This window comes from Sylvia atricapilla, chromosome 5 (assembly GCF_009819655.1).
Source record: "Sylvia atricapilla isolate bSylAtr1 chromosome 5, bSylAtr1.pri, whole genome shotgun sequence".
Lineage (NCBI taxonomy): Eukaryota > Metazoa > Chordata > Aves > Passeriformes > Sylviidae > Sylvia > Sylvia atricapilla.
The window spans coordinates 40,808,295-41,067,571 of record NC_089144.1 but is presented as its reverse complement, the minus strand read 5'-3'; the positions used below and the strand labels follow the sequence as shown (position 1 = coordinate 41,067,571).

Sequence of the window (259,277 nt, the reverse complement as noted above, 5' to 3'; positions counted from 1 at the left end):
GAGAAATCCCAAACAACCCTATGTTATCCAGTAATGCTGTAAATAGGAATCTGACACCATCAGTGTTACATTTCTCAGCTATCTGATAACCCAAAACAAGAGACACATCGACACGCTGGGTAGTCCTGTCAGTCACTGCCTAACAGTACACAAATACATGGCTCGGCAGGATATCCACATATTCAGATACATGGTTTATCTGCATATGGGAAGGAAGCATTTTTTAATTAATCATTTAAATAAGTATTTTTAAAAGAAACTTAATAATTTCGGTCCATTAAGCTAGGCCTCAATTTAAGTCTGAATAGATGACTGCCTTTTTTTCTAACCAAATTTTATTGTTTATACAGACATCCACACAATTTTTGTTTTAGTTTAACTTTCCAGAAGTGACTTTCCAGGAAAAATAAGTCCAGAAGGAGAAAGCAACCCTTTCTACCTATGCTCTTGGAGGAGAAAAAAAAAAAAAAAAAAAAAAAAATGAAAGAAAAGGTGAGTTGTTTAGTGGTGTGAATGGATCTTTAATACTGTTACCAAATGGAAACATAGGGGAAAGGTATTATAGGTACAATCACAGCATGTCCACAGGGTCAGGAAAACAATTAAATTTATTAAATTCTTTTAAAGTGAGCCTTGAACTTTCATGGTTCCCTTTTTGCTCTGTATTGTAACCTGCCTTGGTTTTCCCATATTCTTATATCTATTGTCCTTCATCCACTAAACATTTTTTGTTTTGTTTTGTTTTTTGCTGTTCAATCTTGATAATTGTATGAATTATTTAGGGTTTGGCCCTCAGTGTTTCTGGATAGTAACAAAGATCTTTTAAAAGCATTTCTGGGTGTGGACTATTTTTTATCAAGGAAAGCTTGGAACTCCTAGTAAGCAACTATTGCTTTATCTAAATTAAAACCCAAAATTATCTGTAACAATACCTGAATGACATCCAGAAATAAAAATGTTTTAGACTTTATCATTAACTAAATTTTAGGGAAGAAAATGAGTAGATTAATTTCAACACGATACCTTTAATTTACATTTATCATATTTAGTCACCAAATTGAAAATAAGGCACTTTCCACTGAGATTAACATTTTGTTCTTTCTCTTCACTTGGGGTTTTTTTGTTTTCTTTTTTTTTAATATATCTTGACACAACCTTTGGTCCACAAAAATTTCCCATTGATATATTTCAGGTCATAGAAAGAAGAACACAGACTGGCTTATGATGGATTTTTTCAGCTTTTTTACAGACATATGTATATGTTACTATCTAACCTTCAGAAAGCAGGTCCACATGACACAAAGCACCAGTAGAAGCTTGACATTTCACATTTACTATTTTTAGCATCTATGACTCTGTACTTCAACAATCTGGGGGTTCTAAATATAACTAAAAGAAGGAAAGCAATGACCTGAAGTAAAAATCTTAATAAATAGAGCAGAAGGACATGAACATTTCTGTGAGATTTGTTATTTAATTCATAAATTTTACTCAAAACAGAAATTGTATAAAATTTTAATGGAAATTTAAACTAGCTTTTCCATGAACTCTGAAGATAAAAAATTTGCATAAATTAAGAAATTTGCTAGAGCAACTTTCTTTATCCTGTAATATCTGAGTGTAATAAAGCTAATGAGTGTTTTTGAGAAACAAGTGGTCATTCATTATGTATGCTTTATTAAATTTTCTTTTCATTGAAACAAAAAATGTTAAAACATTATTCTGTTTTCTACATCATCCCAGTGAAATTTTTTAAATAATATTGTAATTTAAGCAATTTGTATGTCCTGAATGTTAAAATATACAATACTTATTTATTCCTTTACACTAACAGAATGCAAAATTTAGTACTTTATGATTACCTAGAGCTTACTCAATTTTCTTTGTAATGCAGAATATTTGGTTTACTAAGGATAATGAAATCTTCTTTAAATTGTATTTCTGCAGTTTATTTTCCCAGGTAAAAACTAAATTATTTTCTTTTATTTTTTTTAAATGAAGCAATATTGCAACTTTTTCTTGAGAAATTGTTAGATAAATAGAAGTAATTAAAATCTCTGTCTTTTCCTGAACAGCCTTTACTTTCTCGTTAGATAAAAAAACAATCAATAATTAGAATTCTATATCTGAATTAGATTACAGTGCTTCAGATCCTGTCATCCATTGCTTCATTCTCCTCCATAATGCTGTTAAGCAGTAATAATTATACTAAAAGTCTGCTTCCAAATTCCAGAGGGCATTATCCATCGCATATGGTTTTGAGTTTGGGTAGACTGTTCCCTCATTTCAAATTGAAGTGCTATATGGTATGCATTTAGAGCAAATATTACCGCCTCGAGTACAAAACATATCTATCCTTTATAGCTAGAAATTGCATAAAAACCCTTTCCATATACTTTTTTATTATTCTGTAAGAGTGGAGCAGTAATTTCACAGTCTAATAAAACAGCAATGATATTCCTCACATATGTATGACCCAATGATGCTGAATATGTTCTTTTCCTGCATCAGCTGAAACTAATTTGAATCTCTCATTAGCAAGAACACCACCACAAACCAAATCCATAATGTTAAAATTGTTTTTCTAGTTAAAAAATAGGATTTCTTGCCCAGTCATGATTAATATTCCTGTTTGGTTTGGGGTTTTTTTTAATCTGAATGAATTTAATAACTAACCATTGCTCTGGAACTTATTGATTATGTAGGTTTTTCATAACCAAACCATAAAAACGTAACAAATATGTGTTTTAATCAAAGCCACGCTTTATCTACTTTTCTATTCTTCAACTTTCAGTAACACATACATTGGAAAGGAATGTGGATGTTTATGAAACAAGAAGTTCTGTGCTTTAGTGTTCTCACTTTGAGTCATATTGATTGTTTTTGTATTACAAGCTAAAATAGGTCATGGGACAATGTTGGTTGCCCGTGTGAAGATGAGAACAAAAAGAGGTAATCACTGATTCTGCACTCTGATCTGACTGTGGGTGATCACTGAAGTCACACTCAGTACTGGCCCATGAATCTGTAGAGCACAGCATCAATATTGTTTTCAGTTGGATCAGTTAAATGTCATACAAGCTGATATGTGAGAATGTGTGAAGGTCAGTAGTGTTTTGGAAGTCAATGAATAGATAATAGCTGGGGAGAAAAAAAAAAGTCCTAGATAAAATTTTACTAGGAAAGGCCTGGAGACTTGTAGCACAACCAAAGATGGTAAATCCTTCAATCAATTTGGGTCACAGTAATGCCTATATATTGTTCAGAAACCGTATGCAAACAGTTGTGTATCTTTAACACTCTGCTACCTCACACCTTATCTTCCTAACCCAGTTCTTTTAAAACTAATTAGTCAACTGTTGGGTAGATGTATTCTAATTTGCTTGAGGGAGTGAGGAAGGAAAGATCAGAAAAGTGTATTGTGAAGTCTTGCATCAGAGATGAAGGGGAAAAGTGTTGACATTTTAACAAAAATATCTTTTGTCCAGAGTCCTTAGAAGTTGGAAAGCAGTCAGCAGGAACAAATAGACTTACTTGCTTTATCACCCTGTGAAGATTGAGATGACCTCATTGAAATTAATTCATTGGAATGGTAGAAAAACCATGGAGAATAAACCTTGAAAAAAGCATTTTTTTCCTTGAAATTTTTCAATGTGACACTATAATTTGTGCAGAGATGTTTATAACAATAACATGAAAAGAGCTACTACCATATTATCTGATGTCTCCTCAAAAGCTATATTAAGCCATTTCTCTAGGAACTTGATTAATCTGATTGAGTTGTATTCCATTATGCAAATCAGTGAAGACAGGCAGGAACAGCTTGGCCGAATTTGTTTTATCACAAAATAGAGGTGTAGTCTCAAAAAAGTCAGGCAAACCCTGCCTTAAAAAATCTGGTTTTAATCTGTTAATTAGTGTGGTTCTTAAAATTATTAACTCAAATATGGAAGTCAGCTAAGTGTCCACAACCACCAACACACTCTCTTTTAGGAGGCCACAATATTTTTGGATGATTCGTATGTATATAAAGGAAATCGTTCTTGCTCCTTTTTCTTTAGCCTAGAGTCTGTGCCCAAGAAAGGAGTAAGACACTAAGGATGATACCTTCTCTCAAAGCTAATAATGGAATGAACAATCCATTCCTGTTTTTCTCATTAAGTTTTCTAGGTAAATCATGTTCCCGTATCTATTGTCAACATTCCAAGCCTCTACCACTTTGCTGTAGTTTTGCCAATAGTGCTCTTCAAATGCTCATAGGAGAACATTTCCATTACTCTTGGAAAGTGGCTTTAAGCTGAAATAGGTAGTCTCCTGCCATGCTTCTCCATAAATTTAATGGAATTTTGAATGCATTGGCAATGCAGCAATGAATATTTTGTCTGCTGTTTATTACCCACATTTTTATAACTACCACATGACTTATTTGACAGATCATCTGCCTCATTGAGGGCTTAAAAAATGTGTTATTAAATAAATTTGTTGCATTCATTTCTGATGTGTAGAATTTGTGTATTACAAAGAGAAAGAAAAATATGAACTGAGAATTGAGAAGTCTCATTTTTAAAGTCACATATTGTTTAATTCTGGAGCCTACACATGCCAGTATGAGTATGAGTAAATATACTTACTGGTACACAAATATTTTAAAATCCTTAAGTAATGGGGTTTAAGACAATAGGATTGAAATATTGTATGAACTTTAATTCAAAGTGTTTGGTATTTATAAGCTAGATTTCCCTTAGACCTACAAAAAATTCTTAATTCGATTAACTTGATTAACCAAATTCAAGATATGATGTTCTTTTGGACAGATGTGCTTCTTAATTACATTCTGATTTACTATATTTATTTTCTGTCCATACTGTAACAAAGGTCTCAAGTTATTTTTTAATTAAACAAAAAATATGCAGACATAAAATTTGCTGTATAGATCAGATCTGTTTAATTTAACTTCATGGCTTTGTCACATCATTTTCCTTCTTTGAAGCATGCTGAGTATGTGTAGCTTTCCTTCTATAACAGGGGTGATTCATAATAATAGAGTGAGGGAGATGGCTTTTGGACTGCTTCTTCCCTCAGCTCTGTCTGTCTTCACATCATCACATTTCCAGGAAGAAGAATTGGCTGAAAAATGACTCTGAGTAAGCCCTGCTTAGTGCTTTTTCAGTGTAAAACTTAAAAGTGACATTATGGTATCAGGCAGCTGCTTTTTTTTTTTTTTTTTTTTTTTTTTTTTTTTTTTCCTTTTTTTTCGTCCCTGCCAGATGCAAGGGCAATGATATGAAACTGAAAGAAACCACAGCTCAATCGTCTGCCTTCCACTTAATTTTTCATACAAATTTAAGGTCAGGTTGTGGCCTGGTAACCAGTGAGGTGTATGTAACATTAGAACAGTAATACTCTGAAACTGATTATGAAGAGAAACCAGAAGAATGGACAGGAGCCTGCTCTTGGTTAAACTAAAACTGAATCAATTCTGTTACTGTATGAAGTAATGGACCTCTTCAGATTTATACCATTGATAAGAAAATGCAGAATTCATCGGTGGATAATAGTGACACAGTTATGTTACACATTAAAGAAAATTATCTTTTATGTTCATGTATATGTGTTTCATATACTCTACATATAATATATAACTTGTTTGTATAAGAGACATGTATCAGAGCATCCCAATGTGACATTGGCTCCAGTATATTTCTGACTAGATAATAAAATCATTGCTTATAGTAGAAAACTTGTTATTTACACATACAAATTATCAGTAGAGCAACACTTTATAAGCTGCTACTGGTACTTTTATTTGGTAATTAGAACACCTCCTTGTGCTTGTTCCTTGCGAAAACATTTACATCTCTTCTATTTAAGAAAATACATATATTTCAGGGCAAAATATTCTTGTGAGTGTTTTTTTCAGACTTTTCTGTATTGTTATTGTCATTGTTTCTAACAATATGGAAAATCATGTAACAGATTTTACTGAATCTACATTCTATCTAGTTTTATGCCAGTGCAATCTGAGCTAAAGTTGTAGGGAGGTTTACAGGCTGATGGGGACCCCTCAGCAGTGATATTAACATTCATGGTGCACATTCCAGTGTGAAATGAAATGCAGTATAATTTAATTTTTTAAGTTTTTTTTTTTTTTTTTTTTTTTTAATGTCTTTTATCCTTTTATCAGGCAGGCCAAAATTTCTGCAAATGTAAGAACCATATTCGAAATTTCCCAAAGTCTAGCTGGTAAAAGTACCCTTTCAAATAGTAGTCAATTCTTTCTTATTCTTATAATAGAAAAAAAAAAGGAAAAAAAAAAAGAAAAAAAAAAAGTCCTATTTTTCTGCATAGTTTTGATTCATTTTCAAGACTTAGCACTGAAAAAATTCTTGTGCTTCAGTGTTAGTATGAACTGTAAAATAATGATTTCTATCTTTCTATCTGATTCTTGAGCAACCTGTGGGGGAGGATATGATTTTAAAATTGCTAAATGGGTAAAAAGTGGAAGAGTAGATCATATTACAGGAGACATTTTAGATTTCTGCTAAATCAGTTCAAAAAAGTCTTCTGATCAAAGCAGAGAACTTCCAAATAGAAGAATCTTCAAAGCAATATTCACTGATTTTTCCACCCCTTCATTCACCATATCTTGAATAAAATTTATTTTACATTGCTGCCTGTTTACAATATCATTTAAGGCAAATGAAACCCTAAAAGGGCAGAGCAGACCTCAAAAAATGGACCTTGATAATATACAAGATAAATTTAAACTGCCAGTGTTAGACAACATTCATTCCTCTGTCAATGGTCAAAGCAATAGTGGTTTTATTGCAACCATATTCCCAGCTTGACTTAACAAAACCTCAGCGTTGCTGAAATGGTTTTGAATTTTGCCATTAATTTCTGTGAGGGTTTTCAGTTCCCCCTTAGGCTTTTAGTACAGTGGGAATGTTGTTGACATTCATGAAAGGTGAAGATATCAGTAAAAAAAAACCCTTACATTGCAGAAATTCAATAAAATAATGCATTACAGATGAACAGAATAGCTTAAAAAGAGTGAATAATTTCCTGTTTAGATATTAAAGGAAGATCTATAATTTCCACCATTTTAAGCAACACTGCATATAAAGTTTTTAAAGGTATGGCATATTCAACTTGTGAAAGTATTTTATGTGAGAATAAAAAAGTGCTGATGTGTAATTGTTCACTAATATTTTCAAATTAATTCTTGCTGTTGCACACTTTGTTTCAGTTCTGCATGATAACTTTCTTGTTCATCAATGAATGTCCAGGAATGCAACCAAAATATTGCATCTGTTACTTGTAATTTTCTCAATCAAACTCTGAACTCTTTCCTTAACATTTTCAACAATTCTAGCATGTGGTACTTGAGATAATCCTGAACCCAGTATGTTTTCCTGATGGCTAGATTTGCCTGTCACTAGTGTTTGCTTACCAGCAGTATTGTATGAATGAGGTGAATTTTCATTGGAAGAAGCATATTGAAAACGTGTGTGTATTCTACTTTGTTACATCTGTGTAAAGTTCCCCCCTTCCCAATGCAATAGTTTTTACTTTCTTTTAATCTTGCAAAGAAATGTAAAAGTGGAATAGCTGACCCCATGTTCAAAGTCGTTGTCAGAGACAATGAAGTCATAGGCTTCTGTTTTTAATAATGTCTTGCAAAACACAAAGCATCATTAATCATATTCAGAGGATAAAAGACACACAGATTTCCTAGTCTCAAACTTTTCTGAATCATTGAAGATTCTAGGCGTGTAGATTCACATAGATAACATCCCTCTGCACAGAAAAGGAAATCAGCAAAGGAAATGTGAAGTAAAACCAGTTTTGTTCCAGTATATAAAAACTGAGCCTGTCTTTTATGCAAAACAAAATAGACTAGAATGACTATTCTGTAATAGCAATTCTACAACAGATGACATCTGTAAACAGATTCTCTTATTCCCCCTTTTGGGATGGATTCAGTTAAACTACACCTAGGAGCATAAATAGGAGTGTCTATACAAGAAATCAGACAGATAACAATCATGTTGTTGCAATATTAACTTTCTTACATCCTTCCCGAATACATTCACTGCCAGTCTTGTATTTTACTAAGTTTAGATGAATGGCAGAAGCAAAACTGGATTACAGATTCCTCTAAATATTACGGTTCTCCTATCCAAGATCCAGACTTTGATATCAAGCCAAATTCTGCGAAAACAAATTACCTTAAAATTTGAATCACTTTTGTCCAGAAATACAGTCTTAGCTGTATTAAGCTCAAGAAAATAATTTTTCTCTAAAAGGAGGAAAATGTAATAGCACAGTTGAAATTTGGCCCTCTCCAACACAGTGTGTGCCAAGCTGGAAAGAAAAAAATACCCATGATGATGTGTTTAGAGATGTTCACTCAGCAAAGTGCTTGAGAATAGGCTTCACTTTGGCTTAAACTTAAACATGTGCTTAAAATGCAATGATGGCTTAGGACTTTGTTGTAAATGTGCATGCAAACTGACAATATGAAATGTATAATGCATGCATAATACAAGCTATGCTTGCATTTGTCTGATAAGTGAGAAAAAGAAGACTCTAACTTGCCTACAGTTACAGATTATGTTGTCCCCGACAAAGGGAGGAAAAAACTGTGTAGCCTGCAGGGGGAAATTCGGCCTCTGAAGGCCGTGTGGGACTAAACACTGGTTTCAGAACAACCAAGATTTCACTTTCAGAGTGACACCACTTTGCCCTTGGATAGATTTATTTAATGAAAGATTTCTCCCCACATGAGACAGCTAGAAAATGCAGTTTAATGCTTTGCGGAGTAACTGGGTGGAATGGAGAGGACAGTCGCTGGAAGTCATCAACAAAGGGGTGAAAAAATCTGTATCAGTTTCTGTAGGAAAAAGCCTCAAGAGACCTTTCCACAAATTAAATTTTCCCACCCCATCAGCCAGAAACTGAGATCCCAACACTCTCAACTCAGCACCCAGAAGGTCCCATAGACACCAGTGCTCCACACATCTGCTCATTGTTAGAGCTGTCTATTTAATCCACCTTTTGGGATTGACTTTATAGACTGAAATAGTCAATGACCTACCTATATGATCTATTACTAGGTCATTTTGTACAATAACATCTTCTCAAGGTACTATACATCATTTGATGTAATAGATAAATTGCCAAATTTGTAAGATATCCTAGGCTGTATTTGGAAGAAACAACCAATAATATGTTATCAATAAGATAGTTATACCACATCTAACAAGACAGATGAAATGCAAAAGAACTCAAATCATTGTTCTATCTTGCCTATGTAACAATTTAATTTTTTTAAACCAAAATATATAGAGTTTTCGGCTCAAAGTCTCCCTTTTCTCTGAACAAATGAAGATAAAAATCACTTTTCAGGGCTACAGCAACAAATTGATCATAATGAGATCTTCAGATATGATCCAGATTCTACAGCCGACTTTGGATTTTCAATTAAAAAAAATTCTCAGTGAAAGACTAGTTTCTGGGGAGCTTGGAATGTTCATGGATTTACCAAGGAACTGACTAATCAGGGTAACTAAATCAGGTAAATACTTTAATATTTAATAAATAAATATTAATAAATATTTATATTATTTAATATTTAATAAATACTTTAAACTGTAAACTGTCACTTTGTCTCAAGTGGTTTTTTCTGGAATTTCAAAAAGTTTTTAGGGGATACAGCATTTTTCTAAGTTAAAATATAAGTTTTCATTTGAAAATTGGAAAGTTTTGAAGAGAAATGGGGGATTGGAGTAGTTTTGCTTGCATTTGATTTTTGCCAATTTTGTCAGAAAAAAGCCCTGGAAAAATCTCTTTCCATTTTATCTGAAGTAACATTTTACTCTTTTATTTTTAACTAATTCACCACATAGAAGGCCATTTCTTTGTATCTTCTATTTTTCCCCATGTCTGCCTTGGTGATTTTATATGCCTTGGTACCAAAATGCTCAACATCATTTTAATGTCAAATACCAACTCATATGAAACCGTGTAAGTTGACATATCAATACTGAAAATCATCAGTCACTATTTATCTGTCATCACAATTACATCCCTGTGGACTGAGTAACACACTTCAATGTGTAAGTAAATACAATAGTGTTTTGCATTTGTGTGGACACTTGTACATGAGATGTTGCACAAACAAGGTCAAAGACTGATGTACATTCTAATAGAAAAAAAGTTAATATTAACCAGTTTTCTATATTGGTATCCAACTGTGTTGTAAGAAAAAAATGTTGATTATTCATGGATTGTCCTTAATCAGTGTTTTATTCCTTCCAGATTCTGTTGGATATCTTTGAGTCTTTTAGATGACAAAGATGACAAAAAGGTCGGATTAAGGCTGAAAAAACTATGAGTATTTATTGAGTACAATAAAAACATAAATGAAGAGGTCATGGCAGGACTTTTTTTCTGAGTTATCTTTAAATTGCAGCTTTTTTCATGAGGCCATATTACAGCAGGTCCAAAAAATAAGGATTATATTCTGATGCATTTGTGAACTCTTTTTCATTCAAATAAGTTTAAACAATAGCATCTGTAAAATGAGAAAAACAAAACAATTACCCTCCCCCTCCCCTCCCCCCCCCCCAAAAAAAAATTTAAAAAATAGCCAACCCCCCTCCCTAGCTCACCTGGAAGGATGTTATAATCCCTCTCTAGCCAAAGCATGGGAAACATGGAGATGACTTTGTGAATGTGGAGCAATAGGTTTCTCATTCACAATATTGTCATATTTCAAGGAGGGATTGTGGAAGGGAGTGAGATCACAGAATCTCATTACTTCCCTAAACTGAAGTCCTGTTTTCATTTTATTGTCTACCTCCCAAACACTGAAAGTAACTGAGATTCAGTACATGAATAGTATATTCCAATTTGTCATAATCTTGTCTAGAATTGACACAGACAGTAGTCTGATCATTAGGGACCATACCTGACTTTACTGACAGAAAAAGCAAGGAGAGTCAATATCTTTGAAATTTCAGAGAACTTTATCTTCTTTTGAGGTTACCTGCACTCTCCTTTTTCACGTAATAAAAAATCATATTTCTAAGCAACTTTTGTGTGGGTTTACTGGATATAAATGTGGCAGAGTTGTTTTCTTAACACATGGCACAAAGGTCAGACTTAGTCCATTGCCCTTTTCTTTTTTATGGATGCTTGATTACCGCTTGCTGATTTGTTTAACCCTGAACCACATAAATCAGTAAATCTTTCTGAGAACTGAGCCATTTAGTAATGCTGTGTTGAACATCTGTCTCTACAAAAACTGTAAATTTCTTTTATAAAGAGGTAATTCAGCATAGCTAATAAATATGATTTCATGCCTTTTACTTTTCAGCTGCTTCTAGGTTCTAGAGTGTAATGAATTAGTAAATCTTTAAAAGCATTTTAAGAGAATAAGCTACTAAATTCAAGAGATATTTCTGAATAATAGACTTCTACCTTAGAGAAATAATAAAATATATTTTTCTCATGGGGACCAACAAATTTTTGGGGCTCTGAATCGTGCTGTATATCATCTTGACACTTCTAGCTGGTATAAATATAAATGCCCATAGTAACTACAGTGAACTGTGTTTCCACAGCTGATATTTATCTCTACAGCTGTGTTTTGAATATCAGTTCTCTCTATACCCTCATACCATTAATTATATACCAGATTTCCTAAAGAAACATGATAATAGATGAGAAATAAATAGCAAGTGAAAGACCACAACTGAAAGACTCGTCCAGACTTTTATAATCAGTAGAGAGAAGCAACCACATCCAAACTGTGAAACATTTCATTTCCGGGGCAGTACTTGAAACAAGCTGATAAATCCTGCTGTGAAATTCTTCTTCATTCTTGAGATGGTAAGAGACAAGAATGGATAGTCCAGATCTACCCCAGGGTTTGAAATGCAGCCAGCTACAGTTAGATAATGTGGATTTCTCAGTCTGTGTTGAGAATACACCACCCTCAACTCAGTGCTGAAAAAGTGTAACTCTTCAGCAAAAGCAGGGAGAGGAATAACAAGAAGCATTTTTCTTTTTCCTCAGTCCTCTGGCCTTACCATTCAGTTTTTTACACAGGCTTATTGTACAGAATGCATTTGTTTTACTTTTACGAGTAAATATACTTTAAACATGAGAAGAGTAATTCCAAACATCATTCTTAATTTCTTTCTGACGCCATTTGGAGGCTACTTTTGAAGTATGATGGTATTTTTAAGGAACCTTGTAATTTCTCCTTATATTATTGTAGGTGTCAGTGTTTTGGTCTTGGCTGGGTTAATGCACTTAGCCATGCCTCCCAGTATTCAGGAGCATTAACCCGAATTTGCTGTCTTTGTTTTTCTAGAGCTGAGACATCAATTAGAGGCATTCTAGTCAGAATAAGAGGGCGATTTAAAGCATTAGCACCTCCTTTCCAAAGTGGGAGCACCTGCTGAGTGCTCAGTGGTAAACGTGAAATGGAGAAAAACCTCAAAATATTTGCTGGGTAGATACTTTTGGTATCTACCTATCCTGGCCTGTCCATTAGGCTTAACTGCAATTAGTGTGGGTAGCTATCACTTCCCTTAATTCGCTAAGAAAACATGAATTCTAATTAGCTTCAGGCAAAATTAGATGTCTCCCCAGAGGGATTCTAGGTCCACGTGGAAGTTCCCAGTGGGATACAGCCTGAACATCCTCCAGCCTCGTAGCAGGAGATGTTAAAGCCTCGTAGCAGGCTGGAGACAGACCTTTATTAGAAACATCTCCTTTAACCCACTGCTGTGTCTTCAGTACCACAAATAACAGCACATGGAGTCCATTTTTTTCATAAATTCTGGATTTGGCTTGTAAAAAATCCAAAAGATATTTTATGCTAATAGCAACATTATGGACTCTGTCTTCTCAAGATTTACTAAAGCCTGGCATGGCAAAATTCCCATGGCCTTGGATAGGTGATTTGCCTTTGAAAACTGGGCAAATTAATTACTCAGATGACTAATTTAAATTTTCAGATTATTCATAAAAGCATTCTCACTGCATTATTCTAAACTCTTTTAAGGGGTGGTTATGAACTACTGATGTTTTGGGGGTTTTTTGTTTAGATATTCACCATTTATTTCTTGAACTGTACAAAAGCACTACTTGACATTTTGTGATATAATTGTTATGCTAATTTGATAAAAGCGTCTCTGTTCATTGTTGAGTGCCTACTCTGCTTTCCTGTGCAAAATGTGTTAGCAAACAGTTCTGAGTCTGAGTCTAGGTTTATTTTACCAAAGAAAGCTGAAATCTGTCATTGTTTGGGATTTTAGCTGTAGTGATTAATGATTTAATGGTTCTCTAAATTTGATGATTCAGCTAATCTAGTATTTTATCCTAGTTTTGGAATTAAACTCTTTCCCTTTCTTTGATGAGGTCGAGAACTCTTCGAATCTTTAATCTTGAAGTATCAGAACAGACACTTCAGTGCTGGGGGGCCCATGGAGGGCTCCATGTGTGCATTCAGCTTCTTGGGACCACAGAGAGAGCATGAGACCCACTCCCCATCCAAGTCACTTTTGCTTTGGAAGGACAGGAAGAAAGCATGTCAAAAAAGTCACTGTGTGAGCAGGACACTAGAGGCAAGCTAAAGAGTAAGGGAGAAGGTGGGAAAGGCAGTGAATTGGCAGGGAACATGGCTTATGTAAAGATTACACTTTGTGCTATGACTACTTGATTTTTATTCTGTCATCTTCAAAAGAAGTTTTATACAAAGTCTTCACTCTTCTTAGATGTCAGATGTTGCAAGTTTAGCAAGTAATTTAAATCTCCATCTACTCTTTCTAACTATCCTATTAAACTATTTATGTTCCTGTTTTTTCCATAAGCTGCTGTTTTATGTATTCCTCCTAGTTTCATAGTCATGGGAGGATGTGATGTGAAATCACCTGCTGTATTTCCACATTCCTCCCATTCTAGTTAAGTTCTTTGTTTTGGCTCTCTCCAAAACTCAGACAGGATGATTCTGTTAATTCCATACATCTCTTAACCTAAGGCAATCACCCACATAATGATCAAGATCTTTTCCTTTTAATGTCGGATTTCAGATTAAGTCCTTCCTCATCTCCAGAGGTTCTGGATCACTGAAACTTTGGTCTGATGATAGAAGTTGGGAGATATTTATGAATCCTGAGCCACTTCTATATCATTATTCAGATATGAGGAAAGGGAACAAGGAAATACAAGGGAGGGTGAGGTGAGGTAAGACAGGGCAAAGGGTGGGAGATATTTTCCCAACATAATAAATACCTGATAACAAACTGAACTTAGTGTTAAAGAGCAAAATAGAAAGAAAGCTAAGAATCAACAATCTGTTGTTTTCCAGAACCAATGTTGGTCTGCAGCTTTTTGTCCTAGTCCATGTAACATTTTTAGAAATATTTAGTCTATGAAGACTGACAGTAGTATAAAAAATTAATAACAACAACAGTAGAAAACTATGAAAGGGAAAGGCTTTAGAAAACTACAAAGGGGGATGAATTAGGTAACCTATCAAGCCCCTGCCAGATCTAGTTTATTCCGTCTGATTTTTTTCATCTGGTAAACAGAAAAATGAGTTTAAGAAACAAAAATTCAAGGAACTGCTCAATATCTTTTTAGGTCAAGTGCTCTATGAATTGTAAATCTAGACAGTAAGATAATTGTATGCTGCCTCACATTTCAAAACTGACCAGCAACAGTTGTCAGTATTTTGTAGGAAAAGATTAATGTTGCACCAGCTGAGGTAAAGGGGAAAATTAGTTGTTTTCTTACTACTCCTTCTCCTCTTTTTGTTTTGGACAGAGACTTTGATGTAACTTAGTGTTTGGAATGCTTAAGGTAGTCTAGGCAGAGATGGATGAATGAGACAACCAAAGGTGGATGATAAATGCATTTTATTTCCTGACCCCATATGTGGTACATACTTCTTTAGGATCAGTCTGGCAGTGCCCCAGTTATTTACTATTCATCAGTATATTGCACTGTTGGATGACTGTACTCTTGTTTTCATTCTCCTGTTGATAAAATTAGAGACTGGTCAAATCTGTAAGCAATATTCCAGACTTTTGTACAGTTTAGCAATTGCGCTATGGCAATGTAAAGCTTTTGCAGAATTCTTATAAATACTCACTCAAATAAAGCTTTTGACTTGGTGAACAATATTACTTGTTTCAAAACAAAGAAAAACTCAGGTATGTTCTGCTTTTAGGTAGATGGAGTGGATGCAATTGTCTTGATCACAACCCAGAAAAAAAAAGTGCATCATTAACTCTGGCCCTCTCTTTCAAGCCATTCTCATTCCTTATTTAAGATGCAAAACTGCATTGCCTGCCCTTTCTGCAGGGTGCCCTTACTGTTAGGAATGAAACTGGCTACAGAAGTTCCACATTGGTTCTTTGAAGACCTGCAGAACTCAAGGTGAAATGTACAATCAGCTGTAATGTGACCAGCATCCCTTAAATGTTATGGGAAAACAACAGGATTATATGCATGAACAGCACCAGAAATTAGTTTTCATGGGTGGAAGATTCTTCCCCAGAGGCAAGAAAAACTAAATAATATAGAACAAAATGCAGTAATTCTGGAATAAGAATGCATAAACCAAATAATATCCTTACATGTATTTTTCTGTTTGAACCTAATTTGTGTTTTGAAGGACTGCCAAAATAGCCTAACCTCTCTCCAGAAAGTTCTGTGTGATTCTTTTTGGAATGGGTGTGGAAAAGGGAGTCAAATGAGGCATACTATCAGGTAACAAATACAGTTTACAGTGTTTTGAAATTGTGATGCTATTATCAGGCTAATGGAATTTTGCCAAGTATTGACATTAAAAGTACGAGGATTTTAAATGACATTGTCTCCTAGCCTCCCAGAGGATGGTTCTTTATGACCTCACCCCAAACCTTCAGCCCCAGTGTTTTCCTTGAAAAATATTTTGGCTTCTTTCCATCTAAAACTTTTGCTGATCCACTGTACTTGGCACGTTAATTTTTTCTGATTATTTTGGCAGCCTTTAGACTTTGCCTAAGCCTGCCATAAGGAAAAACAAAGAAAACATGGGTATGCTTGACATGGGATAATTTGTTCCGTTACTTTTGTATTACTGATAGTAAGTACCACTTCATTTACCATACACAACATATAAGATAAATTTATAGAAAAGAGATTTTTAATGTTTTTTATAAAATCTGATTATCTACTTGCCGTTAGATGCTAAGAGCAGTTGTTCCAAGCTATAGTATTCACATCACTAATAGTCTACACAAACTGTAGAAAGTTTCCCTGGCATTGAAAGAAGAACTCGAGCCTGAAAGAGCACTCAAGAAAAATATATTTGGCTCTTAGTTTTCAGGTTTGTCACACAGGAAGAGACCTCTCGTGGTAGGCACAGGAACCACCATCCAGCAAGAACTTTACAACTAGAAAAAATGGATTTTAACCAAGCCAAGTACAAAAGTTCCAAGTAAGGAACACAGTCTAAAAAATTTCACAGTATTTTAGTAATATATTTGTTTTAACGATAGAATGCTATGAAATAAAAATAAACTATAATTAGGTGAAAATCTCAGGTGAGGGGAGTGGGGAAGAAGAGCAAATTTGGTGAAAACTATCTAAAGTTTCCATTGAACTAACTACAAGACGCCATAGCAAGATTTAACAAATTTGTGTTTCCTAGTCATTGCCAGTGGTTTTGGGATACAGTGCTGTAGTCAACAACTTCTAAAGCAGGCTTTTGGCCAGAGCTGGGCTGGTTATCCCTCCACAACAGCCATTCTGAATGCATATAGAATAAGGCATCTCTTTATGCATCCTGCTGATGATATGGAACACATAAAACAAGACAAGACCAAGCAAGTAAAATCAGTTTAAACAAAACTAACTGTTACTTGTGGCCTGATTTCAAACTGCCTTATACAAATAAAGAAATTGCAGTTTAAACACCATCACTGGGGAAAACAATCAAATATATTCTGAAACATGGTGAAAAATAAAATACATTACAGCATGCCAAATTATCTCTAAACCCATCATTTTCAGCTAGAAGAAGATAGACTGTTGTTTATGTGCATGTCTAAAATTGGTGTTGATGATACCAGTTTTATCTTATTCACTGAGAAAGTAACTACCTTGGTCAAATTCTATTAAAACAAATTCCTCTATCTTTAAAGCAATACTCTTGCCAACAGAAGTTCTAAGTAGGAATTCTATGGTTTAGCCAACTAAGAGCTTTTCTTAGAGAAACCACGGCTTATAATGCATTTCTCAGCAATGTCACTTGTGAATTTAGATGGAAGCCAAAAAGTATGAATGAGATCTTAGAACAGTCAGTAGTCCATGAGGTTAGAGAAATTTTCCTGAAGAGCCAAGTTTATGCAATTTTTGAAACTTAATATTCTAGAGAAAAACACAGACTGAGTGATGACTTTGATGTGAAACCTTTCCCTCTTCTCTAGCATATTACTTCACCCTGGCTTAGTGAGTTGCTCAGTCTTTAAAGTACTTCCATTGAAACTATTTTGCCCTCATTAAATATTCATTAACTGGTTTTTTGGAGAACTCTATGCCACACAGCAGATATATTCATTTCTCTGAACCACGTAGTGTTAGACCAAGAACATTAATGAATGTGCTACATCTCAGATGGGTGTTTACTGGCTTTCTCTCCCCTTCCTTACTTTGGAAATTTTGACATGTCCTCAGGTAAAACAAGAGGGGAAAAAAAAAAAAAGACCTATGGTCAACACCTCAGAATATTGCTGTGATTCTTTTCCAATCAGTTGTAACAAATGCCATCCAAGTTAATTCCCTATTCTAGAGAAGGGCAAAAAATTAGAAAGCGTATTATTCCATCCTTTTGGTGATTATTCAGCAGATTCTATCAAATTATTTTCAGATAAAGACAATAAGATAATGGCTAGTTTATGCATAATAGTCAATTCCCTGACTTTTCCATCTTTTCACTATTGTAGGAAGCTGCAGGAAGATGTTGCTTTCTGAGTTTTGGTTCTAGCCTATCCAGATTTGATAGGAGTGCTCTAATTTCATAAGAACCGTCTTCTAGAGCAGGCTCACCAGGACATATACGTGACAGAAATTCTGTATCATGACTCCTGGTGTACCTCTGTGAGCATGATCACCTCTGTGTTAAATATGCTGGGGAAGTTCTGCAAACAACTTGCAGCAGAAACACAGACAACCAAAGTCAGCCAGGGCAACAAAACTGAGATAGACTTCAAGTACCTGAAATTTAGACTTATGGAACTAAACTGTGTAATTGTTGCCTTTGCTATTTTATGGCTCTAGCTGCTGCATTACTTACTCACTTTAGAAAATATTGAATCCCTGAATCTCCAATCAGGGTCTCCAGATATCACTGGAATATAAATAAACCCCAATTATTTTGGTGCATATTGATTCTCAAAGAGGGTAGCCAAAATGCAGTCAGTTTTACTAGTGCTCTGCCAGTATTGTGGGATTTTTTGAGTGGTTTAGGATAGTTTAGGATAGTTTTCTCTCTCTCTCTTGTGGCTAATGAGTTTCTTAAAGGCAATAAGAAGAAAAGTTATGTGACTGTGATAAGCACTTCTATACTCTGACCCCGGACTAGGCAGTGTGTCTCACTAAAAAAAAAAAAAAAAGCGAAGAACTAACCCTTTAAAAATGAGATTATAAGTGATGTTTTGCTCTAGGAAAATAAACACTAAGCAAAACTTTTGGGGATATTTTCCATGAAGCTATTGTGAATAATTATCAGAACCCTTAAGAGAGCAAAAATATAAAATCTTGGAAAGGTGCATATATTTCATGTTACCAAATGTACTTTGATGTCTCAATAGGAAATGCAATTAACATAACTCAACTTATGAATCATCTTTCAAGTTGTTTATACTTATTTCTTCCTACTCTTTTTTTTCTCCTTTAATTATTTATTCAATATTCCCACAGAGAAGTAGATGTGGGGGAAAGAATTATTTATGTAATGGAAACCACATACTGCATAATGAAACATTTCATAAATAGCATACACACTCTTGTCCTTTATAAGTGTTCACAAAGAATGGTTTTATCCTCCATGAGGCAGGTTTATCCAAAGTAAACAATGTCCTTCTTGAGGAGTGTTATGTTGACATGTTTGTGAAAAATGCACGCAGTATGCAAGAAAAGACATTGCCCTGGATTACAACTGAAAGCCAATAAGGATGGATATTTTTACAGGAGATGGGTAAAATGGTTGCAGTGAGGATATAATTCACAGTAAGCTTATTAAATGGAAATCTTTATCTTGAAGAAAAAAATGTAACATGTTCCTATTAATCTTTATTTAAAAGGGGGGTACTATAATAGCTTTATGATAAGTGAACTGTTTGACTTCATTGTAGAACCAGTTGGGAATTTTTCAAATAAACATTTTTTCATATCCCTGCTTCTCATTGAGAACTAAATCACATAATTCTACACGGTGCTTCACTCTGTCATGCAAGTGAATCTGTAAAATCTCTTCATCTCATTTCTCTGATATATCCTTTCATCCCACAGTGGCTCACTTGCCCAGCAGTCATGTTCAGTGTGTTTGGAAGTAAATTTTTATTTAGGAGGCAGTTTTTTCTCAGGATAATTATTACTGTTTAACTGTTAAGTGTAAAATCTTTGAGGAAAATAGTAATTCTAGTGGAAAAGCCATAAGTTATAAATTGGTTACATCTTTTTACTTTTGAAAACTGCATCTTTGGAATGAAAATGCTTCAGAGAATTTTGTTAATTTTGTATAAATTATCAAAATCACATATCAAAATCATGCAAAAGATAAAAATGATTTTGTCAAAATATGGCCCTTTTATTCAGTACCTTTTTTGTTCCTGTTTATCTCCACGATGAAACTTTCTACCTTGGGATGGAACATGCAAGATAAATTCAAATAAAACATTTTGACTGAACAAAAGCAAAACTTACCCAATCCTAGTCATTTCATTCTATGTAGAATTGCTAAGTTTGTTCTTTTAACAGTCATCATTTGCCAAATGGCATTTTTATTCTTCTGCAAGCTTTCAGTAAGGCGTATATGCATATGTATTTCCATATGCATTTCTGTTATAATATAAATATATACTCATAACCATTTAATTGTGGGTTTAGGATTTTTTCAAAAATGTAAATTTTTTGTAAATTATATAAAGAAATTAGATGAGGCTAATTTCTAGATGAGAAATTTGATTTTTCTCTCATGGTTTGAATTAATGTTCATTAGAAGTTGTGTTTTCATATTCAGTTCATAAATAAAACGAGAACACATTAAGAAGTTACTGAGTTTCTGTCAGCCCATTAAAAAATAATTCTCTCGTTTCAAATTTTTGCTTTCGATGCTCTTTTCTAAAAGGATTACCTTTTCACCCCTTCCAAGATTATCTTGTTTTGGATTGACAAAACATATCAGGTACTCTTACCAGTAACCTAGGCAGAAACTAGGCATTTAAACACCTCTGAATGGTGGTGACTTCACAAAAGAGACTTCACAAATCTGTACTTTGTATCCCTTTTGCTGCAGTGGCCCATAGGCAGTGAACATGTTTTTACAGTTCCTGGTTCTGGTGCAGTCCTCAGCTAACAGCAATATTCCATGCTGGGACAAATTCAGTTGTGAAGTCATTGCCCTCACTTGCGTCCTAGAATTCCCCTGTTAATGCTCTTTCTGAACTTGCTCTCTAGCAAAGAGCTACAGGGTATTCAAAATTATGAGTGATCTGGAAAATCAGGCATCCTGGGATGTGATTTGTAACATTTGAGTCTATGTATCATTTGATTAAATTACTTGTATGATACAATTGTAAATTTATTTCTAGGCTAAAGTTCTGGTCAGATAGTTCCTTAAAATTAGCATGCAAAAATTTTATCAGTTTATTATGCCACCAATTCTCTCTTCCTTATAATTGGTGTTTTGTCTATTACTTAAGAACTTTGCCCATCTTCAGGGAAATCTAGACATTTGGAGATGCCAAGCCTTCTATTAGATACTATTTTGTTCAAACATATATTTTCTTTCTACTATTTTTTTCCCCTGGAACTATAAATATTCAGAAAGTTTATGGTGGGAGATCTCTTGAGACATGTAAGCAATACACTCCATGAGATGAATTGGAGTTCAAATGAAGAGAAACAAATGTCCTGAGGAGAAACTTTTGGAATGGGATAAGAATCCAACCACGGGTTGTTTGTAACAAACTCTTAATTATAATGGGATTTATGATTTACCATGGTATAAATTACTATAATTCACTGTCAGAGTACAAACCTGAGAAAAAAAATAGAAAATGTACATAACAATGAAATTAAAAATCATAATGAACCTCCAAAGAGATGGAATAAAGAGTTTGGGTTTTAGGGTTTTTTAACCTAGTCTCTTCACTGAATACAGCATCAGACTTTTTGCCTCATGCAGGTCACAATAGAAAAAGATTGCACAAAAAAAGGCCCTCACAATGTTTTTTTCTTCTTTGTTTCATGTACAAAAAAGCTAAGATTTCTCAAAAGAATTAAAAGCATGAGAAGCCCATCTGTTAGACAGAAATCCTTATGATGCTGTCCACATGGGGATGAATTCTACTTGATACAAATAACCATAAAGCTGTTGTAATTAACAAAATCCTTAGTCAAATTAAAGTAAAAATATTCACTGACTAGATTATATTTTTACAAGATGTAATTTAGAATAATTTCATGTGACATAGCCTAAGACTTTGACTTCAATGATACTTTTGATTCTTTTCATTGAAAACTAACATCACTAGGTTTATTAAAAAATAAAGATTTATATCACTCTATTAAAAGTTAATTCATTGAATTCTTTTGTGGTTTAATGCCTTCTTCAACCATGCTTTAGAAAGATAGGATAGGATATAACATTAATATTCAATGGGTGAATCTTTAAGAAATGATGACTGGATGTACCATGCTGGATGTACTACCACATGGACATCACTTTTCATATTCTGATATCTCAAAATGAAAGGGCTTTTAGAAAAAGCGAGACTTTCCCAAGTCAAGTGTGTTTCCATTATAATTTTGTGTAGTTGCTTGGGAGAGAAACTCAAAAATTAGCTTCAGTTCTTTTCTTTTTCAAATTGAAAGTCTACCCAACTTAAAAAAAAAATCAAAGTACTGTTATGAAGTGTTGTCATAATGGTTTGCATTTACAGCCAAATGTCCTTTCAAGCTCTGTTTATTACTTTTAAAATCTCCCAAATTGATTATTTGCTTGTGTGCATACGTAGGAATTTCTGTATATAGCTTGGAGGTGTTTTCTGCAGGGGAAAGTTAAATGTTTCCAACATTTTCATGAACTACCTCAGATGTCTTCCAGATCACAGATTGAGGAATACCGTGTTAAAGGAGACATTTCCTTTTCCCATTGACTGTGGAGGGATTTTGAGGGGATTTGGCACCCCAGGCTAAGGTTAACCTTTGTGAACACCATCTGTAGTTTAATTTTAGTCACGTATTTTGGGGGATGGTGTTATGTGATCACAAATTATTAACATTCATGTGTAGGCAGTCCTTAAGCAAACAAGGCTCATTCTATGAAAGAAATACAGCACAGGGGGCCAGTAAAAGCTGTTATAAAATACTTGCACCATTATTACGACCTTATTGAGGTCTTCATGAGACCACAGGTAAAAGTGGCAAAGATTACATTTTCACTGTGGGTATAAGAAGCACTCTTTGGTCTGTGTTCTTGAACCTCTTACATTTTGCTTCTGAGGACTCCCTGGGATGTAGACCTTTGAGAGGGGCTGTACCAGGGACCTTAGCTGTGAATAGAACTACATATTAGCAAATGAATTGCCATGTTTCTGAAAAAAAAGTAGCATTGTAATGACTATATTACAGTACCTCTGCCGGGTATTTCCTACAGATAGGGATATTGTAAGTCTGTAATTATGGCTTTTAGGAGCTTACAATAATTTTCCAGAAAGCTTCCATCTACTGGGCTAGTGCTAGCTTTCCAACCAGAAGGATGAGGAACTAAACAAAATACACCTGAAGAAATAGAAGCCACTAGTACAAATCTTCCTGCTCTTTTCACAGGATGCTATAGGAAAGCTTCAAAAGCACAATAGCAGAGCTGGAATTGCATTCAGCTCAGTAAAAGTGTCACAGGCCACTAATATAGTATTAAAATTTAATATCATTTGAAGAAGGAAGTCAAATTTTTAAATTAAGTCTAAGAGGAGGCAAAATTAACTATTCACAGGGGATTTTTTCTCCATAGAATGGAAGGTTATACTCCTTTTACACATGGAGTGGGTTTAATGTGTAACCAAAAGAGAGAACTACTTAAAAACCCAGCATGATATGAATAAATGGTCAACAGTTGGCATGTATAACATATTTAAATTTTCCTTCACCATTTCCCCCTTCCCCTCATCCTGGAATTTTATGCTAAGTTCTGAAGTACTCAATTACTCTGCTGTTTCAAATTCTCACTTCATCTAGTCAGTAGCCAAAAAACATGATATGAACTACCAATATGAAAATTTCAAATAAAACAGTGGGTTTGGACTGTGTTTCCATCTCTGTTAGAGCACTAGAGGCATAATGCATTTTGTAAGTATTTGTGACGGATTTTCCTTACAAAAAATATAAGCTTGCACTTTCTTAGGTAGTGTAGTATGCCATGTGCAAAGATGTCCATATCATCTGTACCACAAAACATTTTAAAAACTAATATTTCCTGTGTATGAATGCACAAATTATATTAATCCTTAACTGACTATATCTATACATTCACATGTGAGCATGTAGCTGACCTACAGCATAATATAATAAATTACATAGTATATAGGTACAAATCAGACTATTTTTATACTAATGGGCTTGACATATTCAAAATTGTTTAAAAGGAAAAGGAAGGAAAAAAATCTTTCATTAGTTGCAGAAGAACTGACCCTGAAGATATATGAGGAGGATAGGTACGAAGTGCTGAAGGATAACTCTGCCAGGGTTTATCAGGGTTCAAGTCCTGAGCTAGAAAAACAAAAGGAAGAGACAAGCCCAACTGGGCTGGAAGATTCTTAACCAACACCACTGCACTGCTGAAGTTTAGAAAGATTGAGTCATCCTCTATTACTCAGTAAGCAAATACCATGTTTGCAGTGATTATGGGCATTAAAGAAGGTAAAAGAACAAAAAAAAAAAAAAAAAAAAAAAAAAAAAAAAAAAAAAAAACAAATAGGATCTTCTGAACTTTTCAGCAAAATACCTGATTGCTTCTGGGCTGCTGTTTCTTCTCATAATGACTTCTGTTTTTAGAGGCAGCCTCAACTTTACCCTGTCCAGCTAACATGTCAGGGGCAAGATAGATGCAGCAGGTTATCAGTGGCCAATACATTCAACATAACATACTCTTTGTATATATCATCTGACACTATATTTTTGGATTTCTCTGAAATCTAGAGATGTGCTATACCATATTTTCAAGACACATCATATGGAAAAAGTCAATAAATAACTAAACCAAATCACTATAATTTAAACTATCTCGGACTATCTAAAATTTCTAAAATACAAAACAAAACAATCCAGAGTAAATTGCAAAATATTACCTAATGTATATGGCCATAATATAAGGACACATGACATATCTGAAGAGCTTCTGAGCAATTAAAAAATGAAAAGTTTTATTGTGAGATGATGACAAGAAGGGAAGTGCTATCATTCGGATTCAGCTCGTAGGGAGTCTGAAGCCCCAAAACCAAAAGGAAAAGGCAAGTCAGCCAGTAATATTACTTCCATAATTGCTTTTATATGTACCAAAGCCACATGCTGTTCCACTGACATTATATCATAGTCAAAGGTGTTTCATTAGAGTATAAGAGCTTCCATCTATGAGACACTATTTTCCTGGCTTTAAACACGTGTGCAGCGTTTACATGCATGAGCAGACTTACTGGGCTGCTTGGTGCAATTCAGACAGGCCAGGATGGGGTCCTGAGCAATGATGTTTTCTCCTCTGGGTACTTTTTAAGCATATTTTATGCATGCTGTAACAATTCCCATTTTCACACCGTTTTCTTCATGTATTTAGAGCAAAGGAGCAAAAATGTGATTGGTTTGGGGCTTTTTTCCAGGTAGGAGAGAAGATTTTATTTGAATGATGGAAAAAAACCCCAGATTTCTGCCCAACTTTTCCTCAGCTAATGTCATTTCGGTTCATATGTGCACATCTGAACTATCAATAAACAGACGAAGAAAAGCAATGATTAACTATTTGTGAAACATAAAGCAGACATTTGAAGGAGAGTCATTAAAGACAAAGACAATTAGTCAGACTGAAATAACAAAACACTGAGATATGTATGTCTAGCCTAGATACACACAGTAGCTGCACTCTGGAAGTATTTATCCTTGGATTACTTTTTATCTATAAATAACATTTGAAAAATTCTTCTTATCCCAAGCTATTTTCATGAGGCAAATGTGAAAATGTAAAAACTTGCAGTCTCAAATGCAAATAGGAATTATGGATTGTACTTGAAGAACCCTACATATATTGCAGTCTCTGGAATAAGGCAGTTCCTAAGATAAAATATTCCTTAAAATGAAGAAAAAAATACTCTTGTCCATTCTAAACAATAGATAAAATGTGGATTTGTTTTATTTTATTTGCTGAGATTAGCTTTGTGTAGAGATGAAGGGCATTTCAAAAAAACAGTTATATGCACAGAGTAACCTAGAATGATGTGCCATAAAAGGGCATCCATAGTTCGATCCAAAGCCCATTAAACAATCAGTGTCCTCTCACTCATCTGATTGCATTTTGAATCAGAGCCCTAGTCAAAAAAGTGCAAAATCATGCAGAGCTGACTGCTAGTAGATTATTTTCTTTTAACTGAATCATATGAAACTGCATGATCAGATCGACAGTGAGAGTATAATAATGAGTGGTGAGGGAGAAAACCCCAGAAGAGTATAAAATGTGGTAAGTCATGTTCTTTAAAAGATCAAAACCAAAGGAAAGTGCATAAATCAATAGACAGCCTCAGTTTCAGCTCTGGCTGTTAATGCAGCTTTTATTGCAACTCTTTGTGACTTTCAATAAAAAAAAAAACAACAAAAAAAAAAAAACCTGCTGAATTATCAGCAGTATTTGATGCATATATTGGCCTCAATACAGAGCACCTTCTGAAAGAAATGTGATCACCCCTGAGAAATTTCAACTATTGAATCTTTTACAGCATTTTAAAAGAAAAATGTGTTCTATGTAATTCAATCATTTCTCCAGTTCTTTCTTTTCCCTTTTTTTTTTTTTCGTTTTTTTTCGTCTCCTTTAGTGTCAGAGTTTAAAATGTTATTGGTTCCTAAATCAAAAGCATACATTTTTTTTATACGATAGGACACATAAGAGGAAGCCTGCAGAACAGTAGCAGTATGAAATATATAGCTTTTGCATTAATACTGAGATTTTATCTACTTAACTATTATTTCTATAAACCCATTCTCCATACAGTAATGAAAATGAGGTAGAGATAGAGGTGCCTTTCAACTTCTTTGAGGGAGGGAAAGTATTCTGTTAACCTAAGTATGTTTCCAATCTATTTTTCTGGCAAATTGTCCTCTGCTTTCACATCTGTAGCCTCCATAGAAAGATACTTTCCTTTGTGAGCAACTTGAACAGAACAGAATATCATCCCTATGGGAAATCTTTGGCGCCTCTTGAGGAACAGACAAGGGAAACACTCATCATAAACAGAGTTGGCCTGCGAGCACCATGGGACAAACAGAAAAGCACTGTCAGCCCTCAATCATCCCTTCAGCTTTTTGTAAGTGGTCAGCTGTCTGCTTCTTAACAGTGGTACAGTTAAGGAGCAGGACCAGCAGCAGTGTGAATTCGATGGCAAGCCCACTGAAATGAAGGGTAAAAAATTCTATTATCTCTATTTAGAGATGTAACATTACTAAATCCTGAAGACGTAAGTAGTTGTGTGGAATATTTGAGCAAACTGATGTAGCGGAAGGTGCCCCTGCCTCTGTGTCAGGTGGGTTGGAATTGGCTGATCTTTTAGATACCTTCCAACCCAAACCTTTCTATGATTCTATGACTCACAAATGGACCTATTAAACATACACAGGTAAATCTCTCCAAATATACACCTGTAGCTGTAATAAATAACCATCAATAAAATCCTTTGAGAAAATGTCCTCTTCTCTGAGTTTTTGTTTGTTTGTTTGTTTGTGGTTTTTTGTAGAATAGTGTGTACAACTAAATGCAAGGCTAGGATAGGTAAGAGAGTTAAGAGAGGGCTGAGAGCCAACAAAGCTGTTTTACTGATTTGTCGGGGGAATCATAGCAGCTAACAACAGCCAGCAGGAAAATAGATGAACAAAACAATTCAGTAGTGAAAGCTACCTCAGATGTAGCTGTTTTTCTTCAATGAGCAGGACTAGTTTAATACAACTTTTACAAACCAGAAGGCTAGAGTTTACAGCTGTAGTAAATGACACTTTGAAATAATATGTACTGGTGAGACAAACATGAGTTTGTCCAGTAACTCTGCTCTTGCTGTCACAGCCTAAATTAAACCATGTTATTGTTACAGGATGATTTAGCCTCCCTGATCTGGAGAGCTGTTACTGGTTTTCATTTAAAGAAGTTGCTAGGATAATGACACAAGTGGAAGATTGCTTAAGAGAAGTGAACAATGTGAACTAAGTGTTTTTAGCAGAAAATAGTGTGCACACAGTTTATGAGCTAGGGTTTGAACTTGGATAGAAAATCATAGCTGTATACTCTGAAATAAAATGTTACACAGCTTAAACACCTGGATTTGGGCTTGAAAATGGACCATAACAGTAAATATTTTCCAACAGGGGTCCTAGCTGAAAGAGATGTAGATAGGGAAAATATACCTGATTAGAAAGCACCCATTCTGTTTAGGAAAGAGATTTTTTTAGGAGGTGAGGTCTTGCTTGGTGGACTTTGTTAACAAACAGAAAAAATATCAAAGAAAATTCACTGTGTAATTTCTCTGTCTTCAGATGGAATGGAAAAATCTGTTTGTGCAGTCTTTTAAACTTAGGAGAAGGTAAAATAACATATGAATTATTCATAATAGTAACCAACCTAATCCATTGCAAATGAATCTTCAAGACTTTCCACTCAGTGATAATAAAAATACTTACTAACACGTCTCTGAAACAGTGTGAAATCCCATTTTATTCAGAATGGGACACATTAAATAAGACATAGATTAAGATATGTAGAGTTGTTATAACTGTGACAATCCCAAGACAAAGAAAGAATTGTGAGTCTGAACTGTTCAACTTGTTCCAGATTTAGCTGTTAATCAAATAAATTCCCTTTCCCACATTTATTTTTCATCATTACATTAAAAGTAACTACCCATATAAAAAGTGTCAGGATTTTTCTGATATCAAACTATTATGAGAAATCCGCTTTTAATCATGATATAAAACCAGAGACCATATCATCACCTCTACTCCTGTGTTATTGTTTCCTCTAATGATTAAAATCACACATCTTGTCTGTATTCCAGAAAATGTCTGAAACTGTCAGAAAATCCAACACATAGTCCTAAAATGCTTGTCAGGCAGAAGTTTGATGAAGCAAGCTTTAGTGACAATTCACATTTTGAAATCAGTGCAAAAGTGCTTTTGGCTTTGGTGACATCAAGATTTCATATTCTGTATATCCATTCAATTAATATACAAAATATTTTTGCTTTGTAAAAAAGTAGTTGGCATAAAACTATAACTGTCATTTCTTTCTTTTAACTTGTTTGGATGCCAAGGTGTAAGTTGTTTTACTGAAATGAATGAAGCTTTTTAACTGAATAATTTCAGTTCATATTTTACAAGTAAGTTAGCTTACATAATTACCTTGCAAAGCTCCTTTAGAATGCAAGGGTGAAAAACAGCTAGAATTGCTGATTTCAACTTAAAGTAAAAAAGCATTCAAAATACAAACATTAAAATGCAAATAACTGCATTCAATTTCTAAAGCAAAGGGAATTTTTTGTTAACTACAGTAATCCCATAGAAAAGCTCATGTAGAAAATCCAGTAGCTTACATTTGCTTAGGGATTCAGGTGAACTTAAGTTCCAGTTTCATTGCTTAATCAAAACCTGCTTTTTATGAGGTGATTATTTTTTCAGCACAGGATAAAACCATTACCTAACATATCTACCATACATAAAGTACTAAGAAAAACAGCATTTCATTTAACTGATATGTTCATTTTAGTCCAAATACTTGAGTAATGAATAGTTATGAATTTATGACCAGTCTCCTACCACAACAAAAAAGGTTGTGTACATGATTAAACTATTAATTAATTTCCTTCTAGCTTAGTTGCATACTCCTGCACCACACATGGATGCACAACAAATGAGACAGTGTTTCCAGTGGTTATAAATGGGGAACCTTCAGCTTTTCGTTGTTGTTGTTGTTGTGTCTAAAATAAAACAATCCTCTTTAACACAATTAAAAATATATAGTTCTGTTACTTCTCATGACATTTGAATTACTGGAGACATTCTGCTTTCCTCTTCTAATGAGGTGCATTAGTCAAGAGCTAAAGGACCTTTGACCCTAGGATCAAGTGCTTACCCTGCAGGGACTGAGCTCAGTATATGGGATTATGGGTTGACAGGAGGCAGCTGGAAGAAATACCTGAGAATTCACACTTAAAAGTAATCCCTGAAAATTGAATGTAGGTATGTGGAAATAACAATTATGTTCTCTAGTGAAGTTCTCTAGTGAAAAGCCTTATAAAAACTTAACTAGGGTTCTGGGACCCCATCAATGGCCGTACTAGTGAATGAAACAATCAAGCATGTTTAACACTACACTCAACAGGGACTTAAGTTTTGTGAATTAGCTTAATGTCCAGTTGATTTTATTGCTGACTCTTTTCCTGTGCTAATGATGTCCTGTGTTGCATACTAGTAAAATGCCACAGGATTTACCTATTATCTAACAGGGAAAAATCAAATGGTTTATTTTTAAAGGTTTTTCAGAAGAAAGTGGTGACAAATACTTATAACTGCTTGAGATACATGGATTGATGGATATGTACATGTGGCTGAATAAGAACAGGGCTCAAAATTTCTGTGCACAAGATAGGTGAATTATTAAAAACAAAATCCTGGTATTCTGTATATTTAGTAATTGCAATTAAAAATATAAAAAAATCTAGCTACCTTTTTCTGCCTTTTTACACTCATTCCCATTTTATGACTAGATATATACCATTTTCAAACACTTAACATCATGTCTAACTAGATTCCAGTAAGATTCTAGTTTCTTATAGACTGACAAAGTAAAAATATCACAATAGAATATTTTTGGCCCAAATTAAAAAAATTAAAGAAAAGAAAAATCTTTGAAGAGTGTTAAATTCCCCAAGAGTGATCTCTATTAAATTTTCAAGTAAAAAAATTCCTCTGGGGAAAGAAACTCTTGAGATCTCTAGTCTTTACATAAGTTGAAATAAGGTGCATTTGTCTTCATCTTGAAACCAATACAATCTTCCATATCCAATTTTTTTTTCCATTTTTCGGTTTGGACATATCACAGCCATGACATCTTTGTGTGTTTCCAATGAACTAATCAGAGGCCTTATTCTGTACTTGGAAATTCTTGCACTATTTCAGAACACATTAATTGCCAAATGTATTAGGAAGTCAAAAGTGTAACCAAGCCTGACACAAGAACGGAACATTTTTTTTGTTGTCACGCATTCACACCACGAGGACAGAGACAAACAGGCTACAGCTGACTTTCTGCTCTGACAGGCTGTTCTGCACTGAGAGGGGTTTTCAGTACTACTGTGCAATCTGCTGATGCTGTAGGATGAAGCAAGAAATCCTGCCTGAGCAGCTACTACCTAAAGATCTGACAACAAAATGAACATAGTATATCAGTTAATTTGGTAGATTGTGTGCTTACTTACATTAACGGCCCATTTACATTCACTTTAACTCAAATTCGAATCAGACTCTTTAAAAAATAAAATTACATTATTGATATCCAAAAGCCACCAAGAGTCCTGGGGAGGTCCTTCAGGCACTACACAGCCTTAATCTTCCCTCCAGTACAAAACCAATCTCTCTAAGTCAAGGAAGCCAGGAGTTACAGGAGAAAATTTGCTTTCTTGCCAGCACACTTTGGTCTTTTGTGTTCAACAGCTGTATGGCTGATGTGAGCATGAGGTTATCTTGACAGCCTCACTGAATGTTCAGACATGAACACCATGAATTAGTGCTGTTTCTCATGGAAGAGTATATCATTTTTCAGATATTGTATATACTTTGGAGTTGCCATTTTAAAAATGCAAGTGTTTTAAAAACACAATCAGGATTTTGCCACAAATGATAAATTACTGTCTAAAGTTAAGTGAACATGTTCTGTGATAATTCTTTAAGATCAACATCTGCCTGGCTGTCTGGCTTACATTGGCTAAAGAAAACTAAATACAAATATATATTGTTCATTATTATAATTGCAGGCAAAGGAAGTAAATCTGTCCTTCTTTCTGGAAAACAAAATTATTTGTAGCAAGAAGCAGAATTATTTACAATTACAGCAATCACAAGGATACTAATAAAATAAATCCTGTAAACAGTGCAATTATTCTGTTTATTGTAAATTTGACAATGCATTTGGAATGAACTCCTGAGAGAGTTCCCCTCCTATCCACAGCTTGTGAGATGGATGTTTCTGCACACAAAATGAAAACCTCTGTCTTTGTGTAGTGCATGTACGTTTGAGTGTGGGTGGGTGTACCTCAGTTACCGGTACAGAAAGTGGGTTAAATAGCAATGACTTTAAACTAAGTAAACAAAATGTTCCATAGAAGAAACTCATCCAATAGCTATATTTAATCTGCAAAATAAGATAATTTCAGGTAAAATTTTACTAAAAATAAACATCACAAATGAGGGATATTTAGAGCATTGACTGTATGAGTATTGAGGCAACTCATTTTTCTTTAGTTGCACCTATAAATACTAGAATGTGTAAAAATAACCCAAGAAAGAGTGCTAGAAAGAAGAAAAGCATGATAATAATTACAAATTATCTTCATTGCCATCTCAATGTGTGAGGCACAGATGGACCAACTGTACTCAAGAAACATTCAGAGTTCATAAATACAAACACACTGAAAAGAAAGTCAAATGGGCGTTTCATCCATCCTTCAGCATTCTCCTCTGAGATATTATATGTTTCTCCTTGGATTCCCTGGGATTCTGATGATAATCAGTGGGAAGGGACTATAGCTTCAGGACTGTTTAATGGAAAAAATAATTCCAAATTATTACAGATTTCTTTAACCTAAAGCAGGCAACAGTGACTCAGAGGAAATCAGCATAAGTCAATCACATTGTCAGAAACCCGTTTTGACCGAGAAGCAAAAGTGCATGAGTTTTTCTATAGCAATCCAGTCTCCATCAGGGATCAAAATATTAATACAGGAATATTGTGGGGAATTTTCAGGTTATTATTTTGGGGTTTGATGGTCCAAGTATCTTGGGCAATTAGAAATTTGTATTAAAAATTTATTTTCGTCCTGGCACCAACTCAGTGACAAGAGCCATTAGACAAATCTAAAATATATCAAATTATTTTTGTTAATTTTGTCTGACAGCTTTCAAAATGATGCTTCCAAATATATAGAAATACATACAAATAGATTAATGAATTAAACACTGGAATTGTCACTTCTCCCTTTATTTCTTCTTTTGGTAAACAGATGTGTATATCCTAAACTCAGGTATAACCTCTGTTGATTAGGATGATCACAAAAAGTCAGGTAATAGAAACTCATCTACTGACTAGTCTAAAACCTGTAATCTCTATCTGAGTTATAGCAGGTTTTAGGAGTGCATTCGAGAATTCATCACATCTGTAAGAAAATCTTTCAATTGATATTTGTCTTGTTAAAAAACCTTTTTATTTCTAGCAAGTGAAATAGAATGTGTGAAATAGTGATGGCTGCAACTTCCAATTATGCTTTAGACAATGAAATTTTATGGGTGTCAATTAAAAAACATGATATTTGAGATTGTGTTACTATCCTCAGCAGCTATTTCTCTTTGTGCATTACCAGTTGTGAGATTGAGCTCTTTGTGTGTAAAAGTTTTAGATGTGGGACCAAGAAGAAAAGAACCCTGATCCCAGCTTCACTGCTCCATGGAAATCTAAATAAAAATACATTCAAAACAGGAATGACGAAGAATGAGAAAGAGACATTGAAATACTTCGTCAATATTGCAAAAATAAAGAAGGACACCAACTGCTTTGTAAGTTTCCTTAGCATTTTATATGTGCTTGAAAATTAAGTGTTTCCTCTGTAAATATAAATGAATCAATTTTTCTTCAGTTTTTCATGATTTTTCCCCCCTTGGTTTGCCTTTTAGTACTGATGTAAGTGCAGCTGTGGTTTTTTAAGAGGTGTTTATGCCATTCCTTGCACACAGCTCATCCATCACCCTCTGCTCAGATACAACAAGAATTCAAAATGCAGCCTGACTGGCACAGCCTTTTGCCTTTCATGAAGTGGCTTGGCTGGACTGGGAGCATCAGTGTGTCACCAGCAGTGCATTCCTGAGATGAATGTTGTGGCTTCTCCCATCTTCCAGAACATGTCAAATATCAGAAATACTGACGCTTACTTATGCTGTAGTGAAACCAGGGATTCATGCTGGAATAACACCACTTCATATACACCACAGGTTGTGCAGGGGCTCTCTTTCAGGTGTCATCTTTGGTACAAAATATTTTTCTTTGCTCGAATTTATTGTTCCTAATTCTTCCAAAGGTAACAAGGTAACAGTTTCTGCTTAAATACAAACTGTTTTTCTTTAATATATGAGACCATCTCTCTGATTAAATCCTAGATTCAGATATTTTATAAAAAAATATATATATCATAAGTTGTTTCCATCTGCTGCTCAACAAGCCAACCAAGTTTCACCTTGGTAGTGAGAAAGAAAAAAATAAGCAGTAACTAAAAATTCTGATCCATTAAAAATATAGAATTGAAAAGTATAATTTTCAACATTAATTTGACATAATTGCAATGATAGTATATTTTTTAAAAATAAGAAAAAAGAATCAGTCTTAAGTTTCTTTACTATCTAATAACTAGTGGAAGCTTAATTGGTGTGCCAGACACAAGTCAAGGGAAGTGTAAGCTCCAGATTGTTTTTTTAGGGATGGAATTTCAACTTTAGTTCAGTACTGGATGAGCTTTGTTTCACCTCTGCTCACAAAGGTGACAATTTCATAAGCACTCAATTTAGAAGTTAGATTGTCAATGCATCTTGATGTTTTAAACTTACATACTGAGTCTCAAGTGCTCTCTCCAAAATAGGTAAATCATAGATGGAAATCTTAAATCAAAAAATAAAAGATTTTTTTTAAATCAGAACTCAGAGAAAGTGTAAATTAGAGATGAACAAGTTTTATAGATTTTCTGGTCTCTAGCAAAAGACTTGAGTTTGTTGAAGCTCAGACCAAGAAGTCTGGACTCAGAATCTAACCCTAAATGCTCCAGCATAATTCCAGGATACTAATAAATATGCCTGCTGACACATGGGAAGTGTCTGAACAAAATCTTCTATCTAGATAAGACTAATTAGAAACAATGGAAATATTTATGACAAAGTCATGAAAATAAGTTAGAAAAATAAATCTAGAATGTGGCTTAATTATGTGTCATTTACATTATTGTGATCTTATCATAGAATAAGTATGGGATAGTGTTTCCTGCATTCACACAGGCAAAGCTGGTATGCTTCACACTGCTGGTGTGAGCAGACATTGCAAAGTAACCTTAAGATGTACCTGGAAAGAAAAGAAAAAAAAAAAAAAAAGCAGAGAAAATCCTCAAATTTTTTGTGTGATCAATCAAGTTTAAAGTAATCAAATAACTTTACATCAAAGAAATATTTTGCATTGTGTTACCCTGGTGCTTTTTATCCAAGAGCTCAGGAAGCTGAATTTATTATATCATTGAAATGTAGAGCTGGTGGAGAGAACTGTCTGAGAAACAGGCCTAGCACACCTCTTCCCCAGCTGTTATCTCCAAACGAAAGGACTTCAAATAATGATAGTTGTTTCACTTCTGTGCACTAAATGTGTAGTAATACCTTGAAAATGGTTTCAATAGAGTTTCTTGCCTAGTAGTTTGTGCATTGTCTAAGTTAAGCAGTGAAATGCAACCCATGTTCTCTTGGTCTCGAAGTTAGTTAGCTTTAAAAAATGTTCTAACAAAAGAAGGAGAAAGAGGTAACAGATATTTTATTATGTTTATCAGCCCCATAAAAGAAGAGGCTACTACAAAGCTGATTGAGCTATAAATCTGCAAGTAACAACATGCTAGTTAATTTCAGGGCTTGACAACAAATCATTCTAAGTAGAGGAGAAATGCAAAACCTTTTGCATTTGCCATGTGGAAAACAATACATAGAATAGCAGAGATGACACAGAAGAAGAATAAATACATTAGAATTTGGGGGAAGTATTCCTTTGATTTCAGGATTTAATCTTCTCTGTTCTGTATACATTTTATAAACATATCTACATTAAGGAGCATTGAAAACCTCAGGGATATTCTATTTCATATTCTTGTATTTAAGACTTTTAAAATTTGTTTCTAGGGTGCAATAGAATAAATCTGCCTACTTAATATCTACTAATCTATTTAAGTACTTAGACAATTTCTTCTTAAAAAAAAGATAATCAAAAACTAGAATATGCCTACATTTTCATGAAGTTTACTTACAAATATTGGGCTTTTATCATTTCTGTCTCCAATTGCTTTATGTCACTTTCTAAATAAAGTTTCAGAATATTTAAATTTTGGAGAAGTGCTGAACTCTATCCTTATCTTGGCTATTTTAGGATTTAAAAATTAACAAAAACATGTGTGTTTGTCCTATAGTGTGGAAATGGTCCAGCATCATGATTTCAATATACATGCCACTTGAATTTGTTACCCAGCAAAAACCTTCCTGTAATCCTACCCAGGACTGCCAACATTCAGCCAATTCACCAGCAGGGGGGCTTTTGGTTTTCTTGGTTTGTTACACTGTCAAATAAATATTTCTTTAATATACATATATATGTGTGTGTGTACATATATGTATATATATATGTATGTATGTCTGCATATAAATCCATGACTTCTGACAGCAGTTCTGCAGCAAGTACTACTGTTTTTTCTGCTACCTATATCTGGGAAACATAGATATGATATTGCACAAAGATCATCACTAGAGAATGAAGCACTAGATATCTTTCCTGACACCGATAGCTGGGCATGTCACTTGCCATGGTTATGGGGCAGAAAGGCAGAAACAGAATTGTCCGAGACTTATCTGGATGCATCGATGTGAACTCTGAAACTACAGATTTCTCCAGCATTTGCCTTAATTCCAGCCAACTAGTCTTGGAGTGAACCAGGTTGAACAATCTGATTTACTGTCTGCCAAAGATATGTTTCTTTATATGGACTTGATCCTATGGACTTTTTTTTTCCTTTTAGTGCTTCTTTCACATTTTGGGGGTTGTTCCATGAGAAGGTATTTTATGAAGATGGATAGAATAAAAAGACTCTTGTTCCCTTCTCTCTTGTTCCCCTCTTTCCTTTATCCTTAACCTTCTTAACTGATCTTTTCTCTTAGGGGTTTTATTACATATTAACTAGATTTCTGTTTCTAAGTAAATACTTATTAAAGAAAAAAAAAGTAGGAAAAGAAATCTTTGGGTAATCACTTACTGTCTAAGCCTGTACCATCTCCCTTACCTCTCTTCACACAGATAGCTGATTTCACTCAATCAAATTTAAAAAATTGCATTTGATTCCCTCTGTTCCAGTTACCTTGTATTTAACACATAGACTTCAGAAAAAAATGTTGTTTCGAAGTTATTACTGCTGCTTCTGATCATCTGAGCACAGCTTGAGACCTGCCTATGACATAAATTAAAATAGTCTGAAGATCTGTGTGGAGCTGACAGTAGTTACCTTAAATAACTTCCTCCACTGTTGTTGCAAAAAAAGGGACAGCCTCCTTGATCAACTTTGTGTTGACTAGACAGTCACCTTACTTCAAAAGCGAGGCATGGTAAGACCACAGTAAATCACTGCAGCAGCAGAAAGGAGGGGTATGAAAAGACATACTTGCAAATTTTCTTAAGCTGTACCTTGTATAATTATTGTTACATGTGTATGCTACTCAATATATGTATCTGAATCACAGTTTCATGGAGGAAAACCTTTCTAGGTTGCTAGTAATGCCTAGATTTGTTGATCTGGATTCCTGGTTTACAACTTTCTCACAGCATAGGTCATTTATAATATGACTGTACTCAACTACCAGCTAGAACTTTATCTATGTAGGTACATTTAGTTTCCTTGAAACAGGCAGAGAGCCTCTTTCTCCCACCTTTCTTAATCAAACTGAGATGTATGAGCAGAGAAAGCAGGGAAAAAAGTCATCGGAAGAGCTAAGGGTATCTACAGTTTTGGCACAAGGCAATATTTCTGAGAATAAACTGTTGTTCCTGACCCAGTGCTGGAACTGTTGCCTCTTGTCTTCTATGTGTCTTCTGTACTTGGTTCTATAGTCACATTGTTTAACCTTTGACTAGTTTCCCCTATCTGGGAAACTAAAGATATATAAACAAAGATAGACTGGATAATCGAATTTATAGCTATAGTGCATAATCTTAAGTATTCAGCCTATATATGAAAAGTCATATTTCACCTGTCCTCAGGTGAGGTGGTGGGTTTTTTTTAAAACCTCCTCTGTATGAGACACAGACAAAAGAAGTGTATGCTATTGTTTGTGGGGACTCTGAGAGCTAAGGAATCATAGAATGAATCTAGCAAAATAATAGTGTCATGTTCATTACTGCAAGAGTCAAAGCACAGGATCAAAGGCTCAGGAAAAAACAAAGTTTGACAAAAAAGAATCATTTGGGAGTAAGGGTCACAGCGAAACAGGAACAAAAGAATAAAGAGCAGAAGAAAACATCTGCAAGCCTTGCTTGTGGGGAGGGAGAAGGAAGTAGGAAGAGGGAGGAACCTTTCCACATACTTGCCCTCAGAGGTTTGCATACATTTGTGTTCTCCAAATTCTTTGAACCTGATTTATAAAATAGTTAAAATAGTTGCATTTCAGAGATAATGAACATCACAGATGACCTCTCCAGAGGGGTTCCCCATTCCCTTTATGGATAGGGGCAAGAGACCTTGCTCAGCACAAGAATAAAAAAAGACTCTTAGGAGATTTAAACACTTAACTCTCATAACTTTTGTGGGGTATGTGCAGAGCTGTGAAAGTCTCCTGATTTCCTTTCTAGTCTCTCATCTCAATCTCTGTGTGTGACTCCACAAAATAGGGAGGGCAGGACTACAAAAGAGAGAACCAGAGACGGCAGATTGATGTGGAGTCAACAGCACCAGACTTGCCCTTACACCTGGCAGAGGCTTGCAGTAATAAGCTCCAACCTGGACAATGACTGAGCACTCAGATAGAGACAGCACAGAATTCACCTCATTGTCTTACTGCCCACAATCATCTTGGGATGGGCTGCAGAAAGCCACTGCAAACCTAAGGATGCTTTAATTGATACCAGTAGTCACTCCTACAACCACCTTTCATTCTCATGACTTAAAGCCAGACAGGCACCTTCTGCTTAGTTAGTTAATAGTAAGGCTTCAATTAAACTGTTGCTTTCATAAAACCAACATCAGATACCAACAAGGCAAACTTTCCTACACTTCCTTATAGCCAGTGATGTGAGAAATGTTGGTTAGGAGTTTTCTTTAATATGTGTGTTTCATGTCTGACAAGACTGTCACTTTTCATTAATATGAAAGTTTCCTATGCAGAATTTTTCTTTTCATCAATGTAGAATATGCTGCTTCCTCATCTTACCACACTCATTTCCTGCAGAAGAGGTTAGTAACTGTAGGTTGGTACATCTCTGTGGGCTAACCATCACAGGAGTTACAAGGTATTACATAACTCACCTTTTACCCTTTGCATTTGCTAAGGCATCATTTATGTGTGTTCTTGCACACAAGGAGCTAGGATACACAGAAAATGCATAGCAGATAGAAATAGGGCAGAAAATAACACGCATGAAAGGATTTGTTCTTAACACTCCCTCTTGCGTGATTGATACATTTTTACAGCGCATTTTGTGCTGCTCCTAATATTTACTTGGATATATTTTTGTTCAACTGCTCCTGAGATGATACTGTACTTCCATTTATGACTAATACCATATTTAAAGTAGTGCCATTTACTCTTCAAAGACCCGGTTCTGCAGTATTCTTACTCCCACAAATTTTTGGACTAGTTTAATTCCTCACTATATGAGTCATCTGCAATGTAAATACTTATAACTGCTTTCAGTGGTTTCCAGTGTTTTGTAAACAAAAGTGAAAAACAGGGAGATGATCTTTCAAAGGTGTGACATTAAACACAAACTAAGAAAGACCTTTCCTTCAGACTCTGACTCAGACTTGTGAACCTGTTTTCCACCCAACACATCAATAATGGATGTTAGATGTGATCATCAAAGTAATAATGGAAGAGCAAACTACCCTATGAAATTTGGGGGCATTTTTTTTTCAAACTGGGACTGTGAACTTTTTTGAGAAACAATGAAAAAGTGTTTCATACTGGGAAAGACTGAAAAGTGAAATGGATTTGTCATGGGCAGTGGAATGCTTTTAATCCCTTGAAATCTTCAGTTTGATGATGCACAACAAGTCTCAGAAGAATCTTTATTATCCAGAAACAATTTGATTTTTGTAGTGTGTTAACATTGTCTGAGGCCCAAATTCCCTCCCAGACACTCAGTGACTCCACATCCCAGCATGAAGTGTGGAAAAACCAGGATTAGAAAGCTTGCACCTGGAGATAAAGACAGGTAGATCACTTACCAATTACTGTGCTGGGCAAAACTGGCTCAATTTGGGGAAGACTAATTTAAATTTAAAATTTTGCCACTTAAAATAGGTTAGGGTAGTGAGAAGTAAAGGCAAATATTAAAATCACTTTTCTCCCCAGTCTCTCAGGCTCAACTTTGCTCCTTCATTCCCAACTCCTCTACATATCCCAACAGTGATGAGGTGAGGAGATGAGGGTCAATATATAATAATTCCTTCCTTCCACTCCTTCCCCATCACACCTCTACCCTGGTCCAGCCTGGTTTCTCCACATAAGTGTTGGTTCCTTCAGTATCTCTGCCCAGTTCATTGCACAGATTGCAATGGATAGCTGCTCTGGTGCCCAGATAATCTCCATATCCATGCCCTCTTCCTTCTCTTCCTCTCACCTTGGTGTTCCTCAAGTATTCTGTCAGTCTTTTGTTACCTCCTCCTCCTCTCTCTTCCCAGGAATTTTGCCTTTTCCCAAGCATTTTCTCAGAGGCACCACCAGTTTCCCAGGTGGACTCAGCTGTGCTGTGCAAAGGGTTTGGCACAAGGCAGATGCTGCTCTCCTCCCACAGAGGCCTCCTCCAGCCCCCCACTGCCAGCAACTGCATGTCTACACTCAACACACTTTTTAACACAAAAAGGGGGCAAAATCAAAGTCCAATGGCTGGTACTCAAGTTTGAGAATCAACACTATAAAATTAAAATTTTGTCGTTGTTAATAATGTACACCAAGTGTTCTCATCAAAGCAAGTTCCAACTACCAGTGAGTCAATGCTTCCACCCAGAACTTACAACTACTTACATGACTGATCTAAGGCTTCTACAGAATCTGGAAAATAGAAACCATATTTTATGAGAGACAAAGTCAAAAATGAAAATTTGTCTCTGAAATTGAATACAAATCCCACTTTAAGGCTTGTAAATTTTTCAGATTCATGTGGTTTTGTCTGAACAACAGTTTATTATAAATGTCACCTATTCAAAAAAGCCACATAGTTTCAATTTCTGCATTTTAATATCTTTCATAAAACTTTCTGAAGAGAATTTGTCTTACTGTTTGAAATATACATAGAGAAAATCAAACACAAACATTTTATGACAGTTAAAATATATGCCTGTATATTTGGAATATATCAATAACATACTGTGCCATGTTGTCTGAATACTGTAAAATATGAAGATGCAGCCTGGATATCCCTATTCATGGTAACACTGTTTTATAAACATGGTAATAAATATTAAATCCTGTGTAATGCACATATGGAAAACACAGGCTTTTTGAGACGTGCAGGGTCATTTCTGCTTCGCAAATCATCTCACACAGGTAGAATTATCACTGACCTCTGCTTTTCATGAGAGCAGACTCAGCTTCATCTTCTACTTGAAAAATTATAATAATTTTTATCTAAACATCCTTGCAACAAGCTGTCAGATATATTAGGGAGGCATGTCCTCTTATTAACTTCTACTGAAGCTTCAGAAATCACCATGCAAGGGTAAAAGGAAAGCAAACATCAGTGAGAATTATTTTTATGATCTAGCAAGAAGACTCTCATCTTAGGAAGTCCCCATCCTGTTCCACCAATATTTACCAGATTCTTCAAGCATTCATTGGAACAAAACCTGGAGTTTTGTAATACTTCACCTAGCAGAATTCCATTTAATGGCCTTGAGGCAAATAATGGCATTGCCATGCCTCCTAATGAGGTTTTCAGTATTAAAGAAAGCTTCCTCTGCTTCAGTTTAAGTCTATGCCAAGAGATAGAAAGCCACTTCTTACCTCCTGTGATTCAAGCAAAGTAAAACTCATTTGGCAAGTTTTCAAGGAGGAAGGAATAAAAATAGGTCAAGTATAGAGAGGATAGTTTCTAATTCCAGCTTGGAAAATTTTATTTGTATTATTTATTCAGAAAGATGAGAGGACAATACAAATTATGTATCTGTAGAATAAATCAGAAGAAATGTGATAATGGGAATTTTACTTAAAATTCAAAGAAATGGTAAAATGATGCATCATAACTACCAAAGCTATAAGAAAATCTTTTGTGTTCTGTGACATGCAAAAGCAATCTGTTCTATATGAATAGCATACTTAAAGCCAAGAAAAAAAAAAAAACTCTTAACCATGTGACAGTATATATTTTATATAATTCTTCCCTTTCCACCATATTTAGCATATATTATTTTTTTTCATGTGCTTGTCTGTCAAAGCTTCATACAGAGGATCTTCTCAGCAGATATTTCTGCAATAATGATGGAAACAAGAATTGTTTCCCCATGCCCTCTGAACTTTCCAGAAGAGCAGCTGATAGACAAATAACTAGCCAGATCCAGAGAGATGTCAATTGCTTCTCCTCCAGGATTCACAGAGAAAAATGTATAACCGGTGGTTAATTTCCTTCTACCATGATTTTCCCACTACCAACATACTTTGAACTAGAGCTTGGTAAACTAACTAGAGTTAGTAAAAGCTAGATGTTGACAGAACTTCTGTGGTAAACACTGGATGGAAGAACTCTTTGAGTATGAATACCATACAACACGGCATCAGCAGCAACAAAAAATGCACACACTGAAGTGGAAAAATATGTTTCCCAATGCATCAACACTGTATCAAAGCTGCAAACTGAGAAAGGTGCAGACCAATGAAAAGAAGAACATAGCTGAGAAAATTGAATCACCATAGCATTAAAGAAGACTAGTTTATGACAGTCGGGTAGCTTAATAGATGGAGAATATCAAATGGGAAGTGAATATGGAAGTTTTCATCAGAATGAGAACTAAAAATGAGGAAACAGAGGAAATCATAAATCTGTTGACTACAAAAATAATTTTACATTTTTATCTTTTTTTCCCAATCATTCTGCATAAAATGATGGACAGTTTCTGCTTTGAGATGTCACAAGCTGAACATTCAGGAAAATAAATGACATTAGATCACTTTTGTAAAAATCCATAATATCCTACAAAACCAAGGAAGACAACTTAAAGAATTCATTTTGGGGTTAAACAAATTATTGCATGGGAGGACTCTTATACTATATTGGGACTGTGTAAAAGGAGCATTTAAGTTGCCATGCAACAATTTTGCTAACATCCCTGAAACAGAGACAATTGTTGAGAGCCAGCTTGCATACTAACAAAAGGAAAGCAGACATGTATAAAGCCCTTAAGAGTTAAAGCAAGCTTGATTTTGCTTTGACATACTGGAGGAATGCAACAGAACTATTTTATATAAAAACAAAGAGCTCTAAAGTCAAACTGGAAAGTAGCAGCAACACTTTAAATATGCATATTGGATGCCAAAAAAGAATGGAGGTGGAGAAGTTAAAATAAATAAAATGTCTTCTGTAGCAAGCTATTACAGTTTATAGAATTCTTGCCTCTGATAACTTCCCAAGGACCTTCATCTGAATATTGACACACAGAATTAATGGGAAACAGCCCTTATTATCCTGGGCTGTGGTGTACTACAGAATCAATAAAGCTAAAGGACAGTATAAATGTGATAACTCCATTAATCCACAGGACCAAATTCCACAGCCAAATATTCTGTTTGTAAATATCCTAATGAATTTTTGGGAGATCAAAACTGTGAGGGTTGATTTCAGGATGAATTCATCTCTGGAGAAATTTTGAGGCCTTTCACTAAGTATGACCCATCTTGAATGCTTACTGTCTGGTGCTGAAGCGAAGAGAGGGACAGATTTGGTTTTTTTCATTTAAGGCAGATAACAAACCATGTTTTCTTCTTTGAAAAAGATTAATTTCTTCCCAGGGCAATAAAAATTCTTTGTGAACTCTGATCTTCCTCTTAGAGAGTGTAAACAGATGCATCCTTATAAAAATGTGAGTGAAGATAGAGTTATACAGTAGTACTCTGTCACTGGTTCTTCGATATAATCTTTCTTTCTCTGTAAATTGTATATTTTCACTCTACATATGCTAGGTACAGGGCCCAAAATCCTTCCTTACACTTCTGTAAATCAGAGTGGAGAAGTGATTACGAAATGGAAACTAACATCAGAACTGTGTGCCTCATCTCCATCTTTGACTCAGGAACACCTCACATACACACACACAGAGGTGCATGAATAATGAATAATTGCTATAAGAAGCAAGGAAGTGGCCTTTTCTCTTTCCTCAACCTAATAGCAGAAGACCTTGAGAACTTGACCTACAGGAAAATAAGGCATAAATCTGCTAGGCAGCTATGAGTATATGCCATATAATGCCTTTTAAGGACTTGGGAAATTCTTTTCATTGTTGTGACCTCAAGAGGGTCAGAACTGTTATCTCCTGGCAATGGAGCATAGACTGGCAATGGAACAAGACTGTGGTCTTGGGTTTTGAGCAATAAAGAGCTTCAATGATGAAGCAGACAAGACTTAGACAGCATAGATTTCTCCTGAGCTAAAATATATACCAAGCTCTTGGCTATTAACATAAGGCTCATTAATAATGGAGACGCCTGGAAGTTTTGGGAAATTTCATGGTTTGAAGGGCTCCACCTACAGTCTATTAAATTTCTAATATGAGAAGAGCTCCTTCACACTGTCATCAACTCTAACTAAGATTCTAAGGCAACATCCACAAAGAATAAAACAGAAAATTATCACTTATGCAGGCTTATTTCTGTAGTCTTTGAAGGAAGCAGTTGTATCTGCAACTTCATCTCTGTTTGCATACATGCCACAGGAAAAGTGAGTCAAAGAAAACTCAGTATTCTGGTCAGTCCCCTTCTGCAAATATTCTATGATTCTCTTTTTGTAGACATAGAGATTATAACACTATCAGCTCTGCTGGCTGAAAATTTTTAAATTCTACATGTAGTTGACATATCTAGTGAGCCTTTTCTCCACTTTATCATGCAACCACCCCCTTGGACTGGCACAGAGTATTCTCTTTCCATACAGCAGGGTTATCTTTGAGCCACTGAATGTCCTCATTTTTAATTCCTTTCTTATGATCATTGGACAGAACAAAAAAAAGATTAGAGCCATTGCACTTTTGTTAGCACTGAAAGATTGCTCTCCCTTAAAAAGCATACATGGCCAGACTTGGGAGGAGGCGAGATAAAATTCCTACCTGCAGTTTAAATATCCTGTTAAAGGAAGAAATATTATTGGTATTAGTAGGAGTATCATCTGATCTAAATAACTTTGTAGCAAACTATTGTCTCTTTATATTCCTTTTCTGATGCTGGAAATAAAATAGAACTGTGATGAATTGCTTTTGTTATTCTGCTAATTTTAAGATAGGTAGATGCCATTCAGTTTCATATGGGACATTATCATCTATCTGGGTGCTGCTTACATGAACAACAATATAATAATGGCAAATTGCAGTATAAAAATGTTCTTTGATACATACCTAAACTTGAAATGAAGATTTAATGGATAGAGATCAGCAACGTTTTACCAAGAATGAGAAAGCAAGGTGGGTGGACATATTTCTATGCAGCCCCTAGGGAGGGAAGTAACCCTATGCTATCCCAGTGTTTCTAGGTACATCTGTGATATCTCTCAGCACTCTATATTTCAGGAAGTCAGCCTGTTTGTGAAGTTATTGTAAGGTAGCAGCGGGCATAAGTAAAACACTGCTAATATAGTACTTGGCCAAAAGTAGCCTCCCCTGTAGGAGTTTGTTTATAAATTGCTTTGGTCCACTTGACAAGGTCAAATCCATTCTCTTAATGATGAATCTCATCTGTTCTGGTGCAGAAAGAAATGTTTTCTTTCACTTCTACGTGTGGTAAGAGCTCATTCATCTCTGTATGTTCTAAAGGGAAATCTAGCTACATCAGAGGGAGAAGGAGTATTCAGAGGGCAACTGATGGCCAGGAAGATATATTGAATTCACTTTCCTGGGACAGACATTCAAATGGTAACAAGTGATAGAAAACAGCTCTATATTTCAGCATGATGTGTGCTCTCTCTCTCTTACAATTAAACCCCCTGTGGGCCATCTGCATTTAATGGGTTAGAACTACTTTGTAGCTGCAGTTTTTTCCTTCCATGGCTCTTATTTATTTGAGATGAGACCAAGCTGCACTCTAAAAGAGCAGCATGTAGGAAACACTGCCAAAAGAATGAGGACAAAAAGGCAAATTTATGGGCCAGTGTTGTTTTAAGCATTTAACAGTATAAATAGAAAGTGTAGATAAATGTGGACATGTAAGCGACTCTGTTTATCTCAATTACATTATTTGCCTAAATTCCAGAGGAGGATTAGTCCAATTAGTTTATACAAGAGTTGATGCCTCTGAACTAATGATTTAGCATATGCATAGAACTGTTTTCACACTAAAACTAAGCCACCTTAGTACACATCTCCCTAAAAACAAAAAGCATTGTTCAGTCTATCCTTGTCTCTAAAAATCAGACACAAATATGGAAACCATTGTCGTAAATCAGATGTAAACCATTGATTTATTAATTTCTGTATTTTAAAAATAGCAGAATGGACTACCTCAACAACAACAAAAGTCATACAAACTAAGTAATGTTGCTCCAGGACAATTCAATTTAGCATAATAAACATACTAAGTGTTTATTAGGAATCATATCCTATTTCCAAGTGAGATCCCTGGCAAGATTCTGGTTAACTTCAGTTAGGACTTGATCATAAGGAGATTTTTGAGTGAAGAAAATTTCATTCCTCCTTGCCAACAGTGAGTTTTCTGGCTCTAAATATTCCATAAACTCCCAGCCAATTAGTGTATTTTCCTCTTTGCTCATTGTATATACTACTAAATAATACTCAGTGACTCTGATCTCTATCCCAGAACTTTTTCTAAAAAACCTCCAAAATCATTTAGTGTTTTATTTACCCTATGTGTTTAAGTAATATCTGACAGGTTTTTCCATATATAAATATGTATTTCATTATATACTAAAATGTTTATAACAAGTAATGAGAAAAATCATTCTTAGTACACAAGAAGCAGAGTTGTTCCTCCAATATCACTTTGAAAGAAACATTTACATGTTTTACATTGTTATTTTCTTTTAAAGATCTCAGCTGTTTTCCATTTTTAATGATTAAACCAAAATTATTTCAGTAAACACACCTGAGTAAATAGAGTCTTACAAAAATTCAGACACTTCTCTCTGTCTTTGAGCATGCTGTTTGACAAAGCTTAATTTTAAAGATGCCCTTTTCTTCTTAGATGGACAAAAATATTATGAAAGTGTTAACTAGGACATTATCCCACCTACAAGTAGTTTATTAATTATAAGTATACTGTATTCAACCAAAACCAAGCAAATTAATGTTTTTTGATTTTAATCAAAAAAAGCGTTTACACAACTTAGTCATTCCCCTCCATATCAATAAATTGCTCAATCACAGAGCAGTAATAATATCAAAAACCAAATCTTTTGCAACTACTGGATTAAAGCAGAAGACTTTGTCTCACTGTAAGGACAGTGAGACTAAAGTAAATTGCTTGTATATTAGTACACACAAATGGATTTTCTCACAGGAGCATGATGCAGGGAGCACCAAGCCTATTTCAATTATTTTTCATCATTAAAGAATGCAGAACCCAGCTTCTGAGAGATGAAGCAGACAGCTATTAGATTGCAGAGGGCTGCTACAGTTAGAACCAGAGCATAGGAAAGCACTCCTGTAAAAGCATCTTGTGAACCATCAAGTTCCACTCTAGAAGCCAGTCAGAAATTACGATTATTGACATGATCCTATAACCTACACTTTTTGAAATTATGTTTTTAATGCTAACATCAATTACTTTAACCAATATTATTTCCTATACATTGATATATTTATTAGTCTAGTGCACTAGTTATCCCTATGGGAATAATCGCTGTTATGAAATTGGGTAGTATGAGCCAAGCTAAAGTTGAGCTGTTGTGTGGGAGGCCTCACAAGTATAATGGCTCACAAACCCCTGTTCTTTGAGACAATAATGGCTTTTGAAGATTCACCTATTTGATTTTGGTTTTTTTTCTTTGTATTATATGTCTTGTGCGGACTGTTTGAAAAGATTTGATGAGGAAGTATGTAATTTTTATGCTGTTATTTAAACAGATTAAAAATAACTGGGAGGAACAGGACAATATCTCAAATCTATTTTATGTGGTAGTGTTGTGATATATTGAAAAATAAATCTTGAAATTCATAATTTGAAATACTTCCCCACAAAACTACTCTTAATTTCACAGTATGTATTTATTGCCAGTGACAGCCATACACTTACCAACCCTTCCTCCTCCAGAATTTTCATTCTTTATACCCCTCCTAAAACCCATAGTGGAAAGGTGGCAATAGAATAAGCCTTATATTGCCTAATCTGGTGAGATTTAGAAGGAGTGGTTTAGGCACAGAGGGAAGGGAGGGTTGCAGTGGGTTTAGGTTTTCTTCTTACTCCAGCATTGTACTCTGATGCTCCTCCCAGAAGATTATTCTGTCCCCAGCCATCATACTCCCATTCACTGCCTGCTACTTCATCGTTCTAAAGCCAGCCAATTCTAAAAAGATGACTGCAGATGAACAAGTAGAAGAACACTCATTCTGGGAATGAGTGAGCCACTTGTTATTTGGGTTTGAAAATGCTGGGAGAATGCCTTGGGTTTTGGCTGGGGTAGAGTTAACTTTCTCCACAGTGGCTGCTGTGGCTCTGTGTTTTGGATCGTGCTGAACAGAGTTGATAACAGAGACAGTTTTGTTATTACTGAGCAGTGCTTACATGTAGCCAAGGCCTTTTCAGCTTTTCATACTGCTACCTTGGCATGGACGTTGGGGTGTCTGGGAGCCTGGCAGGAGGCACAGCCTGGATAGGTAACCCCAATTGACCAAAGGGATACACCACACAATATGGCATCAGGCTCAGTATGGGACAAGAAGGGAGGGGCGCATTTACAGTGATCTGTCATCTGAAGTCACTGTTACTGCGATGGGGCCCTGCTCTCCTGGAGATGGCTGAACACCTGGCTGCCCTTGGGAAGAAGTGAATGGTTTCCTTGCTTGTGTGTGTGGCATTTGCTTTCCTATTAAACTGTCTTTATCTCAATCCACGAGTTTTCCAGCTTCCACCCTTCCCATTCTCTCCCCAGTCTCTCTGGTGTGGGAGTGAGCAAGCAGCTACGTGGGGCTTGGCTGCTGGCTGGGCTTAAACCACTACAGGGAAGAAACACTTATTGCAGTAAGAACTTTGCCTGAAAATATTTTGAAACTAAGAAAAATAAACGGTTTTAATGCATTTTAACTCTGATCAGCCTGATTTAACTCTGATTTTGAAAAAGCATGGAAATTTATCAATAAAACAACATTTGTAATTTTGGAAAAAAGACCTATAATATTTTATTGTTTGCAAAACAAAATCATTTACTTCTATCATACTGAACTATCCCATTATTAAATGCACAATATAGGTTTGTTAAATTTTATACTTCAGGGCCTTACCATAAAGTTCATAGTCAAAATTAAATGCCTTTAACATATTGAACTGGATTTTTTCAAAACTTTGTTGTACAAAATATTATGACAGTAAAGAGGTGAAATGAGAAACATAGTAATTTCAACTTATTCTCAGCAGCACAAGATGCTTTCATTGATATGTTCCTGTGGTATATAACACTGTTAAACTGTAGGTAAAATTCATTTTGTCAAACTTCTCTGACCATCTTGGTCATAAGAAGACTGTATGTTTAAACCATATGTTTAGCTGCTAAATGCAGTGTTGCACATCACTTAAGAGTCTGCAAAAATCATAATATAAATAAATTTAAATTTCAGAGGTAAATTTGCATTTGCTCAGAAATTTGGTAAAATGCAGGCTTAAGATTTTTAAAATGTTGATGAATCAATCACAGGAGAAAACAGAGTGCATCAATAATTTGAAAAATATTTCACTTTCTCTTTTAACAGGATAGGGACTCTTTGCCCAAAAGTTCTATAAATTTACTTCTCAGCATAGCATGATGATCCAATATCTCAAACATTAGTTAACATGCTTGGCAGGAAGGCTATGTAAATCACCTCCTTTTGCTTTTAGTGCATTTTCCACATGTTCAAGAAGCAGTGGAAAGATTAGTTGCTCAAGAGAAAAAAATCATTAAGTGATAAAATCAAAGCACAAGGACACAAATCCTGTCAAATGTAGGAGTACAATCCAGCAGAAAATAAAATCATTTCCCTTTCATAGAAACTCACTTAAATTATTTACATATATTGAAATGTCTCGTTTCTCGAATTTTCTTAGAAAATGAGAACACAACAAACAGCCCTGTCGGGTCTCTTTGCACTATTTGTGGAATAAGGAGCTACTCATCTTGGTTAAAAAATGTGAGTCTGGCCTTAAGCCAGCATGGGCCATATTCTGCCATCCTTTCTCGAGCTCAGTGGTACCTTAAGCTGGGCCTGATTATGAACCGATTACTCATGTTGTGCTGAGAGGCTTTTTTTTGCATGAATGGGGCCATTGTGAATAAACATTTAGAAGTGATTCACAATTCTGGCCTATGCGAGTAGCCTCACTCCCATCAATGCGACTACTCACGGGGTAAAGCTCTGCTAAATGAAACCGGCAGAATGTGACCCTGTTGTAGTACTTGACATCTAACACGAAGATACTTTTTCATTAGCTAAATGAAACGCTGCAACCAACAGGCTATCATTCATTCTTCGAGACGAGGCTGATGCAAGAGCACGACAAGCTTAATGCAGGCCTGCAACTTATCACACCTCAGGTTTAATGAGGGCTTGAATACCTATTTATTTAATGTATAAAGTTATGCTAGCAACAAGCAACAAATGGGAAAAAAATCCATTGCTAAATTTGAGGATGAAGAATTAATTAGAATTGCAACCCTTTCATTTAATTAAAATCAGCAGGAAGATGACACTGTCTTTTGTTTTTCCCCCTTTGATTTTGGAAGCTTCAAGCATCTAAAATTTTTGTTATATTTTGGAAATGGATATTTACTCTGTAATAAATCTGCAATCGTAATAAATTCCTAGGAATTGTTACATTTTACTCCTGACATAAAAAGCCTTGTGCAAATTATTTTGGGGGAATCTCAGAAGAAAACAATAGAAAATTCTGCTATGAAAATAAATAAGTAAATTAAAAGAGGCAACAACAAAAATGGATCAGAGATTGCCAGCTAAACTTTTCTTTCTTTGTCCACTAATGAAAGTCTAATAAAAAGTTTTGGAAATCACTTTTGCATGTTCTAAATGTTATACCTTAAAAATAATTATGCAGAAACTTAATAAAATATAACAAAACAAACAAACAAAGAAACAAACAAACAAATCCAACCACCTGAACAGAGTTTGCTAAAAATCCCTTGTATTTCCACCACTTGTATTCTTCTGCATGTGGCAAAAGTGCCTATCCAAAACTAATGCCTCTACCTGCACCAATAATTTTTTTTTTTTTTGCTTTGACTCATAAGTCTAGTTTTACTGCTGTCTAAACAGATCATAAAAAATGGAAAAGATAACTTCTAGCCAGCTTCTTTTCCAGCTCCTCAGGCCAAAGTTGAAGCTAATTTTTAGAAGGAGAATCGAGTCAGGAAACCACAAATTGGAGTATATGTATGTGTTAAAATTTGAGTTTATTACTAGTGGAAAATAGGACAACCTTCCTTTCAGCTGTGTAAAACTGCTGTAAAATGTCATTTTCGGTTGATTCTCGTGGTTTCAAAGTCAAGTTTGTTTATTCCCTTGAAAGGCTACATAATGAGTCCATCTCCTATTTTTGTTTCAAGTTTAGCTTTTCTGAGTGGGAGAAGAGACAATCTGGGGATTCCTACATGTTTGGTTTTGTGAGCACTGATTGTTCTGTAGTTGCTGCGATGAAATCTGTTTCCCGATCTTCCCTTCTTCCCCCATGCGCCCTCTGTTCCTAACTAATGGCCAGAGAGAAAAGCAAGAATGAGCAGGGGGTGCCCCGAGAGTTGTATCCTGTTCTAATCACAGCCATGCAAGTCCTTCTTTATTTCAATTAATTTACTTTGCCTTTATGAACCTGAGAGACTGGCTGTTGCTTTCAAAGAGGCTGACATTTCACTCATCTGAAGGAGCTTGGAATGTGACAGGGGAAAGGGAGGAGAAGTAAATCAAAGCAGATATCAATTCTCCAGATGTAAAGTATTTTTCTTCTCTTTTTTTTTTCCACCAGAAATGTCAGAAAGTCTGCTGACATTTTAATTCCTTTGTGATAGGCTGGGAGCTGAGAGCCAAATCCTGCTGCCATTGCAGTCAAAAAGATTTTTACTGTATACTTTAAAGGTACCAAACTAGCCTTACACTCTGGAAAGCTTATAAGCAAAGTTTCAACAAAATGTAATAAACTAAATGAACTGTAATATCATCCTAAGATCAGTTACAAACTGAAACAGACAAGTCTTGTTGGAGTTTTTTTGTTTCAATTTTACCATAGAGTAGCAAAACCCAGTAAAATGGACTCTACTGGAAGTAAGACCTCAGTGTTGTGTTGTTTGGGATTTTTCCCTAATCTGTATTCTGTTAAAAGTGTAGGAGTACTATTCCATGTTGTCTTTTAATCACCTAAACTTCATGACACCCTATCTGTAACCTGTAAGACTTAAGTACACCAGCTGACACATAATCTGTGCGCATCATTGAAAACTCTAGTAAACACCGTGATCCTACTTCTAGTGTTATATTTGACAAAAAAAAAAAAAAAAAAATCACAATATCTTTAATAGAAATACACTCAATTCCATAAGTAGTAGCTTCTCTTCTTATTACATTAGCTATTCACTGATATAAATTCAACAAGCTCAACATGCATTTAGCAAAACAGCAGAACTGGCTTAGAACAGCAGTGCAGTGCTGAGAGAACTCAGTCTACAAATTCTACCTACAACATGAATGGTCATATATTTCCTTCTTTGTGTGGTGTGCTTAGAGATTTATATCATGGGTTTAGTATAATAAATTTCTTATCCTTTAGCAAGTTGTTCCTTTATGAAGTATACATTTGTAAAGCACGAATTTTTGTACAGGACTGCTAAAAACCATGGAGTAGACACATTTGCTTAGTAGTTTTATTTTTCTTTTTTTTTTTTTTCAGGTTCTATAATCATATTTTATCAATGGGTACAACAAAACATATACAAAAAGCAAAACAAAGAGGGCTTGTTGAGCTTGATGAATGGTGAATCTATTTGGTTTATTCTTGGTTTATTGTTAAATATTATATTGCATTTCTTTAAGCAGAGATCATGTATATTGTGATTTCTAGCATTCCACACACAGCAGCTTATTGTTGCTCCCTTTAAATATGGGAAATAAAAATGGTTTTAGTTTGCTTAAAAAAAAAAAAAAAAACAGAGAGAGGGTACTGCTATATTACATGGCCCAAGAAATATTGGCAGCATGCTCTTTGGCTTTCATCCGTAGAACTGCAATGCTGGAGGACCTCCTTTCAAACTCTGGCTTGGTTTCAAAAGCATGTCCATTGGTTGCCCCAGAAAGCAATGAGTCAGTGAAAAAATTGTTGAGGGGCATATGGGTGAATTGATTCTGGTGGTTTGAGAAGCCTGTGTAGCCAGAGTCTGTCCGGGGTGAATGGGAGTAAGGTGTCATACAGGAGGACGTATCTCGTGGCAGCATGCAGGAGGTAACCACAGAACCACTGGCCGCATTCCCTGCCCACAGATTGTTCTGAATCTGGAACATATAAAATGGATACAATTAAACTTAGATAGTCCATATTTTGTTTTCTGCAATGCTTGGTTTGCTTTACTTCACACGTAATTACTTCTCTGCTGAAACAAGCAACAAGTATTTAACAAGTTCTCTACAATGCTAGAAAATAGTATGAAGAGATCACATGACTCAGAATAAGAGATTGTTCACTTAAGACCACGGGCCAATGAGTCATGTTCTTCACTCTGTCATCCATTTGCCCTGTGGATCCATATATGATGTCTAGTATTGAACCTCAGGATGCCATCAGCCCAGCCAGTCATTAAAATTAATGGAAACGCACAACTGACATCAGAGAAAAGATGTCAAAAGACTGTACAAGATCATAGAAGTTTTCAACATAAATGCTTCTCCTTATTAGAATTCCCACTGCAATGGTAGAAAAAGGGTGAACAAAACAAACCAATTTGGATTTCTCAAGCGACAAAGCCCAACAAGTATTTGAAAAATTTAATAATGAGAAGACTTGCATAATTACTTTAAAACAAATGAAACCCTAAAACACAGGAATTTCTGATAATACATTCAAGACCTTTTCTTAAATTTGTTTCAAAGATAGATGTGATATAAAATTTCTTTTGATGATTTTTTTTTATGTGGAACTATACTTGGAGGGCATTTCTGTTTCAACATTCAGCCTTAACAAGCTGCATTGTGCATCCCTGGAAAACATTACATGACAGACTAGGACACAAAATTTGTGGTTACCAGCAATGTCTGGAGTAACCATGTATTCAAGCTTTGATGTATAATCCTTCCTATACTTGGCAGTTACTTAAAGCTTCATTCTGACTCTCAGGCCTTCTACCATCCATGTAGACATGCTATTTATGGATAGGCATTTTTCACTTGTTTGTTACTAGATGAACAGACAGGAAGATTTTTAAGACCTAACATAAGTCATCTCTTGTTGTTATCTCAGACTGCATGGTCTTTCATTCCTGCTCTGTTTCCTTTGATTTGATCAAACCTCACACTCAGCAACTGCCCTTATGTTTTTCCAAGCTCTCTACTCTCTCTCTCTATCACTACTACATGTATATGATATCATTTCTGACATACTCAAACTTACCCAGTCATTCCTCCTTTGCACACACCATTATACAATATGCAGCTTTGTATGTCTCCTCCACATTTGCCTATATTTCTTTCCTGAATGTTGATTTTTTTTGATGTACAAATAACATCAGGCAAGACATTTTTAACCCCCATTCACAGTACAGATCTTGTCAGCCAGTAATGATATCCTTCCTTATTTGTTTTCCTTTGCTAAATTTGTCTTCACTCTAAAATCTGTTGTCTGTTCAGTGTATCCTTGCCCTGATGCACTGTGATTAAGCCCACGTGTCTTTGTTCTCTGAGATATGTTGGAGTAACTCAATTACTCTTCAGTTAGCACTGAAAAGTGAATTTCCACTTCAAACTTAATTTTGCATTCAGATTTCAAATCCATAGACAAAGGAATTTTGACTTGAAGATATAAAGGTTATCTCTCTAGCTGATTGATGTTTTTCTGTCAAAGTAGAGGTCAGGGGAAATAATGAATTATGACAGATGCACACATACACATACACAGAATGAAAACATGTTTCTAAGGATGAAGAGTTGTGTTTTCTCCCATTGTCCTTTCATTTTGCAACAGCACATACCAAACCACCAACAAGCTAGAGTGATAAATTATGGTTCACTGAACTCATCCAGCTGAGATCTAGTGCAGATAGGAAGGATGAAATAGTCTTATTTTAAAAGTTAATATTTTAAACTGTTGTATTATCAAGGTCATCAGGAGCTGACAAACTAATCTGGGCTCCTTGAGAATTCCAGCAGCAAAATAATAATCCAGTAAATGGGGAAAATCATGGTAGCAACACATCTCCTCAAACTCTAAGTCTGCTCAGCTTGTTTACATAGCTATGCATGTGTGCAGTTGTAGTTCCACATGGACTCATGGACGTGCCTTTCCATGCACACACAAACACCCACATAGCTGGGCATACCTCAGGCTTCTTCTCCTGCATATTTCAGGTGGTCTGCTGGGAATCAATGGAGGGAGTAAGGCATCTGAGGAAGGATATGGAAGATTTTTCCTCCTTCTTTTGGGCCTCCTGAAGTCTACGTGAGGAAATCTAGAGGTTTCAGAGCTTTTCAGTTGCCTCCTCCCATAATCACTTCTCAGTGATTATGGGAAGACTCAAGCATCAGCCCATAGGAGAGTCTCTACAGTTTGACACGGTTCCCAGCTGCCTTTTTACTCCTTATTTAACTTACCCTAGCCAGTCTTGACTTATAATCAGACATTTACCCAGGGAGAAACAAGTTAATCTACAGTGTCTAATACATGAGCTATTTCTGAAGGAGCTCATCATCTCCAAAGCTAATTTACATGCAACAAAGTGTTATTTTTCTTACTGAAATTTCTTTCTAAAAAATTCTGTGCCAAATACTGCAGTCACCCCGGCAGCATAGATATAATTATGGGAGAATTTTCAAAATAAAAAAAGTTTAAATACAAACATGAACTGATTTGCCTTTAATACAGTCATGATGGGAAATCTTCAAAAGGTTCAGAGGCTCAATTAGAAAGAGTCCAATAACCTATGTGGTCTGGAGCAATCACAAAATCACTCTTTCTTTCCATATTTTAAGTAGTTTGGTTTGGAGTAAACTAAGTCTAGCACCATCAATTTTACTGATATTTTTATCCTAGACAAATCCCTTTCAATTTAGGATCAGTGAGATTGCACAGGTGTAAATGACAACAGAATTTAGCTACAAATCCTAAAATATGCCAATGACTTTTTTAAGAAATACAAGAACAAGCTATTAATTTTTAGAACTTTTAAAGGAGTGCCCTAGGTTTTCTCCTTAGAGAAAGGAATCCAAATTATTAAACTTAACTTGAGGATTCTCACTAGGAAAGCTCTGTATCTTCTCTCAAAATTCTTTCCAAAACCATGTTTCAGTCATATCAATTTTCTATTCATTTTAGTTGGTTGAGTGACTTCACATTTGGTATTAAATTTTCGTTTCTTTACAAGGATTTACAACATAAACATCTCGTAGTGAAATTTAGGTGCAGAAGGTATTCCTGTATTAAAAATAAATACAGTAATGTTTCACAATAAGTCAAAATGATCAGACCTTCTTCTGGTACGTTAGAAGGAAAAGCAACATTATGTACATGAATTTAAAGAAAATATTTTTCTTCTTAAAATCTTGTGTGATCCATGAACTATACAAAAGGCAATTCAGAGACTGTGAATGAGGCCATACATACAACACATCTCTGGTTTCTGTTAACATCACAAACAACTTGAGCTTTGCTCTTGTGGTTACCATGAAATTACCAGAGCCCTTCAATATATTTACCTACTGTATGTTTTATACACACATACACATGCACACACACCCTTCCTGATAGAAAAAGAAATAGGATTTCATAGCTGTGACAAGAACATAACCGGAGAGTTATGGTTGTTAACATGGTTATGATATCATTTCCTAGGCACACGTCCTTCTGTTAGACACTGCAGAAGAAATCGAGCTGAGGTAATTGGTCATCCTTCTTGGTGTCATTGCATTTTTTCTGTTAAACCTTCAAGGGCTTTCGGCCTTTCTATGCAGCCTCTGGAGAAATCATACAAATATCAAATTTTTCTGTGAGTTTTACTGTCACTTCCCTGGCTTTGTTCTCTCATCATCAAACTCTTGACTCATTAAAGTCACCTGCCTATCCAGACTAGAGACTGTCTCCAGCAGACATCCCTGTGAGCACACACAGCTTCTATTTGAGTGCACCTGTTTTAGTGCTTCAGAGGGGAAACAAAATTCTAATATGTTAAGATCTCTAGATATCAAGAGATGTTTTTATTATAATACATAACAAATGTTGTATGTGCTGAATGTTATTATAATTACTCTAGTAAGTAATTAGAAACAATGTAATTACTCTGTGGAAAACAAGAGTGGCACTAAATGAAGAGTTAAGAATTTATGTCATTATAGAAAACATGCGAATGTCAGACTGATTTGCTAAATTTTTGTCATTCCTCTCCTTGTACTGCCAGAAAATATCAAGTTTGTGCGAGCAAAAGGAGCTATGTTTGGGAGACTAAATGCAATAGCTGTTAAACTGCTCAAAACTACTAGTTCATAACTTGTATCTGTTCATCATTCCTAGTCCATCAGCACAATTAATTTGGTATGCGAATTTCCACAATTTTTTTTTCCTTGGTGCTTCTTTAGAACATCCAAAACAAAGGTAGAAATGTGACTGTACTTCCCAAGCTTGTAGATTCTCAGAAAAAAGTAAACTGAAAAGAGCCTCAGGGATTATTTTTCTAAACCCTTGCTTGCAGCTACTCTTGAATTTAGATAAGGTTACTCAAGGCCCATCCAGCCATGTTTTGAGTCCCTCCAGCTGGAGGGATTCGTTAATTTCTATGGGTGACTTGTCCCAATACTTCGCCACTCTCATTGTATTTTTACATTCATATCTAGACACAATTTTCACATATAAATAAAATGCTAATTAGTGCATGCTAGTGAACAGTTTAATGATACAGTTTTAAAATATGTGATAGACCTCTTCAGTCCACATTTGGTTTACACATGGTGAACAAAATAAAAATCTGACCATTACATTTCACACTTAAACAAATTTGTTGAGCTTCAAAATAGCATACGATTTGAAAAGTCATCAAGCTTTCATTCTTGTATGGGATGTTTTGTAAACTGTAATTTCTCACTACTGCAATCTTGAAGCCAGTTACAATATGGATTAATTATATTTCAATTCTATGATACAGTTAAAGACAATATTTCATATTCTGAAAAATACTATTAAAATTTTTCTGTATCTTAGAAAATAAAAAGAATTTGCTGTATAATTAAGTCCCAGTAAAGTCACTCAAAGAAATATATGTTTCACAAAAAAACCCCCACAGAGCAATAAACTGAATGTTGAGACTATTTAAAAAGACCACATACAGTGGTGGTTTATTACTAAGAAAAAATTAAAAATGCAGTGCATAAGTTACTTTGTGTGGAACAGACACCACCCAGAAAGATTAGAAGTGTCACTCCACTCTTGTTGGAAGATCAGCCACAGCAAGGCAAGTGAGCACAGATGCAGCAAGACACAAACCATGCAGGTGGTGGCTCAGCCTGAGCTCCATGCTGTCACAGTTAGACAGCATGAGTGTGTGATAAAACTTCTTTGAAGCTAGCTCAGATATGTCTGCCACATCGACTCCTGCTTAATCAGTGTACCCATAGCCTTAATGAACTATTGTGATTAACTGTCATTTATATGTCTACTACAGTAAAAAGAAATTTTAAGTCATATAACATGTGGTGTCTAATACATTCCATATGAACATTTAATTTGAACATGTAACTTTGATCATTGCTAATGAGGATTAGCCATATGTACTAAGGCTAGAGCAAACTATAATGATGATCCAAGGACTTAGTACTTAACACATGTATGCTGGTACCACCCTCGACTGCCAACACATCATGTGATGCCATGCTGTTCAACATATTAATTTGATTTATCATTCCAGTGGATGGAATGCAAACTACAGCCTCTTTCTTCTGTTTCTGAGATTTCAACCTTTTTTTTTCTTTCTGCACCTTCTATATCACGGGTTCCCATACTTTTGAAAAACTTTTGTTGTCTTAGGATTTCCACCTGAACTAGATTGAGTTTTTTCAACTGAAACAAAAAATTAAATTCCATCATATGCAAGTCTTGACTGCATTTTCAAGAAAATTTTTTAAAAAATTTACATGTGATATTAAGTGGTGTGACAAAATTAATATTTTTAAAAGAACTTAGAAGAAAAATTATAACAAATGAACATGATTCAAAGAACAAGTAAGAGGGAGGAAAGACACAAATAAATGAAAGACCCTAGGTGGGATAAAAAACTTTGACCTTTTTTATCTGCTTTTCAGTGATACAATTTAATGTTTATTTACATACTGATGCACTTATTTATAAAAATAACAGCTTTACCAATTTGATTCACACAGGGAAAATTGGGAGTCTGTGTGATTATGGTATAGGTTCTTGTGTGTGTATATAAGGAGGGGGAAAAACAAAATTTTGTCTCAGGTTTTCTTGCTAGTTCTCATAGGTAATCATTGAATCTGATGAGGTCAAGTACCCTTTGTAACAGGAGCCTTCCCACTTAGATAGGTTGGCAGGAGGAGTCAAATAAAGACCAATAAGGTAAGAGAAGTACAAAGCCAAACAGGCTTTTAATTGTTCCTCTTCCAACTTATCATCTATATATCTGTGTAAGATAACTACAGATGACTGCTACTGAACCATATATCTGAATTTAAAAAAAATAATGTTTAGAGACCATCTTACCTACTTTACACCTTATGTTTTAGGAATAAAAAATTTAATTTATCAGATTTTTGACAGCTGTAAAGGGAATCTATGTCTGGCATAAAAAGTCCCTTTGGTTAAATTTCCTAAACACAAATGCCTAATACTTATCTGGCCATGGCTTCTTAAAATGAAGGATGCATCCTTCTTTTAAATCCTGTTCATCAACACATCAACACTTCTCAGATATCCTGAGACATATTTAATAATGCTCTACACTTTATTTAAGTGACCTAATCAATAATTTCTTGTTTGCTAACATTCACTCTGGTGAAACGAAGTAAACTTCCTCATGAAGAGAATCTGCATTCATTTCCTCCTGATGTTAATATGTGTCATCTTCACTTTCACATCATTGGTAGGATATTGCTAGTTAAGCTAAAACTGTCTGGGATATGTGTTTCTCTGAGTGCATTCAAGATGACTTAGACCACAATGTGTTGCACCTGCAATAGAACCTTGAAGTTCAAACACTGAAACTAATGAAGTTGAAAACTTTAACTAAAATTAATGAAAATCACCGTGCATACCATTTTCCTAGAAAAATCTGATTTTCAGCACAATGTTGTTAAAGCCTTGAAAAAAACCCAGCTGAATAACAGATGATTGCCCTAGAATATTGTACAAACTGCCCTCCTCTGTAACCCAGGTTTTGACAGTATAATTAATGGAAGATACATGCATGCAGAATTTGGCCAGTTTAGGAGACATTCAATTTCTTGACAGATAGATGAGCAATTAAAAAACAAGCAAACCAAAGCAAACAAACCAACCAACCAAAAAAAAAAAAATCTAAAGTCAATATACTGTAAAAATAATTAATGTTAGACTGAAAGAGCAAAGCTAAGAGTTATGGTCTACCAAAGGATCAAAATTGTTATTATTGTGAAGATAAATATGTGGAATTTAAAAGTAAAAATAGACTGGATTATAGAGATAGGTGTTGGACCATACTACCTTCAGAGGTCACTTCCAGTCTCAACCTTTCTCTGATTTCAGACCTTCTGTCTGAAATTAGTTGAAAGATTCATTTTCTCACAGGAAAAACCTCTCAGGTTTATGAAGTCATAAAATGCATAGCTATATTATGTTGTTAATTTGTATTTGATGAAGATAATTGGTGAAGAAGTTTCCACGACACCCTCTGTTGACTGCAACAGACTGATGCTTCTGTTGGAATGCAGCCAAGATGTGTTTTCTCAACATATCCATGGCTGGACTCAAAACAGAAAATCTGCAGGCTGCAAATCCTCATAATGCACACCAGAAATTCACATTTGTTCCTGCTCTTTCTGCCATAAAGCTGTAAAATTCTCAGCTTGATTTCATCTTTTTTCAACATTCAACCTACATTTTTTTCAGCAATAGGGAGTCTGTTTTTCTCTGTGTTAATTCTTAAATAAGATCTAACGACCTGTGTTCCACAATCCACAAGAAAAATTATTTATTTAAAAGTATGGGAAAGCTTGTCTAGTATTTGCCTATTTCACTGTCACAAGAGCAGTGCCTGTGGTAGTGTGGTATGGGAATAAAAGTAAAGGAAAAAAGGATATTTGTTTTCTTTTCTTACATTAACTACACTGAAATAAAGGAATTTTGGGTAAATCAATTTATAACATTAAAATGAAAGAATTTTAAGTACCTTTTCTGCCTGAGCTGTGGGATAGATTGATGAATTTGTAACAAGTCAGGTGCTGTATATTTATTTTCCGTAAGTGGAACACATAATAATGAATATCTAGTTCAAAAGATTTGAATGCAGCGATATTAGTAGTCACTGTGTTTTTAAAAAAGATTTTCATTTTCTCAGGCATTCTCACTGGAAATATTATATCCACAATAGAGATGTGGGTTTACTGAAGGAGAGAATTTAAGAATGTGACAACTATCAAGAATTACCTCCAGGTTATCAAAAATATGATTTTTTATTAAATTTTCTGTTATAATTACTTGGATACCTACTTATATAGAAAAAAGTAGCCAATTTTTCCTTTGAGGAAAGAAAACTTTTTCTTTTTCTTTTCTTTCTTCATCATGTAGCCAAGCTATTTGTGCAAGCACTCAGCTGAAACAGGCAATGTAAAGTGCACTCACACCTTCATTTAGCCTCTTGTTCCTGTTCTTGAGGTACAGAAGAGCACAAGGCAGCACTCTCATGCAGGTGAGCAGACTCAATTACACATTTGTGCCTCTCTGTTTCCCTGAAGCCTGTCAGTCTGTGGTTGTAGGTGACCAAGTCCCATTAATGTTTGTGAATGAGTACACATTTGGTATTTCCACATATTTTAGATATGCTTGATCTAAGATTATGGGACCAGGATTTGCATTTCAATCTCCTGTTTTTAAGAAACTATTAATTAGTGATGGAAATATTTGTCAGGCTGGAGCTTAGTTTTGTCATCTGTCTAGCCCATCTTTTTTGACAAAAATATAAACAGAAATGCAGTGAATCGATCTTTTAAACAATCTGAAAGTATAGAATTGATATTTTATTGGATTAGAATTTTATAAATAATATTATCACATAGGTTAAAAAAGTGAGATATTTGAAAAACATTAATTTTAGGACAATCATTTTAAGTGCTTACCAATGACTTATATTATTCCATTATCTTATACTAATGAATCTTTCGTCATTTAAGAAAATGTGTAGATGGAATCCTACTAAAAATACAAGATAAACCGGCAGACACAAATTTAATCTAGAAATCCCAAAGCTTCAGCACTGATCTCTGTATCACTTGTTGTGGTGCTATAGGTAAGTCAGAAAGACCTTCAAAGGAGAGTTGAATGTCTTGAATGAGATCTGTGAGTGAATGCCTTTGTGAATCTACCTGGGGCTACATAAGATCATGTCCACCCACCTCAACAAAGGCTCATGCAGCAGTTGCTAATGCAATTTGGGTTATTGCCCTGCTACATTTTAAAATAAAACCAGACAGACTTACAAGTACCAGCACAGCTGAAGTGGTTGTGCCCATGTTCTGAGCTGCTGGAACACAAGCCAGCTCTGGCCCAGGCACAAAACCTAGTAATATGCAACCTCTTTGGAGGTAAAGCACATTGAACTGAGTGGATGACACATGAGCTGAAGACCCCTGGTTCATAGTTAATCACATTCATAGAATAATAGAATCACCGAGGATGGGAAAGACCTTCAAGATCATCAGGTCCAACATTTGACCAAACACTGCCATGTCAACTAAAGCATAGCACTAACTGCCATTTCCAGTCAATTCCTGAACACTTCCAGGGATGGTGACTCCACCACTCAAGTGTTTAACCATCACTTCAATGAAAAAATTCTTCCTGATGTCTGACCTGAACCTCCCCTGGCTCAGCTTGAGGTTATGTCCTCTTGACCTGTCACTCATTCCCTGGGAGAAGAGACCAGGGCCCATCTTGCTACAGTGTCATTTTGTGCAGTTGTAGAGAGTGATAAGGTCTCTCCTGCACCTCCTTTTCTCCAGGCAAAAATGCCCAGCTCCCTCAGCTGCTCCTCATAGTACTTGTGCTCCAGACCCTTCACCACCTCTGTTGTCCTCTGAATATGCTCCAGTCCCTCAATGTCCTTCTCCTAGTGAGAGGCCCAGAACTGGACACAGGATTTGAGGCATGGCCTCACCAGTGCCAAGCACAGGGGGGCAAACCCTGCCCTGCTCCTGCAGCACAGGCCAGGATGCCATTGGGCTTCTTGGCCACCTGGCACACGCTGGCTCATGTTCAACTGCTGACAACCAGCACCCTTCTCTGCTGGGTCAGTTTCCACTGACCTTTCCACTCTTTCCTGACCTTGAGAAACTTTTCATTCAGCCAATTTAGAGCATTATCAAAGCCAGCTCACATAGAATATGAACGTATTCTTAAGGTTAGCAGAGACCCTGCTACCTAATGAAGCTGAAGAGCACCAGAACACCAGTAGTGGAACGAAACCATGCAAGATTTATTGCTCTGCATAGTGCTTGTTTAAAAATTAATTATGTGGTAAAGGCAATGTGAAGCCAGAGACATGAAAAAAATGGCTCCAGAATAAAAATATTCAATGTGATAAAACAAAGTGAGGCAAAGCAGTAAACCAAAGGACTGGAGAACAGAGACAGAAGATTATGACCTTATTACGCAGTACACCTTACTATTTACCAACAAGGAAATAAAAAAGAAAAAAACAACTAAATTAAACCTACTACAGCTGAGAGATCTGACCTGTCCCTCTGCCACTCTCCTCCAGCAATATCCATTCATATATTATGGCTCCATGGTAGTAGGACACTTGTTCTATTCCATGGTCTGTTGAGGTCCATAAAAATGGTGGATATTTAACGCATCAAAAGGAAGCTGTCTGGAGATCAGATAGTTTATACCTCATCTTAGCAAAGTATACAGAACCAGAGCTGTTAAGACGGCTGCCAAATGTAGAACCAAAGTGCTGCTTGGTCTTTACCATACCTGAGGGTAGCTGTCAGTCCTTGGAAGAACAGATATATCATAGGTGGCAGCAAAGTGGCTCTTAGCTTGCTGGATCTGACCATAGCGTTCTCTTTTTCTCCATTTTGCTCTTCGATTCTGGAACCAAACCTATAGTATACAAGCAAAGAGTCATCAGGGTAAACAAAATTATGTACTGTGCAAAGGGTTTTAGGAAAATAAGAGATTTTGGACAGTGGCTTTGAAAATTTCTCTTTATCTACAAAAGAGAAGTTCTCCACCTGAATTTTTTTTTTTTGCTGTTTTAATCTTGTAAATTGACTTAACTTACTGCTGGCTATTTTAAATGTACATATTGTTTCATTTATTTTATCTCAAAGAAAAAACATCCAAAAAAACCCCACAAACAAACAAAAAAAAAATGGCATGAGAAAGGTCAGTTAGTAGCAACTAAAGAAATATTCTCTTAAATTCCCATGCCCACAGATTTGGCTATGACTACCCATAATCTGTCTTCTAGAGGTGTCCATAATCTTTATCAAGTGCAGTAATAAAAAGGAAGGGAAAATTGGCAGAAGAACAGTAGTCTGCACAGCAGGAAAGGTTCCTGTGAGGAAGGCTAAAAGGCCAGGAAGATAATAAAAAGTCACCATGTCATGGACAGTTTTTGAACTGTTGTGAATTTCTTTTTCACACCGGTGTTAGGTGATATCTGTCTCTTATAATGGAAGACAAAAGAACTGCACTTTAGACAATAGAATAATTTAGATTTTATGCTTAAATTTCTTTATACTTAAATTTCTTTATACTCCTTTGTCTGTTCTGTAATATTTTGAGTATCAAGTATTATATCACAAACTCATTTTATGCCCATTTCTTTCAGTTACTTGTAACTATCATTGTCCTATAGTCAAAATAATTTACTTTTCTCTTTCAGACAGTTTAATTTGGACTGGTTAGGAATTATCCTGATGAATAAAGGGGATTACTAAGAAAAGTAACATTGTACAAGAGTAATATCCAACCAGTCATTATTGCTATGGTGTAAGCAAGCTCACTGAGACTTTTTTAAGAAGGCATACTTTTAACTGAATAATTTATTTTTTTTAAGGAAACAATGCCCTTGGTGAGTCATCCTGCTAAATTGATCATTAATTCATTTTGATATACACATACATGAATGGTGGTTTTTTAATAGAAACTTCCTGTATTTTGAGAGATATTTTCTGATTCCATATTGTGGGATTTTTAAAATAGCAGTCTTTGGTTTATAATTCCATTCTTGCATTGATCTTTGGAGAACTCAGCTGTCTTTTGATACTGCTTAAACAACATGAGCATAATTTTACTTATTTTGATTCCCAAGGACTTGTGGGAGGTGTAGTATGTGCAATCTTTTAAAAGATTCAGCAATCACAGCAAGTCTCATGCATATAAGTCCTGAGTATATATTGTTAGGAACCTTGGTGGTAAATTTGTGTTATTTATGATGCCTGAGGTTCAGCAAAAAGAAAAGGGAAGGCAAAAAAAAAATCTCTTGTCTTCACGGGAGGCATCAAGGACACGATAAGGAAATTTAGTCATGAAGTTCTTTCCATGGAAAAAGACCTTGACAATCTTCTTAAAATGGGTACCAATTACTGGACTGACATGCAGCAGGAAAGAGAACAACTTCGATAAATTAGGTTCAGGTTGGTTCTCTCTGCATGTGCGCAGGACAAATATTAAATTGGATGTTGATGAAATGGTGGTGAAGGGAAATGTGGGTAAGCTATCCAGCTGATCACTCTGCTATATTAAATCAAACAATTTGCTTGAATTCATAGAAGTAAATGAGAAAAAGGACATAGTTTTTTTTTTCCTTTGACAGTCCCTCAAAATGTTTCTGTTTACACTACTTTACTAGAAACTTACTCTTGGCAGAGATAAAGTAACCATTTGCCTCCACAAAGCAATGTAGAAATCTGCTGCTTGTTATCCTTGAATTGCCAGATGCTTGCCTTTAATGACGTAAGGCCTTGCAAATTGCTTAATCTTGTGATGGAATACTCTTGCTACTCTGGATAGAAATTATCAACATGTCCTTTCATATTTAGCATATGAGAAATGCAAAGATCAGTTATCCTTTAAGAAAGGTAAGAACATGCTTAAATAAAATAGAAATAGATACTCTGTGAAAGTCTGATATCGACATATTTTTCATTTACTGTCTTCTTTTTAATACTTTTACCATGCAAACTCTCTAAATCTTAGGAAAAAAAGTGAGAAAAAGTCAGATGACACATTTTAGTTCAATTTTTCCCTCCCTGTTCTCACTATTAATTTGTTCTTGAAGTAGTTCTCTGTATTTCAGAATTACGCATTTGTTAGAACAATGTTTTAACATTATGCTACCTTCCTTTTTTAAAGTCAAGACTAAATCCCAATGAACGGAAGTTTTATTTGGAAAGCTGTACTGAATTCAGAAGAGGGATTGCATAGAACCTAAAGAGTTAAAAGCCACTGAAACAAATTCCATCAGCATTGATGATATCACATCGACGTAACTGAACACACAGTTTTGGACTCTGTTTTCTGATGACAACAGCAAATGTGATGCCTGCTTGAATAGACATGAAAAGAACGCTTCTTTATAAAATTAATTAGCTGACTTTCTTTCTGAAAGTGTTTCTGATTTAATTTCAGTTTGTATGCATGTGCACTGACGTCTATTTCCCTATATGCATGTGTGAGTATGTGTTTAATTACAAGTTGTGAAGTTGTTATCATATTCAAGTCACTAAATTAAAAAAATTAATCCCAGTCTGTAAGAATCAACCGGACTGTTATTCTCTAAATTGAAATAATGGTTATTACAAGAACGGGGAAGATACCTAAAATTAAGATAAAGTTGCAAAATGTGGCTCACACCCTTTTCTAACAGAAGACCTCTAAACAAGGGAAAGGCTACATTTCCTGGATATTTAGCTTCTTTTTTCACCATTGCACATCAAATGCCATAAATATTATTGAGATTTCTATGTGAACATATGCTGAATGAATCACATTTGTATGCAGTTACAATACTCAAAAAATATGCTGTGTGGTCACCAGTATGCTTCGTTCCGAAAACCAGAGTAACATTATTCATCAGTTATGGATATGTATAAAAACCCGAAAATGTACCTAATAATTTTGGGATTTCTAAGACCGTTCCATACAGAAACAAGGAATTTTTAGACTGTAATTTTCATGTCATAACACACAAAAAATCCTCTGTGTCTGAGTCCTGCACTGTCATCAGTCTGAATTACAAGTCTTTAGTGGGATCTTTACATGCAACAATTTATGTTTTCATTGCCTGGAATTCTACAAGAGATCAAGACAGCTTTACTATTGATGTTGTTTTCTCATCTTCTAAGCAAGTGTTCAGAACTGCAATACAAGCTATTTTAAAAAATAACAAGTTATTTTAGCACTACATGAGCATAACAGCTCATGTCCATAAAGAAATGAGGCAAAGCGAGCTGTTTACTTTAGCTTTACGGGCTTTTGTACAATCCCCAAGAGTGTAATTTACTCATTCCTGCAATGCACAATTTGTCATAGAAATGAAATCTGGTTCCTACCTGGACTCTGGCCTCAGTGAGCTCTGTTCTCAGAGCTAGCTGTTCTCTTACATAGACATCGGGGTAGTGAGTTTTCTGGAATACTTTCTCCAGTTCCTCCAGCTGCAAACTGGTGAAAGTTGTTCTGTGTCTCCTCTTCTTACTGCTGGAGACATTGCTGTCACACTTATCACCAAGTTCATCTAGGTCCCCCTTCTCCTGCAGCCCTTTCACTGGAGACATCCTGAGATTGTTGCAATTATCCATGGGCCTGCTCAGCTCTGTGTGAAGAGGCTGTCCTTCCACTTTAGTAATCCCGTAGTTCACTGCATACAAGGTGGGTTAACAGCTGGTTAATAAATGATCAAGGGGGAAGGAGAGGTGTTTAAATTCAGGAGTTCATATAAAGCAGTTCCACGAGGAACAAGATTCCACCATGGCAGTGTTATTTCTATACAAGATCATGGAATGAAAATTTGTAATATCAGCTACAGATAGAATAAAAGTGTCCAATCGCATTGAATTTAACTGAGAATTATATCTGAAAATGTAATTTGAAAACTTGCAGAGTAAGGGGACTGTGCAAGAGACTTGGATATTTTCACTCTGCCGCTACTGCCGTTAAAGTAGTTAACAATCCATGAAATCAGCATCAGCTAGAGTTGTACAGATAAGGAATCTTAGCCCAAAACAGATTTTCATACAAGTGGCACAAAGCTATTGACAAATGTGCTTTTAAACTTGGAAGCAAATGTAAAAACCTCTATTTCTATGAAAATACAAACTAACAGTGAAGTAAACTTAATAGCTGTAAACAGACAAATCAAGAAGGAAATGAAACCAAAATTAAATTCACTTTTAAAATGCAATAAATTCCATATACCTTTTTTTGGATTTGTGAAGTGGAATTGTTTCCAATGAGGTTTGTTATGGTTACAAAATACAGGGCATTTCTGCAAAATATTAACTTATTAAAAGAGATTGTATCATATACTTTGTAAAGGGATTGTATGAACTATTTGTCTTTAGGTAAAAGTTGAGTGGTAAAGATAAGAAATATTCTGCAGTAGCTTCTTAATAAGAAATTAAACCATGTCCCACTTTTCAATATTTTTTACTTATCATACATCACTGGAAAAGTAATGAGAAAAGTTTAAGAATTCAAAAAACCCTTTTTTCTTTTCTAAGAAAAAGATGGGAAAAAGATTCATACGCTATAGAAATTAAAACTTACAAAGGTTATATGTAGCATAATAAGTTTGCTTTGAGATTTTCTCACATTCTCAGTAATTTCTTTTCTTTCAATTCGAGCTGATTTTAATGAAACAATTTTTCAATGCTTACCGTCAACACATAGATAGGAAATGCCCCAAAGCCCTCGAGGCACACAATAAATTAGCTAATTAAGAAAAACTCTAATGTATAAATCAATTTTCTATAGATTTGTATTTTTTAAATTACACTTGAAGAAATCTATCAAAAATTCTTACACTTTTTTGTACAAATAAAAGAACTTTCTCAAAAAATAGTTATACTTCAATGACTATATAAAGTCAAAAAATATATGATATGGTTAGCCTTCTTACTGCAGCTGATCTTCACTGTGGTTTCCGATTTTTCTAGGAATTTGGTTTTAATTTTTTTGCTCTATTGGCGATTTTCATCATGTTGGAATAATGAGAAAGATTTTAAATGTTTTAAAAAGAAAATATTCCACATTCCCCTAGCCTATAAGCTAGAAAATTTTAATACTTGATAAAATGTTTAACTACTCTTTGGATGACGGACGTGGTTTTCGGAAGAATCACCTTTACGCATCATTTGAAAACACGGCGGGGAACGCCGCTACCGTCGCAGGACGATCTTTGAAGGAAGCGAACACGACCAAGCGACCTTCCGTTCCCTCCCTGCATCGGCACCGCAGAGCCGGCCGTGTCCGGGCTCCCTCCGACCCCGACATCCGGCGATGCCTTTTCCCGGGAGTTTGCTGGGTGCACACGCCGCGGCTCGCAGCGGGGCCGGGGTGGCCGGAGAGCGGCCGGAGGGGGACCAGGGGCCGCTCCGGGCTGCCGGGGGTGGCCAGGCTGTGCCGGGAGGTAGCGGGGGCCGGCCGTGTCCTGCAGCACCCTCCGGGCCGTGGCTCCCCCGGGCGGGCTGCCCCGGGGACGGGCGGGCTGTGCCGGCGTGCCCGGAGCTCCGCACTCGGCCAGCCGGGAGACCCGGGCCGGGGCCGGGGGAGAAGGCAGGAGCTGAAGGGCTACGCTGAAAGGAAAAGAGCTCTTCAAAGTAGGCGTTTGCCTTCTCCAGGCTTTTTTTTTTTTTTTTTTAATTGTAGTGGTAGTAGTATTATAACAGTAGTATTGTTACTGTTGTTGTTATTTTACTACGACCTGACAGCCCCTCGCATGCCCAGATCCGAAGGCTGCACAGCTGCCTTTGGTCTCTCCGGGTGGGAGAATCCCTGCCCTCCCCCGTACATCTCCAGGCGGGAGAACAACCCCGGGATGAGGACTCACCGCTGTTGTCCTGGCAGGGTGATGTCCTCTCCAGCCTCACATGATGCTCGGGTCTCTGCAGAGGGTTGAAGGCCTGTTGTACACATTTGCTGCCTGACGTTTTGCTATAAAAGGACTCATTGTCCAAAGTTTCCATAACGTGCTCCAAACTGCCTCCTGCTCCCATATAAAAGTCACTGTTCTTGCTCGGCTGGCTCTTCAGGGCAAACTTCTCGCTCAGAAAATCCATAATCATGTAAGGCTGTGTGAGACCCTCTTCCCTAGTCAGAGGCTGGACTGTGAGCAAGGGAGGGAGAGTGAGTGGATGGGAGGGAAGGACAGAGAGGAAGAGGCGTTCAGTGCTTAGGGAGCTGTTTTGCCTCTGAGCCTTTGATTTGTCTTGTCTTGAAAGGCGAACCCGAAGTTGCTCTTATATCTTGAAGCTCAGCAGGACTTCTTGTGCAACCTCCCATTTCTAATGAATATGAAAATAAGCAAGCAGTCTAACTCCACCCCAGGTCCCCCAAGACCTAATCCCAACACAGGAGGGAGTTCCAGGCCCGTTTTCGACAGACAAATCTGTTTCAGACAGACACAAGCATTCGGGGAGGGTGAGGGGAGAATGAGAGGGAGGGGAGGGAGGACAAATAAAGAGGACATTTCCCCTCTGCAACCTATGCTCATTTCTCCAGGGATCTTGGAAAAAGTAATCCCTCCCTTCCCTCCTTCTCCTCCCGGCTCCCTGAGAGGCTTAGAGCGAGGTAATTTCAGGGGCACATACCCTCAAGTAAAGGATCTTCTTTAATCGATTTGACTGATAGGTCGGTAGCTGCAGTCCTGTTCTCTTGAGCTGTAAAATTAAGAACCGGTGTTCCTTCTTTATTAAACAGCTCAGATGTTTTGTCCTAGAGTTAAACAGAGAAAGAGATATTATAGACAGTTTTTTGTGTAGAGGGAATGGAAAACAGAGAAACCTAAAACTAGAACTCTCTCACATCACAAACTGGCCTAAAAGAGAATTTGTCTGCTATGAAACAGCTCTCAACCAGTCTGCCTCTGTGTGCGCATTTGGGGTTGGTGATGTGTGTGTGTCTGCAAAGTGTTTTGTTGAAATGGACCTTATTTTAAGTCTCCTGAAATATTATAATTAAAAAACAATACTGTTTCTAAAATGTTTCTTTTTAAGTCTTAGGTAACAAAAAGAAAAAGAAATGAGCCATATACGCATGCATTCCTATGGATATTGGGGAATGCGGGTGCTTTTCACCGAAAGTGCGAGCTTTTAAGTGTTGAATTCTTTGGTCCTTTCGCACATTGATAAGATTTAGAACACAGGCGAGAGAGATAGTGGACTATTTCGAAAAGGCACGAATTACAAAAAAAGATCTTCTGTGCTTCCTCGTAAAAGGAGTACTCGATGAAGTTAAGCAAACCCGAGATTGCAATCACTTCAGAGGAAGATTTCAGCATCGTGGGCCCGCGCTTGTCTTTTCTACTGAGGCTATTTTAGAACCCAATTCGGTGGGCCCTTCCCCCGCTGGGGCGGGCGGGGGGAGAAGAAGCGAGCCTTTAATGAGTGGCTGAAGCACCGGTGCAACGCTGGGCAGCCGGGGCTGTGGAGAGGCTTAGAGACCTTTCCTGTGAACCCAGTCAAAGGTGAAGGGAAGGCCAGTTCGGGTCCAGCATATTTCCCGGCAGGCAGTTTCCCTTCCTTCTTCAGGCGGTCTCTGATATTTTCCCGGAGAAAGGGGTAGAGGGAGTTTTTTTTCAGGTACCACTGTCGAGTAGCTGCGGGCACCATCCGCCACACGCACAGTCTGCCCTTGCCTGTCATCTGTCAGAGCGGGCTGCTACCCTCAAATGTCCCTCCCAGTTCCCAGCGTTACCTGCCGCCGCCACCGAGCCGGGGCTGCTGCCAGGCGTCGTACAGAGCGCAGAGGTGGCGCTCGGGGACTTGGGGTGGGACGGGTGTTTTCGTGGTGTGGGGGTGTCCCTTGGCGGGACGGAGAGGTGGAAGCGGTTTTCGTTAGACCCCGGGTGAAGAGGAATTGAAGTGCCCGCGGTGAGCGGCCAGGTGCGGCGGAGACCAGCTCGCTGCCTGCCTCGGGAGAGAGGCTGGAGCCTGCCCCAGGGGCCTCTCCCGTCCCCGGATTTCTCATGAAAAAAGACACGTTTCCTCCTTGCACCTTCTGGAACAACGCCTGCTCCGGACCCGGGGTGATAGGTCCTCTCTCTCCCCTGTCCCCGCATCTCCGTGTGCTGGCGCTTCGGCAGCGTTTTTATAACTGTCCCTTAAAAGCACTAAACGCCTTGGGGAAGGGGAAAAAAAAAAAAAAAAAAAGGGAGAAGGGGGGAGGGGGGGCAGGGGAGGAAGAGAGACAGAGAGAGGGAGAGGGAAAAAAAATGGAGCTCTGGATGTCTTTTAAATGAAAGACACATGCAAAGTTTTTGCAGCCTGCAATCCACTTTTATCCCAATAAATGTCCCTCTTTAAAGACAACTATTAAACTCCAGGAAAGCCGAGGATAAGGAGCATCTCCTCTGACCGTAAAGCCCCCAAGAGCTGCCAGCAGCAGCAGCAGGGCTCTTTCTAGGGAGGTTGGAGGGAGCGCGGCTGACTCCGCGGCGCTGCGCGTGTCCCGCTGGCGGAGGAGCCGCCCCGGCGGCGGCAGCCCTCGCTCCCCACCGAGCTGCTGCACCCCGGCAGCTCCTGCACCCCTTCCCTCCCGGGAGGACCGGGACACCCCAGCGGCGGCGGCGGGGCCTTGGAAGCGCCGGCCTCATCGGGGAACGGGGCTGGGGACGGGCTGCGGCGTGCTCTGTGCTCTGTGCTCCTCACCCCCGCTCTTCTAAGAAAACACGACCCTCCTGCAGCATCTTCCCCCAAGCGGGGACGCTTCACCCTTATCGCCCCGTCTTTGTGAAGCTCTCCCCGCCGAGATTACCCCCGACATTTATATATATGAATATATATATTTACAATATCTGAGTATTAAATACAGAGCGCGATACCAACTCTAACCGGGTCTTAAAGTCCGTCCTTCCTCAACAGGAAATACTAAATAAATAAATAAAAATCAGAGTGATTCCACATCACTGTTAGCTCCAGGGACCAAATTCTACTCTCATTTACCTCTGTGCAACCCAGCGAACTTCAAAGGGAAGGAGAGATGTAACCTAGGGGAGAATTGGCGCCACGTATGGGATTCGTTCTCCTCAAAAACTTTAAAAGAGAAAGCTGACTTCAGCGGGCTAAAACCATTTGAGAGGGGTTGGACAGATCCCGGGGGAGATGGCGGCAAAGGGGGAAAAAAAATCCTGTGCTGAGGTGAGACAGCTTTGAAAAGCATCTTTCTTCAGGGACCTACTCCCTCCGCCAGTCAGCCCCGTTATTAAGAGCTGCATGCAGATGTGCCGCTGTGTTTCCAGAGATGGAGTATCTCCCAAACCTTCTGTGGAAGGGTGTTATGTGTGACGGAGAGACGTTTCGTGACCAGAGGTGGTGTGAAGCCGTTCGCCCCTGCATAGGAGCTCCTTGCATAGGAGCCTGTCCACCGGGACGAGCCGGGCGCGCACACCGCGGGACGCTCCGCGGTACCGCCGGGCTCTCCTCCGGGGACTGCAGGCTGCCTTACCCCCACCGTCCTGGCATTCCTTCCCTTCCTGAGATCAGAAGTTACAGACCAAGCGTAGGAACGGGGATCCTGCATAAACTTCAAACATCTCGCTGTCGAACAGTCAAAAAATTTGTGAAGAGAAATGTGCGACTGCTGTTGGGACCTCCGTTTCTGGGTCTGCAGCAGCTGCTGCTCGTGGTGGCAGGTTCCAGCCGAAACAGGGCTGCTGCATGTTGAAGGATCTCCTCTCACCCTTGAGTTTGTTTAAATAAAGTGAGAACGGCAGCAATACGGGCGATGATCTCCCTCTCAAATGTCCAGGAGTCCCTATTCCCTCCCGTCCCTCCTCCCCATTTCTAATATCGGTTTTTAACTATGGATGGTAGCACAGAAAGAAGAATTATTTTATTTTATTTTATTTTATTTTATTTTATTTTATTTTATTTTATTTTATTTTATTTTATTTTATTTTTACACCAACACCTCTCTTCCCTCCAGAAGAGTTAAAGCACTAAATTTATTTAAGGATTGAATGGGAGGAAATTCGCGCTACATGGGACTCGGCTAAACGAAATTTGGGGGTACTATCCAATTCCTTCCACATAGGCACACTGCAGTTGTCTGGGAAAATGGAAGGTGAAGCTATGGAGAGAAGGGCTGGCTGTTCCCGCGGGAGGCTGGCCCCGCAGTGAGGGGCGGCTGAGGGATGGCTATAGGGGAAGAAGGGAAGCCTATATGTTTTCTTGAATGGGATCATGCACCCCAATAGCCGCCGGGGTAGTGGGGGGGGTGGGGGGGGGGGGAAGTGAAAGGGTGTGTGAAACACGAAGAGAAATGTCTATCTTGAAAAACAGGTGCTCAAATGGTTCAGTATTTCAACAAGATTTCTTCTTTCTTTGCTGAGGCTTTATCTAGGAGCTCGTTTCATGTTCAGACACGGAGATTTTATTGCATGAGATGGGCATGAGGCTCCGGAGACCCCCTCTGAGAAATTAGCCTCTCCATCTCTGCCACTCGGTCCTGGGAACCGACACGATGTGTGGAAGCAAAAAAAGAGATGTAAAAAGACACTCTGCGGCTCGCTCCATATCTCTCTCCCAGTGGAATGTGGCGAATTGCAAGTTACAATCCAAAACCTAGCCTGGCTGAGCAATAATTTTCCAGACATCCTCTTTGTGAGAAGAATCATGTGAAATATTCTTATTGCCAGAAAAAAAAAAAAAAAAAAAAAAAAAAAAAAAAAAAAAAAAAAAAAAAAAAAAGCAATGCCTCTCAAACACTGAAAGAAGTTGAGGTTTGAGGACTGTTGGATTTCCTCGTTTTGTTTTTGTTTGGGTTTTTTTATTATTATTATTTTAATTATTAATATGTGTATATATATATATATTTTTATATATATATAATTTTTTGAGGGAGGGGGGTTGGGATATGTGTAGCATCACTATTTTAATCCCTGAAAATAAAGATTGTGTTTCGGATTTCCGCAGCTAGGCTGCAAAAGGTCCCAGTCCAAGCCCTCCTTAACGAACCTTCTCCCTAACAGGCAGGTTTTGTTCACCTGAGCAAACACAAATCGGTTCTGGTGTACGTGGACAGCTTTAAGATTTTCCGTTCGGAGAGGAAATGTTTCATTGACACTGTTTGGAGTGACTTTACCAGAAACCTGGGATCTGTAGGTTCAGAGATCAGTGACAGAGTAGGAGCAAATCGACTACACTTCTACTCGGTAATTTAATGTTAACTCTGCGTGGGCAGCGGACGGGTATATTGAGCAGCGCTCACCTCGCACAGGGAAAGTGGTGTCACCTCTCATTAGGCCGGGCCCGAGCCTGGAGCCGTTCCCACTTTCCCAGCCAGGCTCGAGGTACAGACACTTCCAGGTCTAGTCCACAAAACAGCCCGAACGTAACGACAGCAACCACTTCACGGTTCCTGCAGTTCGGCGCTTTAACAGCACTACCTGAGCTGTTCAGGAGATACCCTGTATGACACCTGCAAGATAAAAGGAAGGCTCCATGGGCCTCAAAGACATATTCAGGGAAGAGGCATGAAATAGGGTGAATGGGAAAGTTCCCCCATTAGAAAAGAAGGATTGCTGTCAGGGGTGGACAGACCTCGACATTTTTCTACTTGAAACAGGTAGTGACTCCTCTTAATTTTTTTTTCATTTTTTTAACGGAATGGGATAATATTTAATATATTGAGTTAATCTCAGCCTTGTAGGAAATCTCAGCAGAGATGCTCTATAAAAGCATTAATCTCTTATCTTGATCTAGTTCAAATTATAATGAATCCTACTTACATATGTGTTATAAAAACAAATCCTACACGAATTTTATCTATGCTTCATCGGACTGCTATTGTAGCCCTTTATCAAGTTTAGAAAGGATTTTAAAGTTGGGTCGTGAGACTCAAAGCCCCGTGCAGTTTGGCACCACCGGAAAGAAGATATTTGCTCCTAAAGATACTTCTCAGGTACGATAGAAATATTTATTCCCCTCCACTCCCCCTCCGCCGCCGCACTTCGGCTAAGAGCAGGATCTCGCTTCTGCTCGGGCTGTTAGGTAAGGCAGGCACGGAGTAGCTCCGTCTGCAGCCCCGGAGGAGGCGGCTGTCCCCCCCAACCCTTACCGGGGGACAAAGCCCCTGGCGGCTTCGGCCGAGCCAGGCTCCGGCAGCCGGAGCGGCTCTTCAGAAGCCAAATCCTCGCCCTCTCCCCCTCTGCCAAGCTTTCCAACAAATCATAGACATATTCACAAGGCAAAAGACACATCCTTCTTCCGATTTCTATGTGTAAAATACCACAGAAGCAGACGCCTTAGAAGAAAAATCTAGACGTGAAAAACAGAAAAGGCTTTTTACGGGTGAACATTTGCTTCTCCTCCCACCCTTACCCCTGGAATTTATTTCCAAGGAGTGGGACGTCTCCCAAAGGAGCTGATAGCGAGTTTTTAGTGAACAATTCTGTCTAAATGATTCCTTTCGCTCTCCCACCGCTGGGCGTTAGCGTACCAATGCAAGGGAGCAAACTAAAAGCAAAGCCTTCTTTTGCAAGTTACCCAGCCTTCCCTGATGGCAGTTTAATTGGTACTGGGACAATTCCGAAAATATAAGGGCTACATTACTGGAGCGACCCGAGGGGCTCTGGATGTATTGAGAGGCCTGGAGAGTGTGTGGGGGGCTGCCTTGTCATCTCAGATGAATTGATTTCTTCTAAGGCATGAAATATGGGTCGACATTGTGGTTTCTAAGCACGAAGGTAAAGGAAGGTGTGAGACTGAAGGGGCAGGGTCTAAAAAATAGATCCCTGTTCAAGTTGCAGGTACGAACAAATGGATGCATTGAGCTGCTTTGACAAGGACTGCCGGTTTTCAGGGCTACCTCGTTTGAAAGAATCCTTGCTTTTTTTTTCATTCTCCGCCCCCAATGCGATGTGTGCTAGATGCGATTAAAAATGTGTAATTCAGCGATGCTGAAAGCCACAGAGCAATTTTATTCCGGTCTTTCAGCACCACCTCTGTACAGTCTCAGCCTTATTTTGTCATTTGCTGAGAGCTGCCAGTATCTTTTGAAACGCTAGCCTGCATTAAGGAGCATCTATCCCTGAGCCTTTAGACTCGCTGCCCTTCTTACCAGAAACGGCTAGATGGATACAAAAAAGAACTTAGTGGTTAACCGATATGCTGCTAATATTTCATCCACGGGCCTCCTTCTCCTCCTTCTCCCCCCACTTTTAAAACTTCAGCTCTTGGAAAAACAACATATTTTAAGCTTTCCACACAAATATTGATATTGGCAAATAAAGCCAGCCCCTAGCCTTTGGTTAGAGACAGTCTTCTTTTTGTTTCTACCCTGGGCAATCCAAATTAATCCACTGTATTACAAATTGCCTCGAAATATTTCACTTTTCCTGACAAATCCCATACCCGGCATATGTCACCACGAGAGACATTTTTCCTAGTCCGTTTGTGTGCTGGCTCTTTCTAGAGTGTATCAGGCCGCGATGGGCAGTGAGGAGATGACATGACCTAGCAGGAAATTCTCTTATTTCTGTTTGCATTTGTGCTGTGGCAAGGCACAAAATGTTTCACGTTATCTAATAATCATGTAGAGCAGAGCAGAGCAAGCTTGAATCTCCGCCTCGCCTCCTGTTCGCGGGGCGAGTTGCCCACCAGGTGAAAGCAGGTCCCCCACTTCCACCATTTGCCACCACAGCCAGAGCATCTCTCCTGAGCAGGGACAAGTCGCTCCCGCGTTGCCCTGGCCGAGGCTCTGAGCTTAACCCGGCACACGGCCAGACTGCACATTACATGAAAGGCAAAAACTTCCCCAGTCATTACCTGAAATTAAATGCGAATGTAAACGGCACAGACGTGAAGGGGCTGTATAAAATGCAGCTTTTTGCTATTTTTGTTTTGTTTGTTTGATGCTTTTTAAAAATTTATTTTCGGTCAAATGCCGCTGGACCCGCACTGGAGAATGAAGCTGTCGCTGGTGGAATGGAAGCCAGGATCTGTGCCGGTTTCCCGCACACAGCCCCTCGGTGTCGCTCCGGAGCGGGACGCACGCAGCCGCTCCGAGCTGGCACCGGCCGCAGCCGCGCCTCTCACAGAACCTACAAATCAAAAAGTAAACTGCGAGGCAAGAGAAAAAGCCACCAGAAACTGCCACTTCTTGAGACTGCGAGGCTGGTATTTTTAGTCTCTTATCCCCTTGCTGCGTTTTTCTAGTCCCGCAATCATTTTTTTCATGGTACAGGACACCATCGTTTAAAGAAAAACTGCTGGAGAACTGCATTCAATCACACGAACAGCAACGTATCAGACAAACGAGCCAAGCTTACGGCTGACCTGTGTTCTTGCAATGAATAAACTCTCGAACCTCCCCTACCCGGTAATGGTGACAAAACCACACTATTTGGACAGGATAACTCTCATCTTATGATCGGAATGTAGCAGGAATATATAGCCCATTTTATTTTTTGTGGACGTTCCTTTTTTTTTTTTCCCCTCAGATCACGGCTCACAAGCACAGAAAACTGTGCCGATTTGAAATAGAGGCATTCACCCTTTACTAGAATTTAACTAGTTATAGCATTCTCTCCCAAAAAGCTGTCTTCCCTCTCAGGATATATGTGGAGCACCTTGGCTGTGGCTCAGCGACTCAGTGGTGCTTAATTGCATTCAGAATTGAAGTAGTGCCTCGCAAAAATTTTTTGCTAACCTCTGGTTTCTTTGTAGAAGCGTAATTTAACAAATGAATAAGTTAGAAATAAAAAAAAAACCCTCGACCCTTAGCTATAAACAAACGTGGTTTTTATCACTTCTTAACTTAGTGAAATCGGCATTTGTTACCCACATAACATGCTCTTACCTGCTTTATTGTTAAAGAGCTATCAATCGCATCTCAGTCAGAAATATTTTTATATCTTCCTAGGTATTTGGCTTATTTAATGTTAAAACAAAAAAAGCACTATGTAAATACTCTATAATAGCAATCAATCAACTAACAAAAGGTTACTAACTCCAAGCAAATCTATTTAACATTCGAATGAAGACCAGGGGAGGAATAAACGCTAGTCCTTGGCAGCTAGTTACGTACTAACCTGTTGTGTCAGCATCTGTCACTAAAATGACTCAGTGGAGGAAGTGCTCATAAAGGACAATCCACTTGTCTACATGACCTGTAAATAACAGTGTAGCTTATAGTGTCATTTATGTCAAGTCCCAGTCTTCGTAAGGGTGGTCAGTCTGGGGAAATTAGACAATATTTCCCCTAAAAATCTCTTTGGAAATCCAGTCCCTGTTCATTTGGCATCATGGAACTTCATGAATATCTCTCCAAGAGGTATTTTATTGCTAACAAACCTTCAGCACAACTTGGCACCAGAAGGCACCAGAACGTAGCCAAGGGCATGTGGTCAGCATTTTTCTGTCCATCCTGTACCTGGAAAACCAGGAGAGCAGCTCTCCACGAGATCCAACCCTACTTTACTGTATGTATACTGTTACTTGCAGGCCATGCCTGTCTCCTTCTCTACACTTGGCATATTTTTCAGACTTTTTGTAGGAAGAGAGGTGTCCCATTCCTATTGAACCACACCTACACCTGTGACCAGTTGACAGCCCAACCTCATATCTATGTAGATATGGATATATGAAAGCATATACAAAATTATGTAAGAAATTGTATGCAAATGTGTAGATATACATTTCTCACACAGGCTCTAAAAACTCCAGCGACTGACATAGATTGATACTCAAACACATCTATTTCACAACTGCTATAATAATTAATTCATTTTTCACTTATGCCTATTGAAAGAAATAAACAAAACAATTAAACCCCACGTTGCTGGGAGTTGGTTGGTTGGGTTTTTTTTTTTTTTTTTTTTTTTTTTTTCTCCGCTAGTACAGCTAAGTACAAACTGCTTGGAACTCAGATGTAACATCAGGCAATTCAATCTTTTATAATACAATTAAGAGTTCCATTCCTGCTTTTTTTTTGGGGCCATGTGGTAATAGCAACTTTTCATATGTGTTTTTTTCTGACAAAAGAAAAGCATATTAAGATTGCACAGTATCCCAGAATATTAGTCTGGCTTCCATGAATGCCAATAGAAGGAATTGCAGCATGTATCAAGCAAAGACTGTACTTTTATAAACATACACTGCCATTATCATGAGAATCTAAAATAAAAATCAGAGATTAATCCCTTATATTCCTCATTATGTTTTTAACAATTGGAATGGAAGACCAAGAGAAAGTTTTTCAGCCATGTGTCTGAGGCCAGATTTGGATGGCACTTGTGGCAAGCTTTTAAAAAATGTGAACACTATGTACAGTGGACACGCCTTTAATGAATGCATGTTAAAATAATAGGATTATTAATAATTAAAGAGAATGGTTTACTAAGTCAAAACGTAACACCAACTCACCCTACACCAAAGCAATGTCAATGCTATACATTAGCTATTTACACATCTGTTAAAACATAAAATGTCTTTGAGCAATTATCTCTTGGGTCAGCATGGCTACTGTATCTGAAGAAGGTAGATCTGCCCTTTATTCAGCAAGAAACACTTTCTCACAGGCTTTTGTCATTCATGTGTGGGTTATTGGACATTAGCACCTCGTTAACACGCAGAGTATGCCTTTTGGGGAGCTTTTTTTTTTTTTTTTCCCCTCTGTTGCTGCAGTGGTTTTTTTTCTGAAGCCCCGGTTGAAACAGCGGGTTTAAAGAACTACCGAGCACACCTCCAGGTAAGTTGCACAGGAGAAGACAGTCCAGGGTTCTGTTCAGGAGAGCTCGCAGAAAGCCCTTCAATTTGCTTTGGCGAGTGACACCCAGAAACGGTACAACACAATAATGCACCTTGCTGTTTTCTTCTTTGTTTCTAATGGATGTTTTTCTACTTTCCTTACTCTCGAGCTTCACACACACAAGGGTGATTTTTTAAAAAGAGCTCATTCCTACGAAATCCTTCCTCCTTCATGTTAAAGGATTTTCAGGAAACAGAAAAAAGGGTCGAGGAGATGATGCTAGCAAGCCTGGAAGAAGTCTGAAGGGCTGCAAAGGCAGCAGCACATCCAGGAATGCAGTTTCGGGGTTCTGTGATGTAAATTATACTGGACTGTCACTGACTCACAGCCACTTCAACATCAGAACAGATTAACAGAGAAACTTACTTTTAAGAATATGTTCTTGTCCTAAATGGGAATTACTGCATCAGGGGGTAGGTACGGAAGGGACAAAGAAAAGTGGAAAAAAAAAAAAACCAAACCCCAAAACAATTTCATTCAGAAATGAAAAAGAGCTAACTAAAATAAAATCCCCAAAAGACCCAAAAAATTGCTTGCAGAGTAGGGCTTGAAAAATTAATGTCATAAATATCCACCACGTGTATCATCTGTTACCTCTGGCCTTACATACCCTAAGACATGACTGTGAACACCAAAGCATATTAGTTGTTTTTTATCTCTGAATAAAACTCTTTCTGCTAGTTTGAACAGAAGTTGCACCTTGCACGTTTTTCTCTATTTGGTCAGACATACTGTACTCTGAACACTGTGATTCTGAGAAAAATGTGTTGGATACAGCAAGACCTCACCTTCCTACACATTGCAATGTTACATAATGAAAACAGCAGCATGTTTTGGCATATTTTATACCTTAATTTATGTTGGGTGTATTACTTAACTTATGCAGACTAAGCATATTATGAACCTAAAAGACTTGTAAGTGAATATTGTCACTCCAATTTATAATTTAGTAAACTGAGTATTAAAAAGCTACCATTTAACTTTGCAAAGTAAAAGGCCTTAACAATATTGCCAAACCATTTTACTTAGGCTGGGAGGTATTTCTCATTTAGAAGCACTCTGAAAACAAAGAGATTAGGTATGATAATTTTTATACAGTGGATATTTTTTTGATATGGATTGAGATACAGATATAGATGATACAGATATAGAAGAAAGAAGCATAAAATCTGAAATGTCCCTTATTTACAGCTTTAGTGATGTGCAGTATATTATGGATACTCTGGACAAATAAAAATAACAAAATCTGCAGGAAGTTTTAAGCTATGAACCTCTTGATTTTGTATTCTGATTTCTAGTTAATACCTATAACTGCGGCTACGCACTCTGCCTGATGTAGCAGCAGACATTTTGAAATAATGAAGTTTTTCCTACAAATTATTACCTTGATGTTAAAAGCAAAGTCACAAAAGCTCCGGTATTTGTTGGTGACATGTAAAAGTCATGATATTGCAGATCCAGAAATCAAGCTGAACATTAACTTTGTACATTTGGAAACTAACTAGATAAGATAAACATCTACTGACATCTTATACCCTGTTGACAACCACAGCATTTCTATAGTCAGGTTAAGCAACCTGGCTATAATTCCCCAGAAAGGCAAAGAAATCTTTTCTCAAATAGGGTGCACTGATTTTTCAAAAGCAAAGTGATAATAAGAACAGGACAGTGGTTCAAACAAGCAAAACTATTTACTGGAGATTTTCCATGAGATCAGCCATCTTTTTATCTGAAAATGAGTGCAAGTATTTACAAAAATGGAGAAAAATGCTTTCAACTCATAGTTAGACATGTATGTTAGCATAAAAAAAACACTTTACAAAATAACACCATGTGTTAATTTAAGTACATTTTAAAAAGAGCCACAATGCAAGAATTTATGTTTTTTACTGACTGAATTTTCAAGCCCCATTACCCTTTCCACCTCTTTCTCCATCTACAGCAGGTTGTGGCTTACAAAAGCAGACAAGGAAATACCAAAGACAGTCTTTATTTTAGATCCAATTAGCAACTTATACCTAAAAGTGGAAAATATTAAAATAATGTTAGGCTTTGAAATCAAGGAACATTTTCTGTCCTGTATGCTGATGGACAAAGCATTGACTGAGTAATGAGTTTGATACCCATGAATAGTTGAAACAGTATTTCTTTTTCTCTAGATTTCCTTGAACCACAAAGCATTTGCACATGAGTCTGAAGGAGCCTGTCTATGTGAAAAAGTTAGGTTGGGTTAACAGTGACATATAGATCTAATTTTACATTATCCCAGAACAAAGTGAGAACCTTTTTTTGATTTTTTTTTTAATCCTCTAGGAAACAGAAGTATTTGAAAATATAAAACTGTAACAGGTTGTTTTATCATAATATGACAATAATTTATGATGAAAGTTCTAGAGGACTACTCATATTCCTAATAAAAGAAAAGTGCATGCTCATCATTTGTGTACTGGTTCAGTAAAATATTCTAAACAGACTTCTCTAAGAATGGCATTGCTGGCTGTTAGAGCTCACAACATGGTTTGCAAGCATGTATTTTATTTTCTGAGAAAACGAGAATTCAGTGTTTCAATACGTGACATACATCACATGAACATGAACATGAACCCGTATTACATATGGACTTCTCATCCTGTTCTTATAAGCAAACCTAAACTTAGTCACTGTACAACAAACCTTGTAGAGTTAATCAGTTCTACATTCGATACCACAAGAACATATATGCAATTGAAAACACAAACTATGATCACTTACTGACAGGTATAAAATACTTTGACAAAAAAAACCCCACAAAACCCAAACCACTGTAACCATGTATAATAAAATAAGTCAAGAGTAGTTAACTGAAACTGGTTTATTTGCAATAAATGAAAATCCAGCAATTGATATTCAGAGGCTTAAAAATCAACAGCTTTTCATATGCTCTCCATATTTGATTAAATCAACTAGTTAAGTTATCTCCAATATTCAGCTAATATTTTTAAGCTTTTGCCTTTTTTTGCCTGCTCCCCATCCTCTGCTTAGCTGCACTGCATGGTCTCGAAATGATATCCGTTCTCTATGAGATGGACCCAAACGTGATTTTTCTGGAGTAGAAATATTCTTTTCTAAACAACAAAACAGACATGACATTAAAACCCAACCAACCAAAACTCTCTAAATTTCACTGTACCATATTCTTTTCAAGACAATAATATTTCTTTGTCTAATTTGACAGTACATAATTTTTATAGTTATGTGTGACTCACCGTTTAAAAGTAACGCAAGTATTTTCACAAGTTTTTTCTCTAAAAAAATTAACTCCTTATCCAAAAAGACAGTAAAATTACTAAACAAAATTATCACATATTTAGAAGTGCCATTATCTACCCATTTTGTACTTAAATGTTTACAGAGATACTCAATGCTTTTGACACAGAAACTCATCCTTCAAGTGGATGAAGAACTACTTCAGAAGATATATCTGATTAACAAGTTTTTGTGGTTCTATTAGACCAAATAAAAGAGAGATTTCTTTAGTTCAAAGCTCAGGAATACTTAAACTTAAGATGCTGGATGGTGCCACAGAAAAATTTAAGAACACATAGGAATATGTGAAACAATCACTTTCATTGCCATGCATATAGATGCTTGAGTAATTTACACGATAGTTTCTAAAAAACTCTTCAGAAAATTATTTAAATAAAAGAACTAGTAGGCATGACCAAAGATACAGTATTTATTTAACATAAATGAACACTTTACCTCTGATAATATTATTCTTTGACATTTGTAAGAAAGAAAACATCTGTGGAAGACAACCTAAAATTTGCAAGAGAATTATATGATGTTCACAATACAGCAGTTCATGTCTGTGAGTGTGTATGTATGTATGTATGTATATATATATAAATTAACATGATTGCTTATCAAATAATATTTTATTAACAATTTTTTGCCACTTAACAAATTAAAATATTATTACCTACATAGTTTCTGTATTTTTGATATTTTTAATTTTTGGTACTTCTCAACAGAAAAATTAAATTTCTTATAATACATAGTGAAAAAAAAGCAGAATGGTACATAGAATGACGTACCAATATATAAAACATAGCTGTAAATTTCAAAGTGTAAGAGTGTTTTTGTTTTCTCATGGATGCTTTTCTGTAGCCTGCTAGATCTAAATGTCAGGAGGTTTTCCCAGCCTACAGTTCCCTTTCTTATCAATTCTTAAATTATTGCAAATGTATCTTACTATACAGCTCTCCTTTTTGGCAAACAAGAGCTTTCAAGTATTTTTAACATTATCTCCATTCATCTTCTTATGGCTTTACAGATGTAGTCAATTGTTTTTTTTCTAAAATATCTGATTTATTTTAGATGTATCTCCTAAAGATTTAAAATGCTGATATTTTGCCCTTACACCATTCCCAGTTTCCTTGCCTTTGAATTATTTTATTTAACACCTCAAATAGTAGCAGATCTCTGTAGTACAGAAAGGCTTTTGTTAAAGAGCAAAGAAAATATTTAATCAAGCAGTAAACTTTCCATTAATTATTTTGCCTGGGAACCATAACAAATTCACTGAAGACTGACCCTCAAATTAGTAAATTAAGTGGTTAATTAGTTAAACTTCAAAATAAACCTAACGTGGTAATGATATTTTTTAAATTGCATGCCTTTAATTTAACGAAATATTTTATGAAATTGAAAACATTGTTGAACAAAAATAAGACTGGTATTTTTTTGTTAAAATAAAAACAAAAAGGAAATAGCTATTGCACATTTAAAGTGAAAAACAAAACTGGGGCTAACATGCTTTTTCTGTGCACTCATCTTCCACGTGGTATTCACAATATAAACAAGATATACCAATTTTTTTAATATATATTTTGACCAAAAAAGTTATTATATTATTTTTAAAACAGAATAAAAACAGCTGATAGAAATAGCCTATCAGTAATGAATTTTAAAACTGGTCTAGTAGTGATAGAGTCAATATAGGTTGACAGTCAATCTAATCCTAACTGCCTGATCTGGATTATTTCTGGACTAACAACCTTACTTGTTTATGAACCTATGTGCACTGTGAAATAGTATTTTCATGATGGACTTCAGTAATCAGCCAGTAATAAACCAACAGCCTATTCCCTGAAGAAGAATTCTCAAGGACAGATAAATCACATCAGCATAGTGCAGTTTGTTTACTCCTATTCATATTACAGCTATTTGTCAGATGTTACACTAGTGACTATTGTAACTGCTAGTGGTTTAAATATTGTTTATGATTGAAAAATTGTGTCCTAAAGCAAAGAAACCTCATTTATAATGAAGATATTAGTGAAATACGCGAAAGGGTTTTCCTGCAGTTCTTTCTCCTATAGTTTAACTCAAGACCAAACAGAAACATTAATGAAAAAATAAGAATAGAATCATAGATTCATGAAGGTTGGAAAGGACCTCTGAGATCATAGAGTGCAATCACTAACTCAGCACTGCCAAGTCCACCACTAAACCATGCCTCTAAGCATCACATCCACATGTTTTTTAAACATTTTCAGGGATGATGATTCCACCACTTCTCTGGTCAGCCTGTTCTAATGCTTGACAACCTCTTCAGTGAAAAAAAATTTCCTAATATCTCATCAAATAATGATAACCCAATAATGAATGGAATGTGTTCCAAATATAGGACTTATCTGATGGCTTATTCATATGCCCAGGAATTACTATGCTTCCTTTTACGTTAAGTCTTTTGCTATTCCCGTGAAAATCTAGGTGTAAGTATTTCACATGTGATCAAGAAAGAGCAGCTTTGCACTTAAGTGTAAAGTAAGCACCTAGGTAAAATCTTGCAAGAAGTAAAAAAACCAAAACAAACTGCATATAAACCAAAAAAACTCAGTGACTTTGTTGTCAATACCTATGTTTACAGATTTTCAGATTTTGATTTTCAAACAGGCAATTTTTTTCTTCAGAAATTTCCAATAAAGACGCTTCCATTAGGAAATGGTTAGAACTTTGTAAAGATCAAAGGAATGAGAGAAGACAAGAGTCTGGTTAGGGATGACAACGGCATTTCAAATTAATAGACTGAACCTAGAAATGTTCCTTAAAAACATGAAAAAAATCTTGTTAAAAAAAAAGCGCCACAAACCAGAAAACAAACCCAACTTTTAAAAAAACCCCAAAACATATAAAAATAAATCATCATTATATTTTTAAAATTATACTTATTGATTTGCTTTTTTTTTGTTGAGGGACCTTACACATTTCTCCTACAGCATTATTAATGATGTGAACAGTTTTCATGGCATGCTTGGATTGCAATTTTCCCCTAAACTGCAATGTGTCCTACAAATGAATGGTTCACATACTAGCATATGAGTGAATCAAATTGCTTCTATCATAATTTCTTAATTGGTAAAATAAAGGTGACATTTACAGTCATATTTTGCTATAAAGAGCCAAATATTTAATTAATATGCATACATACACACACAGGTATTCACATGTTAATTTATGATTTGTGAATAATTGTTAGCATAATCACTATACTTTTATTTCATATTATGTTCTTTAAGTGTATTTGTAGTGGGCCTTGCCCAAAGGCAACTACAGAAAGAGTCACAGTTTCAAGATACTATCTTCAGAATCTTTACTAAATAGAATAAGGTATATATAAAATCTAAATGAACATGTTTAATAAACATAAATTAGAAAATTACATTTGGTTTACTATATACAGTACTGATATTTTTGACAACTATTATTATTATTGCCATTACTTGTACTAAAATTAAATAGAACCTGGCAAGTATATTAAGTATAATTTACCATAGTACATGGTTATTCTAATACCCACTGATGTGGGAACAAATCCTAGCCAAGAAAAGCAATTTAATTGCTCCTATACTAAAGCAGGGTTTGGAAGACAGGCTCTAACACTTATATATTGTACATTCATTTAGTTGTAGCAATTTAATGTATGAAGCTCCAGTACAGTCTGAGAGACTTTCAGATGCCTGTATATATCAAAAAACCCTTTTGAGTATGTGCTGAAAGCTTGTCTTGGGGTAATGTCACATGCTTCTATTTCTAAGCAGTCACTTTTTGGTTGTTTAATCTGTTTTCTGCTATCGATTTGTTCTGGTCTTTTTTTTGTTAAAGCCTGGGTCTTTTAACAAATGTCAAGGTTTATATATCCACTGTTTTGGTAAGTAATGCAATATGTAAAATGCTTTGAATGAAATTCTTGGTGTCCAAGAAGAAAAGCTTTGTTAAAAAGGTTACGATAGAAATTTTGTGATGGATAGTAGACGTCATAGGACATTTATCGATCCACCTAACATTGTGTGTCTGGAGATATAATTTATTCCAAAGTCTTTACCATATTGTATTACTTAAAAGCAAATACAGCATAAGAAGGCATGGAGAAAAAAACCTCAACATTTTAATGAAAGTGACCAGAACGAATTCTTAGCAGCAAAGGATTTACATCAATTTAACCTCTGAAAAGAAGGTAGATTCAGCAGGTCTGTGAAAAGGTAAATGCTACAATACCAGAAAACTTATTAAAAAGTTACTTATGGCTATCTTGAAGTTGGATTTTTTTTAGTTGCATTGTTAGCATAAAAATACTTATTTTGCTGCAATTTTACATGATATTTTTTAATTTCTAAATTATATTTAAATAGCATTAAAAAGTCTGGGGATCAATTTATATAAAATACTGCAAAATATGTAAAGATATATCTCCTTTTTCTATGGAGATTTGAAGAAAGAATATACTCATGATTAGTATTTTTTTTAAAGTAAATAGTGATTTTTTGTTTGTAAATAGTGAATTTGCAAATCTGCATGACTTCATGTTGGTAGGACTAGAGACTAGTTCTAAAATTTTATAGAAACAATGAACTTAAATTTCTTTGTTTATCAAACATTGATGCTCTTCTAACTAGATCATGCTGACAATTACATACTTGAATAATCTGAACTCTAAAATGTGACTCAGTGACATGGTGTTGAAAGAGAGAACCATTTACATGAAGATATTTATTAAGTACCATTCCACACAGTTAAAATAAACATAATAAACCTAGTGCCCCAAACACATTCCAGTAAAACACAACTCTTATAACTATGTAAAAGACTTTCAGCACCACTGCTTATTAAAGCTTAATATTTATTTTGTGTTTCAGCTCCTTATCTATTTCCCCAGTTCTGACCATTTAGGATGAAATTAAGTGTCTTCCTGAAACTTGCCAAAATGTTGGTCACTTCCAAGAAAATATGTAAAATATAATATCTATGTTGCCCTTTGCAGAGGAGACCTCAAATCTACAAAATAACAGAGCTTTCCTTTCAGGATATGTCCAAATTTGGAACAAATATATATGACTTGAAGTTTTTCCACAATCAGAGAAGGAATTCTTTATCTTTTGAGCTATATTCACTAAAATACCAGTCAGTATGGAAACATGCTTTACCATGATATTACAAGGACCTAAGCAAGGCTATTCCTAAAGATAATGTTGAAGATCATGCTAAGTCAGGAAACTTAAAAGCCTGCTCATTTCATGCTCTCTGTGGCAGATGGAGAATAGTTACAAGAACCATGAAGAGGGTATGAATTAAAACTCCTACAAGACTGAGAAAAAAGGCAAAGGGCTGCAATTAAAATCCAAGAGAGAAATGAGACTGACTCAGAATCAAAGTGAGGTAAACTAAACCTAACTTGGTAAACAATGCCCTGGCACAGCTGGCACAAGAGACTAGAATGACTTGACGAAAGGACTGACACAGAGCAGGGAGAAAAACATGGGGGAGAAGAATATTGTGAATTGGCAAAGGGGAACTGTGTAAGAATAAAGAAGATGGACTATGGGACACTAGATGGTTTGTAATGCTCAGAATTGACATAATTAAAAGAAGTGAAAATATAGGTAAAAAGAAGTGAAAATAAAGGTAATTATAAGAAAGCGCACAAAGAATAAGTCACTTAAGAGACTGGACTCAAGATCTGCCTAAACAGTACACTAAACCAGGCCATAGTTGGAGATCTAAACTAGATGATGAATCTGAGGAGTACTGTCAGGAATGATCTGGGTTCAGAAAGAAACAGAGATTGAGAGGAAAGATGTAATCAGACCAGGATCTGTAGAAACAAACAGAAGACTTGATGGCATATGAGGGAGGGAAGAGTGGATGGGAGAGGAAGCTTATGCTGCAGTAAGGTGGAGGACAGAAACAAGAACCATTCATAGTAAAAGAATAGATTACAGAACACAGGTGTGGAAAAAACAGCAATGAAAAAGAGAGAAATTAGAAGGAAAAAAATAAGGAAAAAAAGAGTGCCTTGGGAAAGAAGATCTTATAGATAATCTCCATCATCCAGTGCAACAGTCTGAAGTAGCCCAACATAAATTACTGGACCTTTCAGTGCACTGACTTGAGAAATATTTTTGAATGTACTTAGCAAATATTCCACAGCAAAAGAAACATAAACCTGTTATTATTTACTCAAATCATAAGACAGAAATCCTTATTGTTGGTCTAATGGTTCTATGGTTCTAAGTGGATATCTAAGTGAGCTATAAGCCAATATCTTGAAATAGAATGTTTTTTAAGCTGATTTCTCTTAAAAAACCCCCCCATGCTGAAGGACTCCCAAACCCTAGTAGAAGAGTATGAGGCTGTAAAATTAAGCACTTAAAATTCAGAATATGCCTCTGTGTATCTGTTCTTGAATTAGTTTCATAATTGGAAACACAGATGATGAAATTACATGAGATCATGTATCATTTTTTCTCCCTAGCCTGTTAAATTCAATGAAAGCAAGTTCTACATGCCTTTTAAAATCTGCATTAAGTATTTTTTAACATGCAACCTCAAAGTGAATTAAGCAGCATCTTTCTGTAGTCTGTTCAAAAAGATTAGGTATACGTTGTTTGATAGTTAACCAATACATAGAAAAATATGTATGTATGAAAGAAATATGCACAAGAAACCCCTCAGTAAAATATGAGCAAATTCATAGAGAGCTTAAAAATGAGATGCTTATTACACAGAGAGAGTTTACAAATCCTAAATGAAAGACAGCAGTCCTTGAACTAGAATATATAGACAATAGTGATGCTAAGAAGAAACAGGAAAGCAGGAATTTCTTAAAGTGAAGCTGTACCATACACTGCTTATAACAAAGTTGAAAGGTTTCTAACAACTCTCATTATAAAAGAAAGGGAGACAAAAAAAAAAAAAACAAAACCCACCATGGTGGGGGTTCTGTCAAAAGCAAAAAGAATTGAGTAAGATTAAAAAAAAAAAAGGAAATAAAAGTTACTGGGTTTTTTTCTGAGTTGGAAGACTTTTCACTGTAAGAAAGGCATAATCTATTTATTTATTTATCTCTGTCAAACAGAACATAAAGTTTGAATTTACTGAAGAAGTAGAAGTGATAATTTTTTTTTAGTTTAGATATCCACGGGTCCATTTTTTTAACTTTTAAGGGTAATATTTTAACTTTTAAGGGTCCATTAAGGGTAATAAAAGATTGACAAGGTTCAGGTTCTATTTTTTTTTCCCCTGGAAAGAAGTTTTACCGATATCAGAGGCTTCCTGAAAAGCTAGAATTCAAGGAGGAGAAGAATTAAGAATTCTGGGCAGCATTTTAAATAACAGTTAGAGACACAGCTCCCACTGCATTTCACTTTCAAATTTTGGTCAGGAGATTGCATTCCCCAAGGCAAATATAATGAAAATAAAGCTTAAATTTGCAGAGAAAATAAAACCACAAAATTGTGATGACAGCTAGACAATGTAAATATGTAGGAGACTCGTCTATATGTCCAACATTGGTTGGCCAGAAACAGATGAGGATGTTGATCAACAGAAGGTGGTTGATTGTCATAGCCTACTCACAAATTGGATATCAGGATGTACAAAAACCCCCACACTTTCTAGCTAGGTATAAAAAATGCTTAACTTCTAATTCTTGTGAAATGTTTTTATGCCCATCTTGCAACTTAATGCTGACTACAGTACTAGTGTTCAGGAAAATATTAAACAAAAAATACAACTAGAAATTCACACCAATGTTTATGGAGTTAATAAAAATTATAAAGAATGTTCAGACCCCCTTGCCCCCCAACCAGCCCCACCCAAAAAATAACCTCAAGAAATAGAAAAGAAAAAATAGTTACTAGAGAGCACAAAAGCTATAACTAGGAAGGAATATTATATTCCTTCTAGAACATAATAGAAGCATGTCCTTAGATCATAACATACTGGCCATTATCAGAAGCAAAGTTCTTATTTAGACAGACTATTTATTCCTGCTGAACAATGGCTAGTCTTTCTTAAGGTTATACACTTTTTTTAAACATTTAGTCAATTTAATGAACAGTTAGTTCTCCCTTTGAATATGTAACAGGGAAGCAAATAAAATACTTTCAAGTAAACAAATGCTTTCCTTAAACTGAGATATACCATGTTAAAAGCATTCTTTTTATTACTTAATTAATTTAGCTTTGTCAAGGAACAGAATTAAGTTAGTTTTGGACTAATGTATCCCATCCAAACTTTTCAGAGGAAATAGGAAATTTGGCTTAAAAAAAAACCCTTAAAATTGTTTAATCCATAATTCAAAGAACCTGCCTTTGGAAAAAAAAAAGATCTATAGAAAGAACATAAAAGTTAGGAAGTTCACAAAAATATTTCTTAAAATCTTGACTTAGCCTTTCTAAACCCACCCTTGAATCATAAGATAATAACTTTGAAGTGTTGTGTGCCTTTTCTTAACAAAGGTATCATTAACAAATGATAATTCATACATTTCCCTATATATATCTAAAAGATATTTTACTTCAGTATCATAAAAATTTGAGAGGAGTTTTTTTAGTAAATATATTTAGGAATCCATTATTTTCTATTTATACTTTACTTTTTAGCCTGTAAGATCTAAACAATTTATTGGTACAATTTCTAAATTACAAGTTGTATATAAGGAACTTGTATGATACTCCCAAATAACAGCTCTTGATTCCTAACAAAAATTGAATTCTGAGAAACAACCACAACTATGGATGTTGGAAAGCGAATTCAGTAACATTTTATTAATTAAAGCTTGCCAAATCATTGAGGTTGAGATCTCTTGAAAAAATGGTACAAGAGCTTGATTTAAGAATTTATTGAAATGACTGCACCTCTAAGTTCACAGCATCTTCTTAATAATCTGTAATACAACTGCAGGTTAACTCAAAGGGAATACACCCATTAAATCACTGAAACAGTTCCTAGGCATCTTCATTTCATGTTTCAGAAGGCAAAACCAAGAAAGACTATAGAACAAGAGAGCATTTTATAACAAATACATTCTCAGTAAAGGCAAATTTATAATGTTTTCAGATTAAGGATACCATGAGGCTAATGGTCTATTCTGATCATTGAAAATCAACAGTCTTTGCCAAACAGAAATAATGTAATAAACATGTTTCTATACAGCATATGAAATGCACAACGGTGACAGTAATGTTTGTGTTTATACATCATAAGTGATACAATTGAATGTATAATCACTGTTTAATTTCCTAAATCAATGATGATAAAATTTATATAGACACATGCAGAAATTTATTTAAAAAGATGTAAGACCTGGGCTTTTTTTTTTTTTTTTTTCCTTAGTTCCTGGACTAGTAAGAATGAATATGAAGGTATGGTGTAGTAGATGTGTATCTTTTGAAAGTATACCTATACTAGCAGACATTGTAAACTCTCTCTCTCTACCCCCACCCCTCACATTTATGACTCTGTCAGTTGGTTGCTCTTTCCTGTTCCTTTCCTACTCTCTCCTTCTTGAAGATATAATGCAGTGACATTTTTTTCTTTTCCAAAATCCGCACAGGCAAGTTTTTCATGTCAAAAGAATTAATATTAATTTATTTTTGAATGGAAGTAAAATATAGGTTACAGTCTAAACAAGTTATACACTAATATGAATGCAGAGTATACCATTTAACTCAATTATTCAAGATACGGACACATATATTTCGGATATATGAATATAATGGCAATTTTGTCATTGACATCAGTAGCCTGGAGTTATCTAAATTCAGGATCTTAGCAGTTAGGAATCTCATCTTATTTAAATGGTGTGGCTTCATCATTAGCCAATGGAGAAAAACAAGAGACCTAAGGACACAATCTGTTCTTTTCTAAGATGGCAGGCACAAAGACAGAATTGTACTCTATTGGTACAATTACTTAGACTATGATGATAAATTCTATGTAATCTAATTTTAGGGATGCAAATCAAATGAATAAGCACAAGCATATTGAGTCATTATTATTTTTTGCTTGTGGTGAAGTAATGTAAATAAATCTTTTTTCTAATGCCTTTACAAAGTATGTCAGAAAAATAGAGATTTGAAGCATTTTTACATGTTTTGCTTGAATTTTAGTTTTTTTATTGAAAGTGCAAATTCATCATATATGAAAACATAATCAAAAAGTAAATCCAGCAATTTATATATATATATGATATTAAATACCTGATTCCCATTTTGACAACATTTCAAGAAACTTCACTACTTAAAAAGTTTTTAGAATTTTGATAATTTTGTCAAAGTTATTTAATAGATCTTATATTTAATTGATCTTATATTTTCTTTAATGTGCTTTTGAGGGGCTTAAGTTTTTATTTATTTGAAAAAAAATTGTACCCAAATAGAAAAATATAGTATGTGATATCAGAAATATATTAACATTTCTTCAGTATTATTACACAAAATAAGACGTGAAACTTAAAATTCTATAATTTTATGACATTCAAGATTTCTTTTCTATATATAGATTCTTTTGTTATGTTCTGTGGTATTAGAGTGGTAAAAATATAAGGCTTTAAAAAGATCCTCTACTACTGAGCTATAATAAGTTCAGTGGGATCATAAACTACAGCATAACTGGTAATTAACATGACAGAAATCTGTGCCTTGATTTGTGATATGTGTTCAGGTGCTCAGATAACAAAACATGCATTTTTCAAAGCTCTTTTGGGAAAAAAAATAAGAGGAAGATTAAAAAATATCTTTTTCACAGTTTAGGAAAAAGAAAATTTTCTCAGGACTCAGACATGAGAAGACCCACAATACATCACAGGGAACTTCCCATTGAAATCACAAGAGGAAAGTCTATTGATATAAAATTTTTTAAAAAGAACTGTAGTAAATGTAAAAGGCTTTAGATAAAAAAGAAACAGAAAGAGAAGAAGCATGTGTTATTAAGGATTCCAAGCATGCTCAGTTCTTCCTAGCATTTTAAATGATATTTAGAAGAACCATAACTTACTTGAGGATGTTGCTGAGTGTCTGTGTGGCGGCTTATTTTTTTCTCTGTTCTCAGTCAAAGCATTTCCACCAGCCATGGAAACAAGGTCTAAATCCATGTCTTCTCTGCTTACAGGGCTTGCCTGGAAGCAGTGGGAGAGAATGTACACAATCATGAAACAAAATACAACATTTTCTGAATGTAGCTCACATTACTCCAAATAAACAAACAGGGTCTGTCAAACAACCTTCTTCAAAATGATACCACAATCCTTTTTTGTTGCCTAGGCTGAACAAATGCACTATGTCAAAGCATTTTTGTAAATAAGAGCCGATCTTAAAATTGTGGTTTGTGATCTGAGTCAATGCAACAACAAAAGAAAACATTTTAGTACAGTAATTTTGAAGAAAATCAATCTTGCAGAGGGCTGATGAAACCTTAAACAGCTTAAGATCATTTACTGACCAGTCTATAATTTAAGTTATAGTTCAATGTCAGAGATGTCATATTGGATTATTTCCTGCAATATTTATGCTTTATCCAGGACACATATCACTTCAATCAGTCATGGGCCCAGTAGAGTAATTTAATCTTTTAGGTTTTTGCTAATTAACCATAACCATCAGACAGCATTTTAATTATACTTTAGGCAAGAGTATTATATTAATTATAAACTTCTAACATCCAGTGGTGGTATGTTTTGGCATGAGGCATGTTACCTGCACACAAATACGACAAAAGAAAAATGAAAATCATATTTCATTTTAACAGTGCTGTTTTGGGAACATGTAGGGCAAAGTTTAAAAACTGACCTGGAAGATAACGCCCACTGTAAATGGCAAATTGTTATGTTTGCAGAAACAGCTTCACATTTACTGAAGAATGCAATGAAAAGCTATTCAGCACAAAAGCAGCCTCTAACAATAACTAGATACTGAGGGCCAGTAACAATGATGGGGAAAAATCAAACACTGCTGATGAAGAGTCTACAAAACCCCCAGTGTAGAGCCAGTTGGCTGGGAATGCTGAACATAAGGATACACTCTTCCAGTCTCTGGACCTTCAGAAATGAAGTCCAGAAAAGCAGATTAAGTCCCTCCTCTCTCTGGGCTGAAGAACTAGGTGTCTTTCAGAAGTTAGGTGTCAAAATGTCTAAATGGGTATTTACTTTTAGTTTTTAACATAAAATCAAACAAACGACAGAGAAGGAAAGACTCTGCTAGTGCTAATGTCACAAAACTTTTGACTAATGTAGTAGCAAGACTACTCAACCAGGTATTGAGAGACTGGGTCTCAACTCCTTCCTCGGGGGCTAAAGCCCACAGCTCCCTTTCTCTCAGGAAAGTGCTGTTACTATGAAGTTGCAGGCCATTCTGGAGGAGACGATTTCCAGACTTCCTGTTCAAACTACCTCACTGTACCAAAAGCAGCTCTGCACCAATGCAGACAGGCTTTGTAGTCCAGTCTAGCTTAGAGAACTCAGATGAAATGGAGACCTGTTTCATTTCCTTGTCTCTACTCAGTCACTGTTTAATGTAAAATTCATTAAAAAGTCCATGCATTTTCAAACCAAAAGCTCCAAAGATACAGAGATTTTACACTCTTCCTTAGTGATTGCATACTCTGGACAGAAAGTTTATCCCTTCTTTTCTGAGGTTTACCTTTTATATGTTTAATGAGGAGGAATTCAAAGTTTTGCTTTGCACAGCTAGCCTTTATTATTGCTGTTAACATCAATATTTTATTTTCTTTTCCATAGCAGTGCCAAGAAACTTTGGAAAAAATATGCTTTTACCCTGCCAATTATTTTTATTTTTTTGGCCTTAATATTTACAGCTGCTGTAAGCTTGTTAAAGCTTCCCATGTTCAAAATCTTTAAACTGAAAGCTTTTAGTCTTTCATTAGTAGAAATAATGCAATGATTGTGATGCTCAAAGATATTCAAACCGATGGAAGTGATCATTCTTATTTCTATCTAACCGGTTTCAACACACAACAAAAGTGTTTTTTTTTTTTGTTTTTATCATCCCAGTTCCCAAAGACTCAGGAGGCCGCAGAATTTTATACAGCTAGGTTTTCCATGGTATTATTATCCAATCCCTACCATCATAGAAACTAAGGTTTCATCATCATGTAGACAACAATATTCAGGGTTATATATTAGATTTTAAGAGGGCTGTCTTGATCTCTGATGTAAAATATACATTACTTTATTTCAAATAAAGATAAGTGTTTTCACACAATCACAGTCAGAGTAATATTTAAAGTTGTATTAATCACTGGAGGAAACTTAATTTCGGCTTTTTAAAGAAGCAGACTGAAAGTCCTCTGAAGCTAATTAAAACCTTCCATTTTTTGTTTATGACTTAGAACCAAAATTTGGAAGAAATTTAAGATACCAGCACAGTTTTTTGCAGACTCTACTATTGAACTTCCATCTGTGGTGATCACCACAGTTAACTCTTCAGACTTTCTGTCATTTCTTTTATTACCACAAAGCTTACTTATTAATTAATTGAAAATTAATATCAATCAGGAGGAATCTTTGCCTTGAACACAGCTTTGCATCTGTGTATTTGTCTATTTCTACATAAAATTATCAACTTCTCTGTAACCTTCAGAGAAAAAAGGTGCTTTCGAATTCAAGTTACATCTAATAATTTGAAATACTAATTAATAGTGAAGGGGTTAACTCTGTAGGTAACCTAAACTTCATACAAAAAGAATCAGGAAATCTATCCTACCTCCTATTCCACATCATCATATTAATTTAAATAGTTTAAACAGTAAGTCGGCATGCTTTCCTAAGCACTTCTATGGTATTATTAATGAGAAAAAACATCAAAGTGACCAGGATGAACATAGTAAGGTTTTAGATTTACTGCAGGTTACTACAAAACAATAATCCCCAGTGGGAAGACTTTATTGTTTATATGCAACAACTGAAATGCAATTTCATATCCATGAAAAAAAAAGGTCTTAAATTACTGTAATGTGCACAAATATAATTTAGAAAACTACATAAAACTTTCAGAATGCAAGCTTATGGAATACATAAAAAGCAGAGAATGTCTAGCACTTCACAAAACTTCGTGATTTAGCATATGGCATAGGAATAAACTACTGGAAATGCCCAGGAATGCTTTCCTCTTCTAATGCTTGCTCTCTCTCTTTGCTTTTAATATATATTTTCCACTTTCTTTCAGTATACAAGAAGTTTTTTGATAATGATTGCAGCTGTTAATTTGATTTTTATCATGATTTCACAGCTTTTAAGTAAGCTACAGTGCCAAAGCAGTAGGAGTATGTTCACATTTCAACCTTTAAGAGTGAACTCATAAATTTTAAAACCAAAATTCTCCAGCCATCTGTGTGTACAAACCACATCGTTATTTCACTGCCTGTATAGTACTGCTTTCTGCATTAGAAATACATTTTATTCCATTTTCTATTTCTTGAACCCATTGCATTTTTCTCTGTATTTCATTCATGTGGAACAACTATGTTATTATGTGGCACAGGCTGTGACAATTCCATAACTTTGCCAGTTATGTGGGCACACCACATAATACTATTGTGGGATTGCAGCAGTACTTTGTGGACAGAACTGCTTAGTGTAAATAACATACAATCTACCTATGTGCACATATGTTTACCAATTATTACATAATATGTAATTTAGATAACATTATTAAATTATGATTTGCTCAAATTACTGTTTTAGACTCCACCTAACAAATAACTATTGGTGCTGCTGCAATCAAACCCTACAACAGTCATTGGGTTCATGATGTCAGCCCTTGAAATTTTAGAAGAACCTAAGAATTGGACAGACTTGCCAGAGAAAAATATTTGACAAAATCTGTCTTAAAGTAAACAGTAATAGTAACATGTAAGGCTTAAATGTATTTTTTTCCAAAGGTTAATTTTATGAGAGTTTATGGAATCATTTCCAAAATACACAAATTGAATAGGTTGTGAAGCTAAAGAAAGAAAAGGCTAGAAAGAGGCAAAATTACTCAGAGAACAAAATCAGGCATCTAACACATTATCTAACCAGGAAATACTTTTCATGCAATATTTTACATCATATGTATGAGTATAAAATAGTAATTCTGCCTAGCTTCTAAATATTTGCCCCAGTTTTTTAAACTGTACAAAATTTTATCAATAAGAATATTGGGATCTTGGCACTAAAATGTGAAGTCTATATATTTATATATGGAGTGAGTATACACTGGCCTGTAGGCATCACAACTGCTTGCTATTAAAGGAACTTTCGGGTACCTCTGACACAGTCTTTCAATTTTGTAAATTGTCCAATTGCCAAATTGTTCACATTTCCCCTACTGCCAATTTACACGACTGTTTCAGAAAACCCTATTTTTTTTAAATTGTTCAAAAAGAGTGAACCACGAAAAGAGCAGAGAATATTTTAAGATCTAAAAAAATGTAAAAAAAAAGAAATTGTAGGAATAAGTCTGAGTTCATGCAATATATTCAATAATGTCAGAACATTAATATACAATTCCAACTTATTGTATTTCAACAAATGAAATTGAAGGCACATTAGAACGATTTAAGTATGTTATATACAGAATTTGTGCATATTATAATCATATTCAATTGACATCAATATATGTTTTCAGTAAATAATGTAGTTAGTACTGAACCATATTTCATTTTTTTCAACTTTTTTTGAAAATGCAGATTTAGAAGCTTTAAAAAACACACAGTAGTATTTGATGTCTTAAAAACAAACCCAATGTCAGACCATAAAGCTATAACCCAATGCACCTACATGGGGCTTTGTGCTAAAATATTTTCTTCCAATCTCTATCAGGGGATGGCCTGATTGCCAAACAGAGGCAACACTACAGAATCATATCAATCAAAAAATTATCCTGTTTTTACACTAGTTGCAGATTGGAAATACGTGAATTCTGCAAAATCCCACAATGAAACAAGTTCTTACCACTAGTTGTACTTGTCTATTGTCACATATCGCAGGATCTAACTCGGGCAAAAAACGACAGCTGGGAAAAATGTAGAATAGAAATTTCAGTAACTCCCACTGTACTGGGCTCACCAAAATACCTGCACAGAATCTTTTCTGGAAACAATCCTGCTAAATTATTTTAAATATTTCCATTATTAGGATGTGTCAGAGAAACTAATATTAACTGAAAAAGTAAAGTATCAGAGCAATTAATATTAATTTTTGTACTTAATTTGAAAAATAATTAAGAATTGTTTATTCAGATGATAGAATATTAAGTCAAACTATTCTAATCAGCATGACTTTTTGTATATGTTGACATAAATTCTGGAAAAGCCAATTTTCATATTACTTTTTGTAGGAATAAAATTCTTTTCAGTTGAATAAATATATCACCTGTTCTAAATTGTCTACCAATGAAGTTTGAATGGAGATCAGTTAGACTTTTGACACATCAACAATTATATCATGATCCTTAAAAAAAAGTCAGTACAAATACTAGGGCATAGTATACACCTGCAGAGGTAGCCCAATAATATTTAAGAAAATTCTTTTATAAATTTCTGTGTCTTCTTACTTTCAAACATCATTGCATGTTGTATTCCAGGATTTTCATTCAAATTAAAAGTCATGAAAACTACCTTAAACAAATACTTTGAGCATTTATCTATGATGGACCATGACTGAAAGATGGATATTTCTGCAAAGCCAGATAAATATTTCCTAAAGAACACGTTTTTCATATAGTTTCTACAGTCATTGATACAAGCAGGATATGTGGCCTTTTTTCTGCACAAGACAGACCACTTTGCAGCCTATTTAATTATAAATACATTTTTAATAAAAATAATGATAAAATTAATATACTAAACCCATTACTTGCCTACTGACACTTTGTTTGGTTTTCTAAGAGATGCCTGGCACTGTGTCTACTAATTACTTCATTAAGATACTAATGCCTTATATTGAATTTATGACCAAAACATACTTCCTCTGTCTTCATGTTAGTTTAGGCAATATGAACCCTTCCCTTAACTGTATTGACATTTTACCTGTTTAATAACCAAAACTGAACATAGAAGGAACATGTTTACAACATTTTAGTACAATGTAGTATAAAGAGGTAAATGCTGGCTTTATGTTTTGAAGACAAAATACAGATACACACTATTTAGTTAAAAAAAAAGTATTGTTGTACTTCCTTAATCAAACCTAACAATATAGCTAATGTTACAGTTTATTTAATTACATAAAATCATAATAGATATCAATTACCTTATAAAATATATGATGAATAAGCACTTTTATCAACATTGTTTACAGTCTAAAACCCACTGCATTGCTAAAGTAAAACTAAGTAGTTATTTATTATAAGATTCGAACATTTTATAGTTTTAATTTCATTGTGGAAGAAGCATCTGTACAATGACTACTAAGCCAGTTCTGAAGGATGTTATATTTGGGACCTGGAAATATGGTGCACTGTCTGCTAGCTGCAAAGTCATGTTTATTTTAGAACCATTAACTTAGGTTTCACTTTACAAGACAAATTTAAAATAAAAAAAAAAATCTAATTTAAAGGCGATGACCTCACCACTTTGTATCTCTGGAAGTGGCTGCTTCATAATCCAAAAGCTGTGCATGAAGCCATTGGTATGTGAGGTCTTCTCTAGGTAATTTCTCATCTAAAGTAGTATCCAGCTGAGAAATTTTTTTACCTGCGGAGGAAGAAAGATATTCCTGTCTTTCATCATTATTTTAAAATACATTTTCTTTAAAATTTTCCAGATAAACTTGGAACCTATTGCTTTGTCAAAAAGAAAAAAGGCAGTTACTTCATTTTTATTCAGTGTCGTCCAACTATTTAAAATTTCTTCAGATATATTTAAGAAATACTTTTATATTAGTTTTAATTTTATGGTTTGTTTTCTCTTTTGAGATGTAATGTTAGCCTTCTGAATAATTTTATTTTATTGGGAAATTAATCTATTCTTTCTTATGAAATTCATATAGAAGTATATATCATACAGAAATTGATTGTCACAGCTGCCATGAGAGTTGCTTATTGTGGTATCTCTGTAATTAAAAATACGCAGTAATTTACACTTACAATTCCACTTAGCAATCTTTGGTTAAAAAACCAAATCAGTGTTACATGCAGGAGTCGACACATGGCAATCTTATTACTCTTATCTGACTTCTACTGATATGATCTGTTAAAACATTTAAGACATTTTAATGGCAATTTCTGATTCTGATTCCAAAGCAATTGCATCTATGATATTATTTTTCAGAAATTACTACCTACTTTTGGATCACAAAAGACATCTAAAGATAGAGAATAAAACAGTGATATTTTGGGGAAAAAAGTACAATTGTGGAGATCCTTCAGGTTTTGGACCATTCTGCTGAATAACAGATATAGTTAGAAGCATCAGGAAGATGAGGACAGATTTGGGAAAGTGTGAAGAGGAGCCATCATTGTTGCATGGCAATATCCATGGATTAGAAAAATTTTTTATTTTCTACCCTCATCCATCAACTTTATAGGTTATATCTTTTTAACACCTTCAACTCAGGGCTTTTATGAAACATTTGAAACTTTTTTCTTTTGGTACAAATGTTTTTTGTTTTTCTCTTAGATGTCATTTCAGATAACACTAAGTTATCATCCCTGTTGCTAATTATTCTTTTTTTTTTTTTTTTTTTTTTTTTCTTTTAAAGATTCTGCTTTCCTCACTGATAGGTGCTTATGGCAGCTACTAGAAGGTGTTTAGTAAACTGCTGGAACACTTCAACTAGCAAAGACCACTTAACATCAAGTCCATTTGCTCACTATGGATGACTTAAGTTTCAGTAACTGCAAAGACATGGCAGGGAGTGGGGATGGAGATAACAGAAGCGCCATAGTTTTTATTTGTGTTTTGACATTATTAACTGAAGTTATAGGATATTCACCATTTAAGGGGTTCGGTACATCATCTGTAGTATTTTTTTTAAACTTACAATTTACTTTGCATAACTGCAAACTATAGCTCCTCACAGGCCTTTAACCTAGTTTTATTGTGAGCTCATTGCTTTCAAATTTTAGCTCTAAATTAAATTATCAAAGCTGCTTATTTCATAGTCTGAAATACAAATTTTTTTTTTCATTTTTCTTAGTATAGGGAATCTCTATTCAAACCAAATTCATTCCTTAGGCTGAATGTGTTCAAGGCAAGGTCCTGGTCCAGAATATAAAGCCATATATGTCTTGCTAGTCATTCACAGACTAGAACTTAGGCAGAAAAATTTATCCTTAGTTAGTGTAAAAAACTCTCATTTAGTTCCTTAGGAATACAGAAAATTAAAATCTTGGATGGACAATCACTGTATCTAGCAAATGAGGGTGCGAGGGCTGACTAAAATAGTCAAGCAGTGAATTACTTAATCAGTGCGAAACATTAAAAGACTCATAATTATGCTGTTCATCAGTTTCCTTTATTAAAGTGGGAATTATTTCTTTTTTTTCTAAAATTTATATGTCCTTCCTGGTTCAGGAGTACAGTTATTTAACCTTTATGTTTTGAAAATTTATGAGTTCCAAGTCCACAACTACACTGGTATCCTTACAGCTCTTCATTCAAAGACAGATGCTGATTTTTAACAGGAGTAAAACACATTCTGAGTGACCCCCTAAGAGCATGTTATCTGGAGATTAAGCCTTCTGCACATGTTCTCCAATGAGGAATAATCTCCAAGAAAACACAGTTTTTTTCTTATCTGTATTTACAGAAAAGTTGGCTCAGTGTTACTATCTTTCAAAGGACAAATATATCTTGCAATTAATATTATTTGTATTATTTATGCATTCACTAGAATGGTTTTATCTTTTTCTGTATCAAAAGGGAAATCAATATAGGGGATAAATCAGTATTAGAAGTTCATGTCTGTCTGTCTGTCAGCGATGGTCAAAAGAAGATGAACATAAAATAACCTGTAATAAAGCTTACAAAAATTATTACCACCTTTAACTTGGTAATTTATTTTCCAAAATTATTTTTAATAATTTTACTTGGTTGCAGTTTCAAATTTTTATTTAATTATGTTTGAAACACAACTGGTTTTATTTAATAAACTTTTATTTTAATTTTTTTTCATGTTGATTATTGAAACATGACTGAAACAAAAATATCACCAAGAAAAAAGTGGAAACAATAGGGTTTTCTTCCTTAAAATTATATATGCTATATAATAGCATATTATATATAATTATATACATATATAATTATATGTTTTATATATATATATAATAGCATATCTTAGAATATTCTTTTTCATGTTAGTGGTAATAGTGGGGTTTTTTTTCTCAAATGGGCAGATGATCTTCAAAAATTTGTTTATAAAGTTGCAGAAAACTGTATTCAATTTTCTTATTTGTAACATACTCATATCCTTACTATTTAAAAGTAATACCTAGCTTTTTCTTACCAACCCCCCCCATGTTATGAATTAAACCACTGCATTATCACTTTTCTATTCCATTTATGACCATCATGCATTCAAGAATCTTGTGTACCAGTATCATTAACATGCATTTTCTTGGTGCCTTTCTTAAATTAGGGCAATGTGTTTTTTTAAAAACCTGGACCTGATTTTGTAGAAGTATTAACACTCATAGAAGTTCCAAAGAGCTGTAAATATTTCTGCATCTTTGAAATGGATCAGACCCATAATCTTTAACTGCTAAATGTGGACAACTCTAAAACTATCAAAGAAAATAGAAATACATCAAAGAAGGCATCAAAACCCAAATTAATTTCAGAGGTATTTTAGGTATCATACCCTCATTAGATTATCGCTCTAAGACTTCAATCTTTTTGACCTTTTTTTTTTTTTTTTTTTTTTTTTTTTTTTTTTTTTTTTTTACATGACACACATGTTAATAATTTAAGTTTGGAATTGTTTTATACTTGGAATTAATACAGTAATGATCTTTAAGTGTTGCCAAATAATCATCCTCACAGATACTGTGAACTTAGGCCAGATACACTGCAGCAGTCAGGGCCACCTACTGGCAATTTCCTACAAAATTTGAGCATCTAAATAGGAAGAACTTAGAACAGCCCTGGCATCTGAAATATCTTTGGAACTGTATCTTATAGGAAGGTTAACAAATTCTTTTCTGGGTCACCAAATCCACATGCAAACCTGTAAGAACCTGAACTCTGGTGTCCAGAAAAATGTTATCCTTCATCAGTCAAATCTGTTTGCTGAGTGTGCTCTGGGACAGTATGACTCACATTGTTTAAAAACAGATGCTATTATGTATCTTAAATTAGACTATCTCTGCATAATCTGTTAAGTGAGCTAAAATAGAAGTGCAAAGAATCTATAAACCACTTCAGGTGAAGTGCCCTAAATTCTCCATGAAGTCAGTTTTCTTTCTTTCCCTCAAGATATATAGACCTTGTGCCCACAGCTGCAGCTGTCACTGTCAAAAGAGGACTGAAACACAGCCAGGGAATAGCTTGGCATGTGGAAGCTGGAGATTCAAATCACATCAAGCTAAGGGGTACTTGAAACTTATGTTCCCCAGTGTCAGGTCAAGTGTTAACAGTACAGAATATGAAAGGAAGAGGATGGTTGCACAGTGTCTGCATTCAGGGTGAACTCAAGTTCTGTGCCAGAAAACACCAGTCCTGATTGTCGTAAATGACAGTTATTCCAATTTTCATCAATTCATATGCAAGAGGATGCTAAAGACCCTTAGAAGGACAGTAAAGAACAAATATTTTCCAAATCTTTTGGAAGATAAAAGGTCTAACTTTGTCATACTACTTGATACATATATAGAGAAGCTTGCACTGTATTGCACCTTTCAAATCTTGTGTTTAGAAGGTGATTTAAATCACTCCAAACCTTGTGTCATAGGGAGTAAAATACAAATAAAAGACTAAGAAACCTAAGACCTACAATGTGAAAGAAGTGCTTGGAAATTCTTCAGCATTCTAAGTTTTCATCCCCTAATAAAAAAAATCTGTGACCAGAGTTAATTTCCTCAATATATATTCTGGAATCGCTGCTCTTAATACAGGAATTAAGTAGCTGAACTTGGCTTTTTAAACATAAATTTACTGTTTATACAATTAATATATTACACTTTTCTTCTCTGTTAGTATTGTGGCATAAATTACTGGTGAGAAAGATATGAGGGCATATGTAAGTATGTGTATGAATCCACAAAATCTGAAAGAAAATATCCTTATTAAAAATAAAAAATTATGTACCCTGTGAGGCTTTATAATTTCTACTGTCTTCTATACAGTTATATAATGTGTGTATTACACATTTATAAATTACCTTGAAATCCCAAATCTAAAAATCAAACCTTTTAATCTCATTTTTTCCATGTTACAACAACAACAACATCGCCTTATTTCTGACACAGTCTGTATAATAGACACAGAACAGAAAGAATGACATGAGTTCTTCTTGCTACTAAGGCAAAAAAGTGAAATATTTGGAAACAGGTGGGAGAATAACAGTAATTTAAAAATTACAACCCCCACTGCCCTTCCCCCCAAAACCCACCCATGTTCTAGAATGTAAGAGAAATTAGAGGAATTTCTTTTTTTCAACAGAAAACTTACAACATTTGTCTGAAGTGTACTTGTCAAGAGTCACTAAATACTGTCATCCATTCCATGGCAATCCCAACAGGCCCCAAATGGTTGTAGAAAAAGAATGGTATTTAGAGTGGTCTTTAGCATGCTTACTGTGAATAAATTATAATAGAAATATTTTTGTGACTTCTAGACAGTTGGCAGCATACATAGCAGAAGGTGGTACAGAGTTCTTACTGAAGCTTACAGCATCCCCAGATTATGTTTATCTATAAGTCAGGTCTGGAATTTTAAGATAATAGGGTACATACAAATTCTACTGTAAAAACATTTTCTTTTAACTTATTAGTTAATTTTAGAAGATATTTTTTCTTGTGTGAAAAGTGACTTCTGACTATATTGACTTCCATCTCTAGGAGCAGAATGAATGAAATAAATGTATTTATAATAGTTTCTGAGTGAGTTCACAGCTGAATAAAAGATGAAACAGAATTTCATCACAAAAATACTACCTCAGGTTATGACCTACATAATTTGTGATGCTTAAAAATGCTTTGTCAAATACTTTATCAATTATCAATCAATGAGGAATTTTGAACACAGGAGTGCTGATCAATGTACTAGAGAACGTATTTTAAAAATTATAAATAATTAAAAATAAATAATTAAAATTATAAATAATTAAAAAAGTATCTACTGAAAGGAAAAAAGTTTAAAAGAGTAATTTTTCCTGAAACTTGAGCCCTTTTTCTCTTTTTACCAGGTATTTTGCATTTTTTTAAGCTACAAATAAAGCCTACTATATTATCATTTGATCTGCAAATCTCCTTTTCTTCTCTACTGTCTTCACCAACTAGCTAATTCTATTTCAGCAGTTATATTTCAGACCATGTTTCCTCTGTTCTCTCTTTGATGTCTTATTATTAGATTCACTGACATTCCTAAACCACTGAAAAAAGTACAAATTTCAGTTCTTGAATTCAAGGAAAACAGGATTTCATACTTGTACCTTCCCATTATTTTCTATTTTGCTACTTGTTCCTGCCCCGGCAGAATACACCACTACTATTTATCTGTTTCTAGCTTACTGTTTAAACTCAATGTTTTCTTTTTCCCTTATTAAGGCAAATCTAAGTCTTATTTCATCCTCAATGGTGTACTTTTAAAATACATCATTTAAAGGTATTTTTCTCTATTCATATTCCAGTAGTGTCAAAAAACTTCTTCCAGTATGTCCTGATTACTAAACTTCTTCTATTGCAACCCTCTGATCATACAAATACCTTGAAAACTACCACTCTACATTAAAATGCTCACGTCTTCTACTCTTGTACATGCTACATTTCCACTTGAATTGTTTCATAAGGTTCATTTTCCTAGCACTGATATCAAGCCATCATTAAACACTGTTCTTTCCAATTGACCAACTCTTGGAACTTCTGAGGGTTGTTATCACTTCCTGTACTCGTCCATTTACATGAAATACAATTTCTTATTGATCTTCTATAGTTTTCTTCATAACAAGCAGCATATTGAGATATTTCCTAAGACATGAGACTTCTCTGCACTGATGTATAAACCTAAAATACTATTTCACCAGGTATGTACATGAAGCTGCCTCAACTTTTCAACAATTGAAATGAAGCAACTGTCCATTTCAATTTTTTTTCTAGTTTATGAATATGGAATTGCATTATGTTGGAAAAACTAAGTCAGTTCTTAAGAAAGAAAAAAAAAAAAAAAAAAAAAAAAAAAAAAAAAAAAAAATCCCTGCCAAAACCACAAAAAATGAAGAAACTACAGAGGTGATACTCTATCCACATGGAGAGAAAGAGGAGAGTTCCTGATGTAAACTACCATCTGCAATCAGCATGCTTCAGGATCCGCTCAAGTGTTTACAAATTCAAAAAGAACATAGAAGACTTTACAGTGCTATACCATACTTTCACATTATTATTTTGTGTAGTCTCCTGTGAACACAGTGTTCTGTAGTATATACAGCACCCGCTTCAGCCACTCTGCACAGGCAAATTTCATCAACAGCACTGCTGAGAAGGGAATCTGGAGTACAGCCAAGAGTTACCAAAAGTTCTTTGGATAGTCAAGGCTCTTGAAGAACTGAAGAAATCAAGAACAGTGAAAAAGATTTTGAAATAGTATGTTCAGCATTTCAATGCTGAGTTAAGCATCAGTAAATTTAAGATATAAATAAGATGAAGGTAGATTGAACCTATTTTGTTTATCCTTAATGCCTACACTCTCACATAGTTTCTTGTCTCTAATTTCTAATCTGCGTAGTACACATCTTCTGTTTTTTCTCATAAACTTTGGGAATTAATAAACCCCCTAATGAATAGAGGATTTTTTACTGTTGAGAAGAAATATAAGAGATGCATAACCTAACCCCTCCTTTTTTAACAGAATACTTTGATAGATTTTATTTCTATCCATTCCCACTTCTCAAAATTAAATGACAGAAGCAATCAAGAACTTCAACACAAGTGTTTAGTTCCTTAGTGATGAAACGGCATTTCCAAGCAAGAAGAGATATCACTTTATATGTTGTCCAAACCAGAGGAATATCTTTCTCTACATTCAATAAACCAAGTAAAATTATTTAAGACATAAGATCTTCCAAAGGAATTCACAAAATAACAAGTACAAAGGAACGGTTTGTAAGAGTGCAGGAGGTCTAACTACTATGTTGTTCACTATAAAGAGGGCAAAACCTACACAATACAGTCAATTTTATTGAGTATGACAGCCACCAAAGCAGGTTTTGTTTGTAGTGAAGAACTTAAAAGTACAAGAAAGGGACTGAAAAATTCAAACCCAACAAAATTTTTGTTCAAAATAATATTTGGAGGCTTCTACGTGGCAAGAAGATACATATGCCAAGTATTAAAAGGAACAAAAAAATCATTACTTGGGAGCAGAATGAATTTTTTCAGTAAAGCTGACTTACATCACATTGATAATTGTCTCATACTACCTATGAATAACTAAAACATTTAATTTTGTGTCACAGCTTCATATATTTAATTTTAAAAAAGTCTTTATTGTGTTTATTCTTGAGAATACACTTTTTTTTTCCTAGAAAGTTATCTGAATAATAGAAGTTGTTTTAAGAACTCATGCTTAGCAATGCATATGATGTGCCTACATAACATCCATGATTCGCACTTAATGCAGAGCAACACTGAAAGTGAAATAATAAAATTATTGTACTAATATCAATACGTAGTTTAATTATGAATGCCTCTGGACTGATTAGCCATTCTATCTGTATCATATACTTATTTTATATATATATATATGATAGATCAAAATATTATATATGTTTCAATTTAAAAGGGTTGTTTTGTTTTTTTTTTTTTGTTTGAGCAGAACTATTTCTGGCTTAATTTCTGATGTTGATTTGAAATAGCTATTGGTATTTGATGAGCATACTGTGAGAACAATTCACAGCTCTGTCAGCACAGTAATGTGTAACAGCAAAACTATTCTCCATAGTCAAATACACACACAGAGTCTACACTTAGTGCAAGGCTGCTGTTTAACTTACTTCATAGCAAAACCAAGAGGTAACACAGAAGATCAGGCCCATCATTATGCCAAACATTGTATAAACAAGACTTGATTTAATGTTCATTGAATTAAATGGAAAAAAAAGTCTCAGAGTCTTTTCTTTTTCTTAAGACTCTACAACTAAAATTAGTCAATCCCCAATTGTGTGTAATTCTTATGTATTTTTATCCAGCTTAAAAACAACCATAAACACTAAATTTATGAGTGTCTATAAATAAATACAGACATAAAAGTACTAATTCTTTTTATTGAGTTATATTTAATTGGTTGATACATCATGGAAGACAATAAACAATAAGAAATTCCAGTACCTTGTAGATCTACTAAAAAAGCCAACCTTACATTTGTAAAGAAGGTCAGGCAAAAAAAGCAAAAGAAAACTACAATTTGCCTACGAGTTGCCCCAGGTTAATTCTCAATACATATGCCTCAAAGAGCTTAGTATTCATATAGATTTCTTCATTAATTAAACTGCGATTTTCAGCTGGTAAACATATAAACAAAAAGCGAAATGCTATATAATTATAGAGAAACCAACATATATTCAAGTATTTCCCCAGGTACGGAATTGACTTAATTATATTGACTTTGGATCAGTTATAGTCATAATGGCACAGGTTTTCTCTATCCATGCAGAGAAAGTTTGAATGATTTACCTACTAAATGAAGAAAACCGTTTAAAAAGGAATAAATTAGCCTCGACTCCTCCTGTTCCTTTACAGAATTCTGGTTAGAATTTATTCAAATTCTTTTTTAGTGGAAACACAATTTCTATTCACAGTTCTATTTGTGAATATAATTTAACTGTCCCTTATCTTGAGTTTAAATAGTTTATGATTATTGTAGGTGTATTTAAATTAGTTTCCTTTTACAAATTTTTCCCCTAAACTTGCTACCAAACTCTCCTACTCACTAACTTTACATGTGTATGTCTATATACATACATAAAAAAATTGTTTGAAAAGCAAAGAACAACATAAATACCATGATGATTCCAAATAGGTGAAGTTGCCTCATATGCATTCTGTTTATATTTGAAATAGTTTTTAAGACAGCCATAACTAATTAATTTTAAAGTGCAATTTGTTTTACCAGTTGTCTGACAACAGATTAAAACAGTTGTTCACTTGTAACTTTGCTTGTTTGCAGCTGATCTAATCTCCTGCCAATAGCACAGGAATATACAGAGCATTAATGTCTGATCCAGAGAGGAGTGAAATCCCATAAATTTTAATCAGGTAGGCAAACTCTCATTTGAGACTAAGGAAATTCAGTAGCTAATCTTATACTATTTAGTCCAGAAGAAGAAAACAGATGACTGTACCATGACTTTTAAAACCTTAGAGACTAAATTGAGTTATTAAAATTACATAATCTTACATGAGAATTTGTCAACCAAAAAAAACAAAACAAACAAAAACAAACACAAAACAAAACAAACCCCTGGCCAAACCAAGATTTTACTTGATTTCACTTCACTGTAAACAGTCACTGTCATGAAGAAGAATGAACAGAATTTCATTGCCAAGTTTGAGTGTAACAAGAAAATACCAACTTTCCGCCTTATATACAACTTGTTTTATAGGAAAGATCCTAATACAGTTTTCAAAAAAAAAAAAAAAAAACCCCTAATAAAATTAACCTGATTGAAAAGGGTAACAGAATTCTTGAAATCATTTGAAGAAATAAACAAGTACTAAATGGTAACATTTACAGAAAAATGTTAATACAACTTCAAAAGTGTGCCCAAAGCATTATTTTTTCAGGAAGATTTTTCTGCTCTTCTGAAATGATACATTTTTAGAAGGACCAAGTTACTTGTACTGATATAGAGGTTAGAAAAACGGGTACAGTATCTGCAATGAGAATACAGAAAATGCAGGTAAAGAAATACAGAAACTTGTCTGTAACTTGTAACTTTCACATTTCTTGAAACTTTCTTTCAGTCGTTAAACTTCTCCATATTCTGGTTCAGTGACTGCATCAAGGGGTACTAAAACTGGAGAATATCTGAATAGCATCATCACCCTCAAGGCATCCAGGTCTCAGAATAGACTCTTCTTCAGTGTTCTGGCTAGAAGAGGAGGAAAATAGGAGAAAAGAATGCAATGATGTAGCAAAACTTTCACTAAACCGAAGATAACTTATTTTCAATGGTATGTAAAATGTCTTAATTCTACTCACCTTCTCCTGGATTCCAAACATATTCCAAACAGATGCATCCTGGGTCACTACACCTTACAGTGCTCTGGGTGCTCATCAGTCTTGTTGTTGTGTGACTGTACTAATTATACAATGAGAAAAAGGAATTTGCCCCTAATACTTCTATAATGAACAATCATACTGTATGGGAAGTCATAAAAATATACAACACTCTAATATGGGAAATAAAATCTGGAAACAAGAAGTCAGTATGATGCATGGCTAACATACATGCTTAGTAATTTAGTGAGAGCATAGTAACTATCTGTGGAAAGGTATAAAACCCAAAAATCCCAAGCAGCCATAAATGTAATAGAAACAACTTCTAAAATTTATTCGAGGAAAGATTTTATAAATATTTGCATTTGCAATAAATGAAAGATGTTTGAAAGAGAATTTTGAATACAGTGCACACAACTCACATAGTATGATGACAGTCTATGCAGCATTTTAGCATATGTAGACCAGACTACAAGTAGAGTCTGACAAAACCTAAGAAGGCAGACCTGGCTAAGAATCAGGAGTCACGCTTATTAAATTGAACTCTCAGGGGTATCATGCAATCAGAGGTCACAATCGAGGCAACAGAAGCAATGTCACGATATCAGAGAAAGGGCCAATTCAGACCTGCTCCCTGACAGGCAGTGAGGTCACGGCTTGCGGCAAATAACTGTATTAAAAGGGAATATTCTCTGCACACTTTTAGAACTGTCATCTGAACAAACAAAGCCAGGTCACTGGTAGGTTAAATCAGAACTTTCTGGCTTACTGGCACATAGTTTCTTTTCTTTTTACATTCACCGCTAATTTCTCAATCACAAAACATACAACAGGTACTAAAGCAAATACTCAGTAAATTTAAGTTAAAAATACACAGCAGAGTTTTAATTCCTCCTTTTTAAAAGTCACATTCTATCTTTCACAAGTGATATCACTGGTCTCTTCATGCAAAAACTGCTGAGCTTGCTTCTTATCAAAAGCAAAAAGCATGCATGTGTTTCAGAGAAATGTCTTTCACAGTCAGGGTCTTAGTAAACCTGATACTCATTGTGTATTTAGAAACCATTAAAAATACAGTTATTCACAATGTAATTGCTTAATGATGATCGTGAAAGTGAAGCTCTTTTATCTGGGTACTTAGATTTCTTTATCTCATTTTCTGGACTAGATTATCTACAATATTCTATAAATGCGCTAATTTATGAAGCTTACAACCATGTTGGATTGGGAGTCTGACAATAAATCTGCAAAGAGAGAACAATTCTAGAATGTCATGTAAACAAAATTGTATTCAAAGATACTATCTTAAATGCAGCCTTTCTTACCAATATAAGAAAAAATACATAACTGCAAAATTCAGTAATTTTACCTTTTTTTATACTCACAAGCCAGATAAAATATCTGACTGGATACATCAAACTAGCACAAACCTACAAATTTCCAGAAATCGCTAACATTTTGATAATAATTGAACTGAAAAGTTACAAAAATTTATGAAGTAGAAAAATTTACATTACAGAAATAACACACCAGAAAAGTTACATATCACTGCATGATTGTACATTTTCATTAAAATACTTGAGTTACTTGGAATTCCTTGTAAAATTATAGGTCCACCATACATTCAATTCTGGATTATGTGAAATCTATAAAAGCTATAGAACTTTGCTGTAAGAGTTAGTATTGAACAGCATAAAATTTTAGATTCCTCTATTTCAAGAATGTTGTTTTGATATTTTGCTTGAAAAATGTAACTGAACAATAATAGTATTATTTATAAAAACAGAAAGATAATTCAATGTGTGTGTAACACTAAAATTGTGAAAACTACCTCTTAGGAATTCTGTAGATCTCTGACCTCATTGATAACACTGATTCTCCATAACACCCCAGTTCCCATTATAGAATAGGGGGAAAAAAAAGTATTTAAAGCAAATTTTAATAAATTACATTTCCAAATAATTAAAAGCTCTGGTGTGAAGGCCTTCCTTTTACTTCATCTGTGAAATTGTTTAGAATAATGCAATTATTAAAATCTATAGCTACAGGAAATATTCCTTTAATGGTGATTTAAAATGTGCCATGGAATACAGTTGAAGCAAGATTTGTACCTCTAAGATATTTCTAAGACTACATTATATTCCTTATTCATATCATCATACCAAATAGAAATTCTTTTGCAAGAGGAATATTTGTGGAATGTAACATTTGCGACACTTTTACAGACACAGAGTCTTGGCCTACATTTAAAAACCATTTGCATAGTACTATGATTTAGTGCTTGAAAAACTCATTTTAGAAAGCACTTTGAATATCTGAATATGCTCTTTTAATGACATCTTCATCAGCAATTGCTGTTTGAAGTGTAAAAAAATATATTGGTTACTGTTCAGCGAAAGCGAAGCAAATAAACAAAGCACCCCAATATTGACCACAGTCCCCAGGCATCCAAACATGACAGAAACAAATTCAATAATTACTTTTAACAGGACATGCTAAATACAAATTTTGCAACACTTTATTTTAAAGGAAATTAACCAAACCTATTTTCTCTTACCCCCTCCAACTAAATCCATTTGGATTTAACTTGTTGCTAAAATTATCTGTCTTTTGCACTTTTAGACCTGGGTCATGACCTTACTTAGGGACAGGAAATAGTTATCAGGTCACTGAATGGTCAAATGAAAAAGGATTTGAAATGCTCGGTACTCAGGGATCTATTCATCTAAAATGATTGCCTTATGCAGTATTAAACGCTGTGGATCTAAATGTGGAATCAAGTTTGTTACATTTACACTGGCTGAGATGCAGATATCACACTAGAAAGATTTTGGACATAAAATATCAAGAAAAGGAGAAAAAAGAAAGGCAAAATTGAAAGGGATACAAATAAAACTATCTGAACTATTATATCATCTTATTCAACAACGAGAAGATGTAGTTCTTAATCTCTGATGACACTTTTGGTGAAATCTCTCTCCTGAAGTCATCACTGGGTATTTATTAGCAAAAGAACAGTAAGAGGCTGGGTTTTTTTTGAGTGTGTGCAGTTCCTTTAAGATTGTTAAAAACTGGTAAATTAGTATGTTATGAAAGCACAGGTAACCAATCACCTCTACACTGTATAAAATCCTAGTTTTGGAAGTTTATTGGAACAAACAAACACTGTCTAGCTAGAGACCACATTCATATCTAAGTACTAATAAAACCCTTATGCCACCACAAATTACAACAGTCTGGAAAATAGAGTCAGGAACAAAGAGAAAGTACACAGGCAGGTGAAATACGTGGTGAGAAAGTTTGAATATAGGAATACAGGAACCCTGAAGACTAGAACCACAAAAAAGAATTCATAATATTAGTTGGTATGTATCTATGGCAAGTACCTCCTGTTCAGGAACTTCAGGCAAATAGAATTATTTTTTTGTTTTGGTAATTGAATGTGAAGAGCAAGAATATTAATAAATATTTCATATGTCTAGATAATTTATAAATACTCAGACACTGAAGCACACTGCATAAATGCACATAAATTATGTTTTACATATTTATTTTTAAACATAATTTCAGGATTGCTTCTTTCCATGAATACTGAAAAAATCCTACCCTATCATTGACAGACAGGAGGCTAGAAAATTAGGCACAGATTTTATTTTTCAGTTTTATTTTATAATAAGAAACTGGACCACTAGAACTATGTAACCGAAGCTTGAGTGCGTGCACTGTAAGGCCCCTGCAGTCCTTTACAAGTTTTCAGCGCACTGCTGTTGTGAACTGGGTTTGCACTCTGCCAGCAGAGCAGCTCTGACCCATGGAGAGCACTCCTTCAGATCAACACTGCCTCAGGCTTTACTGCTTTCTCCAAGAAGTCTTACATTTCAGGCATCAAGTTGAATTTCTTCTGGAGATGATTAACCCAAACCCATGACAGATTTTTTCCAAGATATCCAACTCCTTATGTTTATTTTATCCTGGCTCTTTTTGGATGTACTGGACACAAGTAACCTACTCATTTTACATGTTGAAGGGCTGGTGGAGAGCCATTAATTCCTTAAAATGAGAAAATATTTCAATGCTAGAGTTCTGTTGTGTGAGCTCAAACTAAATAATAGGAAACAAAGCCATAGAATCATGATTTTAAAAGATAGACCCCCCCTTCTGCACTGCAAGCTCCTGTAACACATTTTCATTACATTTCAGGACAGATCTTACATTCTCTGAAAATGCATTATTTTGTCATTTTTGTCAGTGCTGTATGGTGTAGAAACTGCTTCCCTAATGTGGCATACAGATTTCAAGTCTGGGAGATATGTAACAGTTACATTTTACTGTAAACCTGGCATTCAACTCATAGAACTGCAGTAAGGCCAGATTTCAAATGGGGTTATTAATCCTTTTGAGACAATGTATCAATGAAAGATGACTTACTTTAGAAATGGATGTTTACAAACACTATGATTCCCAGGAGTTGATGCCATTAATATTTCTCCATTAAAAATAGCTAATTTCTAAAAGATGAAAACAACTAACACAAATTATCACTTATAGTTCAATGTCTTTTTAAATGCTCTTAAATAACAAATGAAAAAATACGTAAAGCCCACATAAAGATGAATATTAGCATTCCAGCCTCAGTACCTTCTCTTAACTGCCACATAGATGTGATTTGTCAAACATCAGTGATTTGAATCAATATAAATTCTATTAAATATCACACATGGATTTTTTTAAAATACATTTATATTTTACAATACGGAAAATCTAAGAAATTATGTTGATCAATTGCAACAATATTCTAATGAACTCACAGAATTAACTAATAGCTAACCTTAAATTCCAACTTTCCAAAGTCTCACATTTGCACTTTCGATTATCACCAGTAATAATAATTTAGAAGAAGGTTTTGCAAAAATTTTTGCTTGAGACTATAAGGAATTTCATAATTGAGAATTTTTAGAAAGCTGGAGAACAGATGACTAAGTGGATTCTTTGATAGTTATCTTCCAATCATATGACGTAAACACAAGCTCACTTTACTTCTTATTCCTGAAAAATAAATGTTATTTCTACTGACAATTTCAACAGAAATAAATAAATATTGGCATAATTAAAAGTCAGCTGAGAAAGTATAATCTATTCATTATCAAATTTGTATTGGTGAAATTGGTCTTAACACTACACTCATTATATTTTCCTTGGTCACTATGAGCATAAAGTGACAGGAAATACACTACTGCCAATTAGAACTACAGGTTCCCAAACTACAGCAAACATATCTTGTCAACATAGCCCAGTGCACTTTTAATATAGTTAAACTTCCAGGCATAAATCATTATTCACATTTTTAGGTGAAGTCACATTGAACTGTTTTCACTATGAAGCATATGGTATAGGTGTGTCAGTGATGGATATGGGTATGACTAAAAACAAATATACTGTATATGTCAATAAATCACCCAACTTACAAAATTAAATAGAGCACTGTCTATGAGATTCTGTGAAATAAAGTGAATCATATCCAAATAATACTTGGATAGTTTGAATGGATTTTCAGCTAATCTACTGCATTATTCCAACTTGCTCTGCAGACTGGAATTCAACTTCCCATTCCACTGAACAAAAATTGTTTGGATAACCCACCAAAACCATTAAGGAAACTGGATTAAAGAAGACCCAAAAAGACACACACTGTTTTCAAAGCTTGTAGCAAAAAAATTTGCCTTAGGGCTTATGCTTTAGTTTTCAGCTGCTGTACTGGGACTAAGTATTCACACTGTTGGCTAGAAAAGTATCCTTCCTCTATGTAAATGAAATTACAGATCCTGTAATTAGGGACCCACAGATGGCAGAGATGCTCTGTAACACATTCAGCCAGGACTAATTGGAACTTCCCAAGAGTAGTCAAGGATAGATTTTTCCTTCTGTTGCTGATGTACTTCGTCCAGAACAGTCAAGACTATTTTACATTAAATTAACAATTGAAATAGCCTCCAGAAAAAAAGAGGACAAGCAGTCCTAAAGCTTTCTGAAAAATATGCTTTGATGCAAAATAGGAAATTATGACAATTACCTGTGTGCCTTATAAAATTTCTAAAATTTTGAGATCTTTGAAATGTCACCATCAGCAAACCACAAAATATCTCCAAGAATATTCACTGAACCAGAATACTCATTAAAGAAGACATATTTTGTTTTTCAGCTACCTGGCACTAAATGAAACTCAACAACCATGATGGAAGCATAACCTTATCTCTCCAAAGAAAGCAGTGTAATATACACAGTCCCAGGAAGCATCCAGCAAATCATCAGGAGCACATCAAGTCAGGCTTTCATCTATCTTCTGGTTTTTGGTCAGGGTATAATTTGTTATGTGAAACAGTAAATACATATTTATACTTGCATATTCTATGGCTTACTTTACAACCTACTCAAGTTAATGTCACAATAAAGATTGAAATATATTTTCATTAACTAATATTTTTATAATACAATAACCACATGCATTAAACTAATTTTAAAGAAAAACTGAAACTGCATCTGACAGAAAGTGTTAAGATTACAAAATGCATATTGATACTAGGAATCAAACCAGAGAGTAATTTTTCATGACTTATTTCCCATTCAAAGTATAAGAATTAAAAGTCATAAGTGCTACATTTATTGAATTATTATACTTGTCCTCATGGAATATGCTTATATATTTGTGTGAGTATAGACACACGTACTGTATGTATTGACACATACAGATACATATACAGTAATGCATTGAATTACATTCCCATGGTTTGTGCCTTCATATGCTGCCTGCATTTTTAAATGCTAAGCTCTTTGCTGTGAGAACAGTATTTCCTCATGCTGTTAGCATACAGTGTGTATTATAAAAGGGTTTATTTCTGATTAACTTCTGTGTGCTCCTGTAATTCAAATGTGAAATAATGGTCCCTGGGATTTGTCTAACATCAGTGAGTAAAGCATGATGACTCATCTAAAATTTAATAAAAATTATTAATAAATTTTGAATATGTATTAATAAAAAACTCAAGTTTTGAAAATGTATTTTCCTACAATATGTATGTCAACGTAGACATGTTTGCATTATCCCATCAGATTAAAATTATGCACAAGTTTTCAAAATTTTTTATCATCAAATTGCATATCAGCTTATGAAAACTTTTGTAGCAGGAAAATAAGAAGGCAAATTATAACAGAACATATATTCTCAGGAAAACAAAAGCATCAGATATTAACCTCATTTCTTTTCACTATTATTTATATCCCTTATGCTTTTATTCATTTTTGTACTCTTGGACACAATGAAGACAAAAGACATTCATCATACATTTTAACCAGATTTTTTCTTAAATATTCATTACCATGATGTGTTCCAGTTTGAAAATTTAAAACTGTTCTAATTGTTTCACTTCCTAGGGCATCCCCTTTCAAAAGTAGTGATTCTGCTATTTAACAGATAACACGTGTGTACTTGCTGTTTTGCTGTTGATGTTGACTTCTCCCCTCCATTTCCCAATTTAAAGAAATAAAGAAGAAATATATAGAATGTGCTTTTGTTTTTTTCAAATTTTCTACCCAAGGACTGATTATGAGTCTGTGAAAGTAAAAGGACTTGAATGGAGGAAGTTTATTTCCACCATGCAAAGGACATGTCTGGGTTTTATCGACTTAAAAATAGAATGAGCACAAGATTTATGGATACAGAGTGAAAACATTCCACTTTCTTGTCACAGAAAGAACTCCAATGACTGAACAGACCCAAAGAGATCTATTGCAGGCAAAAGAGGAAGAAACATTTAAAAGGTAAGAGGGGAAATGGGAAACAAGAGAAGACATCTCTGAAAACACAACTCTGAAGTTACTATGCAGGTGTGAAGTGTTACTAATTCTAAACTTAGAAACGCCTAGTTCTGCCTGATGATACCTCACATACATATAAATAAATGCTCTGTGGTGCACATCCTTTCTAATTCACAACCTAGAATTTTCTGGACATAATGTCTGAAGGAGCAAAAGGCAGAAGGACAAATTTATAGTCTGGTCAAGCAGAAAAGTATGCTTGTCTTCTTGAAAGCTCAGCAGACTGCATGTGAACAGCCACAAGTGTTGAAAAAAGTTGTTTATTAGGCTGGTAGAGGAGTAAAATGGTCCTTGAAATTAAAGATAATTAAGAACACCACCACGAGGCTTGCCTTTTGATATCCAACCTACCTTCACTCTATAAATTCAAAAAGTAACTTCCATAATATTTAGAATGTGTATACCAGCTTTTCAAAACAAAGGGAAATGTTTTCAGGCAGAAGCAAGTTAACCGGTGGTAGGAAAGCTAGACTAAACCTACACTGACTTTAGGGTACTGAACTTGTAATCAGGCTTATCTCTGACATGGTTTTGAGCATTCCTACTGTTACTTGTATTCTTGGACATTCACTTTTTCATAGGCAGCCTGCATGTCCTGTTTCCTCAGTATATGATGTATTCTGACCTATATAAGCATATGCCACAGAAACATATATGAGATACTGGAAATGCTCAATCAGGTGCAGCATGTACAGACTTTCTGTAGTCAAGGTAAATTCACGCTTAGATCCAAGGCAAATAATAGTGCAAAAACATTTCTTCAGAATTCACCAAGAATGGTTTCCAAACAAATTTGAGCATGGATTCATGAATGTGAGGCAAATTTAGGCTTCCATACAGCTAGTTAATTGACTGAATTGCAATTCATGTACACAGATTTATTTCACACCTGTTTCAGACATGTTCTAATTTTTATCCTTGTATCATAAATGTAAATACAGTAAAATTTGTAATTTTACTTTGTGAAACTGGGAATCCATCAGATAGCATATGACTATGTCTTTGTAAAAGATAAAAAGATAGAGGTGAGAATGTTCTGAGTACACTACTGAGTTGCAAAAAGAATAAAAACAATATAAAAACACTATCTCTGGAGCTGATTTTCTTCTTACAATGGCATTTTAAATAGACTTGGCCTTATTTTAATTGTACTGAAATCAAGGAGTGTTTTAACAGGAATTTCAGTAAAAGAGCTATATCAGTATTTAAATAATGTTAAATATTTATGAAAAAGAATTTCATATTTACACGCTGAATGTTCTTTCTTTGCCTTCTGTCAAATGGTGGATTTCTGGGGAACATTTATGAAAGTGCTTTCCAAAAAACATGCTAAGGATTTTTAGGAGTTAATGTCTAGCTTTGGAAAAGGTGGCAATTAAATGAAGGATTTGAAGTGATATTAAATTTATAAAGTTTTATTCTAGTACATTGTATTTTATATCACTCTGACATGCTTTGACATTTTGCATAATGAGGATTTAATAATAAAACAATAAATGAATAAGTTAGGCTCCATTTCCCTATGAATTAAGCTCTAGGAGCACCTCCTGCTCTCCTCAATGAATTGAAATGGAAATGTTTCACTGCTGTAACGTGAGATACCCAGGAACAGATAAGGTCCTTAAACTTCTGCCTTTTTCTATTTGTGCATATTGTTTTATATTTCAAGTAGGCCTGTTTAAAAGACATTGCAAGATATATATGTTTATATGCATAAAATGAAATACTTCTTCATACCTTCAAAGTATGCAGCATTTATAGGCTGCGTCTTCCCTGGTGGTTTCACAGAGAGATGTTTATTTTCATTGTTTTTGAACAACGCCAGGCGCACAGCTGGGTCTAGATGACGAGAACAAGTTAAAATCAAAGGTCAGACCTGGCTCATTCATTCCTTCAAGCAGTTTTTCACCTTTTAGTCACTTAATAAATGAAAATACCTTTAAAAGTAGGTTTTATATTCACAAAGGATTACACTTTCTAAAATAAAGCCATATAAATACACATACAACTGAGAACCAAAGTCATTGTTTTGCAATTTTAACACCATTGATCTTTCAGCTCACTCATCTACAAATTAAAAATAAACTCTGAAGCATGTATTTGAAGAAATATTCTTTAAAAATCTGGATTTTAAGCTTGAAATTAAAGCAGAAATATTAACAGGATATATATCAAGCAGTGTTTCTAAAAGCTTTAGGTCAGAATTATTCAGCAGTCTAAATCAAGATATTTACACCTAAAGAATATTAACAGGAGGCAGCTTATTTTTTGAGGCTACACTTGTAGATAATTAGCTAGTCATCCTCCATCTTCCGTCTTAACTGAAATTAAAAAATGCCCCAGACATCAGTATGCTGAAGTATGAAATCTTGATTAGTTTCTCAACTGCTACTTTTAAAAGTTTGCAGAGAAGTAAAGATGAGCAGATAATTGGATATTAATCTATATAAGATATGTTTCTAGACTGGCAAAAAAAAATAAAAAAATAAACAAAGCTTAAAGTGATGCAAAAGCCATACAAGCCACACAAGTCAGGAGAGGGGATCTTCACATGTTATTTACAATGTGAAGGAAGAATTTTTTGCTTGGCACAGGAGGAAAGTAGGAGTTTAAGGGAAACAGTGGGTTAGAAGGAATGTGAAAATCCTGGGCACAATTCAGAATAAACCAGTGATAATACTAAAAAAAAAAATAAAAATAGTAGGGACTGAAAAGAATGTAGAAACAAAAGCAGATACACAATGATGAGCAAAGTATAGAGAGTTTTGTAGGCATGCCATGGAGAAGAATGCCAAATAAAATATAAAAGAAATACATTTGACACAGTTAAAATAACACAGTAGCCCAAATGGATATATCCAGTCTCAGGAATATATTAGAAACAATGAGGTAGAAGAAGCCTGTCTACAAAAATGACTGAAAACTGTCTGAAAATTATAGAAATTAGTAATGAGGAGAAAAAAAGCAATGGAGCTTACCAAGAAAGTAGAAATGGCAAGGGGAGTGTCTAAGTTTTTTTGAAGAATGTGCATGTAGCAAAAATGAATATGTGAGACACTGCCAGAACAGATAGAGCAGGAAAGCAGGTTACGGAAAGACTCAAAGAGCATTCAGACAGAATACATTGAAATTACTAGTTATGTCTGGTGCTTCATTCTGAGTTGTTACATGATCTCATTAGTGTTTATTGATTTTCCATGATAATACTGCAACAAAGTAAATAGCTCTTTTGTTTTGTTGGTTTTCTTATTTCTGAATGACCAGAATGTCCTGTTAACATGGTTAACATAACAACTTCTTATGAATTTCAACAACAATTCTTAAATTCGGTTTTGACTAGCCCTATACAGCTCTAGTAGACACTTCAGTTACAAACTAATGGAATATAAAGGGATCCTAAGAGCTCAGCTTTTTCCCAGAGAACGGGGAGATCAGTTACAAGCCCGGAGAAGATCTCTAATGGGGTGTGGCACTATAAGAATGCATTGGCACGACAAGTCAAGATGCTACAGTGTTCTTGGTTAGCCCAAACTGCAGCAGCATGTGGTAAGCAGCAAACTTGACTAACGAAGGGATTGAGGTAAGTGAAGAGGGAGTAAACTAGGCCATGCCTTCTTCACAAGGCAGAATCAGTGATACATTACAATTTGTTATCTCAAATTGGCTAAGAGCCTCTCTCATGGATGATTATTGCTTTCAGATTAACCCAGAGGATGTCATACTTAAAGTAATTTTAACACATTTTTACTAGCTAAAGTCAATGAAACAATCCAAGAAACAAAATAAATTATGATTAGCTCCATTAATTTTAAAGGTAGATCATTAGAATGATCCTGATAATGAGATCATTTTGTTCACAAACTGTATTGCCACATTTGTAGATTCTTTCACTCTGTATAAATGGATAAAGTAGCCTTCCAACTAAAAAAAAATTTTGAATCAGACTAGTGTTTGTCAGGGTAGCAAATGTTTGGAACAGTGAATCACAGTAAGTCTTGTGATTAAAATAACTTGAAATTGTATTACATTATACTTTAAATGTTCCCATTGAAATTTTAGATAAGAGACACTATAAAAATACTTCAAGTATGAATTACTATTGTCTGTTGTATAGTACTAACATACATGGCCATACAAATCCTGCACATGGATAATAATGTACAAATAAAATTTTTATAATTGCAATTTTTTCAATAGCAAGCATACAGTGTTAACAAGAAGACTTCTAACTTCTTTATGCTAGTTACAAAAACTAGTGTCTTTCTTCAATAGAAGACAAAAGAAAAAGTGAAAAAATCAAATAAAACCTCTTAAGGCAAAATGCAATTGAAAATTGCTAAAGTAATTTTGATTAATTTAAAATAATTCCTAAAATAATATATACTTTCCTATGTGGGTCTATTAACATTGTTCCAAAATGTTTTAAAAATATCATCTTTCCTTAATTCAACCTCCCACCCAGTCCTATGAAAACACCAAGTCCAAAGTTAAACTATACTAAAAATTTTTGGTGAAATCACTCAGTTATTAGTTCCAAGTTACATTTCTCAAATATTTACTTGTGCACAAAGATAGCAACAGCAAAGTCTTCTGTGAATGGGGAAGAAAGGCAAATAATGGAAATTGTTCTTCCAAGAGATTTCCATCAGAAGATTTCTCTTTGAATCTTTGCAAAATAACTTAAAGAATCTACATGGATTTAACACAGTGCCAGACTACTTGAATTTGTACCTGGATCACCTCAATCATTGCCTACAGCTCTTCTGTTATTAAAAATGAGTCCTTTTCTTTGTCTAGTCCAAAATGTAAGCAATATTACATAGATTACTTCATAATACTAGTGCTTTTCAGTCTCTGAGTGAGCTGGGGAAATGAACTGCATGTTTGCTTTGATGATATGCAATCAAATGTTTTAGATTTTACACAAAGAACTGTGAAAGAGTCCTATAGTTCAAAATCATAGAAATATCTTCCTGGATTCTGGCATACTCATTTAAATGTGGTTTATCAGATGATGATCTGTGCTCTCAAACTAGACACCAGAGAGGTAATTTAACATACATTCCTTGACTGCCTCCAAATACAGAAGTTAAGTTGGACAAACACAAGATATGATATGGAAACAATATGGCAGGAGTAGTTACTGTGTGATCTGGCACCACATTCCTAAACTTCTCATTAATACGTGAAGCTGAAAAATTAAAATGTTTGCCATTAATTTTTGTTGTGCAATACCTGTAATTAGGAAAGCATAAACATAACATGACAACTTTAAAGAGATGATGAGTTTCCAGAAGATACTTCTACACAGAATTGACAATCACAACAAAAGAAGTTTTTTTTCTATTACTAAAAAAATATAGATCAATGGTCATTTATGTAATGTGCAACAAGGAATAATATGATATCCCAAATTTTCATTCTGACTGCTGTATCTATTTTGGGGTTGTGCATTTGAGGAAGGTGGGCTGAGTTTTTTACTGGGTTTTATTTCATTTTTTAACTACTTTTGCATTGCTGTCTAAAATTCTAAACTCAAACTAAAAATATTTGCTGACCTCTATGAAATACCTTTATCATGGTGTTCTGGTTCTAGTGATCAAGGTCCACTTCAGCTGCTTTTTACGTTTTTAAAATGTTTTTTTCTATCTATGTGGCATGAAGAATTACCATAGAATCGTAGAACCATTAAGGTTGGAAAAGATCTCCAAGATTGTTAAGTGCAATATTTGACCAAACACCACCATGTCAACTAAAGCATAACATTAAGTGTCTTTTCCAGTCGTTCCCTGAACACTTACAAGGATGGTGACTCCACCATCTCCTTAGGCAGCCTGTTCCAATGCTTAACTGCACTTCCAGCAAAATAAAATTCTACCTGATGTCCAACCTGAACCTCCCTTGGCACTGCTTGAGGCCATTTCCTCCTGTTCTGATTCTGGTTGTCTGGGGGAAGAGATCAACCCTCACCTGGCTACATCTTCCTTCCAGGCAGTTATACAGAGATATAAGGTCCCTACTAAGGTTCCTCTCCTCCAGGCTAAACAGCCCCAGGTCCCTCAGACACTCCTAGAAGGACTTGTTCTCCAGACCCCTCCCCAGAGCCTTGTTGCCCTTCTCTGGGCATTTTCCAGCACCTCCATGTCTTTCTTGCAGTGAAGGGCCTGGAACCGGACACAGGACTCGAGGTGTGAGCTCACCAGTGCCAAGTACAAGGGGACAATCCTTGCCCTGCTCCTGCTGGCCACACTAGTGCTGATCCAGGCCAGGATGCCATTGCCCTTCTTGGCCACCTGGGCACATGCTGGCTCATGTTCAGCTGCCAACCAGTGTCCCCAGGTCCTTTTCCTTTGGGTTGCTCTCCAGACACTGTTTCCTAAACCTGCAGCACTCCAGGATGCAGGACGCAGCACATCACCTTGTAGAATCTCACACAATTGGCCTTGGCCCATCAATCCAGCCTGTCCAGAACCCTCTGCAGAGCCTTTCTGCTCTCCAGCAGGTCAGCTTAGTGTCATCTGCAAATTTACTGAGGGTACCTTTGATTCCAGCCACCCTACCCCTGCCCCAAATCATGGATTAAGAGATTGCACAGGTCCAGCCCCAATACTGAGCTCTGGGGGACCCCACTAGTGACCAAGTGCCAACTGCATGGAGCACCATTCACTACTGCTCTGTGGGCCTGGCCATCCAGCCAGTTTTTAATCTACCAAAGAGTGCACTTGTCCAAGCCAGGTTCTCCAGGAGAATACTGTGGGAGGAAGTATCAAAGGTTTACTGAAGTCCAGGTAGACAACATCCACATCCTTTCCCTCATTCAGCAGGTGAGTCACTTGGTAATAAAATGAGATCACGTTGGTCAAAGTAGGACCTGCTTTTTTCGAAACCCATGCTGGCTGAGCCTGGTCCACTGACAAGAGAACTTTTTTTGAGATTAAAAGGTTAAACAAGAAGTAATACACCAGTGTAGGAGAGACAAGCTTTCACCCATCTTAAAAGAAAGATAAGTTAACTGAGAGCCTAATAAAATCCACGAGATGAGAGAAATTCCAAGTTAAGCAAGAAATTTGGTACTATTGTGCTAAAACATCCTTAGGAAGCTAAGATTGTTATGAGCTACAGCCACTTAAGCACGGTGAGGCTCAATAATGTCTGCTATATTCTGATTTTGAAACAGAATTTCTATAGAAGAGTATGCACCTAGGTTAACAGCAATATTTCTGACATTATGCCAGTTTCACTTGGCTGCAAATTTTTTGGTTTCTTGCCCACACTTCTTGTATTATATTACTGTATAGTAAAATAGTCGAAGCAGACACAGCATACATTTCATGTCATTAAAATGCAGGCCACAACTTTCTTTAAGTATATGAAAAAGCATGCATAACAGTAGTGGATTAGAGCATACAGGCCTTAAGGTCATTAATTGGTGGGAATGGTCTGCTGCAATATTAGCCTTACCTGAATCACTCCTTATTATAAAGCTATACTACTTTAAGCTCTTCCTCCCTTGCAATACAACCCACATGATTCAGTGTACTTGCTAGAATTTTCCATATTTTTTTCTTTACTAAGAAGATATGTGGCCAGACATATGAGGTAAGATACTTCTCATTTACTTCCACATATCTAGAGTTTAACTTTGTACTCAGCAAGTCACTCTAGCTTTTGTGTCTAGGCAATGGCGAACTATAAGTGCTTTTACAGTGATACTCAAGTAGCCTGTTTTTGAATTACGCTTCAAGAGGAGATTTCTTTCCATAAAACAATGCAAATGACTAACTCAGATGTGGACTTCCATAATTATCATATGGATACCATCACTGTTGTGCTAGTAGAAGACAAATGTTTTATATTCAAAATACAAGGGAATAAATTTCCACACCTGAATATATTAAGGATCAAAGCTGTTCAGGTCTGTCCAGTCCAGGTTCCAACCCAGCAGACATCTTGACAATATTAAAGAGCAACTAACTGCATAACTCTCTGAATGCAAGCTGGTTTAACACTTCACATTTGTGAATCTCAGGTCTAAGGCAAAGGACTTTGACAGCATATGGAACCGGAAAACATACTCTGACAGCTAGTTTGTTCCAAGAAGATCCATCAGTAGCTTATCATTGCCTGCAAGTAATAAGATCCTTACGAAGCATGATCAATAGTATATAAAAATGTTTGGGATTATACTGCAATCTCAGCATAAAAGCCATAGGTTTAATGTGAAGAGCTTATAATTTATTTGTATCTAGAATATTTAGAACTGTTGTTGCTTTGCATTTTCTCAAAGCTTAAGGTTTTGCTTCCAAGTCAGACTTGTAAGTAGATATAACATCAAAAAAATTGTTTCTTTATACTTTATAATTCCCACTTCTAAGTGGCTGCTGGTTACTTACTTTCTGGTGGATATGAATGTTTATCGCAAACAAAATTATTTTCTTATAGTTAGCATACTTCAACTACCTTAAATTAGAAAGCTAAAAAGGAAACAGTTGTAATTATAACACTGAAGACCTGAAAATCCAAAAGATAGAACAGAAATAGTATTGCTTAAACTTTTCATATGCAGCATCACTAAGCACAAGATAAATGAACCTTATTTCAATGGAGATGAAGGCAACAGGATGGTATCTTCTATGAGAACATTAAAAGACAATATTGACATCTACTTATTCAAATGAATTCAATCTGCTTTTGAATATTAGAAGGAATAAAATCTTGTAATTCCTGCTTCAATAGGGTTAAACTCAAAGCAATTGCCTAGAGTGTGATCTGTCTCTCCCTAGTTAAATGAAATTGCCAAAAGTAATGTAGCATGAGCTGTACCACACAGAGATCTAGGAAAGATACTGGCAGCCTAATGGGTCTGGTTACAGTTTCCTGATCTGGAACTGGCTAGTCTCAGGATAAGGTGTATCCACTCCAATTTAAATGCTGAAAAGCCCCTCTGTTCTAAAGATTTACTGACCTGATTTACTCTCACCACCTTCAGAGGATGTACCTGATGGAAAACATAATTATATATGTGGAGATTGTTTTCACATGGAGAATATTTGATCAGTATTATTTTTAGTATAAGATCAGAGTTTCAAGATCAACTAAATATAAACATACTTGTTTTGATTGATAATTTCCATTATCAACTTCCATTAATAATTTCCTTATTGACCAAGGAAGGAATGACTGTCAGTGTGCTGTATGAGAAACAATAGTCAGTTTGATAACCTTTTTACTGAATAGGGATGGAGTGAAATATCTTCAGTCACATTTTTTTGGTATTGGAAACTATGCTTTCTATTCACCTGAAAAAACCCTCTGTAATTTTAATGACAGAGAGAGAAACCCATACAGGCAAATTACATACACAGCTTATGTTTTGCTTGATGGAATCGTCGGAAAGACAAAAAAAAAAAAAAAATCTATGAGGTAGTGGCAAGAGGAGAATATTTGAAACTATAAAAACATTGAGCAGAAGTTTTTTTTCAATTTTTTTTAAAACCAGTTATGTACTTTGAGAATATTCCAAGCACTACATTAAAAAGCTCAACATCTATACATTATATTGAATAATCTGAACAAAGTGAACATAAACATACCCAAGAAATCCATTAGAACTACAACAAAAATAGGATAGCAAATTTGATATGCTCAATCAGACATCTAGGACTGGATTAATTACTACCATAAGACAGCATATAGAGAAAAGAAGATATAACCAATAAGTTTTATTATTTAAAAATTATACAGAGGCCAAAAAATGGAATATATAAAAAAAACCCTCAGCAGCACACCAGATACTTATTACATTTTTTTTTTTAAATAAGGTAACATGGTAAGACACCATGGAAAGCTATGAAGAGTTCAGTATAATACCTTTAACTTCTTATCCATATACTCTCATTTCCACAAAGCATGGTTTGTTGATTACATGTCTTTTGTCACTTACCTATTTTTTTTATTTTTTTTTAACTATAGCTCATTTTTATCATATTTAGTCTTAGTCATAGGCATGGTATTTAAAGCAGAAAAAAAATAAACAGAAAAAAGCTTTGCCTAAATTTATCTGTAGGCTGATTTTTTCCCCTCAAAGAGCAAAACATCTTTTCAGTATTTTCAACACTTAACACAGAAGAGTTTTGTAAAGTTATGCAGAAGAGTGTAGCTTGTGATACAAAAAGTAAGTTAATAAGAGTGCATTTTCTATTGTTGGTCCTATTGTTAACAAGGGTCTTAAGTGTTTTAATGTTTCTTGCACTATCAGTACTTGACTAATATGTTTATAAATATACACCAGCACCATTTTTATTAGCATATCATATTAATAATTAATGATTCTACGAAAGGTTCATCAACATTATAAGTATTTGAGAAGTACCAGAAAACAACTGGATGAGAAGCTGGATAAGCTTTATCTATTTCCACAGTAAACATACAATTTTAAAAATGTAATTATTTACTTTTATATATAACAAACTGTTGTCTCCATAAATAGTTCTTGCCTAAGTCAAAATTTTTAATGTAAGATTTTCCCAAGAAGAAAATACAAGAAACACAACATGCAGGAATACAATTTCCACATCTAGAAAAAGAGATACATGGACAGGAAGAAATAAAATATCTACCATAGCTGTCAAATATTCCACTTCAAAATCCAGTGGAATGGTTTCTAAAATCTAAATATGTTGATTTAAACTGAATTGTTTTTTACTGAATCACACTCTATCTTTATTCAAATTAATGTTTAATGTTGTACAAGCAAAGTTTTTAAAATAGAAACAGAATTTTAAGAATGCAAAAATTACTTCAATACAACCATTATTTTAACAGTTGACTTACCTAAACTTTTATTATTGTATTTTTTAGGTTTCATTCTATGGGCCCTCTTCAGCATTAGCTGTGCAGTAGAAATATCCTTAAAACCCCTAAGGGAAGAAAATAACTTACTAAATATTTCACATGTATTATGTTACACCAGCTGCATATTATTGTATGATACACTTTTCGAAAAGAATACTGGTGTGCAGTGCTGATCCATAGTATGAAACTCTCTGATTTACAGAGATAACTGCAATTCTTATCTTAACATTAAATTATTGCAACATATTAAGATAGTTTCCCAGACACTTACAAAAATAATTACAATAATTTTTACTTAGGTAGAAAACAGAGATTCTTCAAAAATGGAACTAAATAAAAGCAAGCAACAACAGACAACTATATTATTCTTGGAAGTCACTGTGTAAATAAAAGAGCTTAACATACCATTCTTCTGATATTTTCTCTTCTTTTTCAGACATAAATAAAAATTCTTTTTTTTCTTTCCAGTTAGAAAGCTCTGACATTGTTTCCCTCCCCAACCTGGAAAAAAAGTATAAGGGCAGTACTGAAAGGTAAGGAAATAAAAAAAGGTCTGGGGTTACACTATTTCACAGCCTTTGTTATTCTGCAACTTGTTTGTGCCTTTTAAAGGCACTTTTGAAGCTTGGAAATGATACAAAAAAAAATCCATTTTAATACTCCATGAAGGTTTTATCTTGGGGAGTAATAAAAGTCTGCCATCAATTTGAAATGTTTACATTTCAATTACTTGAAGCATATTTCAGTCCTTTCACAGAATGCAGCTGTTTAAGAAATCCCTTTTAATCTTTATCTAGTCTTAAAGATCTCTATTTCAACATCTATTTCATAACATATATGAAAAAATAGAAGTTTTATGATTTATAATCAAACCTAAATAAATAAAACTATACATACATATTCTTATACTTCTAACTATGGTGGTCAATGAAAAAATAACAACTGAATTTAATATATTTGGTTTCAGAAAGTAAATACATTTTAACTCCAGTAATATCACATTAACCAAAAATAGCAAAAATATCGGAAAACAGCCTCTTCCTCTCCTGTTTATTTTTTGTCAAATCCAAATGAACTAATTACAATTTAAAACATTATAAATAACTTACCTGCTATGAAAATGGATTTTTTTTGCTGAGTATGATTGTGGTCTGTTAGCACACTGCCAAACTTCTTGTGGTACTAATGGCAAACTATTTGATTGTCCACTGGAATCTGAAGGCCTAGAAATTTTCTAAGAGGAAGAAAAGGAACGCAGCTGATTGTCCCCACAAGTTTGAGTTTAAAATGTGCAGGAAAACCTGCATCAGGGTTTGCAGAGTTTATCACTATAACTGAAAGGATTCTTAATGGTGATATGCCCTTTATAGACCTTACTTTCAACTAGCTGAATAGGACAAAAAGGTGACTTTAGTTACACATAACATCCCCAAATATAATAAATTATTTATAAGACTCCTTTCTCTTAATTGTAGGAAACATTAGTAATACTATGCTTCTAATAAGAATACAAAACCCTACAAAAACAAAAAGCTAAAACTTCAAAGTTTATCAAATATCTAGCAGACATTACAGTTCAATGACCTTTAGTTTTTCTGAAAACATTCAGCTGTTGTCATATAATGCAGATCTTAGTATTTTTAAAGTAGTTTGTCAACTAGCAATTTTTAATCCAATGCCAAATGTGCAGATGAAGTACATCATCTTTTTTTCTGCTACTGTGAAGTAAAGTGTTGAAATAAATCCAAAATAAAGAAAAAAATAAGCAAATGAAGGAAAATCTAAAAGAAAAATTGCATCTGGAGATGAGGAGGAAGTCTGAAACTTCTAAAAGTAATTGTGTTTTTAAGTCACTAAATTGTCGTATTAATCACCTCAGAACAGCATATCCTTAAGATACTGACTTAAGACTGTATCTAAAGACTGAAGACTAAGTTGTTTCTGTGACATGTTACCTTTGGCCACTGCAACTGGTTTGAGAGCAGGAGTGTTTTTGAAGGGAAGCGGGTGGAATCTAGAGTTAGCCATTCCTTCTCTAATGCAGCCTGCATGAACGAGAAAAGTCAAATAGTGCACTGATAAAATCAGTTTAGTGATGATAACTCTTACAAAGTCTCTTTTAAATTTTCTTACATACTTAGTACATCTTTTCAAGTTGTATATCAGAACTGCCACCTGCAGAGCAATCACACTCACAGTACCTTAGGAGATGCTGTGCTGTACTGTTTTATTTTAAACAAATCAGATCAACAGTATTTGTGGGTTGAAGAGGTCCTTTTTGGGTTTTGGTTTTGCATAAGATGCAATCCTTCTTTCTCAAATTCCTGCTATTTTAATCCAGCATTGTTAGTAAATCCAAATTAGTATAAAAGACTGTCAAACTGAAAAAAATGGTGATATGCCCATTAAAGACCTTACTTTCAACTGACTTATTGGGACAAAAGGTGACTTCAGTTACACTTAACATTCCCAAATATAATAAATTATACATTTATAGGACTCCTTTCTCTTAATTGTAGGAAAAAAATCCCTATGATACTAAAAGGCATAAGGAACATGGAGAACTTTGTGTGCTGTTTTTGACTGAGTATTTTATGTTCAGATGTAGGTGCCTGATTCTGTCAAACTTGTTTTTGTTGAACTGAATTGGTGAGCAATATTCATGGAAATTTGAGGTTAAAAAAGTAAATTCTATATAATGCTATATGCTTCAATTATGCAGTTTTATTTCTGATGTAATGGATTAAATGGGAAACTAAAACAATGGTTGGAAGGATGAAGGGTGACAGAATTGCTAACTGGTGTCTGTAGCACTTTAAGGCAGAAGTCAGTTTTCTTTCATAAAAACAAACTCTAGACTTTGTTTCAAACCCAACCTTCATATGATTTGTTTTTCTTACAGGTTCTTGAGGTTTTTTTAACACATCTTTTTAATATATTCTGATAAGTGAGAGAATCAAATCACTCCCATACAGGAAGTAAATACCACTGAAGAACTTGGCTTGACTTACAGGGCTCAGTCATTCAGTTTCTTCTTACTTCAAGAGCCAAGAGCCTGGGGTTCATTCTTTTGAAAATGTCTCCTTTATAAAACTGCATTACCTTTTTCCCTTAATAAAATATTTTCAATTGTAGTGATTTCTGACCCTGAGAAATGTTCTTAAGTTTGGATACGTTCTGTGTAGTTCGAGTAAACAGGACGTTGTATGGCCTTAGATTGGTGAACAACATTTTCTAAGGCCTTTGAAATTTGGAGACATACAAGAATCATATTCCAGATATTTTGCAAAGTTAGTTCAGGTACTGGTCATATAGTTTGATGGCTCTAAGATCACTCTTCTTGCTTCCATTCTGACCAAGATTTGAAAAATAATGTCTGATTTTATTTTCATGTCTTAAAAGGGATTAAATCCTTCATCTGATTGATTCCCTGCTTCTGGAATTCCCTGTTATTTGATTACAGTATGTTTTGGGTTTCATTCCTTTATTTAATAAATATGGAAAAATTCTATGTCCTCATTATTAACAGATAACCATTCTTCCCCATCTCAACATTTTAAATAATGATAAATATATAACATCATCAATTTTATCCACACCTCCTCTCTTGGGTAGTTGTATATGTTAAGAAATCTATGTAAATAAACTGCAGAGGCATGCAACAAATAAAGGTATCACATTCTTTAACTTTTACAGTTATCTACAACCCACTAATTTATTTCTCCTCAGTGATGTATTTTACTCTTATGCTGATAACCACTGAGTGGTTGATTCACACAATTTTCATTTAAAAAAAAAATCCATTCCAGAAAGCAGACTGTAGTAAATCAAATCCCAAAGGTAATCAATTAAATATGTGACATTGGTACAATTTGAGCATAGGAGTCTGACAAGCTCATATCTCAGCAGAGCTACAACAATTGAAGTTTTACAATTGCCTGGGTGCTATGGGCAGAATGTTCAAAAAGAAAAGCTATGAGAAAGGTACAACATCTAAATAAAAACTTACAGCGAAAATAGATATTATTTCTACTTGTGCTCTTTAAATTTACTTCTCAATTGCACTATGCAAATCATATTTCTAATTTTTCAGATGAGAATTTTTCACTTACTTTTCATGAGTGGGCATACAATCCAATCAACAGCACTGGTATATACAGGTATATGAAAACAGCAAATTTTGGAAATTTTTATTCCTCCTCTATTTGTAAAAGAACCAATACTAGTGGGAGAGAGGTAGATCTCCACTTCTTGTACAATTTAAATGTCAATCAACTTAATCGGTGTGTACAATGACATGTTGATTATTTACATGAGCATTTAAATGTCTCACAGTAGCAGTGAATGTTATCCAAGCTCTAATATCAGATGTCAGACCAAGCCTCCATGCTGCCTAGCTGAATTTTTACCTCTCTAATAAAATAGTTTGCAAAAACAAAAAACAAACAAAAAAACCCAAAACAAACAAACAAACGCAACCGAAACCCAAAGTCAAAACCAAATAATCCTCCAAGAAAACAAGCAAAAGAACAAACCAAAACAAAAATGACCATGAGAAATAACCCTCCAAAGGTGTAGCACTCTTTCTGGAACAAGAATCACCTAGCAGTACAGGGATTGAATTCTTTTGCTTCATAGTTGTACCATAACCCAATTAAAGTTATTTACTCTTAATATTTATGTTGAAATTTTCTCACTAATATTTTCCTAGCCCAGTGTTTGCCACTTATTAACTTAGTATTACTAGTGGTTTTATTTTTTTGTAGCCTATAAAATGTATGTTAGTGTACTCAGTGTTGAAAAGAAATATCAGCAAAAATATAGAAGTATGAATCAAAGGTATAAATATGCATAAGAAGAAAAAAAAATAGACAACTGATCTACTATTAAGTCCATCTGTCACCCCTATAAATGTACAGCATATCATAAAAAAAATCACATTGATGTTTGCTTTGTTCACAAAAATAAAAATATAATTGATTTTCAAACACTCCCACTATGTTTTCTCTGGACATTTTCACACCACTAAGCTCAAGAAACCTCTGTCCACACCTTCCCTGTAAACAGGTCTAATGAAACGCTTATGACAGATTTACCAACACCTAAGGCTTAAAATTAGATCTGTTTGTACTGATATTGTTCACTAAGATTAAAAAACAACAATCTGAGATGAATTACAAAGCAAATAAAATTACAGTTTTTGATTGTATGGTTTACACAAACAGCTATAGGTATGCTATATTTGCATTTATTTCGAAAGGCAAATTAAGTAAATTCCTAAATACTGAGGTATACAACATGGCTTTACATATGTGTAAATCAGATACAGTTGATTTAACACCTATTAGTTTATCTGAAGATACTTTTTATGCTTTTGTATTCTCTACACTTTATTTCCAGTGTTTGTTTCAAAAAGTCAGTATTAATTACATTGTTTCAAGTTTCACAAACACACAAAACATATACAGACCTTTCTATTTTTTTGTTGCCCCTATTTTTTTGTTAACCAATTTGAAACAATTTTCTTTATTTTTAGCCACATTACAATTATCCATGATACCACTCTTCAGGAAGAAGAAGGAGATGTGAATCTATTTGATGCTCAAGTTTTCTTTCTGAATTTTAATAATGAAACTTCATATTATTAGCTATTTCTATTTATCCATTAGGATCAAGAACTTTTTATCCTGATTCGCAATGCATTTTTTATCCTTTGAGACACTACTAATACAGGGTTCCTCCTTTGATTTTGCAGCTCATTAACAAACTCTGGAGGCTTAGGGATTTTTTTGGGTTTTTTTCTTCCATGGCATATCATCTATAGCCTAAAGCCTTCATTTTGTTCCTCCTTAATTTTTCAAGTATTGACTATTCAACCCTACAATGAACAAAGTGAGTGAGAATGGTTTTGCTAACTTTAATTGGATCTGAAGGACCTGCTGAAAAGTCAAGTTTTAGTGCAAACATTATTTACACAATCTAATCCTAAGCATTTCTTATATGCTCTGGATTACATTCTGGAGCTAAATATTCTCTTATAATATATCATGACTACATGTAATTAGGGCTGTTCTGAGCCATATTTACGCCATGAACAAAAAAATCATTCTCAGGACAGTGTCAAACTTACACACAGCTTTGAAGCACTTCTAAAAGTAACTGTCCAAATTGTGAATAATGCCATCACATATTGCCTTTCATCTCTCTGAGATCAAGGAGGATCAGAAGAGCATAATAGAAACCAAACCAATTCCTGAAACTGTACTATGGTTTGAAGCAGAGGGTGCAAAAAGGCATTAACAATACAGGCCAAAAAGAAAGGCCAGCATTTGACATATAACAACTCTGTTCTGGTCAGAGCAAATATCCATCTACATTAGTACTGTGCTTCCAAAAGAATACAGTAGCAGTTGCTTATGGAAAGAATGAAAAAAGCTGGACATGATGAGGACAATCCTTCCTTTCGTGCATTCTTTTAGACCTTGGAAACTGATGGTTTAAGGACTTTCTGCTAAAATCTAGGGAAATATTCCTCACTCTAAAACAGTAATCTAATTTCTAAAGATAAATGTAACCATCTAGTTTGCCATGTCACCTCTATGTCAATCTAGAAAGAATGCAAATCTCGTACAGGAGTCATAGGATGAAACTGCTGAAGTGATGTAGATAAACTTCAAAAAGACATCAAGTTGTACACCACAGGAGCTGAAGCTACTGCAGGTTCCCAAGTGTGGTGGACCTCAATTACTACCTAAGAAAACAGTAAAACTATCATTGAAAATCAAGGGAAACTAACTCTATATATCTTTCCTTTCTTCTTTCATCTCTTCATTGTCTCATTCAGTGTTTTCAGGACAGCAACGGTTTAGTCAGAAAAAAAAATGATATTTATGTATTGCATTTATTTATATGGTATTTTAAGATAAAACCAGATTTCCCAACAATATAGACAAGTAGAAGAAAGCTAATGTTCAAAACGCACTGTGAACTACGAGTAATGACTGGTTACTGGCCACTACAACCTAATGGGAAAAATGGCAAGGGAAAAAGAAAAAGGATCTTCTATTAGAAACAGCTTTTCCACATCAAAATTTCATTGAAATACTGTGCAGAATCCTCTGCTTTAAAAAAAGATTCACCCATCATCCAGTTCACCTGCCTGGTTTTATCCAACACGTTTTTTTGTACTTTGGCTCTCCTCTGTGAGGTAGGCCATTAACATCATCCTTAGCGGGAATGACCGTTTTTTAACCAGGTCTTACAAAGTATCAGCCCTCTCCACATTCAAATTTATTTTCAAAAAGAACACTATGTAATTAGAGAAAACAAATAAATGAAACAGAATGTATCTTTCCATTAGTCTTCTCTATAGAACACAAATTTGAATAAAGGTCTTCTGACTGGTGATGTCCTTAATCTCTAGTAGTTTAAAGGCTTGTTCACTGAAAGACAATAAAAAAGGTACAAGCAAAGACAAATGAAAGGCAGAACCTTCCACATCATTCTATGACTAAACACACTAATGAAAATTTTTTTGGGGCAACACACTCCATATGAAGAACTACTTTTCCTGATATTAAACATCCAGTTCGTAAACACTTGCTTAGACTGGGAGGGGCATGGTGAGGCAGAAGGATCTCATGCAGAAGGTTAACCCTCTGGATACTTACAGCCAGACCACTGAACTGTCTTTCATCTGGCAGAAAGCTGTAACTTTCTCTCTTGGTTCCTGGCAAACATATTTCACTCTGTAGGATATTTCACTTAAGTATCATGCTAATTGAGAACAACATATTTAATTTCTTTTTAAACTAAACTTAGTTCTGCCAAGGCCTGAGGACTTGATGAGAATTTCTTCTCTTAAATCCTAAATAAGTTTTAACAAATTTCTTAAGAAATCACTATTTTTTTAGCTCTTATAGCTGAAACAGAAGAATCAGATCACTTTTTTTATGCTCTTTTGTATATTGTTGATAGACTGTGATTGAAAACTTCCTTTGAAATTAAAGATCTGAATATATTTGTGTATTTAGCTTTTTCTTTCATCCAGTCCTTTGAGGAATAGGATTACTTATGGACCAGGTTTTCTGTGAAACTTAAGTTCATGTGTAAAGCTTAGTTCAATGTTAGAAAGTTAAACATCAGTTTAGATCCAGACTTTATAAATAACTTCCAAAGATAAGAAAATATCAGATATGATTGTCCTCAATTGAATCTTCTGTTAGCTGTAATATTATTCCACTCATAGTAGTGCAAAAATTCAGTCTAAACTCTGCCATTTTAAATCTATATGTAAATGCATTTAACAATATTATTATCAAATTTGTATAATTTTATTAATTAGATAGCTTAGAGGATACACATTTTACAGAAAATATATATCTGAACTCAAGTTGTAGGAAAAACAGTCCTTTTCTCTGAGTTTGTCTTCCAGTATTTTTCATATATTTTATGTGCTGAAGATAAATAGGTTAGAACCCTAATAAAGGTTATTTTAAACTTTGGCAATGTCTCTTTTTCAACCCTGTCTTTATTTAAGACTATATATATACATTAGAAAAGAAATCTGGGTATATCTGCACTCTTATGACTGCTAAAATCAAACAGTTTCATGCCAAAAAAAGTAGTGAGCATCACACGAATTCCAAAGAAACATTTCAAAAATTAATTGACCTAAAGGGATTTTACATACTTACAAAAACTGGTTAATTATTAGAATACATTCTTGTAGGAAAATAAGAGGACAAGGAGAGTTGTCCATTTCTAAGAAGGATATATCCATGATTACTAGAAAAATCACATTCTGTTAACAAAAACATTAAAGAAAATATTATTGCAGAACACCTTCTCCAAATGTAATTTTCCCTTACTTTTTAATAAGCTTGGAAAACTAGCTTTTCTCTAAAATTCTAATGCATGAATATATACATATATACATACATATACATATATATATGTGTGTATTTAATCTACATTTAATACATATACCAACATGTTTGCTCACCACAAACGCAAATACAATGAGGAAAATTTATTGTGGAAAAGTAAATGAACAATGAAAATTTCAAGGACCACAGAAGTTTTCTTTTCAATAAAAGGTTGAATGTCTCCATACACAATTAACTCTCCAAAAGCCTGAATCTTATAGTTCATGTCAGTCATTCAGGACCTATGTGACCTAATCTTTTCTAAAAATGCATTTTTGTGTCATGCCTGACAGCGTTCAAAGGAAGCTCTCAGTCTTTTCTTTGAATACAGAAATAAAAAATACACATGGGCAAATGGTAACCTCAATTTCAGTGGTTAAACATGATTCAAGCAAGCATAAAAAATGTATGCTTGAAAAATCTTTTGAGATATAAACCTCCACTGATCTCAACAAACATCAAGCTCCTGGAACCTTCAAGCTACCCCATAAAATCGGTCTAAGACTCCAGATATAGTTTTCCCCATTCAAATGACAAGAACATTCAGCATTTCCCCTCTATGACTCTGGCATATGACACAAATTTTTGCTGCTATGTCTCTATAAACTTTTTCCCAAGTTCTTCTACTTCCATGAAAACAAAGAAACAAAACTTTCAAGGGGCAATGAGTTAAAAACTTTATAAAAACAGAACAGCCAAGGAACCTCTCAACCCTACCCTTAAATGTTGTGCATTCAAGGAATTTTGAAGGAACATAATGCAAAATGTTCTATCTAGCTTAGATAATGAATATTAAAACAAAATAGAAAAGAAAGCTGTGCTTCAGCTTGCAATTTTGTCTAAACAAGGGAAATCATGAAGAAGCACAGGGTAATAAAAAATAGACTAGTCAAAAATTTATAGTCATTTAACCTTCAACATGTTTCAAAGTTCAGGTCACATGAAAGATTAGATTCAATTTCAAGACAACTTTTCCTTTTTTCTTAAGAAGTCTCTGTTTCAGAAACAAGAACAAAAAATGCATTTGGAAGCTAAAGAGCAAAGAAGGGCTAAGTTATAAACAGAGTTTCTTGAATTTATGTTAACAAACCCCTAATTGCACTACAAAATCCTTAATTCTAAAGATGTACCTCTAAATTATCTCTCAGCTTCACTTATACTGTCTTCCTTGTATGTCTCCAGCACTGTCTCTTCTATTTGAAATAAATTATCCACAAATGAATATGCAAGTTGAAATTTGTTAATTCGTACCTATATTCTCAACACCTTAAATCTTTTGGGATGTGTAATGATACTCTTTGGAAAGAAGCTAATTTTTTTGGATGTTTTCCTGGTTTATGAAATGATCAATAGGTACTCCTATACCCATGTTAAAAAAAGTTTAAAAAATGTTTTAAAGTATATTTCATGCTGAAAAATACTAGAGTGAGTAGTAAGACAGTATTTAGCATTTAAGATTCCTTAGCCCACTCAATTCTAGGACAAACTAGACATAAATAGTTTTTAGCTAAATTAAGACTGTATTATAGCATATGAGGTTTTTGGAGTTTTTTACCATTCTTTGTTTACAAGGACAAACTAGACATAAATAGTTTTTAGCTAAATTAAGACTGTATTATAGCATATGAGGTTTTTGGAGTTTTTTACCATTCTTTGTTTACACTGTTAGAAACTAAAGCATTACATTAAAAGTCCATTATGGCTGCACATCCTTTTCTGTGGGACTGCTTCCTAGAAAGTCACACCCTGGCCAACAGTATTGCCCATATATTGGGCTTTGCATCCACTCTTACTGAACATTATGAGGCTCTGGTCAGCCTGTCTATCTAGCCTGTGCAGGCTGCTCTCTAAAGAACACCATGATCCTCCAGCATGCCAACCACTGCCCTCAATACAGTGTCATCTGCACACTTGAGATTGCATTCTGTTCCACCATACAGGTAGCTAATTAATTTTTTTACTATTTTGGTTCCCCTACCATCTATGATTACTGCTCCATTAATTACTGTCCACCAGTAATTATGACTGTGTAATTTTGCTCCACAAAATGCAACTATTTGAGCCTGGTGGTGCATTCAATTTGCTAATGACCTTATTGTCTACTTTTCCAGCCCATATCTCAACTGAGAATAAGACTCTGGAAGACAGCCAACAGCCTTGCTAAAATAAAAGCATGTAATATATGCACCGCACTCCCCTCATTCATAGTGCCAGTCACCTTGTGACAGAAAACAATGAAGGCGATGAGTCCTTGGTAAACCCATACTAGATTCTCACAATCACCTTCTTTCATGGTTTAGAAATGGCTTCTGAATGTATTTTACTCCAAGCATTCCCAGAAAGGGAGATAATGCTGATGGCTTCTAATTTCCTGTATCTTCTTCAATTTTATGAAGATTGGCTGTCCTTTTCCAGTCACAACATCCCTATCCGCTGTGATTTTTCAAAGATTATAGATAGTAACCTCAAAATTATATCAGGCAGCTTGTGCAACCCCCCTTGGATGCAGAAATATCAAATAGATTAGCTTCCGAAATTTGTAAATAGGGACTACTGAAAAATCTTTTTAATGGAAATCAATGTATATGAACATGCTAAATATTAGACGTTTAACTAGATATTTTAAACATGATATATTTATATATCAAAACATCAGTTTCAATATTACACAAAAATTAAAGAACTTAGGGAAGATATATTCGATCATTTGAGATCCTTAGCTCAGCTTTCAAGAGACTCCAGATGTACTCATTTAGAAGAACTTATGACTGTATTATTGCTTCCATTTATAATGATGCTTTTGTCTTAGAACAATTTTCCTTTGACGTTATAGTAGTGAGTAGAAGTTTCAAAGAACTAAAGCTTTTTTTTCACTTACATACATTTTTCCATTGCTTGCCTTGCTTATTCAACTTTGATGCTTGACTTCATCTTTAGAAATATAAGGCTAGGAATTATAATTAATAATATCACTATGCTTTGGTATGTCATAGAAGCTAAATGTAATTTAAAAAAATACTACACCATTTGTTATATATAGGTTCCAAATTATATTTGTAGTGCCATGCATCACTAGTAGGCTTTCCTTTGGGAAGCATTTGTTTGAATCTGACTATGTAGCCAAGAACTGGATAGAGACAAGTGCTAAAGATAGGTTTTCTTTAAAAATTAACAGCATTTCAGATGGTAGAAAGAACTGAGACCTCATGGGGGAAGGCCAAAAAGCAACCAGAGCATATCCTGCATGAGCTGTTAAGCTGGAATGTTAGTGACAGCGTTTAGTAGCTGTGGTTGTTTGTTTTTGCAGATACTGACTGCAACAACCTACTTCTAAACCCAGAATATCTGAGACAACTAGAAAATGAGATAAGCAGCACTGCTGAAAAAGGTAGAGGTTTTATGCATCTGCAGAGGGCACAGGCTATGAATGGCATGCAACCCCCTAGCACAGCAGCTGAAGCAACAGGAGCATATCGAGAGATTATTGATAAACACTCATGTAAAAAATATTGATATTCAATACATTGGTTAGGAGAGAGCTTTTTCCTCTTTTTTAAAAGGAAAATGTGGATCTCATGAAACTTTCAACAAACACTATTTTGCTTTTCTACAACACTGGAACTTTACATGAAATTTGATGAAAAAAGAACCACATCCTTTGCAGCATACAATACAGAAAAGCTGGATGCTGATTTGACATTTATAAGCTATTACAGGAGTTAGTCTTACATAAGAGTGTCAAGATACAAGAAATGTTATGGGGACCTTCTAATCCATGGGCTACACTTATTTCCTGGCACTAGCCAGAAAACAGCAATCACTGTCACAAGGTCACAATCATAAACTCTCAGTCTGAGACAAAACACATTATGAAGGATTATCAGAAAAGGAAACAAAACACATCATATGGGTCTAGTTGGGACATGCGATAAGAAAATTAAAGATGGGGAGACATGAGGGAATTCTTTTTCTAACTACAGTCTACTTATTAAGAGCACACATGAGCTAGTTCTTATTCTTCTCACCTCTCAGGAAAGAAAAAACGAGAAGAAAGAAAAATAAAACTGCTACGTACCTGCTGTGGAAGGCAAACAAAAAATTAGGAATTGCTACGTGTCTGAGTATGGATATACGCAGAAAAAAAAAAAGAGATGGAAACGCCTGAACAGTAATTTTAAAAGCTGTCAAAAAGACTGGAATTTTAGAAATCTACATAATCAAGCTCAGAAAAAGAATAACAGTATTATCTCCTTTGATGAACAAAGAAGTGATGGATTTTTTTTAATTTGCTTGCAACTTATAAAGTGACTTTCTTTTTTTGAAGAAGTATTAATAGAGTGATTTAAATGAAATGAAAAATAAAGTCTAAAATAGAGTACTTACTTGGTCTGCCATGTAATCATCAATATTGATATTTCTCTTGATGAGAAGATGTGTCCATATGTTTATTCAGTGTACAATAACAGTAATTTATTCATTGGTCATTGTTCAGAGTAAAGAATTGTCTAAAACCTCTTATTTAGTTTATTCAGCTTTCTGACACCTTGGCAAGTTTAGACATTTTGCATTTGGCTGACATGATATTTACATCAAGAAAACAACAATACTGATATTTAGATGGTACAGATGTAAGAGCTGCATCAAGTGTGTTGCCAGATTTCATCCACCAGAGAGGTGAAGTGAGCTCTGCCTTGTAGATTGTGCGCTACATGGATGGACTGCTGATGAAAGGTTGCCTTAAGATCAGCCTTCTGAAGCATGTAGGCTGGAATTCTCCAAAGTCCACATGAAAGATGTGAAGATATCACTAAATACCAGGCTCACACTTTGTGAAACATCTGTTGGCCAGATCTGTCATGTCATCTGGGATAGCCTGACATCACACAATCAGACACAAAACACTACTGCCATCAATTGCCTCTGAATGGCTTTGACAATGTATGGGAGCTGACATGAATACAAGAAGTTATCAACAACAGTTCAGGTGAAATGACTAGTATTCAAGCTATTCTTAGAAAGATAAAGCCCATTCCTCTAGCCGATGCAATCCATTTTTCATGTGTTATGGTGATTAACTTGTACTAAAAATATATTATTTTTCAATAGGCATAAATAAAGGTCTTTGTCAAAGACTAGGGTTTCCCCCATGTTGTTTCACAGTCTCATCCTCCATGGAACATTGGTTACATTGAGTTTATAATGAAGATATTAAACGTGGGTTTTTTTGTGAAGACTGATGCCTAATCACTTACTGCACTGTGATATTTACAAATGATTTAGATAGGTGCTTGCACAGTAGTTATTTTGTAGAAGGTTAGATACCAGTGAATAAAATCATAATGACTGAAACCTACATAACAGTGTAAGAAAAATCCAAACCACCACAACACAAAATAGTGAAAAGCTTTTAGACAAGATTTAAGGCATTTGTATTAGTTTCCAATAAGAAAGTTTTTTTTTTTTTTTTCCCTTCTCTATTATTTCACTCACTCTATACACTGAAATCTGCAGTACAAAATGGTGTCCAAATATTTTTCTCTTTTGTCAAACCCTAGCATATGGGATCTCTTAGCCCAGCAATATGTACTCCTCCCTACACACTTGTTTGAGACACAACAGATAGCCATTGATACCATGTGTCATTATTTGGCTCTGCTTCAGCATTTTGCTATAAAACACTGAGACCAAACAGGAAGGAATAAGAAGTTCCAAGTTTCTGCTGCTTGTTTCTCCAGAAGTAGGAACTCCACATGATTCGATATTACCCAACTGCAAAAATGAAACAGCCACACACACGGAAACAGACAATCTAGTACTGAGTATCTAGTCTGGGCTAGACAGAGAAGAGTGTATGCCCATTTTAGTTATGCCAGACATTTATCAAAATCAACTCTTCAGCACAAACAACATATACACTTGGAAATTAACAAACAAACAAACAAACAAGCCCTCCCCCCCCCCAAAAAAAAAGGAAAAAAATTACAAATATTGCAGGATATCATTCTAGTTACAGTCATCATACAGTCATCAGTATTGAACATTGAAATATTACCTCACTAAAAAAAATATAAATATCCTTCACAGACATATACACTGTATATTTATCATATACACTGCTCTGTAGAAAACAGATGTTGTTATATTTTTTTATCACAAGAAGCTAAGAGCTTGAGTAACTTATTTGACATCAATCCATTGTTCACCCTCTGAGCCTGCTGTGCAAACTAAAATGTCAAATGTCAGCTTGTGGTTCACTTGCCATCACCTGAACCTAAACACTTCCTGAGAATTTTTCCCTAAATCCATGTTTTATTTCATTCCTGATAAACTCACTAATAATTGGGGGGGGGGGGGGGGGGGAGAAAAAAAAAAGAAAAAAAAAAGAAATATGTGGCAACACCAGAGGGTGATACAGCACAAATCTTTCTGAAATCAGCTGGGCTTCTTTCTCCTAGCTTCTCTATCCTTTCCTTTCCTCCCTGACCTCAGGAACACCTGCCTGATTACAACTGACAGAAAGATGGAACAAAATTGTCTATGTAGTTTTCAGTTAAGCAAATAAAAAAAACTTGAAACCAAACATGACAGGGTTATTTGGGCCAGATAGAGAGAAACAAGAATGGCTCAACTGAATTACTGTCTGTAAAACTCTGGCCTATTGGGTGATTAGTTCAAAACAGGATATTTTCTTTCTTTAATATATGAACAGATATTTCCTTCCGGTGTGAAGGAATAAAACCTTCAACGTTCTGCTTTTTATTATTTTAGAAAGAAGCCAGGGATCAGAGAACATCAACTAATTAAACTGTTTTGTATATGTATTTTAAATTAAAATGAAAAAAATCCTAAAATTTAAGCCAGATCTCTATGTTTACACATGCACGTTTCCCGTCTACCAGATGACTGTTGGAACTTCTGCCTCAAACCTTCTGCATGCTCTTAAATAAAGCAGTAATTCTGAAAATGTACCTTAAAATAGGTGCTAAAAAAGAGAAGAAAAAAATAAAATTTCCCTATGTCAGAGACTCATTGGTAATAATTTCATAGAAAACCAAGCTGTTTTCTTGGGGAGGAGTAGGCAAAAGAAGCCTGGTATCAGATTACCAAAGACTGATCAACTGTAAACTGCACTGTACCAACCAACAGCATACTTGATTTCATAACTCCATGATCCATACAAACATCTAATTATAAATGGGACCTTGTCCTGCCAGTAGTAGGGCTATTACATCAATCTCCTTTGCAGCATTACAGTGGAATATTGATAAATGGCTCTTGCAAAGACACAGCAGCTGAATAAGCACATTCAGAGACAGAGGTTCATGAAAAAAATCTCGGTTATATCCTCTTAGGTCTCAAAAGGCCATACTGCCGCTAGATTTTTTTTATTATTTTATTTTTTTTCTTTACCTCAAAATGCACACACACACAAAAAATAAAAGCCAGTAAATGTGAACAATTAAGGAAAGCAATTCTCCAGACAAGTACATAAGTACATATATGACTCATCAACAACTGCCTTAGTATTTAATAGGCATACTGGGTCTAGAACTTCCCATACAGATTGTCTTTTGAGGCTATAAAGAAAAAAAATTCTTTAAAGGTTCTTCTTGTGGTTTACTGAATGACAGTATTGATTCCATAAACATTTTTTAGTTTTTACCTAACTACTAAATGTAGCTAAATTCAGTTTTGAATGTCATGTTATTCCTCAAATTCCTCTGGATCCTGCTTTTATTTCTCTAGAATGGAAGTTTCTTGTCCAATTTGAATCCTTTTGAAACTGAAAGAACATTTCTAACTCTATATAACTTGTAAAAATAACTAGTCTTAATTTGTGGTTATTTGCCATAACAGAGCTAGCTGCTAAGTGTGGGGTTTGGCCTTTTTTTTTTTCCTGGTTTAAGTGTACTTCATAATTTACTACTGTATTTAAACCTCTGACCTTTCTAGCACACTATACATAAGATAATAAGCCTGCTTCACCTTTTGCTTTGGGGATATGTTCTTTCTACTGGTATATAGCTGACATTCAGTGTTGCAGTATTTCCTAAATTGATCTCATTCTAACATGAAAATGAATAAAATGCACATTAAAATATTACTGAAATTATAATTTATTACTAAAGTACTAAAAAGACAACAATTTTGGAACAAAAGGAACTATTTCCTTATTCTCATTTGATTGCCCTTTAGCTGTAAAAATGTATGGCATTCTACAGTGGGTGTGATATTAACAGCACAGTAAGTACCAGAGCATCTCAAAGAGCAGGAAGCAGTTAATCCAAGACAAATACTTTTAAATCAGCTATAAGTAAGAACTGCTTCTTTTTTTAGGACAAAAAAAAGGACATCCAATGTGCTAATTCTAGCCTTGGTAGTGCTTTACATTTTTTTTTTCCAACACCTACATGATTGCTTAAAGAAAAATAGTGAAGACTTTATGCTGATTACTGTACTTACTTCAGAAAACGTGAAAGCATCCACATTTATTTCTTCATATTCATCTTCCACTTCATCACTTTTAACATCTGCAAGAGCACTGGCCAGTTTCTTTCGCAAAAGAAAACCCTTCCAAAATGCCTGAACAAAAAATTTAAAGCATGTTATACATAGCCATAGATCAAACCCAAATCCAGATTCTCTATGTTATCCCATTAGGAAGATAAAACATCTTGGGCCTTTGTTTAATAGCTCAATGATCTGTTTTTTGAACTTTATGTGACATTTAAAACTACAAGACAAATTAAATGCCAGCATATGTCTAAAGCTTAGAGTACTCAGGAGGGTCTCCACAAGTAAGCAGAAAGGAATCCTGCAACTCCCTCAACTACAAACCTGGGTCAACTAATTAATTATTTGACAATTCCTTCAGGGACTATTATAAACTGAAAGGAAAGGCTACATAAGAAAAATCCAAGTGCCAACTTTCAAATTATTGAGAATAAAAATACAGATGTACTAAATGTCTTATGGTTCACAAGTAGCAATTATTGGAGACATCTCATGTAATTGACCTAGGTCAGTTACTCTTTCTTAACTGTCTAAGATCTTTATTTAAATAAAAACATTACCAGTAAGCAAAATCACCTCCAAGAAAAAGGAGCACATTAAGAATTAAAGTGCTAGAAAAGTAGGAAGGGTGTTAGGAACACGTGCCAAACATAGAATCACGTCCAGCAAAAACACTTCAGAGATCAAAATGAGATAGATGGAATTAAGAAAACTGCATACAAGACAGCAACTTCCCCCCTAAATCAGTATTTAACATCATTAGAATTCAAGATGTCCCATGTGTTTAAAACATCATGCAAAACATTCTCAGTCATAATAAAAGAAGTTGTGTTGTACACGTTTAATGGCTCTGTAATGAAGGCACTAAAACACGAAGGGTAAATCTCATATTCTGGCCTAGATTATTAATTTTTAGAAAATTTTGTCCAACTACATAAATTATTGAAAATGCTACTATTTTACATACATATTTCCTGATTATTATAAAATGATTAAATGTTTTAGAGCTGCTTCCTTATCATTTCATTGTTGTTGTTTTTCTACAGACCTTCATAAGCATCCAGATAAAATATCCTGATATTACTGAGTGACCAAATGACAAACACATTGCATTCAACAAAGACAATTAGTTTTTACAGATTCAAAGCAGAAAAGCAATCCTAATGATATATGCAGAAGGCTAAATTGTGAGGCAGCTGCTAACAAAGATCTATGAAAGCACCGGGTCAGTGCTCAGTCATGATCAAAAATAAAAATTACATGTAGTAGTTCTTAAGAAACAAAATAAAAATTTCTCACTGTACAAATTCATTCTATATATGTCTGTGGAATTCAGCTCTCGTTGCTTCATTAAAAAAGATTACAACAAATTTTGGCAAAGGTTCAGTGAGGAACAAAGAGATAAAGGGAATTACAGAGAAATGTGAAAATAGGCTAAACAGACTAAAACTTTATTTTAAAAAAGTGGATGTAAGGATGGATGTATGAGAGATCTAAATATCTCTAATGTGCACAGAAAATAAATACTAAATTACTTCCCATACTCAGTTTGGGAATTACTGTGTTTGAAACAAATTAACCGAAGTACATATTAATCACTATAGAGATTTGTTAAATGCACCATGTTAATATATAATAGAGGTCAAATAAATAAGTTCAAAAATGGATTAAATAAGTTTATGGAAATTAATTATTAATACTGTAGCTACATCATACTCCAATAAAAAATTTTTGCTTCTAAAACTTTGTCACTTTTGAAATTTGTATATTAGACTTACTCTATGGAATGTTTCCAAGTTAACTTGACATATGAAATTGACAGAAGTGACTTGCTTCAAAATGTAAAAAATAACCCCATGAACCCTGTCAATTTGGCAGGCAAATACTAGTTACCAAACTAAACAAAGTCAAGATATGGACTTCGACTCTTGCCTGTAGTAACCCATTCTGTTTAACTGTTATTAGCTCAGTATCTGCCATAGGACAGCCCTAGGTTGTAGTCTGCTCCCAAGGACAATAAAGCAATCCTGGGCTTTGGAGATGGGAAGAGAAGGAAAGAAATGAATCGGTAAAAATAGAAGAGGCAGGAAGATTATTTAGTCACATAGATATCAGACACAACACTTTATTTACACAGCATCCATAGCATAGACAGGCCCCAGAAAAAACATGGGCACAAGTATCTCTTAAGCATATTAGAATTAAATCAAGTAAAAATAATTCGGTGAAAATAATTGGTGAAAAAAGGGAAAACAGTTTTGTTTCTATAAAGCTTTTTTGTAAAGAAGTACCTGTTTCACAAACACCAAGCTTATGCTGACTAAATAAAACAAAAACGTTTAATTACAAAACTTAATGATGATAAGCAAAAATAGATAGAAGATGCCAATTACACAAAACAAGAAAGATATTTTCTGTTATTAAACTTAAAAATTAAGAAAATACCATAAACCAACCTGGATTACTGTGGCAGCTTCATGTTTCTGTCTCAAAGTTTCTACAAACTGACTCTCTGTTTTACTGCAGTCATTTTTCCTCTGAGCATGGTACTGCTGCCAAAAGGACTGAATCAAGGATGCTGCCCTATGTCGTCTCATGGAGAAATAAATATAATTATGACTCACATAGCCTCACCAGTACAACTAGATTATAATATCTGCCAAACTTCAACCATAAAACATAGCACTATGCTTTGAGACAAATGAAAAGTTGTGCCATTAAACAAGAAATTGCAATCCAGATGGGACATATATGCTCAGAAGCACTGGAGGATATTCACATCACATAACTTCTGAATCCAATTATCTAAGGACTAATCTCCACTGGGCTCTATTCTATCAATAATCATAATAGAGGAAGAGTCCTCAAAGGAAGGATTAGGAGCAGAACTGGTGTAACAATGACTGAATTAACTATTGTAGGGGTCTACTTATTTCTACTGACCATTAAAAAAAAAAAACAAACAAAAAAACACCACCAAAAAAACCCCACAAAACAACAACAACAACAACAAAAAAAACAACCAAACAAACAAACAAAAAAAACCAAACCACCAAGCACTAAAGAGGGATAAATACTGAACACTGCATGAGACAAGTATTTCCAAAAGAGCAGACAGGAAAATTTTATCTTAAATTTTATCTTTTACTGTTTCTACCCTTTAAGTCTTCTGACCACTGGTTATATGTCTACATTTTTTAATTTGCTCATTTTTTAACAAGTGCTAAGTACAGACTATTTAGACCTGGTCAGAGATCCAGATTTCTAAATATATGTTCAACTAATTCATACGGATGGAGACAATGTATAATGTCAGCCCTGCATTATGACTTTGGTATCTTGAAATTATTTTCTCCACAAAATACTCATTTCCATTGGATAGTGTATGGAAGAAAAGTAATTTAAATTTCTAATCTCTACATAATTCCTTTCCTTATGTAGTGAATCTATTGAAATAGAGGACTACTAGTCAGCATAAAAAAAAAAAAAAAACACAAAAAACCCCCAAAAATCACACTTCAGAGGTCAAGACAAATACAAAAAATAGTTTGCATTCTGTTTGTAAGTGAACTCTTTGATAATAAACTTAGAGAATTCACTCCAAACATTAATGAAAAACTAAATGAACGATGTAAAATTTTTTTCAAGTATTCCTCTCATGCAATAGACTAATGTATTCTTGCTTTCAACTTGCTGAGAGGTGATAATGAATTGGATGGTCTTCCTTAATCATAAATGTTATGAGAAATTATTAGTGCCTTAAGTGCCTACTATGCAGTTTCCTATTTACCATACGCCTAAACAGCTCAAAGAAGGACACCTGCCATACTGGCTTTTTGCACCGTTCTCAAGACAACTGCTTTTGAAATTGAATTCTTATGAAATTTTAATGCAATTCTTGAGGATTTACTGCAAAAAATTCAGCTTCTGTTTCCCTTGTCTGTACGTCCAGAAACATACAAATCAGCAGCAAACACATTCCAAGGAGGTAATAAACCAGTTTGTTTCATGCAGGAGAAAATCTGGGGACACATAAGTTGAACTGGACTCTCACCCCTGCCTCTACTTTTAAGAAGCAGGTTAAGGTATGTTGGAGGAGTACCAAAAGCAGGGCAGGCCATTAGCTTTTCAGTCATCACAACAGCAGAAGTCTGGCCTAAATCAAGGGATTATGATGGTAGATTTAAGCAATTTTTCCTTTTGTCTTCTAAATGGTACTGACCATTTAGTAAAGTTTACACAGATGAATATTGACTGTCTAATAAATAACTCTGCCAAAAACCCCTTACAACTAGTTCCTAGTTAATCTCCGCCAAAGTTTCTGCAAAACATTTGGCATTTGCATTCCTAACCCTATATGTGTCATTGAATTAGTGTCTTAACATTATCTGAAGTATGTAAACATCTATATCCTAATATACCAACTGGGAGAATATCACCAAGGATTCTTAATTGTTAATTTGAAAGCCTAGTGTGCAACACTCAGATATACCTCTTTATTGTCTAATAAGCTTAAAAATATCTTACAAGTTCTGCACCTGTTTTAAGCAAAAGATCCTCACTCCTACTGCCTATCTGTATAATAGATTTGAAAGCAACCTGACATCTGTCTTACCTTTCTGTATCATTTCCAAAGTGCTGGAGATTTCTTCCCATATCACTGGCTAGTATCACTGACTGTTGCAATGTGAGTTGGGCTGACATGTTATTGTTGCCTTTGCTCTCCCCACTGAAATTAATACAAGACTCAGTGCCCTTCTGCTTCACCCTCTGATCTCCTCTACTTTCCTTCTGGTGCACAGGTATGGAGGAGTTAGTGAATGTGGCCTGAATATCACCAGTAGTAATCCATCTTTTGGAAGGATCTAACAAGACCTGTTTATTTTCTGTCACACCCATGATAAAGAGGTTATTTTCCTGTAGGCAGCCAGTGGATGTTTGCTTTAAATACTTTTGAAGTGCCTCTGGTCCATCTCTGTCATTAACATTTAGTTCACCGTACTCATGTACATATCGATGCTTAATACTAAGTTTCATCAACTCATTAAAGTACCAGCATTGTCCCAGTGCCGAATCAATAGAAGAGGCAATTCTGGAAAAAAAAATAAATCTTGTCTGTTAGAATTCTTTAAAATAAATTCCCTCTATTATTTTCTAAAATAGCTTGTATTTTCAAGTATTCTTACATGTTTCCATATTCTTACAACAAATAGCAATTCCAATTGGAAATCCAGTTTCAATAATTATAAATCTTAACAGTTTTTGTCTTTTTTAACATATTTAAAATATAATAACACATATTGCTTATTTTACTCTGAGTTTTTCTAAAAGAGAAAGTTTTCAGTCTTTTTAAAATAGCCATTACAGCATGCATTTCACTATTAACTTTCTATGTGGTTAGTGGCATGGGAAGCCCAAATTTTTAGAGGGTTTGAGGCAGTTTTGCCTTAATAATCCAATCTTATCTGGCAACTATGAAAGCTAATATAAAAATAACAGTAATTTTAAAAATTAGATAAGAACTAAAGCAACAAAACCCAAACTTAGATTCAAACCAACAAATTACAATGTCTAAAGAAAATTCAGGAATACATAAACTTTCAAGTACAGATCCTTTTGTCAACATAAGGGAAAGTGCTAGACTGAAGCAACAGTAATCTATGAAGTCTGGCTCTCATTAATTCTTTGTGTTACACTGTCTAAATGATAAGTAGGAGTAAATATGAACTAATTGTTACAGATTCAGACAGCTGTTTGTACTTCAGATAGCGTTTGTTCATTTTATTAGGTAGCAGGTACTTCAGGAATCATGAAAACACTTTTCCTTTAATAGTATAGATAGATAGATGCAGAGATCTGTAATCCGGTACTAATTTCAGAGTAGTACAAAGTCAACTCTAGGTCAGAAATCCAAGAGAAAAAGTAGAAATATGATCAATTTTCTTGTTGGACTGGAAAATTAGGTCTTAAAATTATAATTAGAATAACAGAAATTTCTTTCCTGTTCATCATTCTGGAAAAGTGAAATATTATAAGGTTTGAGGACTCTTTACCATTACAATTATATTCTCAGTGTAGTTCAACTAAGAACATTTTAGATTTTTAAGAACATAATCAATCAGACCCTGTAAGAGTAAAAAGGATTCCAACTCTTCCCCTGCTAATGACACTTCACTGCTATTGGACAAAATCTGAATGGGCAAATTGATTCACACAACTTAAGCACCTGACTCACTGTGCAATAGCAGTACATTTGATTGTCCACTACAAAACACTTCCTACTCCTGTTGATTCCACACATACAAGTCCTAAAAAGATTTAAACCAATCTATACATTTGTTAAGGATCTAACATACTACATAGGAAGAATAACAAATACTTTAACAGAAAATACTTAAAGCATTAGTTAAATTCTTTAGTTAAATACATTGAATTAATTCAAGTATTTAAAAAATATGTCTAGTACAAGATCATTACCATATTTCTACATAAAGTAACATGGAGAGAAAAAAAAAAGACAAAAAAGGAAAAAATCCATTTCCACCTGTTTTTTTTCCTTTTATTTTGTTGGTTTATTTATTTATAAAAATTAAAATATTGCAGAAAATCCAGAATGTTTTACATATTGAGCAAAAGATATTTCTCATGAAAACCATATTCTGAGTATCTTTGCTCATTGTCAAATAAGCCAGAAAGAAAGAAAAACAAATCACCATAACAGTGAAGCCTCTCCTTTGACAGGTGCAGGAGTATCTCGAGTGGCTGTTCCCTCCTTCCAGTAGCTATGAATATGTCAAGCAGAAATGGAAGGGGAGACTGAGGATGTGAAAATTCAGGCATGGAATAATTTTGTAGTCAACAGGGATCGTGTGACAGTTTTTCTTTTTTTTCTTTTTTTTTTTTTTTTTTTAAGAGGCGGCTTTTTTGACAGTTTTTCCAAGCAGTAGCTGCAAAATACCATCTTGTCACTGTGGGCATGCATCCTCTCCCATACCTTCCCTGGCAATCCACAATTATACTTTGATATTGCAGGATTTTTAGGGTGTCCTCTGTATCAGTAGCTTTTCTGTTAAGGCAGTCATTTTAGTTTAAATTTAAAGAAACTACAAAGGAAGCTGAAATGATATCTCAGAGACTTATGTGCAGTGAAGTGGCATGGTGCGTTTGAGGTTCTCCTGTGAAGGTAGAGCTCCAGTGCACAGACACCAGAGGTCACGATGGGGCCTGAGCACTAACTTGGTGGCCCCCTTCACTGAACAGGGCTATGAGGCAGCCCATCAACACACTCCAGCTTTCTCATTGTCTCAATAGCACTGCACGTTTGACACCAGAGATGTGTTCCTGAAGACTGCTTATTCAAATCACAGAAAGAAAGCTGCTGCAATGGAAAACATGCAGGACTGGTTTATTTCTTTAATGAAAAAAAAAGAAAAAACACACACAGGGAAAGAGAGAAGACATAGTAAGAAATACAACAATATTAAGACTTTTGATACCATAATATTTCCTTTTCAATTAATGTAAATTCATTTTTTGCCCTTCAGACATTTTCCAGTATTATTGGTCACACTTAAACTGGAATTGCTTCTTGGTAAGGACCTGACCAAGGTTTTAAGCATATATTGGCACCAAAACAAAACAAGAATGGAATTATGACGGAGGAGGTACAACTGACACTGAAGAAGGCTTCAAGCATCAGCACCTTGTTGTGAAGTCTCACACCTTTTCTATGTAGCCTCCCATGGGCAGCTCTGGCTCTTTTTCCCCTTCTCTCTTCTTTCTGCAGTTCCAGCTAGCTCCTTCCTGTCCCTATCACAGCCACCTATCCCTGTCTGTCCCTCATACAACATCTTACCCTTTCTATCCCTTGCATGACCCTCCTCACAGCATGGCCAGCAGACTGGCCAACTGCATTCCCTAGCAGTTAACTCACTCTTCTATTACCCCCACAGCTGTGAGGGCAAGGCTGTTCCCACTCTGTTGGTAATGGACATAGCTGCAATATATTGGGGGCAAGATTGCCTTCAGCACTATCTCTGTCTTCCCACAGAATTATCCTATGGAAGCACCAGCATCCATATTGTCTGGCTGCTTAGCATGCAATGAAATATAGATAAATATGGTGACCTTGCAACAGCAACATTTTTATGGCTTTCAGCTTTGACCAGCAAATTCCTGCATGTTCAGTTGCTGCCTGGCTACCCACGGCTTTATTTTGATCATAACAAGTGAAAGTGATTTAAGCCATATGCAAATTTTAGCAGAACCACAAAGCATAACCACTGCTTTTGCAGTGGGAGAAAGGAATAAACCAGAAGAGCAAGGGATGAGTCTTGCAATACTGTATAAATGTGCTAGACTAGCGGCCCTGATACTAAAGACCAAGATATTATTTTCACCAAAAAAAGAAAACAAACACCCAAAACCAAAACCAAAACCAAAACCAACCAACCAAACAAAAAAAACAAAAAACAAACAAACAAACAAACAAACAATACCCAAAAACAAAACAACAACAACAACAAAACCAAAAAAACAAACAAAAAACCCCAACAAAAACAAAAACAAACAAACAAAAAACCCTACCCATAGCTTTTATCTTTTTTTTCCCCCCTTACCGGATACCTCTCTTTTTGTGATAGCAATTTCCAGGAACTTTGAGGAAGCAGTAGAATCAGATTTTAATCTATTCAGAAATTTAAGTCAGGCTTTTATTATGGACTGTTACAACTTCAGTCCCCACATCAATTCACAAAGAGTATCCATAACTGTCCTGGTTAATTTAGACCAATTCCCATCCAATGCTTGGCAATGGAGGAGTAGAGGTGAGGAGGAATACCCACTGGCAGCACCTAGAAAGAATAAGGATCCATCCACAGGCTGACTTAACAGATATAGAAAAGGACAAATTATTCATGCTTAAAAGCCTTCCAATGGAGTTAAAATCAGCAGAAATGTTGCTACTTAAGAAATTCAGCAGAGGCTTGCTTTACTTAAAATGTCAGCAGAGGCTTGCTTTACATTTTGCTATACATGTTGTATAGAATTTTCTACTGCAATTACAACTGCAATAACTGCCTGGTTATTTAAAGAGCATAATTTTATCAGAATGAGATAGTAAATGTGGACAAGTTAGCAGAACAAATCCCTCAGAGGCAAAAGGGACAGGCTTGGAAAAAACAAGCCAGTTCTGATCAGGAATGGCAGTTTTCTCCTGGCCTTGCAGTTAAATCATAGTTAATGTTCTACTCCTTCATATGCTAGTGTGTGCTAGTTAAAGCCTTGCTTAACATCTTGTTTTCCCCTACTGTGACTTTCATAGTTATAATACACAGAATATTCAAATAGTACAACTCAATTTATGTGAGCTTTTGTTTGCAATAGTGTGGGGTAAAATCTAATGTCGTCAGGGAAACTTCAATAAGCATCATTACTGACATTCAACTGCAGTTTACCAAAGTCCTTTACAAACATGAAACAGGTTACTGTTGACATATTCTCTCCTTGCAACACCATTTATGAAATTCCTGTATATACTGTAAATACTGTAATATACATATAGTATTTATAAAGTTCAATTTCCACTAGCGAGACAACAGCATAACTGATGGCTGAAAACAAATTGCTACAACACAGCTACCATAATATTTTTTACATGATTACTTATTACAAGTCATCTAAATGTTATGTGAGAGAAAACATTTAGTATAATAGATAAATTGGATTTTAAAGTCAGTTTTATTCTTAATCATGGCAACAACAGAGAAGTTTTGGAAAGAAACAGCACAGAGAATTTAACTGGGCAGCAGTGGTGTATGAAACAGATTAGGGAAGCAAGCAATGATTATTTTTGGCAGTTTACATACTTGAGGTTGCACCTACAGGGGCTCATGACTTAGGAAGATGTGAAACAGATAAAATTTTGCTCTATTGTTGGCCTGTTGTTTGGCAATGTCACATTAATTCAGTCAAAGTACTACAATATGTACATATAATAGCTATGCTGCTAAGGCTTATATACAAACAAGTTGTTTAGAGTTCCCTTTATGAACTGCAGTTTGCAATGGTTTTCAAGTCATCCATAAATTTTACTTCAGTCAAAATAAAAGCTAGATGGCTTTAACACACAAGAAATTAATTTTAAGACCAAATTTCATACAAGATGCTTCAATCATGTCATTGTTACCAATTTAAAAGATCACTAATGTATTCTCAAAAGCTTAGAAAATCCACAACCCTCCTCGCTCTGCACTCCCCACCCTCCCTCCACCCAAACCATATATTCAGGAAAGAAGAGATGTTTACATAATTACCTCTTTCCACTACTGCTCTTCTCAAACATCTGCAGGCTCTTTCAAATGTTTCTCTTTCAAAATTTACATAGAATCATAGAAAAATTCTCAACTGAAGAAACTTCAGGAGGTCTCTGGTTCAACCTTCTGCTTCAAAGATGGGTTAGATCTCAAACCAGACCCGGCTGCTCAGGTTTTCATCCAGCCAGGTTTTGGAAATCTCCAAGAAAAAGACTGTACAACCTCTCTGGGCAGCCTATTGCAATTCATCACTGTCCTGCCCTGAAAAGGTTTTTCCTTATGTCCAGTTGTACTATCGCTGGCTGGAATGAATTAATTCCCATTACAGTTGCCCATATAATGCTGTGGTTTAGATTTGTGACCAAAACTGCATTGCTAAAACACTAATGTTTTGCTGAACAGTGCTTGGACAGAGTCAAAGCCTTCTCTCTTCAACTCAACAAGTAGCCTGGGAGTGGGCAGAAGGCCTCCTTTCTTTACGTACTTCCTAGATAAAGAACTTTGCACTTGTCCTTGTTGAATTTGCAGGGTTCCTGGTGACCTGTCCTCCCATCTTGCCTGTCTGATTCTGTAGCCCTCCCCTCAGCAGCTACCTTTGAATACTTGTGGTCTGCAAGTGCAGTAAGTGTGCATTCCATCTCCTGCTCCCAGTCTCTGACAAAAGACATTAGTAGTACAAGTCAGCTTCCAAAAAGTAGCATGAGTCACATACTATTCATAATTAATGGATGGTCTGAGCGTGACAACCCAACACATTTCTTATTTATCTTTATCTCTATTCATGTGGAATAAAGAAAAAAATAAATTTTAGGAATATCATTTTTCCCTCTCATTTTTTACTATCCTGTGGAAATGTATAAAAAAGTAAGGTTTTTAGATTTTACTACAGTTTTCTCACAAGCTATACCCTAATTATAAACTGGGGGTTTTTCTGCAAAAGGATAACAATGAAATGTCTAAATATCAGACATGGAAAATTTTTTCTCAGTCATAGAAAATGAGAGCTTTATTTTCTTTTATGAAAAAAAAAAGGAGAGAACACCATTTCAGGATTGTAAACAGATTAGGAAATATCAGCTTTCCACCTGCAAATGAGAAGCCAAAAATCACAGAAGTGGAGGAGACATATCTTGATGGTTTAATGGAGAAACATATGACTTTTAGGAGCCACTTACACATTACATCTGTCATAGAAAAATGCACTATATCAATTTCTCCCAACTAATTTCAATCTAATTCTTAATACAAACCTCTTTTCAAGTTGATCTGATTCTGAGCTATGAAGATTTTATTGCAACTTAGTAAAAGCTGCAATAATACAACAATGAAATAAACTGTTAGCTAGTAACAAGATAACATGGATATACAGACTCACATGCAAACACAAAAGAGCTAGATTCTGAAAAGAATGTGCTTACTTTTCCTGAACAACAAAGTATGCAAGGCAAAGTTCAAATGAAAACAATGTAAAACAGCACATGCTTCACATGCTTCACCTGCTCTGGGATAATGTTCAGTACCTGGCAGAATCAAAAAAACTACTTTTCCAAAAATTAAAACATGAGTTGGATATTCAAAGGACTATAAGGATTTTCTGAACCTGCCAGGAAATGAAAAGGAACTATGAAAGGAAAAATCATGTAATAGTACCAAGTACAGAAATGAGAAGTTTGAGATATTTAGACATTACAAAACAAATAAAACATAGCATATGTATAGTGATAAACTACCACTTGCATGGTCTCAGCTGAAGTTACTGGACAACTAACCATGGTAACAGTGATAAAGGTAGCAAGTACGACAAAATTAAAGATCTGCAAACAGATCCACCTAATTCATTACCTTAAGAGAAAATAGGGAAAATCTTTTCCAGTTATTTAGAACATGAATAACTTACACATGAAGAACAAATACAGAAATAAAAATAGAGCATATTGTACCAACAGCCAAATTTTTCATTAAGTTAAAGTTTGAAATCATCTTAATATGATTACACAACTTTCAGGATTTAAGCTACAATTGCTGCATAGCACTGTTGTGTGCATGAATTCATTTAACTACTACTAACTACAGGTTTTGAACCACCTTTTTTCTCAAACTTAAAGTAACAAAATTCAAGGCCCTCATAACTCAGTATCTGTCTAAAACAGACTTTGCTATGAAGGCAATGATTCTAATCTCTTTCTTCCCCTAATACATTTCCAGACAAAAAGTCCTAAGTAAAATTCATATGTCAACAAGAACATCTGTAACAATACATAAAAAAATGTTTCTGAATGCAATTTATATCCACATAAATACATACCCAAATTCAGCAGCCTTTTTTTTCAGGTGAATGATTTCTTCAATTTGAACTTGACAAAGTTCCAGAAAAGTTCCTAATTCTGATGGTTTGATTTTTCCAGCTGTGGGTAAAGTATGATGGGTTAAGATTTCACCATCAAGCAACTGTAAACTAGGAAGGACCTCCAACATGGAAGACCTTAGGAAAAAAAATCATAATTAGTTTTTTGAAAATATCCTTATGCTAAAACACCCATTATATTGATACAATCATGTAACAATACCAAAAATGAAGTTATTGTTATAACGTTCTCTAAATGTTTACATATATTTGTTCTTATTCCATATGCTAACATTTTAACTAAGATTTTATACTTAAACTAAAAAGTAATATAAAGAAAAAAACACAGACCATAGAAAGACTTCTTAATACTTCATTAGTATAAGGAACACTGCTGAAATACTGACACCAAGAATGTCAATGGCAACAGTCTCAAATCACTAGAGCTAGAATTTTACCTACACAAACCTCAACGGGAGAATTTGACAGCTTCGTGCATAGGCACCTATGTAAATGTAAATTCATTTAATTAGTCGGCAACACAGCAAACTAAGTCATAGGATTACAACACAGTGCTGATTTTGTTGACACATCAAAAAATTTAAATTTTAAAACTGCACAAAATACTAAACCTCACCAATTCTACTCCCTTTATCATTTGCATATACCACATGTACTGACTGACATGCTATTTGGTATGCCTGACAGGAAAGAAAATCTACTTTTGAAATACTGAATTTGGGTCAATGAAAGGAATGAGAGGAAAGATGAAATTTCCTTGCTATAAAAAGGACAGCTGTGGACACTGATGTAAGAAAAAAATATGTATGAGAAACTTACCCTACCAAAAATAAAAAAAAAGAAATTTAAAAATATATCATCAATGCAGTCTCATTTATGTTATTTAGAGATCTAAGCTGGTACTGCAAACTTGTTTCACATATTTCTTGTACCAGAACAAATTTGTTGAAAGTTTGAAGACTGCAAAATTATATCAACTCTCAATATTTTTATTAACTCAGTTTTAAGTAACACGAACTCTTGAAAGAGTACTAATTGTAGGGTGTAAATCCCCCTATTATTGAAAAGGATAGTATTGTTTTCAAAATTTTGGAAGTCCCTGACTATTCCCTGTGAAGGTGAAGGACCACTACTGAGCTCAGAAAACATACACTAAGTTTAAAATCAGAGAAAGTTTCTATTAATATGTTATAATATTCCAAATAACAGAATAGAACATCAGTTTTTGCAAATAGAAAAATTTCCTGCTCTACTGCCCATTAGTGAAGGCTATGACCATCTGAAGCACATTTGGAATAAAATTATGGGTTTAGATCACAGTTCCTGAATATAGAGAGAAATTACCAAAGCTGATGTTGAATACACTAAAACAGTGACATATCAAAGTTGATCAATGATAGAAATTTTGTCTTTTAGAGCTGTGGGATCTCAACACTCATTTTCCAGCTGGGTTCCTCCTGGTGAAGGGCTGCATCAATATTTCATTTAGTGAAAACTTCCTGGTGAATATTCTGTCACTTAAGAGGCTCTATTAATCATTACAGCATTGAAACATATTCCCCTAGGAGTACTCAAACTGATCCCAGGGTTTAATTTTTAGAAAGAGATTTCTTACTACTTCACTTTTGTTGGTGTTATCGCTGGCTGGACATGAAAGTACAAAATCAATTGGGAAATTTTACAACTAATTCCTTTGTTGGTATCAAGGGGTTACATAAAGTTCACTGGAACATATTGTCTGAAGTTACAGTCACTGCTGTATTCAGCAAATCCATATTTCATAGTATCCCATACTTAAAATCCTTTAGACAAATTAATCTCTTGTCTACTCATAAAAGCTCTATTGGTTTAAGCAATCTAAAGTGTCAGTTCTCATAGTTAAATTTCAATTCAGAAAGATTTTCCTTCTAGGTTACAAGTGAAATAACATTTAGTTTTGTAAAATAGCAGGAACTCAAACAATGGAAATGGAAATTTAAAACACTGTCACAGTCATAGAATTTTATGAATGAAATTACCCGCAGGAACCATGAGGTGCAAATAAGTCTTCATTTAAAAATCAAACAAACCAATAAGAATGTACTTGCACAGCTATCTTTTAAACTATTCAAACACTTCTAACTAAAAGGTTGAAACAGTTGAGTTTTTTCTTTTGGTTAGTAATCCTAAATTTGTACAAAAATCTTCAAATGGAAGATATAAACATAAGGGTGGTTTTGGTTTTTTAGGCTTTAGTCTGGACAGCAAGACTTGGGGCAATGATCCTGTACTTGGCACTAGTGAGGCCATACCTCAAGAACTATGTCTAATATGCAAAAAATTGTACAAAAATCTATTTATTTGCAATTTTACTCCTGTGGCTTACAAACCAATATAACTACTCATTTCAGGAATCATGGTAACTGCATATCATTTCGTATGTCAAGTTTATTTTCTACCTTACTCATTTTATATATATATATATATATCATAATCTCTAGGACTAGCTCTGATTTTTCAGATCATTATTCCAGTATTATACATCACTGAAGGGCAAATGACAGCATTACTCTTACATCTCTTTCATAATTATAAGAGCTATTAATTTTTTGACATAGAGACAAGGAATTTGAAAAAGCATAAAAAAAGGCTAATTTTCAATGACTAAGGAAAAATCAAACATTCATCCTGACTTTTTCTTCTAAGTGACACTACTCCTTCACTAGCTACATGCAACATGAACCTGTCGCAGCAGTGAGAGTGTTCAGACTAAACGTGGGAGTGTTTCTACTATTTAAAAAAGACACATACAACAATCTGTTGTCTGATTTTGATTTTTGATTTAGCAATTTAAAGTATTTTCCTTACCTCCAGTTCTTTTCTTGGAGAAGAGGATTCCCACTCAATGACAACTCCTTTAGTTTATGGCAGCCACTAAACCATGTATGGACATCTTTAAGATCTGTAGTATAGCAGAAAGAAACCTAAATATGTCCGAATGCAGAACCATTTTATCTCCCATAAATTCCTACATTAAAGTAAAATGTACCAACATCATGCAGTCTTAAAAGCAAGACTGCTATCTATACAATATAGTTTCAATCAACATCTGTAACATTATTGTTTGGAAAATATTTGTATATTTTCTGTATAAATGTCTCTTCTAAGTACATGGGAACAGTCCCATTCAAGTCAGTTTAAAATTTAACTCAGAAATTCTTATTTGAATGGGTTTTTTTATATTTTTTTAACACAACTCACCTGACAAGCAGTTATTTTTGATATCTAGCTTTTCCAAAAATACAAATGATTTTAAAGGCACAAGGTCAGTTAATCTAAGAATAAAAGAGAAAAATTTTTTTAGAAAATTAAATTTAAACAGCAGTTCATAAACAGAAAGGCACCAGAATCTTTTGCAGGTACAAAAACTTACTAATTTATATAACAAAACTCCCATTTATCTAATCCAAGATACTAGGAATTACTGAAATTTTAACTTGAAAGTATTTTTTAGTTTTCTCAGCACCTCAGTTTTTAATATTTTCTCATTAATGGGTTTTTTCTGATAAATATTTCATTCTGTTCTCTGCATTTAGTGCTGAAGATCTGAAATCTTATAAAATTTACACAAATCACCTGGCTTTTCTTTAGGCACCATAACTAGAATGCTATCAATAGAAGGTCCTGATTCTGGAGGAAAAAAAAAATTGCTTGGCTTCTTTCTTCTTTCCTCACTTCTCAACTTCTTATCAGGTTGTTTCTCTTCTCCAATCAGCTCATTACTTCCTAGATCCTAAAACTAGCATAACTGTTGTCATGGATGTATTTTTCAACAGGTCAGGCTGCACTATCCTGTAATATATTTTTAGTGCTTTCCCTTTTACAACTTCTGTCAGATTGTGTCAAATAGATTCTGATTACTGAGACAGCTATGGAATTGAGTATTTACTTTTCTTGCATTATCAGAGTTTTTCTTGAGCAATAATGCAGCAAAGCAGTCCTAAAGACAGGACAAAATTCTTGTTTGCAGTATTGAAGAGTAAATGTAAAGAAACCGAGTTGACATTCATCTGTACAAAGGGATTGGGACTGTAAGATTTGTGTTATTGCTACTACTAAAGGATTAAGGCTCAGTGTTATTTCTTTGCTTACAAACTTTCATTGATGCAAGAATGAATGTTGAATGGTTTGTTCAGTTGCCAGACTACTGCCACATATTAACTTTCAGATTAAAGTTTATCTTGGTTTATGTTAAATATGAAAGAGGCAGGAAAAGGTAAAAAACAAGATGCAAAGAATCCAAATTATCAATTAAAACTTGAATGTTTAAGCACATAGTATACGATTATACCTTTTTTTAAGAAATACATGTTTAGGTAACATGCTTCATCTCGGTAAAGGAAAGGCCCTAGCATAAACAAGAAAATGGTAACAGAAACGGCACTGTATGTGGTCAGTTTGTAACTGCTAATTTTCATAGAAAGCAGTATTATCCGAGGGTGTAATGCCTTTGACAGGTATAAACCAGAATTATTTTTGTCTGAAATACGACCCTACCAAAAAATAAAACGTACTCCAAATTGTTGAGAGAAACAAAATGCATCTTTGTTGCTGAAATGTATGATTACGTTGTGTTTCCAGCATAGGCTTTATAACCTATGGTTATAAAGGTAAAGCTGAATTTTATTCTGGTGCACTCATTATGGAGTAAATGTTGGTTGAAGATTATTTAACCTTATTGAAAACATAAGCAAATTCAAAAGAGAAAAACAAAATTCCACATTCAGTTGAGAAGTATTTCTATACAACAACCTAACATTTTAAGAGTAAATTCAGAGAAACAGATATAAAGACAACTGAGTATGAGCCACTATACTTCCATTTTTCTCAAACTACATTGTAAAGTCGTCCTGGTTCTAATTTTAATTAATTGTATTTCTTTTGTGCTATGGAAGTTTCCCATGGAATCAAATAACAGTGAACAAGATATACTCTATATCATTAAGCCTTACATGTAGATCTGTATATAGTACGACAAATTTCATCATTTTAGTTTCTCGTCATTTATCAATAGTACATAAATATATTCAATATTCACAGCAAATAGCATCATAGATTTTACTGGCTAATAGTATGGCTGCAAAATCTGAAAATTCATGACTATATGTTCATATATTCAGAAAACAAACGTCATATTTTGTATAAGGGACAAAAGATAATGCAGGGGTTTTATTTATAATGAGTTCTCTGGATCTTTATCAGCATATGCTGTGCTGAATTAGAAATTGTCTATCGGACTGTCCTTGCCTGCCATTGGCATTATGAGAGTTAAAACATTTCTCCGTCATTCTATAGCTTTCCCTTTACCGACATTCTTTGTTAATTTTTTTCCTAAGAAAATTCAAACCAGAAAGACAAAGGACATTACTGAAAACTTAATACTACTTGACCTTGTCACATTAGCCCTGGGCATAAGAGAGATATAAATTACAAAGAAGACACAAAAGTAAAAGATATTCACAAAAAAGCAAGCTATAGCTTCCTTTTTCTGCTCCCATTTAAGGAGCTAGCAGACCAGGTCAGAGATAGGGTTTATGTAGTTTATGTGGCTATATCAGAAAACAAGATTTAATAGTTGCAAGTATGCATCAGAGAAAATAAAGACTCTGTTTCTGAACATAAATAGCAGTTGCTGCTCAAGATGGTCTAAATCCTGCTGTGCAACTGCTTTTCCCCAGAAAAATTAGCGTCAATGTTAGTAAGTGGCTAGAAGGAAGCAGTGAAAAATAACTAAAATAAATTTATCATACTCTAGATCTTTAGGTAAAGACCAGATTTATTTTTCATTCTTTAAATTACTGTTCAGTTTGCAATAATCACCATATTTATGAACAGTAAATACACAGAATATAAGAAAACTGTCATGTAGCCACCTCACTTCGTTGAATACTCTAGTAGGCAGTACTTCAAGTACATTACCCATGATGCCACATACTTAAAGATAAACTTATCACCAGCAAAGAATTACTGAAATTTATTTTAAAAAATCTAGATTGGTAATGATAGGATGGAGAAAACCATTATATATTGGTATAGTTTTTTTCATTAATGACTAATTTCAACATCCAATGACATCTAGATTTGTCATAATAATTCTGGAAAAGTGGTCAAATTCTCAAAACATTATGGCTTGCAAGAAGCTCAAGTCTAATATCTGAGAAAATCAGTTAAAAACAGAGATACCATATATATTTAAGCTGAGAGAACAATGCATGCTAAGAAAGAGCCAATTTTTTATAATTTCTGTTATAAGCCTTTTAGGAATAATGTGCATCTAGATGTAAAATCATAGGAGCAACATGTTCACAACTTTTATTCGGGCCAAACCATTTTCCCAAAATAAAAAGGAACTTTTGCAGAAGACTGCATACCTTTTAAATATTAAATTTTTGTCTATGTCACTTAGGTTATCTCAGTGAAAAGCAAGAGATATTAAAAAAAATAATTTTGTCTTATTAATACCATATTGAAACAAATTTTATGAGGGATTTTGCCTATTCTGAGGTTGAAAAAATTGGCTACCTGAATGACACATTTAGCAACTTGCTGTAAAACTTTTAGATGAAAAAGACATTAACTAGAAAGTTACATAATTTAATGGGATTACATGTAAATATAAATTCCACATGAACTCTTAAAACATATTAAAAATTTATTAACTTTACACAAGGCAAGGTTGTTTTCTCCTACACCTAAATCTTTATCCATAACAGAAGAAAAAAGAATATGTGTCTTTTTTAAACTAACTTAACAGTTGTGTCCTCAGCTGCTATAAAATAGAGCACAGATCTTCATAGCCCAATTTCTGCAGAAAACAAGTCAAGAAGATATTCATCATTGTCTTTGGTCAATTGTGCCTTGATCGAGAACATTCTTTGTATGTAAAACCCACAAGAAAACACTTAATAAAAGCAGCAGAGGTGAAATAGCTTTTTTTCTGTTTGAAGGAGTTAATCACTACCTCTTTTACTTCCTTGTTATGCTGTAGGTTCAAAACTATTTAAAACAAATAACTTTTGGAGTTTTACCTTTTACAATTTCTGGATTATGATGCAGACAAAGCATCTCAGGAAAAGAAATGTCCTGTAAATTAGTGTAAGAATTTTCTTTTCACAGCACTTCTCTTTCAGAAAGAATACAGATTCATAGCATTATCATTATATTGGTTTCCTGCAGTCAGTAAAGAGGAAATGGCACTCAGTGCACACTTTGAAAAAATTCACAAAATTTCACTGGCTGTAGGATAAAAGTAAAGAAACAGCTTTTCTTTCAACAGCTTACTCCATTACATTCACTGTTTCCAAAGAACATCGAGTTACTTATGCTATAGCACACACATATGGAGCTGCTTATAAGTGTACATAAAGTGAGTGTAACAAAGCAGGCTACTGAAATGCTAGGAATTTTGAGGCTTTTAATATGAATTTAAGACTATCTTGTCCTGTTTGTCATAAAGATTTGCCATAAGCTGTAGATATGTCACAGAAAGAAGGGGAATTGCTTAGGGGCAAGATGTATACTTATTTTCAGCACATACAGTCTGTTGATGCAAAAAATGTCCTTTCTCACATCCCAGCCAAAGGAACTCAGCAGACCAAACACTGCATCTCTGCTTGGCTACTAGAAAACCAGAACAAGCACTACAATGGACATTAAAAGCTGTAAGATGATGGGGTAGTCAAGTGACTTAAGGTAATTCTACACAGCCAGTCCAGCACAAATCCAGAGGCTGCATTCAAGCTGTCCCTGAGACTGCTCACAAGTTCCTAGCAGGTATGTGAGATCTTCAAGGAGTTTTGCAAACACTTTATTACACACAGGATAGGATAGTTACAATGGAGGAAGAAGTGGAAACTACAAGACTATAGTAGTTCCACAAAAAAGCTAAACAGGACAGGGGAAAAAATAGCTAAGAACAAGAATGAAATCAAGCAGTGTGACTCAAAATCTAATGCTTAACATATAATGCTCTTGCTTAATCACAGGCACTTTCTCCAAACTCCAGAAGAATTCATAATGGAACAAAAAATCCCAAACATTAGAAGCCTGAGCAGGAACTTGAAGATTAGATTCTGTAGGTAATTTATTTACATCCAAGAGTCTCCATGAATAGTACTTCACTAAAGATGTTATGAAAACAATCTGAAAAGTTATATAAAAATATATGTTGTATATACTTAAATAATATTCAATTTCCATGAAGGACATTGCTTATAATAACAGGACTCAGTCTCACACATCCTTTTTCCCACAGGCTCCCAGACACAATTGGCTCTGCTGAACTAAATGTCACATAGGATGAGATTCTTCTGTTCAGATGTAGACACCTACATGTGAGGTGGTAATTTTGATTTTTTTACTAGTCAGTGAAGATGAACGGGCACTTTTAGGCCATGATTAGTCCCAAAGCAAGCAGCTAAAAACGGCAGATGAATCACCCTTTAAAAACATCTATTCAACTAACACAAGAGTGAAGTAATTAGTTGAGAGTGTATTTCTATATATGGTATGCAGTATTCTGTTTGTTAAACTGAGATCAGCTTTATTCAGAACAAAATGATCACAATATAGAAAAATATTGGATATTAATTTGAAATTAATTTTCCTATTAACATATTACAAATCCTATTAAATGTTTTAAATTTTCTTTAGCAGAAATTAAAAAAAGGTGATAAAAATAAAGATTTTTAATCCATGATATCTGGTCATTCTACCTATAGAGATGTATAGATTATCTTAGAAAGCAAACAGAAAAATAATTACAGAGTACTTGAGTGCACAGTTTTATGCTGTTTGTCTCGATCCTTCTTTATTTTACATCTTTTAAAGAGAACCATAAGAGTGAAAAGTTAAAGCAAATATACTTGTTTTGGAGGGTATTAACATATGTATGTAAAATAAAATAATTTTTATTTGTCCTTTCTAAATCTAGTACTTGCCCTTAACTTAGCCTTCAAAGTCTGTTTTGAATAAGCCAGCCGTGAAATATGAAGTTTGACAGACATACTCTAGAAACAATTGCTAAAGAAAGAAACCCACCATGGTTTTAATAAGGCCACAATGCTCAAAAACCATTTTCACATAACATCTAAAAGAAAAAGATTAATTTACATAGTTAATGCTGGTTTAAATTTTCTTAGATAGAGGTAGCCAATGTAATTACATGCCAACCACATATTTTTATTTTTAAAGAATATCTTAAAAATATAGTGAAATTTCAGCCATACTAAGAATCATAGTTTTCAGACAGGTGAATTATGTCATTATATTAGTAAATTCTTCTGGATGAGTTCTGTAAGTGGAAAAATGTTTCTTACTTACCTATTTTGAGACAACAAAAGAAACTGCAATAGAGGCAGCCAATACAAAGAAAGCATTCTCAAAGAAGAAATGCTATTGTCATCCAAATATAGTTCTCTTAAGAGAACATGATTTTCCAGTCTTGGAAGCTAAATAGAAAGGAGACTGTTATTTAAGATTAATATAAACTAGAGAAACAACAATGGAATGCTTACCAGATGCTTTTCATAAATCATTACTAAATACAAGCAAAACTCACATTTTGGATATATGTATAATTTCCTTATTATGTATGTGCCAGTTGTCACACATAATGTCTCTATCTATCAGGTGGTAAATACTTTTTAATGTCTTCTATCACACTTAAATAGTCAATATAAAAAAATTCAAGAGCCCAAGAGTCACAGCCTTGCTATTTTATTCATGCAGTTATTTGCTGCTTGACTTTTCATCTCTTGAGTTCATAGGACAATAACTGTTAGTAAATATGATTAAGCATACATACATTTAGCAAACAACTTTCCTACTTTAAATGCTGCAACACAAATTTCAAGTTTTGGAGAATCAACATACATTAAATAAAGCATGATTATCATCAGGTTGATAATAATGATATTATCATTACATACAAGTAATGGTAAGAAGAAATTACTTATACATAAAGATAATTATATCATTATTACCAGCCTGATATAATTGTCTTACTATTATAACAGGACCTAAAAGTAATGATAATATTTTGTTACATTTTAAACAAAATCAGAATCATATAATACAAACTAAAAACTAGATGCTATAAATGAAGGAAGAACCATAATCACTAAGATTACAAAATTTTTCAAGGATTTTGGAGTAAAAAAATAAATTAACTGCTAACCATTTCTATCTTTGAAAAATCACTTTCTGATAAGTGGAAAAAATACCCCTTACACAAGAGCATGAAGCATCCCACACCAATCAAAGAGCACAAGCTCAGAATGCTGAAAAATATGACTGTTAGCAAAGATGCATGCACAACAGCCACTAAATTCAAAGCTTTTACCTCCTGGAGATTATTGCCTTGCAACTTCAGAACTTGAAGTAGGCCACAATTCTCGATGCCTTCAACTTGTGTGAGATGATTGAAAGAGCAGTCTAGATGAATGAGTGTAGGTGCCTCACAAAGACCTTTTGTACTGATTAACTGATTATGGTCCACAATTAATTGTTGAAGACTTTTCAGTGACTCCAGACCACCTGAAAATTCAAGATTTAACACACAATGAAATAAAAATCTCCTGTTGTTGAAGTACTATGAAAACTCTGCATTTTCTATACATTCTCTGATGTAACAATGAATATTACTTCTGTATGGGGTTTAAAAAGAATTACTGTATTTTGACCCTAACAGATACACAGTGCATATAGTTCACAAATTTCTAATCCTGTTAATCAAGCAATAATAACAGTTCATAATCTCTTTCTACTTCTGTTGGAAGAGAACATTCTTTTAGTGATAAACTGCACTTACTATGCTTTAACCACTTTACAACTGCTCTGAACTCTGTAAAATGCTAACAGCCCTTTTAAAATCATCCATCAGAATGAAAACACTATGTTTAAAATTTAATTTTTATTCTTTCAATTTTCAAATTTTTTGTTAATGTATCAGAAGGTTAGGAAAAAACTGTATTAAAACTTAGGCCAGTACCATCGCAATTATTTAAATAAGTCTTGTTTAAGGAATTATGACAAAATATTTTTAATGAAGAAATTTATAAAGAAAATTCAGTGCTTTTAAGAACAAAGCTAATTAGTACAGCCATTCCACTTTCAACAAATTAACTCCTGTCATCTACATTACAGAGCATGCAATCTCTACATACAAAAGAAATTCAAACAAATTCCTATCAGCATCTGTTTCTTTCCCAGAATGTAGCCCAAATCATCCTTACAACAGCAAAAATCACATTATCTTCCCGCAGTCTTACACACGCAACGGCACTGATCTATCTAACTTGCTACCGGTCCAGGCAGCTTTTCTGTATCTCTGCAGTAGAAAATTCCTTTGAGTGGATATCCTTTACAAAACATATCTAAAATAAGGAATTTCTGAGTTTACTTATGTTTCATGTACTCTTAGACAATTTAGTTAATTTGGGATTATTTGAGGGAACACTTTGTCTCATCCTTATCTCACCCAAAATTTCACAAGTTCCTCAAAGGAAGCTGGATGAGCTTTTCACTATTCACAATAGTGAATCTCTTTGTGACTGTCCTCTGAAAACAAACTAGGTTATGAAATGAAAGATCAGTTTGCACCATAGAGTACTGAGAATACAGAAGAGGACGTAAAAATGAAAACAAATGAAAAAAAGAAAACTGAAGCAAAAAATGCAATACCGAATCAGCAGTAAATTTTAAAAACTCCCAATATAGGTGTTCCAACAATTTTAATTTAAAAATGGAAAGCACTTAGTTAACATAATGCATTTGTTTGACATTAAAGTGATATTGTCTTAAATATAACACACGTCCTAGAATGTAACTTCAAAACTGTACGTTGCGCTTTAGCAAATACATACAAATCTTTAATTATTCTGAAAAATTTCAAACATGCTCAGGACATACTATCCTGACTGAAAAATCCTGGTCTGTTTTCTTTCGTGCTTGGATAAAAATAAAAAAGGAGCCAGCACCATCTAGTGGTGTCAGAAACACTTTCACGTTTTCGTGTGTTTGCTCCCAAGACTTCCTCATAAGAGCAGCTCTTAAATCTCCACTTTTCAGTTACCAGCTTAGCAGTACTGGAAAACTTAAAAGCACTCTATGAGCCTGGAGTGGAACCGAGAAGAGAGACTGCACACACAGTAAGAAAAGGCAAGGACGTAAAACAGAATCTGGAAATTTCCTTCTGCATTCTCCACAAAGCACCTTTTTTTACTCTTCCTCACCTGAATGTCATTCAGAACATTCCCGAATTATCAAATGCAGTCCAACAGAAAATACACAAGAGAGAATAATGTAATACAAACGGATGGTATTTTACTGGTTCTTCTGCCCACATGGAAAATTAAATATAAGCATGAAAGTCTTCCACACATTTCCAGAAGATGTTGTGTATTTTACATATGATGCAACCAAAAGTTATAGCAGCCATAGAGAAAGCATTTTGTTGACAAATACATGGTTTTAGCAAGATTCAAGGAGACACTTTATGTAAGTTCTCAGCAATTTGCAAAGTGCAGCTGAAGTCTGCTAGCTAGGGACTTTCTTAGCTATTGATGCAGACCTGAAGTCACTTCAATGTGTGACTAAGATAACTAACTTGTCTTAGTGAAAGCTCACAGCAAACATAAAACAAACAAACAAACAAAAAAATCCCCAAAACTAAAAAGGTTTCTGATGAAAAATAAATCTTCTTTGTGCTGTCTTTAAAAGAGTATTATGGAAGGCAGCATTTATGACCATCCATGTTATGCATTGCTATTCTTCGATTTTACCCAGCATTCTTGGGCCACATAGACACCTGACAGAAGCGTATTCGAAGATTTGAGTCAAAATGCTACTTTTTGTGCACAAAGTTTTTAAACCAAGCATTCATCCTCAAAATACCAACATATGCACTCAACTTCAGTGTGCTATTGTCACAATTACTTAATTTGTGATCATGTATTCTTAAGGCAAAAAGCATAATTGAGATTATTTCTCTTACTGCTATGTTTAAGGGGCTTTTTGTAACCCGAGTTTTTCCCCTACTGAGGCTTTATTTCAATGACAGGAGAAAAGAATAAAAAGCTAAATCATAGTATGCCATAAATTTCCTACAATAAGTCATTAAAACTTTAATATTACAAATGTAAATAAGCTTTACTATACTTACTGGAGCTTTAAAAATTGCTAAGGGACATCCTGCAAGATTTACAGATGGGAGTGATATGATAACTTTTTATAACCCACGAATCCATTTTTATGCATTCTGTGCAACTACTCAGTATGTTATGATATGACATAAATCCTGTATTATGCATCTGTTTTAACCTAAAATCCTCAAAGCGATTCCAGAGAGGAAAAAAACCTCACATTTGAAAATGATTTTTGTGAACATTTATTTACCCACTTAAATTCATTAGAGACTCAGTAATTCTAGCAGTGCACTGCACAAAAGAGAAAGTACCAGAGGATTTTACTCCACTTGGCCTGTACGAAGTTACCACAGTCCACACGGATGCCACATTCTTAAATGTCATCTGCTAAAACAATGTCATTTTTACAGTAATCTTGCAGACATTTTCATCAAATGAGATCAATCTGAATAAGAACCTTATCAAGCACTATTTGCCATGACAATACTGTGAAACTTCTTAACTATTTGATTTCACTGTTCCTCATTAGAGCACTGATATGCTTTTACAGTAAATATTGATTTCCTAGCACTTTTATGCTCACGTATTAAAATTTTTCTTTGTGAGTACTAACATTTACACATATTGTAAAAATATGCAAAGCAAAAAATATTGATATCTTCATCAAGGTCTCTACATCTACAGGGTTTTTTTTAAGTTTTCCCATCTTCTGTTTGCTACACCCTTGCCGTTTATCACAGAACCATATTACCCATGTTCATAGTGTTATTTAATAGTCTTATTTAACAGTGGAACTACTTCTTATTTACAAGTCTTATGAGCATGTGTTTTATCTATGAGCTTAATAATTGCTTGTAATTATTTTCCTATTGTCCAACAGACTCAAAACAGACAACACGACTTCGATATAACTACTTACTGTGTCAGTCAGGATCACAGTGGAATTCGTGCAGTTTCATGGCTAGGCTTTACTTTCATTTTGCCTGTAGATAAGTTAAACTCAGGCTACTCACATATTCCAGCTGACTTAGTGGCCAATAATCTTAGCAGATAGTCATAGTGGCCCTTTCAGAAAGATTTCATTCTCTTTGGCTCACAATAGTTACATGGCCTGTTAGATGGAATACATGGCAGTAGCTAAGCCACACTTTAGGATGCAGGCTTTTTTCCCAAGTCTATCTCCTTGGGCTTAGCAGCCAACTGGCTCTAAATCCAGTGGGTGCATAATTCTGAATATAAACTGCATAAATATTGTTATACAAATTGGAATAATTTTCTTACCAATTCGAGTGATTCTATTGTAGGAAAGTTCAAGGTTTTGGAGATTTTTGCATCCATCTAAGCCACAAACTGATGAAAGACGGTTCTTACTCAGAATGAGAAAACAGAGATTTTCCAGATTTTCACAGTCAATTACCTGAATGTTGTTCTCCTGCAATAAAAGAAAATGAGAATATTAAATAGCATTGGAAGTGAATAGCAGAACTAAGTAAAAATATAGCAGATTGCCTTCATTGCTTATTTTTATCCTAAATTCTTAGCTGGGAGTAAGGGCATCTCTATTTTTCCATTAGGAAAAAAAGGAATTATGAGTCCTAGAAATGACCTTTTGTGTCCTGAGGAAATAGAACAGGAATATAGCTTGAACTTCATTCTGTCTCTGAAAATGCCCAAAGTTGAAACAAAAAAAGGGTTAAAAGAAGTTAAGAACAGAGCAATCTCTTCCATATATGTTTTCCTACCTCCTGAAACTCTGGGAGACTGAACTAAAAACTGCATAGAAACATCGTATTTACTAGATGTTAATGAAGACAGCTGTAATTTTGCTGAAATTCTATTTACTAATAGCAAAAGTCTGCATTTAGAGGTACTTTGGTCACAAACATTAACACTGTTCTAAGCTTATATTCTTCCTCCAAGAGATCCTGCTTTTTAAACATCCCCTTCCTCAGGCCATTTTAATAACATCTCCTCAGATTTCTTTCATTATCTGCTGTGCTTGGTCTTTTCATCTGGAAAACAGTGTTGTTAAAACACATTAAATGAAAAATGTGAACAAAGCTGTTTCATGCAAATTGCAAAGTTCTGGAACAAAGATGCATTACAGAGAAAAGGTTTTCTTTACTCATTAAACAGGACCATGCAAGACACTGTGCAGTCGTGAATACCTGAACATTAGGACTAGTATAACTCACTGTAAGTACAATTCCTTGAACATATATGTTACTAATTTTAATTAACAATCAGGGTGAATGTTGCAAAGGACTCTTCCTTCTACCTATTTTTGCTCAAGCTAAGCACCTACTAAGGTGAACAGCATCTGCCCACTCTTCAGTTGGAGACTGAGGTAATGAAGATCTATACTAATGCTCATTTCAGACTGATATTTTTTTAGCATAGGTAGAATCATTTGCAGCGTGGGGTTTTTTTTGGTTATTTGCACTGTAAATTCTCTGGCATAACTTTGTTCATATTTGGTAGTATTTTGTTGCTAGTTATGCTCTTAAGGGTAAAAGTCATATATTAAGTTGGACACACAATCAACTAAGGAGCAAAACTAGCACTTCTCCCTATGTTATAACCAAGAATCAAATATGCTTGGTACCTCCACATTGATATACTTCAGGTCTTTGCAGCTACTTAGTCCTTCCAGTGCAACCAGTCCACAGCGCCTCAGAGTCAAAACTTGAAGACTTGAACACTCGGATAATGTTGAGAGGCTACAAGCTGGCAAATCTTCGAGCGTTAGCGTTGTGACCTACATGCATTTGTTGATGAATAAAACTAACAATTTGGACATTGAACATTCTTTGCACAACAACATACTATGGCAATTTTCTTTAAGATGAAAAAGAGAACAAAACTATAATCTACTAATGCTTTATAAATGTGAGCAACTAATGGTAACCTTTTCATATAGAAAAGAATGACGATGATAGGTTTGATCTCTTCAGTGGGAGAAACTAGCATGAAAACAATAGTCACAGTATCATAAATAATGAGTGTAGAACAGACAAATGGTTCATACTAGAAGGGTGTATAGCCTAGTAGGCCATCTCAGAATGGCTATCAAAATGAGAGCAGAGAGAAAGCATACAATAATAAGTTAAAAAGGGGTAAGAAAAATTCGGTCACAAATTTGGTCACAAAAAAAAATTTCCTGGCAACCAGGAAATGTCCTTTATGGCAAAACACTATCTATAAGATTATCAGTAATGTCTTGTTTTTAGAAGAGACTCTGAAGGGGCTAGTTGAACAGGAGGTGAAATGTGGGCCTTCATACAAAGGCAAAACCTTGTTAATTTAGCAGAAAGTAAGAACTCTTGCCTTTTGAAGGGTTAATATTATCAATCATCTGAAGACTAATACCACACCAGTCTGCTTCACAACACTCATGGGAATTCAAAAGTCATTGTCCTTATTCTGCACCTGGGTACCTCTCATGATATCTATTTCCTGCTCAACAATAAAGAGCATTCTGCCATCATACCAAAAGAGAAAATAATAAAAGTGATAGTATGTCTTCCCATTTCATCCTTAAACTTTCATACAGTTACCTGTTGCAAAGTCCTCCAAGGGCCACTATGAATTATCTTTTCTGTACTTAGTGGAGGCATCTTCCTAACTGAACTTTTCCTTAGTTGTTTTCTTATAGTTGTTTGTTTTCTCTGGTTTTCTTCATATATTTTAGACCAAGATTTGCATGTGTTCATCCAGTTTATTCTCTTCTTTTCAATATCATCAGGAAAAATTACTTTACTAGAAGAATCTGCTACATCTTGACTAGTGTCCCAGGTGTTTCTGACTTCTTCAGTAGCATTTTCCATCAGAAATACAGTTTTCTTTATAGTTTCATACTGAGAAAATTGATCTTTAATTTCTCTGTTATTAGCAGTTGGCTGGACATTTGGTGGGCTGCTGCATATGTAGTTTGCCTTATTTTCTACCATGCCATTAGCTCCAAAGCTAAGAGATTCATCCATTGAAATACGACCATTTGAAGCTTTATCAGAGTTAAGAGATTCATCCTTTGAAATACAACCATTTGAGACTTTATCAAGATAACTTGTTTGTGAGTAATTTTCATCTACTTGTGTTACTGAATTAATGTATAAGTTCTCATTATTCACTTGAGAAGTGTGTTTCTTCTCAGAGCCTAGCACACTTGGTGTCAAATTTCTTTCTGCTGGAATCATCCAATTATTTGTTTCATTCATCATTTCAGCACATTTTTCTTTTGATTCCTCTACTTGTTTGTTTAGTTCCTCATTCTCGTCTCTTATTACTTTCATATTTTCTGTCTTATTATCCTTTTTTATGTTTTCTATGTTATTTTCTACATTTTCACTCATCAAAGCTTCTGCTCTTTTTTGTTCTAATTTTCTTTGTTCTTCTCTTCTTATTCGCAGTTGTTTTTCTCTTTCCAATCTCAGGCTTTCTTTCTTTTTCTCATATTCCTCACACCTCTTCACCTGTTTCAAATATTCTTTTCTTGCAAGCTCTTCTTGTCTCTTTCTTTCCTCTTCTCTCTTTAACCTGTCTTCTTCCATTCGCCTGTTCAGTTTTAACTCTCTTTCTTTCATTTCCCTCTCTATTTCCTCTAGTATTTTCTGCTTCTTTCTTATTTCATATTTCCATTGTTTTAAAATGGGAGCATATTTTTTACAGACTAAAAATGCTCTAAATCTAGCTTGGATTTTCACAGCTGCTATATTCTGCTGTTCAGTCAGTTGCTGTCTTTCTTTTGCTTTCTGTTCTTCCAAGGCCTTTTTTTCATCTTCCATTTGTAACTGTAGCTTCATGATCGATTCCTAGGCCAAAACAATTAGGATAGACTTCAAACACTTTTAAAAATGGGACAGGTATTGACACATATTTATCATTAATAAACAGAATCTAGTATATTAACTGTTCCATGATAACATTTATTCTCAAATATATAGCAGTAACCCCACAGTCTTTTTACAAAAGCTCATTGTACAACCTTACCTCATGTTGCCTTATTTTGTCTCTCCAAGCTTCCTCTTCTTTCTGTAACTCATCTTCTATTGCAGCCTGGCGTTTCTGCAGCACAAATTAACTTAAATGAATATTGTACAAAACCCAGAACAACACAAAACACCCTCTCTCCTATCTCACCCATCTTGACTTTCCAACAATCCAATTTTGTGAATACCTGAATTTAAATGAGAAACTGAGCAGTGCATGGATCAAAATAAACAACAGAACACTTGCAGCAATAATGTAGATTTGGTCATGTACTGAAAAGATGCACACCTTCAGAAAGTCAGTATCTTGGTACTGACCCAAACAGCTGCCACCTTCCTCTCCAAGGTCTGTACTACTATTGAGGATGAAAACTAGTTATGAAACCATTCAAAGCACAGGCAGAAAACAGAAATAAATCTGAAGAAAACATGACAATCTCCCTTTAATTGCACTGGTATGTACTGATAATATTAAAATCATTAAAATGGGAATTTTGTTCAGTATAACTAAAGAATCTTTTTCTGACTGAAAATGTTTGTCAACGGAAAATGAAAGTTCAAGTCTACTTTCTCACTATTTGCAAATAAATATCATTTCCCTCCTTTCCCAGAAAAACCCCAAAGAGAAAAAAGTCTCAATCAGACTGTAAGTCAGCAGCCAGAAAGTCAGTTACGTAAGTAAGTGCAAAACAGGCTGATTCAGAACCACATAATTCCTAGTGGAATCAGGATATATCAACCAAATCAAAGATGGAGGGTATGAAGGAAGTAGTATAAGCAACCACTTTCAACTTGGAGCATAGTCTTCCAGATGTGTAAGTCCTGTTTTCATGGGCATTCAGAAGCATGCTGTTCAGACAGCAGGAGACCATGCATCTAGATCCTTCTGCAATGGAGAAAGTTAGATTCTATTTCTCACCTCCAAAAAAAGTGTTCTTGCAACAGCAGTATCAAAGTGCCTAAATGTGGCACATGCCCCTCTTTCTCTAAAGAAAGCCATTCTACATGCAAAAATGATTTGTGACAGCAAAGAGCCAAGAACACCTATCAGTTTTTCTGACCTTTCCAAAACAGAGCTCCAATGGACACTGAACTGGCCTTCAGAGATCAAAGGTCTTTTCATTTTCTAAGCTCTTCCTTACTACTGGTGACAAATTACCTTGCTGGTGCAAAGGTGCTCACCTCTTCAGAAAGCCACAAATTAGTTAACTGAAAATGTAATGTTAATGCACCTTTCAAAACACACTTACTTAGCTAAATAATAAAATTCTGTGGCCTCACAAGTATAGTATCTGAGAGTAACATTTCTTCATGTTCTTAGGCCCTTTTTCCTTAATGATGCTCCACTCACTGTACCAAAACATGACCAGATAGTCTGAGAGTGCAACCAGTCAACATGCTGAGTCATCATCTGTTGTGGCAGAACTCAGTAGATGAAGCCTTAGTAAGTTTCCCAGATAAAGATAGGGAAAGCAAGTATTGTAACTTTTACCTAGATGAAGAACAGCACCAGCATTTCTGAACCGAACAATTTTGGTTCTGAATACTTCCTTTAAGATTTTAACATCAAAATGTGAAAATGGGGTGGGAGGCCCAAACTAGCTAAGTATTTTCTATTAGGGCACAGTGACTACTTCTCATTTGTGATTGATTTCAGCACAACTCTCATTTCTGGTACTTTGGCTGTTTTCATAATATAAAAACTTTGTAAAGGCAAAGCTTAAGGAATAATTTAAAATTTAGCACAGTAAATTCATTCACTATTGATTAAAAAAGTAAACACAAAAACCAATGGAATACACTTGAATATGTTTTACAACTCACTGGCAACACAAGTGGACAGGGTTTAGGATAGTCATGCAGTTTGAAATAGTAGTATCTTTTTCACATTAGAGCTTGAATTCAAATAGTCTAGACTGGAATAGATTGGCTGAATATCGTTCATTACCTTATGAAGAAGATCTAACTTTATTCTTTCAGCCTCAAATTGCTCCAGATGCTGCACCCTCCTTGCATGTTCCTCTTCATTCTGCTTTTTCCGTGATTCTCTCTCAGTTTTCCACTTTTTCATCTTCTCATCTTCAAGCTCAAGTGCTTGTCTACACTTTTCTTCTACTTCACAATGGGCAAGACTTATGTTCATTTCAAGACTAGCTATTAATCAACCAAGAAAACCTTTTATTTAATTTCCTAATAAGCACTGGGAAACATTAAGCAGTCTTAAGGTATTTGACAAGAAGAAGATCCTGTGATGATCTAGCCAGCAATATATATCCCAGGGAAATTAGAACTACAGCACAAGTCTTTTCCATCGGAGATGTCTTATTATTATTCGGCATACTTACTGACTCTGCAACTACTGTACTTATTCTAAAAGTGTGCAATGCAGGATTGCATTGCAGAGGATGTCTTTGGTGGCTATTAGTGGGGCCTTCAGCACTAATTATGCTCCAGCTCAACTCATCCAAAGGCTATGGCAAATGAACATTCCCAGCCAACGTAACTTCAAAAAAAACCACCAAAAAACTCAACCAAACAACAACAACAAAAACTGGCCAAAGCAGAACCTGCTTAGAGGCTCTGAGCAGCTTTAATTTTTGAGTGGTATTTCTTGATAATAATTTCTATGATGATTTTTGGATCTTGAAATGAGATAAAAGCAAATGTGTTTGTTGTCATCTAATTCATCCAGTATTAAGCCATGTTGTATACTGCAATGTGAAATTCTTTAAAAAGAATGCTATGATACTTACGACAACAGAAAAGCTGGAAATAGTGATATGTTAAAGATCAACTCAACAAAATGAATAACATGATTGCTTACCTGTAATAAAGTGGTCATCAACGACCTCTTTATCACTGATGGACTGACTATAATCAGGTGTTGTAGCAAGCTGCAAGCCTCCATTTTCAACTTCAAGAAGTATCTAACATAGTTTAAAATTGTTATTAAAAACAAGAAACAAAATTTAAAAGCAGAATATTAAAAAATATTCCAGAACAAGGATAAGTTTTTTATCATATGACAAGTACAACAGTGTGAAACTTGCTACTGACTGGAATCCTTACACATTCCAGTGTAATGCAAACATATCAGTCAAATATTGTTTTCTAGAGTAACAAATACTGTAGTGTTTATAAAAATGCATAGTATTTCTGTGTGTTTTTAAATATATTTAATATTTTGACTTGGAAAACGGAATGTCTTGCATTTAAGATTTATTTTACTTTCTGTGAAACCAAGTACTATATGCACGAATTCTGTTATGCACACTGGTGAAGAACTAGTTACAGAGCAAGTTTTTAAGAAGACTATTTCAAAATAATACTATGGGCACAAGGATTGCTATATTTATTTCATTGTTCTTTACTGGCAAGTAATCTATTGCTGCTCATTTATCATCTGTTCATCACATGCTTCAGGCCTATATTAATATTTGAAATGCAGCTGAAGTCACATGAAGTAATTGTGCTGGTTTAAACAATGGTCTTCTGAGAACAAAAAATCATGTTTGCAAGAATGCTCACTAATAAAAGCCAGGCAGCAAATTAAAAGTGATTATATTAAATACAGTTTTGTATTTCTCTAAGAAAACTTCAGTGAGTTATTGAGTCAAATCCTGTGAAAATATAGAGCACTCATGTTCATAACTCTTGATTTGTCTTTGAAAGGTACAGAGATTAATATGTTTACATTTTCTATAAAATAATGGAATATATTAGGAGCAAGATTAATAGTAACACATCTTCCTGATCATCATAAAAAATAACATTAGCAAAGCTTATAAGTGCTATCATAATATTAAGACAATATTCTGCAAATAATTAGTAATAAAGGATTATTCAGTTTTGTTTAATTTTGTTGATTTTTGTGCTCAATATCTCAGATAATTTATTTCGAATTTGAAAGCCTGTAGACATGGTTTATTGCAGTTGATGTCCTAATTCTAAAGAATTGTATATAGAAACTCATTTTTATACCTTGCAGATAGTCTGACAGAAAAACACAGAACTCATTTATAGGTCTCCTTAGGAGGCCACCAAAGCAAGTTATCTAGATAAATAGAATTTTGCTCACTATTAATACAGTATAAATAAAAGTACCTTTTCATTGAATTGTTTTGAATCTTGATTTGACTCAGAAGGATGGCAAGAAGCTACGTCATAAATGTCACCTAAAGAAAAAATAAATAAAAAATATAGTTCACAGAGAGAAAATCCCTTAGCAGTGCTCAGTTTTGGGCTACACTGTTTATCTGCTTGATTAAACTAAACTTGTTTTCTACTTAAATATGTATGGGAATAATTATCTACATTAAAAGCAGAAAATGTGTGTACCAGAAACAGATACAATGACACTGTAAGAATACAATGACAGCAAATATGAAAGGGAACTCTCCATCATGAAACACAGCAGGACATTTTGTGCACAAAAATACAGTAGCACTTGAATCAGATAGGTCAAAAACTGACAAAGAACTACAAAAAACAATGAAAAAGAATAAGATTGTACTACAAAAAAAAAAAAATAGGGCTGTTCCTGGCTTTATTCCTAGAGATTTTCATCATGCATTCAGAAGCTGATGGAATAGGTTTCACTGCTTGTTTAAACAAGTTTGCATTATTAAAAGTTTGCATTATTATACTGATGCTTGTTAGTCTAACTTCCCCTGGCAATATGAGGTGTACAAACATTTTAGCTGTGACTAATGCTTACCTGTACTTTGCTCATCATCTAAGTCCTGCAGTATAAGCCTTTCAGCATCTTGATTGCTGCTCTTGATAAAGTTTAGATAGGAGAGAACTGATTCTGGTAAGTCACCTGAAATCTAGAAAAACACAACCTTTGACATATATTCTACATTTGTGTCTCACAGGATTGAAAAGAGGTAAATACTTGACATAAGAGAATAAAGACTTGTTTTGTTTTTACCTATAATGCATTGATGGAGATTTAGCAACAATTTCCACCAAAATTTTTTCAAATTCCTACACTCATTGTCTTATCACCCACTGAAAAATTAATAATTCTAATTTTAATAACATTCTAATCAAATTTTAGTAATGTATCTTGCACCATCTCCAGAAACACATTTCAATAAATTGTGTTTATAACTGTGTTGGACCAAGAAATTAAAGAAAAAGGACAAGATAAAAATTAGCAAATACATGTGAGGCACAGGATCTTTTTCTTTAAGCTGTTTAGACTCCCTACAAAATAAATTATTTTAAAATTTATTAATGTTTGAAGTATGCATGTAGAACCAATGCTTCAGTTTTCTTTATGTCCTGGGTTGTAGTTTAGGATGTATTCTATCACCATCTTCAGTAAATGGCCCACCAATGCCTTGCCCATGACTCATAGATAACTCACTCCGGGAGCTATCTCTCTTTAATGGGCCATCAAGGACCCCACTATATGACTCATCATCCCATTGTGAGATGCTCCGCCCATGGGGAGGAGCCAAGCATTCTCACCTGGATATAAGCTGGGATTTGGGACAGTAGAAGCAATCCTCATCCATTGGATTCCCAGAGTACTGGAGCAACCAGATCTTTTGATGAGATCACTGCTTCAGGAATACCACCTCGTCTGGACTGTTTCCATCACCCTGATCAGGTTGTATTCTGACTCTGTCAGTGTTTTTCTCTTTTTGTATTGTTGCATTTATTTTATTTTATTTTATTTTATTTTATTTTATTTTATTTTATTTTTTTCCTTTTCTTCTCATTAAATTGTATTTCTGACTTAGAGCCTCTCACTTGGTTTGTTTTCAAACCACAACACTTTATTACATATAAACTTTCTATTCAAAAATAGAAACTGTCTTTAATGTCAAGATTTCGGGAAAATGGTCTGCCTTCTCTCAGATGTGCAAATTGTGGTAGACATTGCAGACATTCAACATGTGAGTGCATACACACTTATCACTGATGCCTTTACCATGTCATATGAAACATGATTTATGATCAATATTATATACCCTAATATCCTACAAACCAATTCCTTTGCCACAAATCTGAAATATTAAAATGGCAGAAAAGGACTCAAATAACTGATTTTATTTCAGAGGAAAGCAGCTTCCCAAAATAAGAAGTCATCCAATAAAGAGTACTTGAAGAACCAGTTTATATGAAATTAGGATCTGGAAATCTTATAAGGAATCTCCTAAATCATTCTCTTGTAAGATTAAAACACAGATTTCAGTGAAGAATCATCAGTTTATTCATCCAGATTTAATCTACTTCATCAAATCTTCTAGCTTCAGAGGATTCTAAAACAAAAAACTCCAGGTCTGATCTTTTCAAGGACAATGCTGATATTCATCTCTCTTATTGTCTTGTCACTTCTGTAGGCTACACTTTTTATGAAGCAATACTACCAAGACTACTTTTCAGAAGAAATCCTTGGGTTAGGTGTGTCAGGAAAATGTTCACTCATCAAATGGTCTTTCCAATGCCAACACTGCTTTTGTACTACGCACTACAGAAGCAGTTTCAGCTCACTGAATACTTACTGTCTCACTGTCACTCAAGAGTTCCTCTGATACCTCTGTGTCAGGATCATCTGTTCCAAATGAAGAAACGCTGATTCTGCCTAATTCAATTTCTACTTCTTTTTCAATTCCTTCTTCTGACATTCTACTTCCCACAGCGTCTTATCTGTTTTGAAAGCTACACAAAATAAAATAGCACCTTTCAAAACAGCATGAACCAAAATAAACAGAGTCCTCATCCAGCCTATATTTATTCAGATCTATTTATTGAACAGTTGTCTTAAAACATGAAAACCTCATTTCATACCACCAAGCAAAAATAAGAAAAAATTACCTTGCGATAAGAGAATCCCCCTCATGAAATCCTTTATAATTTTGCAAATGTTATTAAATTTCAATATTTAAAACCTCCACCTGCCCTCTATTCCCTCATAAGGATTTTTTTCCCAGCCGTAATAGCTACAAAGGAAAAAAACCCAAAAACCCAACCAAAACGAAACAAATCCCTCTGAACAATAAATAAGTATTAACTATTAAAAAATAAGACTAAGAATATAGAAAGCACTCAATGAACTTTTAATGATAAAGAGAAAGCAGCAGAAATGATGTAATTCAGAGAAGTACAAAACTTGTGGATGGACGCAGGCGGGGGAAGCCAGGTACCTTGTCAACGCCCCCTCACTCCCCCTTCTTTCGCAACCCGTTGCCTCCTGTAAGTAGGGGAACAGGAGGCAGCGAGTAGGTCCTCGCCGGCTCCTACAGCAGGAGACCGGGCATAGGAGCGCATTTCCGCGGGGAAGGCGAGAAGCAGATCCCGGCGGAGACGAAACTACACTTCCCGAAAGGCATCGCGCCCAGAGGCAGCACCGCCCACCAACGCTTCCTGACAGGCCCGCGGCGCCGCCCCTTTGCATGCTGGGAGCTGTAGTCTAGCGCTTAGAGCAGCCGCACTCCTCCGGTCCCCCTGTCTACTTCACGTACCCAACTCACCTGCCGTTCAGTCAGGCTCCTCACGGCGCCTCCGCCTTTCTGGCCGCCTCTGGAGAGCAGCAGCCCCTCCGCCCAGAAATTCTGCATCCGCCAACAGAGGACGGTCGGGAGCTCCAGGGGGAGGACGAGAGCCCCGCACCGCGCTGCTACCGCGGGAGCGTCACCACGGCAACGGGAAACAGCGTCTCGGACGGGCAGCGACAGGAGCCAAACTTGGCCAGGAGCTGCTGTTTCGCGTTCTTGGGGCGTTAGGAGGCGCCCTCCAGCATGAGACGGAGCACTCCGAAGAGTCTGCTTTCGTGGTTTTCTTTGTGTTTTAATATTGGGGTTTGGGATTTAATTGTTTGTTTGTTTTGTAGGGTTTGTTTTGGTTTGGGTTTTTTGTTTGGGTTTGTCGGGGTTTTTTTTTGAGGTATTTTTATTTTAGATTTGGATTCTTTATTTGGTTTTGGTTTGTGTTTGGGATTTTTTGAAATCGCAGACTGGAATTTAGTGTTCACAATAAATTGCAAGGCTCAAATAACCAGAAAAAATCCCCATCAATAAAAGCACACCGAAATCACAGTAAAGGTGGATTAAAACACTGTGGGTTTACTTCCATTCTTGTTTGCCCAGAGAACTAGAGAGTAAGGAAAAATGAAAACACACCAGACATCCCTTCTGTCTTTCCTTGCTGGGGCTTGGTCATGGCTCAGAAGGGCTGGCTGGTGCTGGGCTGTGCTGGGACACTGGTCTCTGGCATGGCCAGCCCGGCACGGCCTCGCAGGTGCAGGGGACCAGCGGCTCAGCATGCCCCTGCTGATGCTGCAGGTAGGGAGCAAATAAGAGGAGTTTAAAATCAAAAAATTGTCAGAAAAAGGTAAATGTAAATACAAATCCATAGAGGAATAGAATGGTTTGGGTTGGAAGGAACCTTCAACATTATCTCTCACCAAACAACCTGCCATGGGCATGGATAGCTTCCACTAGACCAGGTTGCTCAGTGTCCCCTCCCACCTGGCCCTGAACACAGGGATGGGGCACCCACAGCTTCTCTGGGCAACCTGATTTCAAGCCTCACCACCCTTTGTGGTGTAAAGGATTTCCTTGTAGCATTTAACATAAATCTTCCCTCCTCTAGTTCAAAACCTGTTCCCCTTGTCCTGTCACTGTCTGTCTCTGTAAAAGTCCCTCAGTGGTTATTAAAAGCTGGAGAGAATGTCCAGCTGAAGAATGAGAGCCTAAAAAGAATTCAGTCTAGGAAAAGCTATAAAGATAGGGCAAGGTGCAGATAATAGCATTTTTTTGTGTTTGTAACACATTTTTGTGTGTTTATTACCCTGAATCTGATGAGGAATACCAGCATGCAAAAACAGATATAAAAAAATTTAAGAGCTAAAAGGCAAATTTAGGTTTTACATAGAAAAAGTGCATTTTGGGAGCAATGGGAAGGATCTGCCAAAAATGGTAGAGGTTTTTCCATCTACTGTCCTTAGAATAAGCTGAATATCTTTCTGATAGTTCTAGGAGTGTGAAGCAAATAACACTTGCTTCATGGACAACCGCTTACAGTTTTCTCACCAGTGTTATGGATAAGCAGGATATCTAAATATTAAAAAAATAAACTCATCCATTTGAAATCCACTCTTTTATATAATCATATCACTGGTGAACTCTCTGTGATCAACTTTGATCCACCCATTGAAAGTGCACTTAATGCTTCTTTAGTAGTGAAATTATGCTGTGCATGTATTGAATAATGACCATGTCCTGTGCTTAGCAAAAAAAATTGCCAATGAAAGAGAAATGTTTCATAGAGATCATAAAAAAATTTAATTTCATTTCATGAAATGAAGAATTTTCAAATCACTACTCACTCAACCCTAAGGCTAAATTTAACACTAACCCATACCCTAGCCCTAACCCTGAACATAACCCTAAACTTGACCCTAACACTAATCCTCACAAGAACACCCCCATCCATAAGGGTGGTTCAGTTTAGAAATAAATAGGAGCATCAATACTGAGGCCCTACTGGGATTACCTTGCCATTATTGTTACAGCCATATTGTTCCTGGAGCCATAGGCTCTTTTACTCACACAACCCTAACCCTAAGCATTGTCCTAACCCCCAGACTAACCCTAAAGTCCCAATCCACATGGGTGCCTGGTTTTAGAAAGAAGTAGGAGCAGCAATGTTGGGGCTGTGCCGGGTTTACCTTGGCATGCCATTTCCAACCCTAGTACTCCTGGAGCTGTAGGCTCTTTGACTCACTCAACACTAACCCTAAACCTAACCCTGATCCTAATGACATCTTGGGAATGTGCAGAGGTCCTCATCACCATAGGTTACACTGACTGAAAGGTATGGATTTATCAGTTGTGGCACCCTGACCTATGCCCTCGGAATGCCTTTTGGATTGCCAGTGTCCCTGAAGTTGTAGGTTCTGCAGCTCTCTGAAGCCTCACACAAACCCTAAGTGTACCTTGTTTGTTGGTGCCGAGATCCCCATCGTCACTGGTGGCGCTGATTCAGAAATTGTAGAGTGAACAATCTTGGAGCTGTGCTGTAAGGAAAATCCTTCATTTCACAAATTTGGAAATGAAGGGAAAACAATTGCATGGCGTGGAAGTGTATGACAGGAAGTGCATCAAAATGAGCCAAAACCTCCTGAAACCTGTTGTCTGTATCCAGAAAGTCAGGGCTGGCCAACATAAGAAAGCTTCTCTGTTCTAAGGATGTGGCTATGTTGGAAGAAATGTATCATTGTTTGACCATTCTCCTTAAGATAGGATAGAAACATTCAATGTTGATAAAGATTTTCTTGTGTAGAAACAATGCAATATAAAATGTAGGTTAATTTATAAGGATGATATTTTTAATTTTTAGGTAAATATTTTAAGATTAACTGAATTATTATTAAAATTTCTCAGAATAAATCTTTGAAACAACACAGGTAATACAAGACAACTATTGCAGATTCCAGTTTTTGAGTTGAATATATAACTGGTCGGGGGGCGGTTCTAAAAGAAATTCATCACACCATTGTTTTGATACATTCTACTTTTGAAAACCAAGAAAAAGTTCAATTGCTCTTAAAAGTAGTGAAACTTCTCCAGGGAAATTGAAAAACCTGTTGTTACATATAGTCTATAAGTTTACAAGGTGCAACATAGACCCCATTATTGACCCCACTCCACCACAGAGCTAGTTTGAGAAGCTTACTATGGCTTTCTTCATGCTGAAATCCAGCAGAAGTTTTATAATCCAGGCATTGAAGATCTTGACTTATGATTTGCTGAATATTTACTTCCAAAAAATCAAATTTGATACATATGTAATGTGTTTTCTATGTAAAATGAGTTGTTAATGCCAGATAATTTCTGGCTGCAGAAGTTTCACATTTGTCATCTCTTAATTTCAGCTGGTATCCTTATTATTTAATAAGTGCTCTGAAGAATAGAAGAACAAGGGTATGACAGGCTATGTAAATCCTGCCATACAAATCTTCCAAGTGTCTTTAGCAGCTTAAAATAAATAGACCAAAACCAAAGCAAAACAAAAATACATGTGTACAGTGTAACAAAGGCAATGGAGACTATACACCATCTTGATGCTTCTACTGCTGTTATTATTTTTTGTTCAATGTATCAGATGACAGTTAAAATTTATAAAATATTATCTGGAGAAAGGAAGTTCCACTGTAATTTATAAGAGTAGTTATAGTTGTTTTATAATGAACTGAATATATGATTATACTTTCAGCTGTGGTTTAAAACTGAAAACAAAATAATGAAATTAAAGATAAAAAAACAAATACAGAATTACCATTTAAATATCTTGGATTTTTAGTGGAATTTTCTTGGCAAGAAATCTGTTTTCTTTCTCTTATTTAGCAGTTTTGAATTTTTCTTTTTTAGATGTTCTTAATTAAAAAAAATCCTTCCCTTCATTACCCCCCTCCTTCCCATCAAGCTCTGAGTCTCATGCTTTTGACATTTGGCTTGTGGCATTATTTGGCAGAAACAATTTCTTCAGGTTTGGGTTTTTTTTTTTTTTTTTCTGAGTATTAATAGAATTTTTCTTTCATTTTAAATCATTGCAGAATAAAAATGCCCCATCCCTGGCAGTGATTGAATGCAGGCTGGATGTGGCTTTGAGCAACCTGGTCTAGTGGCAGGTGATCCTGCCCATGGCAGGGGCTTTGGAAGTAGAGGGTCTCTGATGTCCCTTCCAACCCAAACCATTTTATATTTGTACGGTTCTATGTAATAGATAGAAGAAGTAATAGATTTACTTTTTCACAAGGTGGCAGTATTGGATTGAACTGCATGGTTGCAAGGTTTTTCCTCTTGAGAATGTTTTCCATCACTACGTGGTATGATTATCAGAATAATAGAAAAACATATTACTATATCTAAAATTTAGATATTGCTTTAATTTATGCAATTAATTTATTTCTTTCTCTTGGTGTATGGCTTATAGATGAATCACTGAAAAATAAATCAGCTCTATTAATCTTTTCTTTATATCATTTATGAGACTGCATTTGACCTGCATTTGATGAGATGATAGATCCTTTTGGTGAGGATTTGGGTGGAATGAATAAGAGTATGGCCTCTCCATATGGATATTTCTTTTTCCCATAGTGCCTATCAATTTCTTCTGTCAGAAAAGTAACTTTTAGGTCACATAACAACAGATGTATTCTTGAAGAGCAGACTGCCTTGGCCATGTTAAGAAGTGTCAGTTCCAAATGGAACCATCCATTTGGATGGTTCTATTCATGGCATAGGAACCATCCAATGCAGTAATTCTGGGAGAAAACATTTGGGCTGGAAGAAATGAAAACCACTGTTACTTTCCATATCTATGCACAAATGGTTGGAATGCAAAGGAGAAAGTGGCCAGTTGCAAAGATGGATGACAGCACCAAATCTCTGATTTATTGAGAAATATATAACCATCTCCATGTAGGATCTGCACATGTCTTAATACTTCTTGGCAAACAGAAAAAAAAAAAAAATCTGTAAACTTACACTGTAATTGTTCACTGATTTCATTCTTGGTTTTTTCACATTGTTTAACTGAGAATGTTCTGTTTACATCTCATATGTTATCACCATTGTCTAAATTTATGAAAATATATATTTTTTTCTGTGAATATAGATAATAATAACAGTAATAATACCCTTTTATCATTCTGTTATTCCATTCTTTTAGTAATGACATTACAAAGATATAATCATTTTTTTGGAATAGCCTGCGTAAGTGGAAGTCTAATAAAAATAAAAGGAAAATAAGTAACAGTACAAATGCGCTGTGTTACAGTTTTTTCAGCAGAGAACTAGCCAGTGACATGTCTTTCTTGTATACTTGGCATTGGATCTGTTATTACTTTTATGTCAGCCATAGGAGTGTAGGGGAAATCAAATGTCTGTTAGTTACAGTAAGTGGAAATTAGGCTCCAATTTTCTTGTAAAATGAAAGAGAATTTTGTGTGCATGAAAAATGTGAACCTGTTTTGGTGTGATTTCCACATACAAATTTGTTGATAGAAAAGCATATTTAGATAAAATCCTGGCTCAAATGAAATCTCACACAACAGAAGATATTTCCATATCACTGCATGAAAGTTTTCAATGACAAAATACTGCAGTTTTACGCAGAAAATATTTTAAACACTGTATTTATTAGCATAAATGTTTTAAAATACTTAGTGTGTGTTGAAGAAATAAAGAAAAGCTTGGTCCAGAATATTCCAACTTAAAGGCACAGATAGGTGCAGTATGGCTACAATATTGACATATCAAAGTATGATTAAAAAGCTGTTACCTATGTACACTGAACTGCAGACTCTGTGTTTACATACAATTCCTGCTTTTTAAGGGAATAACACTTTTATTTCTGAAAAACTGCATTGTAACTATACATTCTTATCATTTTGATACCTTTTTTCCTCCATCTTTTGTTTATTGTCACCCTTTTTGAGAGATGTTTTTGACAGTGTGGAATCTGAAGCAGAGAACTGTGCTTTCATTTGTTAAGCACTACAACTATAAATTTGCACAGCAAAGAGTTTCCAGGTGCTATAACCAGGAAACTTCTTCCTCCCTGCTACTGCCTAGACATGTAGTGTGTGCCTCAAAATTTCTTAGGTGGTGGAAGAAAATATGTCTCATTTGCATCTTCCTTGGAATCATCTATTCTCACAGTACCTAGATTCTGTGCGTGAAAATTTGTTTTCACTCGAAATAAGAAAAATCAACTATCTTTTTTTATTTTGTGCCTTATTGCTCAATGTAGTTCTTAAATATGCATGGGACTTAGGTACCATTGCCTTTCAAACAGGTAATGAAGAAATAAGCATTTTTCTTCAGTGAAGTACAGCTGCTTAAAACCAGCTTTTTTTCTTCTCTTCGAAGAAAGTTATGGCTGTGTCTTTAAGCCTAACACAGTGAGTTGTGCTTTGTTTGAAGTCTGCTTCTTAGACTATGATGTCACTTTCTGCAGGTTACCAAGAAAATAAATTCTTATTTTTTAGAATTTATTAGAGTGAATTTATTTTATTCTTTATTAGAATTCACTCTAAATAATAGTCATGAAGGATCATACATGAGGTTCTGGGATTTTTTATTGCACTGCTCACTTATTCAAAATAATTGAATACGTAGCTTGTCTTTGTGCATTTTTTCAGTATGTGAGTTTTCAAATCCTGGTGTTTATAATGCAAATGGCAATATTGGTGCTGATAATTATGAAAAAAGAAGAGGTATGTAAATAAATGGTGTGGAACTGCTGATTACTTCAAAATTGTTTCATGCAATTAATTTAAAAATATGGAATAGTCAGTTCTCACTGTAAACTTTATTACTATTTGATTGAAGTCGACTATTTCACATGTTGACCAGGAATAGTAGAATGTGAAAAACTTGACTTGAGGAATTCAGCATGGTTCAATAGAGTAAATGGGAGTGCATGGAAATATATTTCCAATTTCTCCCCTGCAAAAAACCATACCTTTCCTATTCAGGAATGTGGAATAGCACTGGAAGGGACAGCTTTATTCCTTGTTAAGGGATAACCGAGAAAGTCCCTCTTTCCTGGGTGTCTACAGTTGTGGGAGAAAGCATTAGATGCTGAGTTGTTTGAAGATGTATTTTATCAGTCTCAGCAAAGCTACAGAATCTAGGGCTAATGTGAGCTGTTCGTTCCCTTAGCCTACAGCAAAACATTTCCTGGCCAGATTCTGTGGTACTCGCAAAAGTTTGTATCACATTAGGTCCAGAAACAATTTTTGGTGTGTGCTTATTATTATGTGATGCTGTGCTTATTAGAAATATGGGAAGTAGGATTTAGTATTTCAGGTGGAACTAAAATGCTTCCTGTCTCTCCTGGCTCCAGTTGGGCAAATTACCTTGTGCCTGCCTGTGCTGTGTATGGGGTTTGGGCTCCTTCATTTATCCTTCCCTTTGGCTTACAGCTTTCCTATTAGTGCAATGGCTGTGACGCATCTTGGATCACATTTGGCAAATTGATTAGAATGCTGCTGCTTGTACACAATCCTTGAAGAAGCCTGAGTATCAAAAAAAGATCAAGGATTGTACTATCCATCCACACTCTTACCAATATGCATATATCAAATGCTATAAATATTTATTAAAAGGTTCACAATCAATGGAACAACAGAATTGATGATTTTATTTCTGAATACAGGAATGAGAGTCCCACTGAGCAGAAATCTGTGTGGAACCTTCTGAATGCTATGCAGCACAATGTAAAGAAAAAAACCCCAGAAAATATAACCTCTAAAAGTACTGCATTGGCCAGAAATGTGTATACCAACTAGAACTTATATAAAAAAATCTCATTTAGTAAAGGATTAATTTTTCAAGATCTGCTGCTATTATCTGATGTGGGTTGGCAGATTCCTTTCTGTTATATGGGTCACTATTGATGAGATTAAGCTCTTGAAAAACTTTTCATTTCATGTAGGAACAGAGCGTTCTGGCCACTGAAAGCTGAAAAAATTCCTGCAGCTGAAAAAATTAATGGGAGGCCTGGTATTTTTTACAGTGCTAGATACCATAAACCCTTGATCTGCTTAAATCTTGAGGCTGATGAGAACCAAGCAGAGATGTTATGAGGTCAATGTAGAGCTCCTCCTGTGAGAAAATTTGAATAGGTTTTGCACTGAGACTCAGAAATAATCTGAAATGGGCTTGCAAATTAGTACTTTCAATACACATACTTAGTTATTACTCAATATATTTCCTGTGACCTGGCAGCAAGTAATTTGTTTACTTCTTTAGAAAAGTCCTATAAAATATTTGGATGGTGTCAATTATTTTGGAAGTTGTTAGAAATGTTTTTGACCAGTGATCTGCTATCCATCTTTGAAATTAATTCTGCGTATGAGCTTTTAATTACAAACACTAGAGTTTAACAGCTTGATATGGTTTAATATGCTTCTATAGATCAGCTGCAAGTTCCTTAATATGACTTCTTCCAGAGGTGAGTTACATCACTTTTAATGAGTGTTGAAGATAATTGATGATTCCAGATAACTCACAAGGCATATATGTCTAGTCTCAAGATTACAAATGCATTTGCAATGTATTTTTAAAATCTGTTTTTTGAAAATCTGTTCATTGCATTCATGATTTCTTAAATGAATAATAGTGACCCCATTATGCCAATGGTGCAGCTAGACTATGTGCTGGTATACTTGACTGCAGTTTTATTGGACTGTTGTAGGCATTCACAGACTCACCACCCACCCAACTACTGGAATCATTGGCATTTGCCATGAGAAAAACAAAAAAACCCCGAAGATCGTTAATAGTATTTTATATATTCTTGGTGATATTTAATGTACTGCTTAAAACTGGTGACTATTTTAACTAAACCTGTGGGGTTGTTGAAATGGAATATTTATACCGGGAAAGACAGCTTTTGCCAAATTACCTAATTTTCAAAATTTAGAAGCAGTAGATCTTTAACTGACCCTTCAAAACATGAAAATGGCATGTTATTTTTTAGCATCTCTGAGCTAAAATATGGAAGATTTTATCCCACAAACCAATGAAAATATTTCTGAAGATTCATTCTGATTCAGAATGAGAATCTCCTGGAATTTTCTACATGAAAAGAATTCCATTCTCCGAGCAGTTTGACCACTTAGTTTGCTTTTGTTTTACTGGTACTGAAGTAGGTTATTGGGAAGAGCTAGCTGATAATTATTTGAACATGACATAGTGTTTGCTTTGTCCTCCAAGTTTGAGTTATGTGTTGAAGAGAGATTAATTTATACTAAAATGAGTTGGGAGACTGCTAAAGATCTCAGAAGAAAAAAAAAATTCCCAATTAAAAGGAATAAATAATTATACTCAAAATTTGGTCCATATTAAAATTTCTACATCTGAGTTCCTGTGTTTTTATTTTTATATGTTTTATAAAATTTACCCCTGTTGCATTCATTATGAAATCACATTCACTGTGCTTTTACCAATAAAATTTGCTATAATCTATTTTACTGCTTACACACAATTTCTACATTGAAAATACTTTGTGCGGCTAAGGGTTATAGTCAAAATGCTTTAATCTGGGTTTGCAATTATTTTCTTTTTCTGTTTAGATGTGTTCTAGAATAGTTTAGAGCATGAAAGAAAGTATGTAGAATTATAGAAGGCCCTGAGTTTAGAAGGGACCTTCAACATCATCTAGTTTCAACCCCTCTGCCATGGTCAGGTACATTTTCCACTAGACCAGGTTGTTCAGAGCTCCATCCAACCTGGCCTTGAACACTTCCAGGGATGGGGATCCAGAACTTCTCTGGGCAAGCTGTTCTACTCCCTCACCAACCTCAAAGTAAAGGATCTAGTCTAATCTAATCTAATCCTAATCACTTTCAGTTTGAAGCCTCTGCCCCATGTCCTTTCACTACATGCTCTTGTGAAATGCTTTTCTTGAAATTTCTAGTAGGCTCCCTTCAGGTACTGAAAAGCCACAACTAAGTCACCCACAAGCCTTCTCCAGGCTGATCAAAATTCTCTCAGCCTTTCTTCATAGGAGAGGTTCCCATCCCTCTAGTAATCTTGCTGGCCTCCTTTGGACTCACTCTAACAGGTCAACGTCCTTCCCATACTGGGGACCCCAGAGTTGGATACAGCATTCCAGATGCAGGATGAATATTTGGTGCAGGATTCGAGAGCTGGATGCAATTCCTTTCAAAAATGTACTATAGGATCATACTGTTGCTGTCTGTACTATCCAGTGCATATCATAGGAAATGATACATATGCAAGGGTGAATAATTTTCCTCAGAAACATTTCTGTACTGAATAGAGGGAAAATATTCACTCTATTGACTGGCACTCATTTGGGTGAAAATTCCTGTATGCAACAATCTTCATAAGTGTTGGAGTTACATGATTTTGATTTCTACTGTAGATGGAATTCTGTGAAAGATACAATGCCACAGAGTGGAAAGTGAACAAAACAAAGAACAATAATACTCAGTTCCCGTGTTCATGTACAAAATACAATCTGAAGAAATGGTTTTGTGATGTCCCAAGGGATTCAACATACAGTGTGGTAAGAAATAAATAAAAAAGTTCTTGAAGAATGTAACTTCTGTTACTAAATAGACTTCCGAAAAAGATCTACCAAGCATATTTTCCTTCAAGATGTGGCTTGCAAATTCCAAAGTTTTAACAATATTCATTGTTTTGTCTCTGGTCACTGAGAAACCTTGGTTTTTAGGTGTTATCTGCCAGTCATGTAGTTCTAAATTAAGGATGCTTCAATGGAACAGGAGTTGTGCCTGATCAATATCACAGGGAAATTTAGAAGTGGTTTAAGAAGCATCTTGGCATAAACCCATGCTGTGCAAATCAATAATGGCAGAGAAAAGCAGCAGTGTATAAAATCTGTACAGTACATTTTCCACTTGTAATTGTGAGAAATGTCTTCACTTGTTTGTATTATTTGTTTCTAGAGCATCTCCAGTTCTTTACAGGATAAGTGGAATGAGCAAGACACTGAAATAATATGTGTTTTGTGAGACCAGTCCACGTTAGCGTTCATGTGTGTTACATCAAGGGACCAGTTTGCACAGGACCACCTGATATCACTACCTGAGCTGGAGCAAAGTGAGACATATTGCCCTCTTTGAAAAACCATGCAGTGTTACTAGGACCAGCTAATAAGGACAAAAATGTAGTGGGCAGTGGTTGTTTCTTGACAATGCAGAACAGTAAATAATGGGAAGTTCTCCAGTGACATCTACTCTTGTCTTGTTTTGCTCATCAGTTCTGAATTTCTCCATCTTTCTATAAATCCTTGTCATTATTTTAAAAAATCACTTCTAAGTATGGAAAACATTTATGTTTATGTTTTATTGTATTTATTCATATTCTAATCTACATAATAATTTGACAGTTGTTTTAAAAAGCAATATGATAAATATACATTTTAACCTGGAAGATACTCATATCCATGTCAGCATGCATAATTCATAGGAATCAATGGAAACTTGAAAATATTCTTTTCAGCATTTACTTGTAAGTTAATCTCTCAGTTAAACACACACAAAAACAAATTCTGTTTTGATTAAGTCAGAAGCTCTGGAACATTTCCATGCAAAAATGTTGAATTTCCTTCAGAACAAGTTGTTTAGTTCGGATAATTTATACAATGTTACAGCTAAGAATCCACAGTATATATTACTGATGAATTTGCTCTCTGGCAAGTAAATACCAGAATCTGGCATGCCATACAGAAAGTTCTATTCCATGTATTTTAAGAGTATGTTCTCATAAAGATGCAATATAAGTTCCAAAATTGACATGATTTTTCTTGACATCCTTTATTATATACTTGCCTAGGGAAGTGAAGAACATTTAAGTACATGGTTTGAAAACAATGCTCTTACCTTAATTGCAATTGCTATAACCTTATTAACCACACAGGTAAGACTACTTCCAAGCAAAAAAACCACAAAATACTGGTATTTTTACACAAAGTGAAAATCAATCAATCCAGTGCCGTCTAGTTTTGACTGATTTTTTTAAAAATTTTCATCAATTTTAATTAGAGGAAAGATCAAGCACTTTTTACTGACAATCTCCCATATATTCAAACACCAGAAATTATGTAGTCCAAAGCCTGCAAAATGAAGTGATTGACCAGGCTTCTGAAAGCAAATAATATTTCAAGGTCAGAAAGTGGTTAAAGAGCATGTCAAATCTCTGCACCAAAAGACCTCTTTTGTGCTCTGTTTTTACAGAACCTACTCTGCGAGTGTACTAAATCAAACAAGACAAAACAATGAAATCTCTTCTCCCACATATCTATGAGAAAATTTTGTTTGACAAAAAGAACAGAGCTTTCAATATCAGAGCAAAATCACATGAATAATGGCAAAAAGAATTGATTGTTCACTCCACAGATACCCTGAAGGTAGGCAGAAGGCAGGAAGGAGGATTTTTAATAACATCTAAAATTGTGAGGCTGAATATGAGATCAGTGCATTTTTACTCAGACAACTAAAAGCATCCACGTGTTGTACCTTCCCATAGACGTATGTAGTAAAAATATTCTGGCTATGAAGTGAGACAGTTCAATAATGAAAAAGCTTCTTTTTCATACTCACCTAATCCTCATTAGCACAGATCATGACTGTCTCATGATCCTCAATATACTATCACTGACACATCCTTGTCAGATGACAAAGAACTATTATCCCCATTCAAGAGCTAAGACCAAAAATCATAGAATCATTTCATTTGGAAAAGACCTTTAAGGTCATTGAATCCAACCATATTTGGATTCATAGGGTACTGAAACCTTTAACACTTAACACTGAATTATGTGTCACTTGAAATAGATTTCCAGATACTTCTGTGAATGTGGACCCAAGTGACTCGCTGGACATCACACAGCAAATCTGTACTGATGCAGAAAATTCACTTTTTGTCTTTAGACATCCTGATCATTGTCCTTTATATCCTCTGCAGTGTCATTCATAGGAGCCCAGTTAGCAGTCAAATTAGTTCAGTCATGAGTGAGTTTGAACACTTTCTTTGTTGTTTTTATCTCACCCTGGTGGGTTTTCTGTTTGTTTGTTTTTGTTTGGTTGGTTGGTTTTTGTTGTTTGTTGTTTTTTATTGCATTCATAGGCTATTTAGAAAAGTCAGGAAGAATAATATTTGGCCAAATGAGTCATGAACTCTCCTGATCATTGCTGTGGTGCAAGAATTCTCTGATTCATTCCTATGACAGTCTATGAAATTACTTAAACTAAAACTTGGATCAGGCTCCACTTGTAATCATGATAATATTGGCATTCAGGCTTTAAATGTTTGGGGTTTGCTCATGACTATGGTCATGATAGTATGCTACAAAATTTTGTGTTTTGAAGTTTGAAGTACTATGTTATTCACTAGCTGGTTAACAAATCTTTCTCATTAGCTGGATCAACTTGCTCAAAGTGATGTAAACAGTACTATATAGTACATTGCACTTTGAAACAGAGGGAGCCCTTTATCAGATTTGGTCAAGAAAAACATGTAATAAATGTTACTTCCTTAGGCCTTTATGTTTCCTTCCAGTACTCCTCTATTTTGTCCTTATCTGTTGTGTAATTTAATCTCAAAAAATTTCACTGAGTCTTATAAATATTGAAGTCCTCAGGTCTTTTCCTGAGGAGTGTTGTTGTTGACATATTTTTTTCTTACTTAAAGTGTCTTACCGATAATTTAATCAAATGGCTTTAATGGTTCAGAGTGGAGTGATCTTGAAACCTTAGAACATTTTTTATCCTCTGATCAATGAGGTGACCTGAAACATCTTGGGAACAGAGGAAGGTGTAGTATTTCAAGCATATATGGTATCATTTTTTTTTCCTCTAAAACTTCCCTTTCAGTAATCAATTATCTGATCCTTATACATTTAGTATCTTCTTTTTATTTAGAATGAAAATAATTCCATTTCAAGTGCTTGACACAGGCTGAAATTTTTACTTAGAGAACTTTAAATTCAGTAGAGTGCCTCCTTCCCTCCAAGAGTTACAGTTTGGGAAGTACACAATACTTCAGTCAGTGCAAAGTAGCTTCTGCAAATGTACAAATACTTCTATTCAGTCCACATGGGAGGATTCTTCACTATTCCAGCACAGTAAATTACATCTAAATGTAATAAATACCTATTCATGTGTCATTGTTACACTTAAAATAATTAATCTACTCCATATGATATCCTGTTTCAAAAGAATATTGAGGATGAGATTACCTGGCTAAGTGCAGCCATGTAAAGGAGGACAAGTATTCTAGTGCATGTCAAGTGCAAGGTATTCCTGCAGAGCAGAAATTCAACCTTTTTCCTAGGTAAATATTATAGAATGCCATCCTCTTAGAAGTACCATTATTCTGCTGATTTGAGTGGGAGCCTACTTGCCCTAACTTATGGTTTGCACAACTTGAAATGGTTAACACTAAATGGATCCTCTAACTGGATTCCACTTTAATAATATATAGTTGAGAATTCAGAAAGTCCCAAATAAAGTTACATGTGAAATTTGCATTTGTCCCTAATATATCTTTATTATAGAACAATCGTCAAATATGTCCTCACATATTGGCTTTTCACAGTAGGCTGAAATATAAATTCTTTAAAAATGTACTGTGATTCGTAAACAAATATTTCTTTAGGATGGACTGAAACAATTTCCAATGTCCTAAGAAAAAACTTGGCATGCCCAGGTGTGAGAAGAATGTGACTCCATATGTAAGGAAATGCTCCACAATACCTGATAAACCTGTACAACTAGTCACAGTTCATAATGGATGCTAAAATCTCAAGAAAGCATACAGATAACTAGACAATAGACAAGTGTGTGTATGCAAGAAGATTACATATAAAATTGTCAATACTGCCACATATACTGCTGATGCTTACCAGGAATAACTATAAAACTACACTTTTAAATATGAAATTTAGTAAAAAAGGAATAAGAATGAATGCAGGATAAAGTCTATAGGATGGAAAACTATTTTTTAAATTTTATTTTTTTTAAAAAAATGGAAATAAGTATTTGTCTGCCAATTTATGCAATTCTGATAGGTAACCACAAGAGGACATAGGGAGCTTAAGAATAATGCAGATGATAGAAAAAATAAGCATGAGATCTGCAGAAAACCATATATACACACCTTATATATAGCTCACATTTAAAAACATATTGAATAAGTCTGAAGCTAATAGCCACATGGCCTTGTACTAAGAGACAAAATTATGTTGAGAGATTGCTTCAAAGGAATGGCATGGGAAACAACTCTCAGTAGCTGTGTTAAAGCTCTGTAAGCTACTGAGCAGATCCAAATCAGTTAATTAAGAATTTGTGTCGCTAAAATTAGGAGATGTTCTTAAAGGAATTATTAGTGCAAGTGTGCAGGCAAAAATCATAACTGCATAAATTCTTCATACAAAGTATAGAGAGAAAACAGAGATTGTGGTTGCACAGTCACTTTCATTGGCTTAAAAGCACTCTTCTGCTGCAGGGTGGTCTCACTGCCCTCAAACCCTTTGCCTCACTTCCATACCTGGCTGGGCACTGGCACTAGTAGCCATGCAGATCTGTGAGGAACTGCTCTGATGGGTAGTTCCCAATGCTCTGATGGGCCCAAAAACTAATCCTGCAATAAAGTAGTGATTTGTTTAATTTTTTGTTTTGTTGAGGTTTTTTATTTGTTTTGGTTACTTGTTTTAGGTTTGAATTTTGTAGTGTGTTTGCTTGTTTGTTTATTTGTTTGTTGGTTTGTTTGCTGGGTCTTTTTGGTCAACACTTGTCCAGTGTAAAATACATATATATATATATTGCAGCAACTGGAATTTCTGTTCTTCCTCTCTCTACATAGGGTGTTCTAAAACCTATCCTTAAATTAGGGTCTCTATTATTTTCTTAATATCTGCCCCACCTTGTTATGTGCCTGTATGCACAATGGTTAATCTTCAGTAAAAGGACACTGAATCTTACTCTCAGTGCACTCTCAGTGTCTCATGACTTGAGATTTTAAAACAGTTTCAACCTTTTGAGGATAATGAGACTGAAAGCACATTGCCTATCTCTGTAATTGGTTCTCCAGTTATTATAACATTAGATAATATAAGGGAATGGGATCAGCGTCAGCATCACATCAAATAAATAGTCGTGGTGTTCACTGTGACTAATGTTTGCAGAATTCTCCAGGGGGCTCTGAATAAATCCTACACTGCTCAGTTTAGACTTGAATTTTTATAGGGCTACACGTACAAGCTAGCTGACACATAGCAATGTATCAAGCACTTTGAAACTGCATAGTCACTGAAGCTCTGAGAAAATTTTTGGACAATTTAGGCACAAATTAACTATATGCCTGTCTACGTGACTAGGCAGCCCTAGAAAAACAGTGATGTGAGTGCCATCTAGTTAACTTGTTTTCATATTCTGAAAGAAATAGAAATTGTAGTTATTTGGTTTGCAATTATATTGCTCATACTGCTCAGTTCCTGAGGGAACAGAATCTGCAGTTCCCACAGGGTATTTGTAATTTGTGTTTGGTGCTTATCCAAAGCTAATGTAATCAATGTCAGTTCTGTGAATGTCATGTGCATGTTCTGAATGGGAAGCTCGCAAAACACTATCCATATAAATACTTCAGAATAAAAGTCATGGGACAGAGGTGAAGAGGTTTACATATTTTAAATACTACTTTGGTCTAGAATATTTTGGAGGATTTCAGGTATGACATCCAAGAACTTGAGGATCCAAACTCAAAAGAACAGGATAGATCAAAGAGATGATTTGTCTAGGATGAGTCATTGTAACGAAAATTTGAAACCACTTTTTATTATATGGATACTACCAGCTGGGAAACTATTATGCATTAACAAACCCTCCCCCTCCCAAACAAAACAAAACAAAACACCAACAAAAAAAAACCCCCAAACAAACCAAAATCCAAAATAAACAAAACAAACAAGGGAAAAACTCCAAACAAAGAAACAAACAACCCCCCCCCCCGAAAAACCAAAACAAAACAAAAAAAGAGTGCCTACCATAAAATACAAAGAAGAAAAGTAAGACAAGAATATGAGAACCCCTTTTTGTCAAGCTTGCTAAATCTTTTAAGAATCATGAGCCAAGCTCCCATTCTCCATTCTTATGAAAATATCTAGAATTCCAAGAGGAGTACAGTAAATAATACCCTTTTTGCTTTAGCAGATGTAATGACATTAACATATGATCCCAGTGATCTAATGATGTTTCAAAATAAAAGGCGACTTTTCTTTCTTTAAAGAACATTCTTAAGCCTCAATTGTGCTAAATACAAATGCAGACAGTCTTGTATAATGCTTTGATCACAGAACTTATGGCCTTTATTCCTTACGATAATAAGGTGATTAGAATAATCCGTATATTTAATATTTAAAAAATCCCCTTCTCAACTAGATTCCCATAATGTAATAATGGGAATGGTACATGTTTACAGTTCATTTTTTCCCAGCCTGAACTATTTTTAACTGCATTAAATTTGTTTAATATTGAATTCAATAAAGAGTTTCCAAAAATTTAATGTCAATATTTCTAGAACAACCTGATAAAGCTTTTCAATATCATAAAAAAGCATGATTTTTTTCCCCCCTGAAACTTACTGGAATTTGAGGCTCCAAAATTAACCTTCTAAAATACTTTTGTGTGCAAATAAAAATCAGTGTTCTTAAGCATTAGTAGTCAAAACCTTAAATTATTGGGAAGTAACTACAAAGTTAATATAAATCTACCCAAATGGAATTCCACTCCAGTGTGTCCAGATATCATGAAGTGTAGGGCAAACTTAAAGGGTCTCCCAGGGCAGGTAAAAGGCATGATAGCTTTGGAGGAATAGATTGCTAATATTAGGCATTTATGGTGTCTGTGCGAAGTGAGGGAAGTGTACCTCTCCCCTTTCTTCTGTTGAGAGCAGAATAAAGAATATGATGATATTCCAAATGGCAAGATGGTGCACCCCCTAACATCTTCACTCTGTGAAATAAATGACCATGGTTTACACTGTTTTGAGACTTAGAATCACAGTGTAATTGTTTATGTTGAATTGTTTATGTTGGAAAAAAAAATTAGGTAACCGACTCTCATCATTAACTAACCACTGCCAAGTCCACCACTAAACCATATCACCAAGTGCAACAACATCTACATGTGTTTTAAATAACTCTAGGGTTGGTGACTCAGCCACTTCCCTGGGCAGCCTACCTAGTCTCACACAGATCTCTGCCTGTTATTCCACATTTTCCCAGTGTTACGGAAGTCGCAAGTTTACTATCAGGGTCTCTGTCCTATTTTAATACAGATTGCACATGTTAACATAAAGTATTGAAATCTAGTACAACACATGATTCTTAGACACTATGTTATTTTTAAACACGATGAATTGAGAATGAGTGTATGATCATGAACAACATCATTCTAGTCTGACTGTCAATGGCAACACCCATCTAATTTGAATGGCTACATTGAAACTGATTTTGGTTCTTCAAAGTCTCCAGCACATCTTGACAAAGCATTGTTTCATTTTATAGCTATAGTTTCAGAAAAAAATTTGCAGAATGCAAATGAAGAATTTTTAAGGGTTCTTGAGTCTGAACAAAATTCAGATTTAATTATTTAATCAGCATGACTGTCACAACCCTCAATACCTCACCTCCAATATCACTCGGCTGGCACTTGTTCTCATGTCACATCCCTCATGCTCTTATTTATAAGTAATACCATTAATCAGTCACTATCAGAGCAATATTTCATACATTTAGGTGGATTAGATACACATTTACTATTTCTGTGACACCATTTTACTTCCTTTACTAGTTCAGACATTGATACATATCATTCATTGAGGAACTCAGAGGAATGGAATAAAAAGTTTTGGAAATAACCCTACATTCACTGCAGGAAGTAAAAAGAACAAGAAGTAAAGTTTAAATGTTCCTAGCCTCAATCCTGCAAGCATTTTGCTAGTCCTAAGCAAGCCTAGTTCGAGCTTTTCTTGTGCTCACACATTGTGACCATTTCCTTCTTGGACCAAGTCTTATGATTCTAATCAAGGGTATGTTTACATAACAGCCATTCCTCTGAAGGACTTTCTCCTATCCTCAGTCATCCATTTTCATTACTGTAGAAAGAACATCAAGATTTTCAAACTTGTCAGACCTTCCTCTGACACATGCGTTTGAGAGTGGCAACAGGTGCAAAAGGTCTGGGGAAGGAATGGCAGATGGGCGCTCAGGCAAGGATGTGTCACCTGTCCTTGTGTGCACACTTATGTCCACGTGCACTCTCACAGACACACCATTACAAGCAGGTCTCCTGTTCCTAAGACATGGCACTGAAAATTACACTGTTAGCACACCTCCATCTGCTGCCCTATGATTCTGATGTGATTTCCACACTCATCATGCTGGTGATGACTGTATGGAAGCAGCTTGAAATACTCACAATATTTTCCTTTACCAGAAAGGAAACTATTCTTTTTCATTACTTCTGAAAGATAGCTGCTTGCATTAAAAATTTTCAAATCCTCAACATAACCTCAGTAAGTTAAATTTCCTGTGGAAATTTATGATAGCTGAGAGTCTAATCCATATATTAGAAAATAGTTATATTTTAGAGAAACTAAAATGAATGACTTAAAAGCAAATAACAGAGCCACTGGTATTCTCTTTATAAAGTGCTGTGTCATGTCACTGCTAGAGATCAGAGATTTCTTAGTGATTCTTTCTTCAGTGCACTAGCTGAAAACCTCCAAGTGGTGATATTTTTTTCTGCACATACTTATAATGTTTTACAGAAATAATAAACACAAATGTAAAAATCTAAAACCAAACATATTTATTGTGTTGGCATGACTCTGAAAACATGAAAAGAACCACTGGAATATTTCTCCATATTTATTTATAGCTTTTTGAGCTTCCTCTCCCACCGAAACATATTGATTTTAAGTGCATCATGAATATATAAAAAATATCTTTCACATAATGTTGTACTTAGCTTATTTGCACTGCATGCATTTCCTTGTGTCCTTTACAGTCCTGAAAGCCAAAGAAAAATTCTTAAGGAACAGAAAGGCCAGGATTTTCTCTTCCACAGTCGAGTTCACACGTCTCATTCCATCACATTTTGTGGCATTCCTCAAATTGGAAAATAGTGTGAGTGAGGACAAACCCTGAATCACAAATCTTTCTTCAGCTTTCTGGAGACAGGGGATCTCTAATGAACAGAAGATATGTATTCCCTTTGCTGCCTTCATGCAATGATTATTTTTTCATGGTCAAATTGAGATGAGACAGTATTTCCTATGAAATATATCATGTAATATACTGAATGAGTTGTGCATATATAGGATGAACTATTGTGAGGATTATGAGAAATGTAAATAGAAAGGAGACATTTTGAAAACTTTAAAAAAATAAAAAAGCTAAAAATGAGACCACCAATGAATCTTGATTTAGAAATAAACTGTTGAAATCAGCTTTGAAGTGCTGCACTTAGTGAAATTCGAGGTTAGGGGGGTTTTCTGCCATTGACATCCTGGGTCAGTGTTGGCAAATCTTTTAATCTCTTATTGTTCCAAAGCCCCCAAATGGAGTAAGAACACTTCCTCTTTGTCTTCATATGACTTATTTGTTTGAAATATTTTGTCTTTTGGATATATGGCTTGCTTTTTAACTCTGTAAATTTGTTTAGTGGTCTTTGTTGGGAGACACTGGGCACTATGATAATAAATGGTAGTTTCACTGTTCCCTGAAAGACTAGTTGGGACAGGTTATCCAATTGTAAAAGTCAAAATTCACATGCAAAGATCATGTAATTTATAAAATTGAAATGAAGCTGTCTAAAGCATAAGCAGACAGCCATAAGCAAGCTGTGTCTGCTCCTAGCAGCAATAATCAATGTTTCTGCTCTCTTGCAGGGAGAAAGGTGTTCAGCTCTTTTTTTGGAGCCAGTTAAATCCAGACAAGGGCCAGACAGTTTCATCCACAAATTTGCATAAAGATTATACCATCAGTAGTAATTCTAGTCTAAAAAGACACAGGTTTGGATATATCTACTGTGAGATATAGTACACCAGAAAAAAATGCTGATATAATTTTATGGTTCCTGGTTGGAATGTCTAGGTTTTTTAGCTGTCTGGCTGTTTATTTTTGCTTTTTCCTGCAAAAGGGCCTTTAAAGAGCTTTTCCAGTAGAGATTATTGATACTAATATCGCTGAGATGTTGCTGACAGGGTGTTTTGGTGAAAAAGGTCATCTGAATGTTTAACTAACCTAGCATAGATCTGAAGAGCTGAACTCTTGCCTTTTCATATCTAAGTCAGACTTCTGACCTTATGTTTGATAGAAATTATTAAATTTTTTTACAAGTTCACCTCAAGTATGGAAGAACTGGGTCCAATAGCTGTCTAAAATGCAATTTTTAAAGATTATCATAGCTAATTAAGTTTACGGTATTTTTCTAGACAACAGCTATGTCATGAGAACTCCTCTGGAAGTATGAACACTGAAAAACTGGGAAAATTTTTCATATATCTTTCTTTCTATCATAATCTTTCATAACCCTGTTAGAATGATTCCATAAATAGTGGCCATATTTGGTTCAAGACAGAAAAGCAAGCCCTCAACTAAGTGCTTAACTAAGACACACAGGAACTAGTAATCCTGTTGAAATTTTATTGTTGAAACCTGCTTAATGCTACAATCTCAGGTATAAGACTTGTAGAGCTAATGGAGTCCCATAAGCTTACTCAGGTGCTTTTTACCTTGCTTGAGTGTGCCAAGTGGTATGTTAGCACAAATATTTCTCAAATCAAAGTTGTGTTAATATGATATTTCTTAGCTCTGTACCTTCTTTACTGTAATTTATGGCATGATTGGGTTTTTAATTTTTTTTTTTTAATTCTTGTGCTTAGGAAATGGAGACATCTATTTTTAAGTTTTTCACTGAGAAATCTTTATTTTCCTTTCTGACATTTAAATGCACTTAAGCATGCTGTTCCATAGAAAAAAAAATAAATGTTTTTAACCTACAAACTTGTACTTTGTTCAATATGAAAGAAAACGTCTGTGAAATCTGTGTGAAATAGAGCTTCCAAATGTGAGAAAAGTCATCAGCCAGCAACTAACTCAACAGGACAGTTTATTGAGCTGTGGTGGAAGGTCAGCCCTGCTAGGAACTCAATAGTCATCTACAAAGACCAAGCTTGCAGACAAATTGTAAATACACACAACAACAACAAAAAATTTCCTTCACTCCCTGATGGCTATCAAATGTATTTCTGAGAGTGTAAATTATGTCTGTAAGATCACACACAGAGACCCAGGCCATGGGTACATTATGCAAGACATTATTACCAGGCTGCAGCTGGCAGAGTGCAGCGAGCAATGTGGCAGCAAGAGCAAGCAGGTTTGAACAAGGAGTGAAGAAGCAAGAGATTCAGACCATCCCTATGAAGAGTTTGTTCCTTAACCTACACCTTAATGGTAGGGAAAGGAATCTAATGATTTTGAGTTTATACTTAGTCTACTTGGCCATGATTACAGGCCAATAGTGTACATGGGAGGGTGTGTTCATTCCTAAAAGCAGAGAAACTTGCCTATGACACAAAAATGAGGTACTGGACTGTTTCATGGCATTAATGAAAAAAGATTTTATGTGGTTTCTAATGAGTTTTAACCTGTTCAGATAACATCACAAAATAGTTTGACATATCTTGTAATTGTCTTCAGTAATTATAAACCAGCCTTAAGGGCAGCTTACTAACAGCATCTCCCAACGATTTTCTTGCATCAGCAGCTACAGAAACACATTGAAGCTCCAGGATTAGAAGGTCAACTCCACTGAAACAGATGAGACCACATTCATCCTAGGCTTCATATCTACCTATCTATAAGTTTCTTTTCTAGCTTCAAGTAATTTTTCCAAACAGGACCATTTTTCTTCCATGCTCTGCTATGCAGAGGTTTAGGATTCCTGCGTAATTTCTATTTACATGGATGACTCGCCACAGTGCTGCTGATTCTTTGCCACTAAAGGCACCCTAAAGAATTTAAGCTTTGCTAGAAATCACTTTGAAATGTATTTGCACTCTACCTGTCCTATGTACTAAAACAAGATTGAGTGTCTGCTACATTTTGTTGAACCTGAGTAGATGACTTACCTATCCAGTGGTTCAGTGAGGCCCTTGGATCCTGACATTTATAAATGACTGATGGAGAAATCTGATAACAGTGAACAAGGTTTTTCTCCCACAAACTGCTTAGACATTAAACCTGCATGTTTCATTTATCTCTGGATATCTACTGAAGAATTTTAAATCATCAAGGTCCCTGAAATATGGAATAATAAGCTGAATTTCTCCCAGAAGTTCTGATAAACCCCCAGATGTTTGTAAAACAAATTTGAATCATGTATTCATGGATATTTTTCTCTGTAATCTTCTGCCACAGTCCTGGACTCTACTCACCATCAGATCAGAGGTCAATAACAAATTTCTTCATGTTTAGGAGTTGAGGATGGAAAGTAATGCTTAACTAAGAAGAAAAAAAGTAAGGACATAAATAGTTCAGTGGGGAATCATGGCCCTTATTTATTTGGGGAAAAGTTCTGCTTTTGATTTCAGCAGTGTTACATATCTTAAATGGATTAAAAACAAGTCAAAACCCAGAAATTGTGCCATTTCATGGATACAAATCCTGAGAAGAAAACGAAAAACAAAATTATCATTACCCAACATCAACTTGCATCTACACCTACATCTACACCTAAAAATTTATTTCCAATTGATTTAGAAAGCCAAAACAATATTCAAGTAATTTTTGAATGTCAAAATAGAGGACTTATAGCTTTACTAGCTGATGCTACTCATATCTTTCAATGAATGAATGCCATTCTCCTATTACTGGATTTCCTGTAATTTTTAAAAGGTATTTTAGGAGCCTCTTCATATCTATACATATTGATAAGGCTTAATTGAAATTCAAATATTTTCAGTTAAAAAGAAGTAGGATATATAATTTATTTGTAAAAACACAATAGCCATACCAGTTAAATATATCCACTGACAAACATGTTATACGACGTGTTGTTACACAACGGTTCAGCAAATAATTTAAAATTTGACAATGATAATACTGGCAAGTAAAGAACACGTGGTATTCTTTTGAACAGATCAAGCAATAACCAAACTTACAGGATTGGCTGAGTACCCTCAGGTTAACAAATAGCATGATAATCCAAACTTTAAACAGATAGAATCTAAGGTTAATGTTAATAGCTAAACTTTATATTGGGGAAAAAAGCAAGCATAGGCAGTATGGAAAACCAAAGCCACGGGTCTGAAACATCCCTCTTGCTTTCATTGGTTTAACTGTGACTTATGAGGTGCATCCATCCCCATGACCAAAGCTCAGATTGTTGCTTTTCTCTAACCTTGAGCAGAATTCACCAGGGATGCCTGGCTTAACCCATTCAGTTAACCAGTTAACTCTCATGAATCATGTGGGACTCCATACAAGGACAGTTTTGGGTGCATCTACACAGTCATCCAGCTCAGGAAGGACTATTGGGTGCTTGCATTTAGATATGGTGGAGACAGGAACGGGAGGTGGAGATCTGCAAAAATGAGACAGAGAAAAGCAGTGAGGTGATGGCTTTGGCATTTTATTGCACCAAAGATGCAACTTTCTCCTTTCTCTTCTTTGCCTCCCCTCTTACCATGACAGAATACCATCCAAAAAGGAAAGGATGAAATAATCTCAGACTGAACTCAGAGGCAGGGACATGCAAGCATGTGCAACAGAGTTCAAATAGGGGAAAGGAAGGATAAAGAGAACATTCTGATTTTCATCTGAAAAGTTTGAGAAACTTGAATGGCTAATTTTGTATTTTCTATTTATAATAGAAAGGGGAGAAGAGTGGCAGTAGTTCTTTATGCATTTGAGTGCACAGAGGTGTTCATACTTCTGGAATAAGACATAGCAGTAGGTGGAAGAAAATAAGTAGGTGTAACAGCCTTCCCTGGTCTCCTGCTTGTGCATCCCAAATATTGTGTCATTTTATTTCAGAATATTGCTATTCCAAAGGTGGAGGTGAAGTTTTCCCTCTTGCACACACTTGGAAACTTAACGTGTGGCAGGCAGGGCCCAGATGCAGCTGGAGGATTGGTAGGTTATAAGACAACCCTCAGGCAAGAGAGTCTAAATGTTCAAACCACTGAATTATCACCATCTAGAGCTGGATTTTTGAAGGGAGGAACAACCTTTGTTTCATCTTTGACAGAAGGACAGAGGTAACAACCTTTAGGAAAGGATTCAGAAGCATTGTCTTCCAGAGAAAGAAAGTACATATTGATAGTGTTAATTAAAGTAGCCACTCAGCCTCCCAACTTTGGTCATTTCACTTTCCTGCACAGTGTTTTCAAGGCTTAACTGTGAGAGGTTACAGTTTTGAGAAACAAAATTTGAGTTACACATTTTGACTTTGCAGTGTTTTATCTGTAAAATGGGTCTGAGGAAAAGTTACAGTACAGACTTGTTTAGTTTCTGAAGCAGGAGCTGTTCCTGTAAAGATAACAAAGCAGTAATGCTCAATAGCTCGAAAAATCTCCTGCCCCTGCTCGTATTTTAAAGGCAGCCTCCATTTTAGTAAATCTGTACTCACTTGGAGCCAGGAAAAGAAGTTAAACCTTACTTGTCCTGCAATCCTGCAAGACAGCACAGGTAACACAGTCTGGGAGCATTATACCTCTGTCTCTCTTGTTCTGCAGATGCAGCTGATCAGGAAGTAGGTAGATAACAAGGGAGGGTAATTTTTTTTGTCTCCAAGCATATGAAAATCATGAGTGAGGCCTGAAAATATAATTTGTCTGACTTGATGCTCACAAGATGAAAAAAAACAAAAACCAAAAAGCCAAAACAAAACAAAGGTTAAATTCTTACCTAATCTTATAATTTTGGAGAAAAAACATGAAAGTAGAAAATGCACAAAGTTAGCAATAAGGCATGGGAACCTCCAACATGGAGCTGATGGACCAACAGGCTGCCAGCCAAACTAAAATGTCAAGACAAGAGGAAAATTTTTCCCTGCCACAGTATTTTCTCAGAAAAAAAGATCTGGAAGGATATGCTTGTCACTCTTAGAGGAAATTCTGCAAAATCCAAAGAAAAACCTGTTTTCATAACAGCTTGGTCTTACAGGCTATCCCCCTGGTGCTCACCCTTGTGCCCAGTCATGAGCTCATGCCTCATGGATACAGCAGCAGAAAACAGGTCAGATATCATAGTCTTCATGCTGGAGTTCCCGAGATGCTGGCAGCTGTCCCATGGTCTGCCGCACATGCCTGTCCTTAGAGCAGACTGAGCAGAGAACAGGATGTGGAATCTGGGACCAGCAGGCTTCCTGCTCCCCTTCAGAGCCTGTCCTGTGTGCTGCAGCTGCAGCAGGAAGCAGAGAGCCACACCTGCATCTGTAACCCAGAGCAGAGCAGATGAAGATGTATGCCTTATACTCTACTACCTTATGTATCAGAGTAATTACTTCCAGTGGCACAGCAGAACAGATTACATTTTAAATCAGTGAATTCAATTTGTGGTAGAATTTGCATATTCTTTTTATGATTTATTATTCCCCATATTTACAAGAAATATACATAAGAAAGCATTATTCATTCTTCTAATTACAAAACTCTTCTGAATCAATTATTAAAAAGAAAGAAAGTAGTGGCAAAATATCCTTTTACTGATGAAAGCTTTATTAAACCAGCACTTTCAAAATGCCTATGGTCTTATTTTAAATAAAATCATTCTCACTTTATGATTCAAAGATTTATCTGAGTGTGTTCAAAATACAATAAATATTTGTAATATTGCTCCATTGAGTACACAAATGCAGAAAAATCTTATGTAAATCCAGATTTTTTCTGCAAGAACTGGAAGTGTATATACTATCAATTGCCAACAACAATATACTATCAATTGCCTTTTCATCCCTAGATTATTATTGGATTTAACTTCATCAGTCTGTGTTATGAAACCACAGGAAGACATGATCCTTAGTCCAAAGATGCATAGTTCAGTGGTAGCTTGGCTGCTGCTGTATCTTAAAACACTTCTCAGAAATTGTAGAAATGCATCAGAATGGTGTCATAAGATAAAATAGTAGGGCTGGCACAGGGAAGGCCAGTGGTCACAAGCCAGTAGTAGAACAGCAGGTAATCAAAAGGATCATAGAAGACACTGACTGAGAGAAAAGCAGAAATTTTCAGTCACTGGCCACTCTTTCAGCACAGCAGTTGCAAAAATGGTAGGGAAAAAGTCATGGCACTTCCATACCCTGGTGGCTGTGTCTGGGATAAGTGTTTGAGATTCTTCCTGCAACATTAGAGCAGCAGGATATTTTCAGCTGAAATAAAGTTACTGCTTAAGAAAGTAGCAGTTAGTCAACAGGAGGCTCAGAAGTGCCAATTTTAATCAGAAATATTACTTTCAAATGCAATTTGCAGCTCTTGCATGGTGAGAAGTGATTCTCACTAGGTGAACTCTCCAGGTCTTCCATAAATAAAACAGCATCTTATGCAGCATTGATTTCTAATCAGACATAACACCTTTCTGAAGACTTGAGTTTGACTTCTGTCAACATTTAGGGATAAACTACATTTAAAAAAAAAAACTGCTTTATAATAGATTATATATTTTACAATGAAAATAATAATTATAAAAAAGTATTTCTATGTTTCTTCCACTGTTACTCCAAAGTGGTTTCAACTTCCTCAAGGAAAAAAGTTCTAGACAGTCATGCTTACTGTGTGAGTTCTTGTGGAGACATGTTCCCTTCTTTTGAATCCATTTGTAAGTACCAAATATGATAGTGGAACAGAAGCCTCAAAACATTTATATTCATAGAAATTGAACTTTTCTGATTATAAGCAACTTTCACAGAGGGAAGTTTCTCCAAACTCTAGATTCATGCCTAAATAGACACCGAAGAATCCGATTCTCATACATAATTGCATAGGAAAATTGGCTCCATAATTCTGACTCAGATAAAATATTAAGCTCTAGTACAATGATGCTTTAAGCTTTAGCTTTCATATTTGCAGATTTTATGTTGCCTAAGGATGTACTTCTGAGCTTTATATTAGGTGCCAGTAAGCTCTTTTCACAGGGTTCTACTTTGCAGAAGTTCCAGACTTACGTTGCACTATCTAAACCCATAGAACTCAACACACGTGCACATTCCTTCCAACTTAAAAACTAAGTCTATGTTAAGTAATAAAACAGTAATCCTCTACAAGCCAAGTAAAAAAGACCATTCCAAGTTCTGCTAACCACTCTCACACTGTCAAAATTACTAGCATAAGACCGTAAATTCACTACTCCAGAGTTAAGAAAAGTTCTGCTCCTAAAACAACTGTAAAAGCAAAGACTGATGCAGATGAAGACATACTTTAAATATTTTCTCCTCTACACTTAAAAAACTGTACACCATAATCATTATTTTCTTTGCACAATACCTAACTATACAAGACAATACTACTGTTGGATATCTACTACTGTTGTTTAATGTTCATTACAGTTAACTATTCACTATTGTTAAGTACCTATTTGTAAATATTCAGAATAGAGATTCAACAAGGGAAAAACCTTGTTGATCCTTTAAAAAAAAATGATGCCTTGAGCCTTAGCTTTCATATTTGCAGATTCTATGTTGTCTAGAGATGTAGTTCTGAGCCTAATATTAAGTGTTAGTCAGCTCTCTTTACAGGGTAGGTAGACAAAACAAATACTTTTTCTGCTGAGAACTAAGGACAACTTTCAGGCCCAAAAGCATAAACAATGGTGGACTGAAGGGAGGAACGAGAAGGATGAGACTTCAAAACCTGAAGCTGTAATTGAACAATTAAATCCCAATATGCAAATGGACCAAAACTGATAAAAGTGTAAGAACTCGTGACCAGTGGGCCATTGATGTGTGGCGATTTGTAGTGGACTCTGGGTGCGGCCTTGGTCAGACTCCTGTCCTGCCCAAGCTGGATCCTGGAGGCCTTTCAATAAATACCTCTTTTATTCTCTAGCCCTGTCCAGTCTCTGTTTCAGGTCAGCCTTCCAGGCATCAACAACACCACCAAAAACTCTTTTTCTGTGAAACACATCTGCTTTCTTTGTTCCTCCCTGTCTCCACCACTGCTGAGCAGATTTTATATGATGGCAAAATCTGAGAAGTAGTACAGGCTAAATGTATGTAGCATCTTTACTACTGGGGAGTGATGGACTGATATTAGCTAAAGAAGTAGCTGGACATGAAGACAGCATTTAAAGTGACCCTATAGAACCCTTACAATAAGAATTTTAACTTCCTTGAGCAATAAATTCTCTGTAAAACACATGTAAGTGTCATCTGCTAACTTAGTGAGGGTGTTTTCAAACCTATCATCCAGATCATTTATTAAAATGTTGGATAGGATGGGGGCAAGTAAAGATGGGAGACTCTGTGTGTGACAGGCGCCCAGCCTGAGTAAAAAGCATCAGTCAGCACCCTCTAATTTCAGCCTGTGAGCCAGTTTCCAGTCCATCCCACTGACCACCTGTCCAGTCAGTATCTTGACAACTTGTATAGGAGGCCGTGGCAAACTGTGTCAAATGCCTTATTGAAGTCCAGAGGTTTGAACTGCTTTGGCTGTGTCTTCTCAGCCTGTGAACTCTGCTGCATCTCTGAAAGGCATTAAAGAACTTTAGAGGACACTGAAATGTTATCAGTACAAGTTAAGGAAAATAATCAGTGTTTTTTCCATTTCGGCAATTTTTTACATTACATATATTTGGAAATAACTTGTAGTATTTAGAATGAAATCAAGGGGCTTTTTATACTGAATCTTGTGTACCTAGAGAAAATGTAGAAAGTCTGAAATGAAATTAAAACTCTGAGTGTATAGTCCTGTTTTCTTTCTATTAATTTATACTTTACTGTAAATCTAGTTCTTCAGCTCCTCCAAAAATTTGGCATAAGTTGTTCCTAAGTATCAACAATTATGGTTATTTTCTCAAAGTCTACTAACTTGCACTCTGCCTATATAAATAAAAATCACAATTATGTTGTTTGGACCGGATCCCCTACAGTTTAAGATTCTTAAGCTATGAGAAATATATTCAGAATGCATGTCAGGGAATGTTCAGGCTCTTTTCTTGTAAATTATTTTACCCGTAGGTTTTCCAATAAATTAGGCTAAACGATAAAAGATTAATGATATCATTCTGCCTCCAGTAGACTCTTCATTTGATTACTGTTCATTCATTAGAAACATTATTTTTCAGGGAAACAACAATCCAAAGGTACACAATGCCACTTACAGAAGGCAAGCCAAAAGTCAAAATGCAATAATAAATCCGTGTATTGACCAAAATTTTGTCTATATGAACCTAACTGATGAGACTTTATTTAAGGATATGAAGTTGCAGAAACAGAAATGCAGGAAGAAACTACCTGTCATATAAAGCAAGTGCATTTGTCACAATCCTTTTTGTTACATATCTTTGTATGGCATAGGTACTTATATTTTCATATCCCTGTATGCTCATTCATATACTTATGTATATATATATATAGGTCTTCACCTGTTGTTATCCACTGTAATTTGGTACCAGTAAAATTAATGCATCCTCCTGGTGCTAAATGGTGCAGAATTTTTATAACTATTTGACTTATTGCAACCATATTTTCTTTTCCTCCTTTGATGAATTCCCCAATTATGTGATAGCATGAAGCAGGGAAAATATTAAAAAAGTGGTGATAGTATATTAAAATCAAAACATTATAGGCTCTCTCTTTGCTGCTCTGCAAACAATCAGGAGAGTAACACTGATATAAGATATACAAAGATTCACAGAATTAAACTGCATAATATTATAGCACTGAGTGAGTGTAGAGGGGGAAGAAAAAGCCATAATAATTCAGTTTCAAACTGGTATCTTACTCTAACCATCATTTTGGGTGTAACTGGCTGGATATTCAGCAGACAAATTTCTCTTACAAGTGATTTCCAGTAAGGATGGAAGCAAGAAAGCAAGCCTCATGAGAAAGCTATCTACTTTATAAAGTAATGCAAGTCTTTTCATATAACAAATATTTAGCTTTGATGTGAAATAATGTTGTATTTTTTTTTTAATTACTTACATGCTTTGAGCATTAAGCCAGGTTCTTTCCATTTCTTGAATCTCTGCATTTAATAAAGAACTGTGTTTAATAATAGCTAAAAATATGCATGTTTAATTATGTTTGAGGCATTTTTTTCCTGGTGGAAATTAAGTTTTGAGTAAGGCACTTAGGCCTCCAATAAAGATGAAGACGGGAATTAGCTGTTTCAGAATAGGATCTGAAGAGGAAAAGACACTGGTAAAGGGCAAGTCTGCATAGGACACTGAGGAACAGTATATTTGAAATAGTGGTTTCCTGAAGAACAGTGGCTCCATGGGGATAATTTATTTCCAAAAGGTTCAGGTGAGTGCATATAAATGGTAGTAGAAAATCCTATCCAGTCCTTTATATGGCTGTGGGGTTTACTATTCATTAGAAGAAAGAGAAGGGGAGGGAGAGAGAACGATAGGGAGAGGGAGAGAAAGAAGAAAGATGGAAAGGTGGTATATTGCATATCTTTTAGAAAGCATGTCCTGCTTGGGTCCAGAATTCTCCTTGCTATGAGAGGTTTCAAGCCATAAAGTTTCATTATAAGGCAGCAAGGCCATACGCCCATTGAACAATGATTAATATATGTGGTTAGATCCCATTTCACTGTCCCTGTCCTGTGTCAGCAGTGAAATTCATGAGACAAGTGAAAGAGGGACTTCGTGCCATAAGCTGATGGTGAGGACTTGAAGAGTGCTGGAGGATTTTTTGAGTCCATTCTCCAGTCTGTTTCTCTACTTTAAATCAAACACAACACAGATTTGCTTTGTTCAGATGAAGAACCCATAAACTCATCTGCCTTTTGTTTTTACCCCTTGGAAGTAAAATGTGGCCAAAATATGCCAAGAGCACCCTTTCACATAATTGCTTTGCTTCTGTTCCCTCAAATAACACCTTAATTCTTACATGACCCTCCTGGGAGGAAATTTGTGTCAGTTTGGATCTTTGAGGCAAAGGAGAGAACTCAATCCGGAGTGTGTCTTTTCTGGTTAAGTGTTTGAATGTCTGTGGCCACTGCATTTCCCCTCAGCTGCAACTAGAAAGAAAGTAGCCACAACAGTTTTTATGAGGTTGTGTCAGCCTGTGTCAGCCCCTACAGAAGCCTGGGAGAGAAATGCCTTTTTTTTTCACATTTGCATCAGGTTTAGGCAGGAAATAAGGATCTCCTAGGTCTGGGGAAGCCCTTGGGATTCACTGAAACAAAATTTTAAGAGTTTAATGAATGTTAAAATCAGTCAGGGAGAAACCAACTGATCTTAGCAGCCATCAGGTTTAGACATCATCGAGTGGGGAGTATAAGGGGAATTTTTTTGGCATAGGCATCTCAGATCTTCCTGCTTAGGTCCTCTACTACATCTAATGGAAAGATCCTGTTAAGGACTGAATCAGGTTGTTGAATACTTGTGCAGTGTAATGGTCAGATGTCATAAGTTTCTAGGATTTGCATTTAATTCTGTTCTTGCAAAAGATATTTCTGTCAAAAAAGGGCATTTCCTAAGGGAATATTTCCATTTTTAAATAAAATATATAAATCTTACAAAGAAGTTGTTACATACTAGAGATATGGCTCAGATGAATAAAAAAACCTAAAGCTGCTTCAATAAAATGCTTCTGAGAAATTTACTTAAAATGGCTAATTCATCAGACATCTGAGTGATTTTTCTTCTCTTGCTGTTTGAACACAGTCTATAATGAATTGCTGTAATATATGCTTACTGGCATATACTCAAAAGAACTCCAAAGGCATAGAGTTAAGTATTTCTGTCAAATAAATACATTTGCAGAAACAATAGAGCAAAAAGACCACATATTATTCTGGTTTATAACTTAACAAGTAAATTTTTGCTGCAAGCATAAGGTTATGAGCTGAAAAAGAGTTTAATTTCTGCAGACATTTGACAATCTTACAATCTAGTGTTTAGAAAACTAATTAAACTATGTGAAATTAAATTTAAAAACTATTTATAAATAATAAATACTTTACTCAAACATCTTGAAATACTTTGAACAAGGATTGAAGGCAATATGTTATCAAAAATACAACTTTTAAAACAAATTGAAAAATTCAGTTATGAGAGAAAAAAATTGAAATACTGAAATATGCAACATGGAAAAAAAATCCAGTTTGTGTGACTACCCTGACTTGTTATATTGTAAATGATGCCTCATAAAATTATAATCCATAAAATTTTCTTATATAACAATATCCTATTTTGTGATTTTTAACTTGCTACATACATAATGCTTTTAAAGACCTACTGGATTTAAGGTGAATGATATTGATGATTTTGAGTTTCTGGGATATACCTGGATCATGCCATTGTGTCAAGCTGCAGATGTATGACATGCACAGTTGGCTAATGCACACTTATTATCTGAATGATAATATATCAATATTATATCTGAATAATATTATATCAATAATAATTGAACTTATGAGCACTGTTTCTCAGCATTGTTCTTTGTTTTATCATTATTCCAGGGCCTGAGGATAAAGGGAGACTGAAAAACATAATAAATCTTGCAGTTTCTTCTTAAAGCTTTATTCTTTAACTTCCTTACTGTTTTCTCTGTTAAATGTCATGGTCATTCTCTTTTCTTACATTATAGTGTAGTAGTCAAAGAGAAAAATAACCAAAACCCCAGCTAATATTTCTAACCTTAGATAAGTACACCTGCTTGAATTTATTTGTTTGTTTGTTTGTTTGTTTGTTTGTTTATTTTAAATAAATAATACTTGGAAGTACATCTAGAAAATTAATTAGAAATTCTGCTCGTAGGGCTGGTTTGTTTGGGTTTTTTTTGTTTGTTTTTTTTTATATACTTATCCTCTTTTCCACCAGAATTATCAATCCACTCTATTACGGCGGCACAGTGGGAATCTCTCCAGCTGTCCAAAGCGATGTCTGCAGCGCTGCCTCCCAAAGGTGAGCTGTCCCCTCTGCTGGCTGGTGTCACACCCCAGAGCCAGGTGAGCTGTCCCCTCCGCTGGTTGGTGTCACACCCCAGAGTCCTCACAGCCTTCTCGCTGCTCCAGGCAGCAGCGCCGGGCGAGGGCTCGCTGCACCTCCCGTGGGCAGCTCCCACACACCGTGGGTTCAAATGGCCTCTCCTGGAATTGCTCAAGCTGATGTCATGAACACATGATCTCTCAAGAACTGTGGCAGTGCCACTTGAAAATAAAATATTTTCCTAGTTTACGTGATGTACTTGCTTAGGAACTGCATCAAATTGACTGATTTTTTCTGCTGAAAGGGTAACCAACGAATCAAAATTTATTGTCCTGCTTTGCATGTATTTATTCATGCTGTGAAGGTATCTCCTTTTGATTTCATCATCAAATTATATTTTTTGAGTTTTCACTTCAAAATTGCAGCCACCTGAACACCAGCTATTAGGCAATGGTGTTACAGGTTGGGGAGCACTAAGTTATGCCTCTCTGCCATTTTATCTGAAAAACTGCTTCATGTCTTAAGTGAAAAATAATTTTGGGAGGTTATTTTCCTGTTAACTGGCTACAGATCCACATAGCCATAGTCTGCATGACTGTCCGATTTCGCTCAGTGGAGGCCCAGTTCTGGAATAGCAAGGGCTTTGCAGGTCAAGCATGCAGTGTGTTGGCAGAAATACAAGACCCAGTTCTGAGATGAACTTCTGTCACCACCATGAAAATTACAGTGAGTATTGTTGGAAAATAATCTATTTTCAGATTTACGTCTTTTTGTTCCACACAAAGGCACAAGCACATAAGTAAAATCCAGCAATCTAATATATTCAGTAAATATTTATGTTTACTGTTCAAATTGGTTACAGATTTTCTTAAATAAATAAATAAATCTGAGTTTGTTTGTTAATACTGGCTCACTTGAAATGCTTTATTCAAAATATCTTCCAGCTGACCAACTTTTAGCAAATCCAGTGACACTCAAAGACATCCTAGCAGGTGACATCTGGTGTGGGGGTCCCAGAAGATCTGGTTCTCCTTGTGGAGGGCAAAAGGGTTTGACCCAGATTATGGATAGGGGCTGCTGGCAGCTGGGTTTATGCAATTTCAATTAGGAGACTGAACACTCTAGAATGCTGGAAACTTGTAAAAAATACAGAAACCAGAAGTATTTATTATTTTTTAAGGGGAGTGAATATTAAATATATTTTAAATATTCAGACCATGTTCTCAAGAAATGAGAACATGGTCTGAATATGAAAACCTGCTTTTCAAAAAATGCTTATCAAAATAGATGAACACCTCATCACACCTAATAATCAGCATAAAATAACCCCTTACACCCTGTCTTTTCAAAATGCCTGGATTGAAATATCAGTATGGATTTGAGGCTGCACTTCTTACCAGTGGCTACTGGTAAGACTGGGTATGTGATAGCAGGAAGAGTAGAGTAGAGGACTGTTCACACTGAAATGTTACAGTCATCTCACTTCATGTGTAAAAACATCCCCTCAATTCTTTCTGTAGTTGAACTACACAGGATATATATACTTACCTGGGAGTAAGAAATGTATAAAAAGGACTTCTCTTTCTTTCCTTTCAAGACAAATGTGGGAAATTGTTAAATAGTTGCAGAGTCTCTGAATTATGCCATAAACCCAGATTTGGAAAACAAACAATCAAGAATCACTAATTAAAATAATTGGTCTCCAAAATACAGAAACTCTGTTAGTTAAATTTGGGTCCTTTTAATCATTATTTCTGCACGCCAGGGCATGTGAAAGTTATTTCTCTCCATTAAACTTACAGTTCACTCATCAAGCTTCCAATAGAAAGGGAACACAATGTAGAAAGAAAATCCACTGTCCATAACTAACCGCACATCATGAACTTTACATTCAGAAACCCATTTTGTAGTAATCTTTCATGTTTTATTTCATGCAAGTCATTCCATTTCTCTATCAAGATGCTCTTTTGATAAAGAAGTGAGTGAAATACCTTCCAGAGCCCTTGGAATGCAACATTTATAATCCAGTTAAAGAAATTGGTTCGACTCCAGGAAATGCAGAATGTTATTTTTGTTCTCTATTTGCACAACCCAAATTTTCCAGTATTCCAATAATTTCACAGAATGTGTAAGGTTGGAAAGGAACACAGGAGGTCATCTGGTCCAACCTCCCTGCTCAAGCAGGGTCATCCTACAGCACATGGCACAGGATTGTGTTCAGACTGCTCTCCAGTGAGGGAAACTCCACAACATCTCTGGACAAGCTGTTCCAGTGCTCAGTCACCTGCACAGTAAAGAAATTATTCCTCATATTCAGGAACTTTCTGTGAATCAGTTTCTGCCCATTACCTCTTGTCCTCTTGCTTGGTACCACTAAGCAGAGCCTGGAAACCTCCTCTGATGTCTCCACTCAGACACCTAAATAGATTGATGAGGTCGCCTCTCGGTCACTTCTTCTTGGGGCCGAACAGGCCCAGCTCCCTCTGCCTTTTCTCATAGGAGAGAAGCTTGATTCATTTCCTAAATCACCTACATAGCCCTCTGCTAGACCTGCTCCAGGAGCTCCATGTCTTTCTTGTCCTGAGGTGCCCAGAACTGGACACGGCACTCCAGATGTGGCCTCACTAAGGCTGAGTAGAGGGGAAGGATCACATCCCTTCATCTGCTGGTACTGCTCTTCCAAATGAACTCTAGGATACCCTTGGAACACTGGGGCACTGCTGGCTCATGGAGTGTTGGCTGTACAACAGGACCGCCTGGTCTTTCTCTGCAGAGCAGCTTTCCAGCAGGTCAGCCCCTAGCCTGTGCTGATTCATGGGGTTATTCGTTCCCAGGTGCAAGACCCTGCATTTACCTTTGTTGAATTTTAGAAGGTTCTTTGATGTACATTCTCCTAGCCTGTTGGGGCCGTTCTGAAGGGCTGGGCTATCTAAAGGGCAGTACAGCCCTCTAGGGCATTGGCCACTTTGTGTAGTCAGCAAACTTGCTGAGGAGGCACCTACCCCTTCATCAGTTATGTGAATATGCTGTGGAAGTTCCATATTTTATGGGCAGTTATAGAGAAGAATTTGTCCAACTTGCTATTATTTTGTGCTTACTGTAGTTGACTGTACTTCCTTCTTGCCTGGATGGATCATACGGGAAGGTACTGCCATTGATTTATCTAGATCCTCTCTATATATGACTGAGAAATAGGGATTATATGTTCACAACCTACAGATCATAGACTTGTAGTAAAAGCCACTAAATACAAAACAGGAGTCCCAAGTTTAAGTCTTGATATAATGATTTCAAATGAGGACATAAGCCTGCATTTCTTCCATCTCAGTATCTTATGAGCAGTATCCTTCTCAAAACAGGTTATGTATGTAGCTTGAGAAACTGAGGAACTAGTTTTATAATCTGAATCTGAAAGAATAGAATTATAAGCCATGAACCTATCAGCAAGACAAGGGTCATAATTATAAAACTATTCCTTATTAAATGGAGAGGAAAGAAAACACTCATTATAGCACCGCCCCCCTTCCTCCCACCCCCCAACCCATTTTCCCCCAAAAAAGTCTCCTCAAACACAGATGTCATTCCTTCTGGAATCATGAAATGTGCTGCAAATTTGGAAATACTGTTGCCGGAGGCAAAGTGTTGATACATTCTTGAACTTGTTAGGAAGCTGAGCAATGCAACACCTTGAATAGGGAATGGGAAGTGATTGGGACCTGATGGATGAATTAGAGGTAAATGTAGTGACTCATCTAATTGAGGAACTGCCTGTCCCATCCCACCTAGCTGGAGCTCTGCCCTGACTCCAGCTCCAACCAGAGCTACAACCAATGATTTGTACCAATGCAGCCAGGAGATGACAAGATTGTGGCAGTGGTGAAGTTTTTCAAATAATTGTGTTATTGCCTTAATAAAAGTCCATGGGGAAAGTGAATGAAGTATTTTCACCCCGATTACACAAAATCCTAATTTTGAGATCTGTGATGGATTCTTGCTTCGTTCCAAAGTAATGTGTTCACTGTAGTTCTGAGAGTTTTTATGTTCGAAGTTAAAGCAAAAGCATATATACCTTGTTATAATATAAGGATAAAGTAAAAGTGTAGAATTACATTTTTTGCAAAACCCCATTCAGGAAAATAAACTACTAAGAGTTGCAGACTGATAGCAATCTGAGAGGGTGAACACAAACAAAACATTAGTCATAATTAAATTAAACTACTTTATGAATACTACCAATTAGAAAAATGTGCGCAAGAAAGAGGGAAAAAAAGAAATAAAGAAAATAAGGCAGAGAAAAATGTGATTTTTGGTAATGATGAAAATGGGTATGTATGACATCCTACTACATGAGATGGTTATTTGGTAATAGCTGAAAATAGTTATTAATTGCTCAGATTACAGTCACCTATTGACAGTAACTGGATGTTTTGTTCCTCTGTTTGTCCCAAGAAAAATTATCTCTAGCATCTGTGATAAAAAAACCCCGAGCTTTGCAAATATACAGATTTATAAATAGTATTTTCATTTGTAGTATTTTAATCAAAATTATCTCAATTGTCACAACTACATATTTTGCTTTTAATTCTAACAGAACTAACATTTGACCTTAATTTTCTGTACATTCCTTTTATTTGGTGGTGTTGTATTTATTTTAATCCACTATATTCTGTTTCATTTTATGGTGAATTTAAGGTTCTTCATAAGCAAGAGAGAGGGAAATCTTTGAGACTTCTAGTTTCAACCTGTGATCATTATATAAACAGACCAGAAGCCAGAAATGTTTCATCCTGCCCCACAGCCAAAGAAAATCTCTTATGACTGTTGATGGAGACAGATTTAATTAGAGCACAGTTTCACAGAGACCTGAGCGTATGAGCACAGAGTGGACATGAAGTGTTGTCAGGGTCCATTTGGCAGTGTTTCAGCTGCCAAGGGCAAGACTAGAGATCAAAGAAAAGAGTCAAAAGTCCTAATCGCAGTATGAAAGCCTCATTTAGACCAGGCTTGCTGGCAGACCTAGATCAGATTCATTATTACTTTTGCTATTTCTAGTTATAGGAGAAAAATGAGGCTTGCCTATGAATGTTTAAAGAAAAAAGACAGAGAGATTCTGAAGAAAATCCTTTAACCAGGGAATACAAGATCTTTTTTCCTCTAAAATTCAAACTCACTTGAACACCAACAATTTAAATTTTAGATATAACTTGAGTCTGTTGTGGACTGGAGATTCCACCGGATTTTGCCTGTGTCCTCTAAGTCCTGATGGCCCCAAGGAATAAATTCTTTGTTGATTCAAGGAGTCACTTGAAGTCGAGTTTTGGGTTATAAAAAAATAAGTGTTTCCTTTAACTGTTGTTTTCAGTATATGCCAGCAGCAACCTATGAGACTGCTAAGCCACTTTTGTGTAAATCTCTTCACTTTGTTAGAAGGCATGAATTTCTTTAAGGAGAGGGAAGACAAAAAACTGCTTGCTTCAAGAAGGAAGAGAAAAAGAGCTGTCTCCTCCCTTCCTCCCTCCTCTCTTCCCCATAGAAACGAAGGAGGGGTACACATGCACTTACTTCCTGCATTCCTCTCTCTTGAGGGTCAAAAAAGTCTTCTCAATAAGAAGATGAATACATCTCTGTAATCTACTCTTCTTTTCCTCTTAACCAGAGAATCTTTATCTTTGCTTGGCTAACACAAATTTTGGGACCCTCCCAGCTTGTTTTTAAAAATAAATTAATTTCTCAAAATTTAAAATATGTTTTGGAAAAATAAATCACAGTCCTATTTTGTGATTACTCAGACACAGTTGTTAGTAGGGAAGTGTAAGGTAAAATAAGCTTCAGAATTGGGGTTTTCATTGGCTGTATAAAACCGTAGATGTTTGAAGGCCCAGATCAGTAGATTGGTTAAAGCTAGGCAAAGGCAGCTGTTTTGTGAGAAAATAGTTTCATAGAGAGCCTACATGTGGTGATTTTTTCACCAGGTTCTGGAAAAAAAAAGTTAAAAATCTGTAGGTCCCTGTTTTCTCCATATTGCTCAAAGTGCAAATAACCTTTCACTATTGCTAAAGAGCTCTCTGAAGGTAGTCGTTGTTTGATATTATCTAATCTTATTACTGAGGGAAAATAGAGTGACATTTTTGTACACCATCTATACTGTGTATCTGATATTTCCTGTGTCTCAACAACTACAACACTGATGCATTTCTTTTCTCCTGAGCATCTGAGTAAAATTGCATGATTGTTGGGAAAGATGGGGCAGGAAGAGCTTATGGATATGATTGTCTGGTAAGAAATACTGGATATATAAAATCTGTGAGTGAAATAGAAATGAAAGCCAGCTTTGAGATGGGGGCATGGCAGGCAGGAAGACAGTGATTAGCTGGAGGTATGTTGAAGGACAGAAAACAAAAAGACCCAAGAACACAGTCCATCTCCACCCTGCCAAGGCATCAAGGAAAAAGTAGATAAGAAGAGTAGTCTTTAGAGTTTAGAATATAGGATGATATGGTAATTTAGCAGTTCTCATAGGCTGATTGCAAAGTTTGTAGGTTTTGTATCTTGTGCCGGTTGGTCACTATAAATTAGAATATTAGTCTCAAAAGGAGATATAATGTGTTGGAACAAGGTTCTCACTCTCTTACGCTCTTACTCTCTTGCTCCTTCCCCTCTTTGCCACTCTCCTTTTTCCCTGCTTTTTTCCCTGCTCTTCTCCCTGTGTTCTTGCCTCTTCACCCCTTCTCTTGCCCGCTCTCTCCCTCTGCTTCTTCTACCTCCCTCTCTCCTACCACCCTGACCCCGGCACTCTTCTTACCTGTCTAACCCCTTGTAGCTTTTTTACCTCCCTTACCTCATACCCCCTCTCTCTCTCCCTCTCTCTTTAAGGGCTTCACTTCAGCCGAGGCTGGTGGCTGAAAGCAGGTCCTCTTTACCCACGACCCTTGCAATAAAACCACGTGTTTCTAGAATATCTCAGGTCTGCAGAGTACCTTTGTCCCTGCCATCCATGGATGCCCTTACACGTGGTCATTAAAATTAATTTTTCAAATCTTTACAATAGCCCCCTTATTGTCAACTTTCTGAGTGTTTATAAAACCTTACAATCTGCAATAGGAGAAGTAATTTTTGAAGCTACATTTGAAAATTTATTATGAAATTTCAATACAACACACTTGCATGTCTCATGAAGTAGACTCTGGAAGTATTTCCCATTAATCCAATGGGAATTTTGCTATTTGAATTAAGTGAGGCTGGACCAAAAAATATTCTTTACCCTGGGAATAATTCAGAATTCAGATTTACTAACTTATTTTCTGATAAAGCCTTTGGGATTTGACGTTTTCTTTTTTACATGATCAATGTTTACTCTAACTGTCAGAAAACAATCTTTACTTCTACTTCCATTGTTGTGTAAGCTGTGAAGAGAGGAGGTGGGATGGAAAATCGCTGAAGAAACCTGCCAGACCAGAGGAGAAGAACTATCTGTAGTCATCCAGTCCAAAAATCCCATGCTTCCAAGGGCAGTATATCAATGCCTACTCCTATTCCTGCCCTTCCATGTTTCTTTTCCTTACCATGGCATGTGCATTCTCATCTTGGTTCCTCATTTCTGTAGTGAGGAAGTTCTTTTGTCCTCATTATTTGAGAAGCCTTGAGACAACTCAGTTGCATAATTTTTTTTTTTTTTTGGTTTTTGTTCTGCATCGTTTTTTGCTTTAAATTTTACAAAGTTTTTGGCAAAATAACATTGTCATATAAATATGTCTGGAGCTTTCAAGACAGATTTGAAAACATGATTCTTAGTCTGTAGTTGAAACCTGGTAATCAGGTGACAAATATCCTTTGACAGATGCATATGTACACACCAGACCAGATTATAAATTAGTCTCCAAAAGGGATTTTTTGTGCTTATGTCTGAGCTGCTCAGGCTGTACAAGGAGACCTGACAGAAATAGTTTATATTAGCTAAGTATTAAAAATAAATCTTTTGATTCAATTGGATTTCATTTTTACTAACTGCAAATCTCTTCTTAAAAGAGGCAGTGTAAAATATCCTAGAAGGTGTGGGTTTGGATTTGAAGACAAGACTGTGTGGATACGCTTATCATGAATTCCAGTTTAATGTTTAGGTTATGCCTTTACTTTTTTTTAATACAATAACTGACCACCAATTGCAGAAGAAGCCTAACTGCCGTCTATAGTATAAAGCCCCTCCTTTCTCCAGGATACAAGCACAGGGATTTTTCTAGACTGAGGAACTGTGTCCTGCTCTTTGTCTTTCAGGGCTGCTGGATGATAAGTGCATCAGCAGAACTTAGACAGAAGTGTTCATCTATGAAGATGAGTGAGACCATTAAAAAACTTCTACATTTATTTTAAATAAGAATTACTGAAACACGGAATCACAGGTGAGTTGGAAGCGATCCACAAGATCATTGAGTCCACCTCCCAGCTCTGCACAGGACTATCCCCAAGAACCACACTATGTCCCTGAGAGTATTGTCCAAAATCTTTTTGAACTCTGTCAGGTTTGGTGCTGTGACCATTTCCCCAGGGAGGCTTTTCAGTGCTCAATCACCCTCAGTGTAAAGAACCTTTTTCTAATATCCAATGTAAACATCCCCTGACACAACTTGCCTCAGGTCCTGTTATTGGTCACTACAAAGAAGAGAACAGTGTCTACCCCTTTTCCTTTCCTCCAGGAAAATAGTTTCATGGTCATGGATTAAACAGTAACACACTGATAGAAAAGTTTTAGTTCTCTATCTTTCAAATACAGTTCCAAAGAGTATGAATTTTTTTGTTATTCATTCTCTAAGACTGTGAAAGTACCACATATGTTTCAACCTTCCTGTATAACTATACAAGATAAATGCTTTAAAATGGCACAGAGGAACAAATGAGAGAGATTAAATTGTGGTCTTTCAGAGGAATGTTGAACATCATGTGAATATCCACACTGTGGATGAAGAATTATTAAGATGACCTTAGAAGAGCAGTTTAAAAAAAATCTGCTAAAGAATGATATTTTTCTGTGGACACACTCTGAGACTATTTAACCCATTTTGTTGCAGGGGAAATGAAGAAAAAAATTAAGAGTACAGTACAACAGAAATACTCAGCTCAAAATACTCAAAAGGGAACAATTTATGTCTAACTTATGAACTCAAATGGTTGAAAGAAGAAATAAGCATCTTTGAATTACAGATGTCCCCTAAAAAGAGAGAGATATTGTAAGCACATGTGATAGTATAATTCACCACATTAGTTGCAAATGCGTTCTTAGGTCATCGTATTATTGAAAGATGCAAACACTTATGACATTAAATAACACTACTGAAACTTAAAAATAGGAATCTTCTAATTTACATTAAGTGTATTTACTAAAAAATACCATATATAGAACCACAGCATTTGGAAAAGCCACCTGTAAAACAGAAGTTCAATAATTTCTGCTTCAAAGTGGTGGATATGCCTGCTTTTACATGAGTGCACCATGACCTTATCAATTTCAAGCTAACAGCACAGAGGACCACTTTAAGTGTGTCTTGTCTCAGGTTGAGACTTGAAGGCTGAGGCACTGCTGGCAGTGCACCCGTGCAGCAGGTGAACACAATGGCAGGATGTTACTTTCGCTTCTCAGGAGATTTTCCCTACGTGATTATTGTACACATGATGAAAGGTCTGGGAATTAGGATGGCATTTCAGTACTGAGAAACTTGCTCTTGTTGTTGCTCAGTTGGGGAACGTCACCCTCAACTCTCAAGCTGTGTAGTGCATCAAATTCAGGAGTGCGCTATAGAATCCATACCAAAGATACTTTATGGGCTACCAGTCATTTCTCAGGGGGGAAAATGCATTTTGACCAGTAGGTTCTGTAACATCTGCAAGCCAGGCCTCTCATTTCCCAAGAAAGTGCTCCAACTCCTTCACTGCTCAGCTATAAGGTAGGTATAGTTACCATGTGCTTTGCTCCTGGCAAATGAGATCCCAAGTGACTAGAAGTTCCTACTATCAACAAAGGCTTCTTTACGGTAAAAAGGGAGTGTCCATCTTAGCAAGACTTCTGTCTCCAGTGAATTTCACAGGGTTTATGATTTCTCACCTAATGTATGTGAGTTTTGAAGACTACTAGATCAATAGCAGGTCAGCCAAAGAATCTGTGAGGGAAATAGTGCTTAACTGAAGTAACCTAACTGAAAAGGCACTCAGAATATATTCTTGACTTTTTAATTTTTTTACCTGCACAATACATCAGAATACAGTGATGTCTGGAACAGACAAGAGAGCTGTACTCTAACATGAAAATCTGTGTACACTACAACAAAAAACCAAATCAAACTAAAAAACCCCAAACAAACAACAACCTCCCCCCACCCCCCCCCCAAAAAAAAAAAAAACCAACAAAAGTCCCAAAAAGCAAATCAAACCCCAAACCTAAGTTTTTTCTGGTGTTGTTATAAAAGGTCCCCAAATAAAATAAATTAATAAATGTGATGAAAAATCTGGTTTAAAATCTTGTGAAAAATTAAGTTTAAAACTTGATGGCCCATGGATGAATTCTAACATTTTTGTAAAAGACATCCCCTTCTCCCTCCAAAAATTAAAACAACTATCCTTTCTGCCAAAGGTTGTGTCATAAACACAGCTTGAGACAGTAACATTTGTATCATGTTTCAGAGAAAAGGATAAAAGAAAGAGTGTGATAGAATGGGGATTGCTAATGGACTGTCAGTATAATAGAAAGCATTTCTGTCCCTTAAAGCTGTGTGTTCTTCTCTGCCAGCTCAACAAAATACAGATTATTTTTTAAGTTTGCAACAAGAGGATTAGGGCTTTTTCTGCATTTAATTGTTTGAGTATTTGAGTGGGTAGATACAATTATTTTAAGAGGAAGCATGATGAAAGAGATTTATCTGTAAGATTTTTTTAAGGTATTCAGAGTATTTATGGATGTAAAAAGTTCAGCTTCTTGCTATCTTGATGTCAAGCAATGGAATAAAATTTATACCATAATGTTGAGATAGTTTTAAAATAGTATCTTTTTCTATGTTATATGTACAAGTATAGCTGCAACCTTCCAAGAACCGTAGCCATATTAAGATGCTGAAAATTATGTTCAATTAGAAATGCATAAAAGAAGAAACACTCAATTATTTTGGCAAGCAAATTTACTTGAACATGTATCTTCATGCACCAAGAATGTATTGTAATTAATCACAATTATCTTTTGTACCTTTAATCCACACATTATGCTACAGATCTGTGTAAATATTTTTGAGAAGTCCGAATACATTTGCCATGGAAAGTGAGTGAGTGACACATGCACACTATCTTGTATTTAGGACATTTCCTGAAAAAGAGTAACAAAGTCAGAGAAAATGTAGCTACAGTGACAAATGCTGGCACCAAACAAGTTCTCAATGCAGTCAATAATTATACAATTCAACAAGTCCAGGACTATGAGGAAGAATTCTGACAGGCTAAGTTAAAGCAAATTCTGAAATCACTGAACTGCCTGTTGTAACCTGCCTCCACACTGCATTGCTTCTGTTTCCCACTATTTTGGAAGATGGATTTTGTGGAGTACTGGCCCACGCCAGGACAGCATTGCCCTGGCTTGGACTTCTTAGTTTTTGTACATGAATGGACTAGAAAAATATAATTCTTGTTATCTTGGTTCATATTCTTGCACCAAAACACAAAAAAAGAAAGGCTGCTCAGCCAAAAGTGCCTGCCTATGTAATCTTCTTGTAGATACAAAATTATTTGCCTCAGAACTGTTTCATGATATAAATACTGCTCCCCAGCAATATTGAAAAGGACTACAAATCAGCAATGGAAAATCAAAAAACAAACCAAACAAAACCACTCGACACCATCTTCCCCCTTCCCTAACACTACACTACTTAAACAACAGCCTTTAACATGCCTTTTCCAAAGTTTAACTAAAAGGGAATAAAATGCCTGTAGGAATGCATTGGCATTTTCTCTGAAACAGATTAACCAAGTAGTCTCATATGTGTCAAGCTTTCATTAAAAATTGTAGTCCATCTACACAAAAAGTTTCCTGGTGGTTCTAAAAACTTCTCCAAGAAATATCTGGATGAAGTCTCATGAATCTCTGTTCAAATGATCTCTTGAAAAAGTAATTAGATTTTCTGGATTCTTCAACATAAACCAAACTGAAGTGCATGTGAATCAATTTCAGCTTGCTGAATAAAGAAAAACGTAGGTGATCCTTAAACATGTAGAGGGCAAACAGAACAGCCTGGCAGTTTTTACAATTATGTGCATCTACTTGCATACATACATGCATGAACAGAGCCCTGGAAACACCAAAAGAACTATGAACACAGGTAACTAAGAGGGAATTCTAGCCTGTTTCTTGCCAGGTCACTGTACTTCATAGCTTGTATATGACATCTATTTTGGTACAACATTAAGAAAATAAGAACCGCAGACATTTCAAAATACTTTATGCACTTTAAAATTTCTTCTTTCTGCAAAGTGCCAAAGGGTTGCCACAGAGCTCATCTAGGGGTAATATACAATTCAGCCTGAGTCATTGAGACATAATAAAGGAATAAACATTTTCTGGATGAGTGATGAAAATGTGCATTCTGTTCTCATTCAGAATACTCATATGAATTTTTATGTAATATGAAATTAAAATTACATCTCCATGTGAATATTGGGCAAAGTTGGCATAAATATGAGTGCAATGTAATTGAAATCTTGCAGATAAAACTGTTGCAGATAAGTATTTCATGTGTCCTAATCAGGCTAAGACATTACTAAATCAAAAACAAATGTTGTCATGGTGCATAAACACCTCTGTCTCAGAACTGCAGTAAATATGTGATACAGATATGACACCATTTGTATGAACTTACAGATCTGTAAAGTCTGAGAGAACTGTATTAGGGTGAGGAATAGACAATAATTTTTGTATCAGGTGAAAATGACTTTAAAATTCTAAAGAATAGTGCTGGGGCAGATCTTAGTCATGTTCCTGTTTGGCCTCTGTAGACTGATCATTAAGTTTATTTCATTCCTTGATAATTAACATTCTCATACAAATTAACATTCTCATACAAGTTTAAAAGTGAAATTATAGATTTCTTTCCCCCTTTGCATTGTTTTTTTCCCCCTCAATATTTTCAAAGTAATTGTTTTATGTATTTTTTAATATGGAGTTCAATGACTGTCATTCCTAGCCTTTTTTTGTCAGCCATAAAAAACACCCTCTGCAAATCCTAACATTTCTAAATTCTTTTTTGTTCTACAGTGGAGGAATATGCTCCTGAAAGCTTTGTTGGGGTCAGAGTTTTTCCATCAGGAAGCTGATGGAAAGAAGCTACATCTTGGAATGCACTTGTTGGAAAACTAAATGCAAATCTGAAATTAAAAACAACACAATATTTATGATAAGATAAATATATTAAAACATATTAGAGCATAGCGTATATTGCATATATTTTTCTTCTGCATATCAGTCTGAACAGTTATTAATCAGGACTCTTTATATTCCCATAAACAGAAATATTTTCATTGCAAAAATGATAATAAAAGCCCCAAATATTTGCAAACAAATAATCAGCAAAAAAAAATGACAATTATTTTTAAAATGTGTCTTCTATTTTTTACTTCAGTACGTGCTTTTCAGCTTTTTTTGGTCCTTTCAGCACACATGGATCATCTTTTTAAAACTTACTTTAGCAGAAAAGTAAAAAATTTGCGTGGGATTTTGGAAAACACATACATTTTCTACAAAATATAGTGGTTTTTTATAAAAAAAAAGGGATAAAAATTGTAATTTGTCACATACAATTTACCTTCAGCTAATACTACAGGAAGAGAAGAAAAGGGAGACCAAACTTCATTTGCAGTATTACATGCCATCTCCTTCTCATAATTTCCTATAGTAATAGCTAATTGAAGCACTTTGATGAATCTGAACCTCAAATCCTTTTTTGTGTATAATTTCAAATTATGTCTCCCCTGAAACACAGAAAATTTAATATTAATTTCAATATTTTATATAATAATTATCATAATTAGAAAAAATTGTAAAAACATTTATATGAATGCAATTATTCAGAATTTTACAGACTTCCTTTTTAAAGAACTGATGGTTCATGAACTGATAGAAAAGATAGGTGTTTTTTCAGAAAACGGCAACATGCAAATATACACAGAGTAAATGAAGATTTGAATTTGTGCGTTGCTTTTTTTTCTACAGGTAAGAAACACTTTTGATACAACAAAAGAGGGGGTTGTTTGTTTTGCTCTATCTGTCTATCTAGCTATCCATCCATCATCTCTGTATATTTATGTATATTGGAGGGCATTAAAACCTCAGCTTCAGTTTTCATTGTAAAGAGCGATGAATTCAAAGAAAAAATCATGTGTGTACAAACCATTCATTATAGCTGACATGCTGGCTTTCTTTGGAGGAGAGATATAGCAGTACCAACAGATAAAAATCCATAGGCATGGACAATTTTCTTTTTAGTTTGTTCAGTTTAGGACCAAATTCACATACAGTTGACATCACGTGTAGGTTGTCAAGGGATTCTAGTATTCAGCTCTCCTGAATACTAGAATTGCAGAAGGCCAGTCACTTTTAGAAATGAGGCTATCACAAGTATAATTCAAAAAGCTCAGCAACATAATACCCTAATCTGAAAGATATTTCCTGATTGAGAAAGAGCTTAAATATTCTTCAAGGACTCAATTGTACTTGAATATCATTTCAGAGACCACCATGTGCACCATCTTTGTGGTTCACAGAACACAGTAGCCTTTCTTTTTCTTGTGAAGGTTGCAGGCTTGAGTAAAGGGGAAAATAACAGGAAAAAGAGATGTCTCCATTCAATAAGTAATTCAGTTAATCAGTGTACAAAATCACTGGCATGACATGAGTTAGCACACAGAAATGACAGTGTGCAGAGAAGCAGAATAGAGTTAGGAGAGACTGAATGATCAGAGAGGCATGTGACTTGTTATGGTCAGAATGAAAGCAGTAATTAGAAGGATTGTAATTAAAACATCAAGGTCTTCAGGTCACAGAAACAGTAATTTCCTACAGTTTTCTGTTCCCAAGAATCAAGTTTAATGTTAACCCTATGCCTGCCTTAGTGGAAGTATTGCTGTAGTTCCCTAATTATACTTGAAAGAGCAGGCAACAGAAGAATACCGTCCCTCTTATAGTAGCCAAAAGTGGCTATCTAGTGAAGGGCAAAAGGACACAGGAAATATATATTTCCACAGAAGGGTGTGGCAGACCCAGACATCCCCCCAGCTTCTGGTCTTTGTCCCTAGTGTTGGCAGCTTTGAGCTTGACCTGCCTCTCTCTGGCCCTGTCAGGTTACCAGACAGCTTCCGGGGCTGCTCAGCTGCTTCTGAAATCATAGAACCACAGAATGGTTTGGGTTTGAAGGGACCTTAAAGATAACCTACTCTAAAGCCCCTTGCCATGGGCAGGGACATCTTCCACTGACATCAGGTTGCTCAAAGCCCCATCCAACCTGGCCTTGAATGTTTCCTGTGATGGGGCATTCACAATATCTCTGGGCAACCTGTTCCAGTGCCTCACCACCCCCAGTAAAGGTTCTAAACCTAATTTATTTCAGTTTAAAGCTGTAATGACCACAACAGATTACAGCCTGACATCTTAAGGTGAACCACCATCAATTTCAGTTTTCTGTAATGTGTCTGTTTTTTGTGGCAATTCAAAAGTAGTTGCCTGAGCAATGCACCCATACCCGTGGTCTAGTGTTAAGTGGCAGCATGCTGTGGGTTGCACACGAACAAGTGTGGAACTTCTTGGCTCCTTTAGGAGTATTGATATGTTGATACACGATGCCTAAAAAACCCACAACAACACCTAAGAGCATTCATTTGCTACATCATTTTGTATGAAATATTTAGTAGCTGATAATGCCTCATAAGTGTGGCAGCTCAGTAATCTCAGTTCTCTGAGACAGACATAAAAAATAATATTTTATCAGCTACAAGCTGACAAGAGGCTGAAATATTGCTACTGGTTATTTCTATTAATTTTGCTTCACACAAAGGTGTTTTTTTAGGTTCTAGTATGTATTTCTGTGAAAAGGACATTATTTATTGCATATCATAGTGCCACAAAATTTAAAAGAATTATGATTATTAGCAGGAGTAAGGTATCCATTAAAGTTTTACAAAATAATTTAATACCAAATAAAAATTCACATTTCTTTACCTTGAAAATGTGATTTTTTAAAACAGGTCATCAGACTTCCTTTTACTTACACTTTAGATAAACTGTATAGCTAAATATTCTCCTTTTGCTGTCTTTAAAGTATGATGTGTTTTATAGAATTATATTACTTCTGATGTATAACAATAAGCAAGGTTCCATATAAACATATAGCACAAAAAGACAGCAGAATCATAAATGAAAATGTTCACCAATTCATAATGAATTTCCCATTAAAATGTAGCTTCTCTTATTCCCCAAGGAAATACATACAAGAAAAAGTAATATATACGTACCTATATATTTTATCAACAAAATAAAAGACATTTAGCAACACAATCAAATCTACTAAAACATAAGGACAGGTTAATAGCATATGTAAAAGGAAACAGGGACCAGAATTTAATTTTATGCTTGTTTAATTGTATGTTGAATCTCTGCTTAGGATCAGTGAATCATTCCAAACTAGAAGATCTATACTGACTTGGAAATTACTAGTTGATGTGTGAAATGGTATAAGGTAATCTTATTTTCTGTTGAGGCCATCATCTGATTTAAATGATTTAAATGATTATGTTTGGAATAGTATTTAAAAGCAAAGTCTGTAGGCCAAGACTGAGAAGAAATTACAGGCAAGTTTACTCTTGTACCATTACTTTCTTCTTTTAGTGTTTGAGCTCACTTAGGTTCCTGATTTTCTTTTCCTTCTATCCCTTTTACACCTTCCATTATTTCTCTTCTCATAACATTCTAGCAGATATTTTTTGGTCGGATGTTCTAATATTTATTTTCCTCATGATTTCTATCCCATTTTTCTGGTAGTGGGAGCAAAATCTTGAAAAAATTAGTCTGAAGATTGTAATTATTTATGAACTACACAAATCTTTTTGTCTTCATCCTGCCTATATTCAAAAGCAAAAAATAAATTCAATTAAGCAAAGACTATAATTTCTTCATAGATCTCCTGTGGATGTAGTTTATGCTATTCAGTATGTTATTGGGTAACTTCTGTCTTATATTTCTTTAGAATCTTTAGAATTTCTTTAGAATTACCAAGGTTAGTTAAAGGATATGAAAGAAATAGAAGACATTAAATTAATCATTAAAAATTACTCTGTCTCAACAGCTTGAATTTTAATCAGTTTTGAGGCTTCCAGGGGAAAAAAAAAAAAAAAAAAAAAAAAAAAAAAAAAAAAAAAAAAAAAAAAAAGGAAAAAAAACTCTCAAACTAACCAAAAGAAAGAAACACGGTCAGAAAAAAAAATTGCAGACAGCCTCTATCCTTTCAGAATAATTTTGAAAATAACTAGAAATTTTCTTTTCTCTTGTGATGAGAAAGAAATTATCTTTCATGTTACCTGAGATATGATGCTTGGAATGTGTTAAATAGAAAACTGAAGGTGAAAAATTCGGCTTCCGGAAGTTTCTAAATTAGCAGCCAATATGAGATTGCCTGACTGGCAAATCGAAGACTATTGATCAGGTCAGAAAAAAGAAAGAAAATAAAAAGTGAAGACACTTCAAATTGCATCCAGAAAACTTGTTTACTTTAAAATTCATTACTAGATGGGACTACATTTTTCATCTTACCTATGAAAGGACCACAAAAGACACCTAGTTCTCTGATAGGTAGATAAATTGTTGTACCAAAATGACTGTAAATTATTGTGCAATGTATTATAATTGTTGTACAATATATTATAACTATCATGTTATGGATCACAGTGTAAGAGAGAGAAGCTTGAATTATCTTTACATGGCTGGTTGAGGGAAGGGAAGAATTTCAGTGGCAGCAAAAGGACACAGTGCACCTAGGCTTGCACACAGGCTCACTCAGCAAACAGCAGTTGCCCCAGACGGGTGTGCCTCTGCCAGAAGGTCTCACATCCATAACCCAGGATGAAGTGTTTGTTTCCTAATTAAGTTTTTGAAAAGTCAGGTGGCTAAATCGAGCAGCTGACAGACAGTTTTCAGTAGAACAAATAAATCAATAAGCTGCATGGCAGAAGAAAAAAAATCAATGAAGAATCAGTTTAATAAATACAACTGAACCTTTAAATATTATTTATGAAGCTAAACAAGACTCAAATAAATTCTCCACATCCCAGACTTTACATTGGAATATAAACCTAAAATTTAAGATTTACCTTAAAAGGAAAACTGTCGAGATGGCAATACCATATCAAAATCTATCTTTTTTCTAAGGTGAGTAAGTATAGAAATATTGCCTTTAATTTTTCTATTAGCTTTCTATCTTTTGCAAATTTTGCCAAAATTCTCTAAGACAACAAACTACTGTGAATCATAATTATAATGGACATAAATTTCTGGCTTCAACTGCTGAAAAAGGTATGGGACTATATTAAAAGAGTGGTAAAATGGTTTCAAATATAATATGCATTTAGCTATTTTAAGCAAAAGTTGCTTAGATTTACTTTTGCTGGATGGTACCTTTACAAAGAGTTTTCCTTCCTCTGAAAAATTAAAGGAAAAAGGAAATCTCTCCCTTCTTTACATTTTGATTTGGTTTATTTACATCTGTTTCCTGAATTGAAACAAATTTTCCACCTCTTATGGCTGAGTCCTATCCTGTACAGCTCTTGACATTGGTGGGATTACACATATAAAGACTGAAAGACTGAGAAGTGCTTGCTTCTTTGACTTGCCTGTTATTATAACTACCGGTTTTGTTGACAGTACAGGGCAGCAAAGAATCACATTGATGCTTACTGCATTTATTTTCCTTTGGAGTAATTGGGAGGCCAAAATCTCTTAAGCTTTATATTCACTTGTATTCATTTCACTAATGTCCCTCAGAGAGGCAACATCTTTTTATCACAATGTTTTACTAAATCAAGCAGTAACAGGGAATCTTTCAGCCTGTTATCAGTCAGAAACAGATGGGAAAATTGTGGCTATGATGCAGAATGCATTAAACCGTGGATTGTTGTGCTGTTTTGGTTTTATAGCATGTTTTCCCTCAGTTTTGTCCAGTTCATCTGATTGTTTCATAGGCTATTTATGTTCTTATTCCTTAAGACTGAAAGCATTTAGCACAATGCGACAAAGACTTGTTTTAAGTAGTAACAAAGTAAAAATGACCGCAATAATGCAAAGCAATTAGCAATTAGCAATAATGCAAAGCACTGGCTTCTTGGTCTTGGTTTGAAGAGGCCTTATTTATAGTTGACAAGATGAGACCAGATAGGATGTCTGGAGGGACATGGCATATTTCCTATGGAAACTACAGAGGGGAAAGGGCAACAGTAAGAGCTGCTCAGTCTCACATAGACACTAAAGAGAGTGCAGTAGGCAGCAAGGACACATCAACCTTGTCAGATTGTGCTTCTAGGGACCAGCCAGAGGTGGTGTCACTGAGAAAGTCACTAACATTCAATGAAAAACACTGAGGACTGAGAGCAAGGTTGGACCTTCAAGAGCACAGATGGCGGAAAGAGTGTGAAAGCCATTAATTTCGACTTTTTCCAATTAAAAGCTGCACATCTAGTTTCAAAATGGAATTTCTATTGTCCCTTAAACCAAATAAAACTGATCTCAGAAATTCTTAGGTCCTTGTGGAGCAAGTTAAGTGCCTTTAAATCTAGCTTTATGAGCCTATTGGAAAATACATAATTTTTTTAAAAATATGAATCCGTTATTAAGACTATGTGAAATGTGTAAATAATAAATATAATATGTTATAAGACAAATTTCTTGCAGAGAAAACCACAGAGAACTAGTCAAGTCTTCACCCCATCTTGCACCTTAAATATCATCAAGACTGCAGCTTGCACTCATTTGGTTTAAGAAATACAAGCTGGCTCATGTAAACTCCAGCTCTGAAATAGTCTAAGAACGAACAGAGAAAGCATTGTTTCTCCCCTTAGAATAAGTAATTAGTAGTAATAAAAATATTTTAACAGGACAAGAACCTGCATGATACTGTTATTAAAGTAACTCATCTTCTCTTTGCTCGAACACTCTGAAAGATAATCCTTTTTCTTCAACCCTGTATAGAAGGTCATACTGATTGGTACAATTAGATGCCACATTCTGCTGATTAATATTAATTTTATATGGCTAGGGGACAAAAACCACCTTGGTCTGTGTAGTCAAAACAAACATTTGCTGCCATTTTATAAAATTTCCTGCAATTTGTGCTCGTGCTGATTTATGCAGTGGAAGAGCATACTGCTTTACCATGGTCTTTTCCTCACCATGTGTCTCCAAATTTCCATTCCCATTTTATGCACATGCCACCTTTGCAGCAAATTGGAGAGGAAGCTGTGAACTGAGAAGCACTTTGATTAAAGGATAGCAGGGCTGCTGAGCAAATGCATGGATTGTGTTGACTGCCTTTTGTAGTAATGGCTATGAACAAAGAAGGGGAAATACAGGTGAGCCTTCTTCAGATGCTGATGTGGATATTCTTCTGGACTTGGCAAGATTCAGTACTTTTGCACTCCCGTGGTCCAGATGGACCTGATCAGCAGCATCCTGAAAGAGGCCAAGGAGGTGTTTGGAACCATGGTTCTGTCGTCCCAACTGCCCAGGATCCCCTGACCAAGCAAACAACATGTAGCAGAGTGTATAGTGCTTCATGATTTAGCAGAGGAGAAAATCAAGGGGCATGGACTACACTGAAGAAATCTGCATTAAAAGGTGCTCATTTAACACATCCTGATATTTGATCAAAACAATACTAAACCCCGACTCAAAACATGTCTTAGTCTAATGTTACTGTAATGTTCAGGTCAGAGTCAGTTTTGGAGCCACGTAAGGAAGCCAAGTGAGATTGGAGGAGTGAACAAAGAGGATGGCTTTAACTTTTAAACAAGGTCAGCACCAGCATAATCGCTGATCTTCACAGTGGGAAAAAATGTGTAAGTTACAGATGAATATTTATCTACATTTAACTGTGGAATAGTTTTAACTGTTAAAAAAATAGCCTGTAGTAATTTATGCATATTGAAATAGGCCTCTTTAACCTGTTAGCAAGATTCTGAAATCTCTGTAGCTGACCAGATAAAACACTGAAACACTGAAGGATTCTCCTGTTTCTGTGAGCTTGCCATTTTGTCCTAACACTTACCTTCTTCCACAATCTCTACCTTCCACTCACAAAAGAAGCTGTAGCAAGCTGCTGCACTGAAAGAGAAGTTTGGATGATGGATCTAAAGCTAAGTTCATGAGCAACAGAGCACAACAGCACAAAGTTAAACTAGTGTTACTGTTTCTGACAAAATTTCTGTCTCAGATCTACGGTTTTCAGCATGAAATCAAAATTACATTAAGAATTAATACTGTCTATTTTTGGGATGTGTTAATTTCTTTCTCTTACCAATTTTTACCTTGAAGAGCAGAGTTGCAAAAAAGAGTTGATCTCAAATAAGAATATCGCTTTGTCTTTCTTGCAGTAGTTATTAAGGCATAGACAAGGCTTAGCTGCACAACAGAAAAATGGATTTTTTGGAATGTGTCAGGCTATTCTCTGAAATCAGTGTTGATTTTGACATTTCTGCACTCCTTCAGGTGACTATTTTTAGTTTGGCTTTTTATTTTTTGGAATGATCAATATCTGTCCATGGTTTTCATTTTAGTAACAGGATGCTAATGAGATACTAAATGTTCCAGAAATTACTTGACAAAGCCCTCTATAATACCCTCAGCAGAAAACCTATAAAATTAGTTTGAGTTCCTGACCATGTACAGAAAAATACTTCATTATTTGCATTTTCAGCACAGGAATTTAGAATAGATTATGCTTTGGACAGCATAGCTCTGATTCTCATACCTAGATTGAGATAAGTATCACTGATTGTTGGAAACTCATATTTGCTTGTTGGAACAATGAAAGTTAATACTGTGACTCAAAAAAATAAAACTGTAGAAATGCTTAAAATATTTAATGATCAAAATTAGATTACAATTTCAATATTGCCTTCAAAATGGTTCACATGCATATATAGTATAAATGAGAATGATTTGCCTGTTTAATATACAAGAAAATGTGTGCTTTATTACTAATTTTTCAAGCTCTGTGATCTTTCAGAGCTGCAACTGCATCTACCTTTGACTGATTAGTTCACTTGTTTCTATTGCATCTCACACAAGATTGGATAATGAGCCATAGTAGGCTTTGTAATCCTACACTGAAAGGGAAGATTAGAAATTAAAGTGCTCATATCAGAGATATAGAAATAACCTTGAAGACAAGTTATTTCACTTTAAAAGAGTGTTTTGTTTGATGTAGAATTAATCTTATTCAGGTTAAACCCCCCCAAACCTATGGCTTACATTAATTTAAACTATTAAAGCTGGTGAAGCTCTCAGGGCCTAGCTCTTCCTAGTTTGAAGAGCTCTTAAATTGAACATGAGTTACATTGCCTGTTTTAGTACTCTTCTAACACCAAATAAGAATAGAATAAAGCTCTATTAATTTGATGTTTCACATGTACCTGAAACTCATAAAATGCTAATTAATTCAAAGGTTTTATTTTTTAACCTGTATAAAACTTATAATTCTTTCATTCTATGATCTGATGATTACAGTTCCACAACTTTGGGGTTTTTTACCTGCAAGGTAAAGGTTATATTATAAGGAAAATAGAAATGCACTGTTCCAGGTTCAGAGCCTCAAAGCAAAACTTAATTAAAGTTGAATGGAGTCTTGTAAAAAAAATATGTCAAGGAAAGCGAAAGAAAAAAACTATGTCATTTCTTAATTATCCTCTGAGGTTATACTTCAATTGTTTCTCTTCACTGCTAAGCACTCTTACTCAGAGTGAGTACTGGCATGTTATAAATGAGCTGGAAGCAGCACGCTTTAGGCTGTATATTGAGGTTTGTTTTTCATATTTACCATCATCACCTTGGTAGGGAAACGTCTCTGAGTAAGGAAAGGGGTGCACGTGTGAGTGTGTGTACGACCACGCGTGCGAAGTGGGGGGCAGAGCCCAGCACAAGCTCCCTTCTGGAGGCAGGTGAGTGCCAGACGCTGCTCCGCCCGCCCTCGGCCCGTCTGCCAGCAGGTCCCACGGGTGGCCGTGGCCAGGCTGGCGGTCACCCCGCTATGGCAATGTGCCAGGAGTGCCACAGGCACAGCACAGACACGAGGAACAGCACTGTGCTGCCTCCCCACACTCTCCACATGCTCTGCCCATGCAAAAGGCAAGGGTTTAGGTTATGAGTTTAGCCGTACTTTGACGTGATATATCCGTCTCCCTCGATGAAGACCTTTACCATCCATCAAACTCTGTAAAATAGCAGCAATAATTGAGTGCCCTTCAGTGCTTAAAATAGGTTGAAGTAGATGTCTAAACAACCTTTTTTTTGATCCCAAAATTCTGTTACAAATGGAAAACTCTAGTTTTCTAGGAGTACTCTATACCTGTGTTTATGTAGTTAGCACCTTTGGTATTTTAATATGATTTTAAAAATGAAATGTAAAAAGTAGAATTTCTACACTGTTGAACCAGTGTTCAAAATTCAGAGTGACATGGTTTGGTTTTCTTTCTAAACATCAGACCTCTCCCTCTCTATAAACCCCCTAAAATTGCAAATTTTTTCTATATTTTGGGCATCATTTCTCAATACACACTTAGTATCACACAGGTAGCAGAAACTGCTGTAAGTACTCATTTTTATTTGAACATAAGTGGTTGAATATCAAGGTAGGTCTTTGAAAAGCAAATTGTGTAATAAGCAGAGAAAAAAGAATGAAAGAGAGGAGGATGAGACAGGAGAAACACACATTCATCTGGTATTGTACCACTAGTAATGGAGCTGTAGAAGAAACCAGTTTACTCTTGCTACCAAAATGCACAACACCAGCCAAACATAAACAAACTTTCAGTTATGGAAAAGAGGAGCAAGGGCAATTTCCCTTAGCTGGGAGGGAAAAATGTAGACAAAAAGCTCTTTCAGCCAGGCTAAGACATGTAGAGTAACATGTGATGTTGCCCAGAGCTTTGAACATGATGAAATATTCCTAACAAGATGTTAAAGCAGAAAAAAAACCCAACCAATGAAAACACAAAGCACTTGTGAATTTGCCCACTCTTAACTGATCACTAAAGACGTGTTATGAGCCTGGTAGGTGTGTAAACAGGTGAGGAAGGTGACTACCTTCTTCAGTACCACAAAGGGAACTTTATTGTTGCTGTTACTGCAGAATGAGTGGACCTTGCCAGAGTCCTTTTTCAGGGTCTTGAACCTGGCAGCTGAAAACTGAATTCCAGACCTCCTTTCTGGATTTCTTATGACTAAAGGACAACATATCCACTTCATTGGTGCTTTTCTATTCCCCAATATTGTCACTCACAAAAGAGAATAAAACTGGGCTCTGAGTAATATCTGTTTTGCTGTAGAGTATATGTGAAATAATCAGGGAGACAAACTGCTTTGACTAGTCTATGCTTCCAAGGTCTCCCAACCTGTTGTGGATTGCCTTATTCATCCCATAGAATTGTAACCCTAAGACAGTCCCTCATTGCTCATTTATTCAGCATGTATTTGTAATATATTTTTCCACTTCAAAGACCACTTTCTCATATGTAGAAATGGTAAAAAGATAAAAAGCAGTCTGTGTCCATATATTAGGGAATCTGAGTACATGTCACCAATGTGAAGGAAATAAATTTTAAAGTATATCTATAATTCAGAAGCATGCCTCCATTTCAGACTGATAAAAATCATACTTTGAAGTAACTTACTTGCTTATGATTTTAGAAATCATAGCCAGAAGCAAATACCTATTGTCAGAACAGGGTTATATCCTAAGGGAAAGGATTATTATCTGTATACCAAATTACGGCAGAGGAATGTACAATTTTGCTGCTTGTTTCAGATGATTTTATTTCAGATTTCATTTGGCACTGATCTTCACCCCAAATATCTTTCAGAATTACTTTCTTTTACTCTTCAGGAAAAGAAATAACTGGATAATGAACAATAAACCGTAGTTTATATTTAGTCTAACGAGATGCAAAAAGTAAATAATTTCTGCATGTTTGCAAGTTAGGGCAACATTTTAAATTTGAGATTTGTGTAGCCAGAGGACAAATTTTATGGTTTACAACTGGGAAGCTGGCAGGATATCGTTTTTTTGATTATATGCAACAGACATAATGTCATCCTATATATGGTCTAGAAACTGGCATTAGCTGCTGAATTAAGTCAATCAAATAAAATAAGCAAATATATCAATTAAATAGATTTTCTATTTTACCATCACCCTCCTTTGGCCCTCTTTTAAGTAATTCACTCACACAGATATGAAAAGCAATACAGCATTTTCTACCATTTCTACTTTATCCTCATGCCCTTTCATGGAGGCACAGTGTCTCCAGGATCCCTGTGGTTATGGATGGAAAGGTGTTCATCCAGAAGACACGGAGTTCCAAATTTGATGCCACTTTTGGACTTACTCTCTCCACTGATCACATGTGCAGGCCTGGCTGGTCACCAGAAAAACAGTCAGTGTCAGCACATAATTCCTGAAGCAAATCCATTCTGTGCTTAGTGACAGCAGCTTGTCAGCCCCAGTCTTTACAAGCAAACAATGCTGAGCAGTGGGAGTTGGTGGACCTGATAGATATGCATCTCTCTGCCTCCCCCTCGCTCTCTTTCTCTCATTCTCTCTCTCTAATATATGATTTATGCATAGGTTATTGCATGTATGTATACCCATGCACACAGATATCCATGTATGTATTTCCAAAAATGCATTTGTACAGGTGTGTATATATGGGTGAACAGTCTACGTATGTATTCTTACAGAAAGAGAACATATGTCAGCTTCAGTAGAAATATGTATAATTTTATAAGTACTATCTGATAAGAACACCTGTCGGTCAAAAAAAAGTTAAATTTTGAAGCTGTTTTTATGTTAATCCATAATTTGTAGGATGATTGATCTTATTCCTGCTACACATGCAATAAAAAGCAAATGGTATGATGATGAGTAATATTGGCACTATCTGTCTAAGTATCACAAATGTAGTGTCACACTCTTTCTTCCCCCATGGTAAAACAAAATCCTTTTATAAACTTGAAACATTACATGTTTACTACCTCATTTGTTTTCCATAAACTTGAATATGAACCACTGGTGTTTTACTTTGTACAGAAGCATTTAGTAACAACTTTTTCCTTCTATTTTTCTCTTTACCTGGTAATCTATGTAAAAACTAACTTTTTCCCACCAAGTATTCTGAACAAAACAGCTATCCTCCTTTGGCTGGTGTGAGGTACTAAGAACTCTCTCTTTTTCCTTCCTACAATGAAAGCTGTTTCAGTTTGGTGTTTCACAGTTTCACAGTGGTCTATCCAAATAAATATACACAATTTTTCCAAGGGACTTAGTAGATTCTGTTTGCAGGGATTTTGTGATTTATAATCCTTCTATTTCTACATGAAAGGATCTGACATAGAAGAGTTTTTAGTGTTGTGGCTCAGTTATAAGAGAAAATTTTAAAGAAACCAAACATAAAATCTGCTAAATCACTGCAAAGCAAAACCAAGAATATTTGTTTGTTTGCCATTATTTCTTATAAACTTTCTAAATATGCAAAACTAAAATGTCTGAAGTCATCTTTCCCTCCTCTAACCCCATTTTAGTATGTAATGCCAATCCCTCAAGCATGTAATGTGCTGTAACCCTAGCCAAGTTCAAACTGCATGAACAAGAGAGCTAACTTAATAAAATTATACAACAGATAATTTGCTCTTTTAAATACAAAGGTAAATTGTCAAATACATAAATGTTTTACTGGTTCAGAAACTAATTAAGTTAAAATAATAACAGCTTTAAATTATCTAAGATTTTTTAAGCTTTGTCTTTAAATTTTTGTTTCTAACAATGATCTGTTTTCAAAAAACAAGCATGTAACTATTGAAAAAAAACTGAGTATTTTCTTACTCTTAACTGATCACTAAAGACATGGTATTAGTCAGTGGTGAGAAGACAGGTGAGGAAGGTGGCTATCTTTTTTGGTATCACAAAGGGAACCTTGTATTGCTATGATGGCACTGCAGAAAGGGTGCACCCTGCCAGAGTCCTTGTTCAGGACCTTGAACGTGGCAGCTGAAAATTAAATTCTTGACCTCCTTTCTGGTCTAAAGGATCATGTGTCTGCTTTGTTGGTGCTTTTCTATTTCCCCAATATTGAGTAGTAACCTTACACAAAAGTGGAAACATGTAAACATATATTTGAAGAACTTGCTAAGCTAAATCTCCTTGTTAAACGTAGTCCACTTTTGACTTTTTCATTAAATGCTCAGCTGTACTCTTGGTGCTGCTGCTTCTCCAAATCCATGATCTGTGCTAATCCTCCAGCAAGCACCAGGGGCCTTATGCATATATAAATCTGACTGCCAAAATTACACAACACTCAGGTTGCCACCTTGAAGTATGTACCCAACCTCATCCTCCCAGTTTCTGGCATATTAATGAGCTTATTTGTTTAGAGACACTCTGTTCTCTATTTGCTTTTTTCCCAGATTTTGACAGATTTATGAAAAGCTTTTGAAGACACATAATCCTCTGCAAAACAGCTGTAAAAATACTCAGTTGAATTTAGTAGCATTTATCAGTTCTACTGGGTAAACGTGATTGTAAACTCTCTGCCACCAATATAAATAAACTTTTCTCATAATTAGGAATTTAAGTTTGTTTGTATTCAGCTTACTTTTACAGGTTAAATAACAATATTATTATTAAAGCATGCATGCTTTTTCACTGGGATCCCTTAGGAAATCTATTATATATTTTCACTTTTTAAAACAAAATCCATCCTTTCCATTGATTAAACAATGATATCAGCACTATGAACTAGACAAGGCTTGTTTTGCCGAATCTTGTCCTCATTTGTCACGTTTAAATAGGGCACTGCATTTTAAAGATAAGAGACCAGGAAAATCAGCTTCCTAACTGGTGCTTTCATGTAATGCATCCAGCTTTAATTGTCTTTGCACGTATTTGCAAGATATTCATTACTTTGAACATACTATTTTTGTAAATAAAACATGTAAATATGAAGAAGTTTTCTGTCTTTCTAACTATATACTTCACCTAGTAGGTGATTATACAGACATCAGTCTTGACAAACTTTCTCAATCAGTTACAACTTGAAATGTTGGTTACATGTGCTGACTTCCTGAGAGCTTTTGACTTGAAGCAAGTCTGGGGCACAAAGCAGCAGAACTTACAGGCACTGTGTCTGTGTGCCCTGAGGCACTCATGGCTGTGGTGCACATTCCTGCTTACTTCTCTTACTCTGGGGAGTTATTTCTTGCTAGTTCATACCTGCAGCAAGGTAAAGCTTTTGTTCCTGTGCATTTTAACATTGTCAAGGATTGGGAAACTCTAATTGCTTACCATGGAAATTTTGCCATTGACCTTACTAAGGACAGGATCAATCCCAGCTGTCAGAGGCCTGAGCCTTGTAAACCAGATAGTATCAAAAGAAAAGCACATGTACAGAGAATTAAGCTATCAGTCTACTCATTAGTTTGTGATTTCAGTTCCACCGTAGAACACTCCATACTGGTCTCACGTGCAGAGTAGTGTCCAAGCTCAAGCAAAAGCCTGGAAAAAAATAATTAACCTAACATGGTCTCCACAGATTCCAAACATTGATCTGGCACCACATCCCTACAAATTTCACTATCACCTCTGAAAATTGCATTTAAGGTTTGCTTTTGACTCACAAGTCCTCTATAGCTGAATGTCTCTCATTTTGAAAATTTAAACTGCATTGCTTAAATGACTCTTTAAGGTGTGGGTATCATTTCAAAGAAAATTCTTACCAAAACAACATAAATTCCTTGATACATCATTTGTCTAGCAGTAAGGGGAAACCAAATTAGAGTATTCTATAAAGAAAGCATCCTACAATATCATCAGTGTAAATATTGCTTATGTTAATTTCTGTGTACAGAAAATAGTGCTTCTTTTCAGGCAAATAAGAGTTAAAAAAATCCAGCATTTGTAAACGCATATTCAAAAAAATATAATTTGAGAAAGTTTTATGCTTAAATTGAATAATAGAGTTTTTTAAAAAAATTACATTAATATAATACATAAGATGCAAAACAATATCTAGAATCCAAAGTCAATTTTTCTACAGCCTGTTATTTTTAAACCAGCATTTTTACACAGCCTAGTAGTAAATTGTCATTCAAACACTGCGATTTTCAAACATTTCTTCATCACATATTCTAATAATACGGATTTAGTCAAAGTGTACAACTAGTCAGCTTGGATCTCAAACTCAAGTCAAAAGATTTTCCTCATAATGAGACCAATTTAAAGACTTGGGATCTCATATCCCTACCAATGTAAAATGCCTGGGTGAGAAATAGGATTATTTCATCTGCCTCAAAATTAGGAGTCTGGATTAAACTAAGGTTCTTCTTTTCAGATGCTGCACAGAACAGGTACCCACAAATTTATCACATCTCTCCAGAGGAATCTAAATAATGATGTTGGGCTGGATGACATTGTGTTAGGTGAATCATGTCTGTGAAGTAATTGTGAAACACTAATATGTATTTTTGCATTTAGTATAGCAAGACAAACCAACCAACCCCCCTGAAACCAAACCTAACCAAAATAACCCCCAAAAAACCAAAAAAACCCCAAAAACCCAAAAACATCCCAACCCAAAAACAAGAGCTGAATTTACTGAGTGAGCTAGTTTAATAATTGAAGGAATTTTTAATTTTTATAGTCTAAACTAAAGGCACCATTGCAAATTCAAACTTGGTCTACATAAACACAGAGGTTAAGTAATTCTGTAACTAATATTTTTGGTTTCAGAGGAGCCAAGAGTAAGAAGTTAGGAAACATATTACAGTAGTTTGTGGACTTACACAATAAGAAAGTAGACAGTGTCCTAAAATATGCAAAAATTTAGAAAGCTTGCTAGAGTCTTCAAGCAAAATCGGTGGTGTAACCCTTGGTGGCAAAGGCAGCTTTGCTAATGAGAACGATTAAAATTGAGCAAATCTCAACAATAAAACTTCCATTTCTGGAAGTGTAGCTGGAGACAGTTAAGGGAGGAAGAAGCCAAATTATTTCCATCCCAGAATACCAGAAGTACTATCCATGATAGGTTCTAATATACGTTTCTAAGACTTTCTTTAGTCATTTTTGACAACAAATAAATTAAGGATTGTAAATATGTCTCAAAATAAATATATTTCAGATGAACAGTTAGACTACTCATTTGACTTAAATAATACGCTGATTTTTCAATCAAATAAAAATTGAAATAAATTGAAATTGAAATAAAAAGTGGTCAAAGAAAAAAAAAACTTGGTAAGCTCTGTATGAATTTGCTAAGGGTAATTCATGCATACTAGCTTCATATTTTTAATTGAATAATTAAATAATTGAATAATAGTATTTTCTTTTAATTATAGTAAATGTCGGAAATTGTATCAAATATCTGATATAATACCAGAAATCATACTCGCTTTTCTGTAAACATCTAGCATATAGCACTGCTGAAGACAGATATTGTCCAGATGGACCTTTGTTCTGGTCCTATATTTAACTGGAAACAACGTGTACTACATGAGCACTGGACTGTGCTACATGGGGATCTCCTTGTTGTTTCACACAGATATAATATATCAACTCAGGAATAACACTTCTCTGTCACAATATTGCAGTAAACTATCACATGCCTGCTCCTTTTAAGACTCAAGCTAACATCTTTTCATAATGTGTATGACCAATATGCATGAGGTTAGTTTTATATCATCTTTCATTGCTCTAAAATCTCACAGTTTTATAACCTACTAAGATAAAGAGAGGGAACAATGGGGCTACCCTCCAAAAATACATAATGATACATAAATAGAAAGGCAGAAAGCAGTTTAAAAACCTTTTGGCACAAGAGAAAATAATGATGAATGCTGTGTGACTATATATTCAAGGAAGGTTTCAAACCACTGCAGGAGAGAAGTTCAGAGAACCATCAGCAAGCTGCAGTAGTGAAACCTTAGTTTTAAGAATGAACATGATAAATATAGGGACAGGTTTATACAGGCAGGTTAACTAGGATATCACAGAACTAGATTTGCTAATGCCAGTTGTCCTCTCAAGTCACTTAGTCCTGTGAATTGGAACAGATATTCTGATTCTCACTCCCTGGCCTTAACTGATGGACAACAATTAAATTATAATTCTATTAATGTACTATAAGCTAACATATTCTCATTGCTTTATGACTGCGATATATTAAAATAAAATTATTTCACATTAATTGCTTGTGTCTTTTGACACAAGGGTCAAGTTGTGATTGATTCATAAGGGCTTCAGCTTGAAGCATATGGAATACACCAGTCCCTTGTACACAGATTTTAAAGAAAACTCCACGCAGGAGAAAAAAGTAATTTCCACCCTTGCCCATCAATAACTAAAAATGACACAGTGTGTGTAAGACATGGGCAATATCTAACATGGATTTCGTATGATTACAGAATAACCCAGTTATTAGGCTGCAAGTAGAGAACGATAGCTTCTGCGGGCAGTGATGACTCACAAGATTGCATACACCAGTGGAGCCTGACATTTGCCCTTGCCAGTCCTGGGATTAAGAAGTACATTTGGATTTTTTCAGCCCAGAAGCTTGTCATCACAGGACATATGCTAAAATATGCTGGCAAATTGGCTTGCTCTGAAATCTCATGAGACAAGACAGTCAGAGACATTTTGCAACTTTTCTTTAAACCACTTCTCTTCATGCAATGTACAGATTAACACAGTTCACATTATCCTGGATCGATGAATTTTTGAACTCATTTTGAGGAGACTAGGATTCCATTCTGGCTCACCTCCTTATTCAAAGACAAAAACCACAAAATATTGCAAAACCTTATACTGAAAATAATTTACCTAGCTCAAACATAAGGAGCCATTCTGAGTACCATGTGCACTTTTAGGCAGGAACTTAATGTGAAGGCCATTCTGAATGGAGACCTCAGTATAATACATATATATATATATTTAAAATACTTAAAATGTGACACATTGTTCTACAAGCAAAAATAATTTTTACATTACTGTTCTACAAGATTTTAAAAAAGGAACAAACTTCCTGACATCATTTTAACCTTCATTCAGGACATAGTATATCTATGAACAGATCACTATGCTCAGCTGTATATATAATAGTTTATATTAATTTAAAATTAATAAATTACTAAAGCTGAGTATATGGCAGTTTGAAAATATTAGACTTCTATGTAAACGTTTTATTTTTTGACTGCTGTGTTGCAATACAGATCTATTTTTGATGTAAAGAAAATAATTCAGTAAACTGCTGGCTTCTTAATTTTCAAAGTAAGTATTTTTTGGCACAGCTATAGCAATGACACTCATGGCTGAGATCCTTTTTTTATTCTACTTTCTGGAGCAGAGTACTTGTTATTTTCCCAACATCCTGGAGGCCACATAGAATAGCCTTCCTTATGTTGGGGACTGCAGACCTGGATGCAACACTCCAGGTGGGGTCTCATGAGAAATGAGCAGAAGCTCAGAACCACCCCTCTTACCCTGCTGGCCACACTGCTTTTGATAAAGCCTAGGATGCTGTTGGCATTCCAGGCTGCAAACTCACACTGCCAATTTATGTCACTCTTATCCACAAAGACCCCCAAGTCCTTTCTCTGGGGCTCATCTTGACCCATTTTCTACCCAGTCTGTACCTGTGCTTCGGATTGCCCTGACCCTGGTGCAAGACCTTGCACTTGGCCCTGTTGAACTTCACAAGGTTTGCATTGGCCCACTTGTCACACTGTCCAGGTTCCTCTGGATGGCATCCCTTCCCTCCAGCATGTCCATCACACCACACAGCTTGCTGTCATCTGCAAACCTGCTGAGAGTGCATTTGATCCTGTTGTCCATGACACCAGCAAAGATGTTAAGCAGCACCATTCCCAATACCAATCCCTGAGGAACCCCACTTTCCACTGGTCTCCATTTGGACATCGAACTCTTGACTGCAACTCTGGGCAGCTAACTCCTTATCCACTGAGTGTTCCATCACCAAATCTATGTCTCTCCAGTTTGGAGACTAGAATTCACAGAGGACAGTGTCAAATGCTTTGTACAGTTCCAGAAGGAATACTAGTTCCAGGTAGGTGATGTCAGGCACAATTTGCTCTTAGTGAAGTCATGTTTATGACTTCACTAAGAGCAATTATCTCCTTATTGTCCATGTGCCTTAGCATTTACATGCCTAAATACATTTAAGTATCTCTCATGGATGTCTTGAACATCCTATGCTTTTTTATTTCTTGTTGCCACAGAAATTATGCTATCATTGATTAAATCTGTAGAAGTCTTTTGGGGATTTCTGAAAATAAATGTTCTTCTTTTGTCTTAATATTAGATTCTGTATTCTGTATTCATAGTATTCTGAATTGTAGTAATTAAAACAATAGTTTCTACTTGCTTAATTCTATCATAGAAGTATTAATTTATTAAAAAAATGCATCCCCGATAATTTTCTGGAAAATGCATCCTCTCAGATAGAACACATCATGAGAGGAAATTATTTTTAACTCACGCAGTGTTTTGAGATGCTATAACCTTTCTCTTCAATGAATTTTGGGGATCAGAAAGAACTTCCTCTGGGTACAATTTTATTGCTATGACTTTATGGTAAGCACTGGATTTCAGAGAATATAACTTCTGAGGTTCTCCTAGTGTGTTACATAGATGAGCATAACACATGCAAGCATTCCTTAGTAACCAGTAGGTTCTGTATTACTTTCAAAACCAAAATTCATGTTTATGGCTACACTTATACTTTACATGATACTTTGTATCTATCAGAATATTTCGAATGCTAATTCTTTCTTCTGTGAGTAAAGTAAGATACTTAATTTATTCTGCTAAAGAAATTATGGTCACTATACCATTCCATTAATTACAACTAAACTTTCAATTTAAAGAAAATTCAACTTCAAACACATATCTCAAACCCTAACTAGCCAACCCTCAACTGACAGTGTTCTTGGAACTATTTTAATAGTACTGGCCCCATGCTTGCAATATACCCTGATTTTGCCCAGCCTAGGAAGAATAGGGTGCTTTTCTCAGTGTCTCCAGAACACAAAAGCAGGTGCTGCAGTCAGGAAATCCATGCTTACTATGCTTGCTATGTCCAAAGGGATAATTTGTGTCTTGAGCAATAAGGCAAAATCTCCTTCAGAATCTTGACAAGATGCCATCTCCTAGAGAACTAAGAGCAGCCAGAATGATGCAGCAATAAGAAGTCACAATGACTTGTCAATGGTTCTGTTCAGTTCAGCTGCAGCTCCTCAACATATTCACTATCATAAAATCAGTGATAAGAGGCAACTTATACAAAACATCTTTACTCTCTGGTTTTTTAATTAATCCTACTGCTACTACGGAAAACAAAGCATATTTTTGTCTTGAATAGATTACTACAGTTCTTAACCAAAGAGGCTACATTTAATAAAACAAAAATTTAAAAAATTGTGTTGAAAAGGAACATAAGTGATTTAGAATTATTAGATCATTAAGCTTTTTGAAAAATACGGAAAAAAATAGGAATGGCTGTTTCTCACACAAACTAATAGAGGTGGTAATTACTGATATTCACTCAGTTCATAATCCACAATATTCTGAAGTGCAATATTTTAAGGTAAAATTCAATGCTGAGCTAACATTAAGAGAAAGAGAGAATATTAATAAAAGTGACAGATTCAAAAGGTGTAAAATGCTGTACTAATTCTACCTTTACCCAGCACGTGAAAAAGTGTCATTTATACGCACTTAGAATATTAATGATACTTGCATGCAGAAGGCCCAAGTGTCAGATTCTGCACCTGGGATAGGGCAACCTTGGATGTATGGACAGATGGGGGAATTAAATACTGGAAAGAAGCATCACAGAAAAGGACCTGGGGGTTATGGTCGAGGGCGAGTTGAACATGAGCCAGCAGTGCCCTGGAGCCAGGAGGGCCAACCCGGTCCTGGGGGCATCAGGCACAACTTCATCAGCCTGGCAAGGGAAGGGATTGTCCCCTCTGCTCTGCACTGGGGCAGCCATTCAGCACCTGGAGTGCCCTGTACAGTTCTAGGCACCACAATACAGGAAAGACATTAAGCTCTTAGAGAGCATCCAGAGTAAGGACACGAGGATGACGAAGGGCTTTGAGGTGAAGCTGTATGAGGAGCAGTTGAGGTCACTCAGTCTGTTCAGCCTTGAGGAGACTGAGGGGAGACCTCACTGCGGTCTGCAACTTCCTCGTGAGGGGAAGAGGAGGGGCAGACACAGCTCTCTTCTGTGTGGTGTCCAGTGACAGGACTGAGGGAATGGCCTGAAGCTGTGTCAGGGGAGGTTTAGGTTGGATATTAGGCAAAGGTTCTTCACCCAGAGGGTGGCTGGACACGGGAACAAGCTCCCTGGGGAAGTGGTCACAACAGAAAGCCTGACAGAGTTCAAGAAGTGTTCAAAGAATGTTCTCAGACACATGATGTGTGAGGGGCTCTCCTGTGCAGAGCCAGGACTTTGGACTTCGATGATCCTTGTGGGTCTCTTCCAATTCATGATATTTAACATCTCTACACAAGTGACAAGATAGTAAAACCTAGCAGAAAAATAAAATTAGCATAACTGCTTTTTTTCCCACCATTTTTTCTTCTGCATTTTTTTCTCTCTAAAGGTTTAACGGTGTGGAGCTTTTGTAAATCAGCATTTGGGCTTTGTTTTTTAGGATAATGATTTGTCTTGCTGGTATTTCTTGCTTTCCATTTAGAATTTTTCTCTCTGTCCTCAAATGTCCTGAGTCACAAGCAGAGACACTTGGAGAGTCTAACCAGCAAATGAGGCTTTCTCTGTGTCTCTGTGTGTTTAGCTCTCTACCTCAGATGTCTCTGTGTGTTTAACTCCCTCCCTCCCTACTAAGCTCACCATTAACAGTACACAGAATTTAATGGGATCCAGAAATTACCTCTTCCTATTTCCATTAACTATGCAGTCATCTGATAACACTGCTTGTTAATTTACTAAATAAAAGTATCACTCATGACCTGGTAAATAAAAGCATAAATTCTTCCTCTTATTAGTACTTACTATAAAAGAAACTTAATTCACAGTTAGAAATTTACTCAAGGCAGGTTCACTTTTCCTGAGTTGCAAACACTATTCAATCAGTGAGCACAAAATCTATTGTCTACAGCACTGTTTTTATACATAACTGAAATACATTGTGGAAATTATTAGTTAAGTGAACTAGCACCAATAGCAAGAAATGCACAATGCTGTGATGAATTACTTTTAATAACAAAGCAGAAATGAAAGTAAGTTTGTATCACAGGTTTCTCAGTAAAAGATGAAGGAAATGCAAACCATCTAGGCAGACTATCTTTCGTACTCTGAAGAAGAATTTCTCCTTTGTTCGCGAGGTATAATAAGGTCATGTATATTAAGATTGAAGCTGTTGCAATAATTGTTCACATAGTGAACATTAAAACCAGTTCATTCTCCACTCGACAGTGCCTCTCCCATCTGTGCCGCGCCTTTGAACAGCTCACTTCCTCATCTTTACTGTAAGTCTTCCTTGCAGGATCGATCTGCATTTTTCTTTTTCTTCCCCAAAGAAAAACGCAAGCAGAGAAAAAACTAACCGAAGGGCAGTGAACACTTAATGACAGAATGTTTAGAGGAGGTGTCGAAGCGAATCATCACCTTTCTGCGACTGAAACAACTGTCAGGGCTACAAGACCTGTGCACCGTCACCACGGGGAAGGTCGGTGCCTTCCACTCTTCTCACCGTCTCCCTCCATCCTTCAGCCTCCAAGCTTGCTTCTAGACACCTGCAAGCAGGTGTACTGGCTGCGGCCGCCCCCCTGCCTCCGACCGACCTCCCTTCCTGGGTCTCACACCCTCATTCCCACTAATTCCCTTCTTTTGGAAGACCTACGTGTTCCCCAAGGAGGCTCCCACCTGTGTGCCTCCTTCCCGCCTCCAGGCCGCCCCCCGCCCGTATGCCGCTACCCCACCGACAGGAAGGCCAGGGCGGGCCC

General features: G+C 35.4%; 3 protein-coding genes across 3 annotated transcripts; 1 reads left to right on the top strand and 2 right to left on the bottom strand.

Moving 5' to 3' along the window:
• Positions 1-53,074: 53,074 nt before the first annotated feature.
• On the bottom strand, positions 53,075-70,910 carry ALX1 (ALX homeobox 1). The gene is made up of 4 exons (XM_066318488.1): positions 70,655-70,910; positions 68,160-68,464; positions 64,573-64,701; positions 53,075-53,684 (listed from the first exon to the last, which is right to left on the bottom strand). Exons 1-4 carry the CDS (start codon positions 70,887-70,889, stop codon positions 53,364-53,366), a joined length of 990 nt encoding a protein of 329 aa, XP_066174585.1. The 5' UTR covers positions 70,890-70,910; the 3' UTR covers positions 53,075-53,363.
• An 11,791-nt stretch (positions 70,911-82,701) lies between these two features.
• LRRIQ1 (leucine rich repeats and IQ motif containing 1) lies at positions 82,702-187,246 on the bottom strand. Its single transcript, XM_066319239.1, has 26 exons — positions 186,804-187,246; positions 185,003-185,114; positions 184,390-184,460; positions 183,110-183,212; positions 182,234-182,439; positions 180,287-180,361; positions 178,855-180,108; positions 177,903-178,055; positions 176,579-176,729; positions 172,495-172,688; positions 171,474-171,601; positions 165,354-165,427; positions 164,961-165,054; positions 162,054-162,230; positions 154,051-154,527; positions 151,892-152,027; positions 149,385-149,504; positions 133,950-134,039; positions 133,104-133,228; positions 132,400-132,495; positions 131,974-132,059; positions 122,878-122,979; positions 102,468-102,591; positions 100,850-100,910; positions 95,896-96,016; positions 82,702-84,677 (listed from the first exon to the last, which is right to left on the bottom strand). The coding sequence occupies exons 1-26, from the start codon at positions 186,924-186,926 to the stop codon at positions 84,538-84,540; spliced, it is 4,593 nt and encodes a 1,530-aa protein (XP_066175336.1). The 5' UTR covers positions 186,927-187,246; the 3' UTR covers positions 82,702-84,537.
• Positions 187,247-188,458: 1,212 nt separating this feature from the next.
• TSPAN19 (tetraspanin 19) lies at positions 188,459-199,781 on the top strand. Its single transcript, XM_066318749.1, is given in 8 exon segments — positions 188,459-188,582; positions 192,976-193,019; positions 193,104-193,167; positions 193,170-193,201; positions 194,450-194,524; positions 195,419-195,529; positions 198,205-198,348; positions 199,641-199,781. Coding segments are annotated over 8 exon segments (735 nt in total).
• Positions 199,782-259,277: the final 59,496 nt, after the last annotated feature.

Excerpts from the sequence above, each read along its gene's own strand:
- ALX1 (XM_066318488.1), bottom strand. The coding sequence starts at position 70,889 with ATGATTATGGATTTTCTGAGCGAGAAGTTTGCCCTGAAGAGCCAGCCG. Across the intron at positions 68,465-70,654 it reads ACCCTGCCAGGACAACAGCG|TGAACTACGGGATTACTAAA; the intron begins GTGAGTCCTCAT and ends CCTTGTATGCAG. Across the intron at positions 53,685-64,572 it reads GGACTGACAGCTACCCTCAG|ATTCAGAACAATCTGTGGGC; the intron begins GTATGGTAAAGA and ends TATATGTTCCAG.
- LRRIQ1 (XM_066319239.1), bottom strand. The coding sequence starts at position 186,926 with ATGTCAGAAGAAGGAATTGAAAAAGAAGTAGAAATTGAATTAGGCAGA. Across the intron at positions 180,362-182,233 it reads AGTTAGATCTTCTTCATAAG|AAACGCCAGGCTGCAATAGA; the intron begins GTAATGAACGAT and ends TTTGTGCTGCAG. Across the intron at positions 178,056-178,854 it reads CTTGGAGGACTTTGCAACAG|GTCACAACGCTAACGCTCGA; the intron begins GTAACTGTATGA and ends AAATGCATGTAG.